Here is a 288,358-nt window from a genome sequence, read left to right on the forward strand (position 1 = left end):
CACGTCGATAAGTAGTTGAAAAGGTCACGTGTTGTGGAGACGTCCATCAGGATATTGCTCCTGATACATTCTTCGCACTTCACGTGCATTACAATTAGCAGTTCCATACATAAGCAGCATGTCAGCATGCTCTTCGTCAATGAGTTGCGCATTGTATCAACAACAGCGGAAACAAACAAAGAACACTTCTAACAATGTGAACTGTTTAATACCGCAGGTTTAACTATAACAATTTTTAACAAACGAAACTCAAGTACGATGAGAACAATGTGAAACGCACGGGCACTCCCAATAGCAGAGAAAGTCAAATCGCGACTGAACCTGGGGCTCAACCGCACACCGTCGCTCAGACAACATACCGCCAATTCACAAGCTCCTGAGCACGAGGCTACAGTCGCTGGCCATGTGAAGGAACTGGTCAAATGGCACTGTCATTAAAGGCCATAGCCTCGTGTCTGGGAGCTGTAAAATGACCTTTACACATCACGAACTTCCGACACAATCATCGACAAAGACAAGGATCATTTTGGATCCGCAAGAAAGTGACAAACATTTTACGTGCTTACATTGAGACCATCGCATCGTTCAAACTGGTTCCAATGTAAGTTCCAGAGTTCGGTCTTGGCAGACAGAGCTCTTACTTTGACCACATAATGGATGATTTCTATTATATAAGTAATACAGTTGGAAAGTGTATAAACTAGTATATAACTTTTTAAAATAAAGCATCAACTAAAAATAACTTTTTGTTTTTGACATGATAACATCTTATAAATCGATGAACGTCGGCTGCATGCATGAAAAAGCATGACTCATTGTCACGTTCCGCCTGAGCCACACGTGCAAGCGAGAGCGCGGAACAAGCGATAGAGAGGCACTATCAGCCTAAGCGTTCGGCTTGTGACGCATCTATCTCTCTTCCACTCCATCGGCCGATGCGTCCGAGTAGAAGAGAGACAGCAGCAGCATACAACCTACACGTGAACTGTTTTGTCAGTTGTTCATAAAGGACGTTATCACATAAAATTATCGTCCGTAAACCTACTTTACAGACAACCCCCTTTTTATAATGAATTTTTCAAAGTTGAAAGTTTGTCCTATATTCACACTTTTTTTTTTTTTGAAAGCGCATAAGTAATTTTTCTGAAACCCATTGTATTAAATAAAAAACATTTAGAATTAAAATACATGGCAAAATCATATAACAGTTTTTTGTGCTATTTCTGCAACAAATATAAAAGTTATGATGACATAAAGGCAAGATTTTAGGTCATCTTCCACAAAATCTAAAAAAAATTCTTATCTCCGTTACTGGTCTACAGGTAAATAACCATAGCCAAAGAGCTCCCCAATCCCTCAAAAAAATTTGTCAGTCCTTCTACCAAATATTCTGTATAGGCCCTATTTTAGTAAATATTGTTTTCATCGTATTGCAGATCTATTCAAGCTTGAGTTACCATTATATGCTCTACAACATAAATTTTATGAAATAACTTATGTTAATGTAAATTAGTTAAGTCGTATACAACCAAGTGTTTTGACAACTAGTGATGACAGTGTACCGACAGAATTTACAACATTCAATATTAATAACATCAGTCAGATAGAAGCTTTTTTGCAAAACCTTACAGTTCTTAAATCTTATTTTTATTTACTGTATTGCTAAAATCTAAATTTTATGTAGAATATAATAAACTTGTATGCTTATCTACACTGTCACTGAAAAAAAAGTTATTTTTTTTATTCCTCTCTGACACATACAATGTGGATACAATTTTGTCTGCATTATGTGTGACTGCATCATAAGTAAGCCTTGACAAAGGTGGTGCTATCGCTGGTGAATGTTAAAAAAGATTGCATTGGTTAAAATACAATATATAAAAAAGAGAAAATACACACTTGTTATATGTTTTGTTTGAAATGTTTTAGTTTTTTTGGCCAAAAATTTAAAAAGGTTATTTGTAATGGTTTTGACTTTAGCGTAATTAGAAAAAGATCGATGAATTTTACAGCACAAAAAGAAATGTGCTAACCATAAGTTTGTTACCAGATCTGAAAGAAATAATTAGTTGTCAGTGGAGCAGATGCCACTACATAGTGTTGAAAGAGGTGGGATTTGCATGGAAAAAAAAACTTGAACATGTGTTATTTCTTGAACGAGACAGTATAGTAAATTGACAATTGAGGTATCCAGAGAGGTATCTGTGTGTTGGGTTAACACCAACCTTATATTTCAGAATTGCTGGCAGAAGCCAGGAGATGTCATTAGTGTAGTGAGCACAACTGCAACCAGACTAATAATTGTGTTTTGTGCTACTCTTCCCAGGAGCAACACTGGTGTGTGGAGCTGTAACAGTGGTAGGTGACGCTCTTGGACAACGCACTCTGCAAATTTAATTATTTTATATGTGTGTGTGTGTGTGTATCTTTTTCTCGCGCGCACGTGCGAAAAAGGTTTTTCAAAATTTTCCCTCTGCATCTGTTTTGGTGATGAAAATAGCCACCTCAAGAAAAGATTTCAGAATTGACAAACTGCAGGAATGAAAGGGACATCAAGTTATAAGACTGCCACTGGGCAAGTTTGTTCACTGCTACTGAGCTGACATGGGCTAGAGTCAAATATTTTATTAAGGAGGCCAACATTCTCAATTAATTTATCATGCATATGTATGAGTGTGACAGTAGCTAACATAGTGATGAATGTGAAAATGTGGTCACTCCAACTTTGCGCAACCGTTATGTTGCGAAGTTCACAACAAGAACTTTGGAACAACAGAGGAATTCAATTGCAGCAAACACCTGTACTGTAATGTGCAGTTACCAAGGTAAGCAAGGCCTTTAACAATCCTGGTCAAAAGGGAGCATGCTTGTTTGCGTGAGGCGAAGTCACAAGAAATATTAAATTGAAAGATTAAGGCGTGTGTCAAAACTCAAGACCGTTAAGGCACACAGCTCTCAAGCACTAAAGTCATCCTGTAGATTACAATCATTGCCAAAAGTTAAACCTGCGGCACGAAATGTTACGACTCAACATGTCTACAAAAGAAATTAATGACCTGGTAAAACCGTTGCAAAACAAAGCCACAAAGTAAATGCCATAAAACAATTTAAAAGGTGGTGGCCGAAAATTTAGAAAATGATTCGAGTAAAAAGTGAAAACAGTTACATTATAAAGACAGGGCCACTCCTGTAATCTCTCGCAAACGAACAAGTACTTACGGAGCCATGCATTGTCTGAAGACCTGAGTCTGAGAAGTTAACACCCAAAATAATTTAAATGAAATAAGAACGACTAAAGGTTTTAACCAGAGGGGAAGCTCAACTCAGAACACATCACAGCGAAGAAGGGTTAAAAAAAGGAGGGGGTGGGGACGAAGACGATATGCCGCGGAGACCTCGAAGAAGCATGGTCGGTGCGCTGCATGCGAAGGTAGCAAACCTAGTGGGGAAACTATTCCCAGAGAGGTATGGTAGGAAGAGCATTTCATAGATATCATAAGCTGTGGCATAATTCCCTGGTAAAGGAGAGGGGGGAACAATGCATCAAACGTAAAGATGGGAAGAGGTGTGAGAGAGAGAAAACTGGCAAAAGACGTTGACAAAAAGGAAGAGGGGCAGGGAGAGGTGAAAGAGAGAGAAATTTCATTTTTGAAAATAGGGGAGGGGAAGGGTGTGTGGCTAGAATGGCATAACATAATTTAAACAGAGTATCCTCAGGGGATACCATAACTTATACCACTGTTTACCATAATATTCAATATAAAATTGTATACATTTTACCAATATTTTTCACTTGTCCATATAAAGCAGATATGTACCATCCTTTTTAATATTTTATACTTTTTGGCATAGCATAATTTGAGATTACGTACCATAATTTGTTTTAGCCGATGAATGTGTCAGAGCTTGCCAGGAACATAAACATTACATGAATAATTACCATATATATTTCATTTGTATTAATACCCTATTAAATTTATATATTTCCAGTTGACTATTTAGCCTAGTGGCTAGTACATCTGCTTTTGGACCTCGAAATCGCTGAGATAACCATCACACTGCACTCAGGATCTTGTAAAAACCATGCAGCGTCACTAGTGTCAGTAGTGCAAGTTAGCAACGAACCTAGCAGTGAACTCCAAAAACAAGATGACAGCCATGCAATAGTTGACATCTGGTGGACAGGGTGGGTGGGGCATACAATCAGGGGCGCAACAACTAAATTTCCAAAGGGGGGGGGGGGGGGGGGGGGCAATATACCTTTTTATAAAGAATCATCAATCCCCCTATTGAAGCGGGGGGTCCGGGGGTCCTCCCCTGGGGAAATTTGTATTTCAAGGTGGAAAATGGTGCTATTTAAGCAGTTTTATTATCTAAAAATTGATTACACAGCACTTTATTTGCCCTCACTTCAAGGTTTCAGGGGGGGGGGGGGGGGGGCAAAATACCCTTGCCCCCCCCCCCCCCTGTTGTTGCGCCCCTGCATACAATAATTCTTGCAGGGGGAGATGAGGGAATTAGGGGAGGGCACGCTATAATTTAGTAAGACGTACAATGTTTTCTCATTTAGTTTCGGTCACCATGCAATAATATTGTCTTCCGTGTATCATAATACCGCAATATTTTACCATAATAATCGGGCATACAGGAAAACTGGGTTCAGACTATCCAGCTGCCCCTACTGTCAAGAACTCTTATTTGAAGAGCAACATTTATGTGATGTGAATACATATATATTACATGGATGCATGTAGAAATTTCATATACATGGTACAAGTAACGGTACAAAACAATATTCAAAGAAAAAGCATACTGAAATGAAAGTCCCTGTATGTATGAGGTCGCTGGTGAACTCTACCAGCGCACCAGCTGTCTGTGTGCGACCTCTGAACACCTCGCAGCCAGAGCTGGTGATGCTTGGAGCTAGCTTGCTCCCTCACTTAGCTCTCGTTCAGCACGTTCATGTCAGCGCTAATGAGCTGAACTGCACGTGACACTGGCTGACTTGTAATTAGACAGGTTCAGAACTGCTAATTGTGTGTTCGCCACGACCCACGAGTCATGCACCTCACATGTAGTCACGCGGCTAGTGGCTGACGCCTGGCTAGCGACGTGTGATCATGATTGTATGCTCGTTGGTGTGATCTTACTCTCAGTGCCATTAAATAACTCTCAAAAAAGCAAAAAAATGATGTATAAAATTATTCGCGGAATCTGTTTGTATATCTAATTAGGCATTACTCTATGTTTATAAAATAAGGTTGAAAAGAGTAATTTGTGCTGGTTTGTTTCGTGGTCGTCGAGATTCAAGTCTGTGGAACATACCTAGGGGAAGGTCGGGCAGTACCGGACACCTTAGGTTTTCTTTTAATAAAAATATAACTTACTGCAAAAAATGAAATGTACATATGTCTCTGGAATTGTACTTTAATTATTTATAATGCCTAATAAAGAAAATGGGCCAAAACATTTAGAAATATTAGTATTTTACATTTGAACAAACAGTGGTATTTGGAAGTTTCAGTAAACTGGAGGGTTATATCGGACAGTCATTTCCCCTTCAGATTTTTACAAAATACCGCCTGTAAATAACATTTAGGTTTTCTTACAAACATCACACTTATAAAATACAGCATCCCCTTCAAGGTCAGCACAGTTTTCATGTGCCCATCCTTTACATATGGTACATTGTATCCAATCCTCACTGAAATTTTCACCGCAAATGATACAGTCAGTAGTCTCTTCGTTTGTTGCACATGGAACTTTTGGTTGGGGTGTTCTATGCATTGATGTTTTTCTGAGATGTTTCCCTTTTAGTTTCTTAGTGGTTTGCGACTTTTGATTCACATTCAACTTGCATCTTTTTGCTTCAAGCTCATTTTTGTATGGGCTAGATGTTAGAACTTCACTTCTGTCTCCCCGTCGTTTTCGTGAGGCCAACTTGGCAACTGCACTGCTAGGAAGTGGAGAAATTTGTTCTACTACATTGAAGGCTGAAGTGTGCAGTACAGTGCTTTCAGAACCTTCCATTCTGGAGCATGATGGAGTTGACATTTGCTGTGTTGTTAGACCTACTGCTTGATCTGAAGTTGAAGGCTCTGGTGAACTCTGTCTTCGAACACACGGTGGAGATTCTTCTTGAACAGTGATTGGTAAGTCATTCAAACTAGTATGGAAATCCAAGTCTGTGAATATGCTACGGTTGAGTGGGTAAATTCCAGTGCACATGAATGCTGATTGAGCGAGTTCCATTCTGCAGACTTTTGCTAATGCATAGTTAACCAGTCCAGCTATGTCCTTGAGAGCAATTTTCAGCTTTGGATATTTTCGCATCCACAAAGAACATGCTTCATTGAAAGCATTCTTAAATGGCTTCATAACTACTCTGTCCAGTGGTTGCATTTTGTGAGTTGTATGAGGTGGTAAACTCAGGATATGGACGTGGTGGGAACGAGCAAACAGAATCACTTCTAAGTCCTTGTGACTTGAATGACCATCAACAATTAACAGTGTAGGGTTCTTTTCACTTGGCACAACTCGTTCAACAAATAATTTGAACCATTTTAGGAATCCATCTTTGGTTATCCAACCACTTTGTTGTCCGTCAAACACACTTCCAACAGGAGCATCTTTAGTGAGATCCTTATCGATGCGAACTCTGGGGAAAACAAAGAGTGGGGGAACAAACATGTCTCCAGAAGCATTGATGCATAAGAGAACAGTTACATTTCTTCCTCTTTCGCCTGATGTTAATTTCCCCACTTGTTTCTTTCCCTTTATTGTCATGACTTTCAGTTGATTGTTGTGAACACAGGATACCCCAGTTTCATCTGCATTAAAGATCCGCGATGGACTAAATGAATATTTGTCCATTAATTCAGTCAGCTTTTCATAAAACCGATCAACTTGTTCTTTATTAAACCCTGCAGCTCGCTGCAAACTTGTGGATTCTGCAGACCTTAGGCTCAAATCGGGGTGCCTCTTCATGAACTCATAATAGAAGTCTTTCCCAGCCCTCTCTTTTTGCTTATTGAAGCGATGATCAATATTTAGGTGTTCTGCCAAGTCAAAAGATAATTTAAGAAATTCATCTCGAGTTAATGGCATGAGTTGTCTATCTAAAGCTTTAACATGGTTGTATAACTGCTCCTCGTGTGCATCACTGAATGTATTACTGAAAGTACCCATGTGTGGTTTCATAATTGCCTCATTTCCCGAACCAAGTTTAATGAGTCGATCACCTAGTGTACTCTTCGGAACAGAAAATTGTTCACTTGCTTCTCTAATGCTCATTTCTTTATTTATAACATGCTCTACTGCTAATTTCATATCTTCTTCTTTCCACCTTCCCCTTCTTTTCTCCATTTTCTGCAAATAGAAAGAATACTTGAATCAGAATAGACGGGAAATTACTCTACCATTGTGTCCGATACCACCCGCAACCGTCCGATATAACCCTCCAGCAGGTTGTCCGATATTACCCGACGGACATGCCATCGAAATTACGTCATAAAATATTTAGTATTTGTCGCACACAGATGTTACACTGTATGGTAATATATAAATGGTTAGTACACAAGTTACTATACTTAAACTTATAAATATCTTACTTGTTATGTTGTAACAACCCGGCAAAGTTATCTTCGTGCAGAAGATCTTGGCCTAAAATCAATAAAACGTAGCACTACTCAACAAGCAGACAACGCACGAACTCATAATGGCGACACTGCGTGTCCTTCACAGAGACCTACGAGACAAACGACCGACTGGTGCTGCCCCTAGCGCGCACCTCTGGAAACTGGTACTGTCCGGTATCACCCGCTGTCCGGTATTACCCGACCTTCCCCTATATACTTGAAAAACGGGAAAATTTTGATCTTTAAAGCCGCCCTCGCTTTTTTTTTTATTTCAATGTTTTAGAACTTTTGGTTTAAAAACCGTGAGATTTTAATTTTTAAAAGCACCTGTAACCCCCTTGGAAACAGATTTTTGGAAAACCATGAATAAGTACTGTAGATTTATATAGGAAACAAACAAACGGAAAGTTTTTGAAATTATTTCGTTTTTTTTTTAATCTTTTTTTTTTATATTTTAATCTTTTAATCTGTATTGCAGCTCAGCTGCCCCCGTGTTGCATAGAGTTCAAGGACCTGTCAGAACTGGCCCTTCTTTAACACAAATGAACGTGAAATGGAGCTTGCATTTTATTGGTTGCACTTGGTTGTGGAAAAATGTGGTTTTATTGTTATATATCTGACTTGTGTCATTGTACCAAGATATAATTTCTACCAGTTTTTAAGCTTTTAAATACAAAAAGTTTTTGTGTGATGCTCTAACTAACAAAAAATAGACCAGCGGTACAGACAGTTACCATGGATTGTTACAACACTACAGATTTATTCCACAGGAACCATGATTTTTTTTCCAAGGATAAAAAGTAGCATATGTCACTCTCCGGCTCATAAACTATCTCTATGCAAAATATGTCCTACATGAAAGGACAAACATACTTTCGCATGTATAATATTAGTAGGGATAGTATGGATGTGTTGTGAGTTTTTGACGTGACAACGTCTAATAAATCGATAAACGCCGGATGCACGCACGAAAAAGTGTCCCGTAACGCACATTGTCCCACTACGATGTGTCCCATTACGCTCATTGTACGCTTGCGCCGCATCTCTCTTCCACTCGATTGTAACAACCATCGATTTGACTTTTCAATCATGTTTTCGTCGTTTGAATTATTAATATTATGTAATTTAACGATCGTCCACCGATTTTCAGCACAATCGGTACGGTTATTTAAAAGTAATGTTGAATTTTCAAATATGTTTTTGTACGAACAATGGTGTTTTACAGTTACACATAATTCAAATTACACACGGGATCTTTTGCATAATGTTTTAAAACATATTGTAACACATTATAAATAAGTTTGATGTATTTGGGATGCTTATTTGTTATAAAATCGTATTATAAAAACGAAATAATATTATTCCCCTACAGTGCTGTCTTCTACGGTTACGGACGCGAACCGAACGAATCGTGCTATCTATACGCTTCGCGGGCAACCAGGCACTCGTTAATACATATTTTCCTTTGTTTATCGCGAGGGGCGTTATTATTAATGAATTATAAATAAAATTTTGTGCCCGGGGCCGCAATTGCATATCATTTTGAGCACTGGAAGACATAAAAACGTAAAATATTCTCGACGAATTTTAATCTCGGCCCCAGCGCACCACGAGCGTCTGGGTTGGAGATTAAAGCCGAAATTCTTTCTTAAACATACTAATACTTATTGTATTAACTGCAAGAGCATTTTTATTAAATTCTACGTTTAATTTCACGACGAACAAACTTCGTCGTTAAATGTGTAATTGCGAAAAAGCATAAAACATTCTCGACGATCTTGAAGTTAAATAGCAAACATGTTTAAAAGTTATAGTTTAAATAATCTCTTCGTTAAAGTAATAAACATATTTGAATTAATGAGTGCAAATAAAAGTAAATTTATCAATTAAATTGTAGATTTCATTTCACTCCTTTGTATCCATACAAAATAGTGATAATTCAATAAAAATGATTCAATTTTATTCATAAAACTATGCAATCATTTCATCAATGTTTTGTTATGACGTCACGTTAAACTATCGTCCGTAAACCGACTTTACAGATAACCAATTTTTTTTAAATTTAATTTCAAAAGAGGTATAAAAAACGAGGAAAGTATTATTTTATAACAACATTTGCAACCCAAAGCAGATTAAGCGCGTGGTGGGTATTAGGAATGAATAATAATCAACTAAAAACTAACCACTATTTTTACAATTTTTCGCAAATTCCTTGAAAAGGGTAAATTCAGTTATAAAATTCATATTCCTAGCAGCGAAAATGTTTTGAATGTTTTCTATTCTAGCATCCAGCATTTTCGTAAAATTATCGATAAGCATGGCATTGCCATAACTTGTCATTGGTCTGGTGCAGGTAAATAGTTTCTGTACTGTGTAGCTAGTGAAAACTCCGATTAAGGTAATGTACCGGTTTTGTCCCATAGTCTAAGAATTAAGTACATTTTTCCCACTTGCGATTAGGCCTTGCAGTTATCAAAAAATATTTTGGTAACAAAGTCATTGATTTTTTTTCCCGTCAACCATCATCGTCATTATTTCACCACTTGCAATAATAATTCATTATAGATAAATTCTTTTCGATAAAAATTTTTGATAATGATAATAAGTCTTACAATAATTACGAACGAATTTCATTCTATGCCTTCTAAGGAAGTTATGAATTTATTTTCTCCATCAAAAACTTATTTCACCCCTTGCAGTGATAAATGGTACCTACCATTAAAAAGGTTTTTGGACCAAGATTTAAGATAATATTTAGAAGGTTTGCTATAAGTTTGAACGGCTTTGATACGCCCACACATATTATTTACGAGACAGTTTATCGATCTGCCATCTCCAAAAGGGCATAAGTCGAGGAAGTGGTAGGTTTACTTTTAGGCAGGTAATTGCTACATTTGTGGCGGCATCTCATTAAAATATATCTCATTATCGGTAGCAAGTAGATTAGCGAATTTGTATTTACAAAGACATTATTAAGTATTTCGTTAAAGCTATGCATTTGAAAACTATGAACAATTTAACATTCTGTCTTCTTGTACATACTGTAGTTTCTCTGTCAGCATCACTGTTAGTGACATCGAGTGTCACCTGGGCTCGAACACACGAAAGTAGAGTTGCTGCGGGTGTGACATAGTTGACGTGCAGAAACTATATCAATTGCATGGATGGGGGCCTGCTAGAAACAAACATAGAGGGCGTAATCACTTAGTATTAAGGTTTTTTACACTATTACTTTACTTATCAGTCACATGATGATTCAAAACATTTACACATGTTACTGATTATTGATTCCAAAATCGTGAACTACATTTACCTATTTGAGTTCTTCAATGATGCCTCAGAGCCCATTTCGAATGAAAAATGGTTTTCTTAAAAATCGATACACCTGTTGCGGATTTCACAACAAGGAATCAAAAACAACAGGGATTCACAGTGTCAGTAGCACTTTAAAGTCTTGATGAGATATCAATATTACTAACAATAATCTTATTCGACAATTTTAGAACACATACAACCATAAATTTTCATCTGAATTCCACTACACATGCAATCCCACGCTTTCTGGAAAACACATTAAAGTATAAATGTTTGTTAACGACACTTAAATGATGTAAACACAGTTCATACAGGGCCAACTTGTAAAAACTGAGAAAACTTAATTCAACCCCATTCTCATTAGGATTCAGTTTCTATTATTCAGCGTAAGCTTCCAGCGGCTAGCTGTTTTAATTTTAATTGGTTTTCCGCAAAACCTTATGTCTCAACTCGCCATGGACGGTTCAAGTTTACTCATCATGTTAACTGAGTTGTGAGAACACTCGCCGACAGGTTCTAGCCAGCGAGTCCTGCAGGCATCCCTCAAAGACCAGCGGAGAGCGTGTCTCCTCCTGATGCCGGCAGCACGGCAGCGGTCCAACTCCACACCCCCCTGGTGTCAGCGAGCCTCGCTCCGAGTTCTCTCTCGCTCGATGAGTGGGCGTCGGGACGTTGTGCCATTGTTTCGGCGGATGAGCTTCTCTCCCGGCAGCCGGTCGCTCAGACAAGTGACTGCAATCACGACATCAGTTCTGCGTGTCTCTTCGACGTCGGGTTTTCGCTCTCAAATGAGTAATCGAATCCTTGAACGCACACCGTGAAGCCCTTGAGCTCAATCTAATTCCTTGGATCGCCGTCTTGGTCGTAATTTAGTTTCGTTGGTCAACATTATAGTCGTAATCTAGTTCCGTAAGTCGCCATATTGGTCATCGTGTGGTTCCGTACGTACCGATCTTATTCGTCATCTGGTTCCTTGTGTCACAGACATGGTCATCATCTGGTTTCTTATATAGGTAGTCTTTTGGTTTCTCGAGTGGCATTTTGGTCTCCATCATGTTTTTTTGGGTCATCCACATGGTCGTAATCTAGTTCCTTGTGTCACCATCTTGGTCGTCATTTATTTTCTTAGGTCGTCAATAATGCATCAATTTTTTTCTTGTATTGTCATTTTGGGCGTCATCTGGTCCCTTCATTCGCACTCTTAGTCATCATCTGATTACTTGGATTGCCAACATTGTCATCATCTTCCTTCCCGATAGTTTAAGGTTCTGTGTGTCTCGCCGACGTCGGGTTTTCATAATCATTATCATCATTTGGTACTTCGTGTGGCCAAAATTGGTCGCAATTTAGTTCCTTGGGTCAACATCTTGGTTGTCGCCTGGTTCCTTGGATCCTCATTTTGTCATCACTTTCCTTCGGTTGCCATCTGTGTTTAATTCTGGTTCCTTAATTCGCCATTTTGGTCGTAATCGGTTCTAAAAGAGCGGCTCAGTGTTACACAGCCTCGAGGTGCGCCAGCCAGCAGGATTCTAGTAGACAGGTCTAAGAGAGCGGTTCAGTGTAACACAGCCTCGGTTGTCACAGCCTAGCATCGAGGTGCGCCAGCCAGCAGGATTCTAGTAGACAGGTCTAAGAGAGCGGTTCAGTGTAACACAGCCTCGGTTGTCACAGCCTAGCCTCGAGGTGCGCCAGCCAGCAGGAGTCTAGTAGACAGGTCTAAGAGAGCGGTTCAGTGTAACACAGCCTCGGTTGTCACAGCCTAGCCTCGAGGTGCGCCAGCCAGCAGGAGTCTAGTAGACAGGTCTAAGAGAGCGGTTCAGTGTAACACAGCCTCGGTTGTCACAGCCTAGCCTCGAGGTGCGCCAGCCAGCAGGATTCTAGTAGACAGGTCTAAGAGAGCGGTTCAGTGTAACACAGCCTCGGTTGTCACAGCCTAGCCTCGAGGTGCGCCAGCCAGCAGGATTCTAGTAGACAGGTCTAAGAGAGCGGTTCAGTGTAACACAGCCTCGGTTGTCACAGCCTAGCCTCGAGGTGCGCCAGCCAGCAGGAGTCTAGTAGACAGGTCTAAGAGAGCAGTTCAGTGTAACACAGCCTCGGTTGTCACAGCCTAGCCTCGAGGTGCGCCAGCCAGCAGGATTCTAGTAGACAGGTCTAAGAGAGCGGTTCAGTGTAACACAGCCTCGGTTGTCACAGCCTAGCCTCGAGGTGCGCCAGCCAGCAGGAGTCTAGTAGACAGGTCTAAGAGAGCGGTTCAGTGTAACACAGCCTCGGTTGTCACAGCCTAGCCTCGAGGTGCGCCAGCCAGCAGGAGTCTAGTAGACAGGTCTAAGAGAGCGGTTCAGTGTAACACAGCCTCGGTTGTCACAGCCTAACCTCGAGGTGCGCCAGCCAGCAGGAGTCTAGTAGACAGGTCTAAGAGAGCGGTTCAGTGTAACACAGCCTCGGTTGTCACAGCCTAACCTCGAGGTGCGCCAGCCAGCAGGAGTCTAGTAGAGACAGGTCTAAGAGAGCGGTTCAGTGTAACACAGCCTCGGTTGTCACAGCCTAACCTCGAGGTGCGCCAGCCAGCAGGAGTCTAGTAGAGACAGGTCTAAGAGAGCGGCTGAACTGTATTGTCAGGGCCCAGCCTCGAGGTGCGCCAGCCAGCAGGAGTCTAGTAGACAGGTCTAAGAGAGCGGTTCAGTGTAACACAGCCTCGGTTGTCACAGCCTAACCTCGAGGTGCGCCAGCCAGCAGGAGTCTAGTAGACAGGTCTAAGAGAGCGGTTCAGTGTAACACAGCCTCGGTTGTCACAGCCTAACCTCGAGGTGCGCCAGCCAGCAGGAGTCTAGTAGAGACAGGTCTAAGAGAGCGGTTCAGTGTAACACAGCCTCGGTTGTCACAGCCTAACCTCGAAGTGCGCCAGCCAGCAGGAGTCTAGTAGAGACAGGTCTAAGAGAGCGGTTCAGTGTAACACAGCCTCGGTTGTCACAGCCTAACCTCGAGGTGCGCCAGCCAGCAGGAGTCTAGTAGACAGGTTTAAGAGAGCGGTTCAGTGTAACACAGCCTCGGTTGTCACAGCCTAACCTCGAGGTGCGCCAGCCAGCAGGAGTCTAGTAGACAGGTATAAGAGAGCGGTTCAGTGTAACACAGCCTCGGTTGTCACAGCCTAACCTCGAGGTGCGCCAGCCAGCAGGAGTCTAGTAGACAGGTCTAAGAGAGCGGTTCAGTGTAACACAGCCTCGGTTGTCACAGCCTAACCTCGAGGTGCGCCAGCCAGCAGGAGTCTAGTAGACAGGTCTAAGAGAGCGGTTCAGTGTAACACAGCCTCGGTTGTCACAGCCTAACCTCGAGGTGCGCCAGCCAGCAGGAGTCTAGTAGACAGGTCTAAGAGAGCGGTTCAGTGTAACACAGCCTCGGTTGTCACAGCCTAACCTCGAGGTGCGCCAGCCAGCAGGAGTCTAGTAGAGACAGGTCTAAGAGAGCGGTTCAGTGTAACACAGCCTCGGTTGTCACAGCCTAGCCTCGAGGTGCGCCAGCCAGCAGGAGTCTAGTAGACAGGTCTAAGAGAGCGGTTCAGTGTAACACAGCCTCGGTTGTCACAGCCTAACCTCGAGGTGCGCCAGCCAGCAGGAGTCTAGTAGAGACAGGTCTAAGAGAGCGGTTCAGTGTAACACAGCCTCGGTTGTCACAGCCTAACCTCGAAGTGCGCCAGCCAGCAGGAGTCTAGTAGAGACAGGTCTAAGAGAGCGGTTCAGTGTAACACAGCCTCGGTTGTCACAGCCTAACCTCGAGGTGCGCCAGCCAGCAGGAGTCTAGTAGAGACAGGTCTAAGAGAGCGGTTCAGTGTAACACAGCCTCGGTTGTCACAGCCTAACCTCGAGGTGCGCCAGCCAGCAGGAGTCTAGTAGAGACAGGTCTAAGAGAGCGGTTCAGTGTAACACAGCCTCGGTTGTCACAGCCTAACCTCGAGGTGCGCCAGCCAGCAGGAGTCTAGTAGACAGGTCTAAGAGAGCGGTTCAGTGTAACACAGCCTCGGTTGTCACAGCCTAACCTCGAGGTGCGCCAGCCAGCAGGAGTCTAGTAGAGACAGGTCTAAGAGAGCGGTTCAGTGTAACACAGCCTCGGTTGTCACAGCCTAGCCTCGAGGTGCGCCAGCCAGCAGGAGTCTAGTAGACAGGTCTAAGAGAGCGGTTCAGTGTAACACAGCCTCGGTTGTCACAGCCTAACCTCGAGGTGCGCCAGCCAGCAGGAGTCTAGTAGAGACAGGTCTAAGAGAGCGGTTCAGTGTAACACAGCCTCGGTTGTCACAGCCTAGCCTCGAGGTGCGCCAGCCAGCAGGAGTCTAGTAGAGACAGGTCTAAGAGAGCGGTTCAGTGTAACACAGCCTCGGTTGTCACAGCCTAACCTCGAGGTGCGCCAGCCAGCAGGAGTCTAGTAGAGACAGGTCTAAGAGAGCGGTTCAGTGTAACACAGCCTCGGTTGTCACAGCCTAGCCTCGAGGTGCGCCAGCCAGCAGGAGTCTAGTAGACAGGTCTAAGAGAGCGGTTCAGTGTAACACAGCCTCGGTTGTCACAGCCTAACCTCGAGGTGCGCCAGCCAGCAGGAGTCTAGTAGAGACAGGTCTAAGAGAGCGGTTCAGTGTAACACAGCCTCGGTTGTCACAGCCTAGCCTCGAGGTGCGCCAGCCAGCAGGAGTCTAGTAGACAGGTCTAAGAGAGCGGTTCAGTGTAACACAGCCTCGGTTGTCACAGCCTAACCTCGAGGTGCGCCAGCCAGCAGGAGTCTAGTAGAGACAGGTCTAAGAGAGCGGTTCAGTGTAACACAGCCTCGGTTGTCACAGCCTAACCTCGAGGTGCGCCAGCCAGCAGGAGTCTAGTAGAGACAGGTCTAAGAGAGCGGTTCAGTGTAACACAGCCTCGGTTGTCACAGCCTAACCTCGAGGTGCGCCAGCCAGCAGGAGTCTAGTAGAGACAGGTCTAAGAGAGCGGTTCAGTGTAACACAGCCTCGGTTGTCACAGCCTAACCTCGAGGTGCGCCAGCCAGCAGGAGTCTAGTAGAGACAGGTCTAAGAGAGCGGTTCAGTGTAACACAGCCTCGGTTGTCACAGCCTAACCTCGAGGTGCGCCAGCCAGCAGGAGTCTAGTAGAGACAGGTCTAAGAGAGCGGTTCAGTGTAACACAGCCTCGGTTGTCACAGCCTAGCCTCGAGGTGCGCCAGCCAGCAGGAGTCTAGTAGACAGGTCTAAGAAAGCGTTTCAGTGTAACACAGCCTCGGTTGTCACAGCCTAACCTCGAGGTGCGCCAGCCAGCAGGAGTCTAGTAGAGACAGGTCTAAGAGAGCGGTTCAGTGTAACACAGCCTCGGTTGTCACAGCCTAACCTCGAGGTGCGCCAGCCAGCAGGAGTCTAGTAGAGACAGGTCTAAGAGAGCGGTTCAGTGTAACACAGCCTCGGTTGTCACAGCCTAACCTCGAGGTGCGCCAGCCAGCAGGAGTCTAGTAGAGACAGGTCTAAGAGAGCGGTTCAGTGTAACACAGCCTCGGTTGTCACAGCCTAGCCTCGAGGTGCGCCAGCCAGCAGGAGTCTAGTAGAGACAGGTCTAAGAGAGCGGTTCAGTGTAACACAGCCTCGGTTGTCACAGCCTAACCTCGAGGTGCGCCAGCCAGCAGGAGTCTAGTAGAGACAGGTCTAAGAGAGCGGTTCAGTGTAACACAGCCTCGGTTGTCACAGCCTAGCCTCGAGGTGCGCCAGCCAGCAGGAGTCTAGTAGACAGGTCTAAGAGAGCGGTTCAGTGTAACACAGCCTCGGTTGTCACAGCCTAACCTCGAGGTGCGCCAGCCAGCAGGAGTCTAGTAGAGACAGGTCTAAGAGAGCGGTTCAGTGTAACACAGCCTCGGTTGTCACAGCCTAACCTCGAGGTGCGCCAGCCAGCAGGAGTCTAGTAGAGACAGGTCTAAGAGAGCGGTTCAGTGTAACACAGCCTCGGTTGTCACAGCCTAGCCTCGAGGTGCGCCAGCCAGCAGGAGTCTAGTAGACAGGTCTAAGAGAGCGGTTCAGTGTAACACAGCCTCGGTTGTCACAGCCTAACCTCGAGGTGCGCCAGCCAGCAGGAGTCTAGTAGAGACAGGTCTAAGAGAGCGGTTCAGTGTAACACAGCCTCGGTTGTCACAGCCTAGCCTCGAGGTGCGCCAGCCAGCAGGAGTCTAGTAGAGACAGGTCTAAGAGAGCGGTTCAGTGTAACACAGCCTCGGTTGTCACAGCCTAGCCTCGAGGTGCGCCAGCCAGCAGGAGTCTAGTAGACAGGTCTAAGAGAGCGGTTCAGTGTAACACAGCCTCGGTTGTCACAGCCTAGCCTCGAGGTGCGCCAGCCAGCAGGAGTCTAGTAGACAGGTCTAAGAGAGCGGTTCAGTGTAACACAGCCTCGGTTGTCACAGCCTAACCTCGAGGTGCGCCAGCCAGCAGGAGTCTAGTAGAGACAGGTCTAAGAGAGCGGTTCAGTGTAACACAGCCTCGGTTGTCACAGCCTAACCTCGAGGTGCGCCAGCCAGCAGGAGTCTAGTAGAGACAGGTCTAAGAGAGCGGCTGAACTGTATTGTCAGGGCCCAGCCTCGAGGTGCGCCAGCCAGCAGGAGTCTAGTAGACAGGTCTAAGAGAGCGGTTCAGTGTAACACAGCCTCGGTTGTCACAGCCTAACCTCGAGGTGCGCCAGCCAGCAGGAGTCTAGTAGAGACAGGTCTAAGAGTGCGGCTGAACTGTATTGTCAGGGCCCAGCCTCGAGGTGCGCCAGCCAGCAGGAGTCTAGTAGACAGGTCTAAGAGAGCGGTTCAGTGTAACACAGCCTCGGTTGTCACAGCCTAACCTCGAGGTGCGCCAGCCAGCAGGAGTCTAGTAGAGACAGGTCTAAGAGAGCGGCTGAACTGTATTGTCAGGGCCCAGCCTCGAGGTGCGCCAGCCAGCAGGAGTCTAGTAGAGACAGGTCTAAGAGAGCGGCTGAACTGTATTGTCAGGGCCCAGCCTCGAGGTGCGCCAGCCAGCAGGAGTCTAGTAGAGACAGGTCTAAGAGTGCGGCTGAACTGTATTGTCAGGGCCCAGCCTCGAGGTGCGCCAGCCAGCAGGAGTCTAGTAGACAGGTCTAAGAGAGCGGTTCAGTGTAACACAGCCTCGGTTGTCACAGCCTAACCTCGAGGTGCGCCAGCCAGCAGGAGTCTAGTAGAGACAGGTCTAAGAGAGCGGCTGAACTGTATTGTCAGGGCCCAGCCTCGAGGTGCGCCAGCCAGCAGGAGTCTAGTAGAGACAGGTCTAAGAGAGCGGCTGAACTGTATTGTCAGGGCCCAGCCTCGAGGTGCGCCAGCCAGCAGGAGTCTAGTAGAGACAGGTCTAAGAGAGCGGCTGAACTGTATTGTCAGGGCCCAGCCTCGAGGTGCGCCAGCCAGCAGGAGTCTAGTAGACAGGTCTAAGAGAGCGGTTTAGTGTAACACAGCCTCGGTTGTCACAGCCTAACCTCGAGGTGCGCCAGCCAGCAGGAGTCTAGTAGAGACAGGTCTAAGAGAGCGGTTCAGTGTAACACAGCCTCATTTGTCACAGCCTAACCTCGAGGTGCGCCAGCCAGCAGGAGTCTAGTAGAGACAGGTCTAAGAGAGCGGTTCAGTGTAACACAGCCTCGGTTGTCACAGCCTAACCTCGAGGTGCGCCAGCCAGCAGGAGTCTAGTAGAGACAGGTCTAAGAGAGCGGCTGAACTGTATTGTCAGGGCCCAGCCTCGAGGTGCGCCAGCCAGCAGGAGTCTAGTAGACAGGTCTAAGAGAGCGGTTCAGTGTAACACAGCCTCGGTTGTCACAGCCTAACCTCGAGGTGCGCCAGCCAGCAGGAGTCTAGTAGACAGGTCTAAGAGAGCGGTTCAGTGTAACACAGCCTCGGTTGTCACAGCCTAACCTCGAGGTGCGCCAGCCAGCAGGAGTCTAGTAGACAGGTCTAAGAGAGCGGTTCAGTGTAACACAGCCTCGGTTGTCACAGCCTAACCTCGAGGTGCGCCAGCCAGCAGGAGTCTAGTAGAGACAGGTCTAAGAGAGCGGTTCAGTGTAACACAGCCTCGGTTGTCACAGCCTAACCTCGAGGTGCGCCAGCCAGCAGGAGTCTAGTAGAGACAGGTCTAAGAGAGCGGCTGAACTGTATTGTCAGGGCCCAGCCTCGAGGTGCGCCAGCCAGCAGGAGTCTAGTAGACAGGTCTAAGAGAGCGGTTCAGTGTAACACAGCCTCGGTTGTCACAGCCTAACCTCGAGGTGCGCCAGCCAGCAGGAGTCTAGTAGAGACAGGTCTAAGAGAGCGGCTGAACTGTATTGTCAGGGCCCAGCCTCGAGGTGCGCCAGCCAGCAGGAGTCTAGTAGACAGGTCTAAGAGTGCGGCTGAACTGTATTGTCAGGGCCCAGCCTCGAGGTGCGCCAGCCAGCAGGAGTCTAGTAGACAGGTCTAAGAGAGCGGTTCAGTGTAACACAGCCTCGGTTGTCACAGCCTAACCTCGAGGTGCGCCAGCCAGCAGGAGTCTAGTAGACAGGTCTAAGAGAGCGGTTCAGTGTAACACAGCCTCGGTTGTCACAGCCTAACCTCGAGGTGCGCCAGCCAGCAGGAGTCTAGTAGACAGGTCTAAGAGAGCGGTTCAGTGTAACACAGCCTCGGTTGTCACAGCCTAACCTCGAGGTGCGCCAGCCAGCAGGAGTCTAGTAGAGACAGGTCTAAGAGTGCGGCTGAACTGTATTGTCAGGGCCCAGCCTCGAGGTGCGCCAGCCAGCAGGAGTCTAGTAGAGACAGGTCTAAGAGTGCGGCTGAACTGTATTGTCAGGGCCCAGCCTCGAGGTGCGCCAGCCAGCAGGAGTCTAGTAGACAGGTCTAAGAGAGCGGTTCAGTGTAACACAGCCTCGGTTGTCACAGCCTAACCTCGAGGTGCGCCAGCCAGCAGGAGTCTAGTAGAGACAGGTCTAAGAGAGCGGCTGAACTGTATTGTCAGGGCCCAGCCTCGAGGTGCGCCAGCCAGCAGGAGTCTAGTAGACAGGTCTAAGAGAGCGGTTCAGTGTAACACAGCCTCGGTTGTCACAGCCTAACCTCGAGGTGCGCCAGCCAGCAGGAGTCTAGTAGAGACAGGTCTAAGAGAGCGGCTGAACTGTATTGTCAGGGCCCAGCCTCGAGGTGCGCCAGCCAGCAGGAGTCTAGTAGACAGGTCTAAGAGAGCGGTTCAGTGTAACACATCCTCGGTTGTCACAGCCTAACCTCGAGGTGCGCCAGCCAGCAGGAGTCTAGTAGAGACAGGTCTAAGAGAGCGGTTCAGTGTAACACAGCCTCGGTTGTCACAGCCTAACCTCGAGGTGCGCCAGCCAGCAGGAGTCTAGTAGAGACAGGTCTAAGAGAGCGGTTCAGTGTAACACAGCCTCGGTTGTCACAGCCTAGCCTCGAGGTGCGCCAGCCAGCAGGAGTCTAGTAGAGACAGGTCTAAGAGAGCGGTTCAGTGTAACACAGCCTCGGTTGTCACAGCCTAACCTCGAGGTGCGCCAGCCAGCAGGAGTCTAGTAGAGACAGGTCTAAGAGAGCGGTTCAGTGTAACACAGCCTCGGTTGTCACAGCCTAGCCTCGAGGTTCGCTAGCGAGCAGGAGTCTAGTAGACAGGTCTAAGAGAGCGGTTCAGTGTAACACAGCCTCGGTTGTCACAGCCTAACCTCGAGGTGCGCCAGCCAGCAGGAGTCTAGTAGAGACAGGTCTAAGAGAGCGGTTCAGTGTAACACAGCCTCGGTTGTCACAGCCTAGCCTCGAGGTGCGCCAGCCAGCAGGAGTCTAGTAGAGACAGGTCTAAGAGAGCGGTTCAGTGTAACACAGCCTCGGTTGTCACAGCCTAACCTCGAGGTGCGCCAGCCAGCAGGAGTCTAGTAGAGACAGGTCTAAGAGAGCGGTTCAGTGTAACACAGCCTCGGTTGTCACAGCCTAGCCTCGAGGTTCGCTAGCGAGCAGGAGTCTAGTAGACAGGTCTAAGAGAGCGGTTCAGTGTAACACAGCCTCGGTTGTCACAGCCTAACCTCGAGGTGCGCCAGCCAGCAGGAGTCTAGTAGAGACAGGTCTAAGAGAGCGGTTCAGTGTAACACAGCCTCGGTTGTCACAGCCTAGCCTCGAGGTTCGCTAGCGAGCAGGAGGCGAGTGGAGGCAGGTTTATTAAGGGCGCAGTGTTGTTGCCAAACCCTGGCAGTCGGAGCGCTGGGGACACGAATAGCCCGCACGACCTTACAGCCGGCTCTCCGTCTATCGCATCAGCGCGTACGGCCGTGCTTGTGTTCTTTACCGACATTTAGTACTTGCACAAGGCGCAGTCAGAGCTGTTATCAGGGGTCAGCTGTATCAGCTCTGCCCCACTTGGCTCCTCTTCTCGTCCGAACTATAAGTTATCCGTCGTCCATACCAGCATCGTGCCAAAGAAGTTGGGCGGAACTTATTTAAACTATTTTAGCCAAAACACTATTAGAATCATCATAAACATTCAACATTAGTTTTTTTTCGGGGAAGTTGCAGGATTGTGTTCGTAGGTGATTGACAGAATCTATAAGACTGCTTAAAGATGTCAGAATATCGTGTAAGCGCTTCTTGTCACATGTCTAAACCATCATCTATATATGCCACATGTTGTAAGTCTAGCATCCAAGATATTAGGTCATCAATTCGCTACCTGTTATGGTAGTGCTTTCTGTATATATGTACCGAAACGACACGGCTGTCTCGTGCAAACATTTGAGTTAAGTTTTATTCATAGGCCTATAATTTTTCCTATATTATTGTTATGTTCTAGATTGTGTAGTGTATCTGACACTACAGACTGTGTATCTTCGGCAACAGTTCAATTGTCTAGACCCCTCTAAGAAGTAATGATATATGTTATTACCCCAACAATGCACTCTTTACATCTGAATATTGTAATTTCAACGATTGTATTTTAAAAATCATAACCTTTTGAGATATTTGCAATTTAATGTTTATGTTTGAGTTCTGGTCTGCTATGCCTGGTAATGTTTATCAGCGTATCAGACAGCAGCAGGAAGTTGTATACAATAAATTACATAAGGGTAGCAACAACAGTCACCGTCACTACAACATTACCAGCACTGCAAAGTTGTAAACATTTACATAAAGAGGTGGGGGTAGATAAAACCCTACCACAAAATTATAGGTCGAGTGTATATTACTGCACCGACTCAACAAACAAATACGTGAAAACAATATTCTGCCAAACGAGCAGTTAGGTTTTCATAGAGTTTTACATGCAGACTTAATGTATAAATTGTACAAACCAGTCTTTCCTGACTATTATGTAAAGTTATATTGACACCACATAAGTCTATAAATCCCATTTAAAACCTATAAATGCAGATGTGCCAGAAGGCAGAATATTAGGCCGTATACTATTCAATGTTTATGTGAGCGATATGCCTAAGCCAGAGCATCGCCTCGTAAAATTAGGCTTATATGCGGACGACACAGTCCTGGATAGTAGGTCACATAACCTACATTAAGCTACAGAGAGACTGCAACTTGCACTTAGTGCAATGCTGCAGTGGTGCACAACATGGCGAATAAAAATAAACACTGCCGAGTCAGAGGTCGTGGTATTCACCTCCAGTTGGGCACAGGCCTGAATTGGCCCTGTTCTGAGTACACAATCCCCACAAGGATGTTGCGAAAAACTTTGGTGTCCAAATGAATCGCAAACTCCTGTGGAGGACTCACATAGACTCGAAGAGGGGATGGCACAGTGTAGAATGTGTACACTTTACCCTGTCACGAGCAGATGTCTCGGCGGCACAGTGTATAACGGACTGCTGATTTCAATGCCCTCATCTGCCCAAAAATTGCATACGCATTCCGCGGCCTGATACTCCTTCACGGGCCTCAGGGTTCGATGCCAAGTCCAGGCACTCGGACCTTAGGCCCGCCATGGCGATGATGAGATCCCGGTCAGCAATGACTGCTGGGGAGTGCTTCATTAAGCAAGTATTCTGAGCCAGAGGCCAGACCCCAGACCTAGATTAAGCTACCTTACAGTCCATACGACATCGTAGGTAAAAATGCGCAGGAAGTTGAGGCTAGGGACTCGTGATGAAGGACTGGGTAATGTCGCAAACTGCCGACTGCCTATTACTGGCGACATGCGACATGAAGCTCTATCCACTCCTGAGTGTGTCCCGATGCAACAACTCGCGGTTACTTTTTTTGAATTAATTACTCGTAAGTCACGAAGCGCAGATGCTGTGGCCAGGGTTATGCAATGACATCTGAAAACTTCGCAAACTGCCGACAGCCATTGACAGGCGACAGGTGATGACCTGATGCTCTATCCTTCTTGGTGTGAGACCCGATGAAACAGGTCGCGATTAATTAATGTAATTTACTTATATAATGTTGTCACACACGTCCTACACACACTTCTCTAGTATTAAGTACACGAGCCGGCCGGCTGGCGGGAAACGACGAATGTCACCCCCTTAAAGACCAGTGTTCACTCAAAATCAATGTGGACAGCAATGTCCTAGCTCCCCACTTTGCTTAGTAGATTCTTTCTACCCAGCCAACTCTTCTTTCTGGACCATCCTTCTTTGTCCTGTATTGAACCTGCTTGCTTAATGCAATTTTGCATCCTGCATGAAGTGCTCAGGGATTTTCCTATGTCTATGCAGGTTTACCTGGGCCCAACTTAACTAATATTAGTCTAGAGTTTAAAATATGGGACTAGGGGCCTGCGGTCGCCCCTGTAGGGGAGTTATTCATGGCACCAATTGCTGCAATGGCTGGCCAATCCCCGAACAAAGCACAAGATGCATGCTAACCTTCCTGCATGGTTGAAACCCAGCATGACTAGGCTTATAGGCTACGGCCTGGGATGCACCTAGAGTCTTCCCTTACGCAGACCCTCCCAAACAAATACACTTAGTTTAAGTAAGGAAAAAATTTACATAAAAGCCTAATAGGAATACAAGGTTTTTTCTTCTCTTCAAGTCAATCAGTTTTTACAGCAGTGACACTTTACCTGCAACCGAAAAGAATTATCCCCATAGTAACCTTTAAATTTTTGATTTGTGTGGGCAGTAATGTGATGATAGCTGGTGACTTTAACTGCGGCTGTTAGGTCGATACCTCTCGTGGGCAGGCACTGCTCCATTTTATGGACAACACCAACCCTGTCTTACACACTTCTATAAAAACATCCTTCTGGGCCGTGACCCCTCAGGGACCACTCACGAATCAACCCTCTGGGCGGTGAACCCTCAGGGACCACTCACGAATCAACCCTCTGGGCGGTGAACCCTCAGGGACCACTCACGAATAATCCTTCTGGACAGTGACCCTCAGGGTCTGCTCACGAATAACCCTTCTGGACAGTGACCCCTCAGGGACCGCTCACGAATCACCCTTCTGGGCAGTGACCCCTTGACGACCTCTTACGAATGTCTGGTCAATTTTAAAGCGGCATTCTTTAAAAGGGTAAACAAGTATATTTCTTAAAAACACACAGCATACATTAAAAAAATACTGGCAAATTTAAAAAAAAACACTCAACAAAACATTTCTAAAAATATTTAATAAAAGACTAAAACATTTAATCTTACACTGAAAGATTTAACAGAAGAATGTAAGGCAAGAACTGTGGTTCATTGTTGAAAATATGCTTTCGTAAATGTCAGCGGCAGCAGTGTATCAGTCCCTCTGCCACTAGCCACTGCTGCCAGGTGTACTGTGAGCCAGGGAGAGTGCATCCAGCAGCTCAGGAGCTCAGGAGCTCAGTAGCTCAGTAGCCCGTCCGGAGCGGTGCCAGCGCAGTGACCGGCTGCAGGGCTCCCAGCTGGCCTTGGAACATCACGTCGTGTATCAGTCCCTCTGCCACTAGCCACTGCTGCCAGGTGTACTGTGAGCCAGGGAGAGTGCATCCAGCAGCTCAGGAGCTCAGGAGCTCAGGAGCTCAGTAGCTCAGTAGCCCGTCCGGAGCGGTGCCAGCGCAGTGACCGGCTGCAGGGCTCCCAGCTGGCCTTGGAACATCACGTCGTGTATCAGTCCCTCTGCCACTAGCCACTGCTGCCAGGTGTACTGTGAGCCAGGGAGAGTGCATCCAGCAGCTCAGGAGCTCAGGAGCTCAGTAGCTCAGTAGCCCGTCCGGAGCGGTGCCAGCAAAGTGACCGGCTGCAGGGCTCCCAGCTGGCCTTGGAACATCACGTCGTGTATCAGTCCCTCTGCCACTAGCCACTGCTGCCAGGTGTACTGTAAGCCAGGGAGAGTGCATCCAGCAGCTCAGGAGCTCAGTAGCTCAGTAGCCCGTCCGGAGCGGTGCCAGCACAGTGACCGGCTGCTGGGCTCCCAGCTGGCCTTGGAACATCACGTCGTGTATCAGTCCCTCTGCCACTAGCCGCTGCTGCCAGGTGTACTGTGAGCCAGGGAGAGTGCATCCAGCAGCTCAGGAGCTCAGTAGCTCAGTAGCCCGTCCGGAGCGGTGCCAGCACAGTGACCGGCTGCTGGGCTCCCAGCTGCCCTTGGAACATCACGTCGTGTATCAGTCCCTCTGCCACTAGCCGCTGCTGCCAGGTGTACTGTGAGCCAGGGAGAGTGCATCCAGCAGCTCAGGAGCTCAGGAGCTCAGTAGCTCAGTAGCCCGTCCGGAGCGGTGCCAGCACAGTGACCGGCTGCTGGGCTCCCAGCTGGCCTTGGAACATCACGCCGTGTATCAGTCCCTCTGCCACTAGCCACTGCTGCCAGGTGTACTGTGAGCCAGGGAGAGTGCATCCAGCAGCTCAGGAGCTCAGGAGCTCAGTAGCTCAGTAGCCCGTCCGGAGCGGTGCCAGCACAGTGACCGGCTGCTGGGCTCCCAGCTGGCCTTGGAACATCACGTCGTGTATCAGTCCCTCTGCCACTAGCCGCTGCTGCCAGGTGTACTGTGAGCCAGGGAGAGTGCATCCAGCAGCTCAAGAGCTCAGTAGCTCAGTAGCCGGTCCGGAGCGGTGCCAGCACAGTGACCGGCTGCTGGGCTCCCAGCTGGCCTTGGAACATCACGTCGTGCATCAGTCCCTCTGCCACTAGCCGCTGCTGCCAGGTGTACTGTGAGCCAGGGAGAGTGCATCCAGCAGCTCAGGAGCTCAGGAGCTCAGTAGCTCAGTAGCCCGTCCGGAGCGGTGCCAGCACAGTGACCGGCTGCTGGGCTCCCAGCTGGCCTTGGAACATCACGCCGTGTATCAGTCCCTCTGCCACTAGCCACTGCTGCCAGGTGTACTGTGAGCCAGGGAGAGTGCACCCAGCAGCTCAGGAGCTCAGGAGCTCAGTAGCTCAGTAGCCCGTCCGGAGCGGTGCCAGCACAGTGACCGGCTGCTGGGCTCCCAGCTGGCCTTGGAACATCACGTCGTGTATCAGTCCCTCTGCCACTAGCCGCTGCTGCCAGGTGTACTGTGAGCCAGGGAGAGTGCATCCAGCAGCTCAGGAGCTCAGGAGCTCAGTAGCTCAGTAGCCCGTCCGGAGCGGTGCCAGCACAGTGACCGGCTGCTGGGCTCCCAGCTGGCCTTGGAACATCACGCCGTGTATCAGTCCCTCTGCCACTAGCCACTGCTGCCAGGTGTACTGTGAGCCAGGGAGAGTGCATCCAGCAGCTCAGGAGCTCAGGAGCTCAGTAGCTCAGTAGCCCGTCCGGAGCGGTGCCAGCACAGTGACCGGCTGCTGGGCTCCCAGCTGGCCTTGGAACATCACGTCGTGTATCAGTCCCTCTGCCACTAGCCACTGCTGCCAGGTGTACTGTGAGCCAGGGAGAGTGCATCCAGCAGCTCAGGAGCTCAGGAGCTCAGTAGCTCAGTAGCCCGTCCGGAGCGGTGCCAGCGCAGTGACCGGCTGCAGGGCTCCCAGCTGGCCTTGGAACATCACGTCGTGTATCAGTCCCTCTGTCACTAGCCGCTGCTGCCAGGTGTACTGTGAGCCAGGGAGAGTGCATCCAGCAGCTCAGGAGCTCAGGAGCTCAGGAGCTCAGTAGCTCAGTAGCCCGTCCGGAGCGGTGCCAGCACAGTGACCGGCTGCTGGGCTCCCAGCTGGCCTTGGAACATCACGTCGTGTATCAGTCCCTCTGCCACTAGCCACTGCTGCCAGGTGTACTGTGAGCCAGGGAGAGTGCATCCAGCAGCTCAGGAGCTCAGTAGCTCAGTAGCCCGTCCGGAGCGGTGCCAGCGCAGTGACCGGCTGCAGGGCTCCCAGCTGGCCTTGGAACATCACGTCGTGTATCAGTCCCTCTGCCACTAGCCGCTGCTGCCAGGTGTACTGTGAGCCAGGGAGAGTGCATCCAGCAGCTCAGGAGCTCAGGAGCTCAGTAGCTCAGTAGCCCGTCCGGAGCGGTGCCAGCGCAGTGACCGGCTGCAGGGCTCCCAGCTGGCCTTGGAACATCACGTCGTGTATCAGTCCCTCTGCCACTAGCCGCTGCTGCCAGGTGTACTGTGAGCCAGGGAGAGTGCATCCAGCAGCTCAGGAGCTCAGTAGCTCAGTAGCTCAGTAGCCCGTCCGGAGCGGTGCCAGCACAGTGACCGGCTGCTGGGCTCCCAGCTGGCCTTGGAACATCACGTCGTGTATCAGTCCCTCTGCCACTAGCCGCTGCTGCCAGGTGTACTGTGAGCCAGGGAGAGTGCATCCAGCAGCTCAGGAGCTCAGGAGCTCAGTAGCTCAGTAGCCCGTCCGGAGCGGTGCCAGCACAGTGACCGGCTGCTGGGCTCCCAGCTGGCCTTGGAACATCACGTCGTGTATCAGTCCCTCTGCCACTAGCCGCTGCTGCCAGGTGTACTGTGAGCCAGGGAGAGTGCATCCAGCAGCTCAGGAGCTCAGGAGCTCAGGAGCTCAGTAGCTCAGTAGCCCGTCCGGAGCGGTGCCAGCACAGTGACCGGCTGCTGGGCTCCCAGCTGGCCTTGGAACATCACGTCGTGTATCAGTCCCTCTGCCACTAGCCGCTGCTGCCAGGTGTACTGTGAGCCAGGGAGAGTGCATCCAGCAGCTCAGGAGCTCAGGAGCTCAGTAGCTCAGTAGCCCGTCCGGAGCGGTGCCAGCACAGTGACCGGCTGCTGGGCTCCCAGCTGGCCTTGGAACATCACGTCGTGAATCAGTCCCTCTGCCACTAGCCGCTGCTGTCAGATGTACTGTGAGCCAGGGAGAGTGCATCCAGCAGCTCAGGAGCTCAGGAGCTCAGGAGCTCAGTAGCTCAGTAGCCCGTCCGGAGCGGTGCCAGCGCAGTGACCGGCTGCAGGGCTCCCAGCTGGCCTTGGAACATCACGTCGTGTATCAGTCCCTCTGCCACTAGCCGCTGCTGCCAGGTGTACTGTGAGCCAGGGAGAGTGCATCCAGCAGCTCAGGAGCTCAGGAGCTCAGGAGCTCAGTAGCTCAGTAGCCCGTCCGGAGCGGTGCCAGCGCAGTGACCGGCTGCAGGGCTCCCAGCTGGCCTTGGAACATCACGTCGTGTATCAGTCCCTCTGCCACTAGCCGCTGCTGCCAGGTGTACTGTGAGCCAGGGAGAGTGCATCCAGCAGCTCAGGAGCTCAGGAGCTCAGTAGCTCAGTAGCCCGTCCGGAGCGGTGACAGCGCAGTGACCGGCTGCAGGGCTCCCAGCTGGCCTTGGAACAGCACGTCGTGTATCAGTCCCTCTGCCACTAGCCGCTGCTGCCAGGTGTACTGTGAGCCAGGGAGAGTGCATCCAGCAGCTCAGGAGCTCAGGAGCTCAGGAGCTCAGTAGCTCAGTAGCCCGTCCGGAGCGGTGCCAGCGCAGTGACCGGCTGCAGGGCTCCCAGCTGGCCTTGGAACATCACGTCGTGTATCAGTCCCTCTGCCACTAGCCGCTGCTGCCAGGTGTACTGTGAGCCAGGGAGAGTGCATCCAGCAGCTCAGGAGCTCAGGAGCTCAGTAGCTCAGTAGTCCGTCCGGAGCGGTGCCAGCACAGTGACCGGCTGCTGGGCTCCCAGCTGGCCTTGGAACATCACGTCGTGTATCAGTCCCTCTGCCACTAGCCGCTGCTGCCAGGTGTACTGTGAGCCAGGGAGAGTGCATCCAGCAGCTCAGGAGCTCAGGAGCTCAGTAGCTCAGTAGCCCGTCCGGAGCGGTGCCAGCGCAGTGACCGGCTGCAGGGCTCCCAGCTGGCCTTGGAACAGCACGTCGTGTATCAGTCCCTCTGCCACTAGCCGCTGCTGCCAGGTGTACTGTGAGCCAGGGAGAGTGCATCCAGCAGCTCAGGAGCTCAGGAGCTCAGTAGCTCAGTAGCCCGTCCGGAGCGGTGCCAGCGCAGTGACCGGCTGCTGGGCTCCCAGCTGGCCTTGGAACATCACGTCGTGTATCAGTCCCTCTGCCACTAGCCACTGCTGCCAGGTGTACTGTGAGCCAGGGAGAGTGCATCCAGCAGCTCAGGAGCTCAGGAGCTCAGTAGCTCAGTAGCCCGTCCGGAGCGGTGCCAGCGCAGTGACCGGCTGCAGGGCTCCCAGCTGGCCTTGGAACATCACGTCGTGTATCAGTCCCTCTGCCACTAGCCACTGCTGCCAGGTGTACTGTGAGCCAGGGAGAGTGCATCCAGCAGCTCAGGAGCTCAGGAGCTCAGGAGCTCAGGAGCTCAGTAGCTCAGTAGCCCGTCCGGAGCGGTGCCAGCGCAGTGACTGGCTGCAGGGCTCCCAGCTGGCCTTGGAACAGCACGTCATGTATTAGCTTCTCGGCCACTAGCCGCTGCTTGGCGGACATGTGCCTCAGCTTGGCCGCCACCACCCGCCCGAAGCTGTCGTGCTCGTCGTCTGAAGTGAGCGAGCTAGCGCCGTCCAGCTCCGACATGTCCACCTGAGGCTCTGCCTTCACAGCTCCGGCCGGCTTGCTTATCGTATGCCCAGATGACAGGGTATCCTAGCAACAAAAACCAATCATTATATTGATATGTTTTTGATCAAAATCTGAATACTATTTTAAATTTTTCATGTCTTCCTAGAACTTAGTATTTGAAAGAATGTTAGTGCTTTTGTTGTTGTTGTAGTTGAAAGAAACACATTATTTTTTTTAGTTTTGTAAAAAGAGTTTAAACTTGTAGTTTTTGGAAATTTACTCGAATTTATTTCATTTGTCATTTGCGACCCTCGTAAAGCAACGTTTCGTTTTGGAAATATTTTGTTTTGCATAATTTTTTAATAAAATGGATTTAAATTGTATTCCAAACTTAATTAAAGTAAGTTTAATAAATCTAAGCAATAATAGTTTTATCTAAAATAGATATTCATTTTTAGTGCGCTCTTTTTTTTTTAAATTTAGAATTTCCAACAGGGGGTGCTGCGGCCTCTTTGTTTCTTACACATCGACCAACTGGGTCGAGACGAACCTCCAGAATCTCACGCAGGTGAGACATTATTTCTCAAAAGCTCTAAACTCTCTGGTACTTCCCCAACAGTGCAAGTAAAGCCAAATGGTCGCGTATCAAAACAAATATAAGAGTGTAAAATGTTAGTAATGCAATTAAAAATGAAGAACCTAAACATACATATTTACTGTAAACACACACCAAGCATTCCAGTTACAAAATCGTACAAGCTGATCATTCCCACATAATCAATAGCAATCGACATATATTTATAACCACTAAAAACTAAATTAATAACATTATACTTAACTATTTGTTACAAACCAAATAACATTTAAAATACTGGAAAAGGTCTATGATAAAAGTTTAAAAATTTCCTGCTCAACATACTTCAAAAAACAATATATGAAATCTGATAATCTTACCATTTACCTCAAAGATTAATTTCAATAAATATTCAACAACACAGAAAAAATAACAAATTATCACAATGAATATGCCTAAGTAGTGAACTGACAAATTACTCCCATAAACAAATTTATCAAATTTAGAAAATAAAGTTCCACAACAATGTTCTCGAGATAAAGACACGATTGCAGTTGACTTGTAACTTGCATCGCAAGCTCTGCCTAAACATTTGAAGTAATTCTAGCCTGGTGAAATAATGCCTCTGGTCGATGTATGGAAAAAAAACCATGAATTGCTGCCCAATGTAATATCTTACTGTGTAGGCCTTTTAAACTTGTTCCGATTTGGCGAAGGTACCTTACCAGTAGAATCCGTGCGAACCTTGAATTTTTTCTGTGTGCTACAAAATTCACAGCTGACTATATGTTACAAAAATAACAGATGTTTAGCTGCAAACAATATGAAACCCAACCAAATATGTTTCCAGTGTCACTCGAGTTCCAGATGGGCCTTCAAGCTTGTAGTTATTACATAGGTAATGGAAGAGCTCTGCTTTTATCAGAATAAAAACAGTTCCTGGTAGACCTGTTAGCATATGGGTTCCAGTGATTGAGGTGAGAGATGTTCCTTTATGTGGGATAACACTAGAGTATCTATCTAAATGTTCGTCTGTCCATACATGAAACTGGAAGTGTTCCTGACTCCTGAGGGAGCAGGTGCTCGCCATGAGGTGTCGGACTGTTGCCACCCTAGAATCCAAGGCATAATCCAACAGAACCACGGAATATGTGCATGAAAGGCATGAAAGGCATCAAAGGCAACCTGCTACCTCCACGTGGTACCAGTAGAAATTACTCTAGAGTAATTACGAAAGTGGGCTATGCCGGGAGTACTCGTCCATCTACATCCTCAGTTGTAGGAAAGAGGTACTTGGTATTCCGGAAGAGCTCTCTCTGCAGGCAACTGCAGGTTCTGAAACCTTACCGGGGCTCAGCACTGCTGGGCCCTCAGGCCGTGGGTCCCAAAGGCAGTGGATTCTGATATGCAGTACAACATATGGCAGAATGGAAATAGCCGGTCCTGGGCGGGGCTTCTGACCTGGAAACGAGTGTGAACGGCCGCAGAAGCTGTAAGCTCCGGGGAGCCGGAGACGGTGGGATATCCGAGGGGTTGGAGGTCCCAAGGTGACCCTGCAGTCCGGACTGGTTATCTTACGGCCGGAGAAACCCCTAGTGCTTTACGAGCGAGCCCCAGGAGTCCCACTCCAAAACAGGTGGATTGGTGAGCAGTGTCACATGCTCCGGCACTAGCCTGGAGAGCCAGTAGAGGCTGGATCACGGGCTCTCTGAGTGTTCTGAGGGGTCCCGGAGATTAAATATAACCTTGCTGCTGCCATTTTGGGCTATGTCATCATCACCTTTGACCTATGACATCCTTACTTTCCTCTTGGATTAATATTTCCTTCCATTTTGAATTCTAGAACTTCCTACCATCTTGGATTATGTCATCCCCTCTGACTTGTGACATTATCGACATCACCTCCTCCTCCTCTTCATAGTCATCATAGTCTTCTTCCTCCCTCAATTTTGCTCATACATCCACCATCTTGGATTTATTTTTCTCATGCTCACCCATTTCACTTATAAATCCACTATCTGGTATTTAAATTCCTCATGCTCTCCAATTTCACTTACTCAACTAACATTTTGTATTTCATTTTCCCATACTCTTATGTATACACCCACCATCTTGGATTATATAATCATAAGCTACATCATAAACTTTTATTATTTACCCAAGCTACAAGAATACCTTCATGTATTATTCGTTATTTTAACGTTGTTGGTTGAATAAGAATGTATTGTATGCAGTCTCCAAATTTTACAAACCAAAAGAAGGTTTAGGTGCCTCCTTAGAAAATTGTGGGATGGAAAAAAATTATAGGGAAATTTGTGGGAAAATGGGAAATTTTAAGGTAAAAATGGGAATTGTTTAGGAAATTTAGGGAAAATAGGGAAATATCCGGGAAAACAGTAAAATCAGAAGTCAAAATAAACACATCCGAAATCCGAAACCACAATGCACTGCGCTCGGAACTACATAATCATACTACTTTAAATATTTTTTTGATTTTACAGTTTATTTGTGGGGGAGCCATCATCCGCGTCTCACTGACTCGTAGCTCTGGGAACTTATCCATCCACCTGAAACATCCTTCTAAATAACTCCCCAGCATCCCCGGCTCATCGCGCAGTGCCGGGACTGTCACATGACCACGCCGCGGGGGCGGCCTGGGCGGCTCTGGCCGACTGCAGGGACATTCACACACATTTTTCAACTGACCTCCTGTAGATTCATGGCTCGCGTAGCCACGTTTCGAATCACAGCTAAACAAGCCTCCAATCGCAAAACTCTCTATCAGCGCCACTGCCGCTCGGATCAACTATCTTACTTCTTAACTGGTGTAACCTGCCCAGTGTTTCAGTCTAATTGTAATTGGTCAGCGCAAGCCATGAAACTGTAACCAATATCATGTTTCATTAAAACCACATCTTTTCTATTTAGTTTTGCTTTCGTTTATAGTAGTTTGAAATCAATAATAGTCAGGCATCAGCCACCTATGCTGTGTAGGGAGTCAGCAGCAGCAACAGCCTAGGTGCCTGCTGTACCACGCAACAGCATCAGGCTGGTTCCGAGCTAGCCTGGCGCCCTCCCGGACAGCAACACTCAGCACCAACCATCCCACTAGGCGCACCCGGGTGGTGGCAACCGAACACAACCAAGTGTATTTGTTTGGGAGACGTCTGGGTTAGGGAAGACTCTAGGTGCGTCCCAGGCCGTCTAATCATGCTGGGTCTCAGCCATGCAGAAAAGTTAGCATGCATCTTGTGCTTTGTTCGGGGATTGGCCAGCCATGGCCTATCTTAACTCTAAACTATAACTAGTTATGTTGGGCCCAGGTAGTTAGGGGTTAGTCATGCGGGCTTGATTATAGCAAGCATCAAGCAGGCAGGTTCAGTATAGAACAAGAAGGACGGCCCAGGGAGAAGTGTTGGTCAGGGACAGAAAGTATCTACCATGCTGGGGTCGGCCCTTACTGGTGTTTGTGCGCGTCTAGGTTGGTACCAGTGGCGCATGCGCGAATTGGCTCATCGAGTCACACTCCAGAACAGACAGAGCGGCAGGTCGCCTGTCGCCAGTAAAAGGCTGTCGCAAGTTCTGTCGTTGCGAAACCATGGCTCCAGCATCTACGCTTCAGGAGCTTCGAGATTGTTAGTTTAAAACCGCGAGTTTTTGCTTCGGGTTCACACTCCGGAAGAGAGAGAGAGAGAGAGAGAGAGAGAGAGAGAGAGACCACGGCAGGAGGGGCGATAATGTTGTGAGATCATAGGCAATAGTTACGTCAAGAGAGAAGACAAACACAGGTGAAAAAGACTATACATAATACCCCTATGGTGCCTTAGAAATAACCTAAGGTGTGTGGTTAAAATGATCTGTGCATATACCCAGGGGCGTAGGAACCGGGGGGGACAGGGGGGACGTGTCCCCTTGAACTTTTTGGGTGGAGGGGACTGTCCCCCCCCAACTTTCTAGACAGTGATATTTTTATTTTATAATATTATTCTGCCCAACTTTATTTGTAATTTCTTCACTCATCAAATTTTATCTTAAGGAAACAATAATAATTTTAACATCGATGTATCCAATGGTTAGATACAAAAACTGCTTAAAAAGTGCTATTTTGCACTTTTAAAATCAAAATTTTCCGGTGGAGGACCCCCGGACCCCCCGTCTTAGTAAGAGGGGAATGGGTTTACATGACATCAAAATCATTATTTGTCCCCTCTAACTTTTAGAAAACAGCTACGCCAATGCATATACCTGTGTACTGTTAAACCCCCAACTCCAGCATAAACCTGCAGCAATGTGTCAAAACAACATAACCTCAAAGAACTACAGTGTTTACCGAGGCGGACCACATGACTGATCGGTGGATGGAGATCATGAGCACATCGACATTAGCAGCCATGCAGCTCACACTCGGCCCCTTGTACCTGCTTGGCTAGTGGCAAGTCCTTGTTCACTCGCTTAGGAATAGTGAGCACAGCATTCCACGCAGCCTGTATTTCCTTCCATGTTACAATGAATTATAGCACGAATCTTAGAAATAATGAAATACCTAAACTGACTTTATTTCATGCACGCCCGAAAGAGTATTTATGTGAGCATCAGCGGATGCGAGTCACCGGGTCTCATCTATGTTCAGTCAGAGAAGGTAGAAGGATGCACTTTCATAGTTTATCTGTCAACTGAGGCAATAAAATGGGATACAAACGATGTAAAACAGAAACTGTTGCAGCATTACAAGGGCAATAAACTATGTAATTAAAATAAAATAGTTTTCAGGAGATAAAATTTTCAAAACAACCACAGATGTAATGTTTGATATGGTGCTTCGACAAAAACACAGCGACCACTATACGAAACATACGAACTCAGCTATGAAACTAGACACATATTTTTGGCAACAAAAACGACGGCGCCGACGAACACAGTTAGGCTTCCTAAGACAAAACAGTTGCGACGTTTTAGTAACTGACATCTGTTCCCGTCATCACGCACAAACGTACCGAGCACTATTTTTCTTGAGGTTTCTCTATGCTATACCTACAGTATAAACCAGCATTAGAGAATGTTTCTTTTTAATATGTAAGCAGATCTTTCAGTACTTGCCAGTGATGTGTGACATCTAACCTCGGAAACGAGAAAATTCATGTGTTCGCATGTTACAAATACACTTATACAAAATTCGGACTTGAAATTTTACATAGATTTTTTTTTTAATAATGCTGAGCGTGATAAATACATGCAAGGTGTTTTCAGCTACAATTTTGGACGCGAATCTCACGTTTCCACAACCGCAGCAGCTACGTCCACTATTGAATCATTCCATTTGCAGAGCGAAATTTTAAACTATATAAAGGAAACGGCTCCGATAGCAGCGAAGAAGACTTGAAAACAAACTGGTTGTCTGTAAAGTCGGTTTACGGACCATAGTTTAACGTGACAACGTCATAAAAAAAACATTGATGAAATGATTGCATACTTTTATGAATAAAATTGAACCATTTTTATTTAATTATCACTATTTTGTATGGATACAAAGGAGTGAAATGAAATCTACAATTTAATTGATAAATTTACTTTTATTTGCACTCATTAATTCAAATATGTTTATTACTTTAACGGTACACAGCGTAACGGGACAATGTGTGTAACGGGACACTTTTTCGTGCGTGCAGCCGGAGTTCATCGATTTATTAGACGTTGTCACGTCAAATTGATTTATGGTCAAATTACCTCAGCATCAGCTTCAAATTCCAATTTGAAATCCCCTTCTTGGACAGACACGTGTTCGATTGGGGGATGAAGCACATCTTCCAATGGTAAACCATCAGGACCCATGGACCCATGCATCTGTGGGGAAAAAATTTGAGAAACCACATTTTTATCTGAGCTTCAACAGGAACAATATTACATATGTGCATATACATGTACAGACAGGTGTTGCTGTGCTTATGATGCAGGTTTCATGCACTCTCTCTGTGTGTGAGTGTACTCATGCAAATGTTCACACACATCATAAATCTTTTAAAAACTAATATGCGAATTTAATATTTTGCTAGAAAGTACTAGCTTCCTAGCTAAGAAAATAATCTAGCTAAAATAAAATGGTTGTTGTTATTTTAAAATATTACTTTGATAAACATTATTTAATTGCTGGGGAAAATGCTACTACACAGTATGCCTTCATGTAAACATGAACAAGTTGCTACTGTCTGTATAAACAACTAGTTCTTATTTTCAGTCTGGTATGGTTTAAGAATGGTTTTATCATTTCTGAACTCATATATACATATATATTCACATAGAGTACACACATATATATATATATATACACAAACATACATACACAACTCCGACATACCGTGGCGCACAAATCCTAAGCCAGGAGTCTTTATGCGCCCATAACTGTCTCCAGCTTCAGCTAATTAGTTGAACAGATATGCTGACAAGTTTGAAAGCAATCACTGAAACTTCGTGGAAAGGGGTCGACCATGTGTTCTCTTACTTCTCAAGTCCTTAGTTTATAAACCCGAGGCTCTGAGATGTTCTTCATGGGATAACTGTATGTTTGGAAATGAATTTTGGCACGGGGAACAATCAACCAGCACTTCCACTTTACGAATGTTCTATTTAGTAAGTTTTGAAAAATATATTTTATATATTGTTTGTTTTATGTCTCGACGAGACCAGAGGAAGACATAGCCCAACAGAAGCAAGGGCAACCAAGGGTGAAAAAGTAAAGAGTGGGGGGGGGGGGGGGGTTTCCTGCGTGGCTTATAGAACGGAACATACATTTTCCTCGAGTTATTCAGAACCCATGTTAATATCGAGCACAGATTGCTCTCGAATGCGATGATATTGAGCAACAGTAAACTCACTCTCATAGTACTATACATTTCCCCTTCCCCCCCCCCCCTCCCCTTTAATATTGTACAGAAGTAAAAATGACTTCTTAATCAAAATAAAAAATTACCCACTGCCTCTTCTTATTAAATCCCCGGAGAAACAGGAAAACAGCAGTTGATTACAAAAATAAAGAATATGCTCAAACACATAAGAAGTACACATGATAAGCAAACAGGATCTGAAGAACTTGCTCATAACATACACGGATGGAAAAGGAGGTACTTGAGGGGAGGACACTGGATCTGGGAGGAGGGAAGGACTTACGAAGGAGGCTCCAGAGGGGGGAGGAGTGAGGGTAGTTGGGGGTGGGAACTCCTTGCCACCGGGCGGAAGCCCAATTGCAGGTGTAAAAATTATTATTATTATTATTATTATAATTATAATTATAATAGCACATTCTGCTGCTGGTGTGCTGGAATTTCATTACTGCCGTCTCGTTGTAAACATAAACTGAACTTTTCGGTTGAAATCACTCGGCTCACTACTTTACGTTATTAAACGCAATGAAAGCAAATCTGTAAGCACCATTCTAACAAACAGCTCACCTCCTCGCACTCTACAGGATCATGTCTGAAGGGTTTTTCCTCGTGGACCGCCGAGCCTGAGGGTGTTGGGCAGTAGGTGCTGCCAGAGAGCGCTGCCACGTGGCCCCCGCTGCAGGCGGGCGGGTGTGCCTGCTGGGGAACAACCTTCCCCTCACTTCGCATGCAGTAGCCACCTTAAAGTAGTCGTCTAGATGATAGGCAGACAGTATTGTACATAAATAAAACTACCTGCCACAAAATAGTTGTATTCAATAATTTTTTATTGTAGTGTATGCATTTCGATAAATATTATTACATATTTGATATAATATGCGTAGCATAGCTATGTACATTTTATGCATATGCATATTTGTATTAGATATTATGCTAAGCATATTTTTATGCTTTGTACATATTAATCGTCTTAATGTTACATTCAGTGAGCTGGATTTTCAAGACTTATCTTGGTTTTCTACGTGTACTCCTGATTATTCCTGAAAAAACAATCTCTGCACGATTTTTTTTTAATAATGGAACATTCAATTGTATTCAGAGTTTCGTTTAATTTGTGAATTCCTGTTACTAAATCAGCACTAGCAAAATTTTAACCAGTTGAAATTCAAACAAAAAATAATCATTACTCAGTCAAATAATATGACTTAAAACAGCTGAGAAACTATCTTACTATCATTTTCATTACTCAGTCATTTGCATGTGTTTTCAGGAAATTTTTACGTAAGTCGGTTAACCAGGCGCATCCAGTCAGCAACAAGGCACGTCCAGTTAGATGACCAGACCCGACCAGTCGCTTGGTCAGGCTAGCACGGTCAGTCGGTGGCCAAGATGCCTCATAGCACACAGTTCAAGCAGTCATGTACACCACGGGGCAAGTCATGACCTGAACACAGACCTGACATCCAGAATCAACAAAAAGAACAAACATGCTCCAATTGCTCCAGTGCTCCAATTTATGCAAATGCTCCAATGCTTGAGAAATGCTTGTGATTTGTTTGTTTTTTTGTACTTGTAGAATTTACATAATGGCTTTTTATTTGTAATTTTGTTTTTTTCTCGAACCTGTCTTGTTTTGGTAAATTTATGTGATATTTAATAAAATTACTTTTTTTTTTTCATCAGTCAAGGATCGAACCGACGACTGATATCAATCGCATCAATCATTGTTTTAATAAACGATTTATATGATGAATTTTGGAATTTCTTCTGAATTTCCAGCTTAATAATTAGAGAAATTCAAGATGTCATCATTGGCACATCAAACATGCCAAAAACACCTACTGCCCACCGATGTCTCAGACGTTGCAGGCAACACTGGATAAACTTCAACAATGGAAGTCTCCACGGTCTGCTCTGCTGACGACAGCGCATGCTTGGGAATCTGCTGCAGTGCTGGAACAGCCGGTGCAGCTGTTGACGCCATTGCCAACAGGATCTGAGCCGTCGTCGGCGTCATTGCCAACAGGATCTCTGGAGCTGTCACCGGGGTCTGAGCTGTTGATGGTAGGCCTTCCATCAAAGTCGACATTGCACCATAGCAAGAGGTGAGTTGAGGGCCCTGTCGTCTGGGCCTCACTTATATACCCATGGGTGCTGGCATAATACACGAGTCGAAATAATAACTATTTTTTTTTTAGTAAAATATTTTTATTAGGTTAAAATGAAGGCAACTTAAAACTCTAGCAACAAAAACACAAATAGTTTAGATTTCACAAATTTATTTTTAAAAATACAAGTCACGAATACATGTTAGATTAGGGCAAAGTCTTCAACACTGCACGGACTGTCACGTCGACTCCAGCCACTGCCTTATCATCGACCCTGTCACCGGCCACCGGTCTCTCGGCAGCAGCTGCCCTGTGGGCCGACTGACGAGGTGTCGCGAGACAGGGAGTAGTGCCCTGCAGCTGCGCAGTTGCGGTCGCTCCACTGCCTTATCATCGACCCTGTCACCGGCCACCGGTCTCTCGGCAGCAGCTGCCCTGTGGGCCGACTGACGAGGTGTCGCGAGACAGGGAGTAGTGCCCTGCAGCTGCGCAGTTGCGGTCGCTCCACTGCCTTATCATCGACCCTGTCACCGGCCACCGGTCTCTCGGCAGCAGCTGCCCTGTGGGCCGACTGACGAGGTGTCGCGAGACAGGGAGTAGTGCCCTGCAGCTGCGCAGTTGCGGTCGCTCCACTGCCTTATCATCGACCCTGTCACCGGCCACCGGTCTCTCGGCAGCAGCTGCCCTGTGGGCCGACTGACGAGGTGTCGCGAGACAGGGAGTAGTGCCCTGCAGCTGCGCAGTTGCGGTCGCTCCACTGCCTTATCATCGACCCTGTCACCGGCCACCGGTCTCTCAGCAGCAGCTGCCCTGTGGGCCGACTGACGAGGTGTCGCGAGACAAGGAGTAGTGCCCTGCAGCTGCGCAGTTGCGGTCGCTCCACCGCCTTATCATCGACCCTGTCACCGGCCACCGGTCTCTCGGCAGCAGCTGCCCTGTGGGCCGACTGACGAGGTGTCGCGAGACAGGGAGTAGTGCCCTGCAGCTGCGCAGTTGCGGTCGCTCCACTGCCTTATCATCGACCCTGTCACCGGCCACCGGTCTCTCGGCAGCAGCTGCCCTGTGGGCCGACTGACGAGGTGTCGCGAGACAGGGAGTAGTGCCCTGCAGCTGCGCAGTTGCGGTCGCTCCACCGCCTTATCATCGACCCTGTCACCGGCCACCGGTTTCTCGGCAGCAGCTGCCCTGTGGGCCGACTGACGAGGTGTCGCGAGACAAGGAGTAGTGCCCTGCAGCTGCGCAGTTGCGGTCGCTCCACCGCCTTATCATCGACCCTGTCACCGGCCACCGGTCTCTCGGCAGCAGCTGCCCTGTGGGCCGACTGACGAGGTGTCGCGAGACAAGGAGTAGTGCCCTGCAGCTGCGCAGTTGCGGTCGCTCCACTGCCTTATCATCGACCCTGTCACCGGCCACCGGTCTCTCGGCAGCAGCTGCCCTGTGGGCCGACTGACGAGGTGTCGCGAGACAGGGAGTAGTGCCCTGCAGCTGCGCAGTTGCGGTCGCTCCACCGCCTTATCATCGACCCTGTCACCGGCCACCGGTCTCTCGGCAGCAGCTGCCCTGTGGGCCGACTGACGAGGTGTCGCGAGACAGGGAGTAGTGCCCTGCAGCTGCGCAATTGCGGTCGCTCCACTGCCTTATCATCGACCCTGTCACCGGCCACCAGTCTCTCGGCAGCAGCTGCCCTGTGGGCCGACTGACGAGGTGTCGCGAGACAAGGAGTAGTGCCCTGCAGCTGCGCAGTTGCGGTCGCTCCACCGCCTTATCATCGACCCTGTCACCGGCCACCGGTCTCTCGGCAGCAGCTGCCCTGTGGGCCGACTGACGAGGTGTCGCGAGACAAGGAGTAGTGCCCTGCAGCTGCGCAGTTGCGGTCGCTCCACTGCCTTATCATCGACCCTGTCACCGGCCACCGGTCTCTCGGCAGCAGCTGCCCTGTGGGCCGACTGACGAGGTGTCGCGAGACAGGGAGTAGTGCCCTGCAGCTGCGCAGTTGCGGTCGCTCCACCGCCTTATCATCGACCCTGTCACCGGCCACCGGTCTCTCGGCAGCAGCTGCCCTGTGGGCCGACTGACGAGGTGTCGCGAGACAAGGAGTAGTGCCCTGCAGCTGCGCAGTTGCGGTCGCTCCACCGCCTTATCATCGACCCTGTCACCGGCCACCGGTCTCTCGGCAGCAGCTGCCCTGTGGGCCGACTGACGAGGTGTCGCGAGACAAGGAGTAGTGCCCTGCAGCTGCGCAGTTGCGGTCGCTCCACTGCCTTATCATCGACCCTGTCACCGGCCACCGGTCTCTCGGCAGCAGCTGCCCTGTGGGCCGACTGACGAGGTGTCGCGAGACAGGGAGTAGTGCCCTGCAGCTGCGCAGTTGCGGTCGCTCCACCGCCTTATCATCGACCCTGTCACCGGCCACCGGTCTCTCGGCAGCAGCTGCCCTGTGGGCCGACTGACGAGGTGTCGCGAGACAAGGAGTAGTGCCCTGCAGCTGCGCAGTTGCGGTCGCTCCACTGCCTTATCATCGACCCTGTCACCGGCCACCGGTCTCTCGGCAGCAGCTGCCCTGTGGGCCGACTGACGAGGTGTCGCGAGACAAGGAGTAGTGCCCTGCAGCTGCGCAGTTGCGGTCGCTCCACCGCCTTATCATCGACCCTGTCACCGGCCACCGGTCTCTCGGCAGCAGCTGCCCTGTGGGCCGACTGACGAGGTGTCGCGAGACAGGGAGTAGTGCCCTGCAGCTGCGCAGTTGCGGTCGCTCCACTGCCTCTCCTTGCCGCATGGCCTCGCAGACTGCCCGAGCGACCTTGAGCTCTCTGCGCGCTGGGCTGGCCAGCTGGCAGGTCGCTCGGTGTCTCGTGGCAGACAGTCCACAGCTTCTCCTGTACATGCAGGTCATAGGCGTGCCCAGACATTTCCATTAGGGGGGCCCTGCTACATTTTTAAATCAGAAGCTGAATTTAGAATGTTAAATAGCCTAAATACATTCACTCATTGACTTGTTTATATTTTTGTGCAGTATCAACGATATATGTTTACTAGTCAATATTTATATCCGTATAATTTTAACAATCTTGAAAATAAGTTGTTTTTTTTCCATAGACAATGTTTAAAGTGTACTTACACATTTTTTCCCCCTCGAATTTCCAATAACTTGGTCCAGATCTACCTTGAAATGATCTTCTTTTTAGTGAATGCAAACACAGCAATTCAGACAACAGAACTTTAACAAACCTTTTAAAATATTTTTTTTTTGCTTAGCCATTTTAAGGGACCTCATGTTTTAAATAAACTAAGGCGGCTGTATTTCGAGAACGAAAAAATGTTTAATAATATTGTTAATTAGTATTTTGCAACACTTAAATACAGTTTGAGTGTCACAGTGCCAGGAATATACGAATATTAACGAACGCATTACAGAAAATGCCGATCTGAGTGATTACATTAGGGGGGGGGGTGGCCCCCCTGCCACCCCCCCCCCCCCCCCCTGTAGGCACGCCTATGATGTAGGTCCTCGCTGCTGACGAAAAGTAAAACTAGGTATTTTAACTCTAAAGAACATCACTTCTGTTGGGCATTAAAAAAATACATTTTTTAATATTTCCAGAAAAAAAAATAAAACAACGCCGAAATATGTATATGTGGTCTGCTTCTAAGTCAATACACCGTTCATCTTAATCCGTTTAATATGTTGTATGCGTTAAAAAAAAAAAATGCACTATTTTGCTCCCATTATCTCGAATCTCATTACTGTTCGGCGGTTACAAACAGTTAAAATAACTCAATTTCTTCTAAACACTAAATGGCAAATTTTAAGTGTGTGCTTGTGTGTATACTTTAAAACTAATACTTTCACAATACGGATTCACTGAGAGTACTAGTAGTATGTAAATGACGGACCTGGGACTGGCGTCTGGCTGTGCCTGTGGTGAATGACCGACCACCATCTCTGACGTCACGACGGCCATCTTGGATGAGTGTTACCTTGACCTTTGACCTTGACCTTGAAATTTGACCCTCAAAAGTTGCCAAAATTGGGCAAAGGTTGCCAAAATTGGGCAAAATTTGCCCAAAATTCCTCAAAAATCGACATCATTTCCATTCTTGTGGAAAAAAATTCCGCCAAAAAATCTAAAAATTTTTGATAAATTAAAAATTTCTCTTTTTGAGGGAAAAATTCCCGTTTCGAGGGGAAATTCCCGTTTATAGTCCTTAAAAATCCCAGCGGCTAGAAATGTCCATATATAGGCTTAAGCATCCATGTCTTCAGCCTCCGATAAGCCTCTGACGTAATCATGGATAATGTTGTCACCGTTACAATTTCCGTTACGGCCGCCATCTTTAAAATCTTTATTTATTATCCGATTTAAATGAAATTTTTTTAAAATTATAAAAAATAAAATTAAAAAATAAAATTTTAATAAAAAATTAAAATAAACAAACTTTTATGATACGGAGCTCGGAATCCTCGGTTCGAACCCTGTGAGGGCAAAAAAATGGCGACCGATCCTTCTACCCCATGGTGGCTGCAGGCAGACTGACTCCCACCACTTTTTTCAAAGCATATATATCGCCAGTGAGCATGATGTCACGTCCGCCATCTTGAAAATCCGTAATTGTTATGTTAGAAAATCGGGAAAAAATTTAAAAATCATTAAAAAAATTAATCAACCGAATTAAATAATAAAAATCCTTAAAACCACCGTTGCACTTTTCGTGACGGCCGCCATCTTGTTTTCGTCCACTAGAGTGTGCTGATACCATGTTAGTATAATTTTCTGGTCACCATTGTCCTCAACTGCTGACATTGAACTTTGAACTTGACCTTGAAATTTGACATTGACCTTGAAATTTGACATTAGGAGTATATAAAAGTATTTCCTGTTACAGGGTTCAGGAAGTGGAACCAGTAGACGACCGCCAGCTGATGTCAAGACCGCCATCTTGGGTGACCTTGACCTTCAAAATTTGCCGAAAATTTGCCAATATTTAAAGTTTTTTTGGGAAAAAATCCGACAAAAACTAAAAAAATTCTCTTTCCAGGAAAAAATTTTCTTTTTCGAAGAACAAAATTTTCTTTTTGGAAAAAATTTCCTATTTTATTCCCCAAAAAAGTCAAAGGGTTGAAATATCCTCAAAGAGGCTTAAATTGAGCATATTGTCCTTTAGCATGACCCTTTTCTCCGCTGCCATCTTGGATTATGTCACGGATGTAATTCTGGATTCCACCACCTCGGATTCTAGAAATTTTCGCCAGTTTGGATTCCACCAGCTTGGATTCTAAATCTTTCTGCCATCTTGGAATCGAGCATCCCACACCTTGGACATTTAACTTTTCGTTACACTGGCATCATCGAGTGCCCCACTCCCAAATGTTTCACTTTTTGTTACAGTAGAACATTCAATCATTTCCAATTGTAACATTATCGATGAAAACTTCGTTACATTCGCCATATTTAAAATTAGTGTATTTTAGTGTAGAAATTTGAGACAATTTTTAATAAAAATAATTTTATTTCATTTTTTAATACAATTCTGATAAAAAATCGCACTTGCTTCATAAGAGTCTGGTGATTGCAAAATAAAAATGGCGATAGGTCCTTCATCCACGGTCAACAGCAGACAGACCTTCCACCACTACCAAGTCAGAAATATGGCAGCTGGTATGTTATGTCCGCCATCTTGTATCTGCCATCTTGTTTTCGTCTGCTAGAGGCCGCCATATTGTCATATGACAGCACAGCCACCATTATGTTTTCAGTACTTGCTACTAGGAAGATTGGTGTCATGTAGTGCACACATCGTCTGCTGGAGGGCACTGCCGCTATCTTGTTTCCAATACTCGATACTAGGAGCAGTAGTGCCATGTAGTTAACACAACATCAGCTGGAGTGCGCTGCGACCATAATGGTTTAATTTTTACCCTCTAGAGTACAGTAGTATTTAATACTGTGTAATTATTTAACTAGAAATTCAAAAAAATGCAAAAAAAAAATCAAACTACTCATTATTGACTGATTGATCCGATTGATTACTGTGTTTAGTTCGATCCTTATTCAAAGAAAAAAAGATATTTTATGTTAAGAATGTGTATTTAATTAGATATCACTTCCATTTACCATCCAAGAGACAGGTTCAAGAAATAAAACCAAAAAATTACAAATTAAAATTTATAACATGCATTCTACTCTACTACAGGAACACTTAAGAATGTTAGCGATCATTTAGTTTTGCATTGGCTTGAACTGATCAATTCTCAGCTCCAATTGTTTTACTGGAGCCAAAGTCCAACCAGATCCCTTGCCGACATAGTCTTCCTCTTCCCGACAGGTTTTCTCAATACCTACTACGCTTAACAGATTCTTCTAAGCCGTGCGATAGGTAAAGAGCAGTATTCATATCTTCACTTGGTCGCGGAATGCCACTGCGGACCAGGCTCTCGCAGTGGTTAAGAGGTGCTTCCAGGAATGACACACTGTTCCGAACGTGCAAGCTGATGCCCGGCAGGATGGGATGGGGGTCGCCAGATGGCGGAAGATGGAAGAAGAGACCCACCACCAGGTCAACGAGTATGCCAGTGCGAGGTTCGGCCCCGCAGAGCAATGATACCATGTCAATGAGCAGGAGTGCCTCACGGTGGTGTGGGCACTAAAGCAGTACAGACAACGCCTAGAGGGGAGGCCGTTCACCCTGCGGATGGACTTTCAGTGCCTACGGTGACTGGACTCCATCCATGGCTGTAAGTCGAAACTCACCCAGTGTATCCTTATTGATTCAAAGTTTCTCATTGATGGTGGAACACATCCCGGGGCGAGAAAACCATCTGGCCGAAGAGATGTCCGGACACTCCGACTCCTCCACTGTGTTCCAGGATGACCAGGGATGGGACGATCTCCTACCACCATAATGCCCACCCGTTCCACCTCTTCAGAGCCGCCGCCACCACCCTGTATGCCTTGTGTGTCGTCGGCGAAAATGACATGCTTCCCCACAATCCCACCATGGCGAACCTAATTGAGTAAATGCATCAGGCTCAGAAGAACGACCCAGAGACACTAGCATGTCTAAGGCCATGTGGAGAGCGCCTGGTGCCAAACCAGTGCAGATGAGGGGCTATTAGAAACTATGGAGCCCGGGGACCATTTCGGGTGGCATATGCTTCACCTTCCTATAGTCCTCACATAATCACGAGCTTGCTGGCCACCTGGGGACAGAACAGATCCTAAAAGAAATAAAGAGAACGATTTTCTTGCCAGGAATGGCTTCCCATGTCCGGGCATATACACGGGCCTACCAGCGTTGTCAGAAATGTAAACCCGATGGCAGGGTGGGGTAGAACAACAAATACCCAGACGACCCGAAACCATTCCATATGGTTGCTTTAGATATAATGGGCCCATACCCATGTACATCCCGAGGAAAATGGTTCATCGTGGTCATCACTGACGTGTTCACCAGGTGGGCGTAGGATTGCGCTGTCGCGAATCTTGAAGCAGTAACTGTAATAGGTCTAATGGAGAAAGAAGTATAATATACTTGTCATAGATCTGTCGCAGGCAATGATGACGTGAGCGACTCCAACCTGCTCATGAAGAACGCAGACAGGAACTAGGGCTTGTCTCCTCTTGAAAACACCCCCTAGCAAGGTGGGGGATGTTTATAATCCTCTCAGCATCCGAACTAATGGAACTCTTGAAGGGCACATTACATTTTTCGCCCAGGGGTGTACACATGCATAGACATGCCAGTTCCTACTAATCGCCACATGGTGGACTCAGCATAGCAGATGTGGCCGCGATACTGCCACAGTCGTTTTATTTTCCTTCGATTTATCCCTGATAAAAAAAAGATGTGCGAGACCATTTTAGTTTTAAACTCTTCCTTCGCATTGTTTAGCCTTCTTAGCATAAAAGCCTATGCAAGCCTGAATAAGTATATAAATGTAGAATACTTAACAAATATGTCTCACTTGTGCTCACTATTATTATGTTTTGTTTCTCATATGTTTGCTGGTGTAACTGCACGAAAGGAAGTGACAGTAAGAGAAAGAAGATGCATGAACTATGACAGTAGTAGAAGCAAGAAGTACGAATGACGACACTCACATTACGACCAAGGACTGACTGCTCGGTTCTGGTGACATCCTGGATCACAGGACTTAGCAGGCCACCTGAGCTAAGTTCCTTCACAGATAGACCTTTCTGCATCTGAAAAATTATAAACAAGAACACAGTCATTACTTCGTGAAATACATGTTGCCAATTCTCATCTTAAGACTCAGTCCCACATGCCATGTTTCAATTTAAGAGCTTTTCCTGTTTATATATATATATATATATATATATATATATATACCTATATATATATATACCTATATATATACATACCTATATATATACATACCTATATATATATATATATATATATATAAACGATAGTTCTCGTACATTTCTTTGTGAATGGGTCACTCATTTCCTCACCAGACATTTTTACTAAACTTAATTTACGAGCTGTAAATAATCATGTATGTATGCATGATTACTAACACATCACTTTTAATAGCTAACATATTTATTAAATATCTGGTGAGAATATTTAAAACGAAAAAATAATATGCAAGAGCGCTAACATGATTAGCTCACAGGAGCCCGCACATAACGTAACAAGAATGACAAGATCTTGAAGTAACTAACACAAAATATGGCTTAGAGGCCCCACCCATGTGCACTTAGCAGAGCAAGGCAGCGCTAGGGTCGACTCTTGCACACACAGCTATTGAAAGTAGTCTCTATGCACAAGGCAATGAGCGAGTGCATGCAACTAGGGCACTTCAAGTGGTGATCCTTTCACACTACCGTTGAAAGTTATAACAAAGCTTAGAACATTAGTCTTGGGTGGTTTTATTAATATTCAGTTGCAAACTAAAATAAATAGTTTTGAAATTGCCGCTTTTTACCATGTTGGAAGACTTAAAATACATATTTTCCAAACACCAAATGTCTTTAAAGTACCTATTCATTTCACGTAGTTGAATTTTTTTTTCCCTTTGACCAAAAACATATTGCAAATGGTTATTTAGTTGCTTTAAGTTAGTTACTTCAAACTTCCTACAGTGAAGTTTCATGCCAGGAAGAGGCTCCTTACTTAAAACAATTCCTAGTCGTGTACTTTCGATAGTTTTCAATCAAACAAAATGTACAGTTCTTCTTGATGGCTGTTACATAACCATTATCATTGATGGTGTACTTGTAGAGCTTTACGTCTGCTGGTATCATTTAAGTGGCTTGTTCAGTGTTGTTTGAGCTGCACAGCGGCGCTGCAGACTAGACCCAGCACAGCTCATGCCTGCATTCACAGATAAAACCAGCTCCGGGCCTCAATAGCGTGCATAAGGTCAGGAACAAATTATCATGTTTGAAATACCTGGCAGAACGAGCTCCTCCCGCCACAACTTGTGTGACGTCAGCCACAACCCTAATGAGAGCTCACCGGTCGACTTTGGCAGGGTTCCGTTATGTACATGATGCCACTTCAAGTCATTCCATTTCTATTTATATGTTCAATACTGCACTTCATGTTATGTTCTCCAGGCATCTTCGGGCACCAATTTACGAGCTTAAAGATATACACAATCTTTTTACGCCCATTTGTCGATCTAGTGGCTCGCTAACTGCAAAATGGCAGTTTCCAGCCAACGACAGTGCACTGGTACTACAGCTTGTGCTCCGGACCAGCGAAGAAGCAGATGTCTGTGCGACACCATGGCATTAACGCTTATGAGCATGGCGTGCACGCATGATGTAACAGAACCGTGGCTGTGTTTACGTTGGCCGTCAGTTATGTTTGTTTCAAAGAGAGCTGTTTTACTTTAATCACTGCTAGTAATAAATTCATAGCATTAGGTAATCCCAAAAGATGTACATCGATTTTTGAACTACACTGCGCATACACATGAAGTATAACACATGTTCAAAAATTTATAGCAGTTCCAATAAAAAAAATGCAAGATCAAAAATTTTTTCACAGGAATTAGTAAATTTTTATACGTGCATATATTTCTAGCCATGTAGAATTGATCTTTAAATGTCACTGTACAAAATGATACTCAACAAAATTAGCTTAAAGCATGAACCTGCATAATTTTATCTGGCTTTACATTAATACAATTGTACGATTGGATATTTAACTTTAATTTAAAAAATTTGAAATGGCATTGGTCAGTTTTGATTGTTAGAAAATGGATTATATCTGTGCCACCACTACAAGCGCACAATGACCATAATTAATAAAAAGGGCAAATGCCAATCAATTCTTAGTTAAAAAATAAAACAAATTAAAAATATCAATAGAAATACAGCGTGACAAAAGAATGCCTACACCAGAAAACTATTTATTACAAAACCCGCGATATGAACTTTATCCAGATTAACACCAAAACAAAAATGGGAATGAAATGTTAACAATTTAAAAATAAGCTGCAAACACTAATTTTAACCTAGCGAAAGTAGTCCTAATATGGAGTGAATATTATTTAGTAAAGCTAATGCATGGATTTTATGTTTGCTGTACCTAGTTTAAAAAAAAGGAAAGCTTGGGATCAGGTGGAGAGAGAGAAGGCAGCCGGTATCTTGGATGAATTATATCTCAGCGGCGATAAAAGATGGCCTTGATCTTGATCCCTTCGCCATTTAAAATTCCAGAAAATTCTACCATCTACGAGCGGAATTCTTCCATAAATTTTAAAAATCCTGGTTATAAGAATACAGTGCTGCTCCCTATAGCAAATGTCTGGAAACACCTGTTTCTCCTCGTGCGCGATCTGTTGAGTTAGTTAATAATTGGAACTAAAGAAAGTCACCGTCAGAAATGCCATCTGTAGTCTTTAAGTTAACCTAAGAAGCAGCTGGGACTGACAGAGCTACCTACCGACATATTCGATACACTACTCTGAGAGAAAAAATGTTTTAATTATTCCATGGAGTGTATAAGAGTGTATATCAGAATTCCCTCAAATACTTTTAACTTATGGAAGTGTTCCATTATGGTACTTTTCCCCCTGTTTCGAGGAGGCCAGGAGGAATTCTGCCATTATGGTAGTTTTCAAATATGGTAGTTGAGTGGACTATCAGAAACTCATCAGGAGCACTGGTATTATGGACGAAGTGGTCAGACACAGTGACTGAGTGGAAGGACAGCGGGGCTGGTGCGCTGGCCTCGAATGGACTGGTTAGGTCTAGTGTATGTACGGATAGTAGGGTGTATGGCTTGTACTACCTACTCAAACATTGGTCACCAAGTACATTTCTTCACAGGTATTTCTGTATCATATCAAATTCACACATCGCAATTAATTTCGTTTAAATTATGACACAGCGAAACTGATCAAGGTTCTACATTCCGGTAGTCGACCTTGTCATAGACCTTAAATAACTAAAGTAATTTTGTAGGTCACACATGAAAACAATTAAGTTTGATAAATGATAAATCGTAAGAGTATTTTCTTTTCCATATAACTGTGTGTATGCAAGATTGTTAACATTAGTTAAATGTGCAGTTACCAAATGGTGCTATTTTGAAATGTATATTTGAAAGGTATTCACAAGCTAGTTAGTGATAACCATAAGTGTAAAATAATATGTGTAACAGCTAAAATGTGAACTAAAAGCATGTGCCATGTGAACCAATCCCTGACATTGACATGTGGCTTCAATACGATAAACTTGGAGAACTATTGAGCTTGCGACTCGTTGAAGAGTGACGTCTGAACCCCGCGCAGCTATTGCACAAGTCGCAGCAAGAGCGCCGCAGTTGAACTGCGGTTAACCTCACGACAAGGGCAAACTACTGTTGCACTCTGCTGACGAATTGATTGTTGCTGCGTTCTTAGCAGGTTCTACGCAGTATGCTCAGTGCCTCACACTTGAATACTTGGACTGCACCACGCAAAGACATCACCTACGCACAAACATCGACAATGGCCAACAATTAAATAATACGTTGTGTCAAAACATTTTTTTTTTTTAATTTTAAGGGTTGACATGCCTTGTGTTTTAGTTTAAAGTGAGTAGTTGATAACAGTATTTCCGTCGACAGGAATAGGAGTGAGGTGCCTGCCTGTCCGCCATATTGCTGTGACATCATGACATCCATCTTGTATGACCTTGATCTTTGACCTTGACCACGGCCATCATCTTGTATCCGCCATCTTGTATTCCGCCCTTGTAGTCTGTCATTTTTGATTATGTCACATCCACCATTTTATTTTTTGCAATCTTGTTTTCTAGAATTCTCCGCCAATTTGTATTATGACATCACCGTTGCAATTTTTGTTACGGCTGCCATCTTAAAAATCTGTAATATTAGAGAAAGTTTGGGAAAAATTATAAAAAATTAATAAAATTTTAATAAAAACATTTTGACCATTAAAAAATATATATAAAAAGTATTTAATTACAATTTAAATAAACTATTAATTAAAAATTCACTTAGATCATGAAGATTTCCATCTTGTTTTCATCTGTTGGTGGCCAACACCTTGGATTATTACATCACAGCCATAACTAAAATTTCAATAGTGACATCATAATTCAAAATCGCGGAAAGTTCTAGAAACCAATATGGCGGAAACAAAGGTGGCAGAAAACAAAATGGCAGATGTGACATAATAATTCAAAATGGCAGAACCCAAGATGGCGGTATCCATAATGACGAATCCAAGATGATGGCCTGGGTCAATGTCACAGTCAAGGTAGTTCAAGATGGCCGCCGTGATGTTACAATCCAAGATGGCGGATTGGCCAGGCAACTCACTCCTACTCCTGCTGCCAGACATACTATTACATACTACTCAAGTGGATCATTAAATTGTTATGTTATAATTAGCGTATATATATTATTTTTGAAATAACACCGTCTCCAAGCGTCTGAGCAACATGTTCGCGGAGGATCGGAGCCCCTGAAGCTAGAGGGAGCCTCGCCATGTTGCCGGGAGACGGCAGAGGAAAGTACAGTGCTGCCACACGGTGGTTGTTCCCGGGAACTAGCGCAGAGACACGCCGAGTGCTTCAGTAGGCGGCCTCTATGGTTCCTTCTCACTGTTCACAGGAGCACATGCAGCGCATTTCGGCTGATGTAAGTACTTTATTATAACTGAACTTCCGAACTTCGAAAAAACACTGCATACTTCTACAAATGAATGAACGTCAATATCGGCTGATATTCACGGCGGAGAATCGATACAAGCGCCACACTGAAACAACTCAGACCGGTGTAATTATTGGCGGCGTGACCTTCCGTACACTCGTACTCAAGATCCGACAAAATATTACACACTTTTTCTCATAATAGCTGTTAATATCGAATATTATATTGTTTCATTAAGTAAATGTAAATAGCGTGCGTACGTGGTCACTTACAATGCCTGAGAGAATCCCTAGCTGTTGTGTTGGGGCATGGGACCGTCCCCCTCTCTCCTCTTGGTGCTGTGCCGCACGCTCTAGGCAGTCTCTCTCCCTCTCTCTCTCTCCCTCCCCCCTCTCCCCCTCTCCCCCTTCCACTCTCTCTCTAGACACGCGCGTCTCTCAATAATAACTGTCGCATCGGTCGACAAGTGCCCCGGACACGGCAGCAGATGTACACAAACTGATCTGATGATCAATTATGTAATGGCACGATTTTTTTAAGGCATGCACATCCGTTTAAAATTTTAGCATTTACAGTGGTCAATTTTGGATTATATTGTAACGGTTAACTTTTCCCTGAATACATCTTTAATGCGACTTATTTCCGTATGAAACGCTGCAAGAAAGTTACTGCGATCTCACGCTGAGTAAAATTAACGTTATATGTGCCTGCTTTATGCAATCAAGTGTTTGAGCTGTGGTGTCGCAGATTTAAGCTTAAAAAATTAACACTTCTGTGTTTTCCCAACATTTGTTATAAGATATAAAGTTATTGGCTACCTACAGCACAATAAGGCTTCAAGGACAGGTGAGTAGGTGCGAAGCAAATAACGCAAGTATCGGTTTCCAGGATTATTCTTTCCACGATAAAGATTACAATCCACAGCATTAATTATGAGCATGAAAATATTTTAATATACATCTTCCACACACACCAGCTGCACCATCCCTCGACAAGACCCAATGAACAATAAATATATAGAATAATTAAAATACTTGACGGATAAATACAACTTTATCTAACACTTTATCAGGGAGCCTTAAGTTAACAGTTCACGTTTGTTTACAAATCTTAAATAAACTTAAAAATTGGTATAAATCTTTAAAATGAGTATACTCTGACTACCTCTATCTCTCTATCTAGCTCATCTCTCTATCTATCTCTATCTCTCTATTCAGATCGTTATGATGTAGCAAGGGCCCAAGATTGTTGGTTACACTTAATACAAAACTGCAAGATTTGTTTGGTGGTTGTTATTAATCTATACTTTATAACAAATCTCTGACATATAAAGAGTTAATACAGAGCATGATAGTATAATTAATGCATTAAATGAGAGAAGATTACCAATAGAGATATATTTTTCATGATATGGTGATTAATGGATGGATCCAGGAAAGCTACGATGGAGGCTAATGGAACATGCATTCTTCCAACATGCATTAGTAGTAAATCAGAAGTAAATATAAAATAAACATTAAACAATACACTAATTCTTTTTGTAGATTATTACATCTGTATACCTACAATGGCAGCTATTACATCGATTAATAAATTGTAGCAACTATACAATGGTCTGTAAATTAATTACAATATCTCCTAGGTTCAGACAAGTCAGCAAAATGGAGCAGGAATCATCACTTCCAACAGGTACATTAACTGGGTGTCATCTGAAATCATGCTACGTCCCTCCTATGTGTGTCGAATGGAGTAGTTCACCCAGTTACAGATTCCCTAATGGAAAAACACACTGATGTTGCAAGATACTATATTGCCATGGAAATTATGTTAATAAAATTACAACATACTAGCAGTTTTGTAACATTTTTTTTAAGTACAACAATGTCTCACAAAATACACGTTTTTACAGGTTGTTCCCAAATTGTGGGGCATAAATTTAACTGGTGGCAGGGAACGCCAAAAACAAGCATATTTTTGTTGAGGAACACATGTCGGAAAACTAAATCCTGCAAATGTTCAGGCACGAACAGTGGCGGGCGTGCAAGGACTACTCCACTGGCTGAGAGGACATGCGGTCGTAGCGCAGTGATGTTCGAGCAGGCTCAGACTTGGAGCCACATTCGTCCTTCGTGTAAGCAACTCCCTGTTTGAGGTAGTAGAGGTACGGACGTCTTCCTACTCTGTATGTTTCTGAGCGTTCCGGTAAATACGGACTGCTCCTGCAAGGTTTTAGCCCGTCATACACTATTTGCACATCGGCCATCTCTCCGAGTATAAAGTCAGTTGTGCTATTGTACTCACTGACAGTCAATACTGTGCCACTCCCTCAAAACCAGGCATGTTAAAATTAAGCCCCGCAATAAGCGAACACCATCTGTAAAACAAATATCCCTTTATTTTATGAGGGTATTTACGACTCTGCAAGTTGGTTATTTCTTATAGTAGGTGTAGGGCTGTGTTACTTACTGCTCTGTTCTTGTCCTCTTCTCGGTTGGTGAGTGTCTGCTCCGAATCGCTTTTGGTACAGTTTTCAATTTCTTTCGGAACAGCGGTCCACAGTAAACGAGATTTTGAGGAATTTACAAAGTCCTCGATGTTGAAGTGGTGTTCACATATCTTTTTTCTTTTCAATGTCTTTTCGGTTAGTTCAAGAAATGATTCATTCTTACTGTTGCGTATCCACTCCAGGCATCTGATACACACGAACATACAGTTTGCTGTGATGGAATCCAAACAAAGATTTAACTTAAAATTAAGTTCGATCATAACATTTTTGTTGTAAACCAATTTTTTTTATAATTAAATAATTCAAATCTTCTCATTACACTAAATAACACAAAATAATGTGAACTAATTTACCCACAAAATTTTTTGTTGTTAAGTATGTAACATTGAATTTCATAATTATATTTAATTGCATCTAAATGATATATTGGATGAAGCGAACTGACAAAGAGGTAAGCCACTAAACTTCATTTCCAGTCAACAAAGGTTTGAATCTTAATATTTTTTTTTATTTGTGTTCCATGTTTTCCCGAAATCAATCTAGATCAATAATAAGACAAATTCATTGCCCTATTTCTTTCCCAGTGTCCCCACGTGTGGTCGGTAAGTATAGTAAGTAATGGAAAGACTGTATCAGGACCGCTGGTGATGGAGGACAACTGTTGTTCACTTCACCGGGAAGTTCAGGAAACGATTCACGGAGATAAAGGCTACATCACGAGCTTCAAGAAGAATAGGGAAAGGAAAGCCTACATAATAAAGAGTTATTTTCATGTTTATACATAATCAAATGTTTTGTTCATATTGAAATGTTTATTAATTTTTAATTACTATAGTGGGTTCTGCTAATTTTCAGTATAATAACGATGTCACGTTATCTTTAAAAGATTTGTGCAATGGGAGTGCATGACTTGATGTAAGTTTTTGGACATACGCCATTGCTAAGAACTTTTTCTGTTGAAGAAAAACTAATAAATAAAATAAATAAATAAAAATACCCAAAAAAGACAAAAAAAAACACACAAAATTAAGCAAACAATTGCTGTTGTCAACAATGATATGAACACCACAAAATATTCCGTAACAGGAATATGGTCAACAAACAAAGAAAAACAAAGAAAAATGTACTAAGAGAACGAAAAAAAAACCCCACAAATGATGACAACACAAAAATATTGAACCCAAAATAATTCAGCACAACAGTTGAAACGAGACAAAAACACGACAAAACGAAAAGACGAAACAAACACAATAGTTTTACCAAAACAGAAACAAGCGACGTTTCGGGAACTGCTATCTGCTCCCGTCCTCAGGCAGAGACGCACATGGTACGGAAACACAGGTGCGATGTCACGTTGTGAAGAATAACATACAGAGAGACAGCCAGCATTTGATTTTCATAAATTTGTATGGATTAATACAGATGTGGAAAAACTTATGTTTAAGTTAACGAAAATCATGTACGAAATACCATTTGACTAATTTAAGTTCACAATAGCCATTTTAATACATGCATGAAAATGCACTAGTGTCACAATTATTATTTATTCAGCACTTTCTGACACATTGCTGCTCTATACAGTCATTCTAAAGCTGGAGTCACAGTTGCACGACGAACCCGACCCGACACGACACGACACGACATCCCGCCGTACAGCTCCAGCACGACAGCTTTAATAGCGGAGGCTCACAACACCACGACAGTAATAACACGACAAACTCTTTATGGATGTCGGCAAATCTTCTCAAGCTAATAACGTTTATAAAATGCAGTTCAGAATGCGCTAAAAACAGAGTAGGACCTTTTATTTAGTTCCTGTTGACACAAAGCGAGATTAAGTTTATTATAAATACAAGGAAACGAGATATAGATATGTTAATAACGGACAAAAATAGTTCTGCTGTTAGTTATGCGAAGAATGAAAAAGAAACGTGATGTTAAAAGATGGTAGGTACGACACACTTTTGTTGATGTAGTGTTGGAGATTGGCACAATCTGGTACCACGAATGAGAGAGACGGATAAAGAATCGTGTGTGAAGTACGTGAGAATGTCACCAGCTCAGTTTGATAAACTATAGAGCATGTGGGGGGAGGGGGGGTGAATTATTGAAGAACTTGAGGAGAGAGGTTTATCACTAACTCTCAGGTATTCTTGTTTAATATTTAACAAGACATTTCCTTCTTTACAATAAATCTTTAAATTTTAGGTATATGTGCCATTATGCCACTCGTGTTTTATAGTAATTGTATGCACATATCACAGAAACACTTATATGTCATAAGTATTTGTCACTGGGGACTCTGTGAAGTCTTTTTGTACCAGTATAGAGTAGCACCAAATACATGCTCCGAAGTAATTAACGTTGTTTGTGAAGTGATCGGGAGGTGTTTGTACACGCAGCACTTTTCGATCTGAGTGACGTGTAAAATAATTGTGCTACTGAATTTTTAAAGAAATTTTGATTTTCCAAATTGTATTGGAGCCATAAATGGAAAAAAGTAGTTCAAGTAAGTGTAAGTGTTTATTACACAAGTGTCTTTGAAATGATGTAAAGGTAAGTTCCACAGTTCGCACTCCTCACTGGAGCTGGGCTCGACAGTGGTTCGCCCCTCACCTCTCGCCTGTCCGCTCACACAGTCTCGCGCCACTCAGTCGCACTCTCAGGGGGGTGCCTCACCCTCTTGGCCGACGTCGCACCTTCGCCCTCGGAACACAGGAATATCCCGTGCAGGCCGGCGTCACTGCTCGAGTACTGGAGGGTCGTCTTCCCAGAACCCCGGGCCGACTCAACACCCGAAACATCGAGAATAGCGTCGCTCGCTCACGCCACTCCGCGCCGCGACCCGCGGAATTCCCGAGGCCGCTCAGCGGTAGATGAAGATGCGCGGGGAGTTGGAGGGGAAGGTGTTAGCGTCGACCCTCGTACCCAAGCCAGGCCCTACATCAGAGGCCGTGCGGGGCCGCCAGCCAGATCCCAACCTGGCGCGTGTCGCGGTCTGGTCTGCGTTCGTAACAATACGTATTATTAATAATCTGATTCAAAATGTCGACCGACAAATGTCGATCGCTCGTTCATCTCAACAGAATAAGTTGAAAACATCTATACGACATGCTCTAAAGTTCTTCTCAAGTCGGACACATGTCTTCGAAGTTGGGGGCTGGACAATAATTTTACTGTAAATAATAGGGAACATATTTAAATGGAACACTGATCACCTAAATTATGTTTAGTGAACTAAGTTTAACAAACACCGATTATTTTGTCGCCCTAGCAAAATTATTTTATTAGCGGTGGTGACATCACAAAAATATGTAGAAAATAAAGCAGTTACTACCAATTATTTACATGAAATAGCTGTCCATGCATAAACTATGTAGGTACATAAAATCTTTATCTGTACGGCCACTGAATCACATTGATTTAAATCTATTCAATAAAAGTAATATTTTTGAGAAAGAAACGAATACTTATAATTATTTAAATATACAAAGTAGAATAATAACTCATGATATAAATATGTTTTTTAGAAAATTTGATTTTTGTTTAACTTAAGTTTAAATTATTTGGGCTTAAAAGGAACCCTGTAATTGTGCACCAATACAGAATGCAGAGCTTTAAAAGAATCCACGCGATTTGAAAAGTTCTTAATATATCGAAGTGGTGTTATTTACGAAAAGCATAGATGCGCTGTAGGCGGATGGACGGTTCTGTTTCAGTATTTCGTTTCTAAAATTTATTTTTAGGAAAGTGATAAGGGCTAAGAAGCATTTTTTTTTCTTCAGAATAATATTAAGACATGAAACACCCGGTAAAGATTCTTAACAGCCTTGCATTACACCTATAACTTCATTTCTCCACCAACATCTAACATTATGATTACTGCCTAAATCTCATAGACGCCCTATGCACGTCGTAAGACTGCGCGCCAGTCCGGCCACCGCTGACATCCAGCCTCACCGAGCCACCGGCCAGAGCCATCTAGGAGGCTCTGCACCGGCCCATAAACTAACTAGCGCCTAGACAGGCCCGTGCTATGAGCCGGAATCTTGGCTCACCGCTCTCTCGCTCTGTCTCTCCGTCGCTCCCTTCTCCCCCTTCACCACTGCGCTTTACCAATCATTTCACGGACATTCTCGTCATAAATGTATAAACATAAATTTGTGAACATATATTTATTATGCGTTAAAAATTGAATATTTTTAACGGGTCAGTGACTGAATCTGATTGTAATGAATATAAATATGGATTCAAACATAATATATTTTAAAGCGCCAAGAATGTTTAATTAAGTCAGTGTCTGATTAATGCCCGAAACAATGCATTTGGTATACGTTGAGAAATATTTCAACATAGGCTGTATCAGAGTATTTATGATGTGTGCTTGTATGAAAATATTAAGACAAAAAATTTAATATATGAGGAATGTGAACAATAGCAATTACAAAGGTTTTGGCACAACACGTTATGAAAGTGGTGGTTTGATTTTACGATTCGTCAACAAGATCATTAGAAACGAATAAACACATTCCATGCCAGGTAAATTTTTGGTCATAGCATATTTGAGAAACTATCACAGTATTAGCTTTGAATGGTTTCGGGAAACATTTAAACAACAAATCAGGCTTGATCGAACAAGATTCGAACCCCCATCCTCCAGATTTAGATCCCATTTCTTTACTGATACGCCACCTTGCTAGGTTTGAGAGCACAATAACTTACATAGATTATAAACAGACTTATCCAATATATAACATAAACCTTGACATTCCAACAAAATCATTACACTTTACTCGCCGGATATCCGAGTTGATTGGTCCGAGTCATTCGAGTTGCAAATTAAAGCTTCTGGAGTTTCCAATACACAACTTACTAGGAATCCTTTTCATATGCGCTACAGTTTTTCAAATATTTATTGTTTTCATTTTGCCGAATGTCCTAGCTAAATTAAACAGTAAAATTATTGTCAAACACATGGTATTCTACTTTTGACACAAAGCAATCTTCACTCATATATGAAACTCCTCTTCAAATAATTAAAAAATAAAAACCTTATGTTGACATACTATGCAGAATTACACCTGCAGCGATGTTGAGTAGGTTTCGTTAAAGAGTTTTTATTTCTTTTTTTTTTTTAATTTTCTTAGTTGAAAAAATTCGTTGAGGAGAAATTTTTTTATTGGCTTGGCTGTTATCCACAGGGCAGGGCTTCACTGTTCTGTCGAACAGCCAACATTACTGCGCGCAAAGGAGCGAGCATCTTCACTACGAGCTAATTGTATTGTTTCCGAGGTCTTCGCAATCAAAATATTTTTCCTGTCCTCCAGACTGATATTAATTTTTGGTTTCTTTTTACACAATTCTTCAGCAATCATTTCCGCCTCTCCGTCTGAATTTTCGTTGGTGTTAATAACAAGTACATTATTTGCGTCTTGATTGCAAAGTCTTGTCAAAACAGGCTAGTTTATACGGCAAACTAGATGAATGTGCTTGCACATATTCCACTTGATTGCAGAGTCCAAGCAGCTGCATGCGTAAAGATGGATGCATGTGTTACATTCCACACAGTTCATTTTGCACTCACATGACTCCTTCTCTTTGCGTACCTCGTAGATTTCCTTCACTGCTAACGACGATAAAACTTGCCAGCAGCCATCCTGCTCTGTAACGTCTGCCTCGTTCAACGATAAACTAGCCTTATGGCGTTTTCGCAAATTTGCAATTTTTGATGTGACTTTGCTCTTATGGATAAAAAGTAATCTGTCAAACAGTTTGTCTCTAAGAAAACTCATAATAGCGTGAACCGTTTTGTCCAAACGTTTTACATTTTTTCCATGCAAATAAATATACTTTAAAGTTGTATGCATCCTTTCAAGATGCATGCTTGTGTTTAATCCACAGTGAAGACGATAGAAATATGCCCACATTTATTTACATGGTACATAGTGTGTGCTAAAATATGTTCCAAATCCAAACTCAGCAGTTTCATCATCCTCACACATCATTTCGACACTAGACTTCAATAACAAAGAAAATGTTTCAAGGTCCCTTTCTTCCAGAATAGTTGTTATGATCAACTTGTATATTTCTACTTGCTTGGCTTTCGTTTTTATTTTGATAAAGTTTTTTCTCCATGCCCTATCTACGTGCCAGGTACAAAATAGCCGCTTATTTGGAGCACACATAACTGCAACCCAAGCATTGAAGAAAGACTCTGCCATGTCTGTCATAAAAACACTTGGTCTGATTATTCCGGCACGTTCACTAACACGTTGCAAAAAGATAGAGAACACATGTTCATCTGACCTATTAGAAATTTAAAATGCACAAGGGAAGCCCTGCCTCATATCATCTAAGACGAGCAGAGTAATCAGTTCGAAATTGTAATTATTTAGACTGTGAGTACCATCCATACAAACACAGTCAGGACCATATTTTTCAAGCATTACACATTGTGCACTGTTCATTATAACTAAGAAAAAATCCTCTTTCCGTAGCAGTGGGTGTTCTTCTCCCTGTTGTTTGTACATCAGAACACAGGGACTATCACTTTCATTCATTTCATTTACCCTTGCAGTGACACTTGTCCCGTCATCTGCATGCCTCATTTATTAGAGACATGCAAAATTCGCGGATTCATTTCGCGATAGGCTAGCATCAAAACAACTATACCTTCGTACCGCTTCTGCAATTGGCCCACATTTTGTCCGGGGAACTGTGAGCCAATGGGAAACACTAAAGCAAGAAAGTGCCGAATTACGGACAGCCTAGTTGAGACGTCTCACGCGTCAGTAGACAATGAACAGGTGTCATTTCCGCGAGTATTTAAAGGACTGTGGAGTCTATCCTAGAGATCAATGAATCCGCGAATTTTGCAGGTCTCTACTCATTACATTTGAACTCAAGTTTTATGCCCGCTCAATATTCTGCAAGTCCTTATTGGTCAGTAAATGTAACTTCGATAATGATGTTTCACAAACTGAATCACGAAATTCACCTTTAATAGTAGCTGGTGGTATACTGGAAGCAAGTTTTGATGCCAATGTTTCGCGATCTTTTTTCTGAATTCGCAAATGACCTGGTTCACACTGGTGACCAATTTGAGTGGAACAGAAATAAACTTTACACTTCCCATCTACCATTAAGGTCACCTGCATACCAGCTGGACACAGACCATTAATTTTGCAGGTACCTTGTATCTTGAGGTGTCGTTGCCCATTGTCTTTCGTGGTGTAATAACCAGAACGGTTGCATTGATATGAATACAGTTTTGTCCCATCATTATGCCTTTTTGCTCCCTTCGCTCTAACATACGAACTATTCGTTGTTTTCTCTCTCTCATATTTCCAAAATATGAAGTCTGAAAACGAACTAAAATCTAATGTTTCGTATACAGTAACTATGTCATGCACAATACAAAAATGATCAATCCTGATTGTCCTATTTCCAGAACAGAAGTCACAAATGCTGCAATTGACGTGTTTTTTACCTATTGTTGGCACATCCACGTGACAAGGATGATTCTCGCGCTGATGCCTTCGAAGTGTTCAAAGCTGTGCAAATTTTTTTCACATAGTTCACACTGACATGAACCTTCGCCTTTAGGTTTTCTTTGTCTTGGAACCGAATTAATTTCAGAATGGCATTTAGAAAAATGTCTTCGTAAACTATTGTTAAGTTCAAATTGTCTACTAGTCAGAACATGCAAACATATTGTTTCGGGAATGTTCCTTAACAGAAAAACGCCAAAAAAAAAACCAACTACCACTGTTTTCTAAATGTCAACAACATTTAGGAACAAACTTTATCACACGATATTACCGCAACGATAAATATTATAACAAAAGACGAACACGTAACTCACATATTCCCGCGAAAAAAGGGATGTCGCCTCTCCTTCCCGGCCGTTCAACAACTTTTTTTTCTTTTGTTTCTTTTGGATTCCCGTTCTCCTGCACCGGCCTGCCGCGCATGCGCAGAAAGATTTCGGCTGATAGTACGGGCACATACTCTGTGCACGGGCCTGTCTTTAGGCGCTAGTCATAAACTGCACTGTCATCCCACACACCACACTGTCATCCCGCCTCACTGACAGACATAGCAATGTTGGACCGGCTGTGCAAGGCAGATCTCGGCCAGTCAGTGTGTGGCTGGACTGGAACTCAGTCCGGCTCCCCCAGGGACCTCATTCTTGGCGCTGTCGGAATAATTCCGCTACAGGAATTACTGATATCAAATAGAGATTTGCTAACCCAATTCTTGAACACTTACCAGCGGAATTAAGTATCGGAATCACGTCACTAACTGTCGGAATTATTCCACCACTTCCTTTACTGGTGGAATCGCAACTCTGTTAGAGATTTTAGAGTTTGTAGTTCTTCTGAACTTCGGTTTGTTGAAAATGGAGGCTCTATTGTGGTTCTGAAATACTTTTAAATCGTGTTGATGGTTAAGTTAGGTAGGCGTAAGCTATTGTTTAATTTTGTAAAATAGTGCGGATGCCTAAGTTATATTAGGTTATCTACATTTAAATCCAGCAATAACTTATTAACCTCGTTATAGTATGTGATGTATATATCAGATAAAAATACACATGGTATTGTAGGTAGGCCTATCACGGAGTCGTAGGTTATATCTGATTGAAATTAATTAGAATCCTAAAGGAAAAATAAGTTATTTACAGAACCTCATATGCTATGGGTTTAATAAAATGTCCAATTTACTGTGTTTAAAAATTAAACACGAGTGTCATACCAACCTCTAAAATTCGTGAATTCGTGAGAAAAAGTTTGTAAATGAAAGTATAACGATATTAATTTGTTTCTGTGACTGACAATGTCAAAATTTTCTTAAATATTTACGACAGTTATATTTGCAATTTTTCATTACTTTACATTTAATGCTGCGTAGAAATATGATAAGTATTTGTTAATTGTGTTTTTTGATCAGATAATGCACATTTATTCGTAAAAAAGTACATCTATTCCGGGATTGAAATGCACTCGAAATAAGTCCAGTTATATATGAATTTGTCTCAATTACAATTTGATTGTGAAAATAAAATTTATCCTTTTTACCTCTTCCTATTTTGCAAACCTATCCTACATTTCCTGCCATGCAGGTAGGCACATGTGGAAAATATTCTTGGAATCCACACAAACCAATAAAACCCACACTCGTACTATTAAATAAACAATATAACAGAAAAGATAGCTGCTGAAAGTAGATTTTTCGATACATGAAAAATTGAATTTTCCCAGAAGCAGCTTCTCCAAACAATTACTAATTTTCTCCCAAAATAATTACTATGAAATTGTCCATAAAGTTAACTTTTTGTAATGACTTGGAGTGATTATAAAAATCTCAGTGTACCTACACATTCATAACCTTTTTTTGAAACCAACTAACACTGCACAAAATTTATTTTCACCCCATAGTATACACAAATGGAACAAATTATGCAGAAACTCTAAACAAAAATTACTTTTTAAGTGTACAGTTTTCAAATAAAAAAGCATGAAACTGTAAACATTTTCATAAATATTTTTTTTGTAGTACTTTCTCCGGAAGAAATAAAGTTTACATTGTATTTCAGGACACTATTTTTTATTGCTTAATTTTTTTCTTCATATGTTAGATTTTTCCATTTTTCGAGCCTAACTTTACAACTCATCTGTAATAATTGTTTATCAGTAAAAGGTAACGTAACGTCCACATCAATCAACTAGAGAAAAAAGATAAATAGACTGAAAAAATTAACTTCTTTCATGAGAAATGCTCCTTCCCTCATTGTGGTTGGCCTTCTACCAGTGACGTAAAAAATAAAAACAACTTTACCACACTTCCAAAGAAACTTTTCGTTAACCCGACAATCTTGATTCCAATACTCGCTATAGCAGTTTCAAGAGTAGGCTTTCATGCGACAACGAACAAAAGAGCGTTCTCAGGTTTTCCTCTGCGCATCCACAGACTTCCCCTACCACGGCGGGAAAGGAGGGGTGGCAAACCAACCCGTCACGCCTGAGCCCGTCTTACACGAACACCAACGGCGTACTTATGCATTTCATTTCATCATTTGACCACAGTGGCAACTAAATTGCGCCTCAGAATTTTTAATTAGTTTTCCAGATTAAAGTCTACGTCCCTCATAGCATAGCATTATTGTTATTGTTTTTCCCATTTTGATGTTTAATTTTATGATGGTGTTTTGATTGAAGATTCATGTATCGACTCGTTTAAATCACAAACATTTAAAACTTTTAATGAACAATAATTAATCTTGGACCTTTCCCAATGGACTCTGTGACGCCTATTTCCGTATCTGACTGCCAACAATAACTTGCGCTGTGTGTAGCATGAACATAAGTTTCGTCAACATGAACTACGGTTCTGCCAGCCTCACGTAACTCACGCATTTGTTCAAGGTAGCGCCCTCTCCAAGCAGCTATTTCTGGCTTTTCAATCAAAATATTTCTCTTCGATTGACACTCTTTCCAGCGAAACCCTAACCTATTAAACAACTTTCGCTTCAGTTCAAAACGTTGTCTTCTTGAAAAGCCTTAGGGCCGGTTTTATGACCTCCGGCTAAAGTTCTGGCTAAAATTTAACCGCAGGCTAGCTCTTATTTCGGTTTTATGACTCCCTGTTAACGTCTACCTACCAGTTAAAGTCCCGGCTAACCTAGCGGGTGGATGAACCGGCCGCTAGCTGCTTAACCGGAGGCTAAGCAACAGAAAATAAAATGGCGATGTATCAGGCGAGGTTAGTTGTTGTTAGTGATGATGACTATTTGAGGAATTCTATTGAATATTTGCAGGATGCGATGGAATAATTTATTACTAAATGTAAAATGCTTCGCTTTCGTCAAAGTTTTATTAAAAATTACATGGCATGAAAGTGTAGTCACGCTTTTCTATTCTCGTCGAGTCGTGTATTATTATTTGACTTTAATTGATCACGAAGTACATAAACGTATGCTATGTATATAAACTTAAATGTTCCTGCTTAAGAATATGTGTAAATAAGTGAATTTTAAAATTGCAAAACGAGGGTTATTATTACCGGTAGGTACCTATAAAATGCGTGTTTTCGTGGAAGTTGTATCTGTGAATTTTTATTCGTAATACAGTGGACATATGCCGGGAATGAAATGCACTTCATACGACTTCAGACGTGGTTATAATTCAATAAATACAATTGAATGTGAAAATAAATGTTACCCAATTATCCCTTCCCTATTTTACAAACCATTAGGTACTTATTATCTACCTGCCACGCAAGTGAAAAACGAAAACAGCACTGGAATTATTCTGTTTACCGTATCCAAGTTTATCCCTTGATCCTATCGGCATGACCCTTTATATGTTGGTCTTGTTTTACATTATACTTGCTGTTTTAATTTAGAATGTTGAAAAATCCTGTACACAACACAAAATACCTAACATATCACGATGCAAACAAATTATGTCAGGTCTTGTAAAAATATATTTCTTTCGTATACATTTTACAATCATAATTATTTCCCCAGTGAATATATCTAGGATCTCTCGACCTACTAAATTAAAATTAAAACAGCAAACATCCTATACCACAAACTAATTCCATCAGGATCGGATTCATTTGGATACGTGATACGAAACTATTAGTACAAAAATGAAACCTACACCAGTGAAATGAAAATTGACAAGTATTTTCCCGAAACGGGGTCTATATTATTTGATTATTAAATAAATTTATGAAAGAAATAAGTGTTCTCTAGCAAAAATGTCATCCCTATTTATTTGTTGGTATAGAATTACTTCGTTAGTTTTGGCTTAATATATAACCTAACAAAATCATGAGTTCCAATACAAGAGTAAAGTTGAAAACACACGGTTTTGAATCGTAAATTGTAATTTTATGGTTTAATACAAAGCAGGTTTGACGTCAAAGTAGTTTTTGGTTAATTTAATTATATCTGTTGCAAGATAAAGTTCGCGGCATATTTCTTTACTGCAGCTGTAAATATTCCGAATCACAATACAAACAAACAGCTGACTAACATTCTACCAGAAAAAATAACTGTCTTGCAACAAAAGTTACCAAATTCTGTTTTATTTCATTACCAACACACCCATTATTACACCACACGCTTCGTCAGGTTCCGGTTAGCCAACCGCAGGCTAAGTATGGGTCATAATACACCCCTCGTTCGTTAACCGGAGGCTAGCCTTACCTGGCGGCTAGCTAACCTGAGGATTTAGCCGGAGGTCATAATATCGGCCCTTAGTCAACTTATTTAACGTCGGAACCGATTTCCTGACTGTATAAAAGTCGTGAATTTTTCTCCGCACGGCACCACATGTAAAATAGTCTACTTCAATTATTTTCCTATGCTCTGTTTTCTTACCCATCGGTGTCGAAAAAGCTAAACTGCTTTTGCTCTTTAATTTCGCCTTACCTTCTGCTAGAATTCGTCTAACTGTTGATACTGAGACACCTGTTGCAGCACTTGTTGTTACAGCGACATTGTACGTCAATTTATAAACTGTTTTTGTTTACTGAGATGTGTTGCAAAATTGTAAACAATCTCACGAGCTTTTCCCCGCAATGGCGTGCCAGATTCAATACGTGATTTCAATCCCGACGTAGAAGCCATTACTTAGATCTGTTCGTGTAATACGGACTGCGAGACAGCCGAGCGCGAAGGTTTTAGCCAGACAGCGGCTCCATCACTAACCCCCCCCCACTTCCTGACGCGCTTATCACATGACCGTCTGCTGGCAGTGAGATCTGCGTAGGTTCTTTTCCTTGTTGTCGCACTATAACTCTTGAAATGTTTAAATAAATACCAGAGTGAAAATAAACTTGTTTTAATGAGTTGTAAGTGCATAGCCTTTATGATTAATTAATATAATTACATGACAAATTTACTCCAGAATTTAAGTTGCAAGTGTTATACCAAACCAGCTTTTAGATTACAAAAAAAAAAGATCAAATGTATTATTTTACTATTTTTTTTTTCCAGAGTAATGAAAGTACTTTAAGCATCAACATTCCGAGTTAGATTAACGAGGCAGATATTTAATCATTTATATTTGGTGTTAGTTTAGCTTCAAAATTGGCAAAACGTAAATAACTTGAGAACGTCAGTTAGTTGATAACATCCAGTCACGTGGCTATTGTGTACATATATAAAACATGTTGCCAACTGTAGCACAGCGTGTAAGTTCAAAGGCACACCAAACACTGACCTTTTCTTGTCTTTCACGGGAAATGAAAACAAGGAGAAGCTGTGGACTCCATGCGTGCGTCTGTTCTTGCAGCCGGTAAACCAACACCGATCACTCTTAGGAACCGCCATCCACACGGAGCCAAGCACGACGCATGCCAGGCGGGCGCGAACTGACACGCAGTCACGCTGTTGCCGCGTGGCCGGGAGGGGAGAGGGAGCGGTAGAGCTGGCAACAGTGCGCAGAGCGCGTCCCTGGGGCCGCGTTCCGTTACTCACCAGGAGGCGCAAGCGTGCGTGAGCGCGGGAACGCTCTCTTCACTACGCGCGCTTGAATTTAAAAAAGTAATGGAATCATGGCTACTGAGCATGCGTAGAGGAGTTTCGGTGTCACATTTTAGGACGCACACTCTTCCAAGTACTTCACTTAAACGCTATGGCTGACGTAATTACATGCAAGGTTATCTCGTCATCTCGACACGTTTCTGAAAATATGCTTGCATGCACATATCAACAAGCTACAAAAGAAACATGAGGTAGAAGTTTCCTAGGGTTTTTTACTTACTATAAGTGCTTTGTGCCTGGTTTCCCAGCTATTGCCAGACCAATCTATTAGCTGACTGAGAATAAGATACAAATTTTGTGGACTTCTGGGTGTGAGGGTTCTTTTCAGAAACTTTAGGAGGCACTTTGCTATAGCCCCATACTAGCCTACCTCCATCAGCATACAGATGCAAGTGGAGCTGGTCTAGGCACTGTACTTTCCCAGGCTCAGAATGAATTTGAACGAGTCACAGGGTAATACAGCAAAATTTTATCTAAACCCAAAATTTACCATAGTGTTACAAAAAAAAGCTTTTATATGCATTTTAATCCCTGCAGCATTTTCACAAGTATTTTAAGAGAGAAATTTCCATGAATGCACCGAACATGCTGCACTTAAGTGGCTGTTGCAGTTCAAGAACTCAGAGGGATAACTCGTTAGGTAGATTGAACAGATACAGATGTATGATCACCGAATAGAACACAGGAAGAGGCAAACTCACAGCAATGCTAATGCCTTCTCCCACCGACCATACGATGTAGACTGCAACCATTGCAAAAGGCAGGAAATAATGAAGGAATCGAAAACATCCAATATATAAATATCATTAACAGTGAAAATAAATGAGTCCATCCGGCCTATAAGTGACACAAAGACAGGACTCTGGCCTAGGACCCTTTATAAACTGATAAGATAAGGGTACATGAATCTATCATGGCATGAGATATTCTGTGACCGAAGAACAGTGAAAATTTTTGTGAACAATGGGTTTACTTAATAATGGTGAATAGGTTATTAAAGAGGGCGTGGGATAGTCCAAATGGGATTGATTGTCATGCAACTACTCTTTACGACCAGCCTAGTGCCAGAAGTGTTGAAAGAAATGCATGATAGGGCCTCGAGTGGTTGTATTGGAGTAAATAAATTCTAGCCAACATTCGCCAACAGTACTTCGGGTTGAGGTACCATAAGGATGTAGAAGCTTGGTGTAAACAATGTGACGTATGTTCAGCCAGGAAAGGGCCACAGCATCGGAGTCGTGGAAAAATGAGGTCCTACAACTTTGAAGTTCCATTTGACGGGATAGCAATTGCTGTACCATTTCCCAAGACTAAATATGGTGTCAACGGATTATTTCAGTAAGTGGCCAGAAGCTTTCGCTCTTTCCAAATAGGAAACCCCCACCATGGTGGTGACACTACTCAACAACCTCATCTACGAGTCGAGGTTTGGAGCTGCACTTTAGAGTCAAATATATTCCAGGAGGTGTGTCGATTACTTGGGATAAAGAAGACCAGGACGACTGCCTTACATCCTGAGTCTTATGGCATGAAGGAGAGGTTAAACAGGAATACAGAGGAAACCTTACCAATGTTGTGGCTGACCACCAACAAGATTGGGCCCAACACATCCAATTGTTTCTGATGACAAAGTATTGAGTTTGGATAGGAGTTGATATTGCCCTCTCCAAGAACCTACCAGCACCACTGACTATGTACCATCAGGAGCTGTGTGTGGCACTTATACATGATGAGACCCATAAAATACCTTCGATTGGCTAGGGACAAGATAAAGACTATGTATGACATGAAGGTTAACTTAAACTTATTTAAAGAAGGGGATTTTAGGTAGTTATACCACTCGCAACGAAAGAAAGGCAGGTGACCTTAACTTCAAGCGGCATCGAAAGGCTTAACTAAAATGTTGAAAGGACTCAATGACATGGCCTACCACATTCAGAGCAGGAAAAGGGGACGAATGAAAATGGTACATTTGGACTGATGGAGGAACTGCACCAGTGTTTGTGGAGGGGCCAGTGCTACGAGACTGCTAGAGACGAGACCAGCCAGCCAACCTCCTGGTGCAGGCACGAGCAGGTACAAGGACCTTCCATTAGCGGCCACTTTCGACCAGCACCCACCCACGGAGTCCGGATGTCTCTCTGTCTCTCCGGAGGGTATGTCAGGTTCCCAGAGTGCCGTCGCGTGAATGGTGTGACTAGGATGCCTTTTTTTTTAAATCGCAGTTTCGTGAGTTAAGTTGGGGACTTTGATGACGCGTTACATTGGAGGGCTACGAGACATTTCCAGGACAGAGCTTGTGAGGTATAAAAGGAAGGCTGATCTGTGAGCTGAAAAAAGAAAAGAAGAAGGTGAGTTACCCTACGATCTATAGTATAACTGTCGTAAAGGCTGAATGCAAACTTTATTCAGCTGACCATCTTAGTGGTGAATAATAGTTCAGCAAATACTGAAAAACCTCATCGAAATAGGTTTTTGGAAATTTTAACTGTATTTTCTTTTGATGAAATGGTTTTAGAGGTTTTTAAGATAAGTAAAACTCTAAAATATGTTGATGTAGGTAATACTTAAAAAAATACCAAAAGTAATTTCTCGTTTTACTTATTTATTAAATAAAAATTACTATTATATAGCATGCTTTAATTTTTGTTCACAAAATATTTAAGTAGAAAAAAAAACAGGACATTTATTAATTTGTCCTAATACACTTTATGTTAAATAGTCGTTAGTACAATGGTTTTTCTATACTCATCCCGCAGATATGATCTTCTTAACATTCCCAGCACTGTCCATCCTCTTCCACTCAACAGAGATAACACAACGTGCACAGAGACTCTGAAGAGGGGGAACAGTTGCAACATGCACGTCCGTGGGTTGGGCAGGCAACTCGTGCCGAGTTGGGCTCTCTCAACCAACAAGTCAGCACCGGTTACTTTCATAAACACCATGTCATGAAATGAGATACACCAGCCATTTCTGTGATTCGGCGAGCCAGCACAAACATTTTAAGTCTGGTGGCTTGGTTGCACTTACCTCTGTGTCTTCCGAATGCCACTTCGAAATTACTACACAACTTGAAATTATAAATTAACAGAATCAACAAATTAAATACTAAATAAAAACATCCAGAGATAAAATTTGGAAACAAAAAAATTGAATATTCTGATACCGAAAGGACATTTTCCATAATGCGTTGAATTAATATAAACAAATAATTCAGAATTGACTGAAATTCCAAATACCAACATAAAGAAGAGGCGATAACCCTAACCGGCTTTCGTTTAGTCATCTCGCCGCCGGTCACGTGATGTCACCGTGTCTCGCCCGCACCAGTCCATCGCTCTAGCGATAATGGGATTAGTGGGCGGTGTGTTCAATACCGAGGTGACGAGAGACAACTGGCTTCAGGTGCTGGTGGATTGGCGAGAGGCAACTGGCTTCAGGTGCTGGTGAGGAGTGGCGAGAGACAACTGGCTTCAGGTGCTGGTGGGGAGTGGCGTGAGACAACTGGCTTCAGGTGCTGGTGGAGTGGCGAGAGGCAACTGGCTTCAGGTGCTGGTGGAGTGGCGAGAGGCAACTGGCTTCAGGTGCTGGTGGAGTGGCGAGAGGCAACTGGCTTCAGGTGCTGGTGGAGTGGCGAGAGGCAACTGGCTTCAGGTGCTGGTGGGGAGTGGCGTGAGACAACTGGCTTCAGGTGCTGGTGGAGTGGCGAGAGGCAACTGGCTTCAGGTGCTGGTGGAGTGGCGAGAGGCAACTGGCTTCAGGTGCTGGTGGAGTGGCGAGAGGCAACTGGCTTCAGGTGCTGGTGAGGAGAGGCGAGAGGCAACTGGCTTCAGGTGCTGGTGGGGAGTGGCGTGAGACAACTGGCTTCAGGTGCTGGTGGAGTGGCGAAAGGCAACTGGCTTCAGGTGCTGGTGGGGAGTGGCGAGAGACAACTGGCTTCAGGTGCTGGTGGGGAGTGGCGAGAGGCAACTGGCTTCAGGTGCTGGTGGAGTGGCGAGAGGCAACTGGCTTCAGGTGCTGGTGGAGTGGCGAGAGGCAACTGGCTTCAGGTGCTGGTGGAGTGGCGAGATGCAACTGGCTTCAGGTGCTGGTGGAGTGGCGAGAGGCAACTGGCTTCAGGTGCTGGTGGAGTGGCGAGAGGCAACTGGCTTCAGGTGCTGGTGGAGTGGCGAGAGGCAACTGGCTTCAGGTGCTGGTGGAGTGGCGAGAGGCAACTGGCTTCAGGTGCTGGTGGAGTGGCGAGAGGCAACTGGCTTCAGGTGCTGGTGAGGAGAGGCGAGAGGCAACTGGCTTCAGGTGCTGGTGGAGTGGCGAGAGGCAACTGGCTTCAGGTGCTGGTGGAGTGGCGAGAGGCAACTGGCTTCAGGTGCTGGTGGAGTGGCGAAAGGCAACTGGCTTCAGGTGCTGGTGAGGAGAGGCGAGAGGCAACTGGCTTCAGGTGCTGGTGGGGAGTGGCGTGAGACAACTGGCTTCAGGTGCTGGTGGAGTGGCGAGAGGCAACTGGCTTCAGGTGCTGGTGGAGTGGCGAGAGGCAACTGGCTTCAGGTGCTGGTGGAGTGGCGAGAGGCAACTGGCTTCAGGTGCTGGTGGAGTGGCGAGAGACAACTGGCTTCAGGTGCTGGTGGAGTGGCGAGAGGCAACTGGCTTCAGGTGCTGGTGAGGAGAGGCGAGAGGCAACTGGCTTCAGGTGCTGGTGGAGTGGCGAGAGGCAACTGGCTTCAGGTGCTGGTGGGGAGTGGCGTGAGACAACTGGCTTCAGGTGCTGGTGGAGTGGCGAAAGGCAACTGGCTTCAGGTGCTGGTGGGGAGTGGCGAGAGACAACTGGCTTCAGGTGCTGGTTGAGTGGCGAGAGGCAACTGGCTTCAGGTGCTGGTGGGGAGTGGCGAGAGACAACTGGCTTCAGGTGCTGGTGGAGTGGCGAGAGGCAACTGGCTTCAGGTGCTGGTGGAGTGGCGAGAGGCAACTGGCTTAAGGTGCTGGTGGGGAGTGGCGAGAGACAACTGGCTTCAGGTGCTGGTGGAGTGGCGAGAGGCAACTGGCTTCAGGTGCTGGTGGGGAGTGGCGAGAGACAACTGGCTTCAGGTGCTGGTGGAGTGGCGAGAGGCAACTGGCTTCAGGTGCTGGTGGAGTGGCGAGAGGCAACTGGCTTCAGGTGCTGGTGGAGTGGCGAGAGGCAACTGGCTTCAGGTGCTGGTGGAGTGGCGAGAGGCAACTGGCTTCAGGTGCTGGTGAGGAGAGGCGAGAGGCAACTGGCTTCAGGTGCTGGTGGAGTGGCGAGAGGCAACTGGCTTCAGGTGCTGGTGGAGTGGCGAGAAGCAACTGGCTTCAGGTGCTGGTGGGGAGTGGCGTGAGACAACTGGCTTCAGGTGCTGGTGGAGTGGCGAAAGGCAACTGGCTTCAGGTGCTGGTGGGGAGTGGCGAGAGACAACTGGCTTCAGGTGCTGGTGGAGTGGCGAGAGGCAACTGGCTTCAGGTGCTGGTGGGGAGTGGCGAGAGACAACTGGCTTCAGGTGCTGGTGGAGTGGCGAGAGGCAACTGGCTTCAGGTGCTGGTGGAGTGGCGAGAGGCAACTGGCTTCAGGTGCTAGTGGGGAGTGGCGAGAGGCAACTGGCTTCAGGTGCTGGTGGGGAGTGACGAGAGGCAACTGGCTTCAGGTGCTGGTGGGGAGTGGTGAGAGGCAACTGGCTTCAGGTGCTGGTGGGGAGTGGTGAGAGGCAACTGGCTTCAGGTGCAGGTGGGGAATGGCGAGAGGCAACTGGCTTCAGGTGCAGGTGGGGAATGGCGAGAGGCAACTGGCTTCAGGTGCTGGTGGGGAGTGGCGAGAGGCAACTGGCTTCAGGTGCTGGTGGAGTGGCGAGAGGCAACTGGCTTCAGGTGCTGGTGGAGTGGCGAGAGGCAACTGGCTTCAGGTGCTGGTGGAGTGGCGAGAGGCAACTGGCTTCAGGTGCTGGTGGGGAGTGGCGTGAGACAACTGGCTTCAGGTGCTGGTGGAGTGGCGAAAGGCAACTGGCTTCAGGTGCTGGTGGGGAGTGGCGAGAGACAACTGGCTTCAGGTGCTGGTGGAGTGGCGAGAGGCAACTGGCTTCAGGTGCTGGTGGGGAGTGGCGAGAGACAACTGGCTTCAGGTGCTGGTGGAGTGGCGAGAGGCAACTGGCTTCAGGTGCTGGTGGAGTGGCGAGAGGCAACTGGCTTCAGGTGCTGGTGGAGTGGCGAGAGGCAACTGGCTTCAGGTGCTGGTGGAGTGGCGAGAGGCAACTGGCTTCAGGTGCTGGTGAGGAGAGGCGAGAGGCAACTGGCTTCAGGTGCTGGTGGAGTGGCGAGAGGCAACTGGCTTCAGGTGCTGGTGGAGTGGCGAGAGGCAACTGGCTTCAGGTGCTGGTGGAGTGGCGAGAGGCAACTGGCTTCAGGTGCTGGTGGGGAGTGGCAAGAGGCAACTGGCTTCAGGTGCTGGTGGGGAGTGGTGAGAGGCAACTGGCTTCAGGTGCTGGTGGAGTGGCGAGAGGCAACTGGCTTCAGGTGCTGGTGGAGTGGCGAGAGGCAACTGGCTTCAGGTGCTGGTGGGGAGTGGCGTGAGACAACTGGCTTCAGGTGCTGGTGGAGTGGCGAGAGACAACTGGCTTCAGGTGCTGGTGGGGAGTGGCGAGAGGCAACTGGCTTCAGGTGCTGGTGGATTGGCGAGAGGCAACTGGCTTCAGGTGCTGGTGAGGAGTGGCGAGAGGCAACTGGCTTCAGGTGCAGGTGGGGAATGGCGAGAGGCAACTGGCTTCAGGTGCTGGTGGGGAGTGGCGAGAGGCAACTGGCTTCAGGTGCTGGTGGGGAGTGGTGAGAGGCAACTGGCTTCAGGTGCTGGTGGACTGGCAAGAGGCAACTGGCTTCAGGTGCTGGTGGAGTGGCGAGAGACAACTGGCTTCAGGTGCTGGTGGAGTGGCGAGAGGCAACTGGCTTCAGGTGCTGGTGGAGTGGCGAGAGGCAACTGGCTTCAGGTGCTGGTGGAGTGGCGAGAGACAACTGGCTTCAGGTGCTGGTGGGGAGTGGCGAGAGGCAACTGGCTTCAGGTGCTGGTGGGGAGTGGTGAGAGGCAACTGGCTTCAGGTGCTGGTGGAGTGGCGAGAGGCAACTGGCTTCAGGTGCTGGTGGAGTGGCGAGAGGCAACTGGCTTCAGGTGCTGGTGGAGTGGCGAGAGGCAACTGGCTTCAGGTGCTGGTGGGGAGTGGCGTGAGACAACTGGCTTCAGGTGCTGGTGGAGTGGCGAAAGGCAACTGGCTTCAGGTGCTGGTGGGGAGTGGCGAGAGACAACTGGCTTCATGTGCTGGTGGAGTGGCGAGAGGCAACTGGCTTCAGGTGCTGGTGGGGAGTGGCGAGAGACAACTGGCTTCAGGTGCTGGTGGAGTGGCGAGAGGCAACTGGCTTCAGGTGCTGGTGGAGTGGCGAGAGGCAACTGGCTTCAGGTGCTGGTGGAGTGGCGAGAGGCAACTGGCTTCAGGTGTTGGTGGAGTGGCGAGAGGCAACTGGCTTCAGGTGCTGGTGAGGAGAGGCGAGAGGCAACTGGCTTCAGGTGCTGGTGGAGTGGCGAGAGGCAACTGGCTTCAGGTGCTGGTGGAGTGGCGAGAGGCAACTGGCTTCAGGTGCTGGTGGAGTGGCGAGAGGCAACTGGCTTCCAGTGGTGGTGGAGTGGCGAGAGGCAACTGGCTTCCAGTGGTGGTGGAGTGGCGAGAGGCAACTGGCTTCAGGTGCTGGTGGAGTGGCGAGAGGCAACTGGCTTCAGGTGCTGGTGAGGAGTGGCGAGAGGCAACTGGCTTCAGGTGCTGGTGGAGTGGCGAGAGGCAACTGGCTTCAGGTGCTGGTGAGGAGTGGCGAGAGGCAACTGGCTTCAGGTGCTGGTGGAGTGGCGAGAGGCAACTGGCTTCAGGTGCTGGTGGAGTGGCGAGAGGCAACTGGCTTCGGGTGCTGGTGGAGTGGCGAGAGGCAACTGGCTTCAGGTGCTGGTGGAGTGGCGAGAGGCAACTGGCTTCAGGTGCTGGTGGAGTGGCGAGAGGCAACTGGCTTCAGGTGCTGGTGGGGAGTGGCGAGAGGCAACTGGCTTCAGGTGCTGGTGGGGAGTGGCGAGAGGCAACTGGCTTCAGGTGCTGGTGGGGAGTGGCGAGAGTCAACTGGCTTCAGGTGCTGGTGGGGAGTGGCGAGAGGCAACTGGCTTCAGGTGCTGGTGGGGAGTGGCGAGAGGCAACTGGCTTCAGGTGCTGGTGGAGTGGCGAGAGGCAACTGGCTTCAGGTGCTGGTGGGGAGTGGCGAGAGACAACTGGCTTCAGGTGCTGGTGGATTGGCGAGAGGCAACTGGCTTCAGGTGCTGGTGAGGAGTGGCGAGAGGCAACTGGCTTCAGGTGCAGGTGGGGAATGGCGAGAGGCAACTGGCTTCAGGTGCTGGTGGGGAGTGGCGAGAGGCAACTGGCTTCAGGTGCTGGTGGTGAGTGGTGAGAGGCAACTGGCTTCAGTTGCTGGTGGAGTGGCAAGAGGCAACTGGCTTCAGGTGCTGGTGGAGTGGCGAGAGACAACTGGCTTCAAGTGCTGGTGGAGTGGCGAGAGGCAACTGGCTTCAGGTGCTGGTGGAGTGGCGAGAGACAACTGGCTTCAGGTGCTGGTGGGGAGTGGCGAGAAGGCAAATGGCTTCAGTTGCTGGTGGGGATTGGTGAGAGGCAACTGGCTTCAGGTGCTGGTGGAGTGGCGAGAGGCAACTGGCTTCAGGTGCTGGTGGAGTGGCGAGAGGCAACTGGCTTCAGGTGCTGGTGGGGAGTGGCGTTAGACAACTGGCTTCAGGTGCTGGTGGAGTGGCGAAAGGCAACTGGCTTCAGGTGCTGGTGGGGAGTGGCGAAAGGCAACTGGCTTCAGGTGCTGGTGGGGAGTGGCGAGAGACAACTGGCTTCAGGTGCTGGTGGAGTGGCGAGAGGCAACTGGCTTCAGGTGCTGGTGGGGAGTGGCGAGAGACAACTGGCTTCAGGTGCTGGTGGAGTGGCGAGAGGCAACTGGCTTCAGGTGCTGGTGGAGTGGCGAGAGGCAACTGGCTTCAGGTGCTGGTGGAGTGGCGAGAGGCAACTGGCTTCAGGTGCTGGTGGAGTGGCGAGAGGCAACTGGCTTCAGGTGCTGGTGAGGAGAGGCGAGAGGCAACTGGCTTCAGGTGCTGGTGGAGTGGCGAGAGGCAACTGGCTTCAGGTGCTGGTGGAGTGGCGAGAGGCAACTGGCTTCAGGTGCTGGTGGAGTGGCGAGAGGCAACTGGCTTCAGGTGCTGGTGGAGTGGCGAGAGGCAACTGGCTTCAGGTGCTGGTGGAGTGGCGAGAGGCAACTGGCTTCAGGTGCTGGTGAGGAGTGGCGAGAGGCAACTGGCTTCAGGTGCTGGTGGAGTGGCGAGAGGCAACTGGCTTCAGGTGCTGGTGAGGAGTGGCGAGAGGCAACTGGCTTCAGGTGCTGGTGGAGTGGCGAGAGGCAACTGGCTTCAGGTGCTGGTGGAGTGGCGAGAGGCAACTGGCTTCGGGTGCTGGTGGAGTGGCGAGAGGCAACTGGCTTCAGGTGCTGGTGGAGTGGCGAGAGGCAACTGGCTTCAGGTGCTGGTGGAGTGGCGAGAGGCAACTGGCTTCAGGTGCTGGTGGGGAGTGGCGAGAGGCAACTGGCTTCAGGTGCTGGTGGGGAGTGGCGAGAGGCAACTGGCTTCAGGTGCTGGTGGGGAGTGGCGAGAGTCAACTGGCTTCAGGTGCTGGTGGGGAGTGGCGAGAGGCAACTGGCTTCAGGTGCTGGTGGGGAGTGGCGAGAGGCAACTGGCTTCAGGTGCTGGTGGGGAGTGGCGAGAGGCAACTGGCTTCAGGTTCTGGTGGGGAGTGGCGAGAGGCAACTGGCTTCAGGTGCTGGTGGAGTGGCGAGAGGCAACTGGCTTCAGGTGCTGGTGGGGAGTTGCGAGAGGCAACTGGCTTCAGGTGCTGGTAGAGTGGCGAGAGGCAACTGGCTTCAGGTGCTGGTGGGGAGTGGCGAGAGGCAACTGGCTTCAGGTGCTGGTGGAGTGGCGAGAGGCAACTGGCTTCAGGTGCTATGTGGATTGGCGAGAGGCAACTGGCTTCAGGTGCTGGTGGAGTGGCGAGAGGCAACTGGCTTCAGGTGCTGGTGGAGTGGCGAGAGGCAACTGGCTTCAGGTGCTGGTGGGGAGTGGCGAGAGGCAACTGGCTTCAGGTGCTGGTGGGGAGTGGCGAGAGGCAACTGGCTTCAGGTGCTGGTGGGGAGTGGCGAGAGGCAACTGGCTTCAGGTGCTGGTGGAGTGGCGAGAGGCAACTGGCTTCAGGTGCTGGTGGGGAGTGGCGAGAGGCAAGTGGCTTCAGGTGCTGGTGGGGAGTGGCGAGAGGCAACTGGCTTCAGGTGCTGGTGGAGTGGCGAGAGGCAACTGGCTTCAGGTGCTGGTGGAGTGGCGAGAGGCAACTGGCTTCAGGTGCTGGTGGAGTGGCGAGAGGCAACTGGCTTCAGGTGCTGGTGGGGAGCAGCGAGAGGCAACTGGCTTCAGGTGCTGGTGGAGTGGCGAGAGGCAACTGGCTTCAGGTGCTGGTGAGGAGTGGAAAGAGGCAACTGGCTTCAGGTGATGGTGGAGTGGCGAGAGGCAACTGGCTTCAGGTGCTGGTGGAGTGGCGAGAGGCAACTGGCTTCAGGTGCTGGTGGAGTGGCGAGAGGCAACTGGCTTCAGGTGCTGGTGGAGTGGCGAGAGGCAACTAGCTTCAGGTGCTGGTGGAGTGGCGAGAGGCAACTGGCTTCAGGTGCTGGTGGAGTGGCGAGAGGCAACTGGCTTCAGGTGCTGGTGGGGAGTGGTGAGAGGCAACTGGCTTCAGGTGCTGGTGGGGAGTGGCGAGAGGCAACTGGCTTCAGATGCTGGTGGGGAGTGGCGAGAGACAACTGGCTTCAGGTGCTGGTGGAGTGGCGAGAGGCAACTGGCTTCAGGTGCTGGTGGAGTGGCGAGAGGCAACTGGCTTCGGGTGCTGGTGGAGTGGCGAGAGGCAACTGGCTTCAGGTGCTGGTGGAGTGGCGAGAGGCAACTGGCTTCAGGTGCTGGTGGAGTGGCGAGAGGCAACTGGCTTCAGGTGCTGGTGGAGTGGCGAGAGGCAACTGGCTTCAGGTGCTGGTGGGGAGTGGTGAGAGGCAACTGGCTTCAGGTGCTGGTGGGGAGTGGCGAGAGGCAACTGGCTTCAGGTGCTGGTGGAGTGGCGAGAGGCAACTGGCTTCAGGTGCTGGTGGAGTGGCGAGAGGCAACTGGCTTCAGGTGCTGGTGGAGTGGCGAGAGGCAACTGGCTTCAGGTGCTGGTGGAGTGGCGAGAGGCAACTGGCTTCAGGTGCTGGTGGGGAGTGGCGAGAGGCAACTGGCTTCAGGTGCTGGTGGGGAGTGGTGAGAGGCAACTGGCTTCAGGTGCTGGTGTAGTGGCGAGAGGCAACTGGCTTCAGGTGCTGGTGGAGTGGCGAGAGGCAACTGGCTTCAGGTGCTGGTGGAGTGGCGAGAGGCAACTGGCTTCAGGTGCTGGTGGGGAGTGGTGAGAGGCAACTGGCTTCAGGTGCTGGTGGAGTGGCGAGAGGCAACTGGCTTCAGGTGCTGGTGGAGTGGCGAGAGGCAACTGGCTTCAGGTGCTGGTGGGGAGTGGTGAGAGACAACTGGCTTCAGGTGCTGGTGGATTGGCGAGAGGCAACTGGCTTCAGGTGCTGGTGGAGTGGCGAGAGGCAACTGGCTTCAGGTGCTGGTGGGGAGTGGTGAGAGGAAACTGGCTTCAGGTGCTGGTGGATTGGCGAGAGGCAACTGGCTTCAGGTGCTGGTGGAGTGGCGAGAGGCAACTGGCTTCAGGTGCTGGTGGAGTGGCGAGAGGCAACTGGCTTCAGGTGCTGGTGGGGAGTGGTGAGAGACAACTGGCTTCAGGTGCTGGTGGATTGGCGAGAGGCAACTGGCTTCAGGTGCTGGTGGAGTGGCGAGAGGCAACTGGCTTCAGGTGCTGGTGGGGAGTGGTGAGAGGCAACTGGCTTCAGGTGCTGGTGGATTGGCGAGAGGCAACTGGCTTCAGGTGCTGGTGGAGTGGCGAGAGGCAACTGGCTTCAGGTGCTGGTGAGGAGAGGCGAGAGGCAACTGGCTTCAGGTGCTGGTGGAGTGGCGAGAGGCAACTGGCTTCAGGTGCTGGTGGAGTGGCGAGAGGCAACTGGCTTCAGGTGCTGGTGGAGTGGCGAGAGGCAACTGGCTTCAGGTGCTGGTGGAGTGGCGAGAGGCAACTGGCTTCAGGTGCTGGTGAGGAGAGGCGAGAGGCAACTGGCTTCAGGTGCTGGTGGAGTGGCGAGAGGCAACTGGCTTCAGGTGCTGGTGGAGTGGCGAGAGGCAACTGGCTTCAGGTGCTGGTGGGGAGTAGTGAGAGGCAACAGGCTTCAGTGGCTGGTGGATTGGCGAGAGGCAACTGGCTTCAGGTGCTGGTGGAGTGGCGAGAGGCAACTGGCTTCAGGTGCTGGTGGGGAGTAGTGAGAGGCAACAGGCTTCAGTGGCTGGTGGATTGGCGAGAGGCAACTGGCTTCAGGTGCTGGTGGAGTGGCGAGAGAGTGTTCGGAGTAGTGGCGCTTGGTTAAGCAACAGAGACAGTGACTGTCGAGTCAGACTCCAGTTGCATTTATGAATAACAAAGTTACTAAGTAAGTGACCTTCTTGGATAGATATAGGAATAAGATTTAGTTTATCTATAGAAAGGTAGTGAAACAAAATACAAGTGTAGAAATAAATGATTCACAATAAATAGTCAAATAAAACTGGAGTATATAAATAAAAAAATGTTTAGCATCCAAAAGTGGGAATAGCAGTGAAGCGCATGGCAGATTATTTCGACCTTACGGCCGGCTTTTCTCAACATTCCCCTCCCAATATGCGCCCTTGAAAGGTAGTGTGGGAGTATCTTCCAGTTTTCTTTTAAACATTCCAGAGCTTTTAACATACAGAACTGGTAGGAATCGCTCCCTGGGAGGGTATTAGACCAGCGGCTGGGGCCACCAACCCAGCATAGTCGCCGCCTCAGCCCCTTTACAATACTCAGCGCATGGCAGTAGTATTCCAGATGCGCGGCGCACCACAGCGCGGAACTGTGTGGATCGATACAAGCAGGTCAGCTCCACTGCCCCCCGCCATGCCTCTACCAGACAGCGCGGCACTGCATGACAGCCTGCATCCCTGCCCTAGCACACACAGCGGCCCACCGCCCACGTGCGAGTGCTGGTTTAGTGTTGATGCATTCACTCATACGTTCAATGGGCAAGAGGTGGTTTAGTTTTGTCTCTCTCACTCATGCGTGGTTAAACGGGAAAGTGGTTGTTTAGTTTTGACGCACTCACTCATATGTGGTACAACGTGCAGGTGGTTCTTTAGTTTTGACGCACTCACTCATATGTGGTTCCATTAGCAAGTGGTGGTTTAATTTTGTCTCTCTCAATTGATTCTTATTTTAAAATTATGTATTAAAAAATTTCGTTATACAGAGTTGTAGTAAATTCAGTCGCTGTTGAACAAATTACTTCAATCTAGCTTTTTAAAGATTGTCTGAAACATCTGTCTGAAGTTAGTTTTTATGTAACAAACTATTACTGCAAGGAGTGGAAATAACAAGGGTTGAAAGACAAAAAAAATGTTATTACTATCAAGTTCGCTGTAATTTATTGTAAAAATCCTAAACTTTATTTAAAAAATTTGGCTGAGAATTTTTTTTACGAAACTATTACCATAATAACGGGTTGAAATTAATATATATATATATATGTATATATATATATATGTATATATATGTGTGTGTATATATATATATATATATATATATATATATATATATATATAAACTTTTTATACGACCACGTATTAGTGTAAGGGATGTAAAATAATAGTGCCTGAAGATTAAAAAAATATCTATTTCTACCTTAGTGGCCATAATATGTAATTCGTTTTAAGCTATTCAGTGCTGAATGCATTGAGATAAAATATTCAAAATATTTTCGCTAAATGGAACATGAGAAAATGTTCAATCGATCATTTTGGAATATTGGAGAACGTATAGGATGTAAGGCGTTTTTAAAATATTCAAGAAGTTTCCAACATTTTCCCAGGATAAACAGGTAGTTCGAAATCTACCTACGCCTGTAGGCTGTGCCGAAAGGGATTTGTTTTACTATGAAATAGTGTATATTGACAATTTATTAGTTATAGTCACTCTGCAAGCAAAAAATCATCCAATATTAAAAACCTAATCATTATTTTACAAGAGAATATATTATTCGTAACAGTGTGTCACTATTCATAACAAAGCTTCCATTAAATTATGTGTTATACTCAAAGAAAGACAAAAATTTTAATATTAAATGACGTAAGAAAAATTGTTGATAAAAATGTTGTTTCCCTGGACTTAAAAAACTGAATAGTATCAGATAATGCTCTTGGTTGAAATACAATGTTTCAGGTATAATTAAAAAAAAAAATCCTCTACGCTAAGAAAAGCAGTGTCTGAACTGTTGCCACAGAAACCAGGGCTATAGCGCCACCCCTGGAAGGGCGTGTTCATTCTTCAGCGAGGCTGTGCAGAGCCTCCTAGCTCTGGGCTGTGACGTGAGACAGGCCACGCCCCCTGCAGGGGAACAGCCTGCATTTCACAGACGAGAGAGCCACACCCGAAGTTCCCCGAAGTGTATTTATTTGGGATGTAGCTTTCTCATACGTCATACGCCGTTCTATCTCATTGTATAAATCGGTGTGGCATTAAATTTTGCGGTCGATTAGGATAGGTTAGCTACATTATAAATACTTTAAAACACTGTGGATGGTTGGTTATATTAGGTAAGTATAGCTACATTAAAAATCCTGTAAAATAATTTTATGGTTGCTTAGCAAATAACTTTTTAATATGTACTCCAGCGCTAGGATACCGTTTACATGATTTCACAGTATCTTTAATGTAGCTATCCTAACCAAATCAACCGTCCACATTGTTTTAAAGTATTTATAATGTAGCTAACCTAACCTAATTGACCATTAGTTATCATGAGTTACAATGAACAAAAAAAAAACCGAAGATGCACGATCGGGAGTTTGGCTCTCTCGTCTGTGAAAAGGCTTCCCCACTCGCACATTCTCTCGCCAGCATTGTCACTGTCCGGGCTCGCCCCGTGTCATTCTCGCATTGTCACTGTCCGGGTTCGCCCCGTGTCATTCTCGCATTGTCACTGTCCGGGTTCGCCCCGTGTCATTCTCGCATTGTCACTTTCCGGGCTCGCCCCGTGTCATTCTCGCATTGTCACTGTCCGGGCTCGCCCCGTGTCATTCTCGCATTGTCACTGTCCGGGCTCGCCCCGTTTCATTCTCGCATTGTCACTGTCCGGGCTCGCCCCGTGTCATTCTCGCATTGTCACTGTCCGGGCTCGCCCCGTGTCATTCTCGCATTGTCACTGTCCGGGTTCGCCCCGTGTCATTCTCGCATTGTCACTGTCCGGGCTCGCCCCGTGTCATTCTCGCATTGTCACTGTCCGGGCTCGCCCCGTGTCATTCTCGCATTGTCACTGTCCGGGCTCGCCCCGTGTCATTCTCGCATTGTCACTGTCCGGGCTCGCCCCGTGTCATTCTCGCATTGTCACTGTCCGGGTTCGCCCCGTGTCATTCTCGCATTGTCACTGTCCGGGATCGCCCCGTGTCATTCTCGCATTGTCACTGTCCGGGCTCGCCCCGTGTCATTCTCGCATTGTCACTGTCCGGGCTCGCCCCGTGTCATTCTCGCATTGTCACTGTCCGGGTTCGCCCCGTGTCATTCTCGCATTGTCACTGTCCGGGCTCGCCCCGTGTCATTCTCGCATTGTCACTGTCCGGGTTCGCCCCGTGTCATTCTCGCATTGTCACTTTCCGGGCTCGCCCCGTGTCATTCTCGCATTGTCACTGTCCGGGCTCGCCCCGTGTCATTCTCGCATTGTCACTATCCGGGCTCGCCCCGTGTCATTCTCGCATTGTCACTGTCCGGGCTCGCCCCGTGTCATTCTCGCATTGTCACTGTCCGGGCTCGCCCCGTGTCATTCTCGCATTGTCACTGTCCGGGCTCGCCCCGTGTCATTCTCGCATTGTCACTGTCCGGGCTCGCCCCGTGTCATTCTCGCATTAAAACAAACGAAAAAGGGTAAAATGTTGATATATTAGTGATATAATTTACCGTTATAAATAACAATGAAAACTGTTTACGCTTATATTTTAAAATGCAAACATAAATATTCCCGTCTAATACACACACACGCCTACACTTATTTTGGACAGTTTCAATGTGATTTTACAAATCAAAACAGATAGTTGAGGTTAGCTGTCGCGAGAACCAGACACTAGCTTAGCAACACCTCTAAGTTACACACTTAGCATACCGTACGAGACTTCGTTCTTTATAATCTTATAATGCTAACAAATATATTTCAATTAAGTACATGTTTTATGGCTATGTTAATGCGTAGGGAAAGCCTTTCGTGATGCTATCATTTGTTGCCAGTTTGTGGGATTATTAAAATCTAAATACGTTTCAAGTTATTACCTATTTAAATAAAAGTACAAATTCCTACAAAGTAGGATAAACGGCATGTAGTAAAATATAACTTCAATGCATTATTAGCCATGTTGTAAAATACGAATACGCCATTAAAAACAATTTTTTTTTATTTTCTTTGTGCCACACGGGCTTCTTTTATTTTTCTTGGCTGCAGTTTCGCTATCGCCGTTGAGTAAAACGTACTTGCATGTAGAACGCAACCCGGGCCCTACAATCAGCCTTTCAAGTAACGTACCTCAAGTTGGCATACCAGTTTCATTGCTGTGAGCTCAATGACAGGAAAAATTAATAAAATATCTTGCATAGGTAAAAATGAGGGAAAAATTAACTTTTATTGTTTGGCTTTTATTTTCTTTTACGGTGACCAAATACGCAAATGTTATAACGAATATATTACACATATATAACAAATATATTTTAATATAATATATACTGTAATAATATAACATCCGCAATGAACCCGTTTGGGTTTCTGCATGGTCGTAATTTTAACTGAAAATAATAAGTGATTATGTAACACGTAGTCCCACATTAGTAGTTTCAATGATTGAGCGACATTTAAAATATAATGGAAAATAACAAGAGTTGAATTTAATGGATAAATGCGCAGAATTTTTTAAAAGAAAAATTATGATTTGAGCACGTTACGTGGTGTTGAGAAGATATGCATTACAAACGCACACACGTATTTTGACTTGTCGAGGAAAATGCCCTGTTTGAACCCCATTTCCCTGCCCTGATACGGACATGATAAAATTTCATATTGATTTAAAACTTTCCATTATTTCACAACTTCGGTTAAGTACTTATTACTACATAAATAACTGCTTCGCCAAATGAGGAGGGGGAAATAATAGGCATAAAAAAACAGTCGCTGGAAATAAGTTTAAACGGACATATATTTTTAAACACGGTCAATACGTAACAGATACTGCTGGCGAATAAAAATTGCAAGCATTCCTTAGCTTTTTTCTTTCCGTTGCAAAGCGCCTGGGAAGTCTACTATCGATTTCTACCAGTGAGGTCATGCGAGGAGGAGTGGGCAGGGGAGAGGAGGGGGAAGGGAAACAATCTCTCGAGCCTCCGGTGCGCGCTCTCCTATTGGTCGGCGAGCCGAGTGGAAATTTCCACCGCGGCAAGCAGGTCACCAACTTCCTGGGTCCGCGCGAGGCTACGATAATAACCCGGCATGCTCGTGTGGTGGCACACCTGTCTTTGACACGTCACGTGCCTCGCTCCAAGGAAAATAAACATAGCTCCTGGGTGTTGTGTTGAAACACTGTTGCATCATTTCATCACCCACACGCTTCTACTGTTTTTAGCCTTTTCAACCTTCGAAAATAATGCGTCAGAGCATTCTATTAAATAAAGCTAATAATTATTTTTTGTATCAAATGAAATAGGTACCAACTTTAAATAAATGAAATAGGTACCAACTTTAAATAAATGAAAAACCACATTTTCAGCATTGATTTGTATTTCACATCAAAAATTACGCACTTCACTATCGAAATGCGGTACAGTGTAAAAAATAGTGAACGGTTTTGTAATATAATCACATAAACTTAATAATCATAGCACTAATTTCCTGACTGCAATAATACAGCAGGGATATTAATTACATTATTGCAGCTGATGAGACATCTCGTGGTAACCCGTAAGCTTAGTTGCCGATTTAATTTTTGGTGAAAAATTAACATTAACTAATGTCTAAGCGTAATAATTTAGTAACTTACAATAAGACAGTCTCAGATAATTACAAAAATATATACAATTTACAGTAGATTCAAATGAACATTTTGTTTTCAAAACAAAAATAACGTAAGTTTTTTTTCAAAATGTAATGCTAAAAGTAATCAGAAGTAAACCTATTGACATTTAATTTTATTGAAGAGAATAAATAAAACTAATTATGTTCTACCACGATTCATTTAGCTAGCTGTAGCTTATGGTTGTAGCGTATTTGTTTGAAGGCAGTTACAAAATTTCTTCTAACCATCTCAATTTTGAACTAAATATTTATGAACACTAACACAACACGTCTATTATACATACATGTTATTATATTCAGGAACATGTTATTTTACTTTTGGCATTATTTTTAGTCAAAAATTAATACTAAACTCGCAACAAATAATGTAGGCCCTACGGGTTATAAATATCTACAGTTAAAAAATAACACTTCGCAACAAACAGTTCACTACAAGCTTAACTGGAATGTAAGGTAACTACCGTATAGAAGTTGTTCTGCGATGTCCCGTCCACAGCACACGTCCAGCAACAATCAAAACAACTGCAGACAAGGCTGAAGCAGATGAGCCGATAATAAAAAAAACTTTTCTTGTTGTCAGTGCAAACGTATGAACGCCCTACATAGTGTATTTAGAGTGTTGTCACTCCCCCAGCCGCGCACTAAGCCTAATATCACAGACCCGCACTCCCGCACAGACACAGGCCTAGTCGCGGCCCCAGCTGCCCGACCCGGGGTACGACGAGGCGGCGCGCCGCGGCTGCGAGCGAGCACGGGGCACAGACACAGGCCTAGTCGCGGCCCCAGCTGCCCGACCCGGGGTACGACGAGGCGGCGCGCCGCGGCTGCGAGCGAGCACGGGGCACAGACACAGGCGTCGTCGCGGTCCTCTGGGGCCGCAGCAGCTGCCCCGTGTCCTGGTCTCAGGAGGCCGCGCCCCCCTCCTCCTTGGAGCGCAAGGAGCGCTTCAGGCGGTCCACCAGGCGGCTGTGGAACTTGTTGAGCGACGACTGCGACCCCGCCTTGGGCGGCGAGGCGCAGGGCGACTGCGGCGAGGCGACGGCCAGGGACACGGAGCGGTGCGCCGGGGACCCCACGGCCAGGTCGCTGCCCGGAGACGTGGACAGGCTGGGGCACTCCGACTTGGAGCACTCGCTCACCTTGCGGCTGCGACACGTCTGCGGGTTGGAGCACTCGGAGCTGCGCCGCGACCGCGCCGACTTGTAGATGTCCCAGTCGTTCTTCACCACGGGCATCATGAAGGCCATGACTGCAGCTGTCTGCGCGCTGTCTCGCGACTGGCGGGGCTGGCAGGCGCGCCGCGGCGATCGAAGCCAGGCGCGCGCCCATTGGCCGCCCGCGCTGACGTCACCGCCCCTCTACCCCTCCCCCTGGCTCGAGTGACACGTGGGCGGGGGGGGGGGGGGGGGCGCGGGAGTCGCCGCCAGGCGCCGCTGCGTCACGCCTTACGCAACCCGCGTCAGCACCCGCGCTTGTCCTAACACGCACCCACGCAGACGCAGTCGGCTCTCAGTCGTCTCTCAGGGCTTATCTGCACACACACGCAGTCTCGGAACTGAGTGGACCCCGTAGCGCTCCCGAGAGCAAGAATAGTTTATTCCAACTACTACTATCGTGCAGGCAACTAGGGTTTCCCGATAACCTCCCCTCCTAAGAGATCGTGAGTGGCAATTACGGGATAGCGACAACGTAACGTATGAAAACAACTAATATTGTTCCAGTTTTATAAATAAAATGCTATTATTGAACCGAACGAGTGGCATTTAAAACCAACATTTAATGGTTTCACGAGAAAAAAAAGAGCAATTATAACAATAAACTTTGTATGTGATACACTCCCGTGTTTAAAAATTCTAGATTACAACTGTGGTGACACTGCGAAAGTGTGTGTGTGTGTGTGTGTGTGTTGTTGTTGTTGTGTGTTGTGTATGATAATCTTAACATACATGATGTGAGCAAGTAGACAGTGACACTGCTAGATTAAGTTTAAAATAAAGTACATCCATTTAATTATGATATTTGGTGAAGCTGATTGTTATACTAATGGAGCCAAAATTTCATTCAAAGATTTGTAACGCCTTTGCTTTGCTAAAATGTCAAAAACAAAGTGAAAAAGAAAATTCCATATTAAAAAAACACAGTTCTACATTTAAATGAATATTATATATATATATATATAAAGAATAAACATATATACATTTGTTTGTAATATATATTTGACTTTAACGAATTATTGTTAAATATTTTATTCGGAAATATATGTAGCTATCTTTTTCCCCGTTTTAAGCCCATTCTTGATGATGCCCAAATTCTTCTATACTTTATATTATACCCAGAGGTATAAAAGTGGCCATTCCATACACGCAATACCTAAAATGCTTACAGAAAACAAGTCGTAAAAGAATACAAGCAAACACAGTTTTCATCGAATTAACAATAATCAAGTTGTAATTATAACAAAATAATGAAAATAAACTAAATTTTAGCTGTTTATGCTTTTAAAATGAAACGTACTGATGCTTGGTATATTTTATTTTTTCAATTCAATTTTCATTACTTATAGAGTATCATTTATTATCGAATAATTATCTGTGACGTCATTCATGATGTATAAAATCGTAACAAGCTATTGTTTCCACGAGTGTGTATGAAGCTATCTAAACTAATAATTACTGTAACGAGTAGGGAAACAGGTTCTAAAGGCTATTATCTTTGAAAGATTTGTGCAATGGGAGTGCATGACTTGATGTCATTGGACATACGCCATACAGACGCCATACAGACATACATGTGCTTTATCAATGGCATATGTCCAAAAGCTTACATCAAATTCTAAAGTCTAGCCTATTAAATTAACTATAGTTTTATTTCTCAGTTAATTTTTACTTGTAATGTCAACAAATCCATCACATTGTTAAGTCTCCACAGGAGCTCACCTCCCTACAGCTCGTCTCTCACCGCACATCCTTGTCTTCCCACCACTCACTGCCTCCCACCACTCACTGCTCGTAGCACACAGCACAGTCCTACATGCACCAGTATCCACGCTCGTCGCCCACTATCGCTCGCCAAGGGCTCACTCCCCCGCCGGTAACACCGCCAGCCTTATTCACCCCCACACTCCTCGCCACGCTCCCGTCTATGTGCCTGCCACGTCCGGTCTCGTCGGGGGTGTCTGTGTATTAGTGAGGCGGGAAGATGGTGCTTCTAGCGCGGTGTCGCCTCTGGACTGGCGCGCAGTCTTCTCCCAGTGCACAGGACAGCTGTGTGATATTCTAGCGGTAACCGGAACATATCAATGAAGGTAAAGATGTAATGCAAGTCCCTTAAGTGCTTTCAACAATCTGTACTGGTTGTTTTACGCCTAAAAATTACTCTGAAAAAACACGCCTTTTAGCCATTTTAACTCATAAAAATACAAATTAAAAAACTTAATCTGAGATCATAAGTACTCTTCGGCCCTCAGCGAATTATTAAATGCTTTTTGTAAACAGACCCCACTCGTATATCTTGAGTAATTTTCAAATCGCGTTGTTTTCTCTGACGCTCTGCGCACAGTGTGTGTGCCCAGGTCGAAGCTGCGAGAATAACAGAGTCCTAGTTACGCCACTTCACGCAGACGGGCCCCCGGAATGTGCGGAACCTTCGAGAGCCACGGGGAATTCTCCGGGCTCAGCGGGAAGTGGAGGGGGTAGCGAGGCACCGCTGATAATTGGGTTAGGCGTGTAGCGGTAATGAAGGGATGGGCGCTACACACAACCCCCCCCCCCCCCCCCTTGCGGGCAGGCGTGTGGGCTGTCTGGCCAGCCTCGTTGCCGCAGTCTTCATCACACTGTGTGCTGTTACTTTCAAAATGGGCGATGCGTAGAGGCGTTTTTTTTTTGCATGTAGCTGTCAGGATAGAAAAAGTTAATACAGAAAATCAAGTAATTTGAATCCATTAAAAGAAAAAAACTTCTGAGATAAGAACAATTCCTCTAAAATCCAAGAATTTAATTTTTTTTTTATGTTTCGTTTAAGTTGATATTTTATTATTTCCATTTATTGAATATTGCATTAAGACATGATTTATATTTTAATAAAAAAAACTGTGATTACGACATGCTCGCTGGTTTTGTAATTGAATATAATGTTAATTAACATTTATTATATACTATGTAGTCTAAAAATCTCTTCCAAAAAGAGAACATTAGTAGAAGTACACTCATGCCAACATTCCAGGGCAGTTGGAGAGCTGTAAGTGATAGCCATACTATTTTGAAGTTGGGGAATTTATTTGATTTTAATGCATTTATAATAAAGTATGGTATTAAATATCACGAATATTTTGCAAACCATTTTCTGCTGCATACTTTTTAACATTCTAAATATTTTATGGTACATTTGTATGTCATAATTTAGGAACATTTTATAAAGAAAATTATTGGCTGGTAAATTATTTACACAACAGCATAGAATACTTAAGGCTACTTTTATAATCTTCCCCAAAAACTTTTGTTTTATTGATTTATGTAGCAATTAATATTGTTACGAGCGCAGACAGGACCGCGACACGCGCCAGGCTCGGAGCTGGCTGGCGGCCCCGCACGGCCACTGACTTCACGCTGTGTCACGTGTGCCATACATAAGGCATGCCTGGTGTGCCAAGGGTCGTCGCTACCCCCTCTCCCCTCCTCCACCCTGCAGCATCCTGCCTCGGCGCCGTTACCTGTCGCTGAGCGGCCTTGGGAATTCCGCGGGCCGCCGCGCGGAGTGGCGTGAGCGAGCGACTTTATTCTCGACTGTTCGGGCGTCGGGTCGGCCCGGGATGACGCGACTCGTCACAGCTGCTCTCGTCTGTTCGAGAAGGACGCCAGTGACGGCGGCCTCCGTGGCAGTTCTCAGCGGACTCCGAGCGAAGTGAAGTGCGACATCGGCCAAGAGGGGGAGAGACCCCCACCTCCCCTGAGAGTGCGACTGAGTGGCGCGAGACTGTGTGAGGACAGGCGCGAGGTGAGGGGCGACCCAGCTCCAGTGAGGAGTGCGATCTGCGGACTGGACAGACATTGAGTGACTTGAGGATAAACAATTTTAAGTGCCAGTGATTTGAGATCGGACATTTTTAAGTAAAATGATTTGTTATTAATGTAAATATTTGTAATCAATAAAACTGTAGTAAAACATCATTGCGCTATCCCTTACGAACCCAGTTTTCTTCCCACATTTTAAATCGTAACAAAATTTTAGCATATAGGAAATATAACAGTTAAAAATGTCTCATAGTAAAAATAAGTGAAAGTCTAATATGTATTACAAACAGTTGTAAATTAATATTATTTAATTTATAAAATATAAATTGTATTATTATTTAAGTATATTATATTTTATTATATATTATTTATAAAACCCTATTTAAATGTAGGCCTACATATAAAGCTACTATTTTTGATTTAATTTAAATGTTATAAAGTTTCATTAAGCAATTGCCAAAATCCTAAAATGTAATAATTTGCTTTGAGGTTTGACTTTATAACATTTTCGCAAGTGAGTAGCGCGTACCTACATGTGTGTGGAGGTAGATCGAGGCGAGACTGCTCTTTACCCCAGCCGTGGAGGTCATCTTCTGATGCCAGGCTTGCCGCAGTTAATCAGTTCGAATATTATACTAAGTACTCCTTAATTTTCATGAAAATACTTAGTATCATCTCCAGAAACGTATTTAATATATGTATGCTAAAATAACCTTAGCAATGTTTTCTACAAAGATACAATATTATCTTCTTCTGGTAGTGTTACAGTATATTTCTTGGCAACTGGTTTCCAAAGTAATGTATTGCAAATGTGAAGCTGCTCTGTGTTCCACCAGGTGCTCTGTGCTCTGTGTTCCACCAGGTGCTCTGTGCTCTGTGTTCCACCAGGTGCTCTGTGCTCTGTGTTCCACCAGGTGCTCGGTGCTCTGTGCTGTGTTCCACCAGGTGCTCGGTGCTCTGTGCTCTGTGTTCCACCAGGTGCTCGGTGCTCTGTGCTGTGTTCCACCAGGTGCTCGGTGCTCTGTGCTCTGTGTTCCACCAGGTGCTCGGTGCTCTGTGCTGTGTTCCACCAGGTGCTCGGTGCTCTGTGCTCTGTGTTCCACCAGGTGCTCTGTGCTCTGTGCTCTGTGTTCCACCAGGTGCTCGGTGCTCTGTGCTGTGTTCCACCAGGTGCTCGGTGCTCTGTGCTGTGTTCCACCAGGTGCTCGGTGCTCTGTGCTCTGTGTTCCACCAGGTGCTCTGTGCTCTGTGTTCCACCAGGTGCTCGGTGCTCTGTGCTGTGTTCCACCAGGTGCTCGGTGCTCTGTGCTGTGTTCCACCAGGTGCTCGGTGCTCTGTGCTCTGTGTTCCACCAGGTGCTCGGTGCTCTGTGCTGTGTTCCACCAGGTGCTCGGTGCACTGTGCTGTGTTCCACCAGGTGCTCGGTGCTCTGTGCTCTGTGTTCCACCAGGTGCTCGGTGCTCTGTGCTGTGTTCCACCAGGTGCTCGGTGCTCTGTGCTCTGTGTTCCACCAGGTGCTCGGTGCTCTGTGCTCTGTGTTCCACCAGGTGCTCGGTGCTCTGTGCTCTGTGTTCCACCAGGTGCTCGGTGCTCTGTGCTCTGTGTTCCACCAGGTGCTCGGTGCTCTGTGCTGTGTTCCACCAGGTGCTCGGTGCTCTGTGCTCTGTGTTCCACCAGGTGCTCGGTGCTCTGTGCTGTGTTCCACCAGGTGCTCGGTGCTCTGTGCTCTGTGTTCCACCAGGTGCTCGGTGCTCTGTGCTCTGTGTTCCACCAGGTGCTAGGTGCTCTGTGCTGTGTTCCACCAGGTGCACGGTGCTCTGTGCTCTGTGTTCCACCAGGTGCTCGGTGCTCTGTGCTGTGTTTACCAGGTGCTAGGTGCTCTGTGCTCTGTGTTCCACCAGGTGCTCTGTGCTCTGTGTTCCACCAGGTGCTCGGTGCTCTGTGCTGTGTTCCACCAGGTGCTCGGTGCTCTGTGCTCTGTGTTCCACTAGGTGCTCGGTGTTCTGTGCTGTGTTCCACCAGGTGCTCGGTGCTCTGTGCTCTGTGTTCCACCAGGTACTCGGTGCTCTGTGCTGTGTTCCACCAGGTGCTCGGTGCTCTGTGCTCTGTGTTCCACCAGGTGCTCTGTGCTCTGTGCTCTGTGTTCCACCAGGTGCTCGGTGCTCTGTGCTGTGTTCCACCAGGTGCTCGGTGCTCTGTGCTGTGTTCCACCAGGTGCTCGGTGCTCTGTGCTCTGTGTTCCACCAGGTGCTCTGTGCTCTGTGTTCCACCAGGTGCTCGGTGCTCTGTGCTGTGTTCCACCAGGTGCTCGGTGCTCTGTGCTGTGTTCCACCAGGTGCTCGGTGCTCTGTGCTCTGTGTTCCACCAGGTGCTCGGTGCTCTGTGCTGTGTTCCACCAGGTGCTCGGTGCTCTGTGCTGTGTTCCACCAGGTGCTCGGTGCTCTGTGCTCTGTGTTCCACCAGGTGCTCGGTGCTCTGTGCTGTGTTCCACCAGGTGCTCGGTGCTCTGTGCTCTGTGTTCCACCAGGTGCTCGGTGCTCTGTGCTCTGTGTTCCACCAGGTGCTCGGTGCTCTGTGCTCTGTGATCCACCAGGTGCTCGGTGCTCTGTGCTCTGTGTTCCACCAGGTGCTCGGTGCTCTGTGCTGTGTTCCACCAGGTGCTCGGTGCTCTGTGCTCTGTGTTCCACCAGGTGCTCGGTGCTCTGTGCTGTGTTCCACCAGGTGCTCGGTGCTCTGTGCTCTGTGTTCCACCAGGTGCTCGGTGCTCTGTGCTCTGTGTTCCACCAGGTGCTAGGTGCTCTGTGCTGTGTTCCACCAGGTGCACGGTGCTCTGTGCTCTGTGTTCCACCAGGTGCTCGGTGCTCTGTGCTGTGTTTACCAGGTGCTAGGTGCTCTGTGCTCTGTGTTCCACGAGGTGCTCTGTGCTCTGTGTTCCACCAGGTGCTCGGTGCTCTGTGCTGTGTTCCACCAGGTGCTCGGTGCTCTGAGCTCTGTGTTCCACTAGGTGCTCGGTGTTCTGTGCTGTGTTCCACCAGGTGCTCGGTGCTCTGTGCTCTGTGTTCCACCAGGTACTCGGTGCTCTGTGCTGTGTTCCACCAGGTGCTCGGTGCTCTGTGTTCCACCAGGTGCTCGGTGCTCTGTGCTCTGTGTTCCACCAGGTGCTCGGTGCTCTGTGCTCTGTGTTCCACCAGGTGCTCGGTGCTCTGTGCTCTGTGTTCCACCAGGTGCTCGGTGCTCTGTGCTGTGTTCCACCAGGTGCTCGGTGCTCTGTGCTCTGTGTTCCACCAGGTGCTCTATGCTCTGTGCTCTGTGTTCCACCAGGTGCTCGGTGCTCTGTGCTCTGTGTTCCACCAGGTGCTCGGTGCTCTGTGTTGTGTTCCACCAGGTGCTCGGTGCTCTGTGCTCTGTGTTCCACCAGGTGCTCGGTGCTCTGTGCTGTGTTCCACCAGGTGCTCGGTGCTCTGTGCTCTGTGTTCCACCAGGTGCTCGGTGCTCTGTGCTCTGTGTTCCACCAGGTGCTCTGTGCTCTGTGTTCCACCAGGTGCTCGGTGCTCTGTGCTGTGTTCCACCAGGTGCTCGGTGCTCTGTGCTCTGTGTTCCACCAGGTGCTCTGTGCTCTGTGTTCCACCAGGTGCTCGGTGCTCTGTGCTGTGTTCCACCAGGTGCTCGGTGCTCTGTGCTCTGTGTTCCACCAGGTGCTCTGTGCTCTGTGTTCCACCAGGTGCTCGGTGCTCTGTGCTCTGTGTGCCACCAGGTGCTCGGTGCTCTGTGCTGTGTTCCACCAGGTGCTCGGTGCTCTGTGCTGTGTTCCACCAGGTGCTCGGTGCTCTGTGCTCTGTGTTCCACCAGGTGCTCTGTGCTCTGTGTTCCACCAGGTGCTCGGTGCTCTGTGCTGTGTTCCACCAGGTGCTCTGTGCTCTGTGTTCCACCAGGTGCTCGGTGCTCTGTGCTGTGTTCCACCAGGTGCTCGGTGCTCTGTGCTCTGTGTTCCACCAGGTGCTCGGTGCTCTGTGCTGTGTTCCACCCGGTGCTAGGTGCTCTGTGCTCTGTGTTCCACCAGGTGCTCTGTGCTCTGTGTTCCACCAGGTGCTCGGTGCTCTGTGCTGTGTTCCACCAGGTGCTCGGTGTTCTGTGCTGTGTTCCACCAGGTGCTCGGTGCTCTGTGCTCTGTGTTCCACCAGGTGCTCGGTGCTCTGTGCTCTGTGTTCCACCAGGTGCTCTGTGCTCTGTGCTCTGTGTTCCACCAGGTGCTAGGTGCTCTGTGCTCGGTGCTCGGTGCTCTAGTCGGCGCGTGATCTCGGAGCAGACTGCTATCGCCGCCGGAGCAGATAGCGCAGACGAGACCCGAGCCCGCAGTCTGGAAAACCACTCCAGCGGAAAATTCCACCACAAATACTCCGCGACGGAAAATTCCACTACAAATACTTCGCGACGGAAATTTCCACACCAGTGTCACTCGCGCGCTGAACGCATCAGTAGCTTCATTCTCACCAACTTGTTGTAGAAGTGTAACATTCTAACGTTTAACTATTCATTGTATTTGGAGCACTTGTATTAAATGTTTGAACGAGACTTTCTCAAAAATAACATATATTTATATTATTTTCTAAAGTTATCAATATCTTTGGCAGTTGCAAATGAAGATTTTGGGTTGCAAAAAAAAAAGTACCAAACAATGTTATTATTTATTCTTAGTTTAAAAAAAATTAAGTATCATCACATCGATAAAAAAAATTCATGAATAAATTGTAAAAAAAAAATTAGGGTCAACATTAACGATAAAATTTCATCTCTTCACTTCTAATTTAAAAAAAATTCAATATAAATTATATTGCAGATATTTAATTTGCAGTAAAAGCCAACTTTTATTGTAGGTCAAACAACATTATCCAAAAAGAATTGTAGATAAAATGAGCATAAAACATGAGATATTAAGAGAGATTCTATATCATAAAATAAAAGTAAAAAGGTATAATTACTTGTATGGTTGCAATATTATGTTTGTGTGAGTCTTGCAGAGGCCTAGCTGCAGTAGCCTGCTCGGCTGGGCGGTTGGGCCTACACAAGGTGAAGGGGATTCTTTTTAGAAATAGTCTGTAGACAGTAATTGTCTTCTTAGTTTGAACGTCAAATATGCAATATTTCATCAAAATTGGCCCATATTCAGATTTAAGGCATAGAAAAGAGCGATCTACGATTTCTTGGGGTTGAGGGAGAAGCGAGAGAAAAGTAGTTTTTCAAAATCTCATGTATTCAATGAACTTTTTGTTAAAATCGTATGTAGGGTGTAGTGTTCTTACATTTGTTTTTACCTTAAGTGTGCAAAATTTGATCAAGAAGTGAAAAATTCTCTTTAAAGGGTGGGCAAGGGGGTCTAGGTAGTTGTTTGAAATATAAGGTATTCAACTCTATGGTGTTTTATGAAAATCAGATGTAGGCAGTAATGTTCTTCCTCGTTTGAATGTCAAGTGTGAAAGATTTTATCAACTGGTACGATCAGTACTATAATTTTAAGTGATGGGATAGGTACACGAGGGTGCTTTATCAATATCTCATGCAGATCATTTAATGGGGGTAGATTGTAATTAAATGAAAACATTAATATTCCGTTAACTTTAACGTTGAATTTGAATATTTTCATGTTTAATGGTTAATAAAGGGAATTAGGGGTGAGTTTTCGAAATCTCATGGGATGGTAAATTTTTTTTTTTAATCTGACGTAGACTGTTATCTTTATCTTAATTTTAACGCCAAATGTGCAAAATTTCATATATATATATATATATACACACACACATACATATTCATATATATATACATATGTATATACACATACATATAAATATACACATATATATTCACACACACACATATATATATATATGTATATATATCTCTAAAATATATGTATACATATATATCCTTTTTTAAGAGATGGGAAAGGAGGATGGGGTGGCTTTTCGATATTTCCTCCTTATTTATAAATCAGTTGAAGACAGTATTTTCCCCCCTTAATCTAAACGCAACTTGTGTTAAATGTCATCAAAAAGTACAAAACCTGTTTTATGGGGGGTGGAATATGGTGATGGGGGTGTTTTTTTTTCTCTGATGTAGAAAGTGACCCATTTTTTATTTTTTATTTTTAGAAATCAATAATAGTCAGTGTTTTCCCCCTCCTTAATTTTAAATGCATAGTGAACAAAATTTCATCAATCAGTGCTGATGTTCTGTAGAAACAGGGGATGATGGTGGTTTTTCGAAATCTCGCCTAGACAGTGACCTTCCTCGTGTTTCGAGGGTCAACTTATTCCGATGAATGGTTTAGGAACGCATATGGGACAAACATTTATAAAAACCATGTAGCTTGAAATAGGGATCACGTAAGGAAGGCGAGAGACAAGGCTCGGGGCTGGCTGGCGGCCACGCGCCGTCGTGCTTGCAGGCCGGATCACAAGGTCCTGGCTTCCTGCCCGCTCCCCACACGCCTCGGACTACCTGCGGGTTTCCCGAGGCCGCCGCGCGGAGTGGCGCGAATACACACCTCCTTTCTGGACTGTTCGGGCGTCGGGTCGGCCCGGGATGACGCGACACGTCACAGCCGCTCTCGTCCCTTCGAGAAGGACGCCACGGGTATATAAGCAGTGACGCCGGCCGTGAAGGGAATAGCGACATCTGCGCGCGGTGAGGGGCGAACCAGATCCAGTGAGGAGTGCGAACTGTGGAACTTGACAGGCATTGAGTGACTTGAGGATAAACATTTTTAAGTGCCAGTGATTAGTGATCAGACATTTTAAAGTACAATTGTTTATTAGTAATGTAAATATTAGTAATTACTAAAACTGTAATTGGACAACTTAATTAGCCTAGCCCTTAACCCTTTCAGTCCATTAGTCCACTGAAGTGGACCATTTGGGTCTCGATGATAAACGGAGTTTATGAAACTTTGAATTTGTGGGTTAAGGTGTACCCCCATTCTAGTGCACATCGTACTTTAAGGCTTTAGGGCTATGAAGTAAACACATTTTTTTAAACTTTTATTAACTATTATAAAATAATTATACATTAATATAATAATTACCTATAGTATAAGATTATTACCACACGAATAAAAAGTTTAATTATAACAGGAAAACATTTAAATTAGGTATATCATAGGATTTGACAAAGTGTGACTGAAAGGGTTAAGAACCCATTTACCCCCCCCCCCCCCCCCAATTTTACTCGTAAAAGTATATAATATTTTACTAGTAAGATTTTTTTTTAAATCGTGCCTTATATGTAATTTAGGGATTAAGTACATACTTTATGAGTGATGCTGGAGGTATTAAAAAAACTTAGTTTTCATTGCAAATATATTGAAAATTATCACTAAAAAATTATATCCAAATGTTTTGGGCTACAATCTAAAAATAATAATTTATATGAATACAGAAATTTTTTGAAATATTAATTAAATACCAAACTTAAAGACATTAAAATCGAAAATTCATTCATTTTTCATACCATTAATTTTTTGCTACATTGTATATTTTTGTAGATATATTAAGTTATGTTCATCATTCCATAAATATGTTTGTAAAAATTATTTTCAAGAATTTAATTGTTATAAGTGCATAAAAAGTAACCAATTTTCTTTTCATTCATATTGTCTTGTAGAAGGGTTTTAATACTACCTAATTTGAATCAAAACAGAAAATATTTGTAGGTTCATCAATTTTCCCTGATTTATTTTTTAAAAATAGTGAAACCAAATATTTTTGTAAATTTTGACGTGATGCATTATTTTACAATTGGATTGCAAGTTTTGATAACTAATAGTCACAGAAAATTGCTTCTATAGGGAAAAAAAATAAATAACTAAATACAAAAAGCCAGTAATTCTATTCGGTAAATAAAAATCAAAAAATAATTTTTTTAATGTTAAAAAAAATCCTAAATGTACTAGGATATTCGTATATAATATTGAATTTAGGAAATCTTTCCAAGTATAATTTACGTGTGCATTGTTGCATAGTGTAAAATAACACATATCATGTAAATTGGGCAGGTGAAGTACTTATATGCATTATGTGGTGTTAAATGACCAACTTTTATTTATGATAAACTTAAAAATAACAACATTAAAAAAATATAATGGGAAACTGAAAATAGTGTTCCAAGGTCAGATCTTAGTGAGAAATATACCATAGTATTTTCCAAAAAGTCACTTGATTATTGTTGCAGAGCCAGTGACGCATCATCCCTCCCCCAAAAGTAAAACTATTATTATTTGAACTATTGATTTGGTTTTATTACTGTGACAATATATTTTTGAAAAGCTAAAAAAAAACCAACTTGTGCATGGTTTTCGACTGTTTGTACAGTAACTTCACCGCGACGTGCTGTACACAAGCCACGTCAGGAACAGGAAGCCTTCTTTTCACAGACGCGGGCGCCAAACGCCCGATCGTGCATCTTTGTTTTTTTTTTTTTTTTTTGTTCATTGTAACTCATGATAACTAATGGTCAATTAGGTTGGGTTAGCTACATTATAAATACTTTAAAACATTGTGGACGGTTGATTTGGTTAGGATAGCTACATTAAAGATACTGTGAAATCATGTAAACGGTTTCCTAGCCCTGGATAGCTACATATTAAAAAGTTATTTGCTAAGCAATCGTAAAATGATTTTACAGTATTTTTAATGTAGCTATACTTACCTAATATAACCAACAATCCACAATGTTTTAAAGTATTTATAATGTAGTTAACCTATCCTAATCGACCGCAAAATTTAATGCCACACCGGTTTGTACAATGAGATAGAACGGGGGGGAAATAAAAGCGAGCATGAACTTCGGGTAACTTCGGGCGTGGCTCTCTCGTCTGTGAAATGAAGGCTTCCCCTCACGGGCGTGGCTACGGCGCCCGCAGCGCTCCTGGTGGACTGACTCGAGACTCCGTCCAGCTCGGACCGCCTTGACCTTGGTGCAGTGCATTCCAGCTGACCTGAGCACTCCGCAATACCTGCTTGGTACTCTACTGGAAACAGCATGTTCTACACATGCAATAAGTTACGACAAGAATGTTTTCCCCCCTATTTTAATGCCTTCACGACTAAAAAAAAGAAGAAAAAGTTCCTTAAGTGTCCGAGTTATTTGAAACGCACTATACGTACGGTAACTCTTACTGAAATATAGTTTCTGGTTTGAGTTCACGCTAAAACTAAAACGAAAAAAAAAAGGGGGGGGGGTTTGTCTGTAAAGTCGGTTTACGGACGATAATTTTACGTGATAACGCCATAAGAAAACATTGATGAAAAATTGCATACTTTTTAATTTTCAAATATTATTTACAGTTTTTGCAAATTTAATTTAAATAATTCGTTTAAATATGATCGCGAACAATTAGTTTAAAAAACCCGCCTTAACCTGTTTGATATTATAGAAGATTTTCTCGCACGGTGGTTGGCCGGTTCTTGCACGCTCGGCTCAGGCGGAACGTGGCAAATTTATCGTGCGTGCAGCCGGCGTTCATCGATTTATAAGACGTTATCACGTCAAAAAAAAAGTGTTCGCTCGTTCATAACTATTATGAGAATTTCGTAACATTGTATTAGTCGTGGAACATATCACTGCTAGTTAATGAACATCGGTAGAGCGAGAGTGAAGTATGCTGACCACGCATGCACGGCATATGTAGACTCACATGCCACCATACTTGAGAGCGGGCAAGCAGGTGGGAAGGGGCGGAGGGTTGCCCCGCACTTCATTACGTCATTACTGAAGCACGTCCGGTTCAGTCACCTCGTCTGGCCATCGTCGCTGTCGATGTATCTCACGTGTAGGAGCTGCAACGCCAGCACATACATTGTAACGTCTGAAACACAAGACTACTCCACTCCACATCCGGTACTGCTCCCAGGATGTAGCAGAGCTCCTAGAGTGAGGTCAGGGAGGGAGGGGGGGAGAGTGCACTCTCAGTGAGAGACTGGGTCTTTGAAGCTCGCTCAGACTGTCTGCTCGGTCAGACGACACTGCGACACACTGTGTTGTCATCTCAGCCACTGCGGGCCTCGTGGTCCGAGTGCCGGAGCCGAGCATCGAACCAAGGTCCCGCCACTGCCTCTTGTGTTGAGGTTATGTGTGGACGTCTGTGGACCAGATGATACTGGGTTACTTCTGAGGTGTTTCTTTAGCGGGATCGCGGGAGGGACTAGAACCCACGTGCTGCTGAGGACATTGCGATGAATAAACCAGTGAGAGGAAATAAATGAGTGAGATCTGGTAAAAAAAAAACGTGTTTGAATCCCAGTGTGAGCTGTTTCAGTCGTACTGCCTGCCCGGTGCTCTGGTTGTCAGAGTTTGTGGAGTGATTACACAGAAAGTGTACGTCAGCCTTGAAGCATAGTGTACAGTTGTCGTTTTTTGAATTTGGTTTTCGGAGTCGCAATTACTGGGCTTGCAGAATGTGATGATGGTGATAATGATGATGATTGATCTGTTTGCACACTTGCCTTAGACATTGTGCGTAACATCGACAATATGCAGTTAAATGTTTCCATTAAAATGCAATCCATTAATGCAGTTACTACTGTTAACAAATCTATTAAAAGTTATCTTAAAACGTTACTCCCTCACTGGCCTGCCCAGTCTCTTGCCTGTCCCTCCCCCCAGGTCTATATGCTCGCAACCTCGCTGCAGCATGACAGCACGCGGAGTGATATTAGTCCCCGGAGTTTCTTACCTGCGCAGCTCTGTTCCACTGTGCCTAGCATAGTCGGGAGAGCACTACAATTATAAACCTTTATCCTTGCTGTATCGATGTCATAAAAAAAAAAGGTTGTCTGTAAAGTCGGTTTACGGACGACAATTTTACGTGATAACGTCACAGGGGCGTAGCCAGGGGGGGGGGGGGGGGGGTTAGGGGTTCAACCCCCCCCCCCCCCCCCTAGCACCAAATCTTTAATTAATTTCTTATTCATCACTCAAACAAATTTCATATTAAAATTAATAAAAAATTTACCATTACAATATTTAAATTTAAGTACCGAAAACTGCTAAAATAGCACTATTTTACACCTTAAAATCCAAATTTTACCCCCCCCCCCCCCCCTAGCACCAAATCTTTAATTAATTTCTTATTCATCACTCAAACAAATTTCATATTAAAATTAATAAAAAATTTACCATTACAATATTTAAATTTAAGTACCGAAAACTGCTAAAATAGCACTATTTTACACCTTAAAATCCAAATTTTCCCGGGGCCCCCCGCTTTAATACGTTGGGGGGGTGGGTGGGGGTGCATGCTTCTTAACACCCCCCCCCCCCATACACAAGTCCTGGCTACGCCACTGTAACGTCATAAGAAAACATTGACGAAAAATTACAAACTTTTTAATTTTCAAATATTATTTACAGTTTTTGCAAATTTAATTTAAATAATTTGTTTAAATATAATCACGAACAATTAGTTATAGAAATCAACTGAAATCAAATCAATGTCAATAAATTGTTAATTTGAAATGACGAAATTGGACAAATAAATCGAATTTTTTAAATTGCTGCTTTTAAAAAGCCCGCCTTAACCTGTTTGATATTATAGAAGATTTTCTCGCACGGTGGTTGGCCGGACTTTGCACTCTCGGCTCAGGCGGAACGTGACAATGAGTAATGCTTTTTCGTGCGTGCAGCCTGCGTTCATTGATTTATAAGACGTTATCACGTCAAAAAATATTTTTAATTCTACACACTGTATTAAAGTCATATTTACTTACATATTTTAACAATTTTATTTATTTGTGATGTCTTAACTGTGTATGGAAAATTTCCTATCGAAACGAAAGATAACATTTAATTTTATTATTTCGTACAAATTGCCAATATCAGTTACTATTCCATTGTTATACTATGGAAGATAAACCACAGAATTGCTTTTACTTTGAGAACAGTCCTTTACAACTTTGATACGACCGATAAAAGTCTTTTGTTTTTCAAGTGCAATCTTTATTAATTAGAGCAGCGAAATCACGTCAGTTTGTTCATCATTCAGCTCAAGTTAAAAGTGTACTGCTGTTCCTAACTCAACAGAATATTAACTGCGCACTTGTAGAAACTAGTCAGCTGATGTTACAGATGTCCTGTTATTTCAAAGAAACCAGTTCAATGATTCAGTCAGCTTAGATCAATTATACAATAATTGTACCAGAATTATTCGGTAAGAGAAGTAAAGAGGGAAAAAAAAACAATACCCAGTTAAAATCACTCACACTTTTTTAATTTCCGCAAGGCAAAGAGTGGCCTTATAAAATGCCTGTATGTATGAATATGCATGTGTGTATAATGTACGGGTGCATGCATGTGTTGCAGTGGACGGAAGCCTCACCGCGAGGCAACGCGCGGGCAACCACCGTCCCTGCCTCGGGGGGACTGGCGGACAGCGGCAGCCAGCTCCTGGGACAGCGGGGGAGCGCTGGTGCACCCGAGGACCAGCCCTCAGAACGCAGGAACCAGGAGTGTTATACACATGCCCCAGCGACGACCACACACACTGCGTGCGAGGCATGACAGCATGACGCCGGCGGAGATGACTCCAAGGCCACAACCTGCCGCTACCCGGCGAGAGGGCCACGCCAAGGTCCCCACGCCCAGAGGAAGGAACTGAAGAGCGCAATTAGAGACACACAACTGCCCGACGACAAGAGAACTACACACAAGACATCACCCCCTACAGTGCTGGCAGGGAGCCGCGTGTTGGCGCGAGTACACCCCCTGTCGGCAGCTCCTCGAAACTACTGTGTAGGGGTAGCGCCCCGCTGGGGACTGCCACACGCCATCCTGAGGTGACTCGGAGGGACGACCTGCCTGGCCAACCTTGGGGGAAATACACCGAGATGCTCTGAGGCTAGACGCATTCTCGGGGGAACAATCCTAGAAGAGCAGGACAATAGCTATTTAGCGGAAGACGAGTTGCCAACCAAAGCAATACCCAAATGATAGAAGAGGCCAGCGAGGGTGACGATCCTACCACCGGGCGCTCAGGCAGCACGAGTCCCGACATTTGCCACGCCGAGGCAACCCCCCTGATCATCACGGTGTCGGCGCACAAGCACAGGGATCAAGATGACCAACCATCTGACATGAGTGGAAAAATAACAGACCAGACTGAGCCTGAGGCCACCTTCAGCATCTTCGTGGACGCGCTGCAAGAGGAAGGAATGGGTATAGAGGAGGGAATGGGTATTCCCCAACGGAGATGCCGCTGGCTGACCCGACAGCGTGACTACGAGACAGTCCACCCTTGAAGAGGCACGTCGGAAGAGGCCTCGACCATGGACACAACCCCAAGCTACCCGGAAAGGATGAGGCAACCCTACCAGCTGCGTCCCATGGCCGACACCGTGGACCGAGGAATAGACCTTCTTGCGCAACCAGCCAACTCACTGCCCGGGATGTGGAGCGCGCCAACCCCCAAGAACACGACCTCGGGTACCTACTACCGGGGCGCCTGCGATGGGATCCCCGGAGCCCGGCTTACCTGGCTGATACATTATCGGAAAAGCCCCCGGGGCCCTAACCAGTGATGCCACCCGGGTGCTGAATGGGACACTCTGTCACCATCTGCGGCCACCAAGGGCACCACCTCTGTGGACCTGATGCCAGCGCAGCAGTCATGCCACGAGTGACCGATCGTGGGGCAAGACCAGGCTTCTCCAGGAGGGGGGAGGGCATATGACATCGTACCTCCAGGGTAGTAAAGCCCGGTTCCCAACCCGACAGTGCCAATTCCAGCTGGTGGAATGAACCCTTCGCACACTCTGCACGAGTCAAGAGTGCATCTTCTCCAATTGACAAATCAAGTGCGAATTGCGCACTTAAGATTACATAAAAAAATGACCAAATTAAAGTCAAGATGGTCACTTGACAACAAAGAGTAGTTACAACAGTAACAGACAGTCTCCAGCTTGAGTCATAATTTCAAACTTATATTGTAAATTACAAGCAAATACAACACACACCCTCAGTGTTTAAGCCTGCCCCACACGACACCCATTTTCTTAGCAGTTTTCATGTAATTTTTATGCTAGCGCGCCTGCGCCCGTGTGGGTAACATTTCAGCACCCTTCCAAGGGGTCTGGCTCTGGGTATAAAAGTTTTCATAACCGAAGTCTTAGCCAAAACCGTAATAGAATGTGTTCTATTTTTCTGCTATACCGTTGCCTACGAGATTGGGAAGGCCTTCGCATCGCTGCGGTTTTCGCATGTAAAAGTGTCGATACAACTGTAGTTCCAAAAACACCGCAAGATGGCAGGGTTTTACGCTGTAGATTTACGCTGTCGTATATGGGAGTTATCTTCAAAATTTGTAAATTTTAACATAAAAAACAAACTAGCGCGGCAATTAGTTGGGTGTTTACATTTAAAAAAATGTGTATGTACTTTGAAATTTACATATAAAATATATAATAAAATAAGCATCATAATAATGAATTACAAATTCTACTCACCAATTTTTTCTTGTTGATGTGACGAATACCATGAAAATTCCTTCTTGCAGTTTAAAACATTACAACAATTACCCGACAAAAAATATTCACAGACCCGAGAAATATAGTTACCTATACTATTAACAGTTTCAGTAACTTTCTGCATAAAGGTTTACTGTTGAACTGTTTCGCGCGATAAAATTTGTCTGTACATCTCATCGCAATGTTGCTCAACAATGGATTTAGCAGCTTCGTCAACAACAACAAGCACAGTTTCTTATTGTCACATTTCTAACACTTAAGAGTGTCAATAAATCTTGTCTTACAATATTGTGTGAGCGATTCTCGTACACCTTTGCTCGGCAAAAATTTTAATGCACTTTTACAAAATTCCACAATGATCATCACAAGAAACCAAACGAAGCCTGAGCATATCTCAAGCCACTTCTGTCTTGATTATGGATTAGCATATTTAACGGTGAATTACTGGATACTGTGGCTAGCAAGTCGATGCAGTGAATGCAGTTGGTGTTATCCTCGGCAACTCTTACGAGATAGCCACAAACAAAGGCAACTGATGCAGTTTTAATTGTTGCTGGACAGGCTGCAAAGAAAATTTCGCCAAATGTAAAAATGAAAAACAACTTAACTCGCTAATAATTAAGATTGGGTATCAATACTTACTGTTCAATGGACGATTCAGGATTTCCAGCACAGAATTTGGTAGAACATCAGTCGAATGGGAAGAGTTGGGCTTTGCATGGCATTGTTTTGAAGATGAAAAGCTTGAATCACTCTCCACATTTGTATACATTGATGCTCGTATAATACCAGTGCGTAGGGTTGTTTGTATTGCATGCAAACATGACCGAGCATCCATAGCATCATTAAAACCTCCAAGTTGCCTTAGATGACTGAAGAACAATTCAATTTCGTCACTCGAAAAGTTTCTAGTTAAGACATAGTGAAAACCATTGTCCAGCAAATATGTTATGCAGGCAACTGTTGATTTTGTAGTGATTACAAGTGCTTCATAGGTCTCTGAGCTGAAGGTTTCGTTTCGGTTTCGACCAAGTTGTTGAATATAAGCTACATAAGGCAGGAATGTTTGTGTAAGCCACTGAAGACGTTCATCACTCACGGAAAAGAAGTGCAGTTTGTCCATATTCCTTGATCTACAGGATTGTGTTCTGTTGCAAACATCATGAATGTCAAACCACTTTCTCACTATTTTCATGAAGTGAACTGTTGCCTGTAGACTGTCTTTGTCGGGAAAGTGTTCACTTGAAAGTGTGCTGCTTGTCTCAAGTGCAGCAGTCACTGGTTCAGAAAATAACAGTTTTGCTCGTTTTACATTCATTTTTTCCAAATTTGAAGGATATACCATCTTCCGAGACAAATTCCGAACAGGGGTAAACACAGAGTTTTTATGTAACTTATATAAAGTTTGCACATGCTTTCCTGTTATCTGAGTCCCATTTAGCCTGAATGTCCTCTACAGAAACTATGTCCTGATATTTTTTATTATGTGACTCTGGTCAAAGCTAAGGAATATTTTTCTTGTCTTGTCTGTAGGATGATTTATCACTGATGTGACAGGCCCTTCACATAATTTCTCATTCATTGCCACATTTACAATGGAATTATCAGTAAAAATTCTCAGCACACAAAATCCCACTTTTTCAATGGCTTCTATTACTTGCAGAGTTTTTGTGTACAGTTGCGAGCCATCTAAATTCTTGCAAAAGAAAAATGCAACAGGAATTCGTATCTTGGCAGAAATTCCTCTAAAAATGAAACATAGAAGTCTATTTGCCAATTCATCACCATTGTCCATTTTCTCGTCTGATAATTCGTTCCAACCATGAAACTGATCAAGCTGCCTATCGTATAACAACTTGGGCTGAATTGACATCTCATCAATAATGAGTGAACCAATCCGTTCTTGATCTGTGCTTAGTGCCTCAAATTCTGTTATCATCGTCTCTGTATGATTTCATCAGTGATTCCTGTTTGACCAGAACAATTCCCTACATATTTTTTTATGGTGGATTTGTGTGGCAAGTGTAATATGTTCATTTCTCTTGCGAAGTTGTAACCTTTCGGTGAAAACATTTCCCAAAGAGAAGAAATTTTTAATGTCTCTTCTGAATATGGCAATTTTCCTTTACCAAACATCCGCAGTTGCTCCAATATAAATTTCGCTTTCAAACTATTAGCATTTATAGCTGCGATTAAATTGGAATACAATTTTTCAGCATGGGAAACTTTATTTTTTCTTTTAACTGTCTTCCTATTTCTTTATTTTTTGCTCGTAATTTGGTGATTATTTTATTCTTTTTTACAATGATGTGTGACGAATATTTCTTTGCAACCACTTTATGTGAACATCGACATTTGATTTTGTCTAGATCAATTTGAACTGAAACAGAATTTGCATTAAAATTCGCATCGCTATCTGCAATGTCTGAGTTACAGCACTGTTCTGTAATAGTACTTCTTTGTTGAGGGAATGCACAATCGTGTGTCCTCTTTTTGGGAAGTTACGGGCTTGTTTTTTATTTTCAACCATGTATGATGGATACCCAGGGAAAATAGTAGGAACAGAATTCGCAAGTAGTCTCTTGTTTTTAGTAGAAATACGAAAGCATTCATTACTAAAATGTTTGCTGCAGACAACTGACCTAGCTGAAGGCTGCCATTTATCACTGCTATCAGGACTTTCCTGTCGTGAAATGACTTTAAGCCATTTGTCACGCAAATCACAATTTGTTGGAAACTGATGAAATGAAATGCCAGTCACCTGTGAGGAATCACTTTTGCAAAATGGTATACATCAATACACCATCTTAAAATATAAATAAATAAGTAAATGTATGTCTTTATACAGTGTGCAGCGATTCTAAAGAGTTTTACACATCAAAATCATTAAATCCATAGCCAAACGAACTAGAACAGCGTTTATAATGCAATGTTTTCATCATTTTGCACCATTATATCAAATAACTCTTTAGAATATTATATTACCAAAGTACATGCAAAATAGTCGAAATCATTAATTTCTCGCAACTTATAACCGGTAAAGTCCACTTTCTTGCACACGGCTAACAAATAAAGTCCAGGAAAATGTTCTTTCATCAACAATTCGACATTTCATGTCATAAGCCATGTGTTAATTTACAGTGTAAACACCTGCGCTCTAGCGGCGTTGAGCGAACTACATTCAATGTTCCACCTGGAAATCATTGATGCGAAGGCCTTCCCAATCTCGTAGGCAACGGCTATACCCACGAGCTGGAGCCGTCAAGATGGCGGACCCACGTGTTGCAATATAACCCCGTATATAGTCTGTATTGTCAACATTAAGGGACGTAACAAATGTAATGGTATGCCAAATGAAACTTTATAATAGTAAAACTACTATGGAATATATTTGTTAAGCTGAAATTGCCACAGAAAGAAGTAATCGGAAATTTTAAAATACGTTATGAAAATACGTTGCTTGTATATTACCCATTATCTCCTATCACATGAGTAGAAGTTGCGGTAGCGTAGTGGCGAAGGGCACGATGGCAGCGGTAGAAGGGTGATTTTGAATGTGGTTCGAATCCTCATCAGTCCAATTTTTTTTTTAGTTTTTTTTAAATAACAGATAATTAAATTGTACATACTGTGCTTTCTGCAAATATAAATTATTATAATTAATTTATGATATATTATTAACTACATTTAGGTGTCTCAGTCCATTGATTTTATTCATAGTACTACGTACCTAGATTTATTTTTACTTTTAAAAAAGTAAAGTAAAATCACATGTTCACAAATAATTTAAACCAAAAGTTAATTTTATAATTAAAACGCCAACGTTTATTAAGAAACGAGTGTCCATAAATTAATAATGAATAAACTGATACTTCATAGCGACACACCTGTGAGGGTAAAAAAAAAAACATGCAAAATGTTTTTCTTCACCTAAGATTTAAATTTATTACGCGGTATGTGCGTGTTTATTTGTCTCACTGGGTTACAAAAAATATTAGTTACAATTCCTCTAATTATGTAGTTAAATATATAAGTAATCAATAAATCTTATATATAACATATATGAATCGGTAGCATTTTTTTTACTATTACAATGAAATTAGCTTGATTAACTGTATAATTAAATTAATATTAGAATTTAAACCGTACATAAACTACATTTAGTAAACCCAATGTCCCTTGTATCATTTAAATTTATATATTTTTAGATTTTGAAATTAACCTACAACTTAAAAATATATTTGTAATTCCAAAATTGCTCTTAATTTGTTTTTAAATACTAAAACAATTTTGTTATTTATTTGCAAATGAAAAATATAAGATAAAATATCAAATAATATTTCCGCAAGTTACATAATTTTTAACACAAACAGGTGTAACTTTCACTTTTTTTTTCAGTATTTTGATAAGTTGACTTCGACAGGTTTATCCTCCCCTGATATGTTTGCTTTGGTCGGCAACTGCGTTGGCTGGTTTTCTGTTAGCATTCTAGGTAATTATCGTGTGTATGGAGTTAAGAAATCTTTCTGCGGTTCTGCTATACAAATTTTTATGAAAATTTTTATACCCATGGGTATAACAGAAGTTATAGCAGAAAATGGGCATCGTGTGGGGTGGGCTTTAGCACCCCAGTGTACATTCAAAGCTTGTGTTAAGCTTGTAAGTTTTATCTAAATAATTTTTATCCTCTTTGGCGCAGTTTGGCACATTGTTGCTGCCCCCTCCCATACTGCCGCCATCTTCCAACAGTCTTCTTCAGGCTATGCCTCAAGGTGGGCGTGCTGTCCCTTGAGGAGCCTGCATTTTGGTAATTCACTGATTCGTCATTTTGGTAATTATAATTAATCTAACCTAACTTCATTTTGCAGCTCCCCATGCATCCTTGGCTCATTTATGCAGAACTGGCCTTATCCCAACCGCCAACCTGCAACATGACCATTCTGCGGGGTCAGCTAATTTACGAGACTGGCCGACTCCAGTGTAAAGTTTCTAGTAATTCAGTCGTGCATTTGCCTGCTGGCCACAACGAACCATTTACTAACTAACATAGATTCACACTTCATACAGCCAGGACAAGTCATGGGTTATAAAACATTCGGGGTTGGCCGCCTCCAACTAGAACTTCACTTAGTGAGACTTCCATTGAGATCATGTATTCCTTAACAATAAAGTGCAACGTGTTTGCTTAGGGCCGATATTATGACCTCCGGCTAAATCCTCAGGTTAGCTAGCCTCCAGGTAAGGCTAGCCTCCGGTTAACGAAAGAGGGGTGTATTATGACCCATACTTAGCCTGCGGTTGGCTAACCGGAACCTGACGAAGCGTGTGGTGTAATAATGGGTGTGTTGGTAATGAAATAAAACAGAATTTGGTAACTTTTGTTGCAAGACAGTTATTTTTTCTGGTAGAATGTTAGTCAGCTGTTTGTTTGTATTGTGATTCGGAATGTTTACAGCTGCAGTAAGAAATATGCCGCGAACTTTATCTTGCAAAAAAGATATAATTAAATTAACCAAAAATTACTTTGACGTCAAACCTGCTTTGTATTAAACCATAAAATTACAATTTACGATTCAAAACCGTGTGTTTTCAACTTTACTCTTGTATTGAAACACATGATTTTGTTAGGTTATATATTAAGCCAAAATTAACGAAGTAATTCTATACCAACAAATAAATAGGGATGACATTTTTGCTAGAGAACACTTATTTCTTTCATAAATTTATTTCATAATAAAATAATATAGACCCCGTTTCGGGAAAATACTTGTCGATTTTCATTTCACTGGTGTAGGTTTCATTTTTGTACTAATAGTTTCGTATCGCATATCCAAATTAATCCGATCCTGATGGAATTAGTTTGTGGTATAGGATGCTTGCTGTTTTAATTTAGTAGGTCGAGAGATCCTAGACATATTCACTGGGGAAATAATTATGATTGTAAAATGTATACGAAAGAAATATATTTTTACAAGACCTGACATAATTTGTTTGCATCGTGATATGTTAGGTATTTTGTGTTATGTACAGGATTTTTCAACATTCTAAATTAAAACAGCAAGTATAATGTAAAACAAGACCAACATATAAAGGGTCATGCCGATAAGATCAAGGGATAAATTTGGATACGGTAAACAGAATAATTCCAGTGCTGTTTTCGTTTTGCACTTGTGTGGCAGGTAGATAATAAGTACCTAATGGCTTGTAAGATAGGGAAGGGATAATTGGGTAACATATATTTTCACATTCAATTGTATTCATTGAATTAGAACCACGTCTGAAGTCGTATGAAGTGCATTTCATTCCCGGCATAGGTATGTCCTCTGTATTACGAATAAAAATTCACAGATACAACTTCCACGAAAACACGCATTTTATAGGTAGGTAATAATAACCCTCGTTTTGCAATTTTAAATTTCACTTTTTTACACATATTCTTAAGCAGGAACATTTAAGTTTATATACATAGTATACGTTTATGTACTTCGTGATCAATTAAAGTCAAATAATAATACACGACTCGACGAAAATAGAAAAGCGTGACTACACTTTCATGCCATGTAATTTTTAATAAAACTTTGACGAATACGGCGAAGCATTTTACATTTAGTAATAAATTATTCCATTGCATCCTGCAAATATTCAATAGAATTCCTCAAATAGTCATCATCACTATCAACAACTAACCTCGCCTGATACATCGCCATTTTATTTTCTGTTGCTTAGCCTCCGGTTAAGCAGCTAGCGGCCGGTTCATCCACCCGCTAGGTTAGCCGGAACTTTAGCTGGAAGGTAGACGTTAACAGGGAGTCATAAAACCGAAATAAGAGCTAGCCTGCGGTTAAATTTTAGCCGGAACTTTAGCCGGAGGTCATAAAACCGGCCCTTAGTGTTTTAAGTGTAATGTTAAATCGTATCGGTGCTCGACACCATGTGGAACAGCAAAGTGCCAATTAAAACAGCAACTGCGAATGTGCTTAATTATTTCCTTCCCTTTAAATCGGGCAACTAACTTGGATATGTTCCCACTCTGGACATCTCCAATGAACATGCCCTCATCGGCACGCAGAAAACTGTAGGCGACTTCCTGCTCCTAAAAACCTACAAGTTGTCACCCTCCTTAATTCCATGTCATATCGATGTCCTTCCTACTTCGGTTTCCTCACATGATTCAGGCAGCCATGCGGGTCATGCCCTCTTTCTCGACATGCGAAACATTGTGGGCGACCTCTTCTTCGTCGTAGCAGAAGATACTTCTCTTATTCCATCGCTGCTGTCCTTCTCTCAAGGATTTCCTACCACAATTCGAACACTCGCGCCAGATGTGTCCTAGTTATTTGCAAAAGAAGCGCCACTGTCATCCCCTTGTTCTCCAAAACTACAATCCATTCAACAGCTTCCTTAGTGTCCCGAGTATAATCCAGCCTGTCTCGCTCTGATAATCATGTTACTTGTTGACTGCTCCAGTGGCGAATGATACACAAAAGTTGGGGAGGTTATAATTACTTCACACACTACTTTATTTAATTTAGGCTGAAGGCCGCAAGGGGAGCACTCACAAATGTATTAATACCTAAAAACTCACACGTGAGTGACCCGGGCATTTCTACGTCGCACTTCCCTTGGACAGGGTTTTTAATTAAAAGTGATGTTATCATTAAATTACGTTGAATTTATAATGTACAGGAACCGTGGTGTTTGGTTGATTAGGGCATGTACTTTAATTCTACTTTCAGTTCCGGTGTTCGCCTGACTCGGGTGGGCCCGGCTAGGGGTGCGTTCCGTTAGTGGGGTCGGATACTGGCGGTTGCAGGTCGGGCTTTAGGGTGGCCTTCGGTCGGACGACGTCATGTGTTACAAATGCCTATAATTATTTTCCATTTTTGTTTAAAGCCTCTTATCAAGACCGGTATACTAAGTGGACGAGGGAGTGCATCACCACCTAGCTAGCCAGTTCCTCTACAGGGAAAATCACCGCCTACGAACCTATTGAGACACACTGGGGCCTAAGACCCACACAGCACCTTTGATAAGACATCACAAGCTAGCCTGGTGCCCTTCCGGATCATCAATATCTACAACCTCATGCCAGCCCTCACTAGGTTCGACCGCGTGTGATGGCAGGTGTACCCACTTAGGTCAGTGAGGGTTCAGGCTACCCTGTATGGCATAATTTTTTCAGCATGGGTAATGCTCATTGGTAAGCCACATGGGCATAATGACCCACTATTAACCTCCCTGTAGTAGAGTTCTCTTAATGAGAGAGCAGGCGAAGGGCATAATGATCGTTGCTGGGCAACAACATATAACCAGGTACTGCCAAAAGACATCTGCCACATCTCTTCGCAGGAGACAAGCCTACATGAGATGAACTACATAGATGAGAAATTTTCTTTTCTATAATAAACATTTCTTACTAAGTTAAACATTTATATTTTAAGAAATTACATACTTCAAAACTATTACATAAAAGATAATTTGCTGTGCCTAGAAATTTAAATTTTACTTGCAAAAACCATTTTGTCATACAATTAATTCTATGTTCTCTGAACATAAGTGTACCTACAATCACATGTCTGTAAACTATTTTTACACCTTAAATTTCAAACATGCCACAATAGTGATTTACATTACATAAAATATAAGTTTATATTCATTGATTGGAATAAGAGAGAAATATTTAATATGAGCTTTCAAAGCCAATTTTTTGCAGCCTACACTCACCACTCAAATGGAAGCAGAAGTCACCCAACCTCTAGCTGAAGCATGATAAATATGGCTGTTTTATATATCAAAGCTTAAATTACCATAACAAAAGAGCTGTGAAATGAATTACGTTCTAACCGGGAAGCTAAGCTTTGTGTGATGTAAATGTGATTTTTAAATATTTTTTGTCTTTTTGAGTTTTTCTGTACCTTGAAAAAGAAACGATCATATAGTAGCAGTTATCTCATTAACAAAATAATAAAGTTTTTTGAACTGGACTTTTATTAAATGAATGTGTTAGGTTAGATTTCTTGTGTAGTAAACAACTGTTGCAAATCTGGATGAAAAAGAGGAAATAATGATTGCTGCCTCCGAACCTAAGGTGATTGAATTTGATTTTTACATTAGTTTCTAAATAGATGAGGTTTACTTGATGCCGCAGCCCTATTTCCTAACTGTAGTTGACCATGTACCAAATACAGAATTTGGGCACTGTACTTCTGGCACGGGAGAAGTCTAGATCCTGATACCATAATATTGACGTCATCAATATGGCGGCGCTTCTTAACCACCGATACATTTTCACGGAAATTTTTTTTTTAAAAATAATTACAATTCAAATAAGATATTTTTTTATTTCGTAAATATTTTTAACAGCCAAATAGTTCAATTACGTTTCAAAAACATAAATGGCTGCAAAAACGTAGTGTATATGTGTGCAGCGAGTTTACACTTTGCCCATTCTCCTTTTAGTTTTCTCTCCTTAGAGTTGGGACAGTAAAATTGCACATAGTGGTGACAAGAGTTTGCTTGAGTGTACTTTTCCAGAGAATTGGACCACAGTCATAAGACGAGGTTAGGTACACGGAAAGCTACGCGATGTTTGCGATGTTCGCTGCTGTCAGTTGACCTCACAGTATTGTCTATTTTGCGATGTCGGGAGAGACATATGCCATGGTATTCAAGTGATAATGCCGATGATAATATTCTGTGGGCTCTTACAGTATCTAACATATAAAAGAAATGGGTTCATGAAGTCAATTCAGTAAGAAAATAATTTGGAGGATTTCAAAATTTGATTAAGCAGGTGCAAGAGGAAGTAGCCAAATTAATGAATTATTTCAGAATAAATACAACTCTGTTTGATAGCATTTTATTTCTCACCAAGAATAAAATTGACAACAATTTAAATTGCAGGGAAATAATTTTATTTTAGCAGATGAACAATCAACTGTTTGCTTGAGGTCAGTAAACAATGATTGCATGACAATATAATTCTTTAACGATTAATCGTCAACAAAATAAAAGGAAAATTAAGATAAACTATAAAATTATCTATTTCATAGTTGTTTTGACTCACTGGACTGAAACAATATAAACTTGAATATTGTGTTTTACATACAAATACAAATTTTCATTAAGTTCGTCATTAAGCATTCAAGCTTACATAAAATAGTTATGTTATATTAAAATTGGGAAAGAAATAAAACAAAAGTTTATGTCAACTAATGATGATTAAATGGAGCTGTTTAGGAGTTATTGAATTGAAATACTTGGTAGATTTAAGTAACTCTCAAGGCTTTAACTTGAATTCGTCAATAAGGTAAATAGCCTAAGTCAGCTCTTAGCGCCAGTAGTGGTTCAACAGTATGAAACCAGCACAGTTCTGGAAGGAAGAGAGCGAAGCGTGGGTGTGGTGTTGCAGGAGTTCAGTCCGTTTGGCCGGCAGCAGTTGGAGAGACACCCGGGAGAAGTGTTCCCGCCGAGTACCCAGCCCCCGGTGCTGCACCCAGAGTCTCACCTGCTGCACCGCCTCAGCCAGGTGGCCATCTCAGACGAGCCCCAGGTATTCCCCACTGCTGCCCCCCAAACAGTTGGCTATCTTCAACAAGCCCTAGGTACTTCGTACTGCTTATCCTTTAAACAGAAGGCCGTAAGTGATGACAGTTTCTTGCAAGTAGATCCCAGAAGTGTGTAGTGAGGTGAGACGTGGTTTCAGCAGTCGGAGCGCTGGGTGCTGCGCGCCGGTCCCGACGACCCCCAGTGCGAGGAGGAGCTGTACGTGAGCGGCAAGACGGCCGTGTGGAGTCGCCGCGCCTTCTCCGCGCACCCCGGCAGTGCCGTGCTGCAGTGCTGCTACTCCTGCGAGACGCGCATCAGGCACGCCCTGTGGTGCAGCTTCCGCACCTCGGGCGCAGACGAGCCGGTCGGTGCGTGCAAACCTCCGTCGTTCCCGGTCCAGTTACACATCACCAGGCATTTCCAATCCCTCCGTCTTCAAAATTACTTTACAGAAAACTCCACCCACACTCATTTCACCAGCCAATTAGTGTGAACATTAAACTGCGAATACTCGACCTGGTACGCCTGTCTGCGTGAGGGTCGCTTGAGGCACGGGGGACCGTCGTCTAGCGAGCGGCACGTTGGTTTCAGGAGACCCTATCCCGTGCATCTGCTTGGTCGATGCAGACAGCATCCGAGTGTTCACGGCGGAGGGAGAGGACTACATCGTCTACCTGCAGTTCGAAGTAAGCCTGGTTCCGTCTGGCGCATGCTTCATGGATGTGGGCGCTGAGTAGCATTCACCTCACTCTTGGAACATGTGTTTCTGTTTGATAATGGTTTTGCAATGTTACAGTAGTTTTAGTTGTTGACTTCGGAAGTCGGCCTTCTGAAGTGTAATCCCACGAGGTGCCTTCACTTTGTTGTATCACGTCCCAGTAGTAAGGCTTAATTAAGAAAAGTAACTCGTTTTAAAAGCAACTACTTTTATTAGCAAAGCAACTGTAAACAAAAGTAGATTTTCGGTAGTAAGTAAGTAGGGAATTTTTAATTTTTTAAAAAGAATTTAAAGTAATTTTTCTCTTTGAAGTTGCATAGAACAATTCTAAATTGTTATGACATTTATTTAATAATTTTTCTTTTTCTTTTCATGTGTAGTACATTACTTATTGTTTCCTTTTGAAACCTAGTTTCAAATTTGAAGTTTGGATTTTAGAAAATTAGGATTAGACTCATCACTAATGTTTAGTATTGAATTTTTATTTAGTTTCAGTATTAATTAAACTGGAATAAATATTTCAAGAGACACTAGTTTATGGTCTTAGAAAATTAAACTAATAGTAAATTTGAAAAAAATATTAAAAATTTATTACAAACAATGTTTAACAATGATGTTACACTTAAGATTTTAAATGCAAAACACCTGAGTAATATCAGTCTGGCAACGATGACACCATTTACTCTGTACTCCACACTGAGTGTGAGACACAAGACACTATAGTTAAGATACATATGTTTTTTCTGTGCAGGTGTCTCACGTGTGGGCGTGCAAGTATGGTCTTATTTTGGAACGGACAACCCACGCGAACACGTCCAGTAAGGATTACTTCAACGACACTGAACAGCCGCAGCTGTCCACAATATTTTCCTTGCTTCATCCGCTGGATGAGATTACTCCTGTCATTGGAAAACATGGTATTGTGTTTTGAATTGTCTCTATTCCTTTAGTTCTAGACAAATTTGCATGTTTGTAATCTACGTATATCCATACTGTTACGACTTTTATAATGATGTATGGGGGGAAAATACTGGGTTCGTAAGAGATAGTCCAATTATGTTTCTTTCACAGTTTTATTGATTATTAATATTTACATCACTAATAAATACTCTTACTTAAAAATGCCTGATCACCAATTACTCTCACTTGTAAATGTTTGTTCCCAAGTCACTCAGTGTCTGTCAGGTTCCACAGCCCGTACTCCTCACTGAACTCTCGCCACTAACTCTCGCGTCCTTCTCGAACAGACGAGAACAGCTGAGACGAGTCGCGTCATTGCGGGCCGACCCGACGCCTCGATGCATCGAGAATAGCATCGCTCGTTCACGCGGCGGCCCGCGGAATTCCCGAGGCCGCTCAGCGATAGATAACGGCACCGAGGCAGGACGATGCGCTTGGAGCAGAGGGGAAGGGGGGTAGCGACGACCCTTGCGCGTGGCATGCCTCACGTCAGTGGACGGCACGTGGCCGTGCAGGGCTGCCAGCCAGCTCCGAACCTGGCATCGCAGTCTGGTCTCTCGCGTTCGTAACAATACTAATCATAATTTTCGAGGAAAAAAGTCTGTACATTGGATGAAATTTAAAAAAAAAAACAATTGCAAATGGCTATTTATGTTTGAGAATGAGAACTAAAAACATAAGTTTTTATAATTTTTGTCTGTTTGTCCCAGCATCATTATCATCAATCAAAAACTTTTTTATGGATTCCAATGATTTTTTTTGTTAGGAAGGTCTCTGGCTAACTTAAAAACTAGGCTATATATATAGGTTGTCCATGAAAGAATATTCCAGTTTCAATGGTATATTATAACGGTTTAATTTAGACTATTGACAACAAATTGAAGGAAAACGAACCTAGTTTTTATTACAAATGTACATAATGTACACCGGTAGTTATACGGCATATATCCAACCTAAAGACTAATTCTTCCCACACTTTGGTTATCAAGTCCGGAGTAACGGAAGCAATAGCCTTTTCAATTCTGCGTCTCAACTCTGGCAAATCATCAGGTAGCAGTGGAACGTAGATACAGTCTTTTATAAAGACCCAAAGGATAAAAATCACTTGGCATTATGTCTGGTGAACATGGGTGAAATTTTTATAACCAAAAAATTTACTTTATATCTGTGTTCGTGTGCGTGCGTGCGTGCGTGTGTGTGTGTGTGTGTGTGTATGCATGTGTGTGTTTGGGTCTGAGTTTGTGTACAAAAAAAATAACAAATGGAAACAGCTGACTAATGTTAATATATTTTTTTTTTGCAGGTGGTTTGTCCTACATGAATGACCCATCTGTGAACATTGTTTTTGTGAGTGAAAACCCGTCTGTGTGCATGGTGTATGATTCCAAGCTGGGAGCACACAGTATTTGGAAGATACGCAAGGCCCAACCCGAGGTGAGGATTCAAGTGTGTGTCTCATGTAGCTCTCGGCTCTCTGTATTTTAACACGGTGCGGAGCGTGAGAGCAGCTATGGAGTAGTGGTGTGTGGTCTGTAGTAGCGGTGTGTGGTCTGTAGCAGCGGTGTGTGGTCTGTAGCAGCGGTGTGTGGTCTGTAGCAGCGGTGTGTGGTCTGTAGCAGCGGTGTGTGGTCTGTAGCAGCGGTGTGTGGTCTGTAGCAGCGGTGTGTGGTCTGTAGCAGCGGTGTGTGGTCTGTAGCAGCGGTGTGTGGTCTGTAGCAGCGGTGTGTGGTCTGGAGCAGCGGTGTGTGGTCTGTAGCAGCGGTGTGTGGTCTGTAGCAGCGGTGTGTGGTCTGGAGCAGCGGTGTGTGGTCTGTAGCAGCGGTGTGTGGTCTGTAGCAGCGGTGTGTGGTCTGGAGCAGCGGTGTGTGGTCTGTAGCAGCGGTGTGTGGTCTGGAGCAGCGGTGTGTGGTCTGTAGCAGCGGTGTGTGGTCTGGAGCAGCGGTGTGTGGTCTGTAGCAGCGGTGTGTGGTCTGGAGCAGCGGTGTGTGGTCTGTAGCAGCGGTGTGTGGTCTGGAGCAGCGGTGTGTGGTCTGTAGCAGCGGTGTGTGGTCTGGAGCAGCGGTGTGTGGTCTGTAGCAGCGGTGTGTGGTCTGTAGCAGCGGTGTGTGGTCTGTAGCAGCGGTGTGTGGTCTGTAGCAGCGGTGTGTGGTCTGTAGCAGCGGTGTGTGGTCTGTAGCAGCGGTTCGTGGTATGTAGCAGCGGTGTGTGGTCTGTAGCAGCGGTGTGTGGTCTGTAGCAGCGGTGTGTGGTCTGTAGCAGCGGTGTGTGGTCTGTAGCAGCGGTGTGTGGTCTGGAGCAGCGGTGTGTGGTCTGGAGCAGCGGTGTGTGGTCTGGAGCAGCGGTGTGTGGTCTGTAGCAGCGGTGTGTGGTCTGTAGCAGCGGTGTGTGGTCTGTAGCAGCGGTGTGTGGTCTGTAGCAGCGGTGTGTGGTCTGTAGCAGCGGTGCGTGGTCTGTAGCAGCGGTGTGTGGTCTGTAGCAGCGGTGTGTGGTCTGTAGCAGCGGTGTGTGGTCTGTAGCAGCGGTGTGTGGTCTGGAGCAGCGGTGTGTGGTCTGTAGCGGCGGTGTGTGGTCTGGAGCGGCGGTGTGTGGTCTGGAGCAGCGGTGTGTGGTCTGTAGTAGTCTCCAGTGACACACTCTGGTTAGATTACTGCGTTTAAAATTGTTGGATATATTCCATGAACAAGTATTTACATAGTAGAACTTATTCCATGCTATAGACAGTATGTACGTACTGTGTAAAATATCAACTGAAAACTATGGGAAAATATTTAATACAACTTAAAATATTGTCACGGTTGTGAACTCTTGATTGTCGTCAAGTTGAAGTTCTAGGGAGAGCACTGTTGGTACTCTGTGGACTGCTCTGTTCGTCCGCCGGTGCTGCAGGAGGACTCTGGCCGCGAGCGTGGGCAGAGGGGGACCGTGCTCGGCCGGATAGTTCTGATAGGCCACACTGTATGGTTTTCAAGCGGGCGTTAACGATCGTGTGGGGCTTACTTGGGTGGCACTGTCACCATGGTAACCGAGTTGTGCGTTGGGCTGGAGCAAAGATGTTGAGAGGTAAGAGTAAAAGTTAAAGTGTTAGGCTGACTCGTGTTGTGTGCCGATAGTGTAATTTTTTAACTCCGTCGGAAGAGCCCGAGCACACAGATTGGAGTTTGCCGCTGGACCGTCGGAACACCCGGTGTCGTGAGCGTAAGCTCAGCTCCTTCAGTGGCCACTACAGGTGTGTGGGCGTGTGAGGGTGTGTGAGGGTGAGAGCGCCGTGCGTGTGTGGGCAGGAGTGTCGCTACGTGTGCGGCTTCGCGGGCCCGGACGAGGCGTCGGAACACCCGGTGTCGTGAGCGTAAGCTCAGCTCCTTCAGTGGCCACTACAGGTGTGTGGGCGTGTGAGGGTGTGTGAGGGTGAGAGCGCCGTGCGTGTGTGGGCAGGAGTGTCGCTACGTGTGCGGCTTCGCGGGCCCGGACAAGGCGTCGGAACACCCGGTGTCGTGAGCGTAAGCTCAGCTCCTTCAGTGGCCACTACAGGTGTGTGGGCGTGTGAGGGTGTGTGAGGGTGAGAGCGCCGTGCGTGTGTGGGCAGGAGTGTCGCTACGTGTGCGGCTTCGCGGGCCCGGACGAGGCGTCGGAACACCCGGTGTCGTGAGCGTAAGCTCAGCTCCTTCAGTGGCCACTACAGGTGTGTGGGCGTGTGAGGGTGTGTGAGGGTGAGAGCGCCGTGCGTGTGTGGGCAGGAGTGTCGCTACGTGTGCGGCTTCGCGGGCCCGGACGAGGCGTCGGAACACCCGGTGTCGTGAGCGTAAGCTCAGCTCCTTCAGTGGCCACTACAGGTGTGTGGGCGTGTGAGGGTGTGTGAGGGTGAGAGCGCCGTGCGTGTGTGGGCAGGAGTGTCGCTACGTGTGCGGCTTCGCGGGCCCGGACGAGGCGTCGGAACACCCGGTGTCGTGAGCGTAAGCTCAGCTCCTTCAGTGGCCACTACAGGTGTGTGGGCGTGTGAGGGTGTGTGAGGGTGAGAGCGCCGTGCGTGTGTGGGCAGGAGTGTCGCTACGTGTGCGGCTTCGCGGGCCCGGACGAGGCGTCGGAACACCCGGTGTCGTGAGCGTAAGCTCAGCTCCTTCAGTGGCCACTACAGGTGTGTGGGTGTGTGAGGGTGTGTGAGGGTGAGAGCGCCGTGCGTGTGTGGGCAGGAGTGTCGCTACGTGTGCGGCTTCGCGGGCCCGGACGAGGCGTCGGAACACCCAGTGTCGTGAGCGTGAGCTCGGCTCCTTCAGTGGACACTAGGTGTGTGGGTGTGTGAGGGTGTGTGAGGGTGAGAGCGCCGTGCGTGTGTGGGCAGGAGTGTCGCTACGTGTGCGGCTTCGCGGGCCCGGACGAGGCGTCGGAACACCCGGTGTCGTGAGCGTAAGCTCAGCTCCTTCAGTGGCCACTACAGGTGTGTGGGCGTGTGAGGGTGTGTGAGGGTGAGAGCGCCGTGCGTGTGTGGGCAGGAGTGTCGCTACGTGTGCGGCTTCGCGGGCCCGGACGAGGCGTCGGAACACCCGGTGTCGTGAGCGTAAGCTCAGCTCCTTCAGTGGCCACTACAGGTGTGTGGGCGTGTGAGGGTGTGTGAGGGTGAGAGCGCCGTGCGTGTGTGGGCAGGAGTGTCGCTACGTGTGCGGCTTCGCGGGCCCGGACGAGGCGTCGGAACACCCGGTGTCGTGAGCGTAAGCTCAGCTCCTTCAGTGGCCACTACAGGTGTGTGGGCGTGTGAGGGTGTGTGAGGGTGAGAGCGCCGTGCGTGTGTGGGCAGGAGTGTCGCTACGTGTGCGGCTTCGCGGGCCCGGACGAGGCGTCGGAACACCCGGTGTCGTGAGCGTAAGCTCAGCTCCTTCAGTGGCCACTACAGGTGTGTGGGTGTGTGAGGGTGTGTGAGGGTGAGAGCGCCGTGCGTGTGTGGGCAGGAGTGTCGCTACGTGTGCGGCTTCGCGGGCCCGGACGAGGCGTCGGAACACCCAGTGTCGTGAGCGTGAGCTCGGCTCCTTCAGTGGACACTAGGTGTGTGGGCGTGTGAGGGTGTGTGAGGGTGAGAGCGCCGTGCGTGTGTGGGCAGGAGTGTCGCTACGTGTGCGGCTTCGCGGGCCCGGACGAGGCGTCGGAACACCCGGTGTCGTGAGCGTAAGCTCAGCTCCTTCAGTGGCCACTACAGGTGTGTGGGCGTGTGAGGGTGTGTGAGGGTGAGAGCGCCGTGCGTGTGTGGGCAGGAGTGTCGCTACGTGTGCGGCTTCGCGGGCCCGGACGAGGCGTCGGAACACCCGGTGTCGTGAGCGTAAGCTCAGCTCCTTCAGTGGCCACTACAGGTGTGTGGGCGTGTGAGGGTGTGTGAGGGTGAGAGCGCCGTGCGTGTGTGGGCAGGAGTGTCGCTACGTGTGCGGCTTCGCGGGCCCGGACGAGGCGTCGGAACACCCGGTGTCGTGAGCGTAAGCTCAGCTCCTTCAGTGGCCACTACAGGTGTGTGGGTGTGTGAGGGTGTGTGAGGGTGAGAGCGCCGTGCGTGTGTGGGCAGGAGTGTCGCTACGTGTGCGGCTTCGCGGGCCCGGACGAGGCGTCGGAACACCCGGTGTCGTGAGCGTAAGCTCAGCTCCTTCAGTGGCCACTACAGGTGTGTGGGTGTGTGAGGGTGTGTGAGGGTGAGAGCGCCGTGCGTGTGTGGGCAGGAGTGTCGCTACGTGTGCGGCTTCGCGGGCCCGGACGAGGCGTCGGAACACCCAGTGTCGTGAGCGTGAGCTCGGCTCCTTCAGTGGACACTAGGTGTGTGGGCGTGTGAGGGTGTGTGAGGGTGAGAGCGCCGTGCGTGTGTGGGCAGGAGTGTCGCTACGTGTGCGGCTTCGCGGGCCCGGACGAGGCGACGGAGCAGTCGGCGTCGTCTGCCTCGGCCGGCTTCCCGGGCCACAGCACCAGCTCCCGGGGCCGTCGCCTGTCCCTGCTGAGCGGGCGCGGCGCCGTGCTGGCCGGCTACAGCCCGCAGAGCTCCGCGCGCTCCCACAGCCCCGCCGAGGGCTTCAGGTGCGTTCCCCGTCTTCAGAGGGGTTGTCAGTACACTCCCGATCATCCGCAAAGTTAAGTGGCAGGGCCACCGCGGATAGTGAAAATCGCGAGTAATCCGCAAAAAAGCCGAAAATGGGAAACAAAAAAAGGAAACATTATCTCAACTTAAAAATTTATGTACAGTAAAAGTTACAATAAACAGTAAAAAAAAATTTTGAATTTTTACTGAATAATTAACATACAATACATTTCAGTAATGTAAACATAAAAGCGCTGGGTACTTACTTCGTAACAAGGATACAATTTAGAGAGAAGGCCTGTGGCGTTTTACTGTATACTGCACACAGTACACTCGTCAGTAGAGTTCAAATTTGCTCACTTATAATATTATACAGTTTTACATATGTGCTATATTTTTTCGTAGCATGTGCGGATAATAGGGAGTTTACTGTATCTTTCTTTTTCTAAAAAATTTTATTTTTCTGAGTTTTCTGAAAATAATATTTTTTTAAGCAATGTACTTCTTAATATTAAGCCTAACAAAAACTATCTTAAAGTTGCCTGCATGCTGTGATTATTCAATGCAACACTTATGCACATGCAATGATTATGCTTTAAAACTGGTCTACTGTGTTGATGTTTATTGTAAATGTTAAAAGACTGTGTGCATAAAAACATTTTCCCCCCAAATGGGATTTAATATTTTTAGTGGTCGTAAGTCTCAGAATCCCAATAATTGTCACACAGTTGATGATTGCCTACAATTTTGCAACATTAGTTCTAGGTCCATTAAAAAAATTAAAAATTCCCATCAATATAGATTCAGAAAGCTGTCAAGAACCATGGTTGACATTAGTTTCGTGGGGGGAATCGATTTACTGACCTGAATTTGAATTGGTAACATTTTTTATTATATATTTGTGAATACGTATTTAATTTTTGCAATAATTTAACTCCCAACTTTGACATAGTTATTTGCCCTGCGCCATACCTGATCCTTCATCAGGATCGTGTTGTTTGTTGCGTGCCGATGGTCCGGTCGACTGCCGGAGGCTCCAGAGTGCTCCAAGGTGCACCAGGTTAACTGCTGGTCGGTCATGAATGATGATGAAGGTCTGCCGTCGGGAGCCGTGCTCTCGGCACGGAGTGAGAGTGCGCTGGAGGAGGCGGGGTGTTGCAGCCACCTGCAGTCGCCCTCGCCGCTGGCCTCGCCCCCCGACTGGCTGTCGGGCGTGCTGCGCCTGCCCCAGCTGGGCGCGTCCTGGCTGTCCCCGGCCAACAGCCCGGGGTCGGGCTCGCCGGGCCTCTCCGCCGAGTCCCGCCTCATGACCAGCGAGATGAGCGACCCCGCGGCGAGCCGCCCCATCTGCCCCGAGCTGTGCTTCCAGCACGTCTGGCAGGAGGGCGCCGGCGTGTCCAGGTCAGTGCCTGGTGCAGTTGTTCAGTTAGTATTCCTTAGTGATGCAGATATATCAGTAGGAAATTCTCTTTTAATGTCAAATAAAACAGATATTTTCAAGTTGAAACATTAATTTAGAGGCGGGTGAAGGCTTATTTAGTTTATATGAAATTATTGGATGTAAATTATATGTATCACATGAGGGAGGACAGAAAAAATATTTTTTTTTTGTCATAAAAAAATGTATTACCTTTTTTTTACAAAATTCCTTCAGTCACCTTCAAAGTACTCTGTTTGAAGCACCTCAGGAACTCTTCAACTTTGATATCCTCCGATGCCCTTTGCGAAGCTGCTTTTACCGCATTATCAAAACGTTATCAAAACATTATCAAAACGCTTCCCTTTTAAATTTTTCTTCATTCTCTGGAACAGGCAAAAGTCGCACGGGGCTAGGTCTGGTGAATACGAAGGGTGGGGAATGACAGACCTCCCCTGAGAGGCCCAATAGCGGTCCACCCTCAAGACGGTCAGTGGGGGACCTGGTCATGATGAAGGAACCAGTCACCTGATTGCCAAAGTCCCGGGCATTTCCTCCACACATCTTCTCGCAAACGTCTTAAAACTTCCAAATAAAAGTGCTGGATAGCAGTCTGGCCAGGGGGAACGAATATCCGGTGCACAATTCCACAAACATCAAAAAAGACAATTATCATTGTCTTAACATTCAATCTCACTTGACGCTTGCTTGGTTTCTTTGTCACACCTGTAACACCAACTTTCATCCCTGTAATGACTTTGGTCAAAACGTTTGAATAATTTTCAATCTCTTTTTTCAAGTCCTAGCTCAAATTCAATCGAATGTTTTTTTTTTATCCTGTTTGAGAAGGCGAGGAACAAATTTAGCGGCAACACATCTCATTTACAAATCCTCAGTCAAAATTCGCTGGCACGAGCTCCAACTAACTCCTGTCTCTTCTGAAATTTTGTCGATCGTGAAACAATGATCCTCGTTGATTTTTTGGCGTATTTTTTCAATGTTTTCATTGTTTCAAGATGTTGAAGGGCGTCCAGAACGAGCATGGTCTTCAACACTCATCTCACCACGTTTAAAGCACTTAAACCACTTGAAAACTTTTGTGCGGCTCATAGCATCCTCCTTGAAAGCCTGTTGAAGCATTTGATAAGCTTCCATTGCAGATTTTTCAAGCAGGAAACAAAATTTCAAACACATTCTTTGTTCTTTTAAATCTGCCAAAACAACTTCGCAGGTGGAACATGAGAACAGTAAGAGAAAAACATCACTACAATGAAACATTAACCTACAAACTGATGCCTTCTAGGCAACTTTAGTGAAGGATTAGTTCCATCTAGTGGAAGAATTCTGTATTACGTCTACAATTGGCAGTGTGCTCTCAGTCCGGGTTTTTTGGGTCCTCACTCATATATATATATATATATATATATATATATATATATATATATATATATATATATATATATATATATATATATATATATATATATATATATATATATAAAATTAATAGGTAATTTAAATTGTAAAAACATAAGCAACATTGCCATCCAGTCTTATTCGACAACCTCTACTATAAGAAGATCTGTAGGGCCATCTTCAAAGTCACAGTTGTGATTCGCGGTCACAAACGAGTGTGTACTTGTGGCTTGCTCGCTCCTCCAACTCTTGGCAAGGATAGACTCAACAGTCTTGCAATGGATAGTATTTTTTCATTTGATAAACGTGCAAAGTTTTTTTGCTTGGATCTTACTTTCCTAGCTGTGTAAGTGGCCCTAACTGTCTCAAGTGTTTGTTGACATTCGTAACCACCAAACCAGGGGCACTGAATTTGAGCTTTGAGTTATGAATTGGTTCCAAATGACATTTAAGCCCGTAGGCAACGTACCTTTATTGACAAGAAGAATAGGCTTGATTGTAGAACGTTGAGGCCTTGTTGCCTGGCCCAATGACTCATGATTACTCGCAGATAGACTAATGTGTCTGGAGTTAAATTACTGCAAATTGAAGATTTTCTCTGTCATTTAGGTCTGTATGTGATGTAAATATATTTTGGGAAATAGAAAGGTGTGTTTTAAATAAGCTTTTGCTTTATGAGAGATTTATTTTGCATGGTATTGGTAAACTTTAAGCTTTCTGAAAATTTTTCTATGGTCATTTTGCTTTACTTAACAGTAACTGAACTCTTAAAGCATGTGCCATGGTAAAAACACACGTAAATTTGTTAGTACACTTTTGTTGTATTATCATATTGTATACTGTGAAATGTTTTTGTGCTCAATTAACTAAAACTAACGATTTTTGACTGGAATTGTCTGAACCTATTTTAATTCAAATATTGGAGCCATATTGGGTTCCAATCCCAAAGGTTTCAAGGTAGTTAAACTAATAAAATATTTGTGTAGAGTTGGTTGTGATACAGTTTTTGACTGTCTTAAGTGAGCCAGTTTAATTTAAAGTTATAAATTGCAGTTTCTGTTAATCGTGGTGGACACGATACATGTCTATGCAATTGGAATCGGTGGTGTCTGTCATGTTGGTAGCTGTGTTGCAGGGAAAGCGGAGGTGGTGCGGCCAGCAAGGCGTTTTTCAGTTCGGACTTTGTTGGCCAGACGTATCTGTGCTATTTGGTCGTGTCTCGGAGCAGACTGTACTACACTCGCCTCGAAAAGGCGAACATCGAGCAGCAACTTATCTTTGGCTTGGAGTCCAGCGTGCCTGCCGCCGACGCTGTCAACGTGCCGGTTAGTTAGTTTCTTGTCCTTTCAACATTCTGTATGTTGTGAGTGTATGGTCATGTTGAGTTGTTTTACGAATAGGAAGTTTGAGAAGTGAATCTCGGTGGTTCGTTGCTCGGTGTTGTACTCTCTGGCACGTGATGGCAGCGAAGTCGCTATGTACTCCCACGTGACGTGCAGCGAGGTGCCGGTGGATGAGTTCTGGCTGTGAAGGAGAAGCACGTCTGGTGGGAGCGGAGGCAGCGGTGAGACCTCGGAGCAGTGTTGTGGCACGAGGGGACCAGGCCAGGGCCCTTCTTTGGCCGGGCTGTGAGAACTTTACTAGCACATGTTTCAATCTCAGCGTGATTGCTGGCAGCTAAAGTGACCCAACTTCCTGCCTGCTTGTCTCTGAGGTTTATGTTAATTTTGAATTAAGTTTACAAACGTGTTGGGTTTTGAGACATACAATGTCACGAGTGAGGATGAATTGTTTAGTTAAAACATCTCATCAGTGCGTGTGAAGTGCAGTGAGCTGTGCCGTTACTGCCGGCAGACCAGCCAGGCCGGCGCCGGCATGGTGGAGGGGGGGGGGGGGGGGGGAGCTAGAGTGAGTGCGTGTGGCCTTGTGGCAGTGATTGGTGGTGCCCCCGTGCACCACCTGCATGTGTCTGTCTTGACAGGTTTGTTTGGTCCAACATTGTCCAAAATATAATTTATAATGCGTGAAAAAACTGCCCGCAAAAATTAAGTAACACGTGAGCTGGTCTTCATAGAAGCAACTAACAATAAAGATTCGCTCGCCGACTTTCCTCTCTTTGAGAAAGGGACGGGTAAAAAAAAGAGTACAATGGATGGGAAGGGAAATACTGGTGTTTATTGTCAGGTGGTGAGGGTAAAGGAAGAGCCATGAAGTTTGGAGGGGAAGAGAAGTGGCCCATGACTGCCGCTACTCCGGCCCTGAGCAGCACAGAAGTGAATAAAGCCCAAGAATCAACACCATTTCGTATTTCTTATATGTGTCAGCTGAGAGGCAGAACATAAGACTTCACTTGTATTTATGGAACTCTACTGAAGACAGATATGTGATGCAACCCATATTCGAGGGTGATGCTTATGGTGAAAATTTTAGCTTTTTATGACCAAAACTATATATGTCACTTGCATGCAGGGGTGACTCTTCGGCGGGTAAACATGGTAGCAGATCTGCATGCAGTATCTGAGAGCATGATTCGGATCATGACAATTGGTAAAATGGCACTGTCGGCATATTAATAGATCGGGAATAGGTATTGGCCCAGCTCTATGCCGCTCCCCCCACCCAGAAATTGCCAGACCTAGTATTGCAGCGACTGGATCGGTGGCAGTTGACACGGCAACAGTGGCACACCCTGCCGCCACGTGGCGAGTGGACCCGGTCCAGCGGCAGTCAGTGCTGCTCCCTGGCGGTGACCGGCTACTGTCAGCATGTGCCGTGACTGGTCAATCTGTACCCGCGTCCACTTGATTAGTGAGATTGTGATATAATTGGTACAGGGACCTAGTGTGTATGATGGAGAACATTTTGGAGGGTGGTATTTTTAGAGCTATGTAATTTCACATTACTAACAGATTGTGGTTATGTCGACTTGTTTTATTTTTGTATGTGCTACCATCTGCTGTCGTGGAAAACTCTATTAAGGGTTCTAAGAATCATTGTTTGTTTGTACGTGTCGTGATGAGATGTTATTTAAATCGTACTAGTCAAGTGCGAACAGACATAGTGAACATACCATCGCTGTTGTAAAATATTGTACAGAGTGGGACAAAAAACAAACTGTCCACTAGTGTCATGCTCCACGTCCTCGTCATGTCTCTAAGGCTCAGTGGTCAGCTCACTCGCCTCTCGCTGAGGTACCTCGCTCACGTGGTGGTTCTAGTGACTTTTACATTTTTTAAAATATTTTGAAGGTCATTTGCACCACTAGTTGGGTAAGTCACGTTAGCACGCCCGTCGTGGGTACCTGAAAGTGGGGGAATGCAAGGAGTGGAGGCGGCGAGAGTGCCGGACGTGTGGTTGTGGTTGCAGCAGCTGCAGCTGGTAGCCGTGCTGGACACGGCCGGGGGAGTCAGCTTGTACTCGGGCCTCAGCGTGGTGGGCAAGCTGCACGTGGCGGGCATACACTCGGCCCTGACCACCTCCTCCTACCTGTCGCTGTTCGGGACGCACTTCGCCTCGCCCTGCCTGCCCAAGTGAGCTGCCCCCATCAGTAGTTTATTAATAAATATACATTTGTTTTGAAATTCCTTTTGTTGTCTTTTACAGTTATTTTTGTAACACTAATTATTAGCCAGATTCTCTCTGTATGGCTCTACCATAAGAGTCTGTACTGTCTCGGCGCTGGAAGTGAGGTTGACTGAGGTGGTCTTCTGCCTCACGACACTTCAACGTGTTCAGGCGCAGCAGTCTGATCCTGACGTCGAGCCTCGTGGGGACTCACTCGCGCTCCACCCCGGCCACGGAGCCCAGCTTCGACGAGGGGGTCCACCTGCTGTCCCCCGTGGAGCCGCAGGGCAGCGAGGGCAACGTGAAGATCACGCCCTCCACCCCGCTCCGGGGGCAGCTGGTGGCGCTGCGGGACTCTGTGGCCAACAGGCTGTCCTTGGTGCGTGTCTTCCCGGTCGGACGTGACTCCTCCGTCTCCTCCGATCTGCCAACAACACCGACACCTCCCCCTGTTGTTGTTCCAGGAGTACAGCGACGGCTCCATGTTCCGGATAGCCTTGCCCGACCTGTGCACCTCTCCCCTCGGTAAGCTGTCAGCGTGCGACGTGGCGTAGCGTATGAGGCCGGGAAATAATTAGTAACAGAACGCATTGGATAATTCCTTCTTTCATCAGCGTACTTAATAAACATTAAAGCAAACATGTAGTTTCAGTAAACTGTGCCTCTGGTAATGATATCACTAATGCTAAAGAGAAATGAACTGTTTACAAGATACAGCATTTTGTTATTTCTCGGTTATGGAATCTGTTTATTCTGATCAAAGAACCTTATTTTTCTACATGTTTTTAGCCAAGGTTTTTGAGAATATCTTGATTGAACCTCAGAAATTAAGTGCGGTGCCTGACCGGCACACCTGGAATGTAGGCCTGTGCCGAGTCTTTAACTGACCGAACGCTTTGAGTGAATTTTGGTCCCGATTCTGCTTGGCACTGCTCGATTTATCAAGGTTTGCCCTGCGTAAGCATGTACCTGATTCTTTCATTTTTCATTTATTTATACCAATGATGTTCATTTAACTTTTAAGCGATTTGTTGTCCGACTTCTTAGTTCATTTTTTTTCTCTCCTATGTAATTTTTTTATTATTTTTTTGCAATTTTTTACATGATAACGTCTTATAAATCAATGAACGCCGGCTGCACGCACGAAAAATTGTCACTTTCCGCCTGAGCCGAGCGTGCGAGAACCGGCCAACCACCGTGCGAGGAAAATCTTCCATAATATCGAACAGGTTAAGGCGGGCTTTTTTTAACTAATTGTTCGTGATTATATTCAAACAAATTATTTAAATTAAATTAGCTAAAAAACTGTAAATAATGTTTGAAAATTACAAATTGTGCAATTTTTCATCAATGTTTTCTTATGACATTATCACGTAAAATCATTGTCGTCCCCCCCTTTTTTTCCACTTGTGTACGGCACAGTGCGAGGGTGGAGCACCACGCTCGTGAGTGAGTGTGTGTGTGTGTGTGTGTGGCAGTGGCGAGGAGCGTGGAGGCCTTGCAGCTGGTGCTGCAGCGGGACCTGGCCATGCAGCTGGCCGTCAGGTGGTACGGGGTGCGCAACGCCCCGGGCACGCGGGACCTGTCGCCCGCCCACGAGTGGGAGCTCTTCGCAGACACACTGCTGGGTGAGGCCGCCCCGCATTACTGGCTCAAACACCGGGAGCATTCCTTCTTGCCGGTTCCCCGAGTCAGCAAGCGTAGTGTTCAGGTCCATGTGCTGGACTGGTTAACAGTTAACTATAACTAACTGTTTCCAAAGAAAGAACTTCACCCAAACCTAATTCAAGACATGCATGTTCGTTCTAAAATTCACCATTTTCAGCATTTCAAACTCAAAATACTAACAGCAGTGAAGAAAAAAAATTTACAGGCATGATTTTAAACAAGCTCTTGTTCGGCATTTGAAGTACATAGGCAGCAAGTAATGAAAGTGATGTGGGCAGTGTCTGGCAACAGTGCGCAGCAGTGGAACATGCGTGTGCAGAGCTGCTGGGGTACGACGTGGAGAAGCTGGCGGGCGCGGGCGCGAGGGACCCCGACCGGCCGAGCGTGCTGGCCAAGCGGAGGCGCTCCTCGGAGGGGGGCACGCCGGGGGACTGGCACCTGCTGCAGGGCTCGGCCCACCACAGGGCCCTGTCCTGGGGCCTCGGGGCGCTGCTGGGGCTGCAGTGCGCGGGCGCCGCGCCCGACACGGTCGCCGGTGACGCCGGTGGCTCGGAGACGGGCCGCGTCAGCAGCGCCGCGCCGCTCTTCTGCTCCGCCCCGCTGGTGCTCTTCACCCTGCACCTGCTCTACCAGGTGGGGCAATATCACATTACTCACCAGCATAGGATACTCTTCAAATGGAATTTAACATTCAGTGAAAACTAATTATTTGCATATTTCATCAGTGCCCAAAAATGTTTTTTGAAATTTCAATAAATTGATAAACAATATAATATATATATATATGTGTATGTATATATGTGTGTGTATATATATATATATATATATATATATATATATATATATATATATGTATATATGTATATATATTTGTATATATATAATATGTGTGTGTGTATATATATATATATATGTATATATATATATATATATATAATTTTACACCTCACTAATTTATACACACACACACACACACACACACACACACACACACACACACACACACACACACACATATATATATATATATATATATATATATATATATATATATATATATATATATATATATATATATATATATATATATATTTAAATGAGATGTAAATAAAAGAAAATAAGAAATATTAATTTTAATTTTGAAAATAATTTTGTTAATCCAACTGATTATCTCATTATACATGTAAAACTGTAGTATGTATATTTAAAAAAAAAAAAAATCTAAAATTCAATAAATTATCCTAACTTTGATAATGTTACATTATTTAAATTACATTTTTTCAATGAGTGCCACTTGGTGTATCTATTAGTAGTGAATAATAAAAAAAAATTTCAAATATTGAATAGAATATTAAATTATTCACGAATACAGAATAACTAATTTATTATTATCTAATATCTAATCCCTATATCAGATCCCTATTATCATGTCAGTTGGTCTTTGATGGGTCAGCACTTGAAAGAATATAGGAAGTGTGCACTACTACGTCTGCCTTCATGGTTTACTTTGTGGCACATCTACTGACTGCTATTCAACTGTAGAGGGAGGGGGGAGGGGGATGTGCACTGAGATTAAAATATCCACCACTTCCAAAACGAAAATTAAATAATGTTAAGAAGTTTTTCACTTCATTTTATTATTTAAAATACTAAAAATAAATAAACTGCATTGTTTTAAAAAAAAACTGTTAAATCGAAACATTCAGTTTGTGTTCAGTTAGCAACACAATTACAAGTAATTTTCTAATTTACCATGAAAAAAATTAAAAGTATTTAAAATAAAAGCATTTACCAGAGCCATTCATATATACTCTTGTAAAGTGTAGAACGAACTTCTGGGCTGTGTGTTGTGCTATTGTATTCACCAAATATTTATCTTCAGTGTCTGCTGAATGAGTTTGAGTGAAGCCCAACGTTGTTCTGGTACTGAGCGGTGACGAAGCGTGTACTGCCTCAGCCGAGCGTGACTCGTGACGGCAGTGCAAGCGCGCGTGACGACGCCGGCACGTGGAGCCGGAGGTCACGCACGCACACGAGACACGGACGGACTGTCGGCAGGACTTGAAGCTGAACGTGCTGCTCTACGAGGGCTTGCCGCTGCTGGCACGGCTGCTGCACCAGCTGGCCGGCGACCTGCGGCTGCCGGAGTACGTGCAGCACTACTGGCGCGACTTCCCCCGCCACTGCGCGCTCGCGCCCGCCCGGGTGAGTGCCACGCACGCACGCACACTCGCACACCTCCGCGAGCGCGGCGTTTCGTCCAGAGACGTACGAGACTGTATAATCCAGATGAAACGACACAATTAATAAAGATTCACTCGCGAACAACTCGACTGGCAGCAAGCATGCACGACAGCACGACTCACCGCCGTGATGGTCGAACAACTGTTGTTGCTTCGTTGCCGGGAAGCCCTTGGCAGGCAGGCAGCCAACTTGTAAAAACTTGCAAGCAGCACGGGAAGTTCATACACTATACACTAAATTAACACACAATATGTATTTACAAGTCCAAACGCAGGGCGTCTGCAGTCTGACACTAGTGACACTGTGAAGTGAGGCAAGGTTAAGGAAATGTATTTCTTTTCAACGTTACCTGAATATGTGTTAACAGTGGCTGCATGAGTAACTTTGTGGTACATCATAGTTTTATGATAATTGCAGGTGTTTACCATCAAACGGTACCGCTCCCTTGTTCTAAAGTTGAATCCATGCTTCCACCGGAGGACCACGCAGGTAATTGCGACTGATATAAGTCCACGGAATTGTCCATACACACGTCACCGCACCAGTCCTACAACCCGTATTGTGTGCACGGCACACCCATTGTTCCCGGTAATCTTCAACCAACCACCGAAGTTGCTCCAAAATTCCGCACATAACGAACTCTCTAAAACCACGAACCGAACAGTCAGAAAATGGCGCCTGGTAACGGTATTCTTCCACAGTCAGTGTCACCAACATCTCAAAGTTAAATTACCTCCTAACATCATTTATAGACTAGTTTATACGAAACATACCGCCCACCAAAATTATACAAATTTTCAGTCAACTCTTGAGCCTACAACCTTAATGACATTATATACACCCATCAGAGACACGGCACAATTCACTGAGCAGGAAGGTGACATAGCTTCACCACTGGCCTCTTGAGCAAACCACAGGCAGTTTTTATGTCAGCTACTCTAGAAACTCCATCCTTTCCTGGATAGAGAGTCAGAACGCGACCAAGTTGCCATTGAAGCGGTGGAAGACTGTCTTCCTTTACTACTACAAGGTCTCCTACGTTGAGGACTGTGCCCCTGGTTTTCCACTTCACTCGTTGCTGGAGAGTGTTCAGATACTCCTTGGACCACCGCAGCCAGAAATGTTGAACAGACTGCTGAAGAAGTTGATATCGGTCCAGTCTCTTCATTGAAAGGTCTGTCAGATTTGCAGATGGTGGAGCCAACAATGTTTCCCCAATCATGAAATGGGCAGGAGTCAACACATCAAGATCATTAGGATCGGATGAGATCTCGCACAGTGGGCGAGAGTTCAAGATTGCCTCAATTTGGACAAACAACGTTGTCAGCTCTTCAAAGGTTAAACTTTGCTGACCAACAACTCTCTTCGGGTGGTGTTTGGCAGCCTTCACACCAGCTTCCCAAATCCCCCCGAAGTGTGGTGCAGCAGGAGGGTTTAGGTGCCACTGAATGCCCTTGTTTGCCAGCTGAGTAGCAACCTTATTTGAATTGGTTGGGTCTCCAAGAAGTTGTTCCATTTCTGAAAGGTAGCGACGTGCACCAACAAAGTTTGTACCGCAATCGCTGTAGACATCCTTGCATAAACCTCTCCTAGAAACAAATCTATAAAAAGCATTCAAAAATGCATTAGTAGACAATGAAGAAACTACCTCCAAGTGAACGGCCTTAGTAGCAAGGCAAACAAACAAGCACAAATATGCCTTGAGTATGAGGGCATTACGAAGTTGAGAGCTTTTGATTGAAAAGGGACCTCCAAAATCAACTCCGACACTCTGAAATGGTCGTGATTCCCGCACCCTGTTAACAGGGAGACTGCCCATGATGGGCTGAATGTGTTCAGCATTGAATCGCCAACACCTAAGGCATTTGTGAATTCTTGACTTCACTAACCTTCTTGCAGACAATATCCAAAATGTGCTACGAATCACTGCCAGTGTTGTTGCCAGACCACCATGAAGACATTGTTTGTGGTAATAGTCAACAATGAGATTCGTGACATGACCTTCCTTGGGCAGTAAGGTTGCATGTTTCTCGTCGAAACTCATGGCTGAATGATGAAGTCGTCCTCCGACTCTCATGATGCCGTCCTTATCTAGGAGTGGGTCAAGGGATCTGAGGTTGGAGGAACAGCTTCTGCCTTGAACAAGATTGTCAAGGTCAGTCTTGAACGAATCTTGTTGAACTTGTTTAACAACAACCTTCCTTGCCGATTCCAGTTCGGCCGGTGTCAGCGGACCCAATTCACGCTTCACCCTAGGGATCTTGAGGTTGGAAACAAAACGTAGGATGTACGCCACAACTCTCAGCAGTGTCAACCACGAACCTCTCCAGACAATCAAGTTTCAGTGAACTGACTTGTGTAGCCATTGATATTACTTCTGGCACCCTTGTTTCTGCGTTGTACTCTGGAACATTCTGAAGGGTGGTGATGATAGCTGGCCATTCCTCCTCCCTGCGTGCAAGCCACCCTGGTCCTTGCCACCACAACTGATGACCAAGCAGCTCCTTAGGCATCAAGCCTCTTGAAGCACAATCAGCTGGGTTGTCATGAGAAGATACGTGTCGCCAGCGTATGGGTATCTTGCACTCTTGGGTTTGCGACACTCGATTAGCCACAAATGTTTTGAGACGATGGGGTGACGTTCGAATCCATGACAAAACGACTGTTGAATCACACCATGCAGTAACAGCTGAAATGGATATGTGGTTTGACACTACATTCTCAATAACCTTAAAAAGGTTCACCAGCAGATTGGCCCCAAGAAGCTCGAGACGTGGAAGTGTGACTGTCTTGAGTGGTGCTACTCTTGTCTTGGCCATTAATATGTTGATTGTGACCTCAGGCCCGTTCCCCGACACCCTCAAATATACTACTGCAGAGTAGCCATTGATGGACGCATCACTGAAACCATGAAGCTCGAAAGTGGTGTTGCTATGGGTGCTCACATACCGAGGAATACGTAAACTTCTAAGAGAAGGAACCTGTACAATGAAGTCACGCCATGTCTTCTTCAAGTCTGACGGTAGGGGTTCGTCCCAATCAATGCCTAACAGCCATAGATGTTGAAGGAGCAGTTTTGCTTGGAAGACTACTGGAGCAATCCATCCCAAGGGATCATAAATCTGAGCAATGTTGGACAACATGCCTCGTTTGGTTATGGTTTCACTGAACTTGCTGAAATGGTAGGAAAATCTATCACTTGTTGCATCCCAGAACACTCCTAGAACCTTAATTTCTTCACCACCATCTTCTTGGAATTAAAGTGGGCATTCTCGGTGATCCTCAGGAACTGCTTGCAACAATGCTTCATGATTGCTTGACCACTTCCTTAATTCAAACCCACCGAGTTTCAGCAGATCAATCAAATCACGTTGCAACTCAAGTGCAGTTGACACTGTTGAAGCACCTGTCAACACATCATCCACAAAAATATCTTCGATTAATACTTGTGATGCCTTAGGATATTTTTCCTTCTCTTCGAGTGCAAGCTGTTGTAAAGACCTCATGGCCAGAAATGGTGCAGTCGACATACCATAAGTGACAAGTGTCCAGCTGAAATTCCTGAATAGGTTCATTTGAGTTCTCTCGCCATAGAATCACCTGGTACGGCTTATCTTCTGGATGCAGGTGGATCTGCCTATACATTTTACATATATCTGCAGTCAACACAACAGGATGAAGACGGAATTTGGTTATAATTTCCACCACATCATTTTGTAGCCGAGGTCCCTTTTTCAGTGTGTCATTTAATGAATCTCCCGATGAAGTAGCCGCTGAAGCATCAAAAACAACTCTTAGTTTCGTGGTAGAGCTGGTTTCCTTCAGTACACAGTGATGAGGGATATAATACTTAGCGCCTTGCATATTTTCATCGCTCAAAGGATGCATGTGGCCAAGATCTTGATATTCTCTAAGGAAATTACAGTACTCAGACTTCAGCCCTGGATTGCGTGCCAAGCGACGTTCTAGCTGCTGTAATCGGTTTACTGCTTGGGGGCGAGAAACACCCAGGTCTGGAGGAAAATCCTTGAATGGCAAGCGTACTGTAAACCGTCCATCAGCATCACGTGAATGTGTTTGAAGAAAATGCTCTTCACACTCACGATCATCTGGATTACAATGCTTCATTGGGGGCAGTTCTTCACTCTCCCAGAATTGGCGAAGGACATCTGATAGGTTGTGAGTGGTTAGAGTCGATGTAAATAACGACACCACCTGATTAGCTGAATCATCAGAATTACATTTGACATCTTGTGGGTTGTGGGTTCTGTGTGTGATCTTCCCCATCAAAACCCATCCAAAAATGGTGTGAAAAGCAGCAGGGTAGCCTGAAGGTACTGGATACCGCCCACCATCAAACACTTCCGGATAGACATCTGCTCCTAGAAGTAAGTCAACTGGTCCTGGAGTGTGAAATCCTGGGTCAGCCAACTGCAACTCTGTATACTGTTGGCACACTTGATGAGATACTCTAGCACATGGCATGCCAGACATCAGGTTCTTTAGAATCAATGCATCAATTATCAACTGCTGTCCTTCCTGCTGACATGGAGAGAGAGTACAGGTCACAAGTCCCTTGTTGGCTTCAACAACCGACTGTCCTAATCCCAGCACTGAAATATGGGCCCTCCTCCGTTGTAAACCCAACTGCCTTACACAGCTCTCGGAAATGAATGATGATTGGGAACCAGAGTCAAGCAATGCACGCACTTGTAGGCCGTTTCCCCATGCATCCTGAATATGTACTAGTGCAGTACCAAGAATTACAGTGGGTGCTGGAATCCCTGAACTTGTCAACGATACCACATGAGAGCCATTTTCTGGACCCACATCACGCACAGGTCTATTAGCAATGGATGTGTTACCATTTACCTCACTGCTTCCTCGTATAACTCCACTTCTTTCAGTGTCTGAATTACCTTGCAGCTCACTAGACCCTTTATCACTTGAATGAAGCAATGAATGATGACGTCGATCACAATGAGTACACTTGAAGGTTGAAGTGCAGTCCCTGGCCTTATGGTGTTTCAGACAATTGAAGCAAAGGTTATGAACTCGCACCTTCTCACGTTTTTCAGGGTTTGATAGGCTGGCAAACACTGGGCATCTGTAAATTGTATGACTACTGTGACAAATGACACATTCTTGCTCCTGAGAATTTGAAAAAAATACTCTACGCATAGTTTGAGGTGCCCCTGGATGCATCTGTTTTCTGACAACATGCCGTGATGTAGAGCTAATCGATAACTCGGAGATGTCAGCTGCTACCAATGCCTTGCAGCGACCTTCCAGGAAATCAAGCAGTTGTTCAAAACTTGGCATTTTCACATCCTTGTGTGCTAACTCAAATTGGCACCGAGTGTCTGAATCCAACTTTGGCAACACAGTATTTAAGAGCACAAAACTCCACTCACTCACCGGGAATTTCAACACCTTCAAGGCACCAAGGTTTTCCTTTATCACATCAACTAGTTTCCTTAAAGCAAGCGGATTTGCAGTTAATGCTGGAAACCTTGTTATATTTTCCCAATGAGCAGTCGCTATTTTTTGCACATCCTGGTACCTATCTGTTTATGTCTTCCATGCCAGCTCATAATTTTCTGTTGAGAGTGGCAGGTTTTTGATGAGATTAAATGGGTCTCCTGATAGTGAGGTAAGTAAATACTGGTGTTTCTCCACGGCTGACAAGGATTTATTTTCATTCACCAATGCATTAAATAAGTCAAAGAAACTAGTCCACTGACTAGCTTCACCAGAAAACGTTGGTAGCTGTAGTTTAGGAAGTTTCACACAGCTGGACACAGGCCTTTGTTCTGCTCGAGAAACTTGAGAAGAGATAACAGGAGTAACAATTCTAGTGTAAATTTCCTGAATTCTGTAATATGCAATATCAAATTCTTCAATTTCGGCATCATAACTACTGGCAGATTGGTCACTCACCTCACTTGACTCGGAAGCAAGCTGTATCTGTCCGTCTTCAAATTCATCTCTAAGCTTACTAATATCCTGAAAATGAGCCTTCAATAATTCCACACGGCCTTTATCCTTCTCCACCTCATTAGCTAGTTTCACCAAACGGTTCATACGCCCCTTAACGAGCTGCAATCTTGCTTCTAATTGACTTCGAGACATCTTAAAGCAGGGAACAATCTTCACAATCGTTAAACGTGAAAATATCAAACGGTAAACGTAAACAAAAACACTAGATTCGATTACATCTGAATAGAATAAAAATCGATTTTCAATATCTCGATTATGTATTCAAGTTCGACATAAATACGTCATCAACCACACGTATTTATCAATACGCCCAACCAACTTTACGAATATATCCACAGGACGCAGACTGTTTTTCTGTGCCGATTCGTTGTATATCCGGCCCGTAGGACCAATGTTTACCATCGAACGGTACCGCTCCCTTGTTCTAAAGTTGAATCCATGCTTCCACCGGAGGACCACGCAGGTAATTGCGACTGATATAAGTCCACGGAATTGTCCATACACACGTCACCGCACCAGTCCTACATCCCACAACCCGTATTGTGTGCACGGCACACCCATTGTTCCCGGTAATCTTCAACCAACCACCGAAGTTGCTCCAAAGTTCCGCACATAACGAACTCTCTAAAACCACGAACCGAACAGTCAGAAAATGGCGCCTGGTAACGGTATTCTTCCACAGTCAGTGTCACCAACATCTCAAAGTTAAATTACCTCCTAACATCATTTATAGACTAGTTTATACGAAACAGCAGGTTTATATGTAAGGTAATAAATAACATGTTTTGTATTTGCTGGTCTTATCAGTACATGATAAATAAGTTTGAATTACATCTTAATTTTTTTCATGAAACAGGGACTAATTTTTTTCGTTACCTTAGTTTAATTCAGTTTTTTTTACAAAAAAAGTCAGGTTTGTTTTATAATTTTTTATAATTCTGCACAATTATAATATTTATATTTGAATCCAGGAAAGCCAGTTCCAAGATGCTGATTTGAAGAAACTTGCCAACCTGAACGCTGTGCCGATGGAGCCCCCGGATATTTTCCAACACTTGCACGACATGCTGTTGGGACAAGAGTGTGTGCCTTACCCGTACATCAGTCGCCTGAACAAGACCTCGAAGAACATTGTGCAGGTCTGTGTGGTTCCATTACTACCGGCGTTTAGCCAGCGGCTGTATGGCGCTGATTCCTAGGGCAGAAAAATGCTCATTATGTTATATTTTAAAGAGACATTTTTTGAGGTCTTAAAGTGTAATAGTAGTTCCATAACAACTGTATCAGCTCATTATGTCTCCAGTAAATTCAAATTTATGAGTTTTGTTTCATTGCGTGTTACTACTTCATATTTTATTATATATTTTTGTTTAAACAGTTTTTTTTTTTTCAGAATTAAAAAAAAAAAAACATTTAGAGTGTAGTTAAAAGTTCTAGAGTAAATACCGTATTTACTCGCATATAGGTCGCGGCAATTTTACCAGATTTGATGGGGAAAAAATGAAGTGTGACCTATATGTGAAGAAAAAATGTTTAAAATTTTTGAGGAATTTTTTTTTTCAATACAGTAGAATCCCACCGATGCGACCCCCCTCTGATGCTCCATTCCGTTTATACGACCGTTTTTTGAGAAACCGTGAAAAATTTGAGCAGAGAAAGTTTAAAATTTGAGTAAAATCGGCTGAAAAACAAGTCTATTACACTTTGTTGTTGGGCGCTGTGTGTTCACGTTTATCTTGGCGAGAGCTGGGGGCAGTGTCTAGCCGAGCTCGGCGCGTCCACAATCGCACGAAAAGCCGTCTCAGCTGTCATGTTATCTTACCCGCCCGCACGAAAAGCCGCTGTGGTAGCTTCTGCGAGAGCGTAAGAAACTCGTCCGGCCAGGCTGGCGGTAGCTGCGGCTTGACGTCATACGTGACGTGACGCTTGCCTCTCCCATCCCCTGCTAATTCTTCAAGGCTCATCCCTCCCAGAGCCACAAACCATGTAAAAACACCCTCCCCTCCTTTTCCAACTAACATTTAAACACATTCCCTCCCTTATTTCAACCTTCTGCGTGAGAAACTGTCAGCATCCTTCTCCCCTCCCACACCGCGTGCAGCAAAAGCCAGGTTGTATAGTCCATTCTCGGTAAAATAAATATTTTTATGGGCTTATACGACGGTCGTTCGCCGTTAATAAATACTTTATAAGTTTAAGTTATTATGAAACAATTTGTTTATTAGTCAAAAGCAGTTTCTGCTGAAAAATCACTAATACCTCGAATTTTATTGAATAGAAAAATTTACCAGGGCCGTAAATATATTTATTTTACTGCATAGTTACTTTTTCATCTGCATTCGAACGTGTTTTTTTCTCTTTTTTTACTCTGTGAAGGGTCGTGGAAAAGATAATTGCTTGAGCTGTCAAAATAAACATTGTTGATGGCAAGGGCGGGAGCGCATCCTGTCTGTCTGTCACTGTGATTATCTACTCCAAAAACATGTCACAGCATTTCAGGATAGCATTGTTCTTATATCTTTCGTTTAGAGCCGAATGTTTTCTACCTGATCCACACAAGTTCCTTCGCCACGTTTTGAACGAAAATAACAACCAGCCGGCTAGCATAGCCGAACTCGCATGACGCGAATTCACTTAGCGCCAAAAAAAAATGGTAAACGAAGGGCGATGTTGCACCTGGATGGCAAACAAGTAGAAAAAGGGAAGGGGAGAAGCAATGGTTTCCCCAGCTACTATCTTCTCTGTGTCGGGGACTTCCTCGCACGTTTAAAACGAAAACCGCTGTAGATATAAAAAATCATAACAGGCCTTTTTTATTCAAAAATAAATTTACTACAACTTTTATTCTGTGCATTTTTTCAATACAAAGCACTGTATTCGAGTTATAGTCTACAATTAAGACTTTTTAAGAAGTCAGGAATCTAACTTAACTTCAATTTTCTATATTCGGTTATTACGAGTACTTGTTGTTACAACAATTTATCACACCATTGTCAAGTCAGGAATCTAACTTGACTTCAATTTTCTATATTCGGTTATTACGAGTACTTGTTGTTACAACAATTTATCACACCATTGTCAAGTCAGGAATCTAACTTGACTTCAATTTTCTATATTCGGTTATTACGAGTACTTGTTGTTACAACAATTTATCACACCATTATCAGCTCTCGTAGTAGCGGTGTTTTACAGTACCCGTTAACTCTTTTGTGCACGGGGCGCCGGCCGTTCGCGTCATTAATTTACCAGTGCAATCTATATGGGGGGAATCTTAAATACCAAATTCAAGACCTCAAATTATGGGTGCGATCTATATGCGATGGCGACGTATATGCGAGTAAATACAGTAAATTAGAAAATGTATATTAATTTAAATATTTTAAAATTTGAGTTATAATTATGTCACATGACATACGTTTGACCTGTGACATAGCGGGACACAAGTTGTCATGTGGCCAGATTGCTAGCGCCATGGTGCAGGTTTAGACGTCGGCGTGAACGGCTTGATTACCTCCTGTTGGTTTCCTGGCTGTTCAGCTCTGTACAGCTAGACACACTGTAAAGCATATGCAATACTTTTTTAATAAATATGCAAAAACATTCATGTACACAACAAAGATGCCTAACTGTCCAACACATTATTAAGTGTAAATTTAATTACTTATAAAGCAACTGTATGTTTGTGTACAAAACATAAATTATAATTATTTAACTAAACACTTATGTTGTAATGTTGAAGTATTTACCATTTTGTGTTCATTGCCATTATTTAGCTTTTTAAACATTTATATTCTTTTGGACATTTATTTTTATGTTCATAATTGAGGGTAGTTTTAAAAATGTGCAGTTCCAGTTGTGAATGTGGGAAGGGACGTGTATTTCAGTTGGTAGCACTGCGGACGTATGGCTACGAGGACCCTCACTTGGCAGTGGAAGGCTTTGTGAAGCTAAACGTTCCCCTGGGCAAGGTTGGCGACCCTGAGGAGGTGACGTCGGCGCGGGACTCGTATCCGAGCGCCAAGTACCCCATGCCGCACCGAGCCGTGCTGCTGATGACCGAGCTAGGTACGTGCCGCGCGGCGCTGTGGCTGGTCTGTGTTGGACTTCAGTTGCCACGCATTCACTCTGCGGTCACGTACACCAGCAGTTGCTGGTGTGTGATTATTGATTTGTTGCTGTAGTTCTGTTTTTTTTTAAAGTTAAGGGTGACAATATGTTAAAAAAATAATATTCATCCTGTATTTTTCTTGCGGCAACAGTCGTGGAAATATTGGGAACATTTAGAAATGTGAGACAATCTATACACTGTCTTTTACAAAATTATTTGAATAGAAGCATGAGCAATAAAAAGAAATTTGCAAGATGAATATGTTTATAAAAATGAAATGGCTCTGTTAGTTACACAGCGCAGTACTGCTGGCTAGTTATCTTCACAGTGCTCTGTCACGGAAGCACAGCAGAAAGGAAACCACGATGAGCCTCAGTAAGGATGACTGGGCTGGATGTGAGGTGGCGTGTCGCCCTGCACATCCCCACTCCAATAATATTCCTCATAAATTACAATATGTATATATTTTATAACTCCTAAGTATATTCTCACCTTGTGATTCTAAAAAGGCACCTGGATCTGCTTTTTAAAACAGTTGTGCATGAAGCTGTTATTGTAATCAGTTCCCCCACCGCAACGCTCTACGTGCCGGGGTCGAGAGGCCGTCAACGTGCGTGCAACTGACTGCTTGTCGCCCCTCCAACCCCCCGCACCACCCGGAGGCCGTGCTCAGGCAGTAAACAGAGTGTTCCCGGGGCAGCAAGCCCCTCAGTGTAAGGCAGGTGTAGCACCAGCCACTGTCTCTACGCCTGTCTAATCCATAGGGCAATACCACTAACTTCCTTCTGTCCATCAAGGCCCTTCGCCTTGGATCGGCCGAATCAAGGGACCCCACCCAGCCTCGTTCCTCACTGACACAGCAGTAGGGTAGTTCCTCAGCGACGAGACTATCCGGTGACATTGGTCCGTTCGGGAAAACAGCCCACTGGGTTGCCACGACCCGAACACTCGGGCAGGACTGGTGGCTTGCTGGGGAACCAGTCACGCCTGAAGACAGCACACTGCACCGCGCGCCTCGTTGGTCGGCCCTCGACTGCTGCTCCCTGCTCCTACCCCGCTGCAGTCGGCGGGGAGCCCTCCCGACCTGGTTGGCCCGGCCCACCGGGCGCTGTGTGGCTGCAGTGGACACGACCCCACGACCCACCACAGGACATGGCGACGTACTCGCACTTTTGTGACGTTATTTAAACAAGAACAAGCCGGGTTGTAAATACTGCCTTCTTTAGTATCTAAACTTTAAAAATAGGGCAGCATTACAAAATGTGCTCTGTTCTTTGATTCTTGCAAATGGGAAAGATTTATTTAAAACCATTGCTGTGATGCATGGGGCCCAGGTTTTGTTCATTTTAATCTTTATAAATACCTATTAATGGCTGCATTTTTGGTGTATTATTTCATTGTAACTAAACTTAATTTAAAAATATTGACAGTTTATCAATAAAGAACATTTGCTTTACTTTTTGCATGATGAAACCAGGGACTTATGACACACTAGCTCCATAATTATTTTAATGTGTGATTAGTGCACGGAAATGAGCCTTGCCCTTGCGAAGAGGTGGTGATGGAGAGCCGCGTGCACGAGTGCTGTGCTTGCTGAAGCGTGGGAGCGTGACGATGCGGTGTGGTCCCCAGGCGTGACGAGGCAGGACCTGCAGGTGCTGCCGGCGGGCGTGGCCTTCCTGGTGCAGGACCTGGTCTACCAGAGCCGGGCGGACCCCCCGCTGGACTGGCCCCGGGCCGCCTACTGCCTGGTGGGGCGCGAGGACCTGGCCGCGCAGTGCCTCGGGCCGGCCGAGAGCTCGCCCGAGGCCCGCGACGCCCGCAGACAGGACGTCGCCAAGATGGCCGAGGTCGACCAGGAGGACGGCATGGACGGCATGGAGTTCGAGGTGAGCTCTCTTCAGTATTCCTGCTTAATAAGTCTCACTACCCTCTTTTATCGCATGATCTTCACAGCTATATTTTAGGGCGTCAAAATTTTGATTAAAAAACCTCTCGCGTAAACGTCGCATCATGTTTTTGGTCCCGCTATTAGATTCCAAGCGCTTTGTGTGGGAATTTTTTCCGTATGAATCAATGTCTTTTAAAGTAGGAATCTAATACGTATTTAATTAACGGAAATACAAAGTTGTCTGATGTGTGAATTTTCTCTTAAAGGCGTTTTTAAACGTTTTAACCTTTATCTGTTCGTTTGCGTAGCCGCGGATGTACTGCTTACAGAAATGTTAGCCAACGTTAGTTGGCACCATTCATGTTTGGTTATGTAGCTTTCCATATAGAGCGCGCACACGTAGTCCAATATCGATATCTCGCCGATTGCATGCACCGCGCGCTCTCTGTCGAGTGCCGAGTTTACTACACTTGATGGCCCGCACTCTTTTGTGGTACGACGAAAGTTATGCGTTCGTTCAGGCTCACATTCGGGTCGCAGATTTTGTCTTTCTATTTACAAGTTGAAGGAAGGTTTTTGTTGGATGACTTATTAATTTCAATTGTTTGGCGTGCTCTTTTATACATCACTATTTTAAATAAAAGTACTTTCCATGAATAGGTTTTGTTTTTTGAATAACTTTACCAAACAAATTTTTTTTTCTTGCATAAACTTCGCACCCCTACTTTTCAAACTTGATTTTAGTATAAAATGTGCGACGATTATGCGATTAAACACTGTAATTATTCTGTATAACTTCAGATAAGTATAATTTAATTGCATTTACTGTATTTTACACTTTGATAACAGGTTTAGTGTGCACAAAAGTTTGCAGATCTCTCAACATCTAGACACTAGATGTACTGTTTACTGTATTTATCTGAATAGTTCATTGGTGTGCAGTTGTTTTGATTAGAGCACTAAAAAAATTGAACTACTGTTATTTGACCACCTGCAGTGTACAGCATTTTTCTTTGCTTTAAATTATGCATATCAACTTGAAATTTATTATTAATTTAAACAGTAATAATTAAATATTAATTATAAATGACTAACAGTTTTTTTGTACCAATTCTCAACAACCAAACAAAATTTTAATGCTTCATCTTAAAATAAATAGGCATATTATTAAATTTCAGAAAATTTTACAAACCTTGGATTTAATAAAGCAGCAATTTTATGAATACATTCTCAAAAAATTGGAAAATTTGACACCAAAATACAAATAATTAGAAAAACTTTTAAAAAAAATTAAATGAAAGCTTATAACATTATATCGTTGCCACTGGGCAGCGTGTATAAAAAGTAGTCGGCGCAAGTTGGCACGATCATGTTTGGTTTTGGTCAGTTTTATGTACGTTTTTTTGGGGTCCCTAGTTATGAGCAAAGACAGAAATGAATATATATGTAATTCAATCAAAAATTTTGTTTTTAACAGTTTAGTCACCAGATGTACTGTTTATTGTAGTTGTCTGAATAGTACATAGATGTGTAGTAGTTTTTTTTTTTTTTTACAATACCATATAGCAATAGAACTGTATTTAACCTCCTGCGTTTCCTGCTTTTCGGTACTACAAGAATGGAATAATTTTTAGACGTTTCAGTCATTATTCATCAGTAACTATCATCCTGTAGATGGCAACCACACTTCAGTAAATTAGTCTTCATATGTTTCGTAACCCTGGCGTGTAGGATGAGACCCGCACGAGTGTGGAAGCATGGAAGCGTGGAAGCGTGGTGTGTGCGCAGGTGCTGAGGCTGCTGTTCAGCAAGGACCACCGGGTGGCCGAGGTGCGCCGCCTGCTGCAGTCGTCGCAGCCGGTCAGCATCGGCATCACGCAGCGGCCGGACGTGTCGGACCACGAGTTCATCGAGGAGCAGGAGAAGCAGCTGTACGCCCTGTGCACCCGCACCATGGCCATCCCCGTGGGCAGGTAGCGTCAGAGACATCCGTGGTCGCCATCACTGCCATGATTGTTATTACTGATGAAACTACTAGTAGTAGTAGCATTCAGTTCACTCAGATATACATGAGGATAAAGAACACGGTTGTTATTTGAAATATTACACTTTCCTTACATTACGTGTTACTTGATGTTTTGACTGTGGACTGATGACACCGTCTTCCTGACGGAACGACTTACCGCGGCGGCGCGATAACAAAGAATGACTAGTTGCCGGCACTGCCAGCTAGTGGCGCTACCGCGGCCAGTAGCGCGGGAAGTTCAAACGCAGTCTTGATATAAGGAATGTCTCAAAAGTCCCAACATATTTACACAAATTTAAAAACATCACAAGTCCAATCATACACAAGTCCAATCACTTGATGTGTTGAAGAGTGTTTGTTTGTTGTGCCGTAAATTAGAGATTTAGGCACGTTTATTTAATATTTTGTAATCTGAAATATTTTGGAAATATTATTTTTTTTTCTCTCATCTTATTTTCTTTACGGCCAGGCCCTTAGCCTCTGTTCTCAGAGGCGAGCTGATTTTCGTTCCCAGCCTCATGCTAGGCTAGCATTCTGGCTAATATTTCTCCCGCCTCCAGGCACGTCGGGGCCGGTAACGTTATTTCTTCGCGGGTCTCCTTTTGCTAAGAGCAGCTTGTGAAGCAGTGCTGAGCCCTGCTAACTCTGTCACGAATCGGTATAAGGTTCACTAGCAGCAAGACACGACAGGAGGATCCCGTGGGCCTTGTGTCCCACAGACCATGCGTTTTTTGAAGCCACCCCCCGCCTGCTCTCCCACCCTCTCTTCTCAGAAGTGGCTAGGAGCGACGACCGCTCGAGTGCGTTAACCGAACTCAAGGCCATCTCAGGCTTGGCAGCCGCAGTTACGATTCTGCACCTTAACGACACCTAGCGACGGCTGTGGTAACTAATGCCACTGGTGAGGCGTCGGCAGCGCCGACACTACCGCGCTCGCGCGGAGGTAACGACAACCTCTCCCCTCCTTATGTCTCAGGCCGCTAGGTGGCACCACTGGTTACTCCATTAACCCCCTAGCTTGACATCTCGTCGGTCACTAGTCGATTTATTAGTACTTCCTCTCGCCACCAAAAGATAGCGCCTCAGTCGCGCAGTCACTCCAGTAAGATCTATTTTTTTTATGCCGGACACCTTCGGGTGGACTCGGTAATTTTCGGCTCAGAGCCTACCCCCCCCTTCCCATTCTCTAGAGACCCCGCGCTTATGATATCCTGGTGAGATCCCGCTCTGAACTTACTTCGGTGCGCGCCTCCTGACTGACTGGTACCGTTTGTATCTGCGATCTTCGGCGAATCATCGACATCGTATATTATGTAGTCTTCTCAGACTAAAGGGATGGAGTCCCTAGCTAAAATTATTAACCAGTCAGTAGTTTAGTTGAAAGTAGAGAAACTTAGTATTTTTATATTAATAATTTTTTAAATTAATCATGATGACTTCCGTGGCTACCGCGAATCGTGGTTCGAGTTTGCGGAGACGAGACGCCCTCTCCTGAGCGCCAGGACCAACACCCTGTTTTGGTAAGTCTTGACGTCATCCCCCCCCCCTTTAATTTCCCTCTATTGGCCTTTTGCGCCATTTAAGTATACTGTCTGGAAACAGGTCTAATTCTTTGGAATTTGGACTTTTGTTTCAGACAGGGTTCCAAGTTTGGGGCAACCAAAATCCTCTGCCAGAACCTCTGGAGTCGGTTCCTGCGCAGAACCCAACATCATTAGGCCTACTACCTTGATCACCGTCTACCTACAGCCCCGGGTGATACCCGCATAATTCTATCTTTTTATTCACGAACCCAAGATTAGTGTAACCCAGTTAAGACAGCGGACAGTAAAAGGCAGTTCGAGGAGAAGAAATTTATATTATGTTTTGGAAGGACTATATGTACAATCTTTAAAGTTACTAATGTTAATTTCATTCTTGTTTTTAAATATTTTAATTTTTGTTATACATTAAGGGCCGGTCCTATCGTAAATAACGTTAAGGAATATCATATAATAAGTGTAATTGTGAGTTATATAAATAAGATCACTTATCAATGAAAAACAGTCTTTACTAAGGAAAATTTAATCTATCAAAAAAAAAGAACAATGATTAATAAAATAAGGAAGTCTATAGACGTAACAGTTGTTTTTATTTATTTAATATATAATAACGATCCTTTTACTCCCAAGTATTTGTAGGGAGTCCCTAAATTTTCTTTGTTTACTCCTAGTGTCGCCTCTGTTGTTGACTTTTATAGCTATTAATTGAGGGCCTCAGTAATCAAAGCTTCCAAATCTTTTAACCTTATTATTTAATTATTCTTTAAGACACTTGGGGTATTACATTGTGGACGGAGAGTGTTGGTGTTGAGGTGTCGAGGTGAGCTGAACACCGCACGGCGCACAGAAGCAGGTGAGCCGCGAGTGGTGTTCTCGCAGGGGCATGTTCACGCTGCGCTCTGTGTCGCCGGTGGTGACGGAGCCCCTGCCCATCCCGCGGCTGTGCCTGACGGGCCGCGCGCCTCCCAGGGGCACCACGGTGGACCTCACGCACATCGAGGTGGTGCCCAACATGAACCTGTGGCCGTCCTTCCACAACGGCGTGGCCGCGGGCCTCCGGATCGCCACCCACGCCTCCAACATCGCCTCCGACTGGATCATCTTCAACAAGCCCAAGGCAAGCCCTCTCTCCGCCTGTTGACCTGACGTGGGTTCCCTAGCCCTTTGACGTGCTGACGTTGTGAGCGACGAGGACAGCTCCGGTTACCAGCCTGGACAGCTGGGAGAGGTTGGGTAGGCATCCACCGGACCGCGGGTTCGCTGGGTGATTGAGGAGTCCCAGTGTGAGGCGGGAGACTGGGGTAGGCGCCAGAAGTGATGACTCCAGAGGGCTAAGGGAGCATCCAACTTTCTGGTGAGCTAAGTGGAGTAGGGGGCCGGAGGTGGTACACAAGCTGGGATGGGTAGCCTCAGCCTCTGTGTATAGCCAAAAGCTCTAACGCTCTTCCTGGTTGCGTATGCGGCGTATCCGCATCCACGCCCATGGGGGCCCCAGGGCGGTAGGGCCTAACGACTAAGAGCGCTGGGTTACGAAAGAAAAGGGGGGGCAACCCCTGTGACAGTCTATGTCGGCCTGAGGTATGGCAGGTCGGAGGGTGGTCCGAGGAGACCAGGACAGCCAACTGTCGAGGTACGGGGCTGAGGCGGCGACTATGCTGGGTTGGTCATTGCCGAAGCCCTAACACCCCCCCGATCAAACAACAGGTAGTGATCCCTAGCAGTTCTGTTTAATTTATATAGCTCTGGAATGTATATAAAACGAACTGGAAGTTACTCCCACCCTACCTTGATAGGGCGCACATGTGGGAGGGGACCGTGAGAATGCCGGCTGTAGGTCGGAACAATCTGCCCTTTTTGCAACCACCTACATTCTCTTGTTCAGAAGTCATTGACTTTTATTTTCTGCATGTCTTTAGTGTCACATTATTAATTAGGGGAATTAAGGATACATTCCTTTCACCACCACATGAAAAACCATTTAAAAAAATTTATTAACACATTCATTTCAATTTAGTGTCCATATTGTTTAGATAAATGTAAACTTTTAGCAAAATGTAGAAACATAATGCAGTTTGGGCATATATAGCATTTAAAAAAAAAACTTTTCCGACTATCAAACCAATTTATGTGCACTTTATCTTGTTGCTTATAAAGGTATTTCCTTGAAAGTGTCTCATTTATAATGGTATGATTATGTCATGGATGAAATTTCTTTAGCGTTATAGAATGTTTAGTTTTAGGTCTTAGAAATGTATGTGTTTTGTATGGTTTTAAATTCAATTAGGGATGGGCCGGTCGAATCCTCGAATCCTCGAATCCCACCGAATCTCTAGTATTCTAAAGATTCGAAATTCAAGGGAAAATATTCGGGATTCGAGGAAAAATATTGTTGTAAATGTAGTACTTTAAAAACTTAAATGCTTACAATTTACTTGGCCTGTTTACGTTTTCCTTGGAACACATCCTATTGAGGTACAGTAGAACCTCGTTAATACGTGATGGTCAGGACCGAGATAATCACGGATTACCGAATTTCACGGACTAGCGATTAAAAGCCCGGAAGGTCTTGTCAAGCTTCTCAGGCACTGGCGTGCAGCTGGGTTAAGGCCGTTCACGGTAAGGGCCGGCCATCTTCGAATTAGTGTCTCGGCTTAAAAAAATACAGCACTGCCTAGCCATTAGTTCACGGTCATTTACAACAGACGAAGAGAGAAAGATAAGATCGTGCTGACCTTGCACCCCCCCCCCCTCCACCCTCGTCCAGCCGAATGCCAGCCAGACAGTAGACACGTCACTCGCCAGGCGCCTGCCGTGCGTTGGCGGGCGGAAACAAACAAAGGGAGACGGGAAGCAGAAGTCAGGACATCCCCCTCAAGTTTAAAGAGTGACAAATGTGACAGCTGAAAGGGGGGCGACACAAAGGGTCGGTGATGGCTTGCAGTGTTTGCCTGCCGGCCCGCGTGACGTTAATTTTAAGCGCTGACAATTTTTACTTCTCTTTTTTTTCTTCTCTTTTAAATCGCCCCGGATTATCCGATTCCCGAATTAGCGCATCACGGATTAACAAGGTTCTACTGTATTGTACTTTTAATTCATTATTATATAAAAAAAATTATGAAGCATGTACTGATTTGGGAAACTTACTTTATATTCATGAACATGGATGCATTGTCGCTACATTGGCATTAAATAAGGCATAAATCACATATATATTCTCAGACTATGCTAAAAAATAAAATAAAGCACATTTAGAATCTAGACTAAATATGAATCTTTTTTTTTTTTTTAAATTACTTTACCGAGAAATCTGTTAATTAGTAATACAACAATAATGCCGACTTTCATCACAAGTTACGGTTGCACATGTAGTAATAACAATAAAATAATGAATGACAAAAATTAATACATTATACAATTATTATTTTAATCGCAATTCAATTTTAAATATTCTGATACACATTCTATTTATGAATTTTTTTAGGACCAAGTTTGGTTTGTGTAGACTACCAACGTTAAAATATGTATTATCTGAGAATTCCATGATGGCCAACCAATGAATTTGTTAGCCAATCATTTTGAGCAACATAAAAAATAACTAATATTAATATAAAAAATTTTAATGGGATACTAGAGAAAACACGTCACTTTTAACTTTGGGCATATTAATCACTATGCTTTAGTGAGGCTTAATTTTAAAAGATGCACGACTATATTTCTTATGGCCTAAAACCATTAAAGCCAAGATGGCGCCTTTCAGTTTCCATTAAATATTTCAGGAAAGCGTTTACCTTCATTTGGGACTTTAAACAAATGTCAAGTTGGTAACTACAAAATATTGTTCCGTCGGATGTTGAATTTTGTTTTCCGATTTCCGTGGATACATGAATCACTGTACTCACAGATAATGCCTGAATGCCTTAAATCCACCAAGTCGGATTCTACAGCAATTGATGAAGTGACCAGATTCTTACGTGATCCTACAGTTAACCCAGAAATAAACATTCTCGAATACTGGAAAACTCAGTCTGCGTGTTCACCCAGGCTACATAAACTGTCCAAAAAATATTTGTGTTCCCCACCTGCGACAGTGTTCTCTGAACGTTTGTTCAGCACTGCAGGAAACATGTGACCAAAAACGGAATCGTCTTGATCCAGACCGTGTCAAAATCCTTGTTTTTTTAAATAAAAATTTAAATGGTTTAATAATTCTGCATAATGTTTAATTTTTTCTCTTAACTTATAAATTATTTTATAATTAACCCTTGAGAACTGGATTCGGATTCGAGCGGTGGATTCGAGGTACTGTTTGGGATTCGGATTCGAGAAAAATGGGATTCGAACCATCACTAAATTCAATATAATAAATTATGTATGCTTAACTTTGCTATGTTTATCTTTGAAAAATTGCTATCAAAAGAACTACCAAACCAAAACTATTTAACAAATAAATGTGTTTTTGAGAGAAAAATGGATGATGAGTGTCACAAATAATGAGTGGTAAGCTGAAAAATATGCTGTTATCTCTTATTTCACTCCTTTGTTTTGGTCATGCAAAAAATTTAAATCTCCTTAACTGTACACTTTTTTTAACTGCATGGAATTTGAATGCTTTGTGAGGAGAGCTTTCTGTTCACAACTTAAGTCATTGAACTAGTTATAATTTAAATTTAATTTAATTTAAAATTGTGTCATGCCCACCTACAGTTAGACCTGGAAGGTGGGCAAGACAAGTACACAAGACAAACACAAGGTTCTCATTGCAAACATATGGACTCCCACCCCCAGTGGTGCCATAGCACATGGCCAACACACGAAGGCAAGAGTACCACATATTGGCGGTGTAACAAACACAACAAACACAACAAACACAACAACCACAACAAGTACAATAATACCACAAACATTATTAAGTACATACAGCACAAAATAACAATCAAAAAAAGAGAAGAACAAAACTCTTTTATAACTATTTACTAAGTTATTAACTAAGGAATTTACTATATTGCAAAGTTACAAATTTCAATTTATTTCATCTGATATAATTACAATATATAAATTATTCAGTGAATAAGCAAGACAGGTACCTGTTGAGGGAGTTACCAAGGATGTGAGGAAGTACGGCCGTGCTGGGGGACTGTACGACGGCCGTGCTGGTGGACTGTACGACGGCCGTGCTGGGGGACTGTACGACGGCCGTGCTGGGGGACTGTACGACGGCCGTGCTGGGGGACTACGACGGCCGTCCTGGGGGACTACGACGGCCGTGCTGGGGGACTGTACGACGGCCCTGCTGGGGGACTGTACGACGGCCGTGCTGGGGGACTGTACGCTGGCCGTCCTGGGGGACTACGACGGCCGTGCTGGGGGACTGTACGACGGCCTTGCTGGGGGACTACGACGGCCGTCCTGGGGGACTACGACGGCCGTGCTGGGGGACTGTACGACGTCCCTGCTGGGGGACTGTAAGCTGGCCGTCCTGGGGGACTACGACGGCCGTGCTGGGGGACTACGACGGCCGTGCTGGGGGACTGTACGACGGCCGTGCTGGGGGACTGTACGACGGCCGTGCTGGGGGACTGTACGCTGGCCGTCCTGGGGGACTACGACGGCCGTGCTGGGGGACTGTACGCTGGCCGTCCTGGGGGACTACGACGGCCGTGCTGGGGGACTGTACGACGGCCGTCCTGGGGGACTGTACGACGGCCGTCCTGTGGGACTACGACGGCCGTGCTGGTGGACTGTACGACGGCCCTGCTGGGGGACTGTACGACGGCCGTGCTGGGGGACTGTACGCTGGCCGTCCTGGGGGACTACGACGGCCGTGCTGGGGGACTGTACGACGGCCGTGCTGGGGGACTGTACGACGGCCTTGCTGAGGGACTACGACGGCCGTCCTGGGGGACTACGACGGCCGTGCTGGGGGACTGTACGACGGCCCTGCTGGGGGACTGTACGCTGGCCGTCCTGGGGGACTACGACGGCCGTGCTGGGGGACTGTACGCTGGCCGTCCTGGGGGACTACGACGGCCGTGCTGGGGGACTACGCTGGCCGTCCTGGGGGACTACGACGGCCGTGCTGGGGGACTGTACGACGGCCGTCCTGGGGGACTACGACGGCCGTGCTGGGGGACTGTACGACGGCCCTGCTGGGGGACTGTACGACGGCCGTGCTGGGGGACTACGACGGCCGTGCTGGGGGACTGTACGACGGCCGTGCTGGGGGACTGTACGACGGCCCTGCTGGGGGACTGTACGACGGCCGTGCTGGTGGACTGTACGCTGGCCGTCCTGGGGGACTACGACGTCCGTCCTGGGGGACTACGACGGCCGTGCTGGGGGACTGTACGACGGCCCTGCTGGGGGACTGTACGACGGCCGTGCTGGGGGACTGTACGCTGGCCGTCCTGGCGGACTACGACGGCCGTCCTGGGGGACTACGACGGCCCTGCTGGGGGACTGTACGACGGCCGTCCTGGGGGACTACGACGGCCGTGCTGGGGGACTGTACGACGGCCCTGCTGGGGGACTGTACGACGGCCGTGCTGGGGGACTACGACGGCCGTGCTGGGGGACTGTACGACGGCCGTGCTGGGGGACTGTACGACGGCCCTGCTGGGGGACTGTACGACGGCCGTGCTGGTGGACTGTACGCTGGCCGTCCTGGGGGACTACGACGTCCGTCCTGGGGGACTACGACGGCCGTGCTGGGGGACTGTACGACGGCCGTCCTGGGGGACTACGACGGCCGTGCTGGGGGACTGTACGACGGCCGTGCTGGGGGACTGTACGCTGGCCGTCCTGGGGGACTACGACGGCCGTGCTGGGGGACTGTACGACGGCCGTGCTGGGGGACTGTACTACGGCCCTGCTGGGGGACTGTACGACGGCCGTGCTGGTGGACTGTACGCTGGCCGTCCTGGGGGACTACGACGGCCGTCCTGGGGGACTACGACGGCCGTCCTGGGGGACTACGACGGCCGTGCTGGGGGACTGTACGACGGCCGTCCTGGGGGACTACGACGGCCGTGCTGGGGGACTGTACGACGGCCGTGCTGGGGGACTGTACGCTGGCCGTGCTGGGGGACTGTACGACGGCCGTCCTGGGGGACTACGACGGCCGTGCTGGGGGACTGTACGACGGCCCTGCTGGGGGACTGTACGACGGCCGTGCTGGGGGACTGTACGCTGGCCGTCCTGGGGGACTACCACGGCCGTGCTGGGGGACTGTACGACGGCCGTGCTGGGGGACTGTACGACGGCCGTGCTGGGGGACTGTACGCTGGCCGTCCTGGGGGACTACGACGGCCGTGCTGGGGGACTGTACGACGGCCGTGCTGGGGGACTGTACGACGGCCCTGCTGGGGGACTGTACGCTGGCCGTCCTGGGGGACTACGACGGCCGTGCTGGGGGACTGTACGACGGCCGTGCTGGGGGACTGTACGACGGCCGTGCTGGGGGACTGTACGACGGCCGTGCTGGGGGACTGGACGACGGCCGTGCTGGGGGACTGTACGACGGCCGTGCTGGTGGACTGTACGACGGCCGTGCTGGGGGACTGTACGACGGCCGTGCTGGGGGACTGTACGACTGCCGTGCTGGGGGACTGTACGACGGCCGTACTGGGGGACTGGACGACGGCCGTGCTGGGGGACTGGACGACGGCCGTGCTGGGGGACTGGACGACGGCCGTGCTGGGGGACTGGGGGACTGTACGACGGCCGTGCTGGGGGACTGTACGACGGCCGTGCTGGGGGACTGGAGGACTGTACGACGGCCGTGCTGGGGGACTGGGGGACTGTACGACGGCCGTGCTGGGGGACTGTACGACGGCCGTCCTGGGGGACTGTACGACGGCCTTGCTGGGGGACTGTACGACGGCCTTGCTGGGGGACTGTACGACGGCCGTGCTGGGGGACTGTACGACGGCCGTGCTGGGGGACTGGACGACGGCCGTGCTGGGGGACTGGGGGACTGTACGACGGCCGTATTGGGGGACTGTACGACGGCCGTGCTGGGGGACTGTAGGACTGTACGACGGCCGTGCTGGGGGACTGTACGACGGCCGTGCTGGGGGACTGGGGGACTGGACGACGGCCGTGCCGGCTGCGCAGGGCACGGCGGAGGTGCCCGTGGAGCACGCGGGCTTCCTCATGGCGCTGGGGCTGAACGGCCACCTGGGCAACCTGATGGTGTTCAACAAGTACGAGTACCTGGCCAGGTGCCACGAGATCACCAGCGTGGGGCTGCTGCTGGGCGTGGCCGCCACCAAGCGAGGTATGATGCCGTGTTCCGGTCTCATCGGTCACGTGGGCTGCAGTTCTGCTATCCTCTTGCCACCATCTCAAAACAATCTCATTGGATTTGGGACCGATTTCCACACATCCCAGCTCCGGAAACCTAAAAATCACGTTCTTTCGCGTGACGAAAGAATTTAAACTTCTCTAGCATGAAAATGTTTGCTGTTTCAATTGCAGTTTCCAATTTTCATAACGAGCAAATGTCCCGTGAATAAAGTGCTAACCCTTTAAGTGCACGTAGTATTTACTCTAGGGCACCAAAGCCAGCCTTAACACGGCGTGGGGCGTATGTTTCATTAAGCCTGCACGATGTCCCATTTTCAGTATTCATCTTACTGCAGAATCCGGTAGTGAACATAAAACACTCAGTTCTAGGACATTATTACATAGCAACCCTCCTTAACTTACAATTTTTTTTAGGGAACCGTAAAAACATTTTAAGGAAAAATTACAAAAAGGTAACTTTGTGCGCATATATTAGGTGCTTTGCATTGTCATTCTGTATGGAATGTTACAACATTATCACATCTGTCTTAGGTTGTCAAGCATTAGAATAATAATGAGCTGGTGCCGTATTAGACTAAATATTTTGGAAGGATTTTGTTTTGTTTTTGAGGCTGTTTCAAAATCTTCAGGCCAAAACATAATTGGCTTTTTGTATTGTGATCATGAAATAGATAATGTTATTATGTTTTGTGTTGAATTGTATTGATTTCTTTACTTCAAAAAAAAATATTTACTGCATGAAAAAGATTAGTTTTAGCTTAGCTCCTCAGTGTGAAACAGTATTAAATATACGTGTGATATGTTCACGATAAATAAGTCTTTTTTTTCATTAGAGTGTGATAGGTTTGAAATGTGTGTTTGAGGCACAATGGACTTGGCCACCACGAAGATGCTCAGCGTTCACTTGGAGGCGTTCCTGCCGCCCACGTCCATAGAGCTGGACGTGCCACAGAACATCCAGGTGGCAGCCCTGCTGAGCATAGGCCTGGTGTACGAGGGCACGGCACACCGACACACGGCAGAGGTGCTGCTGGCAGAGATAGGTTCGCATCGGAACTACTCTCTTGCTCCCACACGTGCACTACTTTCACAGAACCATCCCCTGGAGCTGGCTTCAGCCAGTCAGTCTTCTCGTTCCTGATTCTAATATTTGATTACATTCGCACATTCGCCATGGCAAAACAGCCAAACCAAATTGATCCATGTCTAAATGTATTGTGTGTTTAATCATTTAGGTAAGTATTTAACCTAAAAATAGTTGATGTTTTCTCATAGAAAAGGTGCAGAACCAGCTGTTGGTACTCGGGAACCTGAGTCGAGTCGAGCGAGTAGTGTTAGGGTGACCCCCGGACTTCTAGGACGTAACTGCGGTTTGGGGGAGCAGGGTGGTGGTCAGTGTGGCTGAACACAGCAACCACGTGGCAACGAGCCACAACCGTCTGCTGCTGACGTCACGGTTGGTTCATCAGCTCTAAGGCAGGTGTCGTCAGTGTGAGAAGCGCTGCAGTTATTTGCAATGATTAAAAATTCCAGCTGCGGTGGCTTTGGGCAGAGACCTTAGCCACTGGCTAACCAGATCAGTTGGGATATAGGAGAATAATTAAGGAATAAGTAAGTCTTATAGTACTAGTAATATGTGGTAGGTCACGTCATATTTAAATATCAAAAATAGTTTCCCAGAAGGCTCTATCTATAGTTCCAGCAAGCTTCCAGAGGGTGCCACAGTCTGAAGTTTTTGCTGCTAAAATGTGCCAGGCTATAGTACTAGCTGGTGGCAACACATTCAAATACTAAATTAAGTACAGTAGAACCCCTATCATACACTTTTCAACGGAGGGCACAAAAATGGTGTATGATGCGGGAAAGTGTATGAAAAGGGAATGGCAATAATAAGATTTTTTTTCAATCTAGCATACCAGCACAATAATTGATTAAACTTAAATACATAATGTGTAAATAATTGCATTATATTAATTAAAGATATGAATTCATCATTATATATACATATAATAAAACCACCAGAAATGTAAAATACAGTCCATAACCAAGTAAAGCAGTCCTTTCTTGGAGGGGGGAAAGGTCACCAAGCCTAAAATAGAAATTAAAAAAATTAGGCTATTGTAAAAAGAAAATCAGAAATTTTTGCTTGTTTGTTTCATTTTACAAACAACTTTATGCAACAGAACAATTTTCAATAAAATGTTAACTTGAGAAACGTACAATACAAAAAAATCCGATCATATGAAAACAATAACAAACGGCTATATTCAGTTCAAAGAGTAATGAATGCACAAAATATGAGATCCGTGCCTTGGTAAAGCGCGTTGACCATTTTCATAATCATTGCTAATTTGCGCCACTAGTCTCGCTTGGTGCTGGCCACGGTCTAAGAAGGGGAGGTCTGGACACTCGCCAGATAAAAGTGACCACTTACTGTCTCCATAGTTCGTTCGACGTCCGCTATTCAACTCTAGCGCTAGGTGTCTTGCGGTGGAAATATATCATTAGGCGTTATGATGATTTTGTCAATTCTCGTGAAAAACAAACAAGAGGTAAATAATATACGATACAACGATAGTTTAAAATCATCACCGGAGGATGCACAGTAACGTGATAATCGGGCAAAGGGTCACGTTTCCGTAAACTAATATGTTAATATCTATAAAACTTTAAAAAAATACACTCGTTTAAAACGGTAATTTTATGCAAATTACTGGAAATATCGCAATGCCGTTTTGCAGAATAATCAGGAATCATGTAAGGAAGTAAAAATAAGTTTTTTTTTACTTTTTTTATTTCCATGGTGGCCCTCTACTCCATAATTACAAACGTAGAGAGTTACGACAGTATTTTATGCACTGCAATGAATTTTAATATAATTACACTATATTTTAACATTTAAAATTAAAGGCTGAATCAAATTACATAACTTGGCTGATTTACGTATTTGAATAACAATACCAAACCTGCATTTACAATACATTATTTGCTACACAAATAAGTGCCATCGTCAATGTTTTGTGTCTCATGTCAAGGGTTGACGCTTTAGCTTGGGTGCATAGTAGGGACGTATTTTTTTAAATTTTTCATTTACATTGCATTACAATATCCAAATAAAAAATATATACGTTTTTATAAGTTGTCGAAAACAAACAAGACGCACATACACAGCAAGCAAAAATAATAGCTCCGACCACATGAATGCACAGGTATTGTAATGTTAATTACAAACAGCGATTACTCCTAAACGAGTTGGGATTCCGTATCTGCGCCATTTGAAATAACAAAGGAAAGTTTAGAGCACTGAATAATTTTTTTTGGGATTATTATTATCTTTTTTAAGGAAGAGACCGCACTCGTTTTGCAAATTTTGTATTTTAATAAAAAATGGTGTATTGTCAAACTACTTACAAACAGGTATTATCAGGGTTGTGCTGGTCATTAATAAAATTCGACATCATACATTCCATTTTTAAAAAAGTCGGGCCTATACAAAAATAAGTAATCTTTAGACTGCATTCATACAAATAATAAAATTTTATCTTACTATTCCAATGACGTTTCCGAACTGATCTTTGTGTCCCTTTTTTTTGTGCGAATGTCGTCTTCCACAAAATGTTTTTCGCATACATAATGGGATCTTTTAAGTACAAACTTGTCTCATGGAATTGCTTTCTGCCACAATTGCCTAACATTGTCATCATTGGGAACTCGGAATATTACAACTTTCTCGTCCGACTTTGCCTGATAATTTGTTTTGTACCCAGGTGCAACACAATGGTTAGGCATTTTCACAATTAAAATAATATACGCTTATTCTCTTTACTAACAATCAATGCTCCTTGCTCACAATGAAGTTCCCGGCTTCCCGCAAATGCCAATGTGGAAACTGTACTTCGTAACCTAATTTACCTAATTTATGAAATAATTCCCAAACTTATAAAAAATAAACACATCCAATTTAATACTGTATCGATATCTGGAGATGAATGCATTTTTAACATTTAAATGAACATTTAAATGATTATTATGTTGAGTTGTTCATAACAACAAAGCTTAAAATACCACCGCAGAACAACCAGCGCTACAGGTCAGATGGTGGAGCGGAGCGGAACTACGGAGACATTAGGTGTGCCACTTTTGCATGCTGGCCTGGTTGGGGTGTGTCCAGACCTCCCCTTCTTAGACCGTGGTGCTGGCCATAGATGCTAGTAGCGAGGTGCACAGTCTTCCTGATGCCATCCATATCTATGGTGCGATAAAGTTTTCTTCTTACGTTTGCAAAGGTAAACAATGAACGTTTTTCAAAATAAAAGCATTAAAACGTATTTTTTCAGGAGGAATATAACAAAAAAATTTGTGAATTTTAAGACTTTTCCGCTTTGTAAAAACGTATGAAACGGGAAATTCGTGATTTTATAAGTGTATGTTCCGGGAAAGTAAACCATTGTAAATATAGTACTTTCGGCGGGACCAAAATTAATCGGCGTATGACACGGGAAAATGTATGAAAAGGGAATGTATCATCGAGGTTCTACTGTATATTAGGAGGCAATCCTTGATGAGCACAGAAGCCTGAGGAAAGCATCAACAGTCCCCCACCAACATGAAATTAGATGCCATCTTGGATGAAGATGTGTAGGCATGGTGCAGCACATTACATGCACAATATATTTACTTGTTAAACCAAAATTTTTATAGTGTTCAATATAGGCGTATTGTAAAGAAATGAAAATCTTTATAGTATTAATTTAGTGGTAGCTTATAGGAATACTTTTTTTCTGTTATTAAAATAATAGTAATAAGTAAAACTTTGCACAACGAACTCCTTTACAACAAATTCCTTGCTACAAGGAAGCAACTGTTTCTGCCAAAATGGCATATAACCTTATATATTTTTGCCTCTAAATAACAATGTATTTTTTTTACTGTTCTGCCAAAAAACTAGCTACTGCAAAAGAAATATCCAAATATCTAGGTAAAAATATCATTATTTTCCATTTGCTTCGTAAAAATATTATGCTTCAGCAAATAAACAACACTGTCACAATATTACAATTGGCCATAAAACTAGTGACGATGAAACGCACTATGCAGCTAGTGAATTTAAACATTGTTGTACCATCATTAGTAAACAAAACCACTAATCGATTAGTCAATCTCCCTAACATGGTTCCAAACATCCAATTGCACAAAAGTATGCCCAATTTCTATGAAAATAGTCTATCATTGCTACGATGTTGTTATCGGTTCTGTGAAAGTACTCCTTAAATAAATTTGTGAGAATTTACTAGTGTTGTTACCAAAAATACGTTAAAGCAACCTTTAGATCACAATTACTTTGGCTGGTTAATTTGGTTACAGACACATGAGGTTGTGGTCGGACGAACCAGTACTCGCTGGCAGCAGGACTGGGGTCGGGGGACTGTGTCAGGTGCTGTGTGCAGGCCGCCCGCCCGGCCCGGAGATGGAGAACAGCGTGGACCGCGAGTCGTACTCGCTGGCAGCAGGACTGGGGTCTGGGGGACTGTGTCAGGTGCTGTGTGCAGGCCGCCCGCCCGGCCCGGAGATGGAGAACAGCGTGGACCGCGAGTCGTACTCGCTGGCAGCAGGACTGGGGTCTGGGGGACTGTGTCAGGTGCTGTGTGCAGGCCGCCCGCCCGGCCCGGAGATGGAGAACAGCGTGGACCGCGAGTCGTACTCGCTGGCAGCAGGACTGGGGTCGGGGGACTGTGTCAGGTGCTGCTGTGTGCAGGCCGCCCGCCCGGCCCGGAGATGGAGAACAGCGTGGACCGCGAGTCGTACTCGCTGGCAGCAGGACTGGGGTCGGGGGACTGTGTCAGGTGCTGCTGTGTGCAGGCCGCCCGCCCGGCCCGGAGATGGAGAACAGCGTGGACCGCGAGTCGTACTCGCTGGCAGCAGGACTGGGGTCTGGGGGACTGTGTCAGGTGCTGTGTGCAGGCCGCCCGCCCGGCCCGGAGATGGAGAACAGCGTGGACCGCGAGTCGTACTCGCTGGCAGCAGGACTGGGGTCTGGGGGACTGTGTCAGGTGCTGCTGTGTGCAGGCCGCCCGCCCGGCCCGGAGATGGAGAACAGCGTGGACCGCGAGTCGTACTCGCTGGCAGCAGGACTGGGGTCGGGGGACTGTGTCAGGTGCTGCTGTGTGCAGGCCGCCCGCCCGGCCCGGAGATGGAGAACAGCGTGGACCGCGAGTCGTACTCGCTGGCAGCAGGACTGGGGTCTGGGGGACTGTGTCAGGTGCTGTGTGCAGGCCGCCCGCCCGGCCCGGAGATGGAGAACAGCGTGGACCGCGAGTCGTACTCGCTGGCAGCAGGACTGGGGTCGGGGGACTGTGTCAGGTGCTGCTGTGTGCAGGCCGCCCGCCCGGCCCGGAGATGGAGAACAGCGTGGACCGCGAGTCGTACTCGCTGGCAGCAGGACTGGGGTCTGGGGGACTGTGTCAGGTGCTGTGTGCAGGCCGCCCGCCCGGCCCGGAGATGGAGAACAGCGTGGACCGCGAGTCGTACTCGCTGGCAGCAGGACTGGGGTCTGGGGGACTGTGTCAGGTGCTGTGTGCAGGCCGCCCGCCCGGCCCGGAGATGGAGAACAGCGTGGACCGCGAGTCGTACTCGCTGGCAGCAGGACTGGGGTCTGGGGGACTGTGTCAGGTGCTGTGTGCAGGCCGCCCGCCCGGCCCGGAGATGGAGAACAGCGTGGACCGCGAGTCGTACTCGCTGGCAGCAGGACTGGGGTCTGGGGGACTGTGTCAGGTGCTGTGTGCAGGCCGCCCGCCCGGCCCGGAGATGGAGAACAGCGTGGACCGCGAGTCGTACTCGCTGGCAGCAGGACTGGGGTCTGGGGGACTGTGTCAGGTGCTGTGTGCAGGCCGCCCGCCCGGCCCGGAGATGGAGAACAGCGTGGACCGCGAGTCGTACTCGCTGGCAGCAGGACTGGGGTCTGGGGGACTGTGTCAGGTGCTGCTGTGTGCAGGCCGCCCGCCCGGCCCGGAGATGGAGAACAGCGTGGACCGCGAGTCGTACTCGCTGGCAGCAGGACTGGGGTCGGGGGACTGTGTCAGGTGCTGCTGTGTGCAGGCCGCCCGCCCGGCCCGGAGATGGAGAACAGCGTGGACCGCGAGTCGTACTCGCTGGCAGCAGGACTGGCCCTGGGACTGGTGATGCTGGGGAAGGGGTCCAGGCTGTGTGGTCTGGGGGACCTGGCCGTGCCGGACACTCTGCACTACTACATGGTCGGAGGGCACCGCCGCCCGCTCACCGGTCAGTGGCTTTCTGGTTATCTCCAAGGTTTCACCTGCCCAGATGGCATTGAACATAAAGTTTATAAAATATAATGGAATAACCTGCTTCTTGCTTTGTCCGTAAGGCTTTTGTTTCATTTTCTATTTTATTACTTTAATTGTGCAAAACCAAACATTTGTTTGAGAGACTTTATTGGTTGTTTCACATCCTCGGCACATGCTGCATGCTGTATGAGTGTGTTGTAGGGGCACAGAAGGAGAAATATAAGTCTCCGAGCTACCAGATTCGTGAAGGGGATGCAGTCAACATAGATGTAACCAGTCCGGGTGCTACTCTGGCCCTGGGGATGATGTACTTCAATACTGGCAATACGTAAGCATTATTAATAGTTTACACGGTAGGAGAAAGCACCTAAGTGAAACACAATCCCACCTGCATTGTAAAGTTTTTCTATTATATTTTCATTGATTCTCTATTAATATTTGTTATAGACTACATAATTTTATGTCAGTAAATTCACACAAGTAAATGAAACAGCAGCTTATGATAATAAATGTTTCAAGTAACAGATGCGTCTGTAGAGCTGTTGAAAGATGTTCATATCTCAAACTATGAGGGTTTACATTCCAAAGGAAACTGTGAATATGTACAGGCAGATATCTTAAATACTGTGTTTTATCGCATAATTGTTGCACATTTTAAACTAAAATCAAGTTTGAAAAGTAGAGGTGCGATTTTTACTTGAAAAAAGAATTTACTGTTAGGTAAAGTTATTCACAAAAACTAAACCTATCTATGGTAAGTATTTTTATTTAAAAAGTATAGCATTAAAGAGCATGCCATATAATTTAAACAATAAGTCAAACAACAAAAAATTCTCTTAAACTTTAAATAGAAAAATGAAACCCGTGACCGGAACGTGAGCTGGAACTAACTGAATCTTAGTTTGAGCATGAAACATCCCCTATGCTGGGGTGAGATGTGGGGACCTGTCTGCCTGCGACACTGTAACCTAAACATTTTGAGTAATGTATAGTTACTTTAAATTATCATGTGGACTGGCTAATCTCATATTTACGGTGGTATCACATTTCAGGTCATACCTCTTTTGACATTGTATTATATATCAGTGATGTAACTCCATATTAATGACTATTGTTTGATTGAGGTTACTTGCAGTGTCCATTTTAAGCATTGTTTGTACTATCGGAAGTGTGCAAATGTGGTAAAGTAATGGCTCATATAAGATAGGTTGTAATAAAGTAATTAAAGTAATTGTTTGTAAAGTAAAGTATTCATGGGAAATTAATTAAATTAAAGTAAGATTAGTGTTAAAATGAATTAATTTGTAAATTGTGATGTAAATTTGTACATGTGATGATTTAAACCTTTCCCACCTGCATGCATGTATGCTGGCATGTATGTGCGTTGCACCTCGGTCCCATGGAGCTAGGAGTCGCCAGGTGACGGCATGGTGTGACGCAGGTGAAGCCACTGTTTAACCTCGCCATCGCTATATTGCACACGCCCCAAACATTGCTCGACCACATCTGATGATGGTTAGTAAGTATGGATTAGAATCTCCTTCGTTAGAAACGGTTACTTTCCTTAAACTGCAATGTTCGGGGCTACAACTGAAGGGGTGATGATGCTCGGCGAGAGCTGCCAGGAGCGAGGCTGCTTGCGGCAGGGCGGCGGCGGACTGGATGAAGGCTCCCGACACGCAGTACCTGCTGGACTTTGTGCGGCCGGACTTCCTGATGCTGCGGGTGATCGCGCGGGCCCTGATCCTGTGGGAGGACATCGTGCCGAGCCGCCAGTGGGTGGCCAGCAACGTGCCACAGACCATCATGCCCTACTGCCTCGTGAAGCCCCGCCCCGGCGCGCACGACAACGTCGACTACGAGACCATGAAGTGAGTCCCATCACCCCTCGGCCATTGTATCGTTGTGAGCACTTTATCTGCATGATTCTGCTGCTGCTGCTGCTTCTGTTTCATGTTGTTGTTGTTGTTGATGATGATGATGATGATGATGATGATGATGATGATGATGATGATGGTGATCATCATCATCATCATCAGAGGGTCCTTTTAGTCTTTGAAGCAATGCGAGCTTAAATATTTTGCAACTCTTGTTACAGCTAATGTTCTGAAATTGATTAGTCTGTGGGTTTTCAACTTGTGTTAACATTTACCTGACCTCAGCAATTTTTATATTATAAATTACAATTTCTGATTTGCTGTACGCTTCTCCAGTATCTTTAATACACAAGCCAGGATTTACGCTCGGCACCTGTCAGAGCTTTCGTACCCCCAGGATCCCTGTGGAGGATTTTAAGCTTTTTGAGCATCTAATGGGACTTATGACTTTTAAGCACCTTGCTAGCTGGTTTCAAATATATGGAAGTTACAAACTTTAGAAAGTGCACGTCTTCCTCCGAATTGTTAAATTAGCGCTTAAAGGCTCATCTTCAGTTGGTCGTTTAACCTACTATTTCACAATTAGTGATTCTGTGTGCAAACCTTTGGGCACTGTTTCTGTTTTAGCCACATATTAATTTTTACTGTGTTACTTATTTTTGTTCCTGTACTTTAGGTGACCATGAAAATTAATATTGAAATGTGGTTTTGTTTTGTGTTTGACAGTCAAGCGTACTGCAACATTGTGGCTGGAGCGTGCATGGCCATTGGCCTGCGCTTCGCTGGATCAGCCAACAACTTGGCGTTTGAAACATTGCTGAAATATGCTAAGATGTTTACATCTCTGTCAGCTAAATCTATTGCAGAACTCGCTGGCAAGTCAACTATCGAAACTTGCTTGAATGTCATTCTTCTTTCGCTTGCAATGGTGAGTGTGGGTGAGGTTGTGGTTGTTTAGACACTTTTGTTCTTTTGTTGAAACAATTGACCTAATTGTCTATTTGAAATTATTGCATCTCTTATATTGTACAAAAATTGAGACCAAGTTAAGTAATATTTGTAGCAACAACAAAATAATACTTCCTCATTTTTGAGGATGTTATTAGGGTTTATCTAAGAACAGTCTTGCTGTGTTAAAAAATATGTTTTTTGTTGGCTGTTATGGCTGTAAGGTGCAAGACATGGTGTGCTGGTTGTATCACAGTTAAACTGATTGTGATTATATAATACTTGTGTAAGTACAAAATGTGTAAGTAACATTACATTTGTGACTATATATATATATATATATATATATATATATATATATATACATACACACACATACATACATATATACATACACACACACACACATACATATACATATATGTGTTGCGTCTTGCAATGATGAGGCCATACGCTACGGCCACTTTGCCCTTTGGGGAATTGGCAAAGGATTCAGCAATGCATAATGCAAGGGACCATCCAGCATCTGCCCGGCATGTTATGCTTGTGCTATGGCTATGGTTAACATTTAAATTGAGTGACTCTAGTCTAAAACCTTGCCTATACATATTTCATTGTATTAATATCTATGTGTGCTGACATAACTACTCAAAATTTATAGCATTTTTGACTCTAAATGAAGTTAGGAAGATTGCAGCTGAATTACTTGGCCGTGAGTTAATAGTGTTATCACCTCCTAGAAGTAACACACCGACTCTAGGTGCTTGGGTAAAAGTTCTGCACGTCCTTTGCTTGTCTTGCCGCCTGCCCCACACCAGTTACTCAACCACGCAAGAATTCAGTTTAGACTGATGAATCCCAGACTCCTTAGGGGCCTCTTGCCATGGTCTCACCTACCACGAGTAGATCTGCAGCTGAATGGAGATCAAAAGTTAAAAGTTAAAACACACATTTAGCATTAATGGGTATATCTAAGTGATTCTGCAGACCGCTAGCTACAGGATCTACGATGGGTTGAGAGGATCCATAAAGTTAAAAATCTAGCTCTTTCCAATGAAACTTATCACAATAAAATTGGAGGCTATACTTTTTAGATATTTGCTTCCAAAATTAGTAAAGTTTCCTTTTATTTTTGATTTTTGTGTCATAATTTTAGGTCAATATTGAAAAATGTATTATTTTCCACAGCGTTACTACTAAAGAAATTTTTAGTCATGTAGGCGATGTACATATAAAATCTTTAAACGTCAATTACTAAAATTATGTTATTTTATTAAAAAAAAAATAGGTACTCAAGGTATGACTAAAATTTGAGTTGAAAGAATTTTTCAGTAACTTCAAAAGTCAACTGTAAAAGTATAACTGGAGCCAGCTTTTCAAATAAGGCATTCCTGCAACCTCCACAGAAAGAATATCTAGCTTTCCAAATGCCAAGTGCACAGATGTAGGACCTCAAACTTGACGAGAGTTCACGTGCAACACCAGTGTACCGGCCACAACCATCCACGCGCAGGTCTCTGGTGCCGCGACCACTTGGGCTGGGCCGACAAAACTAAGCATCTGGAAAGCGTTCTGCCAAAGTTGAAACGAGAAAAGACGTGGTCGAGCTGGAGCCACATGGAATCACCAAATAGCACACTCGCTCGCTGTGTTCAAGTTGAAGGTCCCTCACAGAACTCGCCTGCAGTTGCCAACGGCGTGTGGAACGGGCACCGAGATGGTTGCCGCTAGTGGTGACCTCGGCAGAGCGAGTGCCCTTCCAGCACGGGGTTGAGGGGGGTGGTGGTGAGAAGGACGGCAGTGCGGTCCGGTTACAAGTATCCTTGGGCTGTGGAGTTTCCTTGGAGCACCATGCCCGTGTAGTGCTCGGTAACGGCCCCACCCGTGCGCAGGTGATGGCAGGCACGGGCGAGCTGGAGGTGCTGCGCATGTGCCGCTACCTGCGCTCGCGCGTCGGCCCGACCAACAGCGTGGTGACGTACGGCTCCCACCTGGCCGCGCACATGGCGCTGGGCCTGCTGTTCCTGGGCGCCGGGCGCTACACGCTGTCCACCGCCCCCTCCGCCGTCGCCGCCATGATCTGCGCCTTCTTCCCCAAGTTCCCCACGCACAGCAACGACAACAGGTGCGCAATATAATCACCAACAATTAGTTATAGAAATAAACTGAAATCAAATCTATGTCAATAAATTGTTAATTTGAAATGACGAAATTGGACAAATAAATCAAATTTTTTAAATTGCTGCTTTTAAGTCAATAATGGGTTATTTTTGAAGCTATTTTGACAGACAAAATATTAATCCTTATCCAGTTAAATATTTTAGTCACCTTAGGCATTTATTTTAGATCAAAAATAATATATACATCATATAATATGCTACTTATAAGTAATTATTAAAACTAAATGATGCCTCACTAGCAGATTGCATCCATGCGAATCCAGGGTGGGTCACTAGTTAAATTATATATGCAATTCAGTGCTTCAATAGAATACCTGCACTAGCAGTCTAACATACTGTTACGATTTACCGCGGGTTCGTAAAGGATAGCCCAATTAAAGATTTTTATCACACACACAGTTTTATTTATTGCCACTACTTATGTCACTTACAAATAATCTAAAATGGCAAATAATCAATTGCACTTGAAAATGTTGCTTCCCCAGTCACTCGTTTCTTACAATACACACACCTCACTGGGCCGCTCCTCTGGGGCAACTCTCGCCGCAGCATCCCTCGTGGATCTCCGCCGCGGGACTCCGTCGCTACACTCCGCCACCGCCGACACTTGCCTTCGCCGAGGATCCGCTCGACGCCTCGCACGCAACTTTGCTTGGGACTCCGCCGCGCACGCGACTCTATCGCCCGGAACTGAACTCTTCGCCCTGGAATCTTCGTCCAAGGACTTCGCCACTCTGCCGCACCCGCAGCACTATCGCCCGGAAGCTCCGCTGTGGGAAGGCTCCCGCCTGAACTCTCTCTCTGAACTCCACTGACTCCCTGCCCTGACGTCCTCGGGCATATATATATAGGCCCCGGCGCAATTCCAGAACTCACGAGAGCGGCCGGAGCCAGTCGCGTCACTCTGAGCCGTCCCGACGGCAGAAATCTCTCGAAAACACGTGTCAGCGGCTCGCGTAACTCCGCAGCTGGCAGGTTTCGGATGTCAAACTAACAGCGCCGCGCGGGGCGCTGAGGGCTGGAGGGAGATAAAGCGTCGACCCAGGTGCGCACGGCACGTCTCATGTTACGGCAGCATGTAATGCAGCCTAGCTAGCTCTGCACCTGTGCGTGACGTGGCCTTGCTAACGTTCGTAACAATACATTTCCAGGTTAGAGTTGTGGTTTTTTGGGAGTAGAAGTCATGCAACATGTTTAAGTCATGTTTATCTGTGATTAAACAACATATTTGCTGTTTATTGCATATTGCTATTTACTGTTTGTCATTTTGTAAAATAAATAAATAAATAAATACATATCTATCACCTTTTCTTCATTTATTGTACTTTTTAGATTACTTCTGCCGTTTTTAAATCAGAAGTAGTAGTTTACTAAGCATTATTCTTTAACAGTGGTAAAATTAATGTAATTTGTCTCACAATGTAGGAATTGAATTGCAACAGAAACCAGATAGTGCGTGTGATGTGAATGAGCCCAGAAGCGGGAAGTAAGGCAGTGAGGTGTGGCGCAGGTACCACCTGCAGGCGCTGCGCCACTTGTACGTGCTGGCGGTGGAGCCGCGCCTGCTGCTGCCCCGGGACATAGGGACGGGCGAGATGTGCTACGTGCACCTGCGCGTCGTGTTCCTCGACACGGCCCACTACCACGGCCAGGCCGTCAGGCTGCGCGCCCCCTGCCTGCTGCCCGAGCTCGGCAAGCTGTGCGAGGTGACTCTCTCTCTCTCTCTGCTCTCTACACTCACTCTCCACTCTCTCTCCGCTCACTCTCCGCTCACTCTCCGCTCTCTCTACACTCTCTACACTCTCTACACTCTCTCTCCACTCACTCTCCGCTCACTCTCCGCTCACTCTCCGCTCTCTCTCCACTCACTCTCCGCTCTCTCTACACTCTCTACACTCTCTACACTCTCTCTACACTCTCTCTACACTCTCTACACTCTCTCTCCGCTCACTCTCCGCTCACTCTCCGCTCTCTCTCCACTCACTCTCCGCTCTCTCTACACTCTCTACACTCTCTCTACACTCTCTCTACACTCACTCTCTGCTCACTCTCCGCTCACTCTCTGCTCACTCTCCGCTCACTCTCCGCTCTCTCCACTCGTCGCTCTCTCCGCTCTCTCCACTCTCTCTGCTCTCTCCACTCTCCGCTCTCTCTCCACTCTCTCTACACTCTCTCTACACTCACTCTCTGCTCACTCTCCGCTCACTCTCCGCTCTCTCCACTCGTCGCTCTCTCTGCTCTCTCCACTCTCTGCTCTCTCTCCACTCACTCTCTCTCTGCTCTCTCCGCTCACTCTGTCCACTCTCTCCGCTTCTTTGACTTCACTGCCAACCACTCCAGTTATAGCTGTCTACCCCACTTGTTACTTCAGGCAGCAATTGTGTTAGATGGTATGCCTTTATAGTCGCTTCAGTAACGCCTGGTTAAGGTTGTTCGCTGGCTGGGCCGCTCCACGACATGCCTCAGCGGGCTGCTCACAAACTGTTCATGGATTAGTGAAGGTGTCTGATTGTCAACTGCACAAGAACTGTTGTACTTACCGTAGTATTTGTTTTGCATAATGGTTTCTTTACTGGCATGAATTTTTTTGGACAATGGGTGTTTTCGCAGGCGTTTTTAGGCATGAGAAATTTTGTACACAGTATTGTATCATTAATACCCATCATTAAATATAGGGAATTTTTTTTTGATACAGGTTTTTTTATGATTAATCATATTGATCCAAACTAGTAAGTCTTTTTTGATGTATTATTTTTGTTGTATTAATCATGTTTTGGTTTAGTTAAGAACAATGTTTGGTTCATTAATGAGGGATTAATTTGATTATCAAGGTTTTGATCATTTAATGATAGTTGCTCAGTTACATGGAATTTGTCTAATTAATTAGAAATGTCCATGGTTTCTCATGATAACATTAGGAGTGTCATTTGTATGAAAGCAGTTTTATTGTCTAACTTAATTTAAATAAAGTTGAGTGAGAGCTCTTTACTGATTTAATAAACACCACACATTTATTTCAGAACCACTTGATAGTTTTTTTACCAATCCAACCCTCCATCACTGACAGTAGACTCCAGATAAATTGCAATGCTTCTTGTTCTTACTGCAGTATCGGCCCAGTATCAGCCACGCCTCTTGCCTCGTGTGTAATGCTTCCTGTGTTTCTTTATGTGTACCTTTCAGCAAAGTGTTTCTTCCTTCATTCCACTTCCAGTAGCTTGGGCAGCAATCCACTTTACAATTTATACTCAATTTTTCTTTCAGTCTCCAGTTGTACTTTTCCCTACGCTAACTCGCAAGCAATAGTTTTTGCCACTACCCTAGAGTTCAGTTGCTTTATAGTTCATAGTTTCTCCTCCATAGTCACTACAATCGTTTCTTGTTCATCACCCAAATGCAAGTTTTAATTAATAATTTAAAAAAAACAATAGTGCACCAACAACATTTTACCAACGTAACCAGGAACAATGACAAACATATTCTGCACTTGTTGACATCCGACAGCTGTCAAAGTGAGGAGCATACAGTAGAACCTCATTTTTACATATTTCAAGGGACCAGGAAAAAAATATGTAAAAACCAGGAAAACACAAAATGAGGGAAATGTTCAAATTTTTTTTATCATCTCACTATATGGGAAACAAGAAGAAAATATATACCACACTAAATAATATGTCAGAGACGGTTACGTTTTTATATATTAACTAGAACTTCACTATCTCACATAATTAAAATTATAAATATATCCAATATCTCCGTTCTTCATTATTGCAGAAAGTTAAACATGAAACTTGCTGTTCTTGTGTAAGAGATGAGAATGTTGAAGCATCTTGATATAGCCACTTGGTGCTGAAATTTTGTAACACAATTGATTTTTGAACTTTGTATTTAATTACGTGTTAAAGTTTTATTAATTTCAGATTTTTTGAGAAATAATACTATAAAACGATAGCTACCACCATCAATATAATTGTTTACGTTGAGGAATAGAAGTTAAATTGCCATTGCATTGTTTGGATATTCATTGCAGCCATTTGACTTTTCAGAATGTTTCTAATGTGTTAAAATGAACATCGCCAAATATGCACAAAGACGCCATATTTATAGGAAACTCGTACGTTGCTTAAAACGTATTTTAATAATGGAACAGTAATCCGCTCTTTTGTGTATTTAAAATGCGAGTTTTCACCTTTATTTTCATGCATAATACATTTAAGATTAAAGGGGAACGCTAAGAAAAGTACTTATTAATTTTCATGTTTATGTCACCATACGTTTGGTTCACGGCCGTATGGTGTACAATAGCATATGGCACAAAAAAAAAGTAAGTTGTTTACAATGGCAAACGAAGCTATGGTGACCATACACTCATGCAGTAACGCTTAATAATTAAACTTCACGCTATTCATTTTGAGAATTTATTGTTTTCTCTGAATTTTCCGATGGTTTGCCACGAAATACAGCACTAATTCTACGTAAACAGTGGGAAATGCTTTTGCACAAGGCGGGAAAAGAATGCATTATTAGTATAGGGAAATTGACAGTGCATGTAAAAAAATATGATCATCGCGGGAATTCGTATATCGCGGGTACGTAAAAATGAGGTCCTACTGTATTTTAATAACTTGTGTTACGCACACAGCACGGAAGAGGATTGTAGAAGACACCTGCTTGCAACGCCTGGGCAAAGTAAATTGTTCCTCATTTTACTGCAAATAATAATTATTTTTTTAACTAGGCTGAATAGTCATGAGCTTGATAGTCTGTGAAGACGAGGAATCCTACATTCGTTCATCTATCAGAAAAAAATTCTTTCCAATATTTATTTGTTGTTTTGTTCTAAAAGAGCTCAAAATAAGCATCCAAATTAAATTTAAAGATTAAAAATGTATATTAAAATTTATAAATAAAATAAGTTATAAGCTCCTAAGGGCTTCTCTAGCCTAGCCAAGCATTTACAATCAACTAGACTTTAGGTGCTTTTTGCAAACACTGTGTGAAAGTTTTAACTTCCTGAAATTTATTTCAAAACCTGTGATCCACTTTGTTTTATCATAGTGGAAGTAACTCTTACAGGTTTATTAAGAATGTTGTTTAAAATATATTTGAGGAATTTGTAAATTTATGTTTTTGGTTTAATTTTAGAAAGTTTTATTGTTTGTCAAAAAAAGAGATTCCTGACAAAAGTATGGTGTTGAAGAGAAACAAATATTTTTGTGGTATTTGCGCAGGTCAGGGTGGAAGATGACCGCTACTGGTCGATTGTCTTCCACAGAGAGAGAAATTGGGACCAGTTGATGTAAGTACTTGTTTGATGCATGATTCATGGTAAAGTTAATATAGCAATAATAAGACAAAACATACCTACATAAGAATAATAACATTAGTAATTGTAAAATGTTGCCATTCTATAAATGGATACTATTTTAATGGACTCCACTTGCAAAACTAAACACCCAGCTACTTGCAAAACTAAACAGCCAGTAATGGTAGTTTATAGATTTTTTTTTTTTCGACATTGCTCCAGATTTGTATTCAGATTAAGTTACATTTCTTTTTGAAAGATATCTTGATTTTGCTAAAAAAAAAAATTTCTTTTTCTATATCATCTGGCTACTTACTATTCTAGTATTTTCTACTTTTTAATGATAAAACACTGTTATGTAAAGTTGCTTGTAGAGTTCTTTTAAGAATACAGAATGAACCTAAAAATTGAAAACTGTGGGCATGTACCGTATTTACTCGCATAATGTCCGCAGTAATTTGGCTAAATTTTTGACAAAAAAAAATGGGGTGCGAACATTATGAGGTGAAGTCTGAAAAAAAAATTTTTTTCCTCAAAATTTTACATTTTGTGTAGAGTAAAAAAAATTGTTCTCTCATAATTAGTACTAGCAGAGCGCTGGTGACTGGCGACCCTCCGCAGCGGACGTGAGAAATGTGACAGGTGACGAGATAATTGGGTGCCGGCGATTAGTGGAAGACGCCACTCTTTTTTTTTTCTTCTCTCACTCGCGTGTGCGCTCTTACTCTTTCATTGAGATGGCCACTGACGGCACGGGGCAGATGTCTAATGTCTGCATTAGCCGGCGCCGGCGAGCCTCCCTCCCTGTCCCTTGCCCACTGTGTGTACCCCCACCACTTCTCCGCTACCTCCCCTACTTTGTGACGTAGTGTGAGTTGTGTACTGGCTTGTGCTATATATAGCCCATCCCCTTGCAACTCGCGTGACGTCGCAGGCAGCTGCGCAATAGAGTGCGAGTTTCTGAGTCCGGACGGTATCACCACGATACGAACCCTCTCAGCGACCGCTCCGGAGAAATGAACAACTCAAGGTCAAAGCATTGTTGACAGCGTCTGTAATTTTCCATCCCGTTACTGTGCCTTTCAGGGGTGGCCAAGGTTGCTTTGTCTGGTGCGGACTTTATGCGGATTTTAAAAAATTCCATTTCAAGTATTTAAAAAGAAATGTGCGGATATTATGCGATTAAATACGGTATATAGTTATGTAATTGATTAGGCCACAGATTGTTTGTGTACTTGGGCGAGGAAGGTCACGTGGCTACCCCCTCTACCTTACCTAATCTAATCTAATCTAACCTAACCTAACCTAACCACTGTCAGAAAAATCCTGAAGGGCTGCCCTTCCAAGGGGCAACAATTCAGCTCCCCCTCCCCCCAGAGATTCCATCAAGATTAAGTAGGTTACTGGCATAATTTAAAAAATTTTTTATCATAATTTAAATATGTTAAAAAAAACAATTTTCTCATAATTATTGTAGCCGACTTAACTTAACCAACCTTTCACATTTGTCTAATTTTCCAAAAGTTGTTATATGACGTGAAATTTTTTTTTTCCTGTAAATCTATTTCTCATTCTTACTATTTGTATTCATAAATAATTTGATATTCGTATTCAATTTGGACTAAAAAACTGATATTCGCACAGCACTAGTAATGATAAAACTACTTTAAGTATTACAATGCCCTCTTACAGAATGATTGCTAAACATGAAACATGCCAGGAAATTAAGAAAAAACCTTTTCAAGGTGTTGACCCTCCTTTCCCTAGAAAAAAAGGCTTTTCTTTAAGATTACTGATAGTTTTTATTTCGTAAAAACAGTTTTTGGTTTCAGAAACTATCTAAAAATAATACTTATATAATCTCTATAACTTAAATCAATTCAACCAAAAAACTAAAATAACTTACTGCTGAATCATTAAAAACACGTGGTAGGTACTAAATTAAGCAGCAAAAACCACTTTTATCATTTTGCATAAACAGGGCAGATCCTACACAATGTGTTGTACATTATTTCTAGATGATGTAACAACAACTAAAGTAAATGAAAATGTTGGGATGGGGCTAAATGTACAATTGTAACATGTGTCTTCACACAAGTGCAGGTAAATAGGTAAGTCCTTTTCTGATGTTGTGCATACAGGTTGTTTTCTACTCAAAAAAATACAAGTCACGTGTATCAGTCCCTCTTATATACATTAGTACCTGACACTGGGTATAATACATACGCCTGTTATTTCTCGTGCTGACTGCGTAAAACAGCAGTGACTGTAAGGCAACGTGGTGAAGTGGCAGCCTCTCTCTCTGCGCAGCGACCTGCTGCAGCGGAGCCACTCCCTGGACGTGAAGCTGAGGATTGGCTGCCTGTCGTACACGGAGGACCCCCAGGGCTTCCGCAGCCTGCTGGCCCACGCACTCATCTCCGACAAGACCGTGCCCTGGTTCATCCTGGTGAGCCGAGCCTCACTCGAGTGGAGTCGCTGCTGGTATACAGTTGAATTATCACTCTGAGAGCACCCACATGGAAGTTACATCATTGTCTTTTAGAGGTGGGACGATACCACACTTTCCATACTCCATTCTGTATTGTTATTTCAATTCGATACTTTCGATACTCCAGGGAAAAATATATTCCCATTAAGTAACAATTATTACAAATAACATAAATTAGTTTTAATGTTTTTATATTTTATTGGGTGTTGTTGGAGATTTTAACACGTTTGCGGCGGTGTGGTGTCACGAGGGAAGTGGTGTTGCAGCCGGACTCGATCCGAGAGTTCTCGAGCGACCCGGCGCTGGTGAGCCTGACGCAGCACCTGCTGCAGCCGGGGGCGCAGCACGGGCGCGCCGAGCAGGAGCTGGTGCAGCTGCTCACCGTGCTGGTGTACAAGTGCGTCACCGAGGACAAGCTGTGCGCCGTGCCGCTGTGGGTGTCTGTGCTCGAGGTACCCGCCCCGCCCGCCCGCCCGCTGCCCCCCGCGCCGGCGCCAGTGCCGTGACAGTCCCTGACCCGCGCCCCGCCCGTGCCCGCAGGCCCTGCGCAGCCTGCAGCGCTCGCCGCAGCTGCTGCCGTGCTGGCAGCTCAAGCTGCTGCGCGCGCAGTTCCTGGCGCGGCCCGTGTCGGACCTGGTGGCCGTGGACGTGGCGCTGTCCCTGGAGCAGCGCCTGGGCCGCCTGCTGCAGTCCTGGGAGCCCGGTGCGTGGTTACACACTGTGCCCTTCAACGCCAGCTTCAAATAAACGCAATAACTTGAGACCCCGAAAAATGGTGAAGCACGAAATTCACGAAATTGGTTACCGTGCCGCGCGCGAGCCCACTTCGTTTGGAAGGACATGTGATAGCAGGGGAGTGTTCTGGGTGTCCAAACACCCCCCGAAATATTTATATATATATATATATATATATATATATATATATATATATATATATTTATATATATATATATTTATTTATTTACACTTGTCTAGCTGTTGCACATGCACTTAGATGAAACTAAGAAAGAACCCTTGATCCTATAACCCTTAATATTCAGCAATGAGTTTTCAGCAGTGTCTCGTTAATACAGTGAAACCCCGTATTTACGTTAACGGTATTTACGTTTTCCCGTTATTTACCTCCTTTGTTTTTGGCCCAATTTATTTTCCATAAGGCGGTATATGTCGTTTTCACGCTTGTTACGTCAGAAAAGTTGCTTCATTCCCGTTATTAACGTCTCGTTCAGTGTTTACAAACACAGAAACATAGCCGCCATAGAAGAAAGATACATCAAAAGCTGCGTATGTGAATGCGTTCGCGTCGTGAACAGTGCAAGTAACCTTGCACTATTCACAGTACTTCTATTTCCACAGCTTTCCGCTACGAGCGCTGGTAGTATCATTGGCTTTAGCGGTAAATGTATTTGACACATCTTTAACTCTTTGTCGTTATTAATATCTGTGAGAAAATGGAGAAAGTGAAACAACGAAAAACTATTACCGTTGCCGATAAAATCAAAATAATTGCCAAATTCGACGAATATGTTGGATCACGTGTGGACCTTGCGAAAGAACTTTCAATCCCTGTGAGTACTCTTAACACCATCATCAAAAGCCGAGAAACCATCACTGCAAATGCCGCGCAATGTGGGCCAAGTGCTAAAAAACGTAAATATGTGAAGGACTCGAAATTCAAACAGCTGGAAGATATTCTTCTTGAGTGGTTTTCTGGTGCACGTGCCGCAAATTTACCAATAAATGGTACAATACTGAGAGAAAAAGCACGTGTTATTGCCTCTAGGCTGGGAATTCAAGATTTCTCAGCTTCCAATGGATGGATTGATCGGTTTAAGCAGCGTCACAATATTGTTTACAAGGTGGTTTGTGGCGAAAGCAAAAGTGTGGATGTGGAGACTGTGGAACATTGGAAGGAAATGCTACAGGAAAAAATTGCTGGGTTCGACCCGAAAAATGTTTTCAATGCCGACGAAACAGGGTTGTTTTTCAATGTTCTACCAGACAAAACCTGTAGTTTTAAAGGGGAAACGTGTCACGGAGGTAAGCTCAGCAAGCAACGGATTACTGTGTTATTGCTTACCAATGCAGATGGAAGTGAAAAATTCCCCCTTTATGTCATTGGCAAAGTGAGGAAACCTCGATGTTTTAAAAACATCAAGTCACTCCCAACAAAGTACGAAGCAAACACCAAAGCATGGATGACCAATGCTTTGTTTCAGAGCCAGTTGCATGCATTTGATTCGAAAATGGCTTTGCAAAATAGGAAAGTTCTTCTTTTCATAGATCAGTGCTCTGCTCACAAAGCAACCATCCAGCTTCGCAACACTGATATTGTCTTCTTCCCAGCAAACTGCACGAGTGAGCTACAGCCCCTTGACTTGGGTATCATTCAGGCATTCAAGTTTTTGTACCGCAGATACCTAGTTTCAAGGGCAGTAACAATGCTTGATGTTGGAAAAGACCCTTCTTTGATGAAGATAAATCTGCTGACTGCATTGCATTTTAGTGCAAGAGCCTGGAAAGAAGTGAAAACATCAACAATTCAAAACTGCTTTGCAAAAGCTGGATTTGTGTTCCCAGAAAAGGCTTACACTCTCAGTGAAGATGATTACAGTGACATTGAAGATGTTGAAGGACATGAGAGGGTGTTGCAGGAGAAATTATTTCAAGATTACGTGGATGTGGACAGTCAGGTGATCACTTCGGAAGTGCAATGTATAGAAGATATTGTAGAAAGCCATGTCAGTACTTCTCAACAGGATACTGACGAAGATGATGATGATGATGAAGAAGTGACAACACCCACGAGTAAAGATGCTCTTGCTACTCTTCAAACTCTGCGAGACTACATTGGAGTATCTGCTGGTGAAAACTGTGATGGTGTTTTTGATAATTTTTATACTTTAGAGAAGCAGATCATGTGCATGAACACTCAAAGATGCAAGCAAACCAAGATTTCTGATTATTTTACAAAGAAATAGACCTAAGTTAGGCATGAAAGTTTTTGCACATAAGCCTACAAAACTTTTTTATGGTAACATTTTATCATGGCACACATTGCTTCAGTGTTGTATTCACACAATTTTATAAGTTATATGTTGTAAATTTATTTTGGTTTACATATGCCTAATGAAGGATTTTTTTAAGATATTTCGTTCACTGTGTCTTTTTTTGATGTCTCTGACTACTGAAGTAAAAGGAGTGCATTAAACCAGGTATGTTACATTTTAAAAATATGTTTCCCTCAATTTACACTTTCCTGGTATTTACACTTTTTGACTCTGTTCCCCTGAAAAGTGTAAATAAGGGGTTTCACTGTAATATCATAAAGTCGGGACACAAATTTATGTTATTTAAATCCAATATTTTAATTACGAAAGTGCTTAAATAGCCCCCGGACCCCCCTCCCTAGTACGGGGGCAGGGTGTAAGTAAACACCCCCCCCCCTCCCGAAAAGAAATCCTGGCTACGCCCCTGGTGATAGTTACTGTGTCGTTGAACGCCAGCTTCAAATAAACTCAGTAACATAGACAGACAATGACTTAACAACAGATGACAGTTAGATCCAAGTCCTCTCCGAAGTTGAATGATTGGCTACTTCATGAGAAATCCATACAATGTTTAATCAGCATATCCTGAATGCCACACACAATGTAGGAAACATTCAGCAAGCCATCAACCTGCCACCGCTTGTAAATAAAAAGGAAAATTGCAAACCCAAAAATAACATGTCAAAGCAAGATTCACTGTTGAAGTACATTTTAAAAGTCAACACAGTATGATAATGCATGTAACTAAGCATCTTTTCAGATATTTTTAAAACAGGCTGACATGCAAATTCTGAAATACTATGCCTAGTGTATTTTTTTTTTTTAAGTGATTTTGGTCTATCTCTTGCTGTATGGATGTACAGGATATATGAAACCAAACAATTTTAACATTTACGTGCATTTAGTAAAGTCATATTCTGATATGCATAAATTGTGAAACTGCAATTTAATGTTATTAAACCCTTAGTGCTTGCTACAACCAAAATGTTTGTAGTGCAAGGATTTTCCATTTGTGAACTGTTGATAGGTTGTAGGCTCTTCTTCTTCATCTTCAAGTTTTCAAGTCTCCACCTTGCATCAAATCATTAGATACTGTGACAGCTAATTTCTAAATGGCCGTGTTTTATCGCATAATCATCGCACTGTAATTTTAGGGCATTAAAATTTGGAGGAAAATTTTTTTTTGCATAAACGTTGGATAATGTTTTTGGTCTCGTTGTTAGATTCAGAGCGCTTTGTGTAGGTAGTTTTCCTGTAAAAAACTATGTACAGTAGAACCCTGTTATAATGAATCTGAAGGGAGTAGTTTATATGTTCACTATAGAGGGGAAACTTTATATCTGGAAAAACTTTTATATTGGCAATACATACTCAAAAGCAAAATCTTAACTAGGGCCTATACATTGGCCTAAGCCAAGAAAAGAACGAATGAAAATTCTCAAAGCAACAGTTTTATGAGCAAATGCAGATATTATTTTTAATGCAATACACATGTACAAACTTTCTATTAATGGTTCTTCGACATCGGCGTATTTTCCTTTTTTCAGGCGTTTAATACTCTGTGACGTATTCGCAGCTTGAGAAAGAAGATTGTTCAGCTTGTTTAATATTGTACTTAATGTGGATGTTGCAATTCCCAGTTCCTTTGCTATTAACACGTGCGGGACAGTGGGGTTGGAGTCTACCTTTTCAATAATGTCCAGTTTATCTCGCACAGATAATGCCTTACGTTTTTTACCGCGTTTTTCACCCTTTTTTATGTACGTATTTCTTATTGAAGCACATTTGCAGCTTAATAACACGAAATTCTTTTTACCGTCAAAAGTAAATAAACGAAAAATAACGCGTCTGGCGTATCATGTAGTATCGCAGTTGCTAAAGCTGGAACGAAATTTTCTCACTTTCTATGGAAAAATTTAGTCCACAGAGTTCTATCTAGTGGTAGTCTTACGAACCTTACTCGATCAAAATGTCCGAAATGTGAACGATAAAAATGAGACGTAAAAATATTGAATTTGCTGCTATAATGTACATACGTATTTGTGTGGCAGTAATTTATGTTTAAGTTTGATAACATATTAAATGTACACGCGTTCACCCATTCTTTAACTATGCAGGGAAAACTATTTTTTATTTTCACCAAACTGATCAGTGATCACCATTTCTGGCTACACGTAGGCTACCGAGGCCACTCGAATACATCTTGTTTATATTATGAACAGTGGACAATCGAGTAGCGTATTGCGGAGAAAAACTTCAATGTGATCCAGAATAGACGTTTTGTGAAAAAACTTGTAATTATATGACAATATTTGAGATAAATGTGCATTATGTCGGCAAAATTTGTTCGTGGTACACGGGAAAACGTATCAACATTGACAAAAGTTGTGCGCTATATCCAATAAAGTAATGCATAACTTCACATCATTTTGCCGGGACTGAGATGGAAATTCACAATAAACGGGAATTCATTATAGGCGGGTTCACTATAAACGGGTTCTACTGTATTTTAAAGTTAAAATCTAATTTTTATTCGGGTATTACCGCATTATAATTTAATTAACAGAAATATGAAGTTGTCTGATATGTAAATTTTGGTTTAAAGATATTTTCAAATGTTATAACCTTTATCTGTTCTGTCTTCATCGCAGCAGTGTACCGCTTATAAAAATGTAGACAGCGCTAGTTCGCATCATTCACGTTTGGTTATGTTGATTCCTGTATAGAGCGCGATAAAACATCGCTGCAGCCGCTGACAGTTATATTCATGTTTAAAGGCTTAAGTGGTACTCTCTCCCGGTAAAAACTGCAGTTAGCCGACACCACGGACGTTATTCATGGCCCAAACACCCACGTTGAATTTAGCTTTTAAGTTAACATATTCTGCTGTAAGAAAACAAAATCATCCAAGATTTTTAATTTTTCTGAGGAAAAAAAGATGAAGAATTTTAGTCTTGGACTTTCCGAAGCGTCACACATTGCTAATGACAATACAACTTCAGGTTCAGGGTGACCACGAAGCTGAGACACGGAACACACAGCTGTCACCCGGGTCTGTGGAACCCTGCTCAAGACAGATATGGTGCTGCTCATATTCTAGGGGAGCTTACGGTGAACATGTTAGGTTTTTGTGTCTCATATTAAAGGTGGAAGCCCTTGTTCATATTGGCATTTGACTTCATTTGGCGACTAACTGGTGTGTGTATTTCACAGAGCTGGAACCTGTCCTCAAGGAATATGTGTCGAACAACCTGTCTTCAGTCAGCAGTGATGTGGCGTGCAAGCTGGCTTCGTACCTCACCCTCCGGAACATTCCTTCTCAACAGAAGATCATGTCTGCTTTGGAAGGTACTTATTCCGTCTTGAATTCTTAAATCATTAGAGTTGTGTGAACATTTGGTAATGCAATCAGTTTTGAAAGCTTCGGAACTGTCATTTTCCATTTTGATACGAAACTCTTTAAATGAATGTTAGTTAAATTAAACCTTCCATGTGAAAAGAATATTCAAGAGACCAATAAATGTTTCTTAGCATTATATGAAATTACTGTTGGACAAATTTAGAGCCATGCAGAGGTTTTAATTTACTTTTTCTTTAAAGCTGCCTCCTAGAAGGAAGGCACCAAGGGTGGGGGGAGGGGGAGGGGGAGGGGGTTTGTTGTGTTTTTATTATTGTTACGATCGCGCTTGGCTGCAGTGCTTGGCATCGCCGCGCTCGTTCGGCCTGTCTGCGCCCCCTTCCACCCGCATCCTCTCCCTGGTATCTCGTGTCATACTATCTCGCGACATCCTGACCTTCGCAGCGCGCACCTGCCTGAGATCGAGTTGCGTAAAAGAGGCCGCACTGCGGCATAAAAGGACTCAGACATGTTTATCGGCGCGTTTTGTGGGAACCCGATGCTTGTTGCGTTTATCGGCGTTCTTTGAGCAACCGCCGCGTCCTTCGACAGGACTCACGACGCGTTTCTGGACATTTCGACGGTGAAGGTCGCGCGATATCTCGGAGACATTCCCGATTGTTCTTGACGGGAACCCAAGGGCTATATAAGGAGGTTGGGCCGACCTTCGAGTCAGTCTGAGTGGGGAGTTCTCCCGCGGCGGAGTTTCCGGGCGATAGTGCCGCGGGTGCGGCAGAGTGGCGAAGTCCTTGGACGAAGGTTCCAGGGCAGGGAGTGAGTGAGTTCAGTGGAGTCGGGAGTTTCCGGGCGATAGAGTCGCGGGCGCGGCGGAGTCCCGAGTGAAGTTGCGAGCGAGTCATCGTGTGGGATCTCGGCGAAGGGTGTGACGGCGGCGGCGGAGTGCGGCGACGGAGTCCCGCGGCGGAGACCCACGAGGGGTGCTGCGGCGAGAGTTGCGCCGGAAGTGCGGCCCAGCGAGGTGTGTGAAACGAGTGACTGGGGAATAGACCTTTCTTTTACGTGTAATTAATTATCTGCCAATTTAGAAAATTATTTGTAAGTGGCAAGTAGTGGTAATAAATAAAACTGTGTGTGTGATAAAAATCTTTAATTGGGCTATCCTTTACGAACCCGAGGTAAATCGTAACATTATTATTACTGCTACTACTTTGCAGAGTTGCTAAAAGGCCAGTTCACTACTTTACTTTAGTACAAAATGTCTTGTTGTCACACAAACATGAAAAATGTTACTATATTGTTTTCATAAATAGCAAAAAAAAAAAAAATATTGGTTCTTTCTAAGCTAATGTTTACGTTCTGATCCGGATAATGGCCTCAGCTAGAAAATTAATTATTTGTAGCAAATATGTATTGATATATGGTAGTGCCAAAATACAAATATACATTGTATCTACTGTTTAGTATTTAGGCATCATTTTATTCAACTGTAATTATGAATGTTCAATACCTTTTTGTGCAAGGATTTTTAACAGTCACAGTTTTTTTTAATATGTTGTAAAAATAAGAGAAATCGTGAAAATTATAGATTCGGGTAAGACTGGAAAACCTATACAGTAAAACCTTTTTGTTGCGACCACCTCTCTATTACAACCCAATTTCGAGGGACCGTGAAAAAATTGCCGAAAATCCGAAGAAAATCGGACAGAAAATAAGTTTCTTGTGGTGAGTAGCGTGTTACTGCGTTTCTCTTGCCGCGTGCTTCCTGTCAACCACTGTCAGCGCTTGACAACCCCCATTCCACGTCCCTTTGCCGGCAGGGTGCAGATAAAGGTTTTTGTGGCAACGTGTTTACGTTTAGCTTTTTGCGAGTGTCGTCTAGTGTGGTACGCAGTTAAGGCAAAGCTACCTGCTGGATTTCTCTTGATTTTGTTTACTATTGGTTGACAATATTTGCTTAGTTTTTGAAGTCCAATTTGGTATTTTTTCTGGCTTGAATTTGTGAACTATTGTTGATGACTTATGCAGGTTTTTCTTTTTTTTCGTCTTTTTTTTTCTTCCTATGTTGTGTATTATGACTTATTAAATAAAATACCATTAAATATTAATTACTATTAATACAACGCAGGAAAAACCTTCCGGCCGCAGCGTGTGAACACGGTAGTCGGCTCACCCTCTCCCAGAACCGTGCGCTGCGGCCGATCTCGGATGCTGCTTGTACTTGTTAGCAATCACGTTATCTGCTTCATTTTAACGAGGAGAGTAAAAATATATTAAAACTGTCAGCAAATTGATAAAAGCTTTATGTGTCCGCAAAACAGGGCACGACACTGACCCGCCAGTTGTTTTCATTCAAAACGTGGCTAAAGAACTTGCATGGATCAGGCTGAAAACATCCGGCAATACGTGTAGGTTATAAGGAATCGTGTTATGATTTGAGATGTTATGTTTTTCGAGTAGATATACACAGCGACCGACTGGATGCACGCCCGCCTCGACTTGTTTTAACTGCCGCAAAGATGTTTGTCTTGACAGCTCAAGCAATTATCATTTCCCGTTGGTTGACAGAAAAAGGTCACTTCACCCAGCATAAAAAAAAGGCTACGCCACTTATTCCCCACGCAGGAAACACACTGGCTGCCGTCTGTCTCCCTCGCATTTATCTTTTTTCTAACATTCCACGTCTCACCTCTCGCGCGAGCAATAATGAAGCGACCACGCATTGGACCGTTTTATGCTTTGTTTGGTGACAGCAGCTTTATTTTATTCTGTATATTCCTTTTCATAGGACCCTTGCTATTAAAATACATTTATATTTAAGTTTGAAAGCTTGTAAATTCCTTGCCAGAGATGATGAGCTAGCCTTGAAGAATGTTACCGAGGGGAGGGAGGGGTGAGCTTATGCGTCATGAAGCCGCTGCCGCCAGCCAGCCGGGCGAGCTTCGTGTGCGCCCACTCACGTTGCAGAACCTACCGCTGCCATATTTTTAAAGGAAATGTCCCATTATTTTTTTGTTATTCTTACATGAACATTATTGGAAGTATTAAAGCCGACACAAAAATACGCTGTGTGTTAAAATAGATTTTAATGATTGTTTATTTCGTTTTTTTTAATTTTTAGTTTTTTTATGTTTTTCACATTCTGGTCAAAATGTCCAATTTTTTGACGGTTCCCGAGAATGTATTCGTAAAATCACTGCTTCGTTAAATCTGGGGTTCGTGACATCGGGGTTCTAGTGTATTTAACTACGGCAAGCAGAAAACGTACATGTAAACTAACACATATTTTCTTTAGAGGTGGCCTGTAGGGAGACGGACTTGTCATGAAGGTTGAAGTGTGTTTAAAGCAAAGCTGTCCAGCATTGTGAGTGACAGCATTCTGCCATTGTACGGCTGGTTTCTTAGGGGGGTAGCGGTGTGGGAGGGGGGGGGGAGGGGGTTGAAATGAACTGAAAATTTCGGAAAACATCTATTACGACTCCCCCTCTATTACGACCCTATTCCTGGGAACCGTGAGGGGTCGTTTCAGAGAGGTTTGACTGTATTTAGATTACATAACTTTCAGCTGTACTACATCAGAAAATGCTTGTAACTAATTCTTTCATTTACAATAGATGGACGAGTGGTACAGCCTGATGCAAGGGAGAGTTTGAATACTGTTTTTAGTTTGATGTCCTTTTATCGTTGAAGTAAAAACAATTATTATTGTTCTATGTGTATTTAATAAATAATTTTCTTATTCCCTGGAAAACCCAAATAAAAAATTTAGAAAAATACAATATGCTAGTGTTTAAAAGGAAAGGCATGTTGATTCCACCAGTTTAACCTTGGAGCAATACTCGGTATTATCAATTTGACGTAGTATCGACTGGTATCCAAGTATGTGAACACCTCTATTCTAATGCTACTTCAACTTTGTGACTATTTAACTAAACTTGTTGCAGGAGAATGCAGAAACCCTCTCGTGGTGCATAAAAAACTACAGAAGTATGGGTTGTCTGCAGCTGCATCACTCAAGATATCGCAGTTCAGGAAGTGTTCCGCTCACTGAACACGCATGCGTGAACCAGTGCTTATTGCTCCATACTGCATGTTGATATGTACAAAAGTCATTTCATTCCTGTTGTGCTGTATACATTTGTGTGACTATTTATATTAGTTTTTTGTTAACTTTTGTAAAACTTTATTTTAGAATAAAGTGCATTTTTGTAAGAATATTCACAAGTATTGAAAACATTTTATGGAATCCTATGTTGCACATTGGTTAGTTAAAATATTACACACGTAAGGCAGTATGTTTAGGGTAGGTATTACATTTCACCTGAAATTCAAGGTAAAGATGCTACCAAATTGCAATTTTATTCCCCACACATGCTGGGACACCGCAGATTCTACATGTTGTATCAACAAACTCTACTACAGCTGCATTTCTTCATTCATGGATTTTTTTTTATTTTGTTGCTTTGCATTTCGTATTTTTTTTATTTTATCCAGGTACATATCACAAATTCTTGCATATGACTGCATTTAACTCAGCCAGTCTTCATTCTTTGGTCGACGTTCATGATAAACAAAACTGTCGTACTTGCATGTTCTTAAGAAGTGATTCACATGCGAGTCCTGGTGCGCCCTTACATGACGCTGGTACTCTACTCTATTCCCGTCTCGTCAGACGTGTGCTACACGAGTGTATTTGCTTTATTCACGCACGAGACTAATACCAACATGCCAAACCCTGGGGCACTACAAGGCGCTCCTCTCTCTTCTCTGGAAAATTAACTTATATTCACAATCAAACAATTCAAATCGCACGCACTGCTTGCACCACTCACTGCGTTCACTGGTCCTCACGCTCTGGTTGTACTCGGAAATGAGATTGCACATCACAGTTCGTAGGTTTGCACCCCTACTTAACTAACAGCCCTTGCGTTCAGCAAACGTAAACACATAAACAGACTCGTTAGGACACAAGGCCTGGAGCCTCCAAAGTGTGCTATAAAAACTGTGATCTCTGGTCAGCTGATTTACAATGATTACATGCGCTGAACCAAATATCTTAATAGTACGACAATATGGGAAACTCGGGTATTGGCGAAGCCCGAGACACGTTACTGCATTGCTTTCTAGCTACATATTTTCTACTCTACGCCACTAGATGGCACTACCTCACTAGTCTCACGCACTTTAAGGAAATGTAGTAACACCCATGTCACCAGGTTCACTGACATGATATATTCTTGAGTGTCAATTTTAATATAGAACCCTGTTATAATGTTTTTCATGGGAGCACAAGAAAAAAACATTATAAGCAGGAAAACGTTATAAGCAGGAAATCTCAAATTAGCTCTTAACAATGTTCGAGCTTTGTACCAATGGACTCACCAAGCTATGTAAACAACTTTAATGTTAAAACCAAAGATAGTATACTTGATACATGAATTTTCTGAAACAAGCCAACAATTTTTCAACTTCGTCTTGTTCCCTGGTTAAATTTTGTTTGTCTTTAAAGATACACTGCCACATTTTTTGTAAAATTGTCTCACTATTCATAATGACAACATTAAGTGTGAGAACGTCTACTCCTTCGCCACCTGTAAATGTTTAATTTTGGGATTCCTACGTATGAATGAAAAAAAAAAAAATATTTGTAAGCAATAGAAAACACTTTTAGTTATGCCCTCGCTCAATGGTTGGCAACTTAAATATCGTAGGACTATGTACGTGCATCTGAATACCCACTGGAATGGCAAGGAAGAGAAGAGTTGACTAAGGGTGCCAACTGACACGTAACTATGAACATTGTGTACCTTCAGTATATTGCATAAAATTGTATTTTAACAAACTTCATGTATTGTATGGCAGTGATTGTAAACTTAAACAGACATTAAGGATTTTATCTTAAGTGTTGGAATAATTTAGTTTTAAAACATTCTTTCCCCATTTATTGAATGTTAGAAAGCAAACCTTATAAGCAGGAAATAAATACATTGTCCTAATGGGGGAAATATTGGGACTTTAAAAGTATGACATTATAAGCAGGAAAACATTATATGCAGGAACATTATAACAGGGTTCTACTGTATATGTATACACACACACGTGAGCCTCAGATGGTAGTTGTTTTCATTTATTTGCTTAGTGTCATAATAAATATCTTTATTATCTTTTTTGTCACTGTACACATATTTCGACTGGGTAGGATGCAGTGACAAGTGTAAGTGCACCATGAACTGATAAAGTTTGGGAATCCCTGCTTTAAGGCATCACAGGTAATAATGGAAGATAATTTTGATGTGAATACTGATGCTTCAACAGTATCATCTGCTCTCGAGTTGCAAAGCGATTTGATCAATCCTCTACTACTAGGTGTGTTAGATCAAGAAGTCCCGAGGATCACAGAGAATGCCCACTTTAATTCCAAGAAGATGGTGGTGAAGTAATTAAGGTTCTAGGAGTGGTCTGGGGTGCAAGTTCAGTGAGAACATTACCACACGGGGCATGTTGTCCAATGTACTACAGATTTATGATCCCTTGGGATGGAATTGTCCAGAAGTGTTCCAAGCAAAGCTGCTCCTAAACCCATGGCTGTCAGGTATTGAGTGGGATAAACCCCTACTGTCAGACCTGAAGGAGACGTGGCGTGAGCACCTGTGGCAACAGCACTTTCAAACAGCATGGTTTCAGTGATGCATCCATCAATGGCTACTCTGCGGCAGTAACTGAGGTTAGGCGTGGGGAAGGCACAGATAGCAGATAGATCTGGGACTCAATCATCACCGGAAATGAATCACAAGTAACTAGAAGGTGCGTGCCTGGCACACAAGGGTAGGTTCAAAGCTTTATGAATGGTACAGAAACATCAGTGCTTAAGACTAACTCAAGCATTACGAATTTATTTTGACACTTACGACACATCAGTTTTCTTGAGCAGAGAACACAGCACACGAGCGGAAACAAGGCAACAGTTTAAATGCACGCAGAGCCGTGAGGCTGTCACGGAGCGTCGACCAGGCCGAAGGCGCGCAGCACGCGGACCGTGCCGGCACAGGCCACGCCCGCTCTCAGCACCTGGTAGCGGCCCTCTGCACTGAGGTCCACCACGGTGGAGCCGTGCCTCCGGTCTGCCTGCGCGCCCAGCCGGCCAGCGTCCACCACCGCTCCCAGCCGCGCCCACAGGTGCGCGAACTCGCTGGTTTGCAGCGAAGCCGCATCGCCCGACGTGTTGGCGCTCGTGAGAGCCAGCGGCACGCCGCACGTCGCTGCCAGCTGCAGCACGAAGCTGCACTCGGGCACACGCACACCCACCTGCGCACACCACACGAGTCGTGCACACCTGCGCACACCACACGAGTTTGTATCCCAGTCCAGTGATCTATCTGTGCCATCCCCACGCCTAACCTCAAAGTACTGGTTAGAAATGTACATCAAGTATTCTACTGGAATCTATGTATGGAATAAAGTAAATTAAATGTGTGCAATAATAAGTTTTTTTTGTGTTGGGGGGTAATCCATATTCTTAGCTGCAGGGTGGTTTTTTTTTAAAATGTGCCAGTCAATTGGTAATTTATTATTTAAGGTAGTCGCCGGCAGGAAGTGTCTGTGGAAGGTTTAGTAGTTTCATAAACTTTTTCATGAGAAACTTCCTGTAAATATAATTTATTCACATTATAAATAAAAAAATTACTTGATAAATTATTAAAATTAAACATTAGAATAAACATTCAGCATATTTATTTATTTTCATTATCAATTCAAATTTGCTCTATTATTTTAGTAAATTAAAAAATTAATTTTATTAATGTGTTTATATTAACATTGAACACTGAATATGTATCTATTAAAGTTCTAATTTGATTGATTTTATAATTTACCAACTGTATTTAAAATATCACACCAGTAATTTTATTATTTTATTTCTATTAATTATTTGCATGCAAAATTAAATATAGTTTTTTATGCCAAGCAAGTATAACTTCTAATGCATGTACATTAGTACACGCACCACAATTTTTTTAAAGAATTTTGTTCAAACATACATCCTTTATAATGAAAATTTTTTTTGTGATGAAACCCATTCAGCACAGACTGATACGTACATATATACAGGTAGTCCCACTTATCCGTACTGATTGGGGTGGAAACCTGTTCGGATTAACTGAATAACTGCCTTAATGAAACAACATATGTATAGTAAAACACATCTCTTACACATTTAGATATGATCGCGTAACACGGCCTGAAACATTTTTACAACCACAGAAGCATTAAACAGGTTCATAATTGGGTCAAGACATCAAGAATAATTTTTGAAATAAAAGAATTTCAAGTTGTTAGTAAAATACTTCTTACCTTAAACTCTTACAAGTATTTTTGGATTAGGGCAGTGGTTGACGATTTTTGCAAATTTTTGTGTTATTTGATCGAAAATTGAGTCAGCATAACATGATTTATATATATATATACACACACACACACACACACACATACATACATATAGCTGTTAAAGAGGAAAGTCCAACCAATTTTTAGAGATATAGTTGAATGCAATATAATTTTTACAAAATCAAAAAAACATTTTTGAAATCAGAAGATACATTCTTTTAAATTTAAATTTTGAAAGTGTTTCAAATGAATATTCACTAGTAAAAATATAATTTTTTTAAAAAATATTTTTGATTAATATGTTTGGATAATTTTATTTAGTACCACAGAAAAATTGCTATCTCTTGACTTTGGTCTGACAACTGAAATCAGAGCAATAGATGCACTGAATACCCAAAACAGAATATTTCCTTGAATGCTACAAGGTTAACGGATAGTTGTCAGTAGCACCAACGGAACACGATGCAATCTCCCTAGCTGCGTCGCTATTGGCTGTGCAGATAACGCGAGTACAGGGATGCCTCCTCGTCGATATTTTGCAGTTTGAAATCGTTGTACGTGGTTGTAACATGGCATAACTCCGGCCTCTGCTAATAATGACGCCTTAAATAAGAATGTGTTATGTTGCTCTGTTTTCTTAAGGTTCCATAATTATTTTAATAATCATTTTTAATCTATTATGAATAGGTATTTAAGATATTTTGTTCTTGCTAAAAAAAATCTTCATTATTTATAAGTATCCATTTTGGTTAGATTTTACATAAATTTAAATGTTTTTTATTATTAATTATTTTATTTCTCTATTTGCTTGTTCAGTTAAAATTATGATGTGTATTAATTACATTAATTTTCGAAGCATCTTCTGGTTTACTTACTATGCTGTGAAATTCTAGACGCATAAGAACGACACCCGAGTTTCTTGTGAGTGCAGTATTGTGAAAACTCACCACTGTCACACACCGAGCTTCTCAACCTGGTGCAAAGTAAATGTCCCCTTAAAACAACTTTGGGAGACTGGTTGAGCTTTTAGTTTCAAACGCAAAAGAATAACTGCAATTTCATCTATATATCTGTGCCTCTATATTTATTTTACTAAGTTTTATTTTATTAAGTTAACATAAACCAACAAAACATGATCTCAGCCAACAGTTTAAAAAGTTTTAATTTTTAGTGCTTAGAGTTATTAAAGTCCCGTAAGTAATAGTTTCAGATGTTCCAGTCTCTTCAAAGTAGTAATCTAATTGTCACGCTGTAGACATCACTGAGAATTGAAGTGAGCTGGCCGAAGGTGATGTGTTACGGGCTACCAGGGCGCCCTAGCCGTCCTGGGTCCCGAGGAAGGGAGCGGGGATGCGGACGTCATGCCTGCTCCAGGCTCTTGAACCCTGTCCAACAGGGAGTGGCTCGTAGCGCTCAGGAAGGTAGCCCGCCAGGACGCGAGGCGAAGACAAGCGCCGAACACAAGCGGTTGCCACGGATGCTTCCCTAAATTAAGATAATTATGAATTTAGCAAAGTATAACAAATTTCTACTAGGCACACAGACTGACTAATTACTGGTTAAGAAAGAGATTAGGGACAACATCCGTTGACTATCGACTAGCCGACTACATTTTCGTACAACGACCGACTGAAGTCTTGCTGTGTGGTCGCCGATGAACTGAGGTGGTCAGTCTGCTAGCGCAGCACGGAGTCCCTGCGGGGTGGCAGTGACTCATAAAAAGGTGCTTTCTTTCGAAAGAAAAGGGGGGACTTTACCTTCTGGACCAAAAAGTTCCGAACATTTCCGAGGGGGTGGTCGAGAAATACTGACTTTGATATCTCGACTTTGGTGTTAGTGGCCGATCGCAGCGTGACCTACTGAGGAGTGGCTGAAACAAGAAGAAATCGACTAGTGAATCTCTCGCACGAGGCGACTTCGAAAGCATGGAGCTTTTGGAGGAGACTAGTGCAGCGCTCTGGTGGTTTGAAAATGAATTACAGGGCACTGCTTGTGGCGTGAGTCGCCAGGGGGCAGGCGTTTAGCGGGCATTCTAACACCCAGGGGAAATAACTCGCAAATCCGCCACGAGAGGGCAGAGGCTGTACTTTCGAAGACCGATGGCTTTGGCCGGTCAGTGCCCTGGGTAGGGTTCCCTGGAAAGGCGCAAGAGGGGGGGAGGTGGAAACTGCACGACGGTGGGAAATTAGGCTCTACAGAGGCCAGAGACATGCCGATACGTTGGGTAAAACGACTCGCGAGTGTGCCTCTAGGTGCTTGCCTCAGGAAAGCTCAGAGAAAAACAGGCCCCTGGGAAAACGCAGGGATAAGCCGTCTTGATCACGTAAGTAATAGACTATTGGTATTGTGTTCTAGATTAGCACAAGTAGGGCTCTACTATATAATACAATACCTGAAATTTAGTTTCATTAAGAAAAGTATTTTGTGCAAAAAAACATGTGAATGTTCCGTGACCAAAACCCCCATATTATGTACTATGTTTTTCCATAAGAATGTGGGACGGTAATGACGTGTGCTCCGTGTTGGTGACGTTATCAATATAGAATTCCACACACAATACCTCCCAAACTGACAGCCAATACTTGAAGGTGAGCTCATGTAATTAATTTGATCCATCTACCAATCACGTCTACTGACTCGCAGTGCTTACCTTGAGGGTTTCCGGGTTGAGTGACGGGTTCAGAAGCGGAGAGCGGTTCAATACAAGTGTCACTGGTCCCGGTAGCAGTGTATTTAACAACCGGCGTTCAAGGTGCTTCACGTCCGCCCACTGTCCGATGTCTGACACTTTACCGACACATATCGAGACAGGGTTAGCGAGATTTCTTCCTTTAATAGCATACAGTTTCGTAACGGCGTGACTATCCTGTGCATTGCAAGCCAGGCCGTAAACAGTGTCAGTGGGCACGGCTACCACGCAGCCCTGAGAGATCACTTGTGCCGCGAGAGACACCGCATCGCTGACAATCCCTGCAGCACTCACAGGTATTACCTTACACATGTGGTATAACTGCTTGCCACACATGTACTGATTTTTAACTTCCCGTACAACATAACCTCAACATCTAGAGTCTAGACACTCCTTACTCTACACCATAGATATGTACTGTAGACCAAGTAGGTTCAACTATTGTAGTAAGACAATATAGGAAAGTCGTCGAAAAAAAGAGACACACATTAAGCAGCGCATTCTAGTAAAAGCGCCTGAATCTACAAAATTTAATGTTATCTGGCAACTTTGAATGTACGTTTTTTCCCATATTTATGCAGTTGTAATTATTTATTATTGCAGGAAAATTTTGTGCAATGTTTGTTTGCAACTATTACGATGTTGTTAACTGCTCGAAGTCGGTGTTTTAAAGTTAAATTTTTTTATGCGGGTTGGTGCCGAAGTGTTCTACATGTGCCGGCAATAACCTGTTTCATATTCTCTTACATGAACACCAGGGGAAATATCAAGCGTATCGATTAAGTATGTTTCATTGTTAATGTGGTATGATCTGTCTTGTACGAACACAATACTGTGTACAAATGGGGGAAGCCTACAACTCATGTAGTTTCGGTTCCCTACCACGTTCGTGCAACTTCGGATTTCTCTCAAAAATTGAAATTAAAAAAATCGAAGGGTTAGGTTAGGTTAGTCACAACATGCTTGCTTTCATGGGAAACTTCTGATTTAGCGGCTGAAGTGGCGTTAATACCAAAACGCAAAACTTCGGAAATCTTCGGAAATTCTTGCAGGGAACCGAAACTATGTGAGTTGTAGGCTTCCCGTACAAATGACCGTACTTTGTGGAGGTCAGATAATTTATGCAGAGCTACTTCCTCTGTGTAAAAATCCAGTGCTTACACAAAAATCAGTTGACATGTATTATTACTACTAGGCCACAGTTAGGTATTTGATTGAAAGTCATAGGTATCGATATACTTGTAATGGGGAAATTATAAATAACATATAACCACACACTAGCAATTTTAATTATTTATTAATGGAAATATCTCAGGCTTATTCTTAATACTAATACTTATTACTTTCAAATTTCCTAACCACTGGTTGGCACTGCAGAGCACATAAAATTGTCAAATGACTGGAGTGACAATGCGCATATTCTTTTACTAAGCAAATGTCTTTTAATTCGGGTACGAAAATATTTTACACAGTTTCAGTTCATAAATTGGGGTTCTTAAAAGTTTTTACCTCGACTAGATAAAATTGACTTAGGTCGGTAGAGCTCTGAGGCTCTCGCTCATCAGACCACTCGGTGATGACTGTTGTGCGCAAAAAATAAATACATCAAATTATATTCTCGTAGTTAACATTACTTTAGTCCAGTTTATCAATGTTTATTTTATATTTAGGCCTCGATTTGACGATGTGTATATGAGAGACGTGATGATTGACATAGAAATGGAGTAACTGACTTACATTTCTTACTCCGTATTATTTCACTCCTAATTACTTTATCTTTTTAGATAAAGTCCTATAAATGCTTGTTCACTTCCTAACAATGCAAATATAAGATCCTTTTTTGCGGATGCCTATCTTTTACTAGCTATTTTGCAGGATAATTTTTACGTCAACATTTTGTAAGAGTTCACTCTTAAGCAGGCCATTACATTTCCCTAAAACTTCTTAAATTAAGTCTGTTTAACAATGCAATGCCTGACGGATTTTAAATAACGGCTTGTGATTGGCCGAAAACCAAAAACAATTACATTATTTAACATCAAACTCATAAAATCCGTGCGGAACAATAGCGCGGAACACAAAATCTTTCATTAATTTAAAATAAATAATTACTGAAATAATCAGTGTTGTTAAGTAACGAATTACAAGTAATCGGATTACTTGTAACGATTACTTTTCAAGTAATTTATACTTGTAACGAATTACATTTAAAAAATGTAATTCGTACTTGTAATCGGAATACATAACATTAATTGTAATCGTTACATTAAGGTAATCGATACTTTATATTAACTTGCCGTTACTTTTATTCTCGGAACATATAATGAATACAGTTAACAAGAAGAACATACATTTTTGTATTAGTAAAGTTTATAAGTTTACGCTTGTAGTGCTAGTGACTTGCAGTGTATCCAACTTTACCCTATCCTAAAATCTGCATTTTTAAAATTTAACACATCAGTGCCGTCAAGTGCTCCCGTTGAGCGTCTTTTTACTGTTGGTAAAGATGTTTTTGCCATCAAGAGAGGGAATATATTTGATGAGAACTTTAAAATGCAATTGTTTTGTAAGGTCAATTCCAGAATTTAAAGAGTTATTTTTATTACAGGTAGCTACTTGTATGAAGTCTTTTGATGTTATTCACGCATGTTTGTCCTCAAATATTATTCATTTAATTAAAGATAATATATTTAATCATTACATGAAATAATTTTTTTTAACAAAACATATATGTATGTTTATTAATGTAACAGTGTGTAAAAAATTTGAATCGTAAGTCAATTTTAAAATGGTAGTGGAAAGTAATTGTAATTGTAATTTTACTGATTACTTTTATGTAAAGTAATTTTTACTTGTAATTAGTTACATTGTCACCACAGTAATTGTAATTGCGCCCAATTACTTTTTCCGAGTACTTTTAACAACACTGGAAATAATATATTTTCTTAAGCAATAACGGCGTCAAATTAACCGTTTACCGTTAAAAGTCAATACCTACTTAGAGGGGTCATTGCAATTGTCCATATGAATAGTTCATTTCAGTCCATAGAAAATCAATTACATAGATATACACTTTAAAATATATAGAGTTTTCAAATAATAAAATTATTTACATATAGCAAATAAATCAATTAACATAAATAATTACTTAATCTGGGCGAAACTTTAAATGATTCGGTACAGTTTATTTATTTTTTATTTATTTGGTTGCCTCCTGTTTTCTCCAGTACATACTAGAAGGGAGTTGTCATAATACAAAATACAAACAAAAAATTAAAACATATAGACAAACACAAATCTTAAATACAAAACATAACCACACTCCTGGATACTACAATCTTTGTCTTGGCAATATTATTTAGGTTGCTGATACATCCTAACCACCATACTTGCTGAAATACAAAAACCAACATATTAATATGCTTATACCCTAAGGTATTCTTCAACTGAATAAAAGGATTTTTTTTACCAAATATTTCTTTAGTTCTCAGTTCAGTCGCATTATCAAAGTTAGGTTAATTTTCATTAATCAATATATATATTTTTTTATTACGAAAACTTATTTCGTTTATGAACACATAATTTTCATACAAACATATGAAGTGTAAATTATTTAATCTATGACAACAAAATTTTAATCTACAAGAGAAAGTCTGTGACAAATTCGCCCATTGTAATACAAGGGAATTTGAATTTTGCGGGCATTCTTCAGGCTGAACCGCTAGGATAACTGCAATCGGGTATCGCTAAAGTTCCCCATGTTAAAAAGGCCTGAGTTTACTATATGGTTTAACTACAATATTTGGTAGGTTCGTTTAACTCTCAGGGCGACCTTGCACGATTTACTTGCCGGAAACAGTTTGTCATATGACCGTTTTACTCACGGAAGTAAGCTGCTCGCAGGTTACTTAGTTCATGCCCTCTGAGCTCCTCTCAAGGAAGAGTTGCTGATTGTTTCGGCGCGATAACTTACTTCCATGTTGTTCGTAATGTTCAGTGTATTGTGATTTTTTGAGCAGAAAAGGAGCTTCGAAAAATTAAAGCAAGTGCTAACCAGTGCACAGTGTTGCCTGACTTTAATAGCTCCTTTACCTTGCATGTCGATGTGAGTGAGCTCACTCTAGATGTGCTCAGTCAGGAAGTCAATGGTATTTTGCACCTGGTGGCCTATGGTAGCCAGCTGTTACTAGGACCCAAACTGCAATATTCTGCCTATGAGAAGGTCTTAGTCTGTATTTGGGGGTGTGAAAAATTATCTGAGTACCTGGAGAAGTGCAAATTTAAATTATGCACCGATAATCAGACAAAAACAACAAAAACATCTGAAGAAGCTGGGTCGCTGAGTCGAAAAGCTAAGCATGTACCGATAATAAGTAAGAACATATGGACAGAATCCCAAAGAAGGTACGCACACAACAAACTTCTGCTACGTCTTGCGGATTATTAACTATTATTATATTAATTAAAACGGCTACGATGTTGCTAAGGATGCTAAGTGTATCGAAGGTTAAGCATGGGTGAATGCTCCCACATTTACATTCCTCATGTGGTGACATGGCTTACAGAAGAAGTCCGACGAAACATTTAATACGAATTACATTAAGTTAGGAAAGCATCTACACGATTCGTCCATGGATGGCTCAGTGCGAGAGAAAGTAAACAGTTCACAAATGCAGCTTCCTGCCCGAGGATAGGCTCACATGCGGCCCATTGGCTACAAGAGCAGTGAAGCTAAAATTCACGAATGAGCGGTTGCGAAATAAAAAGTATATGTTAATCGGTGAGCTCTTTAAAGCGGCACCGAGGTGAGGCCAGCCACGAGGCTGATGAAAGAGGAGTAGGATGTACTTACACTATTGCAACTAAGTCATACGAACAAAACGGTGATGACCCCGTGGTGCGTGCATAGATGCACCCGACCTCTGCGCCGGGCAAGCGAAGACTGGTAGCCTCCTGCAGCTGCCAGGCCCGTGCGAAGTACACAGAGCGCAGGCACGATTAGGGCTGAGATTTGGGGCCTGATCGCATAGTGAATAAACTTTAATTAAGACAAATTATAAGAATTGAATCAATAATTAACAATTAAAGAAAACACAACAAATTTTGGAAACTACACTTAGCGAATTAATATCCACCTGGCACAGCAGAGGAACACAAGGACACTAGATAGCAGCGTGAACAACTGGCAACACATCGATATCGAGGTCGTTCTTCTCGCTCCACTACATTGCACCAGACTGCCCCAGGGTGTGTTTGCGACATTCACACGCTTAAGGGCAGGCATCAATGTGGCATAACAGCCTGTGCGACATAGGAGCACCGACGACTGGCATCAAGTATTTAGTTGGTAAAATTACTAGAAAGGGGATGTTAGTTATCTTAGTGCCGCGAAATCTCCAGTGCATTATATTAGATTATTGTGTCATATTTTGTATTTCATTTTGGGCAATTGCACACCTTGAAAGGTATTAAGAATAATTTTTCTTTCTGGGCAGGAATGGAGACCAAAATTGAAAGTCAGGTAGGTACAGAAGTGCAAGGGTGGGCGTACGTTTTCCAGTCTGGAGAGGGTGCGACTTTCAGACTTCTCCTAAATCACCGAGTCGGTTGCAGGTCGCGCCACTCAGGGCTACCAGTGGCCCCAGCCCAAGTTCACTGTTGTCTTCCTTCAGAGTTCCAACGCTGCGCACGCAGCATTCCACAGCTACATCAGTTCCAGCCTGCAGTTCGTCTACCTTTCGCCTCCAGGGCACATCGAGCTCCCCTGCGGTGCCTTCGCTGCGCGCCGATCTCCATCCAGGCCGCCTTTCACCTCGATAGACGTAATAACGACCCAACCAGGCCCGCCAGTGGTCCGCGGACTGCTGTTGGTTATTCACGGTCACTCCAGCGAGATTGCATCTCTCGGGCTGGGATCCCACATCCGCCACCCGTGGGACGCGGTCGGTAGAAGATGGCACTAAATATTCACCTTCGGTAACCTGGCAGGTCGCAGGACAGATCCCAGTCCACACGCCCCGAGACACGACAGCCGACCGTTTCGTTAGTGGATAAATGGCAGAATTAATGGGCGCCAGCATGCACAAGGGTACGGAGAGGTAGACGAGACTGATATTTATTGCACGGAGCTTGGTACACATCACTCGTACAATTCTTATAATACAAAAAATTAAACTGTAAAAGCCTCATGGCACGACCGGCTTACAGATCGGTCAAACCACCTTGTGGCTCACAGATTAATAGAATGCCATTTATAACACTTTTGCAGTCGAATACTAGAAAAATGGTAAAAGTTAAAACATTATGTTGAATCATAATTTTGTACGCTATTCTTGCTCGGTTTCATACCTTGATCTTAACTTGTTTGGATATTTGATTTATTAATATACAAACCAACATGTCTACATTTCACTGCCTTTGGGGTTGAATATCGAAAAATGGTAAAGTACTCTACGTAATTAATTATTTACGTTTCTTACATCCAGTTTTATTTGCTATGGAGATATGATTTTTTTTTATGATAAAACAAAACTTAATTGCTTTTCATTCACACCCTTAAAAGACGAAATCAGGGGGAAAAAAAATTAACAAAATCTTAACTCTATATGTTTGTTGTTCATTCTTAATTTCTAACCCATAGATCTAGTGGATTCGGAGTTATGCAATTTTTTCTTACAACCGAACTTAAACCCATTATACCCCTGATGGGTGGAATCTTGCAAATTAGTAAAATAATAATAATTAGTTTATAATATTTTACACTTTAATTTACATTAGTTGCTGAGACATGATTTCTTAAAATAAAAGAAAACTTACCCTGTTCTCACCCCCATTATGAAAGAATTTTAATAAACGCCAAAAATAAGCAATAGGTTACTCAAGAGGAAAGTTTTTTTTAAAATTATGTTTTTAACTGAACTAAAAGTATTATTTATTTGTTTTAAAAACACACCTTAAGATTTGAATTTCACAAAATGGTAAAATTGTAGTTGATAGTTTTTGTATGTTTATTATTTGTACCCAAAATAATTTATTATAATGAATTTAATATGGAGATATAAATTTGGTAATATGCTAAAACATAGTTACCCCTAATACACCCCTTAGGGGTTTAATTTTTCAAAATTTAAAAATTGTTGTTGGTAGTTTTTGTATATTTATTATTGGTACCTAATATCATTTAGTACTTTGTTTATACCCAATATCATTTACTATGTTTGATTAAATCTTGAGCTATAATTATGAATCTTAAAACATATTTACCCCCTTTACAACCCTTAGGGGATGAATTTCACAAAATTTATAAATTATGGTTGGTAGTTTTCCTATGTTAATTATTCGTACTGAATATATTTTCTTATGCGTTATTAGTTTTAGAGATATAATTAATGATATTAAAATTAAATTTACATCTTTTCACCCCATTATGGATGGAATTCTGTAATTATATACAGCTAAGATTTTTATAGTTAGCCAAAGACATTTCTAATTAAAAAAAAAAATCCATTTATTAGTTTTCGATTGATGCTTGAACAAACAGGCAAAAAGACAAAAATTTTAAACACATTTTTTTTAAAAAAAAAAAAAAAAAGCTCTTAATAGTGTCAATAGCCATTTGCAATGGTTATTTCATCATTTCATCCAATGTACAGACTTTTTGCCACAAACAGTTTTATTATTAGTATAGATTAAAAGTTTTTCATTTCATACAAAAAATAATATTGTCATTGATTAAGAACAAATACATTTACATATAAAGTAATTTAACAACAATTATTAAACTCGTACAAAAATAATCTCATCACTGACTTTCACTGCCAAAATACAAAAATATTCTGTTCCTCACAATTACATTTAAAAAATACATATCCTTGACGGAGCACGTAACATATCACATGGCCGTATACGTACACACGTATACACTCGCTCTCACAGGCAAGAAACTTGATGGCAGACCCACCAAGTGTTCACGATGAATACTCCATCTGTATAAACTTGGCGATGGTGTTCAGCTGAATGTTGGTCGTGCCTTCGTAGATGGACCCTATTTTAGAGTCTCGGAAGTATTTCTCTTGCGGGTAGTCCTTGGTGAACCCTACGCCTCCCATCCAGTCTATGCACTTGCGCGTCGTCTGCGCTGCCACTTCTGAAACAAACAACGCCAGGCCGTGCAGCGTAGCACGGAGACATAACGATTAAAAGGCATTATCCTGGTTGCTACACGACTAGAAAAACTGGGAGAAGCCAGGGAGTTCCAGGAAATGTCAAAGAAATCACAACATATTTCTGGAATTTATTCTTGTGTTAAAAAAAAATCGAAATAGAAAATACATCCTTTGTTTACGTTCATACATATCAATAAGTTCGGAAATGCATCATGAAATTCTAATGATTTTCCTTCTTAATGTGAATTCTTAGTCTTTTTACTGTAAATACGTAGCTTAACAAGAAAAAAAAAAAAGTATTTACAAATGTTTACATACAAGTTCGAAAGCCTTTACTCAGTAGTTTCAGGCGAATCCATAGTAATCATTTGCAAACACGTATTTTGATCTCAATCTCGCGCCGTTGAGTTCAATGAACTATATTTTTGAGTCGAGTAAGCTTTAGCTACGAGTTTTTGAGTCTTAGGCACCTCTGTGGATTTCATGTTATTTTGTGGACCTGTAAAATGTAGCTAATAAGTAGGGACAGGAACTTTTCGGTGAGTAAAATTAGTGAAAAGCGGTGAGCAAAAATGCCAAAAGAGGTGAGAAAAAATGCCAAAAGCGGTGAGGGAAAAAAAAGCGGCGAAATGTATCTACGCGTACCTTTTTTAAGAAAAAGTTAAATGAACTCAGTAATGAATAATCAAAATGTTTAGAACTAATATTTAGAAGTGAAAAACCCTTCAAACTTAAAAGTAGCTACTCTTCCAGAATGTCAAAACTTTTGGGTTTAGAGGGAAGGTTTGTTAATAAAATATATTGTCGCGGTTTGAAATTTTGCAGGGTTGTTGAAATCAAATTTAGGGACTTTACTGACGGGACTCTGGGCTGGCTGCTCTGTTCACTCGTCAGCGCAAGTGGCGTGACCATGTAATTGGGGCACGGGGCCGGCGCGGCGCGCTGCGGGCTTGCAGATTTTTGTTTGTTTGTTCGGCCGCGCCTGGCGCAGCCACGGGCCGCAGTTACTGGGGCGCGCTGTCGTAACAAGCCGCGCGGTGTGGCCTGCACGTCGGGGTAGAGGGGGGTAGCATTCCCAGATGTTCTAGTTAGTTGTTTAGTAAATTTGGCTTCAATAACGAGCATTTGTTATTGCTAGGCGCGGCAGGGCGCACAAATTTAAGCGCAAGTGATTGGTAGCTCGGGGCTCACTCTGGCGGAAGCTATGGCCGACGCCAGAGGTAACGAGTTACTTAGGTCGTAAAGTAATTTAAGTTAGGTCATAATGTAGTCGTCTTCAAGCATTCGGGCGGAGGCTATGGCCCTCGTCACTAGTCGTTTAGTTCTAGTTTTTAAAATGTAATGTTCGTTCGGGATTTCAAGGGCAGGAGAGGCCCCTACGTTAGTTTTTAAAGTAATCAATCAAGAGGTGCTTATTGGAAAATGTGAGTATTGCTTGATCTTTGTCTTGATTTTAATTATAAGTTAAGATGTACATACTCGTAAGGATTAGGGAAGTGTTTAGTGAAGTTCTCTCTTTCTCTCTTGTAAGGTCATTCAGTAGTTAAGGAAGTAATGAAGAGATTATTGTTGTGGTAAATTTTAATCCCGCTGTGTAAATGTTCGTCAAGACTGATTTTACTTTATTTGACTTTAAGAATAAAACTCATTTTAATTTAGTATTATGTTATTTTGCAAAATCTCCTTAGTTCAGCTCTCACCAGACATCCTGTACGGGATGACGAACCTATGATCCTAGGTACAGTAAAGTATTTTATGAAGTTAAGAGTAGTTGAAGCCTGCAAACGAGTTGTTTCTATGTAAAGAGTTACGATTCTTTTCCCCCCAACATTTGGACATTTACGACTCTCTCCCCCCGTAACTTTTGATGCTTACGATTTATTTACGATTTACTTATTTACGATCTATCTCATCCTTTTTTTTTCTCCCCTTTGACAATATTCCTAACTCAGGTGGTATGCTAGGCCAAAAAGTTAGGTTTCTTTAGTTTTAGGTTTGGTTGGTTTAGGTGAGTCTTATTTTATATTTGGTAAGTTTAGCTTAGGTTAGTTTTAAAATGCCCATTTCCAACTAGCTTAAATTGGGTTTGGTTTTGAGAGCTTCTAAATTTAAGCCACTCCATGATTACAGATATTGATACAAAACTTCAACATATTTCTTCATCCAGCTTAAAATACTGGGGTCTTGAAGTTTATGAAGTGGGATGTTCACTTTGAGGAACAACCCAGTGGTCTCCATAGCAAAACGATGCGCTTCAGTTTTCCTTTTTTTTTTAGCTTGCTGCACACAAACACCACTAGTATGCTGCAGTGCTACAGTAGCGGGGGAAGAAATGCGTGACTTTTTGTGCTTTTCACTGCTTATGTGCTTAACAATTGAGGGGTTGTTACCACAATGCCGAAATACCACAACGCCAAACGTACAATAACGCAGAATACCATAACGCCGAATGTCAAAATTGACCACAACGCCGACAGCTAGAAAACTACTGTGTACCATAACGCTGAAATAACAACTGAATGAATTTGTGTGTGTTTCTTAAATGTACCTTAACGCCGAAATACCACAATCAAACCTAACCTAACCATACTTAACCTATCCTAACCTAACCTAATCTAACCTTTGTGGAAGTCCTGGAATGACATTTTTCGGCTTTTATGTATTTCGGCGTTGTGATAATTCGGCATTGTGGTAATTCGGCGTTGTGGTACACAGCAGTTTTCTAGCGTGCCGGCGTTGTGGTCAATTTGGCATTCGGCGTTATTGTACGTATGGCGTCGTGGTATTTCGGCGTTGTGGTGCGTCCCCCAATTGAGTCTCTACGGTCCCAACTGACTGCAATAATATTATTACAGTATTTACAAAATAAAACTGCCTTATCTATCGAATAGAGACCATCAGAAGAAAATTCTTAGGCCCTATCTAGTGCGTTCATGCCATACTTCGTTCAGTTACCGCAACGAATAGCCACCGAACAATAATAAATGCACGCATGTGCAGTAACCTAACAACCGAAGAAAAAAATCACACACATCCATCAATTTGTTTGTTGCAGTTTAAAATTGCCTAAAGTATTTTATGGTTAAGTAAATTATGAAGAAAAAACACTTCGTTGATATCAAAATTTACGCGTTCTGACCGCGGTAACGTTTTTATCTACCGAACACTCTTGATTGTATGATTAAACAACAATCGATTGTTCGTAAACGTTCATGTTCTTTCTCGCATTCTCGTACTGCTACGTTGGTAACACGTGTATTGAGAAACACATTTTGTTTTGATAACTTCATGGCACGAGAAACAAACGTTGAAGCTTGTAATGTTAAAATGCAAAATATAAACGGTCCTGGATTACCGTCGTCTGTGGTCAATCTCGCCGTGATTTATTGCCACAGAATGTGGTTTTTGTGGTTATGGTTGGAGAAAATAAATTGTTTACCTTGTTTTGCCTAGTAATGTTGCCGGCACGGTGAAATGTATTTTTATGTAGTGTTTTATTGTTTTATTTTTTATTGGTGAGCTGGTGTTACGAACAGAAGATGAATTATATCTAAATTATATGTGTTTGTAGCAATTTAAGCTTCAAATAACGAAATTTTGACCAAATTCGTGACGAAACAGTGGAAAATTGCAAAATTCGCATTTTCGTAAAAAAAGGGCAAAATTCGCGAAATAACGACGGTGATTCGCGATCGCGAAAAGTACCTGTCCCTACTAATAAGATATATTTTTTTTTAATTTGTGGCCAATTCAGGATGATGCATTTAGTGCTATTTCAGGGCCAAAATAAGGAGCTTAGACATGTCTGCAGTGTTGCGCCGGAGACTCACCGGCGGCGTAGTACTTGGCCATGGACGCCTGCTTCACGAAGGGCAGCCCCGCCTCCTGCAGACGGGCTGCGTTGTAGACGAGCAGGCGAGCGCACTCCAGCTGCGTCGCAGCCTCCGCTATCTGGTGCTGCATCGCCTGTCGCAGCCACCGAGCCTCAGGCTTCCTCCCGCGTCACCTCGCACCCCCCCTCCCTTGGCTAGAGCGCGACAACTGGCCGAGTCAGTCGAGTCCACCAATCACTGGGGCGAATTGCGATACAACCGAAATAACACCAAAATGCAACAAATAATAATGAAATTAATTAGCATTTTTAATCAAAACTTAACTCTGATTACAAAAATGTAATAGTTTGATATATTAAATTCAATGAATGTAAATAATTTCAATACCTATTCTTATAAAGTATGTTTAGTTAAAAAGTAGTTTAAAAAACACTACAAAAATTTAAATTGTTAAGTCATGCAACAAAAAAATTACCTATTTCGTTCAACTTTAAATATAAAAACTAAAACTGGGACCTGAACGTGAGCCGTAACTAATGAATAACTATCATCGTAGTGCACACTAATCACAAATGAGTGCAGGTTTTCAAATGTAGTTTACTCTGTACTAGACAGAGTGTGCGTGTTTCATGCAATCAGCAAGCTATCAACATTGATATTCGACTACGTGGGCGCACTCTTTACGGGCATCAACGTAACGAAACATGAATTTTGCCATCTAGTGATAGCTACATTTTTATAACGAAGACAAACAGATAAAGGCTATAAAAGAAAATTTACAAATCGTACAACTTTGAATTTCTGTTAATTAAATAAGCGGTAATATCCGAACGAATAATAGATTTAAACTTTAAAATATATCTTTATATGGAAAAATAAGTTTATGGGCAACCTTTTATTGAAAAAATGGTTGGACCAAAACATTTGACTATATTGGATGTGAAATTGTATTGTGTAGGTAGAACTGAAACAAAATTTTACTGTATTTTTCCATTACAACTTGAAAACCAATTGCTGTTGCACGGTGCTTTGTCCTGTCATATTTGCTACCTACACAAAGCGCTCAGAATCTAACAACGGGACCAAAAACATACTAATGTGACTTTTATGAGAGAAATTTCCCCCCCCCAAATTTTGACGCTCTAAGATAAAGGTGCGACGATTATGTGACAAAACAAGGTACTTCTCTACTTGAAAGAAGTATATTTTTAGGGTTGTGCGAATGTTCGGTATACCGATACCGAAATCGAAATTTTGCTACTTTCATTTTCGATTTCGGTAAGAATTTCATCTGTCGAAGTTCGTTTTTAGCGAAATATTTCGAGCCAAACGAAAGTTCAATAGCTTACCGAAGTTCGTTTGTTCTAGTTGAAAAAGAAATCGAAATTTAATAAAAATGTACAGTAGAATACCGGTACAATAACGTACCTTATTATAAAGTATATTTCACTTAACGAATTTTTTTTAAGTCCCCGCCAAAAATCATATCTTCGCCATGCAACACAGTTTCAGTTTAAAGTATCATATTTTCACTATAACGTATAAATACTAGTAGCGTGGCATTACTACAGCAAAATTTACTTAAACTGGTAAATAAATTTCCAGCTAAATGATTAATGTAGTAGAACAAAGATACACAAATACCACCGCAACGTATTTTCTTACCTCTAAATTCTCAAAACAAAGTTAACAAACAGTTGCGCGCACAACCATAGATTATACCGTACGTAGTATGCGACGCGACGTGAGCAACACAACACCATTCGATACATCGAAAGACGGAGGTTTGAGAGAAGTATTAATTATTTAGACAAAAGTGTTACGCTACGCTAAAAATACTGTTTGATGTCTGTGCCGGGATTGTTTATTGTTATTGTTGAGTTTATTTTCAGGTTACGTTATTTAGACACCGCATTGTATTTGTGCTACAATATGAATGATCCTGGAGATAAAAAGAAACGAAAGCAATTCACGCTTAAGGAAAATGTGGATATACTCAGAGAACTAGACAAGGGGAAAAAAGCAAGTTGCAGTTGCGAATACATATGGCATTGCGGCTCTCCTGTAGCTATTTTTTTATATATTTTTTTTTCTCTTTGTAAAGATATGTATGCATGTTTCAGTACTAAGTACAAAAACTTGAGGTACCTGTAAGTACTTAGCACTGAGATTCTACTGTAATGTCTTTATATGATTTGCATATGTTATTACATTATTAGTAATAACAAGCAAATTATTAATTAGAAAAAAGATTTCCATTAAGATTAATTTACGTGGTGATGAAACAAACTCACGTTAATGAAAATACGGTAAAATCATAATTTGAACAAACATGGCAGATAAAGTAAACAAAATTCAACCGTGATTACCGTAGGCCTAGGTATCAAAACAAAATCATGCAATATTTGAAAAATTACCTGATTCATTTGCTTTCAAACAGTAGTGTAGGTACTATATTCGTAAAACATACATTCCAGAACTGTTAGTACACATAAACAAAGAACGTACCTACTTTTATTCACGCACAGCCAAACAAAAACATTGTCGTCTGCTTTATTTAAATTTTACATACTCTGACTGGCATATAAAATCCTCATAATATACAGCCAATTAGACAAAAAGGTAAACAAGTCACTGCATGTAATGACCACTTGGCAGCAACCATTTGTTATGTTTTGTTTTGACCATGTCCCTTGCCTGGTCTACAGCTTCCTGAGCTAGCCATGTGTGACAGTGGTGCAAGATGGTGGCCGTTCCGCAGTATTCACGTATTTTTTCATCAGTACCATGCACGAATAAATATATTATCATAGACTGCGACATTACGACTGTAAAGGAAATAGTCTGTGTGCTGAAAGATCTGGATTGATTCTTGAAATTTACGAGTGACATGGGGCTGTGTTGTGTGGTCTACTGCAGATGTTGATTATATTAAATAGTAATATTTATATATACATCAAAAGTTACCAAAATGATTTATGTAATAGAATTTATTACTGAAGAGCAAATTTTGGGGCACTTTTTTTCTTTGTTAATTAAAAAATTTCGCTTAACTTTCGTTAAGAATATATTTATCTCATAGAAAAATTCATTTTCGTTTCACTTTCGCGAAACTTGATAAATTTTCTTTCACTTTCATTTCATGTGGATAAAGTCACTTTCGCACATCCCTATATATTTTCTTGTCGAACTGAGTGTTCCAGAGTGTAGCTACACACTGCCGTACTGAAGTACCGTACCTGGAAGGAGTAGATCTTCTTGCCGAACTGCGCTCTGTCCAGAGTGTAGGGAATGGTTGCGTCGAGGCAGCCCTGCGCCAAGCCGACCATCTGCGCTCCGATCCCAATGCGACCTTCGTTCAGGAAGCCCGCCGCATACTTGTAGCCCTTGCCGTACTCACCGAGAATGTGGCTCTCTGGAACCTACATGTCCCGCGCTCGCCAGGGGAACTGTTTGCGAGACTGCTAATAAATCACAAATAAATTATTCAAAATTGTAAAACTACGGGAAAATAAAATTTTTAGCTGTCCAAAAATGTTACTCTAGATGCCCCTGCACTGCAGTTAAAGGTTTTAAATATAAGAATTTAATTTGTACAATAAACATTGTTTTTGATGCTAAAAATGTATTTCTTTAATAATTCTTAAATATTTAAGCTTGTCTTTGACCTCCACCCTGATACTACAGTTGTTTATTGTGCACTCAGTAAAAGAATATTAACAGTTGTCGCTGGTACTGCTGTGTCGTGCCTGATATACCTATATCAGGCCATTCATGGTAACTGTGGTACTTTGACCAAGTTTATTTCTCTCTTGCAGTTAATTTGTTTTCACTTCTAATGCACCCTTATTTTTAGTTAGGTGAACATAAACAAACAAGTATTTTGTACATTACTTACTTTTGTAATGACCCACCCAGTATAAACAATGTACATGAGGAAAAGGATAATTGTACTCTATTTCAAGAAATAGTTGTTATACAAACGATATTCCAAAAAATTCTGAGTATAATGTTCAAAGGAATTAAATTATTGTCTCTTTAGTATGGGTTCATGGAGAAAAAAACTCAAAGCGATGATATGTTAAATGACCAAAAATATGTCTAAACAAAAAAGAAATTCATAATTACAGAATGACATCATGTAAAATGAACCAACACCACTAACAACTTTGATATTTTACGATCCTAATTGCTTGTTATAATGAAATGGTACTTTTTTTTGTAATAAATGTTTACTTAATGCATTAAATAATTATGTTTTCTACTGAACTGCTCCAATAATTAAGAATGTACGTATAATCCTAGATTACTATTACATACTCCCAGTTATGTTAGTAAGGTTCCACGTGTTATTTTTTTTCCTAGATCAATTCTTATAGCTTTAAAAATACGTACAATTCAGGTACGGTACTTAAAACTTCACCCAAATTTTGTGTACTTTTACATACCTACTGTAAATAACTATTTTTAAAGGGAATGCCAAGAGTACTGGCATCTTATGTAAAATGCCTGTAAAAAGTGTGATTTTTTTATTGCAATGCACTTGTACAGAGGAAAACAAAGTTAAGGTTAGAAACACCTCATTCATCATAAAAATATTTTGCTTCAAATATTAGGTGAAATAAAACCAAACAAAAAATACAAAAAAATAAACTACCTATTCAGTGAGGTGTATAGAAAGTAACCAACAAACTGCACCAATCCCTCACTTAGCATGACTAATGCGTTCATAAATATGTTTGTGTTAGTCAAAATCACGTATTCTCCATAAATAACAAGGCTAATTTAATTTGTGTGTTTAAAAATGTGTAGGAAAATATTCTTTATGTAATATAAACACGTAGAAAACATTCAACAATAAAAATGTCAAACCATTTATCTTTATAAGGCTACCATTGAATACTTTGTATGACAAATAAGACACTAACGGGAGATATTTAACAGTCGGCTGGTTGACTTGCCCACTCACGTCGCGTACCTTTTCGCGAACTTTCCAAAAACCATCCTTTAAAAGCAGTGAAACTAATATTACATACTGTCCGGATATTTACATTTTAATTTTTAAAAATAAAGTGCTTATTAGAATATCACCACTTGGTTCACACCAACATTAATTTAACAACCTTTTACATGTGAATCATCTGTTCATTTCTGTTCTGGTATCTAATATCAAATATATATCCCCGCTAGTACAACCAACAGCATCAGACTTATATGAAAGTTTGATAAGTCCTCATTTCGTACGATTGTGTGCACAGTTGACTTGCGTAAAACTAAAGTGCGACCAATTAAGTGTGGCCTTCATGAGAATCTACACGCCATGGTAGTACTTCTAGTTTTGTCTCAAATACTCTAACACAATGATTCCAATATAATTATCAACTGCAAGTGCTTGCACATGTACAGTTACCAGCAGACATTGCTATAGCTAACTGTGTGACACGGTACATCTGTTGTTTACTGAGTTGAAACAGACTTTGTGGCGTCATGCCAGACTTTTTTTTTGCCTTTTGGCGATTTTGTGCTAACTGGGGCAGTAAAATTACCATCGCGCTAAATGAATTAGCGTGATTTGAGGACGTGCTGAGTGAGGGAGTGGTGTATCCACCGGCTGTGGCGGAGAAGTGGCAGTGGCTCACGCACTCGCACGTTGTCGAAGTGGACCATGCACGTGCCGCTGGCTCGCAGTCCCAGCTTGTCCTCCTTCTTGCCCACCGACAGGCCGGGCGCCTCTCTGTCCACGAGGAAGCACGTGATGCCCTTGTAGCCCTGCAAGCACGCACTGCCCTGGCACGGCGACACGACGCTGAGCCGACCACACAGCAGTCCTCCCAGCACTGTGCCCATCGCACCTCACATTACCATATAATAACAATCTATGAATGTTCAGAGAGCTCCTGTTTGTGTCTTGGCAAAGGTTTTAAAATTTGACAGAGCAAACGATGGTAAAAACTGATGACGTGACAGAAATTAACGAGCCCTTACACGAAAGAACAAGCGAAACATCTCAGTGGCACAAAATTCAGAGAAGAGGAGTGGAGCGGTGCTAATGAAGCAGGGACGAAACAGATGGGACTGTGCGCCCTCTTTGACCACTGCAACCCCGCCACCGTGGCAGGAGAGTGATCTGACCACTCGACCATGATGATGTGTATACGTAAGATCAGAGATGCCGCTTGCTGCACAGTGACCTTGATGCAGTCAACAGCTCCCAATGAACATACAGTACCTTAGATATTAGCTATGTGATTCTTTATGTACTTCTACACAGGCACGTGTTACCTGAATCTGGACTGGTTCTGATGAAATATCAAGGCATCCCGAGCAGTAATTAGAAACGAGCCCAGACACAACCCGGAACATGCAAGTATGCGATGACATTCCGGCATCAACTGCCGTCGTACGCACCGCAGCCGGGTCAGCATTCGCCATCACGATGAACAAGCCGGCGATGTCTGCGTTGGATATCCACATCTTGGAGCCGTTCAGGACGTAGTCGCCCGAGCTCTTCTTCGCCGTGGTCTTCATGGCAAACGCGTCAGAGCCCGACTGAGGCTCCGACAGGCAGAACGCTCCAGCCTTCGAGAGAACCAACCCTGTCAGTATAATCTACACACCTGTTTGGTGTTCTTGTCTGAAAACTATGAAAACAAGTTGTCTTATTTCTGCCACCTAAGAAATAATGAGACAGATATTTTAATACATCGTCACACGAGAGTATATGGTAGTACAAAACTTTCATCTTTGATTGTGGAACATGTAACCTATTTAATCTGAATAACATATCATTCCACTATCAGGAATTTTAGTGTCACTATAATTATAGCATGAACAAGACAAATATGCATGTGGTATCCTTGTCTTAGCAAGATACTTCTTACTTTGCTTACATTTGTAATGAATTTATCAAACTGCTTTACTAACACAGGTACGCATGGTACAAAATCTACTCTACAGTTTGTATTTCCCACGAAGCGGCTACGAACCACGCGCGAGGCCAGCAGAGGGAGGTACGTCTGCTTCTGCTGCGGAGTGCCGATCTTCATGATGAGAGAGTTGATGAGCGTGTTGTGAATGTCCACCAGCACGGACACCGACGCGTCCACTTTCGCGATCTCTTCCACCACCAGGATGGTCGACAGGAAGTTTGACCCGGTGCCCCCGTGTTCCGTTGCTATTTCCACGCCCATCAGCTGGAAGCAGACCACACGTCGCGGTGGTGGCAGCCCTGCCACAGTCGGTGGTCAAGTGAGTTTACTTCACATAGCGGCATTATGTTTATTAACGGGTGAACATGAAGTGATACACCAATCTGAGTTTACTTCATTACTAGATAAAAGATTTTATGGTATTACATATTTTTAGACTAAGAAACATTTCTGTGTTATTGTTTAAATTTTTAAGAATGATGTTTATTCATAAAGATAGCACATTGTTCATGATCCTTACATATTCCATCACGTATCAAACTGGTATACGATGCACTTTTACAACATAATGATTTGTAATAGGCATGTCTAGGTGAGAACTGCTTGGAACAAGTACACATCTCCGTGCATGGGCTACAGTTACTTCCTCCCCTCCTCTAGGCCAGGCCTGCTTTGGGGGGGGGGGGGGGGGGGGGGGGTTGTGGCGTGACCCACTTTCTCCGTACAGGTTCATTTCAAGCGTGCAGGAAATTGGAATGAAAAATAAGCTCGAGAGAATGGATCCTGGAGCACACAGTCTTCATGTCACATTCAGTGTAGAGCAGAGAGCAGTAAACAACTTCAGTTGAAAATGGCACGAGTGATGTTTTTTGTTGACAAAGATAAGTTTCTCAACTAAGCTCGTTCGTGATCTCGATTCCCTGGTTTGGAGGGTGCGCTGGTATTGTCGCTGAACAGGCCGGCCAACTGGCGCAGGCCAGAACTGCACGGCCGCGCAGTTCTCCCGTGCACTCGGGACTCCCCAAGGTAGAGACTGCTCTTCCCGGCCTGGGGATTTCTTCATCGTGTGCCACAATAATAGCTAATTATGATTCATGGATAAATATATTATTTGCAGAATAGTTGGTAATAATGGCATCAGTACATCACTAGTGCAAAAACTGTAATTTTTGAAGTGAAACTTCTTTTTTGCTGAGGGGGCTACAATTTCTGAGTGTTATGAAAATTCCAACTGCATGAGGGGAATAGTTATGTACGTGGTGGGGGAACCAGTAGAGGAGAGTGCGTCAGCCGTGAATCCACTCCACCGCATGTGCTAGCGGTCGAATGGGAAGATGGCAAGGTGGGAGGGGGGAAGATATGCTATATGCTAGTTGAAACAGCTGGGAGGAGAGACGGCAGGGGAGAGGTGGATATGACGCAGCAGTGATGCTACAGAATTCTTGTAACACTGCTTGTGTTTGTCTACTCCCCTGTCCCCCCCCCCCCAATTCGAGATCATACTCACATCTTTAATATTCACAACTATTATCTCTTGTTCAATTAAAAAAATATACTAATAATTTATCTCCATCTGTACGGTGTACCTAACAAGCAAGAGTTTCACTTCTGTTGCACATGGACTCCACGCACAGACTGTTTTTTTTTTTTCCAGTTATTTTGAATTCATATCACTGAAAATGTGGGAATTTACCAGCCGCACCATCAGCCAAGCCAGCCACATTTAAAACAGGAATTGCACCCGATCACTGACAACATGCATGGCTTACTGACCAGTACTGAAAGGCGGAGATTTATGGAAACTGGAATACAACAAGACAAACTAAATAAAACAGACATTACTCGTTTAGTTTTTTTCAAGTCCTACGTAGTTGACAGTCCAACAATCATAAAGGTTCAGTAAAGCATAAACCCACACAAAGATGTTCTACCTGATAAACCTGAAATAATATTGAATCAAATCTGTTCACTTAGATACACAGTAAGCTATAATTCTATTACTGAATTAGGTAGAAAAAAAAGTTGGTGAATTAATATTTTTGGGTTGAATCAAAAAGAAAAAAAAACTGACCCCATTTTCAAACAAAGCTTCAATGATACTAGGATCCAGCTTTGACTCTTGTTCCATTTTACTGACAAGAGGTGCAATTTTCTGGGCCGCCAACTTCGCAACTGAAAATAAACAAAAAAATTATAACAATAGTTCTGAATTTTGGAAGAACAAATTATCCGTTCATGACCTAAAAAATAAATTTTCACATCTTTCCTGACCACACTACTGTGCTTATTGAGTTGACGAGCTGCGAGCAAAACATACGCGTACATCCAAACAACTTTCGGTCAAGCACCTGGCAGTACAGTGGCCAGGAGTCAGTTGTCCCGCCCGGTTGTCCGATTGGCCGTACAGCCAGCTGCCCCTCGTCTGACCAGAGGACCGGCAGTTGCACACACAGAGCAAGGGCGTGCTTGTTACCGTCTAATGGCTTGTGAGGAGTGACCTCTAGCCAGCAAGCTGAATGTTTTCACGCAAATAACTTTGTAACAAGTGGTGTGTCAGGAGATGAAAATAAAATTACAACAGTAATATGGAAATACATATTAATATGCACATATCTGCAATTGGTAATCTGAAGTAAAAAAAAAATTTAATATTTTTCTGTGGTGCAATGCAGTATCAACTATTCAGACTTCTGTGCCTGCTGACTTAGCGAGAGATGGCTTACACAAAATACTTAAAACTGATGACATAAGTATCGACCTATGCCAGCTCGCCTGCTACATCGCCCCGATCCGATCGGCCAAATATGCACATGTGCATACGTAGTGCACTGCCGGTGATGGGTGTTGATTCTGCAGTCTGGATGGGATGACATTGCACTTCACCCTCTGAAAGCTACCTAACACTGACGCAATCAGAGAAGGCACATCTTGGAATCCTCATCCAACTTGAAAGCTCAACGAGCACAAATGTCGTCACAATTCACCACAAGACAGGCACGATTCTTCCACTTCCACACCATTCGATAACGACAAGTCTACGTCACAGTGATCGGAACAGTGTGCTGCGAAGCACCGGAGCCAGACTCGGCCCGCAAGCTGGCTCGGGTAACTTGGCTTGGCGTAGCGCGTCATGGCACACTGCCGCAGTAGCAGACTAGCAACAGAATAATGTAATATTTACAGGAGTTCCAATACACAGATTATATACTTATTCAGCTGTGGGTTTTCTGCTTTTCACTTAAAACAAATTTTATCTTGAGCTTAGCTCATAAAATATTTAACCATCACTACATGTATGGCTTGTTTCCATTCATCTTCTCGTGTTACGTTTGAGTTAACACACCAAGGCAGGGTTCACAGCATGATAGCTAGAGCAGACTAGCACTGAAACAGCAGTCTTCTCCGAGACATATGCTTTCTACTGCATCCTCTGTAGCAAAAAAGTTAACGAGTTTTTAGAGCAATAAAAAACTTATTTTATAAAAATAAATCATCTATGATGATTACACATGCCATAAAAAATTCTTACGTAAAAGTTATTTTTTTTAATTGTATAGTTTAATTTTTTTTGCTTGAATGATGAGCTTATAGAATACTACTTAGAGTAAGCAGTGAATGGTATACAACGTGGAATTCAAACAACATAAATGACCTCAAATCCCTTAGCTTTAAAATTTAAATCAATTTTTTTATTACTTTAATTTTGAGCTACTTCAAAAAACAAAACTCATCACAACACGACACCATAAAATAGTTTAACATCACACTAATAAAAATATAATGTACTTAATTTGAAGATTAAGACAACGAGTGCATAATATGTTATATACAGTGTGTCATGCTCAATCTAAATTTAACTAAAAAAACAAACAAGAAATGAGAAACAATTTATAAAAATTTAGACTAAACATAAAAATTGAGAATAAACAAAGAAATGAAAAAAAAAGTAGAGCTGAGTTATTTATAGTATAATCATAAACTTCTTAACATATGTTGTAATATTTTAATTCTCTCTAATGACAACACAGAACAACTGCCTTTTTAAAATTAAGACATTTTAAGAAGCAATCAGCTGCTATTGCACATGCATGTTACATGAATAAAAGTGTCTGGCAGGAAAATGGTGGGTTACGAAGACTGAACAGCTTCACTTGTAAGCATTCATAGCCCTGGGAGTTAGGGTTTTACACAACGGTGCTGTCACGGCTGCCCCCACATGGACACAAGAGTGACAGTTGTGAGTGACTGTCACATCAGGGCGTCACCATGCTTGACAGAGAGAAGACTGACATCTTCAGGCACGAGAGGAAGTGTGTTACCACTACCACCACGTCCACGCGGTGTTGCATCTGCCACCACCTGGTGCTGCCAACTAAACACGTGCTACAACTCTCTTTACAGAGCAGCTTAAATCGACAGGTATGCAAAGATCAGCCATTTTACTAGGACCTACTATTTGTACCTTAAAACACTACTGAAACAGACTCATGCATGTGAATTAATATTTTATTATAAAACCATATCCTGTGTGTGTGTGATGAAACAGCAGCACAGAACCTAGTCCAACCATGGCCTGTATTCACGTGTGCTGCAAGTGCTTCTTTCAGTCATTCAGTAACAATCCCAGCAGTGCTACCAGTTAACACACACATATATAACTATAGAGTTAGAGCACTTAGAGCACAACCAGGGTGTCTACAGAAGTGACAAAATCAATTTTAGTGACTTTTTAGTGACCTTTTCAGTGACTTTAACTGACCTAAATGGGAACATTTTTTTTCCAGATTTTTTTTTACTTTGTACTATTGACTAAACTAATTGACCCTTTTACAAAAAAAATTACACATTAGGCATAACATTTATTCATAAAAACTACCAATGACCACCAAAATTTAAAAGGGCACGTTATAATCAATGAGAGATTGTGTATTTACTATACTTATATGGACGCGGAGGCAGAAAGCATCGTTATCGTAACAAGTTGTACGTACTAGTATACTGTAACATCTATGGTTTGAAAACCTCTGAATCCTCGTACAAATACGAGATTTTTCATACGCCAGGCAATGCCAATGCTAGAATCGTACGGCCTGTATCCTAAAAAACGAAACAACGAAAATGAACATAGCACGACAATCAGCTTGGCATAGCATTGAATTTCACCACTGCGTTTCATGGTATCTTATTTCAGCACTTTGTTCTTCTATCGCAGGCCAAACCATACTAAAGAAAGAAAAATACGGCTGTGCTGATTACACAGTCACTTAGTGTCCAATAAATACACGTGAAAATACGTCAACAGAAATATTTTTCGTGAGCTTGTATCGAATTCCGTGACTTTTTAGTGACTTCGTGACCTCGCATCAAAATTCGTTACTTTTTCGTTACTTTCGTGACTTGTAGACACCCTGACAACCAGACCTAGCAAAGGAAAGCACGGACAGCAGACCGGCACGGCGCGAGGGGCGGAGTGGCGCTCGGAGGGTTGCAGACGCCACGACTCCAACGCCCATGGCACGGCGAGGCCACGACTTCGCGATCACGTCCCACACAAACACGAACATACATCAAGGCAGAACGGCGTCAGACCAGTCTGCAGGCTGACTACAGTGGTCGGAACTGCTCCTGCGTTGGGCCCGGGTGACTGGACCACGAGAGGGTAGTGCGTACCTGCCTCCTTCATCATCTGCTCTTCGTCCGTGAGCTGGGTGAGGGCGGGCGGGCGTGCCAGCGCCGTGCTGGTGGCGATGCCCTTGCGCGGGAGCACGGCGCAGGCCTGCAGACAACTGCCGAGCCGTGCGTCCCTCCAGCCGCGCTGCGCAAGCCCAGGGAGCGAGCGTGACACAGCCCTGCACGTCCCCCAACAATCCCCTCACAACCACACAGATACAAACTACACCCGATTTTAAATTAAAGGATCAAATTTCCCATTTCGATGCAAAGTCCAAAACTAGTTTAAAACATTTAAAGACCTGAATTAGGATGATGTACACTGAAAACAATGAAATGAAAACGTCATTAACATTTGTACATTAACTGCAGTAGAATACTTGCACAACAATTATTTTTTGTACATGAAAAGTGTACCAACTTGCACGTGTTGATAACCAGGTTTTGAAAGCTCCAGTACTTTGTGGGTGGCAGTGCACCAGGCTGACCAAGGACACGCGGAGGAGCCGGGGACGGATCAGGCCTGCGACTGCCTCGCATACAGGCCCGGGTGCGGACAGTGTTGAGCGCTCCCCTCCAGACGCACAGCATCAAGGTCCCCACCACCGCCTGCCGGGAGCTCGGGTTGCTTCCCCTCCCACGACACATCACCAGGCGCATACCAGCTCTCGAGACGAACAGCTGGAGGTGCACGGTTGCTGCCCCTGCCACGTTGCCGTGTCTCGGCGGGCAAGCACCGCCCCAGACAAGACTGCCGTGATTGGCTGTGTTCTAACTGTGCTGGTTTTGGAATATTCCACTGACTTTTCAGTGATACAATATTGTGGAGATTATGAACTTTCAGTCTGGCGAAAGGGAAACAGAGTTGAGGGCTACTCACCAAAGTAAGTAACATGCCCACCTGGTCCACATCACCTTTACAAGACCACAGTTAAGTACTTTAACAAAGTCTTTGCCTTAAGAGTGGTGGATGCAGTTGTTGAAGGTTGCAAGGTTATTAACACTAGTGTGTTGCTAATGGAAGTGTGTGAACCGCCATGCGAGATAGCTGTTAGTGTTGTGACGACGGAGGTGGGGGGGGGGGGGGGGGGAAGGTTCTAAAAACATGCAGTAAAACTACTCCGATTTCAGACAAGAATTTGTTAATTTGTGACCTGAGTATAAGACCTATTACGGTTTTGTCATAATAAAGAGATATGGGTTTACATATATTTCCTGTATAACTTGTGAACCTTTTGAGAAATTATATTGTACATAATGGAAACTGTTCGTAATTGTTCCGTATCACGTATCCAAGTTTATCCCTTGATACTCGATACACTCGAAATCCACCAATATTATCAAATAATATTGATGGGTTTCGAGTGTAAATTTATAAAAAAAAAATGTATTATCATAGAAAACCCAACAAGTTAAAAAAATAAATTGCTACAGGACACTGCGCTAAACCATATAATAAGACATTTACAACTACCAGTTTTCTAGTCGCTTGACGTAAAATCGACATATTTCCCGCGATGAACGGTTATTGACAATCAACCAGTCATCTCCATAGAAATTAGAGGGAGGTGTTCATCTCGGGAAGCCTTTTTTCACAGACGAGAGAGCCACACCCGAAGTTACCCGAAGTTACCCGAAGTTCATGCTCGTACCACAACAGGTGTATTTATGGTTTGGGGGGGGGGGGGGGGGGGAATTCGCTGATATTAGGTAAGTATAGCTACATTAAAAATACTGTAAAATCATTTTATGGTTGCTTAGCAAATAACTTTTTAATATGTAGCTATCCAGGGCTAGGAAACCGTTTACATGATTTCACAGTATCTTTAATGTAGCTATCCTAACCAAATCAACCGTTTACAATGTTTTAAAGTATTTATAATGTAGCTAACCTAACCTAATTGACCATTAGTTATCATGAGTTGTCCAAAATAAACATTCATGGACACACGGCAAACGAAAAATATGGCGACGGCCGCACCAATGTACAGATGGAAGACCTTGGTACAGATGTATGTTAATGAATAACACCGCCATATTTTTTTTTCCTAACCTAACTAAAACTAAGTGTATTTTGGAGGGGTCCGGGTTAGGGAGGGACCTAGGTGCGTCTCAGGCCGAAGCCTATACGCCTAGTCATGCTGGGATTAGCCATGCAAGGAGAGGGTCGCATGCATCATGTGCTAGGAGGGGATTGGCCAGCCATGGCAGCGATTGGCGCCATGACTAACTCCCTTCACTCTTAAATCTAGACTATAACTAGAGATAGGTTGGGCCCAGGTAAAACCTGCATAGACACAGGGAAAACCCTGGGCACATTCATGCGGGATGCAAATTGGCATGCATTACGTGTAGGAATTTACAGGAGACAGAGGATGGTCTGGATGAAGTGTTGGACAGAGTGTGGGTTGGGCACTTGGACTCGTGGTCCGCTTTTCCAGTTGTTCAGTACTGGATTTAGTGACCAGGGACGCAAGCGCCCCTGGTGGTGAGTGGTTGCACTGACCACTCACTCCGCCGCCAGTCAGCACCTAAAAAACTAAGAAACTAAAACAGAAAAAAGATAAATGACTTACAAACTAGGCATTTCGTTACGAAATATGCAAACACCCAACTCAGGGATGGACGTGCAGTGCTTAAGATAAAACTAAAATAAGAACTAATTTTTTTTTAATTTTTTTTTTTAATTTTTTTTTTAAATTTTTATTATTATTTTAGAAATATATATTTTTGATGACTATTACTAAGTATCTAGGACTTATTACTAATTTACAAATCTCTAATATCTACTACTATACTACTAGTTAAATATAGAGGAACTGTCGGTGTATAAAGTTACAGGTGAATTAAGTCAAGACCTATTCGCATTCTGGCATTGTTGCAAGCTTGTAATTCAAAATCCCATGTATTTCAGAAACACAACTGGCACTGGAGGTGAAACCTGCCAGGCGGGCCATGCCCATCGTGCATAGGGAGTCAGCCCTAACACAACAGGCAGTGAACCCAGAGGTCGGTTAGTACATACACCTGCGTGCTTCGGACCATTTTGAATTAGCTAATTATTCATTAATGTCTATAATTTAAGTTTCAACTCGCGGGAGACTGATTGGCCGATCGCTCAGCCAGCCACAGCACACTACGGAGGTATGTGAGCCAAGATTGAATTTGGCATTTTATATTTTCCATGCAACTCTGGATCTTGTTCGCCCAGTGATGAAATATATGGGTTTCTGCTTATGGCACATTTATCATAGAATTTTTGCGCAGTTCGGAAATAATAATGTTTTAAAAGTTCGAGTTTGAGCTCTCTGTGCATAGCCCTTACGGGGCAATACACAGGCGCATCTGTCGCAATACGAATACTCTTATTCTGAATTCTCTGTAGCTTGATTAAGTGAGATTTCGCTGCTGTTGCCCACACCGGCGCTGCATACGTGATTATTGGTTTTATTAGTGCGTTATAAATTATTATTCCGTTTTTAACAGAGCTACCTAAACGTCTGCTCATGACGGGGTAGAGGGCCATGAGCCTAGTGAAAGCTGTTTTTCTTTTCGCCTCTATGTGATCGCGCCATAGTAGTTTCCTATCCATGTGCACGCCTAAATATTTAACAACATTTTTGTGAGGAATTTGCTCATTGAAAAGTGTTAGTCGTGGTCTATCTTCGAGTGGCGGGAGATGTTTACGCGTAAAAACTATAGCTTCTGATTTAGTAGGGTTTACCTTAATTCGCCATTTTGTGCACCACTGTTCTATTGAATTTAACGCGGTTTGCAATCTGTCTGCTGCGAGTTATAGAATACTAGATCTGCTAAATAATACCGTATCGTCCGCGTAGCAGCCAAACTGAACTGATCGGTGTGCGGGCTTAGGCATATCATGGATATAAATATTGAATAAAACCGGCCCCAAAATGCTGCCTTGTGGGACTCCTGCTTTAATTATTTTTAAATCGGACTGTGCTCCTTCTGTCGTGACTCTAAACGATCGATTTTCTAAATACGAGGCCAGTAATTTAATATAACAATCGGGGAAGCCAGTTTTATATAATTTATAAATTAAGCCTTCATGAAGTACTCTATCAAAGGCTTTTTCTATGTCCAAAAACGCTGCGAGATTATAGCTGTTCTGATTGAACGCAGTTATTATTTGTTCTGTCAAACGGACCAGTTGATGCGTTGTTGAATGCGCGCTGCGAAAACCAAATTGTTCGTCCGGCAGTACGTTATTTTCTTTAATGTGAGCATTTATTCGCTGCAGAATTATGCATTCGGCTACTTTTGACAATGTACTCAGCAGACTAATGGGCCTATAATTTTGGGGCAGTGTCTTATCTTTTCCGGATTTATGAAAAACTATCACATTCGCTTCTTTCCACTGCAATGGAAAATACTGTAGTTTAAGTATTCCATTTATTAATTGAGCTAGGTATTCCAAAATTTCGTCGGGCAGTTTCTTAAGGACTACTGCCTGAATGCCATCGTTTCCCGGTGCCTTACGTGGTTTCATACGCCTGATAGCCTGTTTAACTTCCTGAGATTGAGTTAAGTAAGGTTTTGAAGTTAAAGGCTGATTAGGTTTAATTGTAAGGTCTCTGTATATTCCGGCATTAAATTGCGGGTCACAGGGTTCGATGTTAGGTTGAAAGGCTAATTCAAGGGTATTCGCGAAGGCTTGTGCCTTGTCTGTCGGTGTAAAAGTGAACCCAGTGCGAGTTTGTAGCGGAGGTATTTTATCTATCTTATGAAGGAATCGCTTTGTCATACTCCAGGTGCTACCATCTTGCACCTGTAGCTGAGAGACTTTCGTCTCCCATTGGCTGCTCCTCCATAGAGTTATTTCATCGGAAATTATTTTCTGTAATTCATTAATTCTCGCTTTAATGTCGCGCTGCCTACGTCGAGTATATTCGCGCCTTAATCTATTTTTCTGAGAAATTAAATCCCTAATATACACCGGCAGTACATCTTGCTTAAATCTAACCACCTTTTCTGGGATGCACGAGTTAATTGCAGTTTGAATTTTAACTGTAAGTTCAGTGACTGCTGATTCGATGTTATCTTTCGTTTCGAAGTTGGCAGCATCGGCTGCAGGCAAATTATCGACTAAATACGTCTGAAAGCCTCTCCAGTCAGCTTTCTTGTAGTCTTTAATTTTTCTCGGAGGACTGATGTCAGTGTCCACGTCATCGAATAGTAGCCATATTTATTTAATAATTTATTTACAATGAACAAATAAAACCGAAGATGCACGATGGGGCGTTTGGCTCTCTCGTATGTGAAAAGAAGGCTTCCCCATCTCGGCGTCGGCCCATAGAATATACATAAATATATGATCATGATCCGAGGCTTCCTTCATATACACTTATAGATATCTCATTGCCTATAATGTATAGTATAACTTCTAAAACTCATGAATATGGTATTTCAGTATTACTTTGTATGAAACATTCTATTGGGTATTGTGTACCTGAATTAGGCTCTGGGCTTAATTAAAAACATGAATTTAAATATTCTCTTATTGGAAACTACCTTCATAGTCCCTGTTGAATGCATTGTTTTCTAATACACAAACACCTTAGTCTTTGCCGAATCATTTAATTTGGCCACTCCTTGTTTAGATGACGATTATAGAAAGATAAGCTTTCAGAACAAGACAGTTCCTTGGTGATGGTCAGTAGGTGGCAGTCACCAGGAGCAGCTGGCAGTGAGAGAGAGTGGCGGGACGGGAAGCCCTGGGCGTGTAGCGAGTTGGTCAAGAGAACAGCATCGAGCAAGTGACTGTCTAGTGATGCTTGCGGTCGTGTATGGCGACTGCTGTGGTCAGTATATCTGTACACCGCATTGTTTAGACACTCGCCTGATGCAATGCATTACCGTCGAGGACCCAAGACGTCGCACGCCCTGCGGCTGCAGCTGACATCGACGGTCACCTGGTGCTGAGCCCGCGGTTTGCATGGAACACAGAACCACGGTGATATGATCTGCGGTATACCAGCTTTGTACTCCTCAACAAGCGAATGATAGTCCAGAGGATAAAGCTTTAATGCTCTGTTCGACCAGTGTTATTTTTGCATGTTGCCTCACTTGCGACAATATGGACAACCATTCAGTATGGCCAGCCACCGTGGAAGTAACGGACAGACTGCTCGCAACTGGCGCGAGTCAGAGCTCGCTGGAACAGACGGTCCGAGTCGCAATGAGCTAAGGCGCGACGTTGGCACAGGACGAACAAGAATTTAACCTAGAAGTAAACATGTCATTTGATTGCAATTTCCCAAAAGACTTTTAAGGTGCCAGAATTTTTAAAAGTATAACATTTTAATCATTTAATTTTTACTTGTTACTTACCTCACATTATTTTTAAATGTTTGATAGAATTTTTAATGTAAGAAATGTAATAAAAAGCAACATAATTATTAAGGATTAATGAATGATGATATTAATGATTATCTCAGACTGATTACTTTCACCACAACTGAACTCGTGTGGAATGTCCTAATCAGATTTATTTCTTAATTGGTACATATCTTAAGTTCTCTCATTGTGATGAGAAACCAGCACATCACACATGTGTGCCCAAGTAGTTGAACACGAACCCAGCTGCTGTGTTCATGGTGGTTTGAGGTACTTCAGGGACTGTGCTAAAAGGGCATGGATGCAGTTTACTTCGCTTGAAGCATATCTAAAGCTAAATGCTGCTCTTCAGCGGAGACACTGTCGTGAGGCATCCCAACTGTCGCAGTGACAGTTGCAGTCATTCTTCCTTCGGTTGAAGTATTCTGCTTTGTTCGTACCTTCGTGTGAATAGCTCATCGATATAAGTGCACTGGGCTTGACTGTGGGAGGTATTCCTGAAACAAAGTGGCAGGCTGTGTGCCAGCACATCGCAGCACAGAGCACGTGACTGAAGGCGGACATGTGGGGGGAAGGAGTAATGAAAGAGCGGCAGGAAGCACAGTGACGAGGGAGACAGACAACCACAGCTCAGGGAGCTGGGCGGACGGCATGAATGTTTCAACGGCAGTTTCCCATCCCCTTGTGGCGGGACAGAGCTGTGCATCTGCATTAGGGGCGGACAGATACTCATGTGATGCAGTTCCTCTTGGAATAAAATCTTTTGTGTAATTCATTCCTCTGAAGGGCAACTCGCCATACAGCTCGGGACAGCGTGGGTAGATATAAGGCGGACCACACACGAGGTCGCCCCAGCAGACGCTATGAGGGCCGCGCCGCTGTGGCTACTGGCGCTCGTGTGGCCGGCCTGTGGCCTGCAGTCTGGACTGATGCATTTCCTGCAGGATGCACTGCGCCACCCTGAGCCACGCTGCACCGTGGTGGCTCTCCTGTGCTGGCCCGCACGTGAGTCCCGGCAGTTCGTACCGTTCTCTTAGATCCGCACGGGCTGCCGCAGTGCAGATTCGCGTCACGTGCCCTCAAATCTCATTATTCTACGTTCGCGCTTTTCTTTTCTTCCAGTTTCGTTCCTTTGATCGCGTTCTATTTTTTTTGTTTCTCCTGTTCACGTTTCGTTTTTTTTTGTGTTCTTTCCCCTGTCCGCCTTCCCTCTTTTCGCATTCCTTCTCCTGTTCGCGTTTTCCCTCCTGTTCTTGTAAGAATCGTAGTAACTGTTCCACACTACCTGTTGAACCGTCGACAGCATAGCTATGTCATGGCTAAGTGGTGGTTCCATTTCTAAGCATCTATCTATCTCTCTCTCCTCCTCTGTTCGCCCTTCCAAGTCCTTATTCGTTTCATTCTCCCTAGTTCCCATCCTATTGTTTGCTTTTGAAAAAATTGATCCATAATTATTCGTCCTGTTGCCTCTTAAGAACTACTTTTCCATATACTATTATGCAATAACACGTATATTTGGTTCAAACTCCCTTTCTTAACTTGTTTTTATTCGCCCCTCATTGGGCCTACAATCTATAAATTTACTCTTTTTATCTCAAGCTGGAGTAACAAATTCTTTACTGAGCACGAAATTATGTAGTCCCACATTGAACTAACAAATTCTAAAGTATTTTCGATTACTAGGCATGTGAATCCCTTGTGTAACAATATTGTCAACTGTAGTTAACTGAGCGACAACATTTAATTTTATTGTTCTAAGTTTATTTTAAGAAATTATACATCTCAGTATCTTCTTAAAAACACACTATTATTGTTAGTGTCTAGCGTGTATTGATTTGGATATACGCTATTTAACAAAATAATGCTCCTCAATCGTGTCTTGACAAGAACTAAATTCTTATGCTTCGTCAAGCTTAGTGGTACATTTCTTATCGTCATGGTAACGATTTAAATATTCCTTGTGTTCGTGGAATATTTTCTTCGACGAATTTTTGAAATTTCTTTGTTTCAAATAAAACCACTACTATCACTTAAAATGCATTAAAGGTCTAGCCTGGTTTTATAATTTCAATTAAGCACCCAAACTTGTACAGTTCATGTTTGAACTACCACTAAACGATGGCTGATAATGGCACATCTAGTTTGCATGAGCGTAAAATAATTCATTTAAAATGTTCTAAGGAATCTAACTTTTCTTGCAGCAAAAAACTACCAGGTAGTTCTCTTCCAACTAGATATCCATTGCATACTATATCAACAGAACAACTGTTTCTAGTATCCATAACAAGCTGATTTTAAAACATTAAAATTGGGATTTCACAGTGCAAATAATATTGTCTATATCTTCATGTTGTTAGTTTAACTACAACACTTGTATTATGTTTAATGGACTCATCTACACAGAAGACCGAGGTGTAGCTCTGGGACCGTGTCCCAGGCGAGGCGGCGCAGCTGGTGAGGGCGCTGTCCCGGGCCGGGCTGATGGCCTCAGTGCAGTGTCCCGGGGACTCCCTGGGGGCGCACCAAGGGCCCACCAGCTTCCTGCTGGACCTCGGCAGCCACCAGGCGGCGCGCCTACTGCGGCAGGTGCGCGCGCCCGGCCCTTCTGCCGTCATCGCAGCATACACTTTACTGATTATCTACTACAATGTTCCATTATAATTTTATCCTGATTACATTTAATTATACAAACCGATTAATAAAGAGAAAAGTGCCGGGACTACAAGAAGTGGAGACAGTGTAACTTGTCCGGTCCGGCGCCCGCTGTTATTATTACGCCGTGTGGGCTACAGCTGTGCGCCAACGGCCATACGGCCATTTCTTTCTTGTTCGAAGCCTTTCACTATCAATATGTTCGTTCAAACTGCCGTACGTATATGAACACCCGTGCCTCGCCTGGGACTCGAACCCTGAACTCCTCGCTCCTTAAGCCGTTGTGCATGCGACTGCGCTACGGCGGTGCGTCTGTGGGTGGGGGTCATGTCTACCGCCGCGATGGGTTGTAACATCACGGTCGCTTCAACTCCAAGATGCCATTAAGTGACTCTAATTTCTCCAATAAATGACTCATAATTCCTCTAAATTACTCCTAATTACACACATGCGAGGGAAATATACACGTTTTGTATTTCCCTTTTAACTCTCCAAATATTTTGGTGGCTTTAATCATCCCAAAGCGGCATGATATTGCCACTACCAGCCATCAGTTAGTCACCTATGCAATTTTGGCCCCTATGTTGGTTAAAAATTAATTAAATGTTAATAAAATAAAAATATATTTATAATAATATAAAATATTTAAAATAATATTATTGAAAATAAATATATTCCTTACATTTTGAACCCTACGAAATAAATGTAATAAAATATTAAATAAAAAAATATAAAGAAAATTATAAACAACTTATAAAAATATTTAAATAAATATTTCCACAATGTGCATTTCGGATGAATTGGGTTCAACTCCCAGGGTATGAAACCGTAAAAAATTTTTAACATATACTTTCTCTGCAATAATTTCTAGGCGACTGACCATCACTTACACCGAAACATATATTACTTTCGCAGCCATATTGGCATATATGTTGGATTATCTTTTCGTCTGCTAGAATTCCCTACGACAATATTGATATTTTACCCGCTAAAGCGCACTAGCACCAATCACCATATTGTCATCTTCCGTAGCATCTGCCGTCTATCGGTCATCTTGGTAGCCATGTTATCATTCTTTAATAAATATACAAAATATTTGAGGGAAAAAAATTATAAAAATATCAATTAGTTTTCCTATTAATACATTGAATGATTCGAGGGGTTGTTTTTGGAATATATTAAATCTAGGGAAATTACAATAAATAAACTGTACCCTTCTACCCTTGTTGTTGAGCGCACATACCCGTGCATCGTGGGGTCTGGTTAGTATAGTAGTATAGTAGTAGTATAGTAGTTTTATTGTCCAAGTCGACTGCAAAAATATACAATTATATTGTACATGTAGTATAGGACTCGTCAAGAATATTAAACATTATGAATACACATTTAAGTACAATCATATACACATAAACAAAAATAATAGTAAAAAAACAAATAATGTACATCATTTCATAATAATAACAATACATTTTTAGCATAGTTTTGCTTCCATAAAATCATTAATAGAATAAAAACTGAATGCCAACAGCAAATCTTTCAGTTTTTTTTTCCAGCCCCGGACAGGACACTTGTTATAATTGGAGTGATGTGTGCGGTGACTGCCCAGGCCGAGCAGAGGGGTCTGTTCTCCGCGCTGCACCGCTGGCTGCTGCTCGCGGCTACAGCAGCCACGTGGTCCGGGGACCAGCAGCCGCACACAGGTACCTGTCCTCAGTGCTGCCGTGCTGCTCGATGTTACCTCACCTGCAACTATTACAAACATGCATGACGAATTATGGATAAGGTACTAACGGAAATGTTTCATCATTTCATTGGTTACTAACTTCCTTTTATTTATATCAAAATTTAATTTGAATTATAAATTATTGAAAAAAAAATATTTCGACGTGATAACGTCTTATAACTCGATGAACGCCTGTTGCACGCACGAAAAATTGTCACGTTTCGCCTGAGCCGAGCGTGCAAGAACCGGCCAGCCACCGTGCGAGAAAATCTTCTGTAATATCAAACAGGTTAAGGCGGGCTTTTTTAAACTAATTGTTCGTGATTATATTTAAAAAAAATATATTTAAATTAAATTTGCAAAAAAAAAACTGTAAATAATATTTGAAAATTAAAAAGAGTATACAATTTTTCATCAATTTTTTCTTATGACGTTATCACGTAAAGTCATATTCCGTAAACTGACTTTACAGACAACCCCTTTTTTAATTAATCCCGGGATAAATAAAGCGCAAACACTTGGTGGATCCAGGGGTGGCGGCTGAGACCTGCAAGAACTCGCGTAATGAAGTTTGGGAACTCTAGAGACCTGCAAAATTCGCGGATTCATTCGGTGATAGGCTAGAATTCAAACACATATACCTCTTAGATAATTTTACTATTGGCTTAGTGTTCATATGGACGAATCTCAACCAGTTATAAACCAAAGAAGGATCAACCAAAGAAGGATCGAATTACAGACAAACCAAGGATCGAATCACAGACAAACCAGCTGAGACGACTTACAAGTCGGCAGCCAATGAACTTGCGTTATTTGCCCGAGTGTACAGGGGTATGTGCAGTCTATCCTGAATGCCATCGAAACCGCGAAATTTTGCAGGTCTCTAGGAATGACTTATTTCTTGCAAATATGATCTTCCTCCTTGAAAAAGAAAAGACCGTTGTTGAATGGTAGCCTTCAGAGCTCAGAATAAAGGAAACGACTACCTCCACTTGGAGCAGCGACGCCAGAACCAGAGCCAAGGCCACACACAGCATCGTACAGCCAGCTAGTGGTTGGAGCGCTTCTGTGCGAGACCACACTGCTGAAAGTAGGGATTAAGCGTGACACCACGAAGAAAAAAAAAAGAAATCAGTTTGGGGGATTTAATTGATTTTAAAATTACATTTTACGGTATAGTATAAATTTAAGTTTATTACAACTGCGAAGCATGTGACAGAATGCGAGACTCCATTACCTCGTTCCGTGGTGTCAGACCCTGCTGTGGGCTCATGCGACTCAGCTGTCGTGTGCTCAGCAGCTGCAGAGGCCTCAGGGGAGATCACTGCTGAGCCCCGAACCGGCTCAGCTCGCCGTGTGCTTGTGTGACATGCCACAGTACTGCAGCGCAGTGCTACCACCGAGCTCAAAGATAGTGCCGACATAATGATGTTGTATTTAAGTTATTACTATGTTGTCTTCTACTCATGAACGGTTTTTTAAATTTTATTTTCCATTTAAAAAAAATAACGCTAGCACTGCTAGTATGAAAACAATTTCTTTGAAATGTTAAACTCTGCAACGAATGCGAGAGAGAAGTGAGTTGGACAGAGTGCCTGCCGTGTTTGGCCGGCGGGAAGGAGAGAGAGTGTAAACACTGCAAACTAGTTAGTTTTAAGGCGCTCGTTGAATATAACAACCACTTTATTTTAATGTACTCGATCAAGAGTTGCAAGTCAAGTGATGGTGTATATCTTTGTTTCCTTCTAGCCATTAGGGAAGCTGTATTTAAAATCTAGTCAAATATTAAGGTAATTCAAACTACGCATCTCAAGAAAACATGTATTTTAATTTGGCCATTAAAGATGAATATCTGAAAATACCACAGCTAACAACCATAACTACAGTCAATCTCGAATGACGATATTACAAATCATAATTGACAAAAGCAATAAAATACCATTATAATTAAACTTTCTTTTGAAGCGAAGAAGCTGTTAAAACTACTTTAATTCTCAAGATCTCGAACTCAATTTAGATGCATGGATCCACCATGGATTCTGTGCCACTTTGAGATAATTTTATGGCACGATTGTTTTTTTTGATTGTGTTGAAGTTATATGTTATAAAATTATAATCTTTCGAGGGATATTTGAACTTTCCGAGAGTTCCAGTTCCTTCCCTTGAAGCCTTCTGGCCTGACAGCAGCCAGCCTCTTGTCGCCACGCCGTGTCTTGTCTCACCTCTGTCGCCAGAAGGCCTCGGGCTGCAGCCTCAGGTCCTCCGTGTACCTCCGTGCGGCGCTCTGTCCGCCTGCTCTTCCGCGCAGTACTTGTCCTCTCCTGGCGAGTAGTCACGCGTGCCAGGCAGTGGTTTGTTTAGTGGAGTCACGCCGTGTCTTGTCTCACCTCTGTGGCCAGGAGGCCTCGGGCTGCAGCCTCAGGTCCTCCGTGTTCCTCCGTGCGGCGCTCTGTCCACCTGCTCTTCCGCGCAGTACTTGTCCTCTCCTGGCGAGTAGTCACGCGTGCCAGGCAGTGGTTTGTTTAGTGGAGTCACGCCGTGTCTTGTCTCACCTCTGTGGCCAGGAGGCCTCGGGCTGCAGCCTCAGGTCCTCCGTGTTCCTCCGTGCGGCGCTCTGTCCACCTGCTCTTCCGCGCAGTACTTGTCCTCTCCTGGCGAGTAGTCACGCGTGCCAGGCAGTGGTTTGTTTAGTGGAGTCACGCCGTGTCTTGTCTCACCTCTGTGGCCAGGAGGCCTCGGGCTGCAGCCTCAGGTCCTCCGTGTTCCTCCGTGCGGCGCTCTGTCCACCTGCTCTTCCGCGCAGTACTTGTCCTCTCCTGGCGAGTAGTCACGCGTGCCAGGCAGTGGTTTGTTTAGTGGAGTCACGCCGTGTCTTGTCTCACCTCTGTGGCCAGGAGGCCTCGGGCTGCAGCCTCAGGTCCTCCGTGTTCCTCCGTGCGGCGCTCTGTCCACCTGCTCTTCCGCGCAGTACTTGTCCTCTCCTGGCGAGTAGTCACGCGTGCCAGGTAGTGGTTTGTTTAGTGGAGTCACGCCGTGTCTTGTCTCACCTCTGTGGCCAGGACACCTCGGGCTGCAGCCTCAGGTCCTCCGTGTACCTCCGTGCGGCGCTCTGTCCGCCTGCTCTTCCGCGCAGTACTTGTCCTCTCCTGGCGAGTAGTCACGCGTGCCAGGCAGTGGTTTGTTTAGTGGAGTCACGCCGTGTCTTGTCTCACCTCTGTGGCCAGGAGGCCTCGGGCTGCAGCCTCAGGTCCTCCGTGAACCTCCGTGCGGCGCTCTGTCCACCTGCTCTTCCGCGCAGTACTTGTCCTCTCCTGGCGAGTAGTCACGCGTGCCAGGCAGTGGTTTGTTTAGTGGAGTCACGCCGTGTCTTGTCTCACCTCTGTGGCCAGGACGCCTCTAGCTGCAGCCTCAGGTCCTCCGTGTACCTCCGTGCGGCGCTCTGTCCGCCTGCTCTTCCGCGCAGTACTTGTCCTCTCCTGGCGAGTAGTCACGCGTGCCAGGCAGTGGTTTGTTTAGTGGAGTCACGCCGTGTCTTGTCTCACCTCTGTGGCCAGGAGGCCTCGGGCTGTAGCCTCAGGTCCTCCGTGTACCTCCGTGCGGCGCTCTGTCCGCCTGCTCTTCCGCGCAGTACTTGTACTCTCCTGGCGAGTAGTCACGCGTGCCAGGCAGTGGTTTGTTTAGTGGAGTCACGCCGTGTCTTGTCTCGTCTCTGTGGCCAGGACACCTCGGGCTGCAGCCTCAGGTCCTCCGTGTACCTCCGTGCGGCGCTCTGTCCGCCTGCTCTTCCGCGCAGTACTTGTCCTCTCCTGGCGAGTAGTCACGCGTGCCAGGCAGTGGTTTGTTTAGTGGAGTCACGCCGTGTCTTGTCTCACCTCTGTGGCCAGGAGGCCTCGGGCTGCAGCCTCAGGTCCTCCGTGTACCTCCGTGCGGCGCTCTGTCCGCCTGCTCTTCCGCGCAGTACTTGTCCTCTCCTGGCGAGTAGTCACGCGTGCCAGGCAGTGGTTTGTTTAGTGGAGTCACGCCGTGTCTTGTCTCGTCTCTGTGGCCAGGACACCTCGGGCTGCAGCCTCAGGTCCTCCGTGTACCTCCGTGCGGCGCTCTGTCCGCCTGCTCTTCCGCGCAGTACTTGTCCTCTCCTGGCGAGTAGTCACGCGTGCCAGGCAGTGGTTTGTTTAGTGGAGTCACGCCGTGTCTTGTCTCGTCTCTGTGGCCAGGAGGCCTCTAGCTGCAGCCTCAGGTCCTCCGTGTACCTCCGTGCGGCGCTCTGTCCACCTGCTCTTCCGCGCAGTACTTGTCCTCTCCTGGCGAGTAGTCACGCGTGCCAGGCAGTGGTTTGTTTAGTGGAGTCACGCCGTGTCTTGTCTCACCTCTGTGGCCAGGAGGCCTCGGGCTGCAGCCTCAGGTCCTCCGTGTACCTCCGTGCGGCGCTCTGTCCGCCTGCTCTTCCGCGCAGTACTTGTCCTCTCCTGGCGAGTAGTCACGCGTGCCAGGCAGTGGTTTGTTTAGTGGAGTCACGCCGTGTCTTGTCTCGTCTCTGTGGCCAGGACACCTCGGGCTGCAGCCTCAGGTCCTCCGTGTACCTCCGTGCGGCGCTCTGTCCGCCTGCTCTTCCGCGCAGTACTTGTCCTCTCCTGGCGAGTAGTCACGCGTGCCAGGCAGTGGTTTGTTTAGTGGAGTCACGCCGTGTCTTGTCTCACCTCTGTGGCCAGGAGGCCTCGGGCTGCAGCTTCAGGTCCTCCGTGTACCTCCGTGCGGCGCTCTGTCCGCCTGCTCTTCCGCGCAGTACTTGTCCTCTCCTGGCGAGTAGTCACGCGTGCCAGGCAGTGGTTTGTTTAGTGGAGTCACGCCGTGTCTTGTCTCACCTCTGTGGCCAGGAGGCCTCGGGCTGCAGCCTCAGGTCCTCCGTGTACCTCCGTGCGGCGCTCTGTCCACCTGCTCTTCCGCGCAGTACTTGTCCTCTCCTGGCGAGTAGTCACGCGTGCCAGGCAGTGGTTTGTTTAGTGGAGTCACGCCGTGTCTTGTCTCACCTCTGTGGCCAGGAGGCCTCGGGCTGCAGCCTCAGGTCCTCCGTGTACCTCCGTGCGGCGCTCTGTCCACCAGCTCTTCCGCGCAGTACTTGTCCTCTCCTGGCGAGTAGTCACGCGTGCCAGGCAGTGGTTTGTTTAGTGGAGTCACGCCGTGTCTTGTCTCGTCTCTGTGGCCAGGACGCCTCGGACTGCAGCCTCAGGTCCTCCGTGTTCCTCCGTGCGGCGCTCTGTCCGCCTGCTCTTCCGCGCAGTACTTGTCCTCTCCTGGCGAGTAGTCAGGCGTGCCAGGCAGTGGTTTGTTTAGTGGAGTCACGCCGTGTCTTGTATCACCTCTGTGGCCAGGAGGCCTCGGGCTGCAGCCTCAGGTCCTCCGTGTACCTCCGTGCGGCGCTCTGTCCGCCTGCTCTTCCGCGCAGTACTTGTCCTCTCCTGGCGAGTAGTCACGCGTGCCAGGCAGTGGTTTGTTTAGTGGAGTCACGCCGTGTCTTGTCTCACCTCTGTGGCCAGGAGGCCTCGGGCTGCAGCCTCAGGTCCTCCGTGTACCTCCGTGCGGCGCTCTGTCCGCCTGCTCTTCCGCGCAGTACTTGTCCTCTCCTGGCGAGTAGTCACGCGTGCCAGGCAGTGGTTTGTTTAGTGGAGTCACGCCGTGTCTTGTCTCACCTCTGTGGCCAGGAGGCCTCGGGCTGCAGCCTCAGGTCCTCCGTGTACCTCCGTGCGGCGCTCTGTCCACCTGCTCTTCCGCGCAGTACTTGTCCTCTCCTGGCGAGTAGTCACGCGTGCCAGGCAGTGGTTTGTTTAGTGGAGTCACGCCGTGTCTTGTCTCACCTCTGTGGCCAGGAGGCCTCGGGCTGCAGCCTCAGGTCCTCCGTGTACCTCCGTGCGGCGCTCTGTCCACCTGCTCTTCCGCGCAGTACTTGTCCTCTCCTGGCGAGTAGTCACGCGTGCCAGGCAGTGGTTTGTTTAGTGGAGTCACGCCGTGTCTTGTCTCGTCTCTGTGGCCAGGACACCTCGGACTGCAGCCTCAGGTCCTCCGTGTTCCTCCGTGCGGCGCTCTGTCCACCTGCTCTTCCGCGCAGTACTTGTCCTCTCCTGGCGAGTAGTCACGCGTGCCAGGCAGTGGTTTGTTTAGTGGAGTCACGCCGTGTCTTGTCTCACCTCTGTGGCCAGGAGGCCTCGGGCTGCAGCCTCAGGTCCTCCGTGTACCTCCGTGCGGCGCTCTGTCCACCTGCTCTTCCGCGCAGTACTTGTCCTCTCCTGGCAAGTAGTCACGCGTGCCAGGCAGTGGTTTGTTTAGTGGAGTCACGCCGTGTCTTGTCTCACCTCTGTGGCCAGGACGCCTCTAGCTGCAGCCTCAGGTCCTCCGTGTTCCTCCGTGCGGCGCTCTGTCCACCTGCTCTTCCGCGCAGTACTTGTCCTCTCCTGGCGAGTAGTCACGCGTGCCAGGCAGTGGTTTGTTTAGTGGAGTCACGCCGTGTCTTGTCTCACCTCTGTGGCCAGGAGGCCTCGGGCTGCAGCCTCAGGTCCTACGTGTACCTCCGTGCGGCGCTCTGTCCACCTGCTCTTCCGCGCAGTACTTGTCCTCTCCTGGCGAGTAGTCACGCGTGCCAGGCAGTGGTTTGTTTAGTGGAGTCACGCCGTGTCTTGTCTCACCTCTGTGGCCAGGACGCCTCTAGCTGCAGCCTCAGGTCCTCCGTGTTCCTCCGTGCGGCGCTCTGTCCACCTGCTCTTCCGCGCAGTACTTGTCCTCTCCTGGCGAGTAGTCACGCGTGCCAGGCAGTGGTTTGTTTAGTGGAGTCACGCCGTGTCTTGTCTCACCTCTGTGGCCAGGAGGCCACGGGCTGCAGCCTCAGGTCCTCCGTGTACCTCAGTGCGGCGCTCTGTCCACCTGCTCTTCCGCGCAGTACTTGTCCTCTCCTGGCGAGTAGTCACGCGAGCCAGGCAGTGGTTTGTTTAGTGGAGTCACGCCGTGTCTTGTCTCACCTCTGTGGCCAGGACACCTCGGGCTGCAGCCTCAGGTCCTCCGTGTTCCTCCGTGCGGCGCTCTGTCCACCTGCTCTTCCGCGCAGTACTTGTCCTCTCCTGGCGAGTAGTCATCCGTGCCAGGCAGTGGTTTGTTTAATGGAGTCACGCCGTGTCTTGTCTCACCTCTGTGGCCAGGAGGCCTCGGGCTGCAGCCTCAGGTCCTCCGTGTACCTCCGTGCGGCGCTCTGTCCACCTGCTCTTCCGCGCAGTACTTGTCCTCTCCTGGCGAGTAGTCACGCGTGCCAGGCAGTGGTTTGTTTAGTGGAGTCACGCCGTGTCTTGTCTCACCTCTGTGGCCAGGAAGCCTCGGGCTGCAGCCTCAGGTCCTCCGTGTTCCTCCGTGCGGCGCTCTGTCCACCTGCTCTTCCGCGCAGTACTTGTCCTCTCCTGGCGAGTAGTCACGCGTGCCAGGCAGTGGTTTGTTTAGTGGAGTCACGCCGTGTCTTGTCTCACCTGTGTGGCCAGGAGGCCTCGGGCTGCAGCCTCAGGTCCTCCGTGTGACTCCGTGCGGCGCTCTGTCTACCTGCTCTTCCGCGCAGTACTTGTCCTCTCCTGGCGAGTAGTCACGCGTGCCAGGCAGTGGTTTGTTTAGTGGAGTCACGCCGTGTCTTGTCTCACCTCTGTGGCCAGGACGCCTCTAGCTGCAGCCTCAGGTCCTCCGTGTTCCTCCGTGCGGCGCTCTGTCCGCCTGCTCTTCCGCGCAGTACTTGTCCTCTCCTGGCGAGTAGTCACGCGTGCCAGGCAGTGGTTTGTTTAGTGGAGTCACGCCGTGTCTTGTCTCACCTCTGTGGCCAGGAGGCCTCGGGCTACAGCCTCAGGTCCTCCGTGTTCCTCCGTGCGGCGCTCTGTCCGCCTGCTCTTCCGCGCAGTACTTGTCCTCTCCTGGCGAGTAGTCACGCGTGCAAGGCAGTGGTTTGTTTAGTGGAGTCACGCCGTGTCTTGTCTCACCTCTGTGGCCAGGAGGCCTCGGGCTGCAGCCTCAGGTCCTCCGTGTTCCTCCGTGCGGCGCTCTGTCCACCTGCTCTTCCGCGCAGTACTTGTCCTCTCCTGGCGAGTAGTCACGCGTGCCAGGCAGTGGTTTGTTTAGTGGAGTCACGCCGTGTCTTGTCTCACCTCTGTGGCCAGGAGGCCTAGGGCTGCAGCCTCAGGTCCTCCGTGTTCCTCCGTGCGGCGCTCTGTCCGCCTGCTCTTCCGCGCAGTACTTGTCCTCTCCTGGCGAGTAGTCACGCGTGCCAGGCAGTGGTTTGTTTAGTGGAGTCACGCCGTGTCTTGTCTCACCTCTGTGGCCAGGAGGCCTCGGGCTGCAGCCTCAGGTCCTCCGTGTACCTCCGTGCGGCGCTCTGTCCACCTGCTCTTCCGCGCAGTACTTGTCCTCTCCTGGCGAGTAGTCACGCGTGCCAGGCAGTGGTTTGTTTAGTAGAGTCACGCCGTGTCTTGTCTCGTCTCTGTGGTTAGGAGGCCTCGGGCTGCAGCCTCAGGTCCTCCGTGTTCCTCCGTGCGGCGCTCTGTCCACCTGCTCTTCCGCGCAGTACTTGTCCTCTCCTGGCGAGTAGTCACGCGTGCCAGGCAGTGGTTTGTTTAGTGGAGTCACGCCGTGTCTTGTCTCGTCTCTGTGGCCAGGAGGCCTCGGGCTGCAGCCTCAGGTCCTCCGTGATCCTCCGTGCGGCACTCTGTCCACCTGCTCTTCCGCGCAGTACTTGTCCTCTCCTGGCGAGTAGTCACGCGTGCCAGGCAGTGGTTTGTTTAGTGGAGTCACGCCGTGTCTTGTCTCGTCTCTGTGGCCAGGACGCCTCTAGCTGCAGCCTCAGGTCCTCCGTGTTCCTCCGTGCGGCGCTCTGTCCACCTGCTCTTCCGCGCAGTACTTGTCCTCTCCTGGCGAGTAGTCACGCGTGCCAGGCAGTGGTTTGTTTAGTGAAGTCACGCCGTGTCTTGTCTCGTCTCTGTGGCGAGGACGCCTCGGACTGCAGCCTCAGGTCCTCCGTGTTCCTCCGTGCGGCGCTCTGTCCGCCTGCTCTTCCGCGCAGTACTTGTCCTCTCCTGGCGAGTAGTCAGGCGTGCAAGGCAGTGGTTTGTTTAGTGGAGTCACGCCGTGTCTTGTATCACCTCTGTGGCCAGGAGGCCTCGGGCTGCAGCCTCAGGTCCTCCGTGTACCTCCGTGCGGCGCTCTGTCCGCCTGCTCTTCCGCGCAGTACTTGTCCTCTCCTGGCGAGTAGTCACGCGTGCCAGGCAGTGGTTTGTTTAGTGGAGTCACGCCGTGTCTTGTCTCACCTCTGTGGCCAGGAGGCCTCGGGCTGCAGCCTTAGGTCCTCCGTGTACCTCCGTGCGGCGCTCTGTCCGCCTGCTCTTCCGCGCAGTACTTGTCCTCTCCTGGCGAGTAGTCACGCGTGCCAGGCAGTGGTTTGTTTAGTGGAGTCACGCCGTGTCTTGTCTCACCTCTGTGGCCAGGAGGCCTCGGGCTGCAGCCTCAGGTCCTCCGTGTACCTCCGTGCGGCGCTCTGTCCACCTGCTCTTCCGCGCAGTACTTGTCCTCTCCTGGCGAGTAGTCACGCGTGCCAGGCAGTGGTTTGTTTAGTGGAGTCACGCCGTGTCTTGTCTCACCTCTGTGGCCAGGAGGCCTCGGGCTGCAGCCTCAGGTCCTCCGTGTACCTCCGTGCGGCGCTCTGTCCACCTGCTCTTCCGCGCAGTACTTGTCCTCTCCTGGCGAGTAGTCACGCGTGCCAGGCAGTGGTTTGTTTAGTGGAGTCACGCCGTGTCTTGTCTCGTCTCTGTGGCCAGGACACCTCGGACTGCAGCCTCAGGTCCTCCGTGTTCCTCCGTGCGGCGCTCTGTCCACCTGCTCTTCCGCGCAGTACTTGTCCTCTCCTGGCGAGTAGTCACGCGTGCCAGGCAGTGGTTTGTTTAGTGGAGTCACGCCGTGTCTTGTCTCACCTCTGTGGCCAGGAGGCCTCGGGCTGCAGCCTCAGGTCCTCCGTGTACCTCCGTGCGGCGCTCTGTCCACCTGCTCTTCCGCGCAGTACTTGTCCTCTCCTGGCGAGTAGTCACGCGTGCCAGGCAGTGGTTTGTTTAGTGGAGTCACGCCGTGTCTTGTCTCACCTCTGTGGCCAGGACGCCTCTAGCTGCAGCCTCAGGTCCTCCGTGTTCCTCCGTGCGGCGCTCTGTCCACCTGCTCTTCCGCGCAGTACTTGTCCTCTCCTGGCGAGTAGTCACGCGTGCCAGGCAGTGGTTTGTTTAGTGGAGTCACGCCGTGTCTTGTCTCACCTCTGTGGCCAGGAGGCCTCGGGCTGCAGCCTCAGGTCCTACGTGTACCTCCGTGCGGCGCTCTGTCCACCTGCTCTTCCGCGCAGTACTTGTCCTCTCCTGGCGAGTAGTCACGCGTGCCAGGCAGTGGTTTGTTTAGTGGAGTCACGCCGTGTCTTGTCTCACCTCTGTGGCCAGGACGCCTCTAGCTGCAGCCTCAGGTCCTCCGTGTTCCTCCGTGCGGCGCTCTGTCCACCTGCTCTTCCGCGCAGTACTTGTCCTCTCCTGGCGAGTAGTCACGCGTGCCAGGCAGTGGTTTGTTTAGTGGAGTCACGCCGTGTCTTGTCTCACCTCTGTGGCCAGGAGGCCACGGGCTGCAGCCTCAGGTCCTCCGTGTACCTCAGTGCGGCGCTCTGTCCACCTGCTCTTCCGCGCAGTACTTGTCCTCTCCTGGCGAGTAGTCACGCGAGCCAGGCAGTGGTTTGTTTAGTGGAGTCACGCCGTGTCTTGTCTCACCTCTGTGGCCAGGACACCTCGGGCTGCAGCCTCAGGTCCTCCGTGTTCCTCCGTGCGGCGCTCTGTCCACCTGCTCTTCCGCGCAGTACTTGTCCTCTCCTGGCGAGTAGTCATCCGTGCCAGGCAGTGGTTTGTTTAATGGAGTCACGCCGTGTCTTGTCTCACCTCTGTGGCCAGGAGGCCTCGGGCTGCAGCCTCAGGTCCTCCGTGTACCTCCGTGCGGCGCTCTGTCCACCTGCTCTTCCGCGCAGTACTTGTCCTCTCCTGGCGAGTAGTCACGCGTGCCAGGCAGTGGTTTGTTTAGTGGAGTCACGCCGTGTCTTGTCTCACCTCTGTGGCCAGGAAGCCTCGGGCTGCAGCCTCAGGTCCTCCGTGTTCCTCCGTGCGGCGCTCTGTCCACCTGCTCTTCCGCGCAGTACTTGTCCTCTCCTGGCGAGTAGTCACGCGTGCCAGGCAGTGGTTTGTTTAGTGGAGTCACGCCGTGTCTTGTCTCACCTGTGTGGCCAGGAGGCCTCGGGCTGCAGCCTCAGGTCCTCCGTGTGACTCCGTGCGGCGCTCTGTCTACCTGCTCTTCCGCGCAGTACTTGTCCTCTCCTGGCGAGTAGTCACGCGTGCCAGGCAGTGGTTTGTTTAGTGGAGTCACGCCGTGTCTTGTCTCACCTCTGTGGCCAGGACGCCTCTAGCTGCAGCCTCAGGTCCTCCGTGTTCCTCCGTGCGGCGCTCTGTCCGCCTGCTCTTCCGCGCAGTACTTGTCCTCTCCTGGCGAGTAGTCACGCGTGCCAGGCAGTGGTTTGTTTAGTGGAGTCACGCCGTGTCTTGTCTCACCTCTGTGGCCAGGAGGCCTCGGGCTACAGCCTCAGGTCCTCCGTGTTCCTCCGTGCGGCGCTCTGTCCGCCTGCTCTTCCGCGCAGTACTTGGCCTCTCCTGGCGAGTAGTCACGCGTGCAAGGCAGTGGTTTGTTTAGTGGAGTCACGCCGTGTCTTGTCTCACCTCTGTGGCCAGGAGGCCTCGGGCTGCAGCCTCAGGTCCTCCGTGTTCCTCCGTGCGGCGCTCTGTCCACCTGCTCTTCCGCGCAGTACTTGTCCTCTCCTGGCGAGTAGTCACGCGTGCCAGGCAGTGGTTTGTTTAGTGGAGTCACGCCGTGTCTTGTCTCACCTCTGTGGCCAGGAGGCCTAGGGCTGCAGCCTCAGGTCCTCCGTGTTCCTCCGTGCGGCGCTCTGTCCGCCTGCTCTTCCGCGCAGTACTTGTCCTCTCCTGGCGAGTTGTCACGCGTGCCAGGCAGTGGTTTGTTTAGTGGAGTCACGCCGTGTTTTGTCTCACCTCTGTGGCCAGGAGGCCTCGGGCTGCAGCCTCAGGTCCTCCGTGTACCTCCGTGCGGCGCTCTGTCCACCTGCTCTTCCGCGCAGTACTTGTCCTCTCCTGGCGAGTAGTCACGCGTGCCAGGCAGTGGTTTGTTTAGTAGAGTCACGCCGTGTCTTGTCTCGTCTCTGTGGTTAGGAGGCCTCGGGCTGCAGCCTCAGGTCCTCCGTGTTCCTCCGTGCGGCGCTCTGTCCACCTGCTCTTCCGCGCAGTACTTGTCCTCTCCTGGCGAGTAGTCACGCGTGCCAGGCAGTGGTTTGTTTAGTGGAGTCACGCCGTGTCTTGTCTCGTCTCTGTGGCCAGGAGGCCTCGGGCTGCAGCCTCAGGTCCTCCGTGTTCCTCCGTGCGGCACTCTGTCCACCTGCTCTTCCGCGCAGTACTTGTCCTCTCCTGGCGAGTAGTCACGCGTGACAGGCAGTGGTTTGTTTAGTGGAGTCACGCCGTGTCTTGTCTCGTCTCTGTGGCCAGGACGCCTCTAGCTGCAGCCTCAGGTCCTCCGTGTTCCTCCGTGCGGCGCTCTGTCCACCTGCTCTTCCGCGCAGTACTTGTCCTCTCCTGGCGAGTAGTCACGCGTGCCAGGCAGTGGTTTGTTTAGTGAAGTCACGCCGTGTCTTGTCTCGTCTCTGTGGCCAGGACGCCTCTAGCTGCAGCCTCAGGTCCTCCGTGTTCCTCCGTGCGGCGCACTGTCCACCTGCTCTTCCGCGCAGTACTTGTCCTCTCCTGGCGAGTAGTCACGCGTGCCAGGCAGTGGTTTGTTTAGTGGAGTCACGCCGTGTCTTGTCTCGTCTCTGTGGCCAGGACACCTCTAGCTGCAGCCTCAGGTCCTCCGTGTTCCTCCGTGCGGCGCTCTGTCCACCTGCTCTTCCGCGCAGTACTTGTCCTCTCCTGGCGAGTAGTCACGCGTGCCAGGCAGTGGTTTGTTTAGTGGAGTCACGCCGTGTCTTGTCTCACCTCTGTGGCCAGGAGGCCTCGGGCTGCAGCCTCAGGTCCTCCGTGTTCCTCCGTGGGGCGCTCTGTCCACCTGCTCTTCCGCGCAGTACTTGTCCTCTCCTGGCGAGTAGTCACGAGTGCCAGGCAGTGGTTTGTTTAGTGGAGTCACGCCGTGTCTTGTCTCACCTCTGTGGCCAGGACACCTCTAGCTGCAGCCTCAGGTCCTCCGTGTTCCTCCGTGCGGCGCTCTGTCCACCTGCTCTTCCGCGCAGTACTTGTCCTCTCCTGGCGAGTAGTCACGCGTGCCAGGCAGTGGTTTGTTTAGTGGAGTCACGCCGTGTCTTGTCTCACCTCTGTGGCCAGGAGGCCTCGGGCTGCAGCCTCAGGTCCTCCGTGTTCCTCCGTGCGGCGCTCTGTCCACCTGCTCTTCCGCGCAGTACTTGTCCTCTCCTGGCGAGTAGTCACGCGTGCCAGGCAGTGGTTTGTTTAGTGGAGACACGCCGTGTCTTGTCTCACCTCTGTGGCCAGGACACCTCTAGCTGCAGCCTCAGGTCCTCCGTGTACCTCCGTGCGGCGCTCTGTCCACCTGCTCTTCCGCGCAGTACTTGTCCTCTCCTGGCGAGTAGTCACGCGTGCCAGGCAGTGGTTTGTTTAGTGGAGTCACGCCGTGTCTTGTCTCGTCTCTGTGGCCAGGACACCTCTAGCTGCAGCCTCAGGTCCTCCGTGTTCCTCCGTGCGGCGCTCTGTCCACCTGCTCTTCCGCGCAGTACTTGTCCTCTCCTGGCGAGTAGTCACGCGTGCCAGGCAGTGGTTTGTTTAGTGGAGTCACGCCGTGTCTTGTCTCACCTCTGTGGCCAGGAGGCCTCGGGCTGCAGCCTCAGGTCCTCCGTGTTCCTCCGTGCGGCGCTCTGTCCACCTGCTCTTCCGCGCAGTACTTGTCCTCTCCTGGCGAGTAGTCACGCGTGCCAGGCAGTGGTTTGTTTAGTGGAGTCACGCCGTGTCTTGTCTCACCTCTGTGGCCAGGACACCTCTAGCTGCAGCCTCAGGTCCTCCGTGTTCCTCCGTGCGGCGCTCTGTCCACCTGCTCTTCCGCGCAGTACTTGTCCTCTCCTGGCGAGTAGTCACGCGTGCCAGGCAGTGGTTTGTTTAGTGGAGTCACGCCGTGTCTTGTCTCACCTCTGTGGCCAGGACACTTCTAGCTGCAGCCTCAGGTCCTCCGTGTTCCTCCGTGCGGCGCTCTGTCCACCTGCTCTTCCGCGCAGTACTTGTCCTCTCCTGGCGAGTAGTTACGCGTGCCAGGCAGTGGTTTGTTTAGTGGAGTTACGCCGTGTCTTGTCTCACCTCTGTGGCCAGGAGGCCTCGGGCTGCAGCCTCAGGTCCTCCGTGTTCCTCCGTGCGGCGCTCTGTCCACCTGCTCTTCCGCGCAGTACTTGTCCTCTCCTGGCGAGTAGTCACGCGTGCCAGGCAGTGGTTTGTTTAGTGGAGTCACGCCGTGTCTTGTCTCACCTCTGTGGCCAGGAGGCCTCTAGCTGCAGCCTCAGGTCCTCCGTGTTCCTCCGTGCGGCGCTCTGTCCACCTGCTCTTCCGCGCAGTACTTGTCCTCTCCTGGCGAGTAGTCACGCGTGCCAGGCAGTGGTTTGTTTAGTGGAGTCACGCCGTGTCTGGTCTCACCTCTGTGGCCAGGAGGCCTCTAGCTGCAGCCTCAGGTCCTCCGTGTTCCTCCGTGCGGCGCTCTGTCCACCTGCTCTTCCGCGCAGTACTTGTCCTCTCCTGGCGAGTAGTCACGCGTGCCAGGCAGTGGTTTGTTTAGTGGAGTCACGCCGTGTCTTGTCTCACCTCTGTGGCCAGGAGGCCTCTAGCTGCAGCCTCAGGTCCTCCGTGTTCCTCCGTGCGGCGCTCTGTCCACCTGCTCTTCCGCGCAGTACTTGTCCTCTCCTGGCGAGTAGTCACGCGTGCCAGGCAGTGGTTTGTTTAGTGGAGTCACGCCGTGTCTTGTCTCACCTCTGTGGCCAGGAGGCCTCGGGCTGCAGCCTCAGGTCCTCCGTGTTCCTCCGTGCGGCGCTCTGTCCACCTGCTCTTCCGCGCAGTACTTGTCCTCTCCTGGCGAGTAGTCACGCGTGCCAGGCAGTGGTTTGTTTAGTGGAGTCACGCCGTGTCTTGTCTCACCTCTGTGTCCAGGACACCTCTAGCTGCAGCCTCAGGTCCTCCGTGTTCCTCCGTGCGGCGCTCTGTCCACCTGCTCTTCCGCGCAGTACTTGTCCTCTCCTGGCGAGTAGTCACGCGTGCCAGGCAGTGGTTTGTTTAGTGGAGTCACGCCGTGTCTTGTCTCACCTCTGTGGCCAGGACACCTCGGGCTGCAGCCTCAGGTCCTCCGTGTACCTCCGTGCGGCGCTCTGTCCGCCTGCTCTTCCGCGCAGTACTTGTCCTCTCCTGGCGAGTAGTCACGCGTGCCAGGCAGTGGTTTGTTTAGTGGAGTCACGCCGTGTCTTGTCTCGTCTCTGTGGCCAGGAGGCCTCTAGCTGCAGCCTCAGGTCCTCCGTGTACCTCCGTGCGGCGCTCTGTCCACCTGCTCTTCCGCGCAGTACTTGTCCTCTCCTGGCGAGTAGTCACGCGTGCCAGGCAGTGGTTTGTTTAGTGGAGTCACGCCGTGTCTTGTCTCACCTCTGTGGCCAGGAGGCCTCGGGCTGCAGCCTCAGGTCCTCCGTGTACCTCCGTGCGGCGCTCTGTCCGCCTGCTCTTCCGCGCAGTACTTGTCCTCTCCTGGCGAGTAGTCACGCGTGCCAGGCAGTGGTTTGTTTAGTGGAGTCACGCCGTGTCTTGTCTCGTCTCTGTGGCCAGGACACTTTGGGCTGCAGCCTCAGGTCCTCCGTGTACCTCCGTAGGGCGCTCTGTCCGCCTGCTCTTCCGCGCAGTACTTGTCCTCTCCTGGCGAGTAGTCACGCGTGCCAGGCAGTGGTTTGTTTAGTGGAGTCACGCCGTGTCTTGTCTCACCTCTGTGGCCAGGAGGCCTCGGGCTGCAGCCTCAGGTCCTCCGTGTACCTCCGTGCGGCGCTCTGTCCGCCTGCTCTTCCGCGCAGTACTTGTCCTCTCCTGGCGAGTAGTCACGCGTGCCAGGCAGTGGTTTGTTTAGTGGAGTCACGCCGTGTCTTGTCTCACCTCTGTGGCCAGGAGGCCTCGGGCTGCAGCCTCAGGTCCTCCGTGTACCTCCGTGCGGCGCTCTGTCCACCTGCTCTTCCGCGCAGTACTTGTCCTCTCCTGGCGAGTAGTCACGCGTGCCAGGCAGTGGTTTGTTTAGTGGAGTCACGCCGTGTCTTGTCTCACCTCTGTGGCCAGGAGGCCTCGGGCTGCAGCCTCAGGTCCTCCGTGTACCTCCGTGCGGCGCTCTGTCCACCAGCTCTTCCGCGCAGTACTTGTCCTCTCCTGGCGAGTAGTCACGCGTGCCAGGCAGTGGTTTGTTTAGTGGAGTCACGCCGTGTCTTGTCTCGTCTCTGTGGCCAGGACGCCTCGGACTGCAGCCTCAGGTCCTCCGTGTTCCTCCGTGCGGCGCTCTGTCCGCCTGCTCTTCCGCGCAGTACTTGTCCTCTCCTGGCGAGTAGTCAGGCGTGCCAGGCAGTGGTTTGTTTAGTGGAGTCACGCCGTGTCTTGTATCACCTCTGTGGCCAGGAGGCCTCGGGCTGCAGCCTCAGGTCCTCCGTGTACCTCCGTGCGGCGCTCTGTCCGCCTGCTCTTCCGCGCAGTACTTGTCCTCTCCTGGCGAGTAGTCACGCGTGCCAGGCAGTGGTTTGTTTAGTGGAGACACGCCGTGTCTTGTCTCACCTCTGTGGCCAGGAGGCCTCGGGCTGCAGCCTCAGGTCCTCCGTGTACCTCCGTGCGGCGCTCTGTCCGCCTGCTCTTCCGCGCAGTACTTGTCCTCTCCTGGCGAGTAGTCACGCGTGCCAGGCAGTGGTTTGTTTAGTGGAGTCACGCCGTGTCTTGTCTCACCTCTGTGGCCAGGAGGCCTCGGGCTGCAGCCTCAGGTCCTCCGTGTACCTCAGTGCGGCGCTCTGTCCACCTGCTCTTCCGCGCAGTACTTGTCCTCTCCTGGCGAGTAGTCACGCGTGCCAGGCAGTGGTTTGTTTAGTGGAGTCACGCCGTGTCTTGTCTCACCTCTGTGGCCAGGAGGCCTCGGGCTGCAGCCTCAGGTCCTCCGTGTACCTCCGTGCGGCGCTCTGTCCACCTGCTCTTCCGCGCAGTACTTGTCCTCTCCTGGCGAGTAGTCACGCGTGCCAGGCAGTGGTTTGTTTAGTGGAGTCACGCCGTGTCTTGTCTCGTCTCTGTGGCCAGGACACCTCGGACTGCAGCCTCAGGTCCTCCGTGTTCCTCCGTGCGGCGCTCTGTCCACCTGCTCTTCCGCGCAGTACTTGTCCTCTCCTGGCGAGTAGTCACGCGTGCCAGGCAGTGGTTTGTTTAGTGGAGTCACGCCGTGTCTTGTCTCACCTCTGTGGCCAGGAGGCCTCGGGCTGCAGCCTCAGGTCCTCCGTGTACCTCCGTGCGGCGCTCTGTCCACCTGCTCTTCCGCGCAGTACTTGTCCTCTCCTGGCGAGTAGTCACGCGTGCCAGGCAGTGGTTTGTTTAGTGGAGTCACGCCGTGTCTTGTCTCACCTCTGTGGCCAGGACGCCTCTAGCTGCAGCCTCAGGTCCTCCGTGTTCCTCCGTGCGGCGCTCTGTCCACCTGCTCTTCCGCGCAGTACTTGTCCTCTCCTGGCGAGTAGTCACGCGTGCCAGGCAGTGGTTTGTTTAGTGGAGTCACGCCGTGTCTTGTCTCACCTCTGTGGCCAGGAGGCCTCGGGCTGCAGCCTCAGGTCCTACGTGTACCTCCGTGCGGCGCTCTGTCCACCTGCTCTTCCGCGCAGTACTTGTCCTCTCCTGGCGAGTAGTCACGCGTGCCAGGCAGTGGTTTGTTTAGTGGAGTCACGCCGTGTCTTGTCTCACCTCTGTGGCCAGGACGCCTCTAGCTGCAGCCTCAGGTCCTCCGTGTTCCTCCGTGCGGCGCTCTGTCCACCTGCTCTTCCGCGCAGTACTTGTCCTCTCCTGGCGAGTAGTCACGCGTGCCAGGCAGTGGTTTGTTTAGTGGAGTCACGCCGTGTCTTGTCTCACCTCTGTGGCCAGGAGGCCACGGGCTGCAGCCTCAGGTCCTCCGTGTACCTCAGTGCGGCGCTCTGTCCACCTGCTCTTCCGCGCAGTACTTGTCCTCTCCTGGCGAGTAGTCACGCGAGCCAGGCAGTGGTTTGTTTAGTGGAGTCACGCCGTGTCTTGTCTCACCTCTGTGGCCAGGACACCTCGGGCTGCAGCCTCAGGTCCTCCGTGTTCCTCCGTGCGGTGCTCTGTCCACCTGCTCTTCCGCGCAGTACTTGTCCTCTCCTGGCGAGTAGTCATCCGTGCCAGGCAGTGGTTTGTTTAATGGAGTCACGCCGTGTCTTGTCTCACCTCTGTGGCCAGGAGGCCTCGGGCTGCAGCCTCAGGTCCTCCGTGTACCTCCGTGCGGCGCTCTGTCCACCTGCTCTTCCGCGCAGTACTTGTCCTCTCCTGGCGAGTAGTCACGCGTGCCAGGCAGTGGTTTGTTTAGTGGAGTCACGCCGTGTCTTGTCTCACCTCTGTGGCCAGGAAGCCTCGGGCTGCAGCCTCAGGTCCTCCGTGTTCCTCCGTGCGGCGCTCTGTCCACCTGCTCTTCCGCGCAGTACTTGTCCTCTCCTGGCGAGTAGTCACGCGTGCCAGGCAGTGGTTTGTTTAGTGGAGTCACGCCGTGTCTTGTCTCACCTGTGTGGCCAGGAGGCCTCGGGCTGCAGCCTCAGGTCCTCCGTGTTTCTCCGTGCGGCGCTCTGTCCACCTGCTCTTCCGCGCAGTACTTGTCCTCTCCTGGCGAGTAGTCACGCGTGCCAGGCAGTGGTTTGTTTAGTGGAGACACGCCGTGTCTTGTCTCGTCTCTGTGGCCAGGACGCCTCTAGCTGCAGCCTCAGGTCCTCCGTGTTCCTCCGTGCGGCGCACTGTCCACCTGCTCTTCCGCGCAGTACTTGTCCTCTCCTGGCGAGTAGTTACGCGTGCCAGGCAGTGGTTTGTTTAGTGGAGTTACGCCGTGTCTTGTCTCACCTCTGTGGCCAGGAGGCCTCGGGCTGCAGCCTCAGGTCCTCCGTGTTCCTCCGTGCGGCGCTCTGTCCACCTGCTCTTCCGCGCAGTACTTGTCCTCTCCTGGCGAGTAGTCACGCGTGCCAGGCAGTGGTTTGTTTAGTGGAGTCACGCCGTGTCTTGTCTCACCTCTGTGGCCAGGAGGCCTCTAGCTGCAGCCTCAGGTCCTCCGTGTTCCTCCGTGCGGCGCTCTGTCCACCTGCTCTTCCGCGCAGTACTTGTCCTCTCCTGGCGAGTAGTCACGCGTGCCAGGCAGTGGTTTGTTTAGTGGAGTCACGCCGTGTCTTGTCTCACCTCTGTGGCCAGGAGGCCTCTAGCTGCAGCCTCAGGTCCTCCGTGTTCCTCCGTGCGGCGCTCTGTCCACCTGCTCTTCCGCGCAGTACTTGTCCTCTCCTGGCGAGTAGTCACGCGTGCCAGGCAGTGGTTTGTTTAGTGGAGTCACGCCGTGTCTTGTCTCACCTCTGTGGCCAGGAGGCCTCTAGCTGCAGCCTCAGGTCCTCCGTGTTCCTCCGTGCGGCGCTCTGTCCACCTGCTCTTCCGCGCAGTACTTGTCCTCTCCTGGCGAGTAGTCACGCGTGCCAGGCAGTGGTTTGTTTAGTGGAGTCACGCCGTGTCTTGTCTCACCTCTGTGGCCAGGAGGCCTCGGGCTGCAGACTCAGGTCCTTCGTGTTCCTCCGTGCGGCGCTCTGTCCACCTGCTCTTCCGCGCAGTACTTGTCCTCTCCTGGCGAGTAGTCACGCGTGCCAGGCAGTGGTTTGTTTAGTGGAGTCACGCCGTGTCTTGTCTCACCTCTGTGTCCAGGACACCTCTAGCTGCAGCCTCAGGTCCTCCGTGTTCCTCCGTGCGGCGCTCTGTCCACCTGCTCTTCCGCGCAGTACTTGTCCTCTCCTGGCGAGTAGTCACGCGTTCCAGGCAGTGGTTTGTTTAGTGGAGTCACGCCGTGTCTTGTCTCACCTCTGTGGCCAGGACACCTCTAGCTGCAGCCTCAGGTCCTCCGTGTTCCTCCACGCGGCGCTCTGTCCGCCTGCTCTTCCGCGCAGTACTTGTCCTCTCCTGGCGAGTAGTCACGCGTGCCAGGCAGTGGTTTGTTTAGTGGAGTCACGCCGTGTCTTGTCTCACCTCTGTGGCCAGGAGGCCTCGGGCTGCAGCCTCAGGTCCTCCGTGTTCCTCCGTGCGGCGCTCTGTCCACCTGCTCTTCCGCGCAGTACTTGTCCTCTCCTGGCGAGTAGTCACGCGTGCCAGGCAGTGGTTTGTTTAGTGGAGTCACGCCGTGTCTTGTCTCACCTCTGTGGCCAGGAGGCCTCGGGCTGCAGCCTCAGGTCCTCCGTGTTCCTCCGTGCGGCGCTCTGTCCACCTGCTCTTCCGCGCAGTACTTGTCCTCTCCTGGCGAGTAGTCACGCGTGCCAGGCAGTGGTTTGTTTAGTGGAGTCACGCCGTGTCTTGTCTCACCTCTGTGGCCAGGACACCTCTAGCTGCAGCCTCAGGTCCTCCGTGTTCCTCCGTGCGGCGCTCTGTCCACCTGCTCTTCCGCGCAGTACTTGTCCTCTTAATAATAATAATAATAATAATAATAATAATTTGTACACTTTGTTAACAATATTCACTTAATCAACCAGGAAATTTAGCACTCACGAGAGAAAGCTTGTATGTGAGTGCATCTAGTCACTTCAAATTACATGCGGTATTTTGACGGTTGTAAACATTTGTAAATGTATAATAGCTGAGAAATAAATATATAAAATATAACCTAAGAAACTTTACATTAGTTATATAAAGATGAAAGTTAAAAAGAGCAAATTATTAAAATTCAATATTATGTTTAAACAAAAAAAAGTATAATTTTATTATTGTTACATAAATAAATGAAAATATAATGAAATAAAAATTAGTATTTAAGTAACGTACATGTACAAAGTTTTAACAATATATAAAACTTACTTAAATACTAAAGCCATCTATTCATCAGTTAAATTATGTAGCCAAATATTAATATATTTTTTCATTTGAAAATAATTTTTGGTTTTTAGTTTAGCAGGAAGAATAACAACAATTTTTGGTTAGCAAAAATTCTAAAGATCTCTGAGATATTGTTTAATGAAATTGAGGTATTTGTTAATTTATTTTCTGTCTATGCCGTGTGGGATAGTTATGATCTATATAATTTAACTGATTATCCCTTTGATACATATTAATTATTGCAGCTTGCAGCTCTTATAAACAATATTTTAATATCAAATACATTTAATTCTTCTGGCGAGTAGTCACGCGTGCCAGGCAGTGGTTTGTTTAGTGGAGTCACACTCGGGAATAAAGAGCTGGCCTCTGCTCTCACGCCAATTACAAGGTCCCCTTTGATACGGGAGTTAGGGAAACATAAACATAAGCATCTGTATACTGATCAAAGCACAAAAAGAAAAAAAATAAATATAGAAATTTCATGGCGCCGAGAAAATTATATTTTTTTAGTTAGCAGACCAGTTGTAAACACGACTTGTTGCAGCCGCCGTGGAGGGCCTGAGCCTGCCGGTGGACAGCCAGGTGACCGTGGCGCAGCAGGGGGAGGGGGGCAGCTTCTCCCTCGCCGAGGTGTACAGACCTGGTGCGGCCCGGCCCGCGGTGCTCAGGGCCACCGGGCTCTGGCGGCCGCGCCTGGGACTGCGCCCCCGCCGGCTGCCCCCTTGGCCGGCTAGGAGGTCCGACCTGCAGGGCACCAGGCTCCGCGCCGCCATGGTGGTGCGCTCCTTCTGTAGCACTGCGGCTTGGCTTCTGGGTTGGGCGATGATGGCGACTGCGATCACGACCGAAACGTCGGTGAACTGTTCGCCAAGGACGCGGCTACAACCCAGAAGCCAACGGCCGTGACAGCCTGCGAACGTTATTAATGTCAGCAGCAGTGATAAACTAGGCACTTTATTTACATTTCACTGACATTTCCCCCATATATATATATATATATAATTAATATTTAGTGCGTTTTTATTAAACAGTTGAGCTGGATCTAAGTGATTTCCTGAATGAAATATGATCTATGTGCGATTGGAAGGAATATTTGATCGTAAAATGAAGATTGTTTGCGAGAACGTAAACACCTACATTAAGGAACCGATCATAAATCTAAAGCAAAGCCCATTTATAGCTCTGTTTCCTGTGAGAACTAAATATTTTCTTTGGATTTGATAAATATTAGTGTTTTTTTTTGCTGGTCATCATAGATTCATGATTTTTGCAGTTATCATTAAAAAAAATATCTACATTTTTCTGCTTTCTCCTACTTAAAAATATTAATTTTTTATTAATATTACAAATTTAGAAATATTAAGTAAGTATCACCATCTTTGAATATATATATATATATATATATATATATATATATATATATATATATATATTCAAAGGCACCATGGAATTGTTTTACAGGTCACCAACAACGACACACTAAACCACCTGACGGATTTGGAGAATAAACATGTCGACACCATCACGAAGCTGAACTACATCCTGCTGCTTCAAGTTGTTGGTATCATGAATGCTAGGTGAGTCGCTTCCTTTGCCTCTACTGCAGGTAACTATAGATCTAGAAGTGGTTTTACATCGTGGTCGCAAGAGGCCTATACAGACTGTCTTCAGGATGTGATTAAGTGTTTTTAGTAGTTATTGTTTTTTTTTAATTTATCCTGGAAAATTGTTCAGGACATTAATTTTTCCTTCGTGTAGTTTGCACATAGTCGTAAATTATACTAACATATGAACATGCTTACAAAACTGTATATCCATCTAAATAAATCAATCAATCATTAACTCATATGTTTGTTGCACACGTGCTGTGAGCATGTTTTCAAATTTAATTACGATTGATTAAAAGAGACATGTTGTGCAACTTCATACATTAATACAGTATTTAATTTTTCTACAAAAATTTGGACAGATATATGAATAGTTTTTTTTCTGGACAGTTATTGGAAGGGAATGCATATATATATATAAATTATAAATTATAAACAATCCAAATACACTTTGACACAGATCATCCTTATAAGATATATTAAAATGTTGATCTTATGTTTAAAGAAAAAAAGGCTAAATCCACATCATAGGTATAATGCAATATTGAGTAATCACTTCATTATTACAACAAAAAAATTGGTTGTCTGTAAAGTCGGTTTACGGACGATAGTTTAACGTGACAACGTCATAACAAAACATTGATGAAATGACTGATCCAGAAGAAAATGAAATATCATATTCGGCCTGAGACTGAGCCGTAATAGAATTTTGTAACCAAAACATTTAGGCATTACAAATATTATATTCTTTGAGGAAGAAATTTTGTTTAATTTTTCTATCTTTTGTATGATAAAATCTACCTCTGCATACTTTTATGAACAAAATTAAATCATTTTTATTGAATTATCACTATTTTGTTTGGATACAAAGAAGGAGTGAAATGAAATATACAATTTAATTGATAAATTTACTTTTATTTGCATTCATTAATTCAAATATATTTATTACTTTTGTAGTTTCGGGTGCGCCGTATTTATTTTTACAAGTACAAAAATGAAGGTATCGCAGCGGCCGGGATTCGATGTCAGAGATGCTCACCGCACGGCCACGAGGCCATATTGGAAACAATTGTTTCAGATGTTGTATATATATTTATAAAAATTTTGTTTTGTGTTGTGGAAGTTTTAAAAACGTAAGTAGTCCGCCATGTTTATTTCTTATAGTGGTAGGCGGGAAATTAATAACCGTACCGATTGCGCTGAAAATCGGTAGACGATCGTTAAATTGCATAATATTAATAATTCAAACGACGAAAATATGATTGTAAAGTCAAATCGATGGTTGTTCCAATCGAGTGGAAGAGAGATGCCACGCATGCGTTCAATGAGCATAACAGGACACATCCGTAGTGGGACATTGTGCGTTACGGGACACTTTTTCGTGCGTGCAGCCGGCGTTCATCGATTTATTAGACGTTGTCACGTCAAAAAATCACAAGCAATATGTTTATATAAGTTTGGAATAAAAACTGTAAACACTACACTTCTTTCTGTATACTTTCTTCATGTTATAATGGGAGAAATCCTGGAGGAACATAATTCTGATTTAGCATCATACCGTCACCTTGTTTCGGATGACTGCTTCAAATGTATTTTGCTTCAATAAAGAGTAGTAGTACATTTATAACAATGTTCCTATGACTTCATTAGGCGTTTCAACTTGTAGTTGAAACAAACATAAATTAAATTTAAAAAAGGTTTTTGACTGATTATTGTATCAGTGCATACTAGTTTATACTACGTATTTAAATATAAATATTAAATTATTAGGGAAAATGTATGTAACTGAATTATGTAAACTGTAGATCCGTTGTTACTTAAAGCTAGTACTAATACGAAAATGTGGGAAATATTATTTTTTGTTGGGGAGTATTCACAACACTTTGTTGCTGGCGGACACGTAATAGCACATAACGTGAAGGAAAACCAGAATTAGTTCCTTAACTAGGGAGGTTAAAACCTACAAACGAAAAATTACCAATTAAGGAAGTGTGCATATATTCGCGTATGTATGTATATATGGACACATAATAGATATGTATTACGTATATGTGTGCGCTCTTGCTATGTATGCTTTTTGAGTAGGTAACACGTGATATTAAAATGTTATGATTTTTGACGTGACAACGTCTAATAAATCGATGAACGCCGGCTGCACGCACGAAAAAGTGTCCCACTACGGATGTCCCACTACGGATGTGTCCTATTTGCTCATTGTACGCATGCGTGGCATCTCTCTTCATGCTCATTGTAGGGCCTACGCATGCGTGGCATCTCTCTTCCACTCGATTGAAACGACCATCGATTTGACTTTTCAATCATATTTTCGTCGTTTGAATTATTAATATTATGTAATTTAACGATCGTCCACCGATTTTCAGCACAATCGGTACAGTTATTTAAAAGTGATGTTGAATATTCAAATACGTTTTGAACCAACAATGGTGTTTTACAGTTACACATAATAGTTCTAATTACAACCGGGATCTTTTGCACAATGTTTTAAAAAATATTGTAACACATTATAAATAACTTTGGTGTATTTGGGATGCGTATTTGTTATAAAATCGAGTTATAAAAACGAAACACTATTATTCCCCTACCGTAAACAAAATTTTTATATGTGTATATATAACATCTGAAACTATTAATTAATGAATATGGCCTCGTGGCTGAGCGATCAGCTGCGCTCTCTTATATTTGAAAGGATGTCGGTTCGAATCCCGACAACTGCGAAATTTTTTTTGTACTTGTAAAAATAAATACGGTGCACGTAACATTTCAAAATTAATAAATATATTTGAATAATGAATGCAAATAAAAGTAAATTTATTAATTAAATTGTACATTTCATTTCACTCCTTTGTATCCATACAAAATAGTGATAATTCAATAAAAATGATTCAATTTTATTCATAACAGTATGCAGAGGTAGATTTTATCATACAAAAGATAGAAAAATTTAAAAAAAAATTCTTCTTCGAAGAATATAATATTTTTAATGCCTAAATGGTTTGGTTGCAAAAACCTATTACGGCTCAGTCTCCTTTTCTTCTGGATCAATCATGTCATCAATGTTTTGTTATGACGTTGTCACGTTAAACTATCGTCCGTAAACCGACTTTACAGACAACCAATTTTTTGTTTATATAATGTAAAATGATTTTTTTTCCATGTGTGTGAGTGTGAGCGAGGCGAGTCTTTCATACTTGCCAAAGTACGAAACTCAGGCACAAAATATAACGTAGAATTCTTTGAAAATAATTTTATACGAAACTAATAAATATTTCTGCAAAACTCCGTTCCCCCGGAGAAACCCCCGGAATGGCCACCGCATGGGGAGCCCAAGAAAAGAAACGGGCTCCCCATTTGGAAGCCATCTGGAAGGTTTTTTTTCTGTTCCACCCACCGCTTCTTTGGTAGCCTGACTTGTTGCAAGGGATTGTATTCCTACCAGAGAAAAAGCCACCATTTTGTCTGGACAATCCGCCTTGGAGGAGCCGGGGCGCGAACCCGGGTCCTACAAGTCACAAGGCAGGCGCTCTACCCCAGATGCAATCAGTCTGTAAATACTTCCTACAAAAAACCCTTAACTTTATTGAGCCGAGTCAACATTATTATTGTATTTAAAAAAAAAGAACATAAACTAAATGTTTTTTACTGACGAGACCTGAACCATGCCCAATGAGGTTCCCAAGCATTCTCTCTACAGATGTACTACTATCCCTCTTGGGAAGTTAGGAGGAGAATATGTATTATAGTCATTGTAATGCCAGTTCTATTAGGTATTTTAAAACTTGTGATTACTTTTTACTATGACTACTTTAGTTTATCAAATATATATATTGCAGGATAGTTTCAATATCATAAATAATCATTTGGCACGCCAATAAGTTTGCTATGTATCCTAATATAAACGAAATAACAATATGCGGGTATATGTTGCTACACGTGAGTCCGCCATCTTTGTGACACATATCAGTTCAACGACTTCTGTTCAGTTTTTAATAAATTATTGCTACCAAATGCCTTATAGCGATATCTGAGATGTTTACACATAAAGAAAACACCGCAGCCAATAGTAGTGTCCGGCGGGAATGAGGAGGCTGGGGTTGGTAACGCCAAGTGTTGACTGCGTGGCAGGTACCGCGGTGAGTGAGAGAGGTTATGGAACACCGCCATCTTGCGGCGGACAGACGAGGCCGGGTCCTCGCACGGTGCACATCGCCGCGACTGCTGCGTCTGGGGGTGACTGCCCCTGCCGGCAGCGACTGTCTGTGTCCCGCGAGTGGCTGTGATAGCACTGGGGGCAGTCCTGACTCGTGGACCAGACACGTAGCTTGGGCGGCCTGCTGAACACCTCAAGTTGACGTTCTACTGAAGACCTGAAGTTGACATTCTACTGAAGACCTGAAGTGGACGTTCTACTGAAGACCTGAAGTTGACGTTCTACTGAAGACCTGAAGTTGACGTTCTACTGAAGACCTGAAGTTTACGTTCTACTGAAGACCTCAAGTTGACGTTCTACTGTAGACCTGAAGTGGACGGCCTGCTGAAGACCTTTGGACCTTCAAAATGGCAAAATTCTCAAAATTGAAATTTCACCACTCGTGGCTCCTTCCGGGCCCTGGGCGAGTTCTAGTTGCGCTTGCAGGTTTCCTCCAGTGTGCCGTTGGTGTACTGCTACCCACTTCGGCTTTGTGAGACTGACTTCAGCATGAAGGGGCTGTAGTCTAAAAAAAGGCAGGAATGCTGGAGGAAGGGGGGGGGCGAAGTCCCCCCTTAGTGCCCTAGCCGAGGTGACGCACGGTCCAGGTAACCAATCCACGTCTCCAACACTCCAGCTGGTCCCACCCTCCGTCCAGGAAAGTGTACATGCTGAACGTGTTCACGTAGTGGCTCCCTCACTGTAGAGACCTCTTAATTGCCATTACCACTGTGTGTGAAATATCTTTTGCATGAGATTTTCCAGGTCAACAATACAAGGTTGCACGGATCTTAATTTTCCAGCATAGACATCCACGTAGCTGACAGCTGGGGCTACCCTACCAATGGGTCTTGGAGTGGCATGGTCGGCTACTTGCAGAGGAAGGAGGCTGACATCGGTGCGACCGCCCTGTTCTTCACAACCAGTCGGCTTCCAGTGATCGACTTTGTGGTCTTGACTACACCAACAAGGTAATGAATGAGCTCCCATACTGTGGGAAGTTCAAACTTGGATTGAAAATATTCACAAATGTTGGGAATTATATAGAAACTCTTCCAACTGGTATACATCAGTATTGTTATTAATGATTGTCTTCAACTGCTGCCTTTTACCACAACTGAGCATAAGCGTAGGCGATGAGGAGGCACAAGGCTTTGAGTGCGTGTCCGGTGTTCTGTGCCTGCAGAGTGGACTTCGTGTTCCGGCAGCCACCGCTGTCCTTCGTGAGGAACGTGTTCACGTTGCCTTTCAGCCAGGGCGTGTGGCTGAGCTCTGTGGCGCTGGTGTGTCTGTGTGGCGTGGCTCTGTGCTGCGCGGTCTGGTGGGAGACCCGCCACACTGGTCCAGGCCATGGAGGCGCTGCTGTCGGCTGGAGCGATGTGGGGCTGCTGGCGCTGGGGGCTGTGTGCCAGCAAGGTACGTGTGGCTTGGCTCTGTGGCGCTGGTGTGTCTGTGTGGCGTGGCTCTGTGCTGCGTGGTCTGGTGGGAGACCCGCCACACTGGTCCAGGCCATGGAGGCGCTGCTGTCGGCTGGAGCGATGTGGGGCTGCTGGTGCTGGGGGCTGCATGCCAGCAAGGTGTGTGTGGCTTGGCTCTGTGGCGCTGGTGTGTCTGTGTGGCGTGGCTCTGTGCTGCGTGGTCTGGTGGGAGACCTGCCACACTGGTCCAGGCCATGGAGGCGCTGCTGTCGGCTGGAGCGATGTGGGGCTGCTGGTGCTGGGGGCTGCATGCCAGCAAGGTGTGTGTGGCTTGGCTCTGTGACGCTGGTGTGTCTGTGTGGCGTGGCTCTGTGCTGCGCGGTCTGGTGGAAGACCTGCCACACTGGTCCAGGCCATGGAGGCGCTGCTGTCGGCTGGAGCGATGTGGGACTGCTGGCGCTGGGGGCTGCGTGCCAGCAAGGTGTGTGTGGCTTGGCTCTGTGGCGCTGGTGTGTCTGTGTGGCGTGGCTCTGTGCTGCGTGGTCTGGTGGGAGACCTGCCACACTGGTCCAGGCCATGGAGGCGCTGCTGTCGGCTGGAGCGATGTGGGGCTGCTGGTGCTGGGGGCTGCATGCCAGCAAGGTGTGTGTGGCTTGGCTCTGTGGCGCTGGTGTGTCTGTGTGGCGTGGCTCTGTGCTGCGTGGTCTGGTGGGAGACCTGCCACACTGGTCCAGGCCATGGAGGTGATGCTGTCGGCTGGAGCGATGTGGGACTGCTGGCGCTGGGGGCTGCGTGCCAGCAAGGTGTGTGTGGCTTGGCTCTGTGGCGCTAATGTGTCTGTGTGGCGTGGCTCTGTGCTATGCGGTCTGGTAGGAAACCCGCCACACTGGTCCAGGCCATGGAGGTGCTGCTGTCGGCTGGAGCGACGTGGGGCTGCTGGCGCTGGGGGCTGCATGCCAGCAAGGTGTGTGTGGCTTGGCTCTGTGGCGCTGGTGTGTCTGTGTGGCGTGGCTCTGTGCTGCGCGGTCTGGTGGAAGACCTGCCACACTGGTCCAGGCCATGGAGGCGCTGCTGTCAGCTGGAGCGATGTGGGAATGCTGGCGCTGGGGGCTGCATGCCAGCAAGGTGTGTGTGGCTTAGCTCTGTGGTGTTGGTGTGTCTGTGTGGCGTGGCTCTGTGCTGCGCGGTCTAGTGGGAGACCCGCCACGCTGGTCCAGGCCACGGAGGCGCTGCTGTCGGCTGGAGCGACGTGGGACTGCTGGCGCTACGTGGGACTGCTGGTGCTGGGGGCTGCGTGCCAGCAAGGTGTGTGTGGCTTGGCTCTGTGGCGCTGGTGTGTCTGTGTGGCGTGGCTCTGTGCTGCGCGGTCTGGTGGGAGACCCGCCACGCTGGTCCAGGCCATGGAGGTGCTGCTGTCGGCTGGAGCGACGTGGGGCTGCTGGCGCTGGGTTGCGTGCCAGCAAGGTGTGTGTGGCTTGGCTCTGTGGCGCTGGTGTGTCTGTGTGGCGTGGCTCTGTGCTGCGCGGTCTGGTGGGAGACCCGCCACACTGGTCCAGGCCATGGAGGCCATGCTGTCGGCTGGAGCGACGTGGGGCTGCTGGCGCTGGGGGCTGTGTGCCAGCAAGGTACGTGTGGCTTGGCTCTGTGGCGCTGGTGTGTCTGTGTGGCGTGGCTCTGTGCTGCGCGGTCTGGTGGGAGACCCGCCACACTGGTCCAGGCTATGGAGGCGCTGCTGTCGGCTGGAGCGACGTGGGGCTGCTGGCGCTGGAGGCTGTGTGCCAGCAAGGTACGTGTGGCTTGGCTCTGTGGCGCTGGTGTGTCTGTGTGGCGTGGCTCTGTGCTGCGCGGTCTGGTGGAAGACCCGCCACACTGGTCCAGGCCATGGAGGCGCTGCTGTCGGCTGGAGCGACGTGGGGCTGCTGGCGTTGGGGGCTGTGTGCCAGCAAGGTACGTGTGGCTTGGCTCTGTGGCGCTGGTGTGTCTGTGTGGCGTGGCTCTGTGCTGCGCGGTCTGGTGGGAGACCCGCCACACTGGTCCAGGCCATGGAGGCGCTGCTGTCGGCTGGAGCGACGTGGGGCTGCTGGCGCTGGGGGCTGCATGCCAGCAAGGTGCGTGTGGCCGTGCTAATTTCGGGCCGTTCCTCAACTCGCTCATGCAGTGTTCGGAACATATCAATAATTGTGTTACCTATTCGAACAAATTTATTTAAAACAAATAAAATCCTCTGCTTTCCCTTAGGGTGAGATAAGGTGGAGTCAAATATTGTTTTATTAATGCCTAAATATCTTGTAATAGATTCATTTGAAAACCTACTTCCATGTCAATTGTAGTGTTGTTTCTGTAATGCAGATTAATGTTAGATGGCACTTTCCCAACTTTTGTATTAGATTAATAATTAAGAAAAAAAGAATTAATAATCATCTCTACTAGTTTTCATGAGTAGTATATAAAAGTATTTCCGAACGCTGGGTGCTAAGTTAAGTGTTGGTGGCGGTTTCTGATGCCTTGTAATCTACATATCCTATGATGTCGCGAAGGCCATATTGTATGATACTGACATTTGTCCTTATCTTTCAAAATGTGTCAAAAATGGTATAACATTGACTCAATATTTACCTCAATTTTCCTTATTTAGGAAAAGAAAATTACCTATAAAATCTAAATTTTTTTGAAAAGATCCAAAAATTTAATTTTAGAAGAGAAGGGGATACCAGTAAAAATAAAAAAATTGAAATTCAATATTACTTAAAATTATTTTTGCCTTTAAAACAACGAAAATTCCCCAAAGAAACTTAAATTCCACATCTACAAGGCTCCAAAAAGCTGCAGAGAGCACTAGACCCCCACCGTCAGAATTTTTGCGACTGCTAGAAGCCGCCATCTTGAATTAGGATATCACATCCATCATCTTGAAAATCCGTAATTATTATCGGAAAAAATGGGTAAAATTTTAAAATTTATAGATAAATATACATAATTAAAATTTATATAAAAAATGTCGCCATTTACTAATTATGATGCTAGTCCGCCATCTTGAATATCCATAGTTATTTCCCAAAATATTAGGAAAAAATTTAAATTTAATAAACATTTATTAAAATACAATTTTATAAAATCTACTATTTAAAAATAAGTCGGGTTTTCCTTCTTGGCGCTATAACTCCAGAACGCACGAACCGATTTCCACGGGTTTGCAGTCGTTGGAAAGGTCTCGGGCTCCGTGAGGTTTATAGCAAAGAAAATTCAGGAAAAATTCAGGACAAACCAACATTTTAAGTAGATGGCGCCGGTGCGTGATACATTGTTTGACAGCTACTCATTGTTCTCTGCTCAGTTAATTTCATGTGACAAACCGGTATTGTGTTCACTGTGAAATTGTGAAAAAAAAGAAAAAAAAAATAAGTTATTCGTTTCCTAACATTTCAATTGGAAACCATCAAATCAACTACTCATTGTTCTCTGCTCAGTTAATTTCATGTGACAAACCGGTATTGCGTTTACTGTGAAATTGTGGAAAAAAAAGTAAAAAAAATAAGTTATTCGTTTCCTAACATTTCAATTGGAAACCATCAAATCAACTACTCATTGTTCTCTGCTCAGTTAATTTCATGTGACAAACCGGTATTGCGTTTACTGTGAAATTGTGAAAAAAAAAGTAAAAAAAAAACATATAACGTATATTGTGCAAATTTTTATTCAATTTCAACAGCAGGCATTTGTCTTTAAGGTCGTAAGTTGAACTGTGTAAATTATGTGGATCGTGCATTTGAGGTTAAATTCACCACTCTGTCCATAGCCCAAAATGCCTAGAGGACGACGTGCCAACATCAGCCGCCGCACAAGACATGCAAGCCAGCAACAAGTGTATTCACAGAACTTAAGCGAAGAAAGACAAAATATAATAAGAGAAAATGCCCGATTGAGACAACGCGTGAGCACACGAAGATCATTGGCATCATACAATCGCTTGGCATTCCAATATGATCCCACTGCGAACTACAGTGATGATGAAAATTTAGATATTGGACCAATGACGACTATATGCCGATATTGCAATGCGTTAAAGTTCAAAAGAGAAACGGCTGGATTGTGCTGCGCAAGTGGAAAAGTCAAACTGGATCCATTACTTACACCACCACAGCCACTGAAACCATTGTTCGATGGAAGTGATCCCGATTCCAGCCATTTTCTTCAACACATCCTTGAATACAATAACTGCTTTCGCATGACTTCCTTTGGAGCTAATATCATTCGAGAAGGCGGCTTCATGCCGACTTGCAAGGTAAAGTATCACTCACACCAACACAATGAATTGCAATACATAACAACTACATATACACCACACACTACACCATCACACGATCAGAAGTTACACCGTATTCTTAAACAAATGATTGTTTGCAATTACAGATACAAGGACAAATATATCATTTGCATGGTTCAATGGTGCCAACACCAGATGAACCGCATCAATTTCTGCAAATATATTTCATTTCGTCGATGGTGGATCAGCTGAATGTGCGGTGCAATATACAGGGAACACAACAGTTAAAGAGACGAATTATTGAACAGTTGCAAGCATTTTTCACGCTAATAATGCTGTGGTTAATATGTTCAAAACAGCATTGGAACGAATGCCATCGGATACGCACAAATTTGTCATAAGAGCGGATTGTACCCCAACAGGTGAACATGTGCGAAGATTCAATGCACCCACCGTTAATGATGTTGCTGCAATTATTGTTGGCGATCCAACTAAATCGCGAGACATTGTCGTTCAGCGAAGAAGCAATATCATGCATCGTGTAAACGAGACACATCGTTTGTACGATGCGTTACAATATCCAATCATTTATTGGCAAGGGCAAGAAGGATACGACATCACGTTGAAGATGGTCGATCCAATTACAGGTAAAATATTCACACACTAATTATTGCTATTATTGCTATTATTGGTTTCCATTAACAATTCATTTAATTTTGCATTTACAGGCGTATCAACGAATAAAAATCTAAGCGCAATGAATTACTATGCGTATCGTATGATGATTCGTACACATGAGGAGAATGTCATTCTGAAGTGCCGTCGGCTATTCCAGCAATTCGCTGTCGACATGTATGTCAAAGTCGAGACAGAACGTTTAGCGTTCATCCGATTCAATCAGGCAAAGCTACGATCTGAGGACTATATACACTTGCGTGATGCTATTCATTCAGATGGTGATGTTCAGAATATTGGACGTCTGATGATTCTCCCATCATCTTATATCGGAAGCCCACGCCATATGCACGAATACGCTCAAGACGCTATGACGTACGTGCGAAATTATGGAACTCCGGATTTATTTATTACGTTCACATGCAATCCGAAGTGGACGGAAATTGAACGTGAGTTGGAACCGGGCCAAAAACCGCAAGATCGCCATGACATAATCGCCAGAGTATTTCAGCAAAAACTCAAGGTTATGATGGATGTGCTTACTAAGTATCGAGTTTTTGGTGACACGCGTTGTTATATGTACTCGGTGGAATGGCAGAAGCGTGGACTACCGCATGCTCATATCCTAATTTGGTTGCTGAAAAAATTACATTCAAATGAAGTGGATGACATCATATCAGCTGAAATTCCTGATCCAGTCACTGATCCCCATCTACACGACATTGTGACGACACAGATGGTGCATGGACCGTGCGGTGCATTAAATCCATTATCGCCTTGCATGGCAGATGGAAAGTGCACAAAACGATATCCGCGACCGTTAGTTGCTGAAACAGTCACAGGGAACGATGGATATCCAGTTTATCGTCGGCGTTCAAAAGAAGATAATGGTCGAACTATCAAAGTTAAAGTTCAAAATCAAGAGATTGAGATCGGAAATGAATTCATTGTACCATATTGCCCGCTGCTATCACGAATTTTCGAAACACATGCAAACGTTGAGAGTTGTCATTCGGCCAAATCAATCAAATATTTGTGCAAGTACGTCACAAAAGGCAGCGACATGGCTGTGTTTGGTATTGCGTCGGAAAATGCGAATGACGAAATCAGCAACTTCCAAATGGGCAGATATGTCAGTACTAATGAAGCACTGTGGCGATTATTGTCATTTCAAATTCATGAAAGATATCCCACAGTTGTACATTTAGCAGTGCATTTGGAAAATGGCCAAAGAGTTTACTTCACTGAGGCTAATGCGGCACAACGAGCTGAGAGACCACCATCGACAACATTGACTAGCTTCTTTGCAATGTGTGAAGCAGATCCATTCGCAGCGACGCTGATGTACCTTGAAATGCCCAAGTATTATACTTGGAATCAATCAACAAAGAAATTCCAACTTCGCAAACAAGGAACCCCAGTTCCAGATTGGCCACAGGTGTTTTCCACTGATGCACTAGGTCAAATGTATACTGTTCATCCTAGAAATGATGAATGTTTTTATTTGCGACTGCTGTTGGTAAATGTACGTGGACCAAAATCATTTGCGCATTTGAAAACTGTGAATGGCCACCAATGCCAAACATATCGAGAAGCATGTCAACTATTGGGTTTGCTGGAGAACGATTCTCATTGGGATTTAACACTTGCGGATTCAGTTGTTTCATCAAATGCGTACCAAATACGAACTCTGTTCGCAATTATCATCACCACATGTTTTCTTTTCTCCATGGAGGCTACCAGCAGACTGGCCCACCACTAATACTAAGGTAGACATTACGCCAGTCAGTATGACATATTCCGTCATCTTGAATCAGCAATCTTGTTTTAGTCTGCTGGAGGCCGCCATCTTGGATTATTATATCGCAGCCACCATCTTTTTTTCGTCTGCTGGAGGCAGCCATCTTTATTTTCAGTACTTGCTAACAGGAGTGCTAGTGTCATGTAGTTAGGGTTGCCAACCGTCCCGTATTGTACGGGATTTCCCGTATTCTATGACTAAAAGAATTATCCCGTACGTAGGCAGGACGGGACGTGATATGTCCCGTATCTTGTTTAAAGTTCAATTCACACACCTGCATAAAATTGAAAAAGTATTTTCCCGCCTGCGCCGCACCACCTGTTATATGTATTGCGACATTGCGAGGCTCCGTTTACTCCGCAGTTCACTGGCCACCAAATAATTCATGTTGACGCCGACAGGTGGCATCACTCGTCCGCGCTTAGTCTGTTGTGTTTATGTTGATATTGTGTTGAGATGAAAACGGATAAAGTTGAGTAAATTGGGTAAAGTTGGGTTGAAGAAATATGCGATTCGCCACCGCGAAAAAAGAAACGGCTGTGCGTTTATTTAGTTCGATGGGAACATAACTATAAGTGGCTAACATGTAGTGATAATAGTTACAAAGCCAAATGTGTACTTTGCAAAAGAGAGTTTTCAATAGCACACGGCGGCGAAAACGATTTAAAACAGCATGCTTCAACATTGTTACATAGAAACACGATTCAACAAGCAAATGCGAGTGAAAAATCTAAGATAAACAGTTATTTCGTAAAACAAGCCACTAGTGATCAAAATTCTGTTGTAGCATCTGAACTAGCTCTATTTTATCACAATACGAAGCATGGTTTAAGTTATAACAGTTTTGATTGTAATACAAAATATAATTTTTTAAATTGCTTGTTATGGTGTCCCTAGTAGTGGTTCTGATCTAAGAGGGGCGGGGGAAGGGCTAAGTGGCTTTAGCAACCTCTCCTTCTCCCACTTTTTTCCTGATCACATTTTGCATTGGAGAGAGTTGAAGTTAGTTTACCAATGTTCAATCACATATGAGTTGTCTGGAATTTTTATACTTTGTTAACTAAAAATATCTTTATGTATTAAATTCATCACTCAAAAAAATTATTAGGCCAATACAAAAAATTTTAATATTTCAAGCAGGTGCATAATTTATTTTCAGATACAAAAACTGCTAAAATAGCACCAATTTGCATCTAAAATTCAAATTTTTCCGGGGGAGGGGTTCAGTGTCCCTTATGGCCAGGGTGAAATAGTTGGTAACCCTACATGTAGTACACATCATCTGATAGAAAGTGCTGCCGCCATCTTGTTTTCAATACACGATACTAGTGCTAGTTTCATGTAGTACACACGTCGTCTACTAGAGGGCGCTGCCATCATATGGGTTTAATTTTGACCCGATAGAGTGCAGTATTATTTATTACTGTGGTATCCATCGCCATCTTGGCTGCCATATTGGAAATTTGTAATTATTTAGCTATATATTTGGAATAAATAAAAAATCCATGGCGGCCAGAATGCAATACAAGATAGCGAGCCCTCCAACACCTCAGACACCAGCACCAGATGCAGAAGTAACCAATAATGATATACTATTGCCGGTGTCTGTATCTCGTAGCGGGGTCCGACACAGGGGAAAATCATGCATTGCTCTCGGGAACGGATAAAAAATAATTGTAATACCTACAGGCCAATAGCATTAGACACAAAAATTATCCAATTCAAAAATAATTCCTACAAAAGGTTTTTGTTTTGTTTTAATGGCTTCACTTGTGACCAAATATGACTAACCCAGGTTGTCCCCCTCGGAGTAGCTGTGGAAAAGTGGTCTGGGGGGGGGGGGATGGGGGGTAAATGCAAATATGATCACATGAGCAACATTCGGTCATGCACAAACTTAAAAATGAGGTTGATGCTGTGCCTTGAAGTAACCGCTGTGTGGATAATGAGGAGCGAGTGGTGGGGACCCAGGCTACCCGGTTCACATAAGAACCGCACCGGGGCGCATCGTGGAGCTGTTCCTGTTCGTGGCGGTGCTGTTCCTGTACACGTCCTACTCGGGCTGCATCGTGGCGCTGCTGCAGTCCTCCACGGACTCCATCAGGACCCTGGAGGACCTGCTGCACAGCGGCCTCGAGATAGGCGCCCACGACATCGTGTACAACAGGTACTACTTCGAGGTGAGCTCCGCCTCTGTCCTCCCCGGGCGCCCGTCCGGGGAAGCAGCGTTCCCAGAGTTCTTGCTTGGGAGTTACAATCAGACTGTCAGTGTTTGTCACTTTCAGAAGTGTTGATTTGTATGCATAAAACACCCAGCTTCCCCAATTGAAAATAACATGGATTAGGTATCACAATTTTATAGCTAAAATCTTTTTACATGAAAATGTGTTTCTGAATCTTTCACCCATGTAGGACAGATAACTGTAGAATTCATCAGGAGTGTTTAATTGAAAACTTTGTTTGCGATCTTTAAGTTGTTATTCATAAGTGAAACTAGATCAATCAGTGTTTATTAATGTATATTTTTTTCAAATACTAACTGTATGAATTGACTTATATAGTAGCAATCTTGAGAGAGGGATAAACACTGAGGGTAGACGGGAAAGGTATCAGTTATATCCTAGGATTTACTGGAGAGATTTGATTTAATCCACGAACTCCCGAGAACAGACTGGGTGAACCTGGGTAGAGCTAAGTCCTTCTGAATGTGAATGCACCAGGTCGTTCGGTGATGCAGCCTTGATGTTGCACATAGACGGGGTTCATTTATCTTTAAAAGCCACCACTTAAATGGTAGAATACTATTGGTTCATACTGAATAGACATCCACTTTAAATGTTTTACACCATTCTAACACATACATTACATTTGTATGTAATAAAATTTTACTTCGTTTAAGTTTTTGGCTGAAAACAATTACATGAAAGCATTCTGAATACTCAGAAATTCACAAAAAATAAATGAATGATTTCAGTAAAATAAGGTGACTTAAAAATTTAAAATGGTTAACAAGCCACAAATAAATCTAAATAGCTTACCATTTGAGAATAATGTTTGCATCAACAACTGTACCTAAGATTGTTAATAAAATATAGAACCTGTAATTGGTTTCCGAACATAACAGCAAAGAGAAGCAAGATATATATTTCCATAAATGTAGACCTAAATATATCTTTAAACATTTTCCCTATGGGCCCTTACACATTTAATTATAGAACATGTATGTTTAAGAAATATGGGTATGTACCTACTAGCACTATCAGAGATTTAAATTTCTTATGACTTACTTTATAAAATACATGTTTTTATAATTTAGCTGTCGTTATAAAAGAATAACTACTAGGATGACTGAAAACTATTTCCCACTGTTACAAACAATCCACAATAGATACGAAACTAAATTTTGAAATAGCAACATAGGTAGTAGTATGTAACACCTGTTAGTAGTAATCACAGAGTAAACCCAAGCTCTCTTACCATTTTGTCACACTTAACTCTCTCTTGATGACTTGTGTAACTAGTGGATCTTTTAGTTTCAAGAGGCTAAAATAATGATATCATCTAGGTATAAGTACCTCTATGTTTATTTAACTTGTAATTAATTTCACATTAAAATAATATATTTGATAAATTGATTGACAAATATATTAAAATTATTAAATTATATTAACATGGATTTAAAATTACATCATCTTAAGAATGTGCTGGCCCTAATTAGAGAATTACCATTAATCATTGCACATAGGTAATTAAAATATAATCAGAAAAAAAACAGGTTAAGTCTTTTGCAATTCCAGTTCACTAAGAGCGATTAAAGTCTCGAAAGAAAAATTTCTGGTGCCCCGATCTTTTCAACATCGTGAATTAACTGTTATTCTGAAGATATATATTAAAAAACTGAAGGACTGGAGCTTTGACATTCGCTGGCCGAAGTTGAGCTGCTAACGAGGCGACAGGGCGCCTTAAGTCGTCCTGCTTGCTGGAGGGAGGACTCGAGGGTGGTGTTGTTAGGTCCGCATCCGGCCCTTGGACCCTGATCTGGCCCTTGGACCCTGTCTGTGAACAGGTCCGAAACAAACATGTTCAGAACTGGTTCACAGACAGTTAGCAAAATAGGCAGAAAATGCCTACTGACAACTTGACGGTCGGGGAAATAGAGTTTTTCAAAAGACTCACCATACAGGGAGATGGCTTCTAGCATCAGCCAGGGTGCGGAGCTTGCGAACACGTGGTTGTCGCGGATGTTTCCATGATTCAAAAAGATAGAAAATATTATGAAGGATTATTAACGAAGCTTGACTACTTCTACAAGGTACGCAGACTGACTAATTACTAATTACTAAAGTTGTAGGCATCACATTCCTTGCCTAGCTGATTACATCTTTAAACAACGACCGGAGTGAAGTCTCGATGTGCGGCTCGCAGGCGATGCGGTGTGGTCAGTCTGGAGTCGCGGTGCGAAGTAATTTTGGGGCGGCAGCGACTCGTATTTAAAAGACGAAGTCAATCAAAAGAGAGAAAAAAAAAGGGGGGGGGGGGCCTTCGGCTTCCAGACCGAAAGGTTCCGAAGATTTCCGAGGGAGTGGTCGAGAAATACTGTCTCGAAGTTGGTGGTACTGGCCGATGTCAGCGCGACCTACTGAGGGGTGTCTGAAACAAGGAGAGATCGACTCACACGAGGCGACTGCTAAAGCATTGGCATTATGGAGGGGACTAGTGCAGCGCTCTGGTGGCTTGTAAATGAACTACGGGGCACTGTTTGTTGCGTGAGGCGCCAGGGGGCAGGCGTTTAGGGGGCGTTCAAACACCCAGGGGAAATAATTCGTAACTCTGCCACTAGAGGGCAGAAATGATACATTCTGAGACTGGAGCCGTGGCCTCGAGACAGGCTGGGGTTGACGACCGGGCATTGAACTGGCCCTGGTTCCCAGGAAAGGCTGTAGGGAGGTGGTGGGGCCGAACTGCACTGCTGTGGGAAATTAATACAGCGACGTGTCGAGGGCTCGAGCAAAATGACCTGTGCTCGTGCCTTAAATCGCTCGCGTAAGGCTGGCTCACAGAACCTAGCTGCTCTAATAGCTTGCAGGACATAGCACTTCTTGTCACGGTTTGGAGGAGAATTACAGGCGACGGATGTGCGCCAAAGCGGGGATAAGATGATAGCACATGCTGGGTCATTAGATGGTAGGCAAAATTATATTTATGCAGGGAACGATAGGGGGAGACAGGTCTGAAATAGATTAAACGTGAGTGTACAGGAGGCAGAAAAAAGTTTAAGTTCTTGCAGCAAATAAAATGACTGGCGACATAATTTTTCAAAAATTCAAATTTAGAATTGTGTCAAAAATACTAATTGGCGGTACACACACCAATACATGTAAATTAAATAGTCTACACACAGCTTAAGACTGCCTAAAATTCATACGATAAACTGAATTAAGTCTACTCTACTTTAAACACATTATCGGTGTGACAATATGTGCATATAACATTTATGATTGACCTTAAACTGTTTCCAATTCGATCTATGTATAATCAAATGCAATCTTTTGTAATCGGCACAGAATAGTTAAAGGAATGTTAGGTACCTGTAACTTATCAAGAGGGCCACTATGAGCGCCGGAGCAGGCGTGACGCAGGCAGGTTGTGTGGCAGGCGGCCGCTGACCCCGTGCGCCGGGGACTGGCTCGCAAGCTGCTGACCGCCGGCTCCCGGACACCCAACTACCTGCAGCTGCCGGAGGGCGTGGAGCGACTGCGGCGTGGCTTCTTCGCCTTCCACATGGAGGAGAGCAGCGGCTACAGGCTAGTGCAGCAGACATTCATGGAGGAGGAGAAGTGCGGCCTGCAGGCCATCAGCGGCTACATCCAGCCCAACTCCGACGCCTGGACGGCCGTGCAGAAGGACTCGCCCTACAAGGAGCTCTTCAAGAGAGGGTGTGTCCTCGCGGGCATTCTGTCTCAGCTCGTGGCCATGGCATCGCCGGTTCCCCTTCTTGACACCTTACTGAGACATTTGCTGCACACATTTTTACTTTATACAGCTGGTGGCAAACTTTTAATCTTTATAATTAGACTGAGCGACGTACGGGTCTTTTATAACCCCAAACAGAGCAGACAGTCACCAAAACATGTGCCTGACCAATAATGTTATCAGAGTATAATGGTAAGAGTTGCTTGGAATTCGAAAAAAGAAAGGCCTTTTTAAAATATTCAATAACATTTACTAGAGTCAAAAATGGTGCATCGGACGGAAAATGTCACCCCATTCAATAATAAAGAAGGTTAAATTCTGCGTAAAATGAAACCTCAAACAGTAAATGTGGTTCAGTGGTCTAGCCGGAATTAAGTCAAAAACCGGGGAAATTTCTCATTTCGGTGCAAACTTACATTTTTCGACTATCCAAGACAAATATATTTTAAATGGCTACTCCTATTGAAAAAGAAAAAAACATAGAATAAAAGTTGTAGGGAATTTATTTTCAAGTTAAATGGACCCCTCAACTTTCAAATTCGGACAATTAGTTAAGATTAATTCACAACTTGAAATGCTTGGAAGGTCTCCATTCTGCATACACCCTAGTAAACACCGCGCCAGTACCCCCCTGGGGGCCGCCATCTTGTCTCGTGGGAGCCGCCATTGTTGTTGGCATTGGCTACCAGGGCGCGCCACCGTCGCAGCCACTGGGGGCCGCCATATTTTTTTCCGTCTGCTGGAGACCACCATATTAGTTCAGCCTTTAGTTACCGGAGCGCGCCACCATCGCTCCGAAGGCGGGAATTGTATACAAAAAATCCTGGGCGCTGGGTGGATTCGATCCCTGGGACGCCCCAACGTCGAGGTTAGGAGGCAGACGCCTTGACCACTAGACCACTGGACCAGATGAAGTATGGGGAATTAAATAACGTACATATGCCGCCATGTTTTTAAATTTCGAAAAGCAATGCCTCCATACTAGCTATGCTTAAACCGTCAAATTTCGAAAAAAAAGTCTATAACCCCCCCACCCCAAGTATGCCTAAAAGAAGCATCCACCATTATGATGAACCACCATGTCTTTAAATTAAAAAAAATGCTTAAAGGCCCCGCCATACTAGCTATGCCTAAACCGTTAAATTTCGAAAAAAATATGCTTAAATAATACAGTCATTCTAGCTATGACTAAACCCCTCCACCCTCCACTCCGAGTATGCTTAATCGCAATGTTTAATTCCCAACTGCCATATTTTAAAATTTCCAACCGCTATGCCTAAACAGTCATATTTAAATTTTGAAAAGAAATAAAATATCGCTATGCTTAAAGGCACTTCTAGAGGCAGGTCTTCCGGTCTTGGGTTGTGTATATGTTTCGAGTGCACGGAAGAGTCACATTCTTCCGTAACATGTCTCAACGCGCCCTGACTCCACTCGCTATACTCTACACTACCTACGCCTGGAGTTACATCTGGATACGTGTTCCGGGGATTAAAGCTAGCCATCTTTACACCGTTACTGTTTCCGCACGACTGTTCACGCACGGACCTGCGTGTCTATTTAAAACAATATTTACCAGATGAATAATTAAATGTATTATGCAATCACAGCACTCTGAACAGTTCATTGCATGAGGAGGAGTGGCATCAAACGGCAACGTTTCGGTGCACGACCTGTTACTTGGGTATTTAGATACGAAGGCACTGAGAAGTTGTTTAATTTTAATATGTAGGCTCGCCCCACCGGACACAAATTGTGACTACAAGGCATGTTATGCATTTGTATCCATTTTGTTGGTAATTGCATGTCATAGCGAGAATGTGATGATCCGGCACACGTCTCGACGTAACCATATTCTTCAGCAGGTATTCTGGATGTTTCGAGGTCGTGACACGTGCATGGGAAGCTTGCATGCGGATGGCTCAAATGGACAATACAGTCTTTATCCTCACACTGAAACACGCTCACACGTCGCACAGTATTATATGGCCGTTTCGGTTCCCACCTCAATCGGAAATGCGTGTTGTCTCTGCAGTACTCGAGGTATGTGAAGGATTTGATCATGTTTGGATTGTTTGTATCAAAGAAGCGTATTCTGTATTCTATACTATGCAAACCCGCACGGGTAAGCATGTATCTTTTTTCGGTAGGGTCAAACATAGTGCATGCCTGCCTTTCACAATGTGTTGGGTCCGGCGGTAGATTCCACAGCGGGTAGAATACAGGATCATCGTGTATGTCTATATCATCAGGTATATAGTCTTCATCCCAGCGCCCAACATTATGTCTTGCTGCGATCGCTTCGTTCAGAGTCCGGCATGGTTTGCGGTTAAGTAACATTGTTACACGAGGGGTTTGAAGCGGTAGAGTCTAATCTGTAGGAAGCTGCACGATGTGTACCATCTACGATTACCATATATGGTATAGTGAATAAATCCACCGCACCTCTCTACCCAACGAACGATAGTCTCTGGCTTCGTGATGCGTGTCAGTTCACACGTTACAGAGGAATAATCGGGGACTGAACTTATAGTTTCAGTGTCGGCTGCTGCCTTAAGTTCTTCTAGCGATGTGGGGAAAGTAGTATCTGGCCGTATATGGTGTACGACACAGTCTGACAGCTTGCAGGGCGTCTCGAGGATGTCTGGGTTCTCCTCGTCGCAGTCACTCACCCAATGATGATCAAAGTTGCATAAGTGTAGCTGAAAATGACCGTCCGGGGTGACACACTGCACGCGGCGGAAGCCCGGCGTTACCTCCAGGTAGTGTGCTGTTGGGTCAAACGTCATTCCCAACGGGTGTGGGCTACCGTTTACTGGTTAGCTCTGGACCACCGAGCTATATTTATACCGACATCTCGTTTTTGTTTTTTACGTTCTCGCCGCTTGCTGCGACCTTGAAGCCTACCCCTCCTCCTCTGACATTTCCGCTTTCTCATCACTCTCGGCAATGTTTTCAATCATCCATGCTCTGAGCAGCGCTGCGTTGTGGCGCGACGATACCAGTCTTGTGCCTCTGCGGTTGTTGCTGTACGTTTTATCTAATATCTTTAATGATGGGCAGCCATATTCACTTTGAACGTCCACTATGCGCACATGTTTGCGACAATGTTTAGCTAGCCAACGTTTCTGTTTGGCCCCGGCAACCATTATAGTTCCACTCAGGTGCGCCGCCAATATGTTTGGCAGACTTGTGTTGGGAAATATTCCGTCTTCCCATTTCAGATTGTGGAAGTTGTTGGTGAGCCACGTATTTGTTTGTTGATGCTTTCTATTTAAATGTTCCCACGCAAATGGTGGTTGAAACGAGCGCGTAATCACGTTCCCTTCAGAGTCTGCAATGCTAACTTCCTTAACGATAAACCCGTGCTGCGAGAAGAAGCCTTGGAGGTTAACACACTTCGCCATGGCAGCTGGGACACAACTGAACATACATCGCGTTTAGCTCATTATTTTAATACTTTGATCCCTCGGGTTGTACGATACTAATCTATCGTGTAGAATAATTGTGTATGCCTGTGTTAGCGGCTGTATATTGTTTGCTGCGGTAATGTCTATTTTACAATCTATGACGGTTGAGGTCAGTTTTTCGTTTTGACGTGACACGTCGAATACAAAGAGAGGGGCTTTATCTTTAAATCCCTCCAGGTCAAGTAGAGGCGTATTTAGTCTACCGCAGTAGCTCGCTTGAAAGTCCGAGTACATATTATATGCAAGTAGGTAGTAACCATTCGCAAAGTTTATTGCTAGGTCCGAATATGGATACGCCTCGGAATTAAGATAGACCTTGATATTTTGTAAATTACAATGGTCGAATTTAGATTTGTTTGCGGCTAGAACATTATGCCTGCCGGTTTGAAATGCCACTATTATATAACGAGGGCGTTCGCTGGAGAAGCTAGATTTTACAGCCCAACTGACGCTCTGTGATGGTGGTAAACTCGGGTAAACTTCTACTCCCCACGATCTGAAAGCCATATCTATGTCGCGGCCTTTTTCAATCATTTTAAACAGCCGTGTGCGCTGGGCGGGGCTTACCGTTACATGTGGAACAAGCCAGTCGATCGATTGCAAACTTAATGTCACTTGCTGTGGATGATCGCTTGTGTCCATTATAGTGTTAATATAACTGTTTGCAGTGATTATAACGAGCGTTTGTTTACATTTTATAAATATTTGTTTATAGTCTTCTGCAAAGCCTAGCAACTGGTTCAACGGGACACATATTTCAAACTCGCCTTGCGCTGTAAGTGGTAAACTGTAATCACCGTCCGGACACCATACCGCCATCTTACTTACGGATTTTTCATCACACGTGCGCGATAAATAGTTTTTCACAGTTGTCACAATTCCAACTTCGCGTACCTCGTCGATTGTCACGCCATTAAGTTCGAATGATATTCGATTTATCATGTAGTATACCATTGTTTACGATTTTTGCATTGTCTGGTTTCTGCCCGTTTGGTTTCGTGAATGCACCGCGAATTCGCAGAAACGATTTAGCAATATGCGTATACACGTCAGAGTTTTGTATTGCTATAACTATCTCGGAACTTAGCTCGTACGGTCCCGCAATGTATGGTTTGTACGTGTGCATTTCACATTTTGAGACTGCATCGTCAAACTGCGGTGATTGTTGCACATCGAGTATACTATATTCCATTTGAAAATACTTTAAAACCTAATTTTTCCAGGAACCTCACATTGGCAGGTGTTAACCGCTTGATGTTTGCTTTTGTACTGGCTCTATGCTTGCTCACCCCTGCTCCTTTATGCAAACCAAAGTATCTTACCCCCATACTTTTTTCAAATGTAAGCGTAATGTAATCACCTCGTTTCTAAAGTTGATTTATTTACCGTTCTGTTCTACCACTCTAATAACCAACTCTCGTATTTGTTGCACGGTAACTGGACTGTAAATGAGTGTTTGAGGCGTATCACTGAGCTTATATCCTGGAGGAACGTTCGGGAAAAATTCGTGTATCGTACTGTTTGGTTTTCCATTAAGGAAGCTGTGGCCAATGATATTCGCCGTGATTCTAATCACATTTACTGGCATCACATTTACGGGCTGGGTCGACTCGTGAATTTTATTCGCCTCGTAGACTTCCGGTTCGAATCCAAGCATCGGGGCTAGGGAGCAGTCGCTGGTGCAGTCGATTTGTGCATTGCTGTGCAATACGCATTGTAGAGTGTTTGGATTACCTTTCAACGAAAACATTACATCTGTGGGTAGGTGTTGTTTTATATACGTTTCAATGTCTAAGACTTCGTAGGAACCTATAGGTAATTTAATTTCTCGCTTCATCTCTTCGTTCTTCAGCTTGTACCTAAACATCCGGTTGTTTTCGTCCACATTCGGGATAGAATTGTATACGGTAAAATCCACGAGAGCGAGCTGCCATAACCCATCACTTACGTCGATCGGTGGGAAGTGTGTTGAACACAGTTCCGATGTGTTTCCACTTAGTATTAGCGTGATTGACATGTTCTTTCGAAGCAGGTTCGCTTATATACCGAGATGAGAAACTTTATGCATAAGTGTCCACAGTTAAATGAGTTTAACTTTTGCTGTCTATCGTAATTATATGTTATTTTGCAGCCTCTCAGGTATCGCTGCATTTCTAAAGGGGGCGGCAGGTCTCCAAAACTATCGTAATACCGAGCCGTACGACCGGCCTTGGCATATGCTACCCAATGCATTCTGGGACTCTTACTCGTATCTAAATTAATAATACCGCTCTCGTTGTGATATGGTTTTGTGGGTAATTTATCCTTCATAAACACATTTCTAAAATGTGGAATTTTTAATTTCCTAATTGATGTCTTTAAGTCTGTGGTGATAAGGGCTTGCTTTGGCAGGTTACTCAGTATCCTCATTTCCTTTCCCCCCCCTCTTCCTTCTTCTCCGCTTGACTCCTCCCCCTGACTTTGGGTAGGGACGCAGGTATAGACCCGAACCGTTTTTTGCAAGCGCCCGCATTTTACTATTGTGCTGTGCGTTGTTCACGGTCTTGGCTATACCCGCCGCTCCGCCAATAAAACTGCCTCGCGCTGCCAGCGCTGGGAAAATGAAAGGTAGTAGCCCGCCTTTTTTCGCGCGGTTTTTCTTTGTTGAGACACCGCCGCCAATCTTACGTTATACTCTCATTATCTTATTGACTCCCCACGCTGCAATCTTTTCACCGAATTTCGTTGCGGCATTCTTTGCTATTTGTGCGGCTTGGTTCGCTAATATACCGTCGGCTATATGTCTGTCACTTAGGTTATTACTTTTAGAATAGCTAATATCGTGGAGACGACATGCCTCGTCAAGGGAATTGACTCCTGTATCGCCGCGTGCTAGCCTCTTGGCGAGTTTCATTCCCGGACCGCAGAAATTATATCCTGGCAGATGTACTTCTACTGGCAGCTTGTTAATAACAGAGTTTATTATTCCTCCACCTCTTTGTACCTTCTTTCGTGTAAACGCATAACACTATACTGATTCGAGTTGGTATAAGTATGCTGTTTTTATAGTTTTCTGTTTAGTTGCGTAATGGAAGTAGTGCCACAGCGCGAATCACTGCCTGTGCGGATTACACAGGCTGATGAAGCCAGTGCTCGCGAGTCGCGGCATGGTTCTTTATTACCTTCGACAATAATATGTTTGATTGTCGGTCCGTCCGAATGCGGAAAAACGTGTGTCCTACTTAGTTTACTGGAGGAACCGAACGGTCTTCGGTTCGAGAATGTGTATCTATATTCAAAATCGCTGCACCAACCAAAGTATAAATGGTTGGCTACGGTTCTTAGAGCGGTGGAAGGTTTGGGATTTTTCCCGTATATGGAAAATGCTGATGTGATACCTCCTAGCGAGGCCAGGGCCAATTCAGTGTTTGTGTTTGACGATATAATGTGTGAGAAACAAGGAATCATACAGCAGTATTTTTCTATGGGTCGACACGCACATGTTGATTGTTTTTACCTAGGTCAAACTTATGGCAGAATACCTAAACATTTGCTTCGTGATAATGCGAATATTATCGTGCTTTTCCGCATGGATATGCTTAATTTGCGACATGCCTACGATGATCATGTAAACAGTGATATGGAGTTTCGCGCATTTAAGGATATGTGCTTCTTGTGTTGGAAAAATGAACATGGTTTTCTTGTTATCGTAAAGGATTATCCTTTACTTAATGGCAGGTATCGTTGTGGTTTTGATCATTTTATTGTTGCGAGACATTGAAGGATGTCCTACAGCGTATCAAAGTTTGGAGGTGGTCCTCTGAAACGTCAGCTTGACTCGTGTATATCTCGCGATCTTGATTGGAATTGCGATTTGGGCGGAAAACTTTTAAAGCGTGTGGATATGCCTAAGGATGCTGGAGATGGCACGAGTAAACATTATATTGACTCGGTCGCGAGTGTAATCACTCGCACTGTGACGGAGGAGCTGTTGCGTCGGTTTATAAAGCTCAATTCTTCGTTAATCAATGTACGGGATGTGCAGGTTGGTATTATCGAGTTTTTACGTAATATGGAGGTGAAGGAGCAGCGGTCTGTGGATAAAATCAGTTCTCGTCTGTCGGTACTGCCAACAAAGTTGGGTGATATGTATGTTAATTTGTTGGAGAATAAACTCGATCTATTTGAGAATACGATTATAGAAAAGGTAAACAGTATCTTGGCGGAATTGGTATTGAAACTTTCCGCTAGTGGCGCTGACATTTCGCAACGTGTTTCTAAATTGGCTCGTACTATTGGTGTTGTTAAGAATGGTTTTGATGGACTGGTTTCTGCATCGACTGCGAGGACTGTTGCTTAGCGGCCCACACCTCAGGGACCACCTCCTAAAACTTAGACATTTTGTATATAAAAAGGCTTTATGCTGTATGGTCATGTCTGCCGAGGCAAACGCTTTAGATCATGTCATACGGAACATACGTGCCATATATATTTTGGCTAAGCGAGCGCGAATGGAGAGGGATGCGATTAATCAGGAAATGTTCAGGTCTGTTAATTCGCGTTTGGATAAGCTTGGACAGTCGTTCGTGCAGTCTATTCTGCAACATGATATTGTTCCGAAACAAGAGTCTTCGGAGGTGAAGCCAGAACCGGTAATTAGTGATGGTTATGATTCTGACACTAGTATACGTCGCAATGTTATGAATGATTCATTGGGTTCATTACAGTCGTACTTATGGAGCTACAACCTTCGCTCGGGTGATGGGACCTACGGTCTCTATAAACGCAACAACCATTGGTTCTTAGGGGATACGGAAGTATTTTTTCACGATAATAATTTAATTCGCGTCAACGAAGAATTGATACAGCCTGCTCCCGGCTTATTCGAATTATTGTTCCGCCGTGTGCCGCACACCTACTCCGAGTCTGCCTTAAAACAATAATGACATTTACTAGATATTACAAATGCTTATTATAAAAGAAATGATCCTACGAAAAAACGTTATTAAAGCGAAACGCATGCAAAATTTGATATCATTAGGGGATTGTTTCCGAATATTGACTCATCTCAGCGAGGAAGTGGTTTGTTACAAAAAACATTGGATTTGCAACGCACACAGCAATTTATCTATTGGGACAACCCGAACCAGCTTATTGCTTGCCTCAGATTACTAATGGCCTCGCAAGCTGCTGGCCATACCAGACATAGCAACTAGGTGATATCTATTCTTGAAGAGTTGAAGGAAGCTGGATATATCGCGAAATGAGTGCCGCACAACGTGGGATTGCTAATGAACTGCATCACGGAGTTCGCAGAATTTTTCCTCGTAGACCTGTGTTGACCTATGGGCTTCGCGATTTATTACAGATTGATTTGGTAGAGATGATTCCGTACAGCAGGATAAATAGCGGTTTCAAGTACATCCTTACTGCTATAGATGTTTATAGCAAACGTGCTTATGCGGTTCCAGTTAAACAAAAGACGGGAATATTAGTCACCGTGGCCATGAAGAGTATTTTAAATGAGGCGGGAAGTTTTAAGAATATTCAAAGCGACGCTGGAGCGGAATTTTACAATAAACATTTTCAAGCCTTAATGCAAAAGTATGCAATTAATCATTACTCTAGTTATAGCGAAGTCAAGGCGTCTGTTGTAGAACGTTTTAATATAACTTTAAAGGATATGCTTTACCGTGAGTTCTCGGCACAAGGAAATTATAAGTGGCTTACACTTTTACCGAAATTACTTTCTGTCTACAATAATAGGTTCCACCGCACTATAGGCATGGCTCCGAATGCTGTGAGGGATAACTCTTTGCTACAAACAGTTTACAGATATGTTAAGAAAATAGATTCTAGACGGTTAAAGGCTCGCGTGGGTTCGTACGTACGTATATCAAAACACAAGACGATGTTTGAGAAGGGATTCAAACCGAGGTGGTCGCACGAGGTTTTCAGAGTGGTCAAAGTTACGAATAATTTTCCATGTGTGTTTCATTTGAGTGATTTGGATGGTAATGAAATTAAAGGTGGCTTTTATGGTCCTGAGATTTAAGTAACTGCGTACCCCGATACTTATTTAGTGAATAAAATTCATAAAAAGTGTGGCGAACGTTTCCTAGTGTCGTGGAAAGGGTTTCCCGTTTCCGTAAGGACCTGGATTACTTACCGTGATATTCGTGTGGGTCGCCCGTCATTTCCCCTCCGGCTTTGTTTTTCGACCTCGCCGCCGGTGTCCGGGTGTTGGCTGCAAAACAACTTTCCCGTCCTCCCCCCTCCGACGTTCGCGAGCGAGTCCGGGAGTGCCTGCATAACAGCTTTCACCTCCCCTCCGGCCACGCGCCGCATCGGTAACCACTTTCACTACATCCAGACGCATCGCGGCTACCGGTGTGAGAACATGCTTGCAGCTCCCTACACAACATTTATTTTATATTTATTAGTTACACGTCGCCGGGGTGGGTGGGGTGCGTTCCGGTGAGTTTTTATTTTATGTATGCTTATTGGTACATGTCCCTTCACACTATTTGGTGTATTTCTATCGATCGTGCCGCATCAACGTTTTATTTTTAATTACTTAACGCTACATGTTAACTTTAGGGGTCCTAACTATGCTTAATACATTCCTGCTCGCCAGCGCACGAGCGAGGCTCTCAGCATGGCATTTGTACTCGACGTAAAAATAATAGTCACTATGCTTAGTACTTAACTATCTTTACAACATTTATTTTACTTGACATAAAAATAATAGTCACTATGCTTAATATTTAACACATTGGCCGAGAGCCAATTACTACACAGTGTTTGTACAATATTATAAATTTTTTTTACTATGCTTAATACTTAACACATTGTTTGCACAATATTATAAATTTTAACTATGCTTATTAATTAAAGCATTTCCACACACAGTGTTGTTTTTAAAGACATTATTATGCTTATAATATGATGTGGGGATTATAATTGCGCAGTTTATGAGTGATGCTCTAGCGGGCAACATCTCACTCTCTGTGCACGAGGTTTTGAGGTTATGTTTATTTAGTCATAGCTAATATGGCGGTGTTTGTTTTAGACATACTCTGGGGCTTTTAAGCATAGCGGTTGGAAATTAAACATGGCGGTTGGAAATTTAACCTTGGCGGGTTAAGCATACTTTTCCAAATTTAAGCATAGCGATATTTTATTTCTTTTCAAAATTTAAATATGACTGTTTAGGCATAGCGGTTGGAAATTTTAAAATATGGCGGTTGGGAATTAAACATTGCGATTAAGCATACTCGGAGTGGGGGGTGGAGGGGTTTAGTCATAGCTAGAATGACTGTATTGTTTAAGCTTTTTTTTTCGAAATTTAACATTTTAGGCATAGCTAGTATGGCGGGGCCTTTAAGCATATTTTTATTTTAATTTAAAGACATGGCGGTTCAGCATAATGGCGGATTTTTTTCTTTTAGGCATACTTGGGGTGGGGGGGGGTTATAGACTTTTTTTTTCGAAATTTGATGGTTTAAGCATAGCTAGTATGGAGGCATTGCTTTTCGAAATTTAAAAACATGGCGGCATATGTACGTTATTTAATTTCCTATACTTCATCTGGTCCTGCGGTCTAGTGGTCAAGGCGTCTGCCTCCTAACCTCGACTTTGGGGCATCCCAGGGATCGAATCCACCCGCCGCCCGGGATTTTTTGTATACAATTCCCGCCTTCGGAGCGACTGTGGCGCGCTCCGGTAACTAAAGGCTGAACTAATATGGCGGTCTCCAGCAGACGGAAAAAAAGATGGCGGCCCCCAGTGGCTGCGATGGTGGCGCGACCTGGTAGCCATTGTCAACAACAATGGCGGCCCCCACGAGACAAGTTGGCGGCCCCCAGGGGGGTACTGGCGCGGTGTTTACATTTCAATGTTTACATTTGTCCAGTATCCTTATACTCCCCCTACTCACCCTGCCTCAACAATTTCAAATGAATAGACTATTCAACAATACCCTGTTGAATCTACTTGGAAATTGAGTTTATCTAAAGATGAATCTATCACTTACAATGATGATACTGTATACCTGCACACTCACTCTACTGAATGCCACAGTGTTCTGCAGGTCGTGTTAGCTGAATCCATTGCCGAAGTACAATCCATTGCCACCAATCAAGTTATATTTATAAATGCAATAAAATGGTTTCTATGGAATACAGAGGTACTTTTTCATCATTACAATATAATCCAAGTTAATCACGAAATAATACAACCTACGCAGGGATTTTTCGAATTGCTATACTGTCGTGAAACACATATTTCTTCAGAATTGGCGTTAAAACAGTACGGACATCTACCCGAGATTAAAAATGCTTATTTTCAAAGAAATAGTCTTAAGAATATTCGGTATAAAAGCACATAGCATTAAAATTGTGATATTATTAAAGGGTTGTTTTCGCATATTAGCTCCCAGCAACAAGATACTGGGTTGTTGCAAAAAAATATACTGGATTCGTAATTATTAGATGTGAAATGGAATTCCTATATTGGGAGTATCCAAATGAAATAATTTGTCGACTAAGATTATTAAACCTTTGCATGCTCTAGCTCTGAGAGCGAGGGTCTGGTGGACTGGTACCCTGCCTTGCTGGTGCTGCTGAGTGCTCACTGACAGCACACATGTGTGTGGCAGGTACCGCAAGGTGCAGGAGCATGGCTTGCAGAGTCGTGAGCTGGCCCGCCTCTACACGAAGAAGCCCGCTTGCAGTGGGCACTCCTCTAGCTTCGTGAGCGTGGGTCTGGTGGACTGGTACCCTGCCTTGCTGGTGCTGCTGAGTGCTCACTGACAGCACACATGTGTGTGGCAGGTACCGCAAGGTGCAGGAGCATGGCTTGCAGAGACGTGAGCTGGCCCGCCTGTACACGAAGAAGCCCGCTTGCAGTGGGCACTCCTCTAGCTTCGTGAGCGTGGGTCTGGTGGTCTGGTACCCTGCCTTGCTGGTGCTGCTGAGTGCTCACTGACAGCACACATGTGTGTGGCAGGTACCGCAAGGCGCAGGAGCATGGCTTGCAGAGACGTGAGCTGGCCCGCCTGTACACGAAGAAGCCCGCTTGCAGTGGGCACTCCTCTAGCTTCGTGAGCGTGGGTCTGGTGGACTGGTACCCTGCCTTGCTGGTGCTGCTGAGTGCTCACTGACAGCACACATGTGTGTGGCAGGTACCGCAAGGTGCAGTAGCATGGCTTGCAGAGACGTGAGCTGGCCCGCCTGTACACGAAGAAGCCCGCTTGCAGTGGGCACTCCTCTAGCTTCGTGAGCGTGGGTCTGGTGGACTGGTACCCGGCCTTGCTGGTGCTGCTGAGTGCTCACTGACAGCACACATGTGTGTGGCAGGTACCGCAAGGTGCAGGAGCATGGCTTGCAGAGACGTGAGCTGGCCCGCCTGTACACGAAGAAGCCCGCTTGCAGTGGGCACTCCTCTAGCTTCGTGAGCGTGGGTCTGGTGGACTGGTACCCTGCCTTGCTGGTGCTGCTGAGTGCTCACTGACAGCACACATGTGTGTGGCAGGTACCGCAAGGTGCAGGAGCATGGCTTGCAGAGACGTGAGCTGGCCCGCCTGTACACGAAGAAGCCCGCTTGCAGTGGGCACTCCTCTAGCTTCGTGAGCGTGGGTCTGGTGGACTGGTACCTTGCCTTGCTGGTGCTGCTGAGTGCTCACTGACAGCACACATGTGTGTGGCAGGTACCGCAAGGTGCAGGAGCATGGCTTGCAGAGACGTGAGCTGGCCCGCCTCTACACGAAGAAGCCCGCTTGCAGTGGCCACTCCTCTAGCTTCGTGAGCGTGGGTCTGGTGGACTGGTACCCGGCCTTGCTGGTGCTGCTGAGTGCTCACTGACAGCACACATGTGTGTGGCAGGTACCGCAAGGTGCAGGAGCATGGCTTGCAGAGTCGTGAGCTGGCCCGCCTCTACACGAAGAAGCCCGCTTGCAGTGGCCACTCCTCTAGCTTCGTGAGCGTGGGTCTGGTGGACTGGTACCCGGCCTTGCTGGTGCTGCTTGGTGGTGCAGTGGCCTCCGTGATGGTGCTGATCCTGGAGCTGGTGGTGCACAAGAGCACAGATCGTGTCCTGAGGGCCTAGGTCATGCTGCCTCCAGCACTGCACTTCCTAGAGGTGTCCACCCTTATGGGTACTTGCTAGTTCCCAGTTGAATTTTATTTGTAACAATAAGAAACATTGTTGTAATTTAAGTTTCAATCACACTTTAGAGCTTGCCATTTGTTTTTAGAATGCAGTTCAGAATTTGCTTGATTGTACCTCTGCTGTTGTGTGTGGTACCCTGCCTGTATGACACATAGTAAGTAACTTTGCCATAATGTAGTTTGCTTCTAGAAACCCCGGTTACTATTTTTCGATACAGAAGGTACGATTAGTTTTGAATCTAAACTATATATTTTTTGTAAATATACCAAAGCAGCATACTTCAGTATGTTTGTTTTTTTCCACAGGCATGAAAAATATACTTTTTGTAGGTTTTGCATAATACTTTATTTTAAAATTAGTGTATTCCCTAAACCCTTTTTTAATTCGAAAATATTATTTAATATTTTATTTTAAAAACTGTGAAGTGATTTATTGTCTTTATGTCTTAACAATTGATTTCAGTAAAATAACTATTTAAAAATTTATGTGTTTGTTGTTATTTTTAATAAAATATGTTGCCTTCAGTGATTCGCTTGTGCCAAGCACGTGCCTTCAGCTCCGCCACTGCCCCTCCCGCTGCCAACCCCCCCTCCATGGTGTGGACAGGTCGATTCCTGGTCGAGTGTTCGAGAATGTTCTTTCACAGCCCGGACGTCGGACAGAACTTTGGATACGCTTGGTCTTTACACTGAACATGACTTGACTGGGAGGAATACCAGGTATCGTAGTCGGCGAAGAAGCCCTCTTTGTACGGGGTTGCTTGACCTACACGCCTGACATTGTACATGACCTGTTTGAAAGGTATTCCGAGTATCGAAAAATGAGACCTCTTGGCTACTGACTGTACGTGCCTGGCCACCAAATGGACATACCTGGCCCACCTGCTAGATGTGTCTGGTCAACCTATCTTACGTGCTGGCCCAACCTATCTGACATTTCTGGCCAATGAATAGATGCCTGGCCACACTTGCCACAACTTAGCTCTTCGCACAATTGCATTTATCATGACTTCGGGCATTTTTGGTTTTAGTGAACGAAATGCCACAGTACCGACACATATATGGTGATGTTGGTGTTACAGCTTTTGGAACCACGATGAACGCTTTTAATACTTCATTAAAATCTTCTTCCATATTTCAAACAGAAAATTATACAACCCGGTTTGAACACTCCCACTTTCTAACAATCTTCGCCAGTATTATCGCTCTTATATGAGCACATTTTAATATCTCGTCAGTGGGAATCCACTATCTCATGCAAGAAGCTTTTTGTAAGACGTTACAATTCTTGCCAACAGATGTCGTCATATGTTGTGTTGAGTTGTATTTTTTTTATGAGTGATGCGGGATTCTCACTCACGATTGTAAGAGGAGGGCTTCGCTAGACATCAAGGGGAAGGGAAATCGTCTTGCATGTTAGTGTTACTCAGATGTCTCAAGACATAGTTATTGACTCATTGATGAATCTTTATTTTTGTTTTAAATCCACCTGATTTTAATTTCATTAGTTTTAGTTGGGTAAACGGAATTCAGAATCAAATTAAACTCTGAATCTAATTATATGTCTTATTACGATAAAAAATATACGCAGATATTGTTTTGCCAGGAATAATCAGGAACACACGGAGGAAACCAACAGAAGACTAGAAAATCCTGCTCGGTGAACAGTCAGATGTATGCTTGCATATTTAATATAATAATATTGTTAGCATATCTATAGAAATTTTATGCACATACATACTTGTAACAGATATATGCTAAGCATATTATAAGGCTATGCATGCTGTGTATTAATGGTTTGAAATGCGACAATCACAGGGCTGGATTTACGAGACCCGTCG

General features: G+C 44.9%; 5 protein-coding genes across 12 annotated transcripts; 1 reads left to right on the top strand and 4 right to left on the bottom strand.

Annotated features, from left to right (window-relative positions):
- Positions 1 to 24,514: 24,514 nt before the first annotated feature.
- On the bottom strand, positions 24,515 to 68,364 carry LOC134535445 (uncharacterized). Of its 5 annotated transcripts, none has more exons than XM_063374548.1 (6): positions 68,183 to 68,364; positions 54,911 to 55,136; positions 47,407 to 47,508; positions 37,767 to 37,898; positions 36,049 to 36,165; positions 24,515 to 29,834 (listed from the first exon to the last, which is right to left on the bottom strand). In XM_063374548.1, exons 1-6 carry the CDS (start codon positions 68,290 to 68,292, stop codon positions 29,562 to 29,564), a joined length of 960 nt encoding a protein of 319 aa, XP_063230618.1. In that variant the 5' UTR covers positions 68,293 to 68,364; the 3' UTR covers positions 24,515 to 29,561. The 5 variants fall into 5 exon arrangements, with proteins under 5 accessions (XP_063230618.1, XP_063230619.1, XP_063230621.1 ...); XM_063374549.1 differs by having other exon boundaries at positions 37,767 to 37,895; positions 68,183 to 68,360; XM_063374551.1 differs by lacking the exon at positions 68,183 to 68,364 and adding an exon at positions 67,390 to 68,154.
- An 18,192-nt stretch (positions 68,365 to 86,556) lies between these two features.
- Positions 86,557 to 88,566, bottom strand: LOC134535447 (uncharacterized). Its single transcript, XM_063374553.1, has one exon. It carries the CDS (start codon positions 88,113 to 88,115, stop codon positions 87,771 to 87,773), a length of 345 nt encoding a protein of 114 aa, XP_063230623.1. The 5' UTR covers positions 88,116 to 88,566; the 3' UTR covers positions 86,557 to 87,770.
- A 26,662-nt stretch (positions 88,567 to 115,228) lies between these two features.
- On the top strand, positions 115,229 to 189,562 carry LOC134535448 (anaphase-promoting complex subunit 1). Of its 2 annotated transcripts, XM_063374554.1 has the most exons (34): positions 115,229 to 115,475; positions 116,799 to 116,939; positions 117,093 to 117,303; positions 117,527 to 117,621; positions 118,405 to 118,570; positions 119,917 to 120,047; positions 124,456 to 124,655; positions 125,818 to 126,057; positions 128,625 to 128,814; positions 130,856 to 131,019; positions 131,225 to 131,432; positions 131,518 to 131,578; positions 132,532 to 132,681; positions 133,041 to 133,354; positions 134,780 to 134,926; positions 141,937 to 142,104; positions 144,850 to 145,030; positions 146,706 to 146,962; positions 148,753 to 148,937; positions 151,411 to 151,648; positions 158,644 to 158,806; positions 159,699 to 159,878; positions 165,931 to 166,113; positions 166,341 to 166,467; positions 167,786 to 168,010; positions 168,743 to 168,944; positions 170,857 to 171,089; positions 172,655 to 172,850; positions 176,376 to 176,443; positions 178,760 to 178,898; positions 179,207 to 179,392; positions 179,481 to 179,643; positions 185,204 to 185,338; positions 189,290 to 189,562. In XM_063374554.1, the coding sequence occupies exons 1-34, from the start codon at positions 115,452 to 115,454 to the stop codon at positions 189,394 to 189,396; spliced, it is 5,778 nt and encodes a 1,925-aa protein (XP_063230624.1). In that variant the 5' UTR covers positions 115,229 to 115,451; the 3' UTR covers positions 189,397 to 189,562. The 2 variants fall into 2 exon arrangements, with proteins under 2 accessions (XP_063230624.1, XP_063230625.1); XM_063374555.1 differs by lacking the exons at positions 167,786 to 168,010; positions 168,743 to 168,944; positions 170,857 to 171,089; ... (5 more) ...; positions 185,204 to 185,338; positions 189,290 to 189,562 and having other exon boundaries at positions 164,283 to 166,113; positions 166,341 to 166,458.
- A 2,649-nt stretch (positions 189,563 to 192,211) lies between these two features.
- LOC134535451 (threonylcarbamoyl-AMP synthase) lies at positions 192,212 to 196,870 on the bottom strand. Its single transcript, XM_063374559.1, has 2 exons — positions 196,378 to 196,870; positions 192,212 to 192,650 (listed from the first exon to the last, which is right to left on the bottom strand). Exons 1-2 carry the CDS (start codon positions 196,750 to 196,752, stop codon positions 192,339 to 192,341), a joined length of 687 nt encoding a protein of 228 aa, XP_063230629.1. The 5' UTR covers positions 196,753 to 196,870; the 3' UTR covers positions 192,212 to 192,338.
- Positions 196,871 to 199,599: 2,729 nt separating this feature from the next.
- LOC134535449 (short/branched chain specific acyl-CoA dehydrogenase, mitochondrial) lies at positions 199,600 to 222,586 on the bottom strand. 3 transcript variants are annotated; one of them, XM_063374556.1, is made up of 9 exons: positions 222,488 to 222,586; positions 221,014 to 221,158; positions 217,415 to 217,515; positions 215,401 to 215,607; positions 214,823 to 214,993; positions 214,058 to 214,183; positions 211,654 to 211,836; positions 208,412 to 208,547; positions 199,600 to 204,562 (listed from the first exon to the last, which is right to left on the bottom strand). In XM_063374556.1, the coding sequence occupies exons 1-9, from the start codon at positions 222,518 to 222,520 to the stop codon at positions 204,384 to 204,386; spliced, it is 1,281 nt and encodes a 426-aa protein (XP_063230626.1). In that variant the 5' UTR covers positions 222,521 to 222,586; the 3' UTR covers positions 199,600 to 204,383. The 3 variants fall into 3 exon arrangements, with proteins under 3 accessions (XP_063230626.1, XP_063230628.1, XP_063230627.1); XM_063374558.1 differs by lacking the exon at positions 222,488 to 222,586 and having other exon boundaries at positions 221,018 to 221,153; XM_063374557.1 differs by lacking the exons at positions 217,415 to 217,515; positions 222,488 to 222,586 and having other exon boundaries at positions 221,014 to 221,128.
- Positions 222,587 to 288,358: the final 65,772 nt, after the last annotated feature.

The sequence above is a fragment of the Bacillus rossius genome, chromosome 8 (assembly GCF_032445375.1).
Source record: "Bacillus rossius redtenbacheri isolate Brsri chromosome 8, Brsri_v3, whole genome shotgun sequence".
NCBI lineage: Eukaryota > Metazoa > Arthropoda > Insecta > Phasmatodea > Bacillidae > Bacillus > Bacillus rossius.

Bases quoted from the DNA above. Each gene is read 5' to 3' on its own strand.
- LOC134535445 (XM_063374548.1), bottom strand. From the start codon at position 68,292: ATGGCGGTTCCTAAGAGTGATCGGTGTTGGTTTACCGGCTGCAAGAAC. The intron at 37,899-47,406 runs GTGAGTGTCGTC...GTTGTTCCCCAG, and splicing joins AGTCAGTCCTTGGTCGTAAT to CAGGCACACCCGCCCGCCTG. The intron at 36,166-37,766 runs GTGAGCTGTTTG...TTTTCCCCACAG, and splicing joins ATCCTGTAGAGTGCGAGGAG to ATGCATGGGTCCATGGGTCC.
- LOC134535447 (XM_063374553.1), bottom strand. From the start codon at position 88,115: ATGGCCTTCATGATGCCCGTGGTGAAGAACGACTGGGACATCTACAAG.
- LOC134535448 (XM_063374554.1), top strand. From the start codon at position 115,452: ATGATTGCTGCCTCCGAACCTAAG. The intron at 117,304-117,526 runs GTGCGTGCAAAC...CGTTGGTTTCAG, and splicing joins GGGCGCAGACGAGCCGGTCG to GAGACCCTATCCCGTGCATC. The intron at 124,656-125,817 runs GTGCGTTCCCCG...GGGGTGTTGCAG, and splicing joins AGCCCCGCCGAGGGCTTCAG to CCACCTGCAGTCGCCCTCGC.
- LOC134535451 (XM_063374559.1), bottom strand. From the start codon at position 196,752: ATGTGTGGCAAGCAGTTATACCACATGTGTAAGGTAATACCTGTGAGT. The intron at 192,651-196,377 runs GTAAGCACTGCG...TGGTGTGCGCAG, and splicing joins TCAACCCGGAAACCCTCAAG to GTGGGTGTGCGTGTGCCCGA.
- LOC134535449 (XM_063374556.1), bottom strand. From the start codon at position 222,520: ATGTCGATTTTACGTCAAGCGACTAGAAAACTG. The intron at 214,994-215,400 runs GTTCGTAGCCGC...GTTCTCTCGAAG, and splicing joins CTCTGCTGGCCTCGCGCGTG to GCTGGAGCGTTCTGCCTGTC. The intron at 211,837-214,057 runs GTGCGTGAGCCA...CGGGACATGTAG, and splicing joins TCCACTTCGACAACGTGCGA to GTTCCAGAGAGCCACATTCT.